This window comes from Giraffa tippelskirchi, chromosome 4 (assembly GCF_054371585.1).
Source record: "Giraffa tippelskirchi isolate mGirTip1 chromosome 4, T2T-mGirTip1v1.2.pri, whole genome shotgun sequence".
Classification (NCBI taxonomy): Eukaryota; Metazoa; Chordata; class Mammalia; order Artiodactyla; family Giraffidae; genus Giraffa; species Giraffa tippelskirchi.
The window spans coordinates 55,395,276-55,683,633 of record NC_137278.1 but is presented as its reverse complement, the minus strand read 5'-3'; the positions used below and the strand labels follow the sequence as shown (position 1 = coordinate 55,683,633).

The window sequence follows — 288,358 nt, the reverse complement described above, 5'->3', positions numbered from 1 at the left end:
GAGTAATATAAATAAAAGTTACAAAATTCAAACCCAAAAAACAAAAAGAGCAGAATGGGACTTCCCTGGTGGTCAGTGGTCATGACTCCACCGTCCACTGCAGGGGGGCATGAGGTTCATTCCTGATTAGGCAACTGCGATCCCACATGCGGCAGGGCAGGGCCAGAGAATACGGAAAAAAATGGACAGAAGACCTGAAAAGACGTTTTTCCAAAAAAGACATACAGATGGTCGACAGCCACATGAAAAGATGCTCAGCATCACTAATCATCAGGGAGATGCAAATCAAAACCACAGTGAAAGATCCCCTCCACCTGTCAGAATGACTATTATCAAAAAGATAAGAAAGAACAAGATAAGAAGTGTTGGTGAGGATGTGCAGGAAAGGGAACTCTTGTGCACTGTTGATGGAACAGTATACTGGTGCAGCCACTGTGGAAAATAGTGTGGAGGTTTCTTAAAAATTAAAAATAGAACTACTGTACAATCCAGCTATTCCATTTCAGGTATTTACCCAAAGAAAAAGACACTAATTTGAAAAGATATATCCACCCCTATGTTTATCACAGCAAGGAATATTTACAGTAGTCAAGACATGCAAACAACTAAGTGTCCATCAATAGACGAATGGATAAAGATGATGTGGTATACACGTATGACAGAATATTACTCAGTCATAAAAAAGAATGAAATCTCGCCATCTGTAACAACATGAATGAACCTAGAGGGTATTATGCTAAGTGAACTATACCAGGCAGACAAAGACAAATACTCTATGATCTCATTCATGGAATCTAAACAACAAAACAAATGAACCAACAGAACAAAACAGAAATGGACTCATAGAGAACTCACAACTGCGAACAACCTGGTAGTTGCCAGAGGGGCAGGAGTGGGAGGCCAGGTGAGATAGATAAAGGAGATTAGGAAATACAAACTTCCAGTTATAAAGTAATTGTCATGGGGATGTAATGTACAGCATAGAAATACAGTCAATAATATTGTAATAACTTTGTACGTTGACAGATGGTAGATTTATCATGGTGATTATTCTGTAATGTATGAAAATACTGACTCACTATGCTGTACACATGAAACTAATATAATACTGTCGGTCAGTTATAATTCAAATAAATAAATAAATACATTTTGAATTTTAAAAGTATTTTAAACTAATTCTAATTAGAAAGCAAAGCATATAGTTCGTGTAATGTCAACTTGGGAACCGTAACAAAATACCATAGATTTAGTGGTTTAAACAACAGAAATTTATCTTCTCACAGTTCTGGAGGCTGAGAAGTGTGCAAGCAGCTGGCCAGTTCAATTCCTGATGAGGACTCGCTTCCTGGTTTGCAGACAGCCATCTTCTTACTGTGTCTTCACAGAGTGGAGAGAGAATGTGAATTTTCCCAGGTCTTCTCTCATAAGGACTCTAGTCCTATCAGATCACGGCTCCACTCTTATGACCTCATTTAACCTTAGTAACAAAGCAGTATCTTTATTTCAGGTTTCCCTGGTAGCTCAGACAGTAAAGAATCTGCCTGTTGTGCGGGAGACCCAGGTTCGATCCCTGGGTTAGGAAGACCTCCTGGAGAAGGAAAGGGCTACCCACTCCAGTATTTTTGCCTGGAGAATCCCATGGACAGAGGAACCTTGTATCCTACAGTCCGTGGGGTTGCAGAGAGTCAGACACGACTGAGCACACATGCACATGCATTAATTACTGTTTGGCAGCATTTGGCCCACAATAGAACATCATCTATAGTCTTTGCTACCGGAAATGTAGTCTGCAGACCAGCAATCTCAGACATCACTTGGGGGCTTAATGAAAAAGCAGAGTCACCATCACAAACCTCCTGAATTGTAATCTTTTTTAAAATAAATCTTTGGGTGATTTGTGTACCCCTTACTTTGGGATTCTCTGATGGCTCAGATGGTAAAGAGTCTGCCTGCAATGCAGGAGACCGGGGTTCAATCCCTGGGTTAGGAAGATCCCCTGGAGAAAAAAATGGCAACCCATTCCAGTATTCTTACCTGGAAAATCCCATGCATGGAGGAGCCTGGCTGGCTACAGTCCATGGGGTCGTAAAGAGTCAGACACGACTGAGCAACTTCACTTTTGGGTGATTTGTGTACCCCTTACTTTGAAAAGCAGTGGTCTATAGGATACCTACTCTCTCAAATATGCTGAGACTTGCTTTATGACTGCATAATGCATTTTCACGATGGTGTGATCACTCACCTAGAGCCAGAGATCCTGGAATGTGAAGTCAAGTGGGCCTTAGGAAGCATCACTATGAACAAAGCTAGTGGAGGTGATGGAATTCCAGTTGAGCTATTTCAAATCCTGAAACATGATGCTGTGAAAGTGCTGCACTCAATATGCCAGCCAATATGGAAGACTCAGCAGTGGCCACAGGACTGGAAAAGATCAGTTTTCATTCCAATTCCAAAGAAAGGCAATGCCAAAGAATGCTCAAACTACCGCACAATTGCACTCATCTCACACGCTAGTAAAGTAATGCTCAAAATTCTCCAAGCCAGGCTTCAGCAATACCTGAACCGTGAACTTCCAGATGTTCAAGCTGGTTTTAGAAAAGGCAGAGGAACCAGAGATCAAATTGCCAATATCCGCTGGATCATCGAAAAAGCAAGAGAGTTCCAGAAAAACATCTATTTCTGCTTTATTGACTATGCCAAAGCCTTTGACTATGTGGATCACAATAAACTGTGGAAAATTCTTCAAGAGATGGGCATACCAGACCACCTGACCTGCCTCTTGAGAAACCTGTATGCAGGTCAGGAAGCAACAGTTAGAACTGGACATGGAACAACAGACTGGTTCCAAATAGGAAAAGGAGTACGTCAAGGCTGTATATTGTCACCCTGCTTATTTAACTTATATGCAGAGCACATCATGAGAAACGCTGGGCTGGAGGAAGCACAAGCTGGTATCAAGATTGCTGAGAGAAATATCAATAACCTCAGATATGCATATGACACCACCCTTATGGCAGAAAGTGAAGAACTAAAGAGCCTCTTGATGAAAGTGAAAGAGGAGAGTGAAAAAGTTGTCTTAAAGCTCAACATTCAGAAAACTAAGATCATGGCATCTGGTCCTATCACTTCATGGGAAATAGATGGGGAAACAGTGGCTGACTTTATTTTTCTGGGCTCCAAAATCACTGCAGATGGTGACTGCAGCCATGAAATTAAAAGACGCTTACTCCTTGGAAGGAAAGTTATGACCAACCTAGATAGCATATTAAAAAGCAGGGACATTACTTTGTCAACAAAGGTCTGTCTAGTCAAGGCTATGGTTTTTCCAGTGGTCGTGTATGGATGTGAGAGTTGGACTATAAAGAAAGCTGAGAGTTGAAGAATTGATGCTTTTGAACTGTGGTGTTGGAGAAGACTCTTGAGAGTCCCTTGGACTGCAAGGAGATCTAGTCAGTCCATCCTAAAGGAGATCAGTCTTGGGTGTTCATTGGAAGGACTGATGTTGAAGCTGAAACTCCAATACTTTGGCCACCTGATGCGAAGAGCTGACTCATTGGAAAAGACCCTGATGCTGGGAAGGATTGAGGGCAGGAGGAGAAGGGGACAACAGAGGATGAGATGGCTGGATGGCATCACTGACTTGATGGACATGGGTTTGGTGGACTCTGGGAGTTGGTGATGGACAGGGAGGCCTGGCGTGCTGTGATTCATGGGGTCGCAAAGAGTCGGACACGACTGAGCGACTGAACTGAACTGAATGCATTTTGATAAATGTTCTATTTATGCTGGAAAATAATGTATATCTTATGATAATTGGGTATAGATTTTCATATGTATCCTTTCATCCAAGTTTGTTAACTGTGTTGTTCAAAGCTTCTATATATTTTCTGATTTTGTTTTGTCTGCCTGAACTACCATTTACTGAAAAATATGTATTGAAACTTCCCAATTTAGTAATGATTTCTCAATTTCTCATTATAGTTCTATCAATTTTTACTGCATATATTCTGGTATTTTTAAGTGAATTGTTTTATACTCTTTTGCTGAATTAAACTTTTTATCATTACATACTGATGTACATATTCATAATAGTGATTTCTACTCACTGTTTTTTGAAGGAAAGTAGTGATCTTTCTAAAAAAATTTATTTTATTTATTTTTGGCTGCAGCACGTCTTAGTTGTGGTGTGTGGGCTTCTCTCTAGCTTTGATGCTCTGGCTCCTGAGTTCGTGTGCTCTGTAGTTGAAGCACACCAGCTTAGTTGCCTCTTGGCGTGTGGGATTTTAGTTTCCCGGCCAGGGATCGAACCTGAATTGCCTGCCTTGGAAGGTGGATTCTAAACCATTGGCCCACCAGAGAAGTCCCAGGAACTCTATTGTTAGTAATGTTCCTTTTCATAAATCACATTGTGATATTAGTGTAGCCACAATTGCTCTCTTTGGGTTAGTATTTGTCTGGTATATCTTTTTAATTCCTTTTACTTTCTCTTTAGGCTTGAGGTTTGAACCATAAAGCACCATCTCACTGATCCAGAAACGATTGTAATCTTCTGCCATTTTTGAAGTTTATTATTGTGCTTATAATTTCCAAGAATGCCTCTCATTTCTTGTGTTTTCAGTATCACATCCATTCAGTTCAAGACTAGTTGTTCTGTTTGTTCATCTTGATCCTTCTGTTTATGTTGTCGGCTATCGTCAAGTATCTGGTGATCCTTGCTTGTCTGTTCACATTTCTAAATGAAGAACTCTTGATAAGTATTTGTGGCTATGACAAATTCCTCTGCAATTGTTCAAGTCTGTTTCCCCAACAGACCTTACTCTTGAACAGGGAGGCTGAGCAACCAGTGCATGTAAGAGCCTATGCTTGGGGAGCAGCAGGCCAGCAAGCAAGGAGGAGCCCTTATGGTTGTCAGAGAAAGGAAGGTTACTCCACGGGAGAAGCACTGTGGTGTGTTTTATTCCTGGGAAGAGATGAGTATCTCTCAGCTTCTGTACAACCACTATGGACATATTATTACTGGGCATTACTTTGCTTCTTCTGGCACTAACACTGCCCACAGCAGACCTTTCAGCTAATTCAGTTGTTGTTCTAAGGATTTTACATGCAGATGTGCTCTGAGCAGAAGGGGCTGCACAGGTGATTAAACTTGTTCTTGCAGACATCACTGGACACTTAACTCTGGTCTCTGTACTTTGAGAATTGCTTTCCTTGGGGACCCCTTTAAAGGAGCATCCTTTACTATATCTGTTTCAGATGTGTTTTCTCTATGAACCTCATTAGATCTGTTTTCTGATGTTCACTAGCTCTTAAAATTTTTGTGCTGTTGATGGCACCACGTCTTATTTTCTCATAACTGGTATATATTTATTATTTTAAAATCAGGGGGACTTCCCTGGTGGTCCAGTGATTAAGAATCCACATTCTTAATCAATGCAGGGGACATGGGTTCAATCCCTGGTCACGGAAAAAAGATTCTACAAGCCATGGAGTAACCAAGCCAACATGCCGAAACTTCTGAGCCCACAGCCACAAAGAAAGATCTTGCATGCCGCAGTGAAGATCCCATGTGTCGCAACTAAAACCTGATGGAGCCAAAAATAAATGAATAATTTTTAAGAACTAAATTAAAAAATAAAATTAGGCATTCCATTTTTTCACCTAAACACATGCTCAGTCCATCATGTTGAACTAAATATTTTATCACTAAGTTTAGATTTGTAGATTCCAATTATTTACAGTAAATTGTCCATTCCATTTCTCTGCCTCAACAAAATATAACTCTTTATTTAAAGAACCATTTTGATAATTATATTAAATTATTTTAGTAATTCTATATTAAAATGATGTTTCCTTTAAAAAATAAAAAGATGTTTTCTTTAGAACAAAGTGCAAGAAAAATAAGTATCAAAGTTGTCTTAACTACAGTAATTATTAGAATAATAATATATATATACATTATATAATTGCAATAATACTAATTTGGGATTGGAATGAAAACTGACCTTTTCCAGTCCTGTGGCCATTGCTGAGTTTTCCAAATTTGCTGGCATATTGAGTGCAGCACTTTCACAGCATCATCTTTCAGGATTTGAAATAGCTCAACTGGAATTCCATCACCTTCACTAGCTTTGTTCGTAGTGATGCTTTCTAAGGCCCACTTGATTTCACATTCCAGGATTTCTGGCTCTAGGTGAGTGATCACCTCATCATGATTATCTGGGTCATGAAGATCTTTTTTGTACAGTTCTTCTGTGTATTCTTGCCACCTCTTCTTAATATCTTCTGCTTCTGTTAGGTCCATACCATTTCTTTACTTTATTGAACCCATCTTTGCATGAAATATTCCCTTGGTATCTCTGATTTTCTAGAGATCTTTCGTCTTTCCCATTCTGTTGTTTTCCTCTATTTCTTTGCGTTGATCACTGAGAGAGGCTTTCTTATCTCTCCTTGCTATTCTTTGGAACTCTGCATTCAAATGGGAATATCTTCCTTTTCTCCTTTGCTTTTCACTTCTCTTCTTTTCACAGCTATTTGTAAGGCCTCCTCAGACAGCCATTTTGCTTTTTAGCATTTCTTTTCCATGGGGATGGTCTTGATCCCTGTCTCCTGTACAATGTCACGAACCTCTGTCCATAGTTCATCAGGCACTCTGTCTATCAGATCTAGTCCCTTAAATCTATTTCTCACTTCCACTGTATAATCATAAGGGATTTGATTTAGGTCACACCTGAATCGTCTAGTGGGTTTCCCTACTTTCTTCAATTTAAGTCTGAATTTGGCAATAAGGAGTTCATGATCTGAGCCACAGTCAGCTCCCGGTCTTGTTTTTGCTGACTGTATAGAGCTTCTCCATCTTTAGCTGCAAAGAATATAATCAATCTGATTTCAGTGTTGACTATCTGGAGATGTCCATGTGTAGAGTCTTCTCTTGTGTTGTTGGAAGAGGGCATTTGCTATGACCAGTGCGTTCTCTCGGCAAAACTCTATTAGCCCTTGCCCTGCTTCATTCTGTACTCCAAGGTCAAATTTGCCTGTTACTCCAGGTGTTTCTTGACTTCCTACTTTTGCATTCCAGTCCCCTAAAATGAAAAGGATGTGTTTTTTGGGTGTTAGTTCTAAAAGGTCTTGTAGGTCTTCATAGAACCGTTCAACTTCAGTTTCTTCAGTGTTACTGGTTGGGGCATGGGCTTGGATTACCGTGATATTGAATGGTTTGCCTTGGAAATGAACAGAGATCATTCTGTCGTTTTTGAGATTGCATTCAAGTGCTGCATTTCCTACTCTTTTGTTGACCATGATGGCTACTCCATTTCTTCTAAGGGATTCCTGCCCACAGTAGTAGATATAATGGTCATCTGAATTAAATTCACCCATTCCATTCCATTTTAGTTTGCTGATTCCTAGAATGTCGACGTTCACTCTTGCCATCTCCTGTTTGACCACTTCCAATTTGCCTTGATTCATGGACCTAACATTCCAGGTTCCTATGCAATATTGCTCTTTACAGCATTGGACCTTGCTTCTATCACCAGTAACAGCCACAACTGGGTATTGTTTTTGCTTTGGCTCCATCCCTTCATTCTTTCTGGAGTTATTTCTCCACTGATCTCCAGTAGCATATTGGGCACCTACCGACCTGCAGAGTTCCTCTTTCAGTATCCTATCATTTTACCTTTTCATACTGTTCATGGGGTTCTCAAGGCAAGAATACTGAAGTGGTTTGCCATTCCCTTCTCCAGTGGACCACATTCTGTCAGACCTCTCCACCATGACCCGTCTGTCTTGGGTGGCCCCACATGGCATGGCTTAGTTTCATTGAGTTAGACAAGGCTGTGGTCCGTGTGATCAGATTGGCTAGTTTTCCGTGATTATGGTTTCAGTGTGTCTGCCCTCTGATGCCCTCTCGCAACACCTACCGTCTTACTTGGGTTTCTCTTACCTTGGACGTGTGGTATCTCCTCAGGGCTGCTCCAGCAAAGTGCAGCCGCCACTCCTTACCTTGGACTGGGGTATCTCCTCACAGTCGCCCCTCCTGACCTTGAACGTGGAGTAGCTCCTCTCGGCCCTCCTGCACCCGCCCAGTTGCCGCTCCTTGGATGTGGGGTTGCTCCTCTTGGCCACCGCCCCTGACCTCAGACGTAGGGTAGCTCCTTTTGGCCACGCTTCTGCACGGCCAGTCGCAGCCACCTCGCTTCTGTGGCCCATCGCAGCCACAGCACTTCTACCGCACAACTGCACTCATCTCACACACTAGTAAAGTAATGCTCAAAATTCTTCAAGCCAGGCTTCAGCAATACGTGAACCGTGAACTTCCAGATGTTCAAGCTGGTTTTAGAAAAGGCAGAGGAACCAGAGATAAAATTGCCAACATCTGCTGGATCATCGAAAAAGCAAGAGAGTTCCAGAAAAACATCTATTTCTGCTTTATTGACTATGCCAAAGCCTTTGACTGTGTGGATCACAATAAACTGTGGAAAATTCTTCAAGAGATGGGCATACCAGACCACCTGACCTGCCTCTTGAGAAACCTGTATGCAGGTCAGGAAGCAACAGTTAGAACTGGACATGGAACAACAGACTGGTTCCAAATAGGAAAAGGAGTACATCAGGGCTGTATATTGTCACCCTGCTTATTTAACTTATATGCAGAGCACATCATGAGAAACGCTGGGCTGGAGGAAGCACAAGCTGGAATCAAGATTGCTGGGAGAAATATCAATAACCTCAGATATGCAGATGACACCACCCTTATGGCAGAAAGTGAAGAGGAACTAAAAAGCCTTTGATGAAAGTGAGAGAGGAGAGTGAAAAAGTTGGCTTAAAGCTCAACGTTCAGAAAACTAAGATCATGGCATCCGGTCCCATCACTTCATGGGAAATGGATGGGGAAACAGTGGAAACAGTGTCAGACTTTATTTTGAGGGGCTCCAAAATCACTGCAGATGGTGACTGCAGCCATGAAATTAAAAGACGCTTACTCCTTGGAAGGAAAGTTATGACCAACCTAGATAGCATATTAAAAAGCAGAGCCATTACTTTGCCAACAAAGGTCCATCTGGTTCACGCTATGGTTTTTCCAGTGGTCATGTATGGATGTGAGAGTTAGACTGTGAAGAAAGCTGAGCGCCAAAGAATTGATGCTTTTGAACTGTGGTGTTGGAGAAGACTCTTGAGAGTCCCTTGGACTGCAAAGAGATCCAACCAGTCCATCCTAAAGGAGATCAGTCCTGGGTGTTCATTGGAAGGACTGATGTTGAAGCTGAAACTCTAATACTTTGGCCACCTGATGCGAAGTGTTGACTCATTGGAAAAGACCCTAATGCTGGGAAGGATTGGGGGCAGGAGGAGAAGGGGACGACAGAGGATGAGATGGTTGGATGGCATCACCGACTCTATGGACATGAGTTTGGGTAAACTCCAGGAGTTGGTGATGGACAGGGAGGCCTGGTGTGCTGCGATTCACGGGGTCTCAAAGAGTCGGACATGACTGAGCGAGTGAACTGAACTGAACTGAACTGAATGATACTAATTAGAATAATTATTTCTATTAACAGGCTTTATTTTGAATATTTCATTTCAATTTAATTAGTCATAAATCCTTCCACATCTTCCAGCATTTTCCTTTTTGAATTGTAAGTTTTCTTTCTCTTCTCATCAATCAGAATAAATATTTTAAATTCTTTTTCCACTTTCCCAAAGGTAGCATAAATGAGAGAAATCATCTCTTTCTCTACGTTTAACACTGTGAAACTTTATAAATTTTCCTAAATCACAATGTTCCCAGTAACTTAGCTTTATAGAAGATACCAGTTTGGCATTTCTCTTCCATTGCTAGGGGCTTCCCTTGTGGCTCAGCTGGTAAAGAATCCACCTGCAATACAGGAGAACTGGGTTCAATCCCTGAGTTGGGACGATCCCCTGGAGAAGGAAAAGTCTATCCACTCCAGTATTCTGGCCTGAAGAACTCCATGGACTATAGTCCATAGGGTCAAAAAGAGTCGGACACAACTGAGCAACTTTCCCGTCACTCACTTCACTTCACTTCCATTGCTAGAGGTAATGAAAGCTGAAATACACAAATTTTATATACTTTAACATATATGATTTTGCATATATCATATATAATGTTTGTACTTAGAGTATTTATAGTACATATTTATAATATATTATATGATATATTATATAGTATTATAATACAATATAATTATATAGTATTATAATACTATATAATATACAAAATTATAATTATATACAATTTATATACTTTATTTACACACACACACATATATAATTTGATTAACCTATACATTTTATAGGCAAACCAATCCTTTGAAAATTTTCTTAGAAAACTTCAACTCACCAGCTTGTTTCTGCATTCCATTAAAGATTATATTCTTTTAGCTAGAGCACAACTTTGGGGAGGGGGAAAGAAATCCTCCCATTTTAACAGAAAACTTGAGTTTTACAGAAAGAGACTTTATGTGGTTCCAAGACAGACAAGCAGAAACACACAAGTTTCTCAAGACACATCCATGCCTACCGTAAGTGCCCTTCAAAAGCAGAACCTTGATTCTGGGACCTTAGGCTGAATTTCCTGGGGAGCTGTTCATGTTTGTTCCCTCCTCCACATAGGGAACCACGTTGGCTGTTACCTCTGGTCCTGGCCACTTATTTATACTAGATTCTTCAGCGTCACTGCCAGAGATTTTAAAAAGGAGAGACAGACCTTGTCCTGCTCCTTCTCTTGGTCTGGGCTATGCACCTATGTGGAGAGAGAGACAGAAATCTCAGACAGTGGGGAGAGGGAGGGGCAGTGCGGACGCCTGTCACTAACCACCTTTTTCTTTCCTCTTACTGTAAAGTAGTAAAAACAAGCAGCATCCAGACCTCTTTGCCGGGGAATGGGGCTGCTGTTTACAGATAAACAGAGACCTGCTGCCTGTTAGGATCCCAGTAACAAAATTCGGTCAGAAGACCGAAAACACAATTGTGTTTACAGATCAGCAGCGACATGCCAATGTCATGTTGGTGGCGGAAGGCAGAGGTCATGTTTACTGCAAGCAGAGGTGCCCGAAGCTGCCACGGGGACTGCCGGCGGGGGATCCCGAGGAAGAGGCGGAGGAGGCGGGAGCAGCTGTGAACCCGCAGTCGCCGCAAACCTCAGACCACAAGGGGTCGGATGGCAGAAGCGAAGAATAGCGACTGCTGTGCTTCACAACGTAGCGTCCGAGCACCGCGAGGGCTGAAATGGGCCGTCTTGACCCCCTGAGCGGGCTCTGGTTTTCCACTTCTCAGAAACGTGACTTCTGGCTGGGGAAAAGCCTGTCCAGAAAATAAGCTACAGCAACTCCTGCTTAGTCGTGTCAGATTCTTTGCGACCCCATGGACTGTAGCCCACCAGGCTCCTCTGTCCACAGGATTTCCCAGGCAAGAATACAGGAGTGGGTTGCCATTTCCTCCTCAAGGGGATCGTCCCCACCCAGAGATTGAACTTGGGTCTCTTGCATTGGCAGGCGGATTCTTCACCGCTGTGCCACCTGGCAAGCCCTCATATTACACTTATCTTAGCCAAAAGGGCTACAGCAACAGGAGGTCGCAAATGGCACAGAATAGCATCTCCCCGGTGGACATATTACTGTCTGGGACCATGACCCCTCCCCTAAAAACAGGTACGAGTTGCCCTGTGGATCAGTCCCTTTAAAGGCAGAAGGTCGTCATGGTAACCGACATGTTTTCTGCAATCGGAGTGACCTGAGACCTTCCTGGTTCTGCCACATACTTTTGGTGTGACTTTGAGCAATTACTTAAGCTCTTGTCGCCAGAGTTTCACCGTCTATAAAATAAGAAAAAAATTGCTTGTCTCTTAGGATTAGTAAGAGGATTAACAGAAATAATAAACGGAGAGCTTGAATTCCTGGTGGTAAGCGTTCAATAAACAGTAGCTGTTGTTATTACAAGAAATTGTTGTTATTGGGGCGAAAGCCTCACTCCGAAGACAATTAGGTATAAATTGGTGATTCATAAAGAGTTATAACAGCTCAGGAAAAATAGTCCTGCTGACCTGTGCTTTGGCTTCTCAGCTGAAGGACAGCACAAAGCAGCAGCACTGAGGCAGAAAGTAGGGTGACCAGATCATCCCAGTTTGCCTTGGATTTTCCCAGTTTTTATAGGACAAGTCTTCTGTCCTGGGAAATGCCTGGCAGAGGTGGATGGTTGATCACCGTAGAGGCCACATGGCATTTGTTTAGGAATGATTATGTTAAAAAGTAAAGTACATTATGGAATGTTTACTCCTAGACTGACCCTCTGTGTCTTAAAGCTCAGACATTTGGTTGGAAGGAGCCTAATAAGGGATAATGGTGCTTGGCCTCATTCCTCGTTAATGGCTTTAATTGGAGCTGAGGTTATCTGGCAGGGCAACTTCCACCCAGCCTGCTGGGCAAATCCCCTCCCCACTGGGCCCAGTCATCAGACAGATTTGTGTGGGGAGGAGGGGACATGGCTTTCCCTTGTTCTTCTCTGGGGACAATCCATGCAGAATGTTCAAGGGACACTGCCCACCGTCCACCTTCTAGGGCAGACCCTAGGATGAAGCTGGGTCTCTCCCAACCCTGACCCACCAAAGTAATGAGCAAGCTGGTGCAGCCCACCCTGGAGACTGCATCTATGGCTCTTCCTAGACCTTGACCTCTGCCTCAGGGAGGAGTTAGACTCCAGACTTTGAGAGTTCGGCTCGCCTAATGCATCCAGGCCGAGTGCTGTAGCTTGTGATATCCAGCTTGCTGTCTGACGTTTGGGGGTAGCACACACAGCATGTCCTGATTTGTAAGAGCCTCGGATCAGCATCCTCAGGATCCTTACAGTCCTTCCAACTTCCTCCTCTGAGCTTCAGGCACGAGGAAAGAGTGCTGATTAATATCAATATTTAGGGGGCATTCAATATGATGTTTTAATACAAAGACATGGTTTAAAAATTGAAATACGTAATTTCAGTTTTGAGCTTCCCTGGTGGCTCACTTGGTAAAGAATCTGCCTGCCATATGGGAGACCCGGATTCAATCCCTGAGTTAGGAAAATCCGCTGGAGAAGGGAATGGCAACCTACTCCAGTATTCTTGCCTGGAGAATTCCATGGACAGAAGAGCCTGGTAGGCTACCGTCCATGGGTTGCAAAGAGTCAGACACTACTGAGTGACTAATCTTTCCTTTCTTTCTTTGTCATAGTCTGCATTCCATCTTGGAATACAAACATACATCCCACATCTTTTTTATCCTTTCATCTCCTGATGGACACTTTGGTTGCCTCCATATCTTGACATGCATTACAAGAAGACAAATGCTATCTTTGGGGATATACAATATATTTGTTTACTGTTGCTACTGTAACAGATTACCCTAAGCCTTACTGGCTTAAAACAGTACAAATTTGTTATTTAGTAGTTCTGGAGGTCAGAAGTGCACATGAATTGGTGGGGCTGCCTTCATTTCTGGAGGATCCAGGAGAAAATCTGTTTCTTGGACTTTTCCACCTTCTAGAGGTTGCTGTGTTCCTTAAGTCTGGCTTCCCTAGTGACTCAGACAGTAGTCTGGCTTACCTCTTGGCTTAGACGGTAAAGAATTTGCCTGCAATGCAGGAGACCTGGGTTCAATCCCTGGGTTGAGAAGAGCCCCTGCAGAAGGGAATGGCGACCCACTCCAGTATTCTTGCCTGGAGAATCCCATGGACAAAGGAGCCTGGTGAGCTACAGTCCGTGGGGTGGCAAAGAGTTGGACACAACCAAAAGACTAATACTTTCACTTTCACTAAGTCATGGCTCTCTTTACCTTGACCTCTGCTTCCACTGTCACATCTTCTCCTCTGCCTTTGATGTGGATGTTGTGTGAGCCGTTATTGCTCATCACAATGGGAAATGTGTCTGGGACAAAGGCTGAAGTGGCTGTCCCTTTCTTGGTAGAGAATGCAGTACTGCATCTCTGCCCTTGATGGTGACTGCCATGTGTGGGGGCAGGGCAGTAACCCAACATGACCAAGCTGACACTGCAGCTTGCTGGCAACAGGATGGATCAAGAACAGAAGGAACATCTTCATGGAGTGGACAGAGTGTTCCTCCTCCTTGGGCTGTCCAGGACTTGAGGGAGAAGACTGTGTCAATTTACATACTCACATTTACATATTTAAATTATATTAAATGCCATTTAATATGTACATATTTACAATTATATTGAATGTAATTGTCTTAGAAAAATTTTCTCAGAGGAAAATCTACAGGAATAAAAAAAATGAGTAAGAAATAATCCTTTTCTTGAAATATAGCCTTGTGAGGCAAGTAAACACATAACAGGAAATGACAACCAAGGGAACTGGTGTAATAAATCTAACAGGGTGAAGTGTTATTGCGCCTGTGTGATTCTATAAACAATGAATAATTTGTTGTGGTTTTTTTTTCACATTTATTAAGCACCTACTGTGTACCAAGCCTGTGCTGATTCTGGGGCTGCTTTTGTAAAGTAGGTGGGTATAGACCTCTTATCTTCTCTCAAAGAGAGTACAGTTCAGTTCAGTCACTGAATCGTGTCTGACTCTTTGAGACCTGGTGGACTGCAGCACACCAGGCTTCCCTGTCCATCACCAACTCCCAGAGTTTGCTCAAACTCATGTTCACCGAGTCAGTGATGCCGTCCAACCATCTCATACTCTGTCGCCCCCTTCTCCTCCTGCCTTCAATCTTTCCCAGCATCAGGGTCTTTTTCAATGAGTCAGTTCTTGGCATCAGGTGGCCAAAGTATTGGAGTTTCAGCTTCAGCATCAGTCCTTCCAATGAGTACTCAGGACTGGTTTCCTTTAGGATTGACTGGTTTTGCATTGGTTTGTTCTTTGCACAGAATGGCAGCCCATCAATGGAGAAGATGAGCAAAGGCTTTGCTTCTGAGATGATGACTAAGTGTACAAAGACGGTGCAAGAATCAGTCTGCTAGTTATCAAAGAAATGCAAATTAAAATAAGAGTAGAACACTATTTTACATCAATCAGATTGGTTAAGTATTAAAAGGCCTGACAACACTATGCGTGGCTGAGGACGTAAGAACATGGAAATTCACACAGGCTGATGTTGGGAATAGATATTGAAAATATTAACTACACAGCCCAGCAATTCCTCATCTAGGTGTGTGACCTAGGACAACAGTTCTCAAAGATTTCTCCCCGATACCCTTTCAGGGATCTATGAGATCAAAACTATTCTCATAATAACATTAAAATACTATTTTACTCTTTCACTCTCGTTCAATAGATTGAATCCACAAACAGGTAGGAAGAATCCAGCCTCTTTTTATTAAGCCACACATTAGAGATATGCACAATAGAAAACAATTTTATCTTCTATTTTTTTTTGTTTTTGAAAAGAAAATGTTTGTTTATCTTATATGTTATTTTTTAAAATTAAAGTAATTTTATTTTATAAAATTCCTAAATTAATATTTAGTATTGTAGTTCTAGTTGCTCAGTCATATCCAACTCTTTGTGACCCTATGGACTGTAGCCCACCAGGCTCCTCTGTCCATGGAATTCTCCAGGCAAAAATACTGGAGTGGGTAACCATTCTATTCTCCAGGGAGTCTTTCTAATCCAGGGATCAAACCCAGGTCTCCTACATTGCAGGCAGATTGTTTACTATCTGAGCCACCAAGAAAACATTTTCAATTTAGTTTCTAATATGGTAAAGAGTGGAAGGTATAATACACATAAACAAAAATTCTTTGGATTCTCAATGATTTTTAAGAGCAAAAAGAGCCCCCAAACCAAAAGACTTGAGAATTACTGTCCTAGAGAACTTTTCACACGGGTGTGAAAGAAGACATAGAAAAGGATGTTTATTTTAGCACTGTGGGTGTTTTTTTTTTTTTTGATGACACTGTGCAGCTTGTGGGAACTCAGTTCCTCGACCAGGGATTGAACTCAGGTCCCTTGCAGTGCAAGCACTGAGTCTTAACCACTGGACTGCCAGGGAATTCCCAGGACTATTTTTGATAATAAGAAATAGGAAACAACCTGAATGACTGTGTGGGACATGCATAACTACTTTATGGTATATTTATAAAACAGCACACCATCAACAGTTAAACTGAATAAATCAGATGAATGTGAATCAACACTAAAAACTTCAAAATCAATGTCGAATGAATAAAAATGAAGTATAAAGGAATATATTTAGCATTATTCCATTTACATATGATACAAAGAGATACAAGTCCATTCTATTTATTGTTTTGGATACATACAGGTATAATTAAATTATAAAATATAAATGGATAACATAATAATCCTGACAATGCCAAGTGCTGGTGAGGCTATGGAGCAACTGGAATTCTTTTTTCTTTTAATATTATATTTATTTATTTATTTTTGGCTGCTCTGGGTCTTTTTTGCTGCAAGTGGGCTTTCTTTAGTTGCAGAGAACGGGAGCTATTCTTTGTTGCAGTACGGGGGCTTCTCTTGTGGAGCACTGGTCTAGGCATGCAGGCTTCAGCAGCTGCTGAAGGCTATAGGGTTGTGACTTAGTTGCCCTGCAGCAAATGACATCTTCTAATACCAAGGATCAAACTCGTTTCCCCTACATTGGTAGGTGAATTCTTAACCACCTGACAATCAGGGAAGTCTGAAACTGGAGCTCTTACACACTGCTGAAAGGATGGTCAAATGGTCCAACTTCTCTGAAAAACTGTTCAGCATTCTTCTATAAATGTAAACATACACCTATCATATGGTCTAGCCACTTCACTCCTCAGTATTTATCCAAGAGGCATGAATGTACTGATGTTCACACAAAGACCTGTACACAAATGTTTATAGCGTCATTTTTCATAATGGCTGCAAATTAGAAACAACCCCAAACTCCTTTAGTAGGTGAATCAATAAGCAAACTGTAATATTAATTTATCTACACAATGGAATATTACATAGCAATAAAAGGGGACAAATTATTAACATACTCAACAACTTAGATAAATCTCAAAAGCATAATGCTAAGTGAAGCAAATTGGTCTCAAAATGTCATGTACTACTTGATTTTAGTTATGTGATATTTTTGGAAAGACAATATTATAGTCATGAAAAACAGATTCATGGTTGTCAGGGGGTGAGGTGTCAGGACAGTGTAGCAATGCAAAGAGATAACAGGAGATATTTTTGGAAATGATGAAACTATTCTATATTCTGATGAATCTGTATGTGTGCTAAAATTAATAGAACTGTAAACAAAAAGAAGTGAATTTTAATACTATCTTTTACATTAAAATTTTATTTTTAAATAAGACTTTAGTTTTAGAATAGTTTTTAAATTTACAGAAAAATTATAACCGTAGTGCAGAGTTTGCATATAACCCACACCCAGTTTTTCCCATTGTTAACATCTTACATTAGTGTGGTAACTTGGTCACAATTAATGAACCAATTATTTATATATTATCAACTAAAGTTACTGCTTTATTCAGATTTCCTTACTTTTTTTTTTTATACCTATGTCCTTTACTATCCCAGGATCCTATCCAGGATACAATATTGTATCTTATTATTATGTCTCCTTAGCCCCTCTCTTCCACCTGTAACAGTTTCTCATTTTCCTTATTTTTGATGACCTTGATAAGTGGCTCAGAAGGTAAAGAATCTGTGTGCAATGCAGGAGACCTGGGTTTGATCCCTAGGTTGGGAAGATTCCTTGGAAAAAGGAACGACTACCACTTTAGTATTCTTGCCTGGAGAATTCCATGGACAGAGAAGCCTGGTGGGCTATAGTCCATGGGATCACAAATAGTCGGTCGCAACTGAGTGACTAACACTTTCACTTTTCACTTTCACTGACAAGATCGAAAGGTCAGCTATTTTGTAGAATGTCCCTCCGTTGGAGTTTTTAGTGTCTTTCTCATAATTAGGCTGGGATTTGGGGCTTGGGGGAAGAAGGCGGCAGAGGAAATGCCTTTCTCAGCGCATCATATTGAGGGTAGACTTCCCTGTAGCTCAAACAGTAAATGATCTGCCTGCCATGAAGGAGGCCATGGTTCAATTCCTGGGTTGGGAAGTTCCTCTGGAGAAGGGAATGGCAATCCACTCCAGTATTCTTGCATGGAGAATTCCTGGCAAGAAGGACTGTCGACATCCTTCATCACTGTTGATGTTGACTTGGATCACCTGGCTGAGGTCATATTTGTCAGGCTTCCCCACTGTGAAGTTACCCCTTTTTCTCCCCTTTGGTACTCGGGAGGAAGGAAGCACATGTAGTGCATACATAAAAAGTGTTCCTTCATGCTCTACTGTCTTTTCTTTCTTTTGGCTGCACTATGTCGCCACACAGGCTTTCTTTGGATGTGGCTCAAGGCATGTTGGATCTTAGCTCCCCAACCAGGGGTCAAACCGGAATCCTCTGCCTTGGAAGGTGGATTCTTAACCACTGGACCACCAGGGAAGTCCCTGTTCTCTGCTGTCTTGAGGGATGAACATCTAGTTTGGAGTTCTTCTGTGCAGGACATTTATCTATCCTCCCTTTCCATTTATTTACTTAGTCATTTATTTATATTAGGATTGATGGAGATTAATACTGTGGTTATAAGTCAATAACATAATTTTTTTTCTTATTGTTCCAGCTTGTGCCACTGGGAACTCTTTCAGTTGATGCCCGTGTCCCTTTAACATACCCCCATTGCTGCACATGATGGTGTTTGGCACTTCTTTCCTTTCTGGCACTATAGACGCTCCACACTCATCTCCTGTATTTCCTGCTCCTGCCCTAGATTTAGCCAGTTCTCTAAGGTAATCCCTTCTATTGGGTAATGGTTTTATTTTTTATTTATTTTTTTGGAAGTCTCTGTTTTATTTAAATTTTTTTTTTTTAATTTATTTACTTTTTGGCTGTGTTGGGTCTTCGTTGCTGTGTGCAGGCTTTTCTCTAGTTGCAGCAAACCACTCTTCCTTGTGATGTGCAAACTTCTCTTTATGGCTTCTTTCGTTGTGGCCCTAGAGCATGGGTTCCAGTAGTTGTGGCGCACAGGCTCAGTTGCTCTGCAGCATGGGGGAATCTTCCCAGACAAGGGATTGAACCCATGCTCCCTGCATTGACAGACAGATTTCTATCCAGTGTGCTCCCAAGGAAGTCCTACTGGATAATGGTTTTAGAAAGCAAGATCTGGGCACTGGATGTGCTTACTATTCTACTGGTATGTTTTTACTTCTGGGCTCTCTCAGCTGACAGAATGAGGAAATGGATGTATTTATACTAATCCATGTAGGTATGTGTGTGTGCTCAGTCACTTCAGTCGTGTCCGAATCTTGGAGACCCTAAGGACTGTAGTCCATCAGGCTGCTCTGTCCATGGGATTCTCCAGGCAAGAATGCTGGAGTGGGATGCCATGCCTTCCTCCAGAGGATTTTTCCCAGCCCAGGGATCAAACCCACATCTCTTGTGTCTCCTGTATTTAAGGCAGATCCATTACCACTGAGCCACCAGGGAAGCTCTATATAGGTACACGTATCTACGAATATTTCTATTTGTGTCCATCTCTATTACACTAAACATGAGTTTATACTAATGTCTCCAACTCTAGTTCAGAACTGCAAGGATCATTCTGGCCTTCCTCCCTCACTTGTCTGTAAGCCCCTACCAGTGAGAAACCCAGCTCCCAATACGTACTATCCATCTACTTAATTGTTTAATTTCCCATGTGTATACTCTATAATGGTTTTAGACTTGTCCATATCCCATTGAGAAATAATTTTACCAACTAGAATACAGTGCTTATGTAAGTTTCCCTTTGCCTTTAGTCTTGTAGTCTCCCTTCATTTTCAAAGTCACTTTGTTGTTCAGTCACTCAGTTATATCTGACTCCTTGTGACCCCACGGACTGCAGCATGCCAGGGTTTCCTGTCCTTCACTATCTCCTGGAGTTTGCTCAGACTCATGTCCAATGAGTCAATGATGCCATCCAACCATCTCATCCTCTGTCGCCCCTTTCTTCTGCCCTCAAAGTCACTTAGGTCAGCATTTTTTCCCTTGCTCCAGTCAATGAGGCTATTTAATATGTTTTATATATTGAAACACTTCATACATTCATTCTTCTGCCATAGTCTGCATTCCATCTTGGAATATAAACATACATCCCACATCATTTTTAATCTATTCATCTCTTGATGGACACTAAGGTTGCTTCCATATCTTGGTGATCAAAAATAGTGCTGCTATGAACACTGGAGTGTATGTAACTTTTCAAATTAGTGCTTTTGCTTTTTTCAGATATATGCCCAGGAGTGGAATTTCTGGGTCATTTGGTTGTTCTAGTTTTAGTTTTTTGAGAAAACTCCATACTGCTTTTGTAGATATGTATTTTCAGTTCATTCGTATATATACCTAGGAGTGAAATTACTGGTCATAACTATGTTCAACTTTTTGAACAATTGCCAAAATGTTTTCCAAAGCAGTTGCACCATTTTGAATTCCCATCAGGAAGTAATGAGAGTAGCTGTTTCTCTGCATCTTAACTAGAAATTGATATTTTCAGATTTATTGATTTTAGACATTCTAATTGGTGTGTAATGGTATCTCATTATTGACTTAATTTGGATGTCCTCAATGGCAAATGATATTCAATATATTTTTCTTTCTTTCTTTTTATTTTTGCTTGCTCTGGGTCTTCATTTACAGTGCAGCGGCTTCTCATTGTGGTGGCTTCTCTTGTTATGGAGCACAGGCTCCAGGCACATGAGCTTCAGCAGTTGTTAGCACGCAGGCTTAGTTGCTCCAAGGCACGTGGAATCTTCCCGGACCAGGGATTGAACCTGTGTCCCCTGCATTGTCAGGCAGATTCTCATCAACTGTACCACCAGGGAAGTCCTCAATATCTTTTTGTATGTTTATTTTCCATCTGTATATCTTCTTTAAAGAAGTATTTGTTCATATCTCTTGCTTGTTTTAAATTGGAGTGTTATTTTCTTATTGTTAAGTTTTAAGGGTTTTGTATATTTTTTATACGAGTCTTTTATCAGGTAGTTGATTACAAACTACTGTAAGATAATTTTAAAAATAAGAATAAAGAGAACATTAAGAGTAAGGAGAGAAAACGAAGCAGGGGCATGATTTCGGGAGCTGGTAATCCTGACTTCTGCTTCTGGCTTTTCTTGTTAGCAGTGTATCTTCCTGGGGACTCGGTTTCTCCATCTGAAAAATAAAGATTAAAAAATATCTATCTTTGAGAGTGACTGTAGGGACTAACGTGGTGAACTGTAAAAATTACTGGTGTTTGTGAAACATTCAATAAATGCTAATTTAAATCAGTTTACCTTACCCACCATTACCAGGTCAGCAAGAGGGGGAACCAGAAAGCTAGACATTTCTGCTTTCAGAACCTGTGCTTTTCCCACACTCTCCCCACTAGAGGGCAGCATTAGAGGTCGAGCAGCCCTGGGGGCCAATTTTACCTCTGCTGCCTGCTAGTTGTGTGACACTGGAAAGGTGACTTGATCTCTCTGAGCTTCAGTTTCCTCATCTGTAGAGTGAGGGTTAGATGAGCCAGTGTACTTTAAAAAGAATCTAGCGCTGTCTTTGGGACATAGTAGATGGTATATATTTCACTTACATGTATTTTTAAAACATGCAACATAGCATATTGGGAAGACAATGAACAAAAAGTCAGGAGTCCTGGACTCTTGTACCTCATCTTGCTGTGTGACCTTGGGCAAGTCTTGACCTCTCAGGACCTCAGTATGCATCTACATTAAAGCATTAGAATCATGGAGGTGGGGGAAAGGATATTTTAAAATATCAATAAAAATTATGAAATATACATGGCTGCTGCTTAGTCAGTCGTGTCCGACTCTGTAAACCCATGGTCTGTAGCCTGCCAGGCTTCCCTGTCTATAGGATTGTCCAAGCAAGAATATTATACTGAGTAACCATTCCCTTCTCCAGGGGATCTTTCTGACCCAGGGGTTGAACCCAGGTCTCTTGCATTGGAGACAAATTCTTTACCATCTGAGCCACCAGGGAAGCCCACATATATGGAGTAAACACTAAAATCAAGGTAGCAGATGCTACTAGAGAAGAAAGGAAATGAGATTGAAGAAAGACTCATATAAGAGTTTCAATTGTACTTCTAATGCTTTATTTCTTAAAGACAATTTGAAGTAAATGTGGTGAAATACTTAGCTTTGGTAATATGCATGGTAGAACATGGTGGATATTATTCAATATTTATTCTTTTAAAAGAGAGAGAAGAGTTTGGTGAAAAGGAGATTGAGGATGGTGGTATTTGTTAAGGATGTTCTAGGCATAAGGAAGTGATCAGCAACATAAAGGAGATAAATGGTATAGTGTTTCCTGAGATATTGTGGATACACTGAGTTCAAGAAGGGAGCGGCTGAGATAAGCAAGCAGTCTAGACAGAGTCAGGTCAAGGAGGGTCTTGATTGCCAACTTGGGTAGTATGACTTGATCTTGTTTGCAGTGGGCATGGGGGATGGTGGTCACCAAAGAGTTGTGTGGTATGTGATTGCACATTTTAAAATCATTCATTTATTTGTTCTAATTCATACTTCTTTGACCAATTCACTTTTAAATGTCATGCCAGTTATTGTCCTGGGCACTACAGATGTAGTGTTGAAAAAGATAAGCACAGTCCTTTTTTTTGATGGAGTAAGTCTTGAGAAAGCAGGCACTGAATCTACCGATTAATCCATCATTATACATTAGTCCAGTAGAGAATAGCTGCTAGAGGCGAGCACACCAGTTAGGGCTTTGTACAAGAGTCTGGACTGGGGGACTATTTAGAGAGCCTGGTCCTGGGCAGTGGTAGGCAAGAGGAAGAAGAAAGGATGGGATTAAGGATGATTAGGAGGTAATAATTGTTGGTTGGATGAGTCGAGGAGAAGAGAGATCAAAGCATCACTGATGTCTTTAGCCAGAGTGCCGGGGGAGCCAGCGGTGCCACCCTCTGTAGAGAATAACATTATCTTCTGTGTCCTTTCTCTCTCTTGCATCTATGGCCCTCAAAATTGTTTAGCATTTAGTAGTCCTTCTGTTTCTGCAGGACACAATGAAATATTAAGATTTGTACCTTGAGAGTGAAATGTATAATATTGTGATAAATCAAGCACCATTTTTTATTAACTTCTAGCATAAGCAAATTATAACAGACACTTTGAATTAAAGTAAAAATTCCAGGTGAAAAAGTTAAAATTAAAAATTTACTTATTAATTTTTTTCCCCCCTGAAGACTAGAAAATGACCATCTTCATAGTGCTTGAGCATCAGAAAACCTTGGTCCACTTTGACATGCCTGGATTCTGTGGGAGCATAGTTGGAAGACCCCTACTTTTTATGGTGAATCAGAGCCCTTCCTGGTGGTGTTTCCAGCAAGTTGCATAAATATTCTAATTCTCTCTTTAATAGCAGAGATGATGGGAGGGGCAAGGAGTAGTACTGCCAATAGGGGTTTTTGGTGCTAATGCTGGCAGAGCGACCATCAGTCTAATCCTGAAGCTTCTCATGATGTCAGTATTGGGGGAGCTTTCAGTGTCAAGAGTTGAGTGGCAGTCAAGAGTTAGTGATGTGGAGATGGACGCTCAAATGGGCCTTCAAAATGAAGTTAAGAATGACAAACAGCCTAATTTTTTAAATGGCCAAAAGATTTGAACATGTTTCTCTAAAGAAGATAATCAAATATACTCACATGAAAAGATGCTCAAGTTATTAGTCATTGTGTGCATGTGGGCTAAGTTGCTTCAGTCACATCTGACTCTTTGTGATCCCATGGACTGTAGTCCACCAGGCTCCTCTGTCCATGGGATCCTCCAGGCAAGGATACAGGAGTGGGTTGCCATGCCCTCCTCCAGGGGATCTTCCCGGGTATCGAACCTTAGTCTCCTGTGGCTCCTGCATTGTAGGCAGATTCTTTACCACTCAGCCCGGCTTATTAGTCATTAGGGAAATGTAAATTACAATAAGATAACACTTCTTACCTGCTAGGATGACTATAATCAACCAGCTAAATAATAGTAATTGTTGACAAGGATGGGGAGAAATAGAATTCTCATACATTGTAGGTAGGACTGTGAAATGGTACAATCACTCTGGAAAACATTTAGCAGTTTCTCAAAATGTCAAGCCTTAAAACCCAGCAATTTCACTCCTAGAAAATTGAAAATATATGTCCATAGAAATATTGTACACAAATGTTCATAGCAGGATTATATTTTTAAAAAGTAGAAGCATCCTTCATGAATGGATAAACAATGTGATACATACACACAGAGGAATATTATATGGTTATAAAAAGGAATGAAATGTTGATACATAATGCAACATAGAAGATGTTGCATATGAAATATCATGCTAAATTTACAAGAGGGAAGTTTATAGCGATACAAGCTTACCTCAGAAAACAAGAAAAATAAAGATCAGAGCAGAAATAAATGAAATAAGGACTAAAAAAAACCAGAAAAGATCAATGAAACTAAGAGCTGGTTGTTTGAAAAGACAAGCAAAACTGATAAATCTTTAGCCAAACTCATTATGAGAAGAGAGAGAGGGCCCAAGACAATAAATCAGAGATGAAAAAGGAGAAGTTATAAACAACACCACAGAAATACAAAGGATCATAAGAGATTACTACAAACAGTAAATGCCAATAAAAACAGACAGTCTTGAAAAAGGGGACAAATTCCTAGAAATGTACAATCTCCCCAGACTGAACTAGGATGAAATAGAAAATATGAACAGACCGATGGCCAGTAATGAAACTGAATCAATGATTTTAAAATTCCCAACAAACAAAAGTTCAGGACCAGATGGCTTCACAGTAAATTCTACCAAACATTTAAAGCAGAGTTAACATATACCCTTCTCAAACTATTTCAAAAAACTGCAGAAGAAGAAATGCTTTCAAACTCCCCCTGAGGCCAGAGTTACCGTGATACAAAAAAACCAAAGATATCACAAGAAAACAAAATTACAGGCCAATTCTGATGAACAACAGTGGACAAACCCTCAACAAAATATTCACAAACCAACTCCGACAATACATTAAAAGGATCATATACCATGATCAAATGGGACTTATCCAAGACATGCAAGGATGGTTCAAGATTTGAAAGTCAATCAATGTGATACACCACATTAACAAACTGAAAATAAAAAACATATGGTCAGCTCAAAAGATGCATAAAAACTTTTGATAAAATTCAACATCCAGTTGTGATTTAAAAAAAACTCCTCAGAAAGTGGATATAGAGGGAACATACTTTAACATAATAACAGCCACATATAATAAGCTCCACAGCTAACATCATACTCAGCATTTCCTCTAAAATCAGAAACAAAGCAAGGATGCTCACTCTCATCACTTTTATTCAACATAGTATTAAAAGTCCTAACCACAGCAATCCTATAGGAAAAAGAAATAAATGGAAGCATTCTGGTCACTGTTTAAGATCAGACTTGGGGTAAGACAGCTTGAGGGTGTGGAGGGGAGGAAGAGTTTGAATCACTGAAACCAGTCAGAAGGCCATCATAGAAACCCAGGTAACATATGGTAGGAGGGAGGGGTGCACCATTGTGGAGAGAGTGGTGGTGGTTAGGAGCTCTTAGACCTTGGATATTTTTGATTGCTTATTTCATTTTGAAATTTTTTTCTTGCGCATATATTGATTTATTGTCACTTTTATAAAATTTAGATAATATATGCATCTTGCTTTTTTATCACTTATCAATAAATTGCAGAAACTCCACTAAATCTCCTAGTAAAAAACTGATTATTTTAATGGCAGTGTGATACCCCTTAATGAAAGTACTGAAACATATTCAACTATTAATGGTTGAATGTAAATTAACTATGAATGTTTAATGTCATATATATAGGTATTCGCTTCATTTCCACTATTTTTGCCTCTGAAAAATACTAGATTATATACATATTATTATTACAACTGTTTTTACTTATATGGGATAGATTTCAAAAGAATTGTACCGCTGGGCTCAATGGTACATGCAATTACAATATTATATTATGAGAAATTTCAGACATACACAAAATAGAGATAATAATATAACATAATGAACCTCCATGTACCCACCATGCCGCCTCAGCAATTATCAGAACATGAACAATCTTGTTTCATTTAAATACCCTCCCCCTTCTCCTTCTTTCCACCCCCAATACACACTGGATTATTTTGAAGCCGTCTGGATATATTTTTAAGGTAGAGACAAGATTTCCTAACATACAGGATGAGGCATGTAAGAGAAAAAGAGGAGTCAAAGATTGTTCCAAGATTGTTGGACTGGGCAGCTGAAAGGCTAGTGTGGGCATCAGTTAAGATGGAGAAGACTAGGGGTGAGGGAGGTTTGGGGAGGAAACATTTGGTTTTGGACAGGTTGAGTCTGTGACTGATTAGGCAGTTAAGTGCAGATGTCTAGGGGTCAGTAAAATAAATGGACCTGGAGTTTGAGAGAAAGTAAGTGCCTGGAGACATAAATTTGGGGACCACTGATATGTCCCATCCACAGGCTTGGATGATATATCAGGAAATGAGTGTAGGTAGAATAAAGAAGACCAAGCTTCATGGCCTCTGTGGACAATAGGATGTGTGTGTGCTCAGTCGGGTCGACTCATTGTGACCCTATGGAATGTAGTCTATTAGGCTCCTTTGTCCATGGAATTTTTCAGGCAAGAATACTGGAGTTGTTGTCATGTCCTTTTCCAGGGATCTTCCCAACCCAGGGAATGAACCTGACTCTCTTACGTATCCTGCATTGGTAGGCAGATTCTTTTACCACTGTGCCACTCAAAGAAGTCCAAACCCCAGAGCCTGTGAATATGTTACTTTACATGCAAAAGGGATTTTGCAGATGTGATTAATGTTAAGAACCTTTACATGGAGAGATTGTCCTAAGTGAATGAAAGTGAAAGTGTTAGTCGTTCTGACTCTTTGCAACCCCATGGTTTGTAGCCTGCCAGGCTCCTCTGTCCATGAAATTCTCCAGGCAAGAATACTGGAATGGGTGGCCATTCCCTTCTCCAGGGGATCTTCCTGACCCAGGGATTGAACCCAGGTCTCCTGCATTGTAGGCAGATTCTTTACCATCTGAGCCACCAAGGAAGCGTCAGATTGTCCTAAATTATCCAGATGAGTCCAATCTAATCACATTGTATGGTCAGGCCACTCAAGATGGCTGTTCTCTTGCTTTCCATACATCCCCTGCTTGACCAGTGGCTGTTTCACCTACACGCTACTCACATGACTGAACTTATTACATACTTGCCCTGGCCCAGTTAGTGATTGTTTGAACTTTTAGATCAGAATATCTCCACCATGATAGCTTATCAAAGGGGTGGTAAGGGGCATCCCCCTCTGCTGGTTTTCTGAGTAACTGATGAGCCAACATGATGTCAGTTCACCCTATAGCTGGCAGAGGAAATGCAACCTACTCCAGGATTCTTGCCTGAGAAATCCCAAAGGACAGAGGAGCCTGGCAGGCTACAGTCCATGGGATCACAAAGAGTCAGACATGACTGAGTGTCTGAGCAGCAGCTCCTACATGAAGGGGTGGAGGAAGCAGCTGAGAGCTCTGACTGAGAAGCAGCCAGGTGGATAAGAGGAAACCATCTTTGTGATGGTGTCCCAGAAACCAAGGAGGTAGCAGGAGCCTGGGCCATGTGATACTGATCAATCTAATAGAAGAAGACAGAGATGCTGCCATTGGACTTAGGAATGTGGTGGGTAATTCTCTGAAGAGTTTTCTGCAAAGGGGAACAAAGACATGGGATGAAATTTAAGAGATGTTTGTTGTCACTTTTTTTTTCAATGGAGCAGTGGGACTTCCCTGGTGGTCCAGTGGTTTCCCAATGCAGGAAACACGGGTTTAATTCCTGGTGGGGCACCTAAGCCCATGTGACTAGAGAAGTCACATGAGAAGTCACCATGCCACAACTACAGAGCCTGTGCACTCTAGAACCCGTGCACAGCAGCTACTGAGCCTGAATGCTCTTGAGCCCATGCTCCACAAGAGAAGCCCGAGCACCACAATGAAGAACCAGCACAGCCAAGAAATAAAAATAAATAAAATGGGGGAAGAAGCAGTATGTTTGTAAGCTGGTAGGAGTGAGAGAGAAAGTGAGAAATGAAGAGAGAGGGGAGACTAGATGGAGCTGAATCAGCTTTTCTGGAAAGAGAAGTTCAACAGGCGGAACAGCAGAGCCTTGGGTGTTATTGGAGGCAGCTGTGTGGCAATTTTGCCAGGAGTCTGTGACCTTCTGTTTGTATCATCTCCTCAGTGAGGTAGAAGGTGGGGCTGGGGCTGAGGAGGTCTGAGGAGAAAGAAGACGTAGAATAATTCCCTAGGAGAATGGCAAACTGCATGAAGAGGTGGTATTGTTAGTCGCTAAGTCATGTCTGCCGCTTTTGTGACCCTGTGGATGGTAGCCTGCCAGGCTCCTCTGTCCACGTGGCTTCCTAGGCAAGAATCCTGGAGTGGGTTGCCCGTTTCCTTCTTCAGGGGATCTTCCCGACCCAGGGATTGAACCCACATTTCCTGCATTGGCAGGTGGATTCTTTACCACTGAGACACCTGGGAAGCCATGGATGAGAGAAGCACAGTATAACTGCCAGGCAGCATTCAAGACCCACTTAAGGTTCACTTACTTCCAAAGGGAAATAAATAAAATGGAAAGTATCACTAAAAATAGATCTGCAAAGGGCAGGTTTCCCCTGATGCTAGATCTCTAATTCCCCATTCACATTCCTCTGACAGAGGCTGTGAGCATTGGGTCTTGAATTCTCTCTTAGCAACTTTTTGGCCTCTCCTCATGGGGCCTCTGGGCTCCGCATTGTTAGCCGCCTCCCTGGAGCTAGTCTGCTGAATATCCTGTTCAAGGCCAGATGAAACAATTTTTCTGTTTCCAGCTGTACCACACCCTTTGGCGACCTCCCACTGAGTTCTGGTTTCTGGTCTAGACAAGACCCTTCTTTTTTTTTTTTGCTCATTTGCATAGTAGAGATTATTGACATCAGCCAGATCCCAGTGAGTGCACAAACCCGTCTCAGCCCAGGTTCTCAGCCTCAGCACCAGTCCAGGCTTCACTCCCAGGTGGCATCTTCCTTTTCTTTGGAAAATATCTAGTAAAGTCTCATACCTGAGTAACAAGGATACACCCCCTGTAGAAATGATACAGTGATCACTATGGGTGGTTCTTTCCTACATCTTGAGCATTCTGGGGGGGGCGGGGTGGGAGGCAGGAAGTAAGCATAACCAAGGAGGGGAAGGGGGAGTGCTTATTAAAAAGGTAAAGTCAGGGACTTCCCTGGTGGTCCATTGGTGAAGACTGTGCTTCCAATGCAGGAAATGTAAAAAAAAATAGAGGTTAGGTCAAAAGCAATCTGCTCTAATCCAATTTGGTCACATTTTGGCTATGTAGGACTGAAGTGTGTGTGTGCACCTGCTCAGTCATGTCCGACTCTTTGCCACGCCATGGACTATAGCCCACCAGGCTCCTCTGTCCATGGAATTTTCCAGGCTATAATACTGGAGTCGGTTGTCATTTCCTTCTCCAGAGGATCTTCCCAACCCAGGCATAGCATTCGAATCTCTTGCATCTCCTACATTGGCAGGCAAATTCTTTATCACCACACGGGAATCCCTAGGACTGGGGAGGTAAGATTATTAAGAAGATAAAGACCTAGAAAGTTCACTGTAAAATTGGGGAAGATATTTTTAGATGCATAGGTGAAGTCTTCATTTTCCATGGAAGCTTCCAGAATTGCCTGCATTGGGCTCTGCTCCATGTCGAGTCAACTATTTGCTGTTTCATCTGGAGGAATGCTCCTTTGCTACCTTCATAATCCCATTCACCCATTCCCTCTGCCAAAGAGCCCTCTGGCCCTAATCGCCAACTTTAAAACTTTTTTCTCAGACTTCAACTTCCACTTCAAATTTTACCTCCTTTATCATCTTTGGTTTTTTCAGCTAGAAGTTTTCTTAAGCTTCTTCGTAAGTCCTTAAAGCAATGTGCTTTTTATTTTATTTATTATCACCCTGATGAAAGTGAAGTGAAAGTGTTAGTGACTCAGTCGTGTCTGACTCTCTGTGACTCCTTGGACTGTAGCCCGGCAGGCTCCTCTGTCCATGGGATTCTCCAGGCAAGAATACTGGAGTGGGTTGCCATTCCCTTCTCTAGGGGATCTTCCTGACCTAGGGATTGAACCCGGGTCTCCTGCACTGCAGGCAGACTCTTTACTGTCTGAGCCATCAGGCACAAAGTAAATGCTATCAACCTGCTAAGCAGCCTTTTTTCAGACTGCCCTTCCCACCCCCAGTAACCTTGCTCTTGCAAAGGAACCATAAGACTGCAGAGTCAGGGTGTCCAAAAGAAGGCTAAGACTCCAGGATTTTAAAACCATGGTAATAAGAAGGATGCAGTACAAGTCACATGGTTGAAGAATTGGCATACTGGATTCTGTCCATAGGGTTCCAGTTTCTTTGACTCCTTCTTTGACCAGAAGGCCACTCACTGACAGACACCAGGGACCTGGCTCAGATGTTAGATGGAAGGCACAGGAGAACTAGGAGGAACTCACAAAATACAGAAGGGTTCAGTTTTAGAAAATCATTACAAGAATCTTAAATTTCAAATCATATAAGCAAGAGATGGGTCACAGGACTTCCTTGGTGATCCAGTGGTTGAGACTCCACCTGCCAATGCAGGGGCACAGGTTCAATCTCTGGACCAGGAAGATTCCACATGGCACAGGGCAAATAAGCCCATGCACCACAACTACAGTTGTGTCCACAACTACAGAGTCTGCAGTCTAGAGCCCAAGAGCCACCATTACTGAGCCCATGTGCCACAACTATTGACGCCCTTGTGCCCTAGAGCACATGCTCTGCAACAAGAGAAGTCACTGCAATGAGAAGCCTGCACACTGCAAACAAAGTAGCCCCCACTCACTGCAACTAGAGAAAGACTGTGCACGGCAAGGAAGACCCAGTGCAGCCATAAATAAATAAATCTTTAAAAAAAGAGATGGATTACAAAGTATTATTCACACTACAAAAGTACCTTAAAGCAGGGGTCCCCAGTTCCCAGGCCATGGACAGGTACAGTTCCTGTTAGGAACTGGGTCACATAGCAGGAGGTAAGCGGTGGGCCAACTCCATCTGTATTTACAGCTATTCCCCATCACTCACATTACTGCCTGAGCTCTGCCTCCTGTCAGATCAGTGGTGGCATAATAAATGTAATGCACTTAAATCATCTTGAAACCACCCCCCACTCCCACCTATGGTCCATGGAAAAAGTGTCTTCCATGAAACCTGTCCTTGGTGCCCAAAAGGTTGGGGGCCACTGCCTTAGAGTATGCCTTTGGATAATAGTACAGTGAAGGGCAATGAAAATAGAATTTGACTTACAAAAAATATACACAAATTCTGAGAAACATTCATTATACTAAATGTAGTACACTAGACAGTTCAGTCACTCAGTCGTGAACAACTCTTTGTGACCCCATGGACTGCAGCACACCAGGCTTCCCTGTCCATCACCAACTCCTGGAGTTTACTCAAACTCTTGTCCATTGAGTTGGTGATGCCATCCAACCATCTCATCCTCTGTCATCCCCTTCTCCTCCCACCTTCAATCCTTCCCAGCTTCAGGGTCTTTTCTAATGAGTCAGTTCTTCCCATCAAGTGGCCAAAGTATTGGAGCTTCAGCTTCAGCATCAGTCCTTCCAATGAATATTCAGAGTTGATTTCTTTTAGGATTGACTGGTTTATCTCCTTGCAGTCCAAGGGACTCTCAAGAGTCTTCTCCGACACCACCATTCAAAAGCACAAATTCTTTGGCTCTACGCTTTCCTATGGTCCAATTCTCACATCTATACATGACTACTGGAAAAACAATAGCTTTGACTAGATGGGCCTTTCTCAGCAAAGTAATGTCTCTGCTTTTTAATATGCTGTCTAGTTTTGTCACAGCTTGTCCATCAAGGAGTAAGCATCTTTTTATTTCGTGGTGACAGTCACCTTCTGCAGTGATTTTGGAGCCCAAAAGAATAAAATCTGTCATTGTTTCCATTGTTTTCCCATCTATTTGCCATGAAGTGATGAGACCAGATGCCATGATCTTAGTTTTTTGAATGTTGAGTTTTAAGTCAGCTTTTTCACTCTCCTCTTTCACTCTCTTCAAGAGGCTCTTTAGTTCTTCTTTGCTTTCTGCCATAAGGGTGGTGTCATCTGCATATCTGAGGTTATTGATACTTCTCCTGGCAATCTTGATGCCAGCTTGTGCTTCATCCAGCACGGCATTTCACATGATATACTCTGCATGTAAATTAAATAAGCAGGGTGACAAAATACAGCCTTGACGTACTCCTTTCCCCATTTGGAAGCAGTCTATCCAGTTAGTCTATCCAGTTCTAACTGTTGCTTCTTGACCTGCATACAGGCTTCTCAGGAGGCAGGTAAGGTGGTCTGGTATTCTCATTTCTTGAAGATTTTTGCACAGTTTGTTGTGATCCACATATCAAAGTCTTTAGCGTAGTCAATGAAACAGAAGTAGATATTTTTCAGAAATTCTCTTGCTTTATCTATGATCCAGTGAATGTAGGTCATCATAGAACCATTCAACTTCAGCTTCTTTGGTATTAGTGGTTGGAGCATAGACTTGGATTATTGTGATATTCAATGATTTGCCTTGGAAACGAACAGAGATCATTCTGTCATTTTTGCAAGTACTACCTTTCAGACTCCTTTGTTTACTATGGCTACTCCATTTCTTCTAAGGGATTCTTGCCCATAGTTCAGTTCAGTTGCTCGGTCATGTCCGACTATTTGTGACCCCATGGACTGCAGCATTCCAGGCCTCTCTGTCCATCACCAAATCCCAGAGCTTACTCAAACTCATGTCCATTGAGTCAGTGATGCCATCCAACCACCTCATCCTCTGTCATCCCCTTCTCTTCCTGCCTTCAATCTTTCCCAGCATCAAGGTCTTTTCCAATGAGTCAGTTCTTGGCATCAGGTGGCCAAAGTATTGGAGTTTCAGCTTCAGCATCAGTCCTTCCAAAGAATATTCAGGACTGATCTCCTTTAGGATGGACTGGTTGGATCTCCTTGCAGTCCAAGGGACTCTCAAGAGTCTTATCCAACACCATAGTTCAAAAGCATCAATTCTTCGGCACTCAGCTCTCTTTATAGTCCAACTCTCACATCCATACATGACTACTGGAAAAACCATAGCTCTGACTAGACAGACCTTGTTGGCAAAATAATGTCTCTGCTTTTTAATATGCTGTCTACGTTAGTCATAACTTTTCTTCCAAGGAGCAAGCGTCTTTTAATTTCATGGCAGCAGTTACCATCTGCAGTGATTTTGGAGCCCCCCAAAATAAAGTCTGTCACTGTTTCAACTCATATGCTTTGCAGCACAGCCAAACAGATAAATAAATAAATTTCATCATGTTCCTTTATCATATATTTTAAAACACATCATTTTTTAAAAATTGAAGTATAGTTAATTTACAATTTTATGTTAGTTTCAGGTGTATAGCATAGTGATTCAGTATTTCTGCAGATTATATTCTCTTATAGGTTATTATAGGATAATGGGCACAATTCCTTGTGCTATACAGTAGGTCCTTATTGCTTATATATTTTATACATAGCAGTTAATCCTGTATCCTTAATTTATCCCTCCCCTCTTCCCTCTCTTCTTTGGTAATCACCGGGTTATTTTCTATGTCCTGTGTCTATGAGTCTGTTTCTGTTTTGCATATACATTCATTTGTATTATTTTTTAGATCCCACATATAAGTGATATTATATAGTATTTGTCTTTCTGTCTGACTTATCTAACTAAGCATAATATTCTCCATCCATGTTGCTGCAGATGGCATTATTTCACTCTTCTTTATGGCCAATAATATAATATTCATATATATATGTATGTATATATATATATGTATATGTATATATTTATATATATATACCATTTCTTCTTAATCCATTTATCTACTGATGGGCACTTAGGTTGCTTCCATGTCTTGGCTATTGTAAATAGTGCTATGAACTTTGAGGTTCATGTGTCTTTTTGAATTAGTATTTTCATTTTTTCTGGATATATACCCATGAGTGGAATTGCTGGATCATATGGTAACTCTACTTTTAGCTATTTATGGAACCTCCATAATCTTCTCTAAATTGGCTGCACCAATTTACATTCCCACCAATGGTGTACAAGTGTTCCCTTTCTTCCCATATTCTCCAGCATCAGTTATTTGTAGACTTTTTTATGACAGCCATTCTGACAGGTGTGAGGTGACATCTCATTATGGTTTTGATTTGCATTTCTCTAATAACTAAAGATGTTGAGCATCTTTTCACATCTTTATGTCTTCTTTGGAAAAAAATGTCTATTCAAATCTTCTGTGTAGTTTTTAAACATACCATTCTTAATGTCTACAATGTAAATCATTTGTTCTTTACTAAGTTTCAAACCAATCAAAACTATAGTAATTTCTGAAGAAAATTTTGTTTTTACTTTGAAAAGGGCACTTCTTTGGTTGTTTTTTTTTTTTGAGTTAGTTTTGTATTTTATCAGTGTGGGCAGTAACTCTCCTTTCAGGTGGAGAGTAGTACACTGGATTATTTTCAACATCAGCTTATTCTCTGCTTTGTAAGCAGTGACATCCTTCCTTCCTGATTCTGATCATCACCTCCAGCCCTTGTGAAGGACAGTGGTTCTACAGGACCTTAGTGTCACTACAGATAGGAAAAACTTGAGGACTGAAGCCAGAGAGGTTCTGTCTAGGGTTCCAACAGAAATGTAGTTCTCTTCTCCAGAGTCCAAAGAGGAGGCTGCCAGCAGCCCTGTCATTGCAACAGGAGGATGAAAGGGCTGTCAGTCAGAAGGACATAACCTCTGGTGAGGGTTTTGAGAAAGGAAGGATCTTCAGACTAAAAAGGATGGATGGCAAGGAGTGCCTTGAAGGGTTTGCTTAGTGCTTTATACCTGAGCCAAGTTACCTGAACAAGGAGAGACTATTCTTTTTTTTTTTTAATTAAAAAAAAAAAAGTTTTGGCAGCACCGCAGGACATGAGGGGATCTTAGTCCTCCTGCCAGTGATCTAACCCATGCCACCTGCAGTGGGAGCTTGGAGCCCTAACCACTGGACTGCCAGAGAAGTCCCCATGGAGAGACCACTCTTAAGAGAACCCTCAGTGATCTCAGTCGACCTGCCAAGGATGCACAAGGCTTCCGGTGCCCTCTGGGACCCAGCCTAGCTCCTTTGCTCCTCTCCCTTCTCCCAGCACTCCTGCTCTATTTCTATGCACAGCCTACCCTAACACTCCCACCTTCTTACATCAAGCCTAAGGGCCATTTACATTTTGCTGGGGTCCAAATTCCCCAATATGGTAATGCTCCAACTAGCTCCACCTTGACTAGTACTTAGTACTTAAGTGGGCCATCTTGGATCCCTTATTCCGTTGGCTTCATTGACTTCACGTGTAAAATTAGGAATTGGATGATCTAACCTGTAAAGTTTCTTTTAACTTTCAAAGTGTTTCTACAAATCACTGCAGCGAAATGTGCTGTGCTTAGTTGCTCAGTCGTGTCTGACTCTTTGCAACTATACAGTCCATGGAATTCTCCAGGCAAGAATACTGGAGTGGGTAGCCTTTCCCTTCTCCAGGGGATCTTTCCAACCCAGGGATTGAACCCAGGTCTCCCACACTGCAGGCGAATTCTTAACTAGCTGAGCCACAAGAGAAGCCCAAGGAGTGGGTTGCCATTTCCTTCTCCAGGGGGTCTTCTCAACCCAGGTCTCCCACATTGCAGGCAGATTCTTTACGGTCTGAGCCACAAGGGAAGCAGCAAAATAGGGACCATCAAAAACAAACAAGCATATAAAGGAAAATTATAGGCTCCTAGGAAACCTCAGTGTATCCTCATAAAGTTTCATTTGAGTTATGGTGAAATGACAATGGGACCAATCCTTCCTCCAATTCCTTTTCTTGACAGAGGAAAAGCTCCTGTGATACAAGAAACTGTCATCTATATGTCAAAAAGTAGAGCTCACAGACCAACTGGTGAGTTTCAGGTTACTTTCAGATGTAAGGAATCTGAGGGGCAATTTAAGTCTCAGATAGCAATTTGTTCAAGATATTTTAATGATTAATAAGCATACCAGGACAGACTTTTGGAAATGAGAGTGGGCCTGAGATTTGGGGGACATTTGGCTATTAAACAGGCTCTAAATAGGCTCTTACTCTGAGGAAGAGGAAGAGGAGAAGAGGTAGAGGAAGAAGAGAAATAGGAAGAAGGCAGAGAAGGAGAAGAAGGGAAATTTTATTGCCTTATTCAAAGTAGATGAAGCTCATCCAGCCTCCCCCTCCCTAGAAACACTGGCCTCTTCCTGGCCTCTTGATCTTACCTGCCCACCAAGACTAAATCACTTTTTAGAGAAGCGGACAGTAAAGGGATTCAAGTGCAGACTCCAAAGTCAGCCAGCTTGCGTCTGAGTCTCCTCCTGCAGGGCTATGGGCAAATACTTAACTATTTCTAAGCCTTTGTTTCCTCATCTGTATAATGGGTTCCTATATTATAGGCCCTAGGTTTAAATGACAGAAAGCAAGTCATGCCCCTAGCAGAGCATATAGTGCTCAACAGAAACCAGCCATTGTTATACTGAATCTCCCTGGATTAGTTAAATTCTATGGCAAGAGACCCCGCCTCTCCCCCTAGACCTCAGTCTGCCACCCACCCCTCTGCCCACAGCACCTCCTCCCCTTTTTTTAAAAAATAGGATTCACCATTCTGATCCCCTACAAGGAAATGTGCGGAGCTGCAGACAGAGCAGAAGAGCAGCTTATGGAACCTAAAGAAACTCGTGGCAATCAGCGGCCCTGGTGCTCTCCACCTGGAAATCCTCCCTTTTCATCCTTGGTTGGTGGGCAGGGCCAAAGTGAACACACCAGATCTAGTTTGGGGGCCTCCCTTGGGAGTAAGGGGAGCACGGAGAACCTTCCAAGCCCAGCTCCACCACTGACGAGCTGGGTACACGGTGGAGCTCAAGATGCATTTCTTTCTCCGTTTCTGGGCAATGCCCCAGAAACCACATGAGAAGACTCCAAGTCCCCAGTAACAACATTCATCTTTCTGCCTGCTTCTCCTCTCTGGCTTCTGGAGAGAAGTTCTCGCCTGCCTGCTTTGCTCCTCCTCAGAGTTTATCAGGCGCTTCCCCGGGACCCAGATGGCCCAGCCACTCCTGAACCACGTGGGGAGGGAGTTTCACCAAAGCCTGCTTGGGGCCCCTTCCAGGTGCAAAGCCGGTAATGGGGCCAGCCTGGGGGCAGGCGGCGGCTGCGGGTCGGCAAGCAGGGCCTAGAGCTGCCTGATCTACAGAAACTTGGGGGTGGGGAGGCGACATCAAAGGCGCGGGGGGCCCAGAGCGCTGGGGTCGTGGCGCAGGGCGGGGCGGAGGGGCCAACGCCGCGCCGACCTGCACGTTTCTGTTTCTTTCAGGGTAAGAGAAAACCCCTTTTGAGGATGATGATCGCCTTCCTCTTCGTGAAGAGCCGCGGTCCTTACACACTCCGAGCTGGGAGGAGGCTGCCGGGCGTCCGGGGAGGGGGCGGTAGCAGGGGTCGGCCGCCCGCACGTTGTTGCTCGGCACCCACTCCCAATGGCTCAAAATTCTCCAAACAGCAGAAAGGGCTTGAAAAGAGATAAATAATGACAACTGAGTGACAGCCGTGACTTCAGGAGGCAGATCTTCGCGGAGATGCCGGCACCGATTCTTCTCTGTGGTGGCCGAGGCGTAGCAGCTTCCTGGAGGTAGCGCGCGGCTCCGGGGAGAGTGGAGGTTCTCAGCCCCCAGACTAGGGCCCCGAGGCTGGACAGACGGTTGGACATTCGCCCTTGGCAAGGTCGGAGGCCCTCGAGGCCTCAGCAGGCGGGGTGCGGCTGGTCCCCCTGGGCAGACCCTTGACCTCTTCGCGGGTGCCTCGCTCCTCCTGAGAGGGGGCTGGAGAGTGGAGGGGATGAGCATTGAAAGAGGCAACTTGAGGGTGCTGAGGCAGATTGTGGGGGAGGAGGCTCGAGACGCTTCTGCAGAGGACCTCCTGGAAAGTAGGCCATTGTGAAAAGCATCCCCTGGGAACTTGTTAAATAGGTAAATCATCTGAATCAGGTTGACCCTGGCAATCAATTGACTCAGCAATGGGCAGGCCCTCCTCCAGGTGATTCTGATGCTGGCTCAAGTTCAAGAACCCCTGGTGCAAAGGAAGGGCACTGACCTCTGGGCTGGGAAACTGGACCCCTCAGTTCTCCCATCAGTAAAGGAAGGGTGGGGCCAGATCAGGGGACCCTGGTGGATGGAGTCAGGCAGGTTACACAGGGTGAGAGGAGCCAGGTAGGTAATGTCACACCCCAAAGGGCCTGTGCCCCGTGCCAGCCAGATGTCACCTGGCCTGAACTGGGGACAGATTGTTGCTATATTATCTGGTTTTGCAAGAGAAGCTGGAAACCCAGATTTTTAAAATGTGAAATCTCCTGTTTTTTAAGTGTTGGGAACTAGTTAGACATTTCAAAAACATTGTTTGGGTCTTCACTACAGGGCAAGCACAACACATCTACCACCTGGATTTGCCCTGTGGGTCCCAGTTTATTCTTTAAACTCCAAGGTCTCATCTTACCTTGAAATAGTCTGTGAGATTGACAGAAATGTGGCCAATGCCCTGGGACAGAAGAGTAGGGCTTTCTGAACTTCTAAGAAAATATTATTAGGAGAGACAACTTTTTGAACACCTGGTAGTCACACAAAAATATCATTGTTCCTTTAACTCCCTCCTTGCTCTTCTCTATCATCCTCTTAATCAGGGCACCTCATTGTTCTCATTATAATTTAGACCTAAAAAATGCTGACCCACAGAAACGGTAAGTAACTTGCTCAAAGCTATTTGCCAGAGTCAGACAACATCCTCATCAAGACCCGCTCTAAGAATCACCTAGCATTTACCAAGTGTTTTGCCTCCATGCCAGATATTGTTTTAAGTACTTTACAGATATTAACTCTTTTACTCCTACAACAACCCTGTGAAATGAGGATCGCTTTCATCTCCCTTTGTACAGATGAGGAAACTGAAGCCCAGAGAGGTTAAATGACTTGCCCAAGGTCACCCAGTTTGTAGCTTGGTAGGTGGCAAAGCTGGGATTTGAACATAGGTGGCCCGACTGACTCCAGAGCCCACCACGCTTTACTGCCTTCCCTGCTCTCAATGATAGGCTCCTCCTGTCCCACCAGGATGAGGTCCCTAGGAATGTAGCAACTCAGATGGGCATAAAAGAGGGTAGAGTTGAGCCTCTTTGCAGGGCAGGAATAGAGACACAGACGTAGAGAATGAATGTGTGGAAACAGTGAGTGAAGGAGAGGATGGGACAAATTGGGAGAGTAGCCTTGACATATATACACTGCTGCTGCTGCTGCTGCTAAGTCTCTTGAGTCGTATCCGACTCTGTGCGACCCCATAAACGGCAGCTCAACAGGCTCTGCCGTCCCTAGGATTCTCCAGGCAAGAATACTGGAGAGGGTTGCCATTTCCTTCTCCAGTGCATGAAAGGGAAAAGTGAAAGTGAAGTCACTCAGTCGTGTCCGACTCTTAGCGACCCCATGGACTGTAGCCTACGAGGCTCCTCCGTCCATGGGATTTTCCAGGCAAGAGTACTGGAGTGGGGTGCTATTGCCTTCTCTGATATATACACTACCATGTGTAAAATAGCTAGCTAGCAGGAAACTGTGGTATAACACAGGGAGCTCAGTTCAGTGCTCTGTGATGACCTAGAGGGGTGGAATGGGGGGTGGAGTGAAAGAGGGGCTCAAGAGAAATGGGATATATGTATACATATAGCTGATTCACTTCATTGTACAGCAGAAACTGACATAACATTATAAAGCAATTATACTCCAAGAAAAAAACCTAATCCAATATGAAAAGAAAAAAAGGGTCTGTGCTGATGGAGCCCAGCAAGCCCAGCGCATGCAGAGCTCTGACCCAGCAGGTCAGCCTTTCTGTAACATCCCCCCTAATGTAGCCAGTCAGGCTTAAGGTGTCAGGGAATTTGACAGTTTTAACAAAGGAGGTGTCATCTGGAGAAGATGAAAGAGCAGAGCTATTTATTTGAGGATTAGAGCCTTAAGAAGTGTCTGTAACTCTGCAGGCTGCATTTCTGCATCTCATCCTTCTTGTTCCTGACAGTGTTCTCAGGGCTTTGGCGCTAAGAATGCCCCATAATCTAGTTTAATGTCCCACGGCGTTGTAGGCAGAGGAGCTGTTTCCCTACCCCTCAGCACTTGCTCTGAAGTGGTCCAGATGGAAAGAGCACTGAAAAAGGAGTCAGGAGGTCTGGGTCCTAAGCCTTCGCCTTATAAATAGTTGATTGTGAGACCCGCGGAAATGACTTTTACCTTCCTGGGCTCTGGCTGCGCCTTTCCTGGTGTAGCTTTCACCATGTGTAGCTAAAGTGGAAATTCCTTTTCTCACCGGTGCTCTCTACATGTCCTGTGCTCAGCAGCCATGTGTAGCAGGTGACTGTCATAATGGATGGTGCACATGTCAGACATCTCTCTTATTGTAGCAATATCTGTAAGGAGGTGCTGCTGGTGCTTGAATTAGCTAATCCTAAAGCCCTTTGGCGGAGAAGGCAATGGCACCCCACTCCAGTACTCTTGCCTGGAAAATCCCATGGACGGAGAAGCCTGGTAGGCTGCAGTCCATGGGGTCGCTAAGAGTTGGACATGACTGAGCGACTTCACTTTCACTTTTCCCTTTCATGCACTGGAGAAGGAAATGGCAACCCACTCCAGTGTTCTTGCCTGGAGAATCCTAGGGACGGCGGAGCCTGGTGAGCTGCCGTCTATGGGGTCGCACAGAGTCGGACATGACTGAAGCGACTTAGCAGCAGCAGCAAAGCCCTTTGAGGGGCTTCCCAGGTGGCTCAGTGGTAAAGAATCCACCTGCCAATGCAGGAGACAAAGGTTTGATCCCTGGCTCAGGAAGATCCCTGGAGGAGGAAACAGCAACCTACTCTGGTATTCTTACCTGGGAAATCCCATGGACGCAGGAATCTGGTGGGCTACAGTACATGGGGTCACCAAGAGTCGGACATGACATGACTGGGCAACTAAGCACACACACTCAAAACTCTTTGAACACTTAAATCCTATGTTTTGTTTATGATACATAAGCAGTCACTATTCATAGCTGTGAGATGTTCTCTAGGGTTGATTGATCTTTGCCAGTGAGGTGGGTACAGTGAGCTTTTAGCTGGTAATTTCACCTTGTGACCAAGAGCGGCTATTAGAGAGACATCCAGTCAGAATTAACAATGCAGCTTTAGACCATGAATGTTGCTGCTCTTTGATTCCTATTGGCCCGTAAAAGAAGAGAACATTGGATCTAATTATTTGAGCGTAAAGTTAAGAATGATACGAACAGCACTGTTTGACAACAGTCAAGATATGAAAACAACCTAAAGGTCCATCAGTAGATAAATGGATAAAGATATATGTATATACGTATATATACATGCAATGGAATACTATTCAAGTATAAGAATGAAATAATGCCATTTGTGCAACATGGATGGACCTAGAGATTATCATACTAAGTAAAGTAAGTCAGAAAGAGAAAGACAAATACCATATGATATCACTTATATGTGGAATTGAAAATATAACACACATGAACTTATCTGCAAAACAGAAACAGACTCACAGACTTAGAGAGCAGACTGATGGTTGCTAAGAGATTACAGGATGGAAGAAGGATGGAGTGGGAGTTTGGGATTAGCAGATGCAAACTGTTATGGAGAGAATGGGTAAATCGCAGGGTCCTACTATATAGTATAGGGAACTATTTTCAATATCCTGTAATAAACCATAATGGAAAAGAATATTCATGCGTGCATGCTTAAGTGCTTCAGTTGTGTCCAACTCTTTGCGACCCTATGTCAGGCCAGGCTCCTCTGTCCATGGGATTCTCCAGGCAAGAATGTTGAAGTGGGTTGCCATGCCCTCCAGGGCATCTTCCCAACCCAGTGATTGAACCTACATCTCATTATGTCTCCTGCATTACCAGGCGGGTTTTTACCACTAGTGCCACCTGAGAAGCCAAAAAAAGAATGTATATGTGTGCATATATGTTTATAACTGAATCACTTTGCTATACAGCAGATATTGACACAATATTGTAAATCAACTATACTTTAACAAAATAAATATTTTTTGAAAAAGTAAGAATGATATTATTGCAACTGGTGTTGGGATAAAAACATTGAAGGGGTTTCATCAAATAAGAGTAACAGCTAATATTTATCTAGCACTTAGCCTATGTCAAGCATTGTTCTAAGCCCTGAACATGTTTTAACCCTCATAGTAATGCCATGAGGTAGGTACCACTATTACCCCATTATATAGAGGAGCAAGTTGAGGTACAAGAAAGGTTCAGCAGTGCCCATTTTCATGTGGCTAATATTTGCTGGGGCTGGAATTAGGGCTGCCAGATAAAATCCATTCAATTTTTACTGGGTGCCCTTAATTTTTATTAGCTAAATTGACAACCCTAAGTGAGACACAAGTCTAAGCATTCTGTCTCCAGAGTCTGTACTCTGTCTCTATTTGCTGCCTCTTAGAGGACGCTCTTTGGAAGAAAAGCTATGACAAACCTAGATAGCATATTAAAAAGCAGAGGCAGAAACATCACTTTGCCAACAAAGGTCCCTGTGGTCAAAGTTATGTTTTTTTCAGTGGTCATATATGGATATGAGAGTTGGACCATAAAGAAGGCTGAGTGCCAAAGAATTGATGCTTTCAGACTGTGGTGCTGGAGAAGACTTTTGAGTGTCCCTTGGACAGCAAGGAGATCAAACCAGTCAATCCTACAGGAAATCAAACCTGAATATTCACTGGAAGGACTGATGCTGAAGCTCCAATACTTTGGCCACCTGATGTGAAGGGCCGACTCATTGGAAAAGATCCTGATGCTGGGAAAGATTGAGGGCAGGAGGAGAAGGGCGTGACAGAGGATGGGATAGTTTGATGGCATCATCGACTTAATGGACATGAGTTTGAGCAAACTCCAGGAGATAGTGAAGGACAGGGAAACCCAGCGTGCTGCAATCCATGGGATCTCAAAGAGTCGGACATGTCTTAGCGGCTGAACAACAACAAAAGAGGAAGGTAATTTTAGATGCTATGTTCCAAGACATGAGGAAGCACCTCCTTGGAACTCTGCAGCTCTCCTCAATGCCACCCCAAGTCCTCAACTCAAACGCATGGACATCAACCAGAGCATGAAGAATCTGGGAGTACACACTGTATACAAACTCACCAATTACAGATGCCCTGTAACGGGATCCAGCTTTTCTGTCCTAAAGCATAAACCCAACTTCACATCTAGACAAGTAGGCTCCCGCATTCCCAGAATTCCAGGAAGCTACCCACCCCGTTCCCATGGATGCCCTCTCAACACTTTTGCTTTAACACGTGACAAAAATATTCAGGCCATGACTTGAGAATCCTGAGGCATATATTCTAGAAGTTTCATCAGCCAATTCCAGATCTGCTAGAATTGAATCTTCAGAGGTGGGCTAGGGGCATCTGCATTTTTAATAAGCTCACCTGGTAGTTCTCTGGGATGCCCAAGTTTGATGACCGCAGTTTAGAGATGCTATTGATGCTATTGTCCATTCTCAGGAAATTTTCCCTACATCACGCGCCCCATCTTCCAGTACCTGCCCTCTACCTTGTTACCTTGAATCCTTTCTTGCCTTTTTCCATCCTTGCCTATTTCCTCCACTCATTTCTCTTTTTGAAAATATTTCTATTTATTTATTAGGCTTCACCAGGTCTGAGTTGTGGTACGTGGAGTTTTCTAAAATAGTTGTGGTATGTGAACTCTTAGTTGAGAAATGTGGGATCTAGTTCCCCAACCATGGATGGAACCCAGGCCTCCTGCATTGTGAGTGCAGAGCCTTAGCCACTGGACCACCAGGAAAGTCCCCATTCAACTCATTTCTTGTTTATTCTCCCTACCCCAGAGCTGAATCCTCCCATGCTTTCTCTCCTAGCATCATTCTGATTTCTATATAATCAAATTTCCGGCCCATCACTATATCAATATTCTCATGACCCACTTATGCACCACCTCCGCTGACTGTCCTGGGCTTCCCAGGTAGCTCAGACTGTAAAGAATTTGCCTGCAATACAGAAGACCTGGATTTGATCCCTGGGTTGGGAAGATCTTGGAGAAGAGAATGGCTACGCACTCCAGTATTCTTGCCTGGAGAATCCCATGGACAGAGGAGCCTGGTGGGCTACAGTCCGTGGGGTCATGAAGACTCAGACACGACTAAGGGACTGACACTTTCACTTTCACTTTTCCACTGTCATAGAATCTCTCTAGGTTAGATTTGTGGCTGAGACCTTGGGGGTGGGGGTGGGGAACAAAACTCAGTTTACAGATGGAGAAGAAAAAAAAAAAGCTTCAACAGATGAAGTAACCCTCCCAAAAGGCAGAGAGAGCTTGAAGGGAATCTCTCTGGAGAATCTGGTCTCCTGAGATCCAGGCATGTGCACATGACCTGTCATATTTACAGGGACAAAGGCTACAGCTCCAAGCTAGATCTGGTCTCAAACAAAAGATATTTGGTACATTTTCACCCCTGCTCCTGGGATGATTTCGATCATTGGAAATTTATGGGTATTTGGTGAGCCCAAATCAACTCGCCACAGTCTAAGAATTCTTGGAGTCTCTAAAATGTGAGATAAGTGGGCCTGTCAGCCATTTAATTAACTATGTGTACTTTGCAGAAACTATGACTCACCTGTACTGATCTGCACTGACAGGAGAGTCTGACAGGTGGGTGGTGGACTGGGTGGCCTTTAAGGCAGTCAGCTCAGAAACCAGACAAGCACCCTTCTTTTTCTTTGAACACCTGAACTCAAGTTGCCATCTATTAGTAATTCAGTCTAATTTGGCAAGAAATTTTTGAGTATCTGCTGTATCCCCAGCACTTTTAGGTGTCATACTCTCTGAGAAAAGGCATATGTGCCATCTTGTTAGACAAGACAGGAAGAGAGGTGATACAGGATGTATGCTCCCTGCTGGTGTCAAAATCAGTGAGTTGTTGTTGTTGTTTAGTCACTAGGTCATGTCTGACTCTTTGCGACCCTACAGACCATAGCCTGCTAGGCACCTCTGTCCATGGGATTTCTCAGGCAAGAATCCTGGAGTGGGTTGCAATTTTCTCCTTCCAGGGGATCTTCCCAACCCAGGGATGGAACCCCCATCTCCTGCATTGGCAGGTGGATTTTTTTTTACCACTGAGCCACCAGGGAAGTCCATCAAAATTGGTGAAAGCAACTCTAAAGACTAAAGGCCCGTAGGAATCCTTCAGTGCATCTGTGAAGTGAGCATTGAGGACCTACTTTGTGTTGCACGCAGGCCTGAGAGCTGAAGAAGTGGATGGAGGTGAATAGGGTGTGGTCCCTGCCTTCAGGGAGCTGGAGGCTATTACTGGAGGTGAGAGGCACCACGGGGCCTTTGGGTACAGGGAAGTTTTACTGCAGCTGATAGTCTTAAATTAGAAGAAAACCTCTGGGCTCGAGGGTAGAGAGGGGTCTCTGTGGCTCACATCATTCCAGGAGTGACACAGAATGAAAAGAGGGCTCATTTTTTCCATACATACCTTATCATGGTGATTTAGTCTCTAAGTCATGTCCGACTCTGTAGCCCACCAGGCTCCTCTGATGGGATTTCCCAGGCAAGAATACTGGAGTGGGTTGTCATTTTCTTCTCCAATATATTACCATACATGTTAATGTATGATACATGTGAATCATACTTGGGCAAGCTACTTAACCGTTCTCCGCTTCCATTGGTTGACTGGTGAAATATACATACTAGTTACATCTACTTTGCTGGATGGTTGCGATGTTTTTTGTTGTTTTTTTATTTTTTTGTTTTTTAGTGGGAATTTTTTTTTAAGAAAGTCTTTATTGCATTTGTTAAAATGATGCTTGGTTTTTGTTTTGGCTTTTCGGGCCGTTAGGCATGTGGGACCCTACCTCCCTGACCAGGGATTGAACCTCCACCCCCTGCATTGGAAAGTGAAGTCTTAACTACTGGACCACCAAGGAAGTTCCATGTCATGAGGTTTAATTAAATTAGATATAGCAACTTAAACTGCCTTAGTAAAGTGCCTGACTCTGGACATGAAACAAAGAGGGTCAGATAACCACCCAATCATTCCTGCCATTTAAAACAAAAAGCAGCTCTATCACTTATTTGGTTTGAAATTCCATAGAGCACGCAGTGGGGGTTGCTTGTGTCAACAAATTACCAAAATGATCAGGTGGTATGGCACTGTGGCAAAGCATGGCAAAAGAAGGATCAAGGAAAGAAGAACAAGAGCAGAGCAAGGGTAGACGGAGGGAGAGGGGAGAGAGAATGTATCAGACATCACTAGAGTCAGGTGGGAGAACATTCTATGTGTGCTTTTGACAAGCTATTCGAAGCCCACACAAAGGAAAGCAACGCCATAAATAGATAATTATTCAGATAGTAGCTATTTAATCAGTCCCAAATGGTACTCAATTACTAGAGAGTTAGAAATCCTTAATTATTGGTGTGGCATTTTAAAAGAAGAGCCTAGGAAATATGCAAATACTCCTGCTGGGTGCCCAGGTGGGACCCAGGCATGCCAGGTGGCTGCCATTCATTCCCCTGGGAGAGGCGCGGGGGCTGATGTCATCAGAAAGCAGCTGGGACAATTATAGGTTTGTGGGGGAACAACTGGAGACCCCGGAGAAGCTAGAGGAAGCTAAGCTGTGCCTGAAGCTATATTGTGGCTCAGCTGGTGAAGAATCCACCTGCAATGTGGGAGACCTGAGTTTGATCCCTAGGTTGGGAAGATCCCCTGGAAGAAGGGAAAGCCTGTCCACTCCAGTATTCTGACCTGGAGAATTCCATGGACCGTATAGTCCATGGTGTCACAAAGAGTCAGACATGACTGAGGGATTTTCACTTCACCTGTAGCTTTTTTACTTTAAAAAAAAGAAGAAAAATATAGCCGTGATACATGCTGAATGAATGAATGAGGTTGAGAAGTTTTTTGTTTGATTTTTAAAATTTCTTTCTTTATTTATTTTGGTCCACACTGGGCCTTGGTTGCTACGCTTGGGCTTTCTCTAGTTCAGAAAGTGGGGAACCAGCAAGGAAACTAGTGTAGGATCAGGGAGCTGTGGCATTTTCCCAGCGCAGCCCAACAGAGGAGGTGCCCTGTGACTGCCTGTGGTGCCCATCCTTGGGCAGTCTTCATTGTGGTGCTCTGGTTTCTCCTGGCGGTGACCGGAGCACAGGCTCTAGGGCACACAAGCAGGCTTCATTAGTTGTGGCGTGTGGACTCAGTAGCTGCGCTCATAGGCACTAGAGTGCAGGCTCAGTAACAGTGGTACATGGGTTAGTTGCTCAGCAGCATGTGGGATTTTAGTTCCCAGACCAGGGATCAAACCTGTGTCCCCTGCATTGGCAAGTGGATCCCCAACCACTGGACCACCAGGGAAGCCCATGAGAAGTTTTTACTAATTTAACCCATATTCTGTCTCTCATTCTAGCCCCACTTCATGAAACAGAGAAAATTGGTTTTCTTTCTAGAAGAGAGAATACTGACTATAATAAAGCAACTCTGCATTATTTTAAGTACTTTACATGATGACTGTAAGCCCCAATAACTAGCCTCGGAGGGAGGTACTATTAATATGCCCATTTTATAGATGAGGAGGCTGAGGCATAAAGTTCATGTAACTTACTCAGGATCACACAGCTGAGGGATGAAACTGAGAACCACACTAGGTAGTCAGGATTAGAGTTTACATTTCTGACCACCAGGCACATATTTTCTCTGTCAAGAACCCAGGGAACAGTCTTGGACATAGGTGCAGTGAAACATGGAAGGAGCCAGCAAGGAAACCAGTGTAGGCTCAGGGAGCATGTGGCATTTTCCCAGCGCAGCCCACACAGAGATGCCCCCAAGACCTCCTATGGTGCCCATCCTTGGGGGGCTGACTGTGGTGTGGGCATCGTGTCCCCCATCCCCACCTGCCCTGGAGCTTCTCCCTGGGGTGACTTCTCAACTCCTTTCAGGGAGCGGTACCCCACATATAACTCCTCTAGAGAGTCCTAAAATGGCAATGTGGTTTTTTTTTTTTATTTTTGAGATAGAGTTGATTTGAAACATTATATTAGTTTCAGGTATGAAACATAGTGATTCAAAGTTTTTATACGTTAGACTCCATTGTGCATGCACGCTAAGTTGCTTCAGTCATGTCCAAATCTTTGCAACCCTGTGGACTGTAGCCCGCCAGCCTCCTCTGTCCATGGGATTTTCTAGGCAATAATACTGGAATGGGTTGCCATGCCCTCCTCCAGGGTATCTTCCCAACCCAGGGATCAAACCCATGTCTCTTAGTATCCTGCACTGGCAGGTGGGTTCTTTACCACTAGCGCCATCTGGGAAGCCCTACTCCATATACAGTTATTATAAAATATTGGCTATCTTCCCTGTGCTGTACAATGTATGTAATGTGTGTCCATTTGGGGTGATGCCTACAGTGTGAGCAGGATTCCTCACCCTCACTCCCCCAAAATAATTTCAGGAAGACTTCAATCCAGGGCCAAGAGTTCCTAAGGGTAGTTCAAAAGTATCAGAGATTTCTTGTGATCACATCAGAGTCACACCAGTGAGTTACCTCTTAAATGACCAAAAGGAACCTTAACTAAAAATGAGCAGTTCATCACATAAGATGAAGAATTTACTGGCAGAAGGCACTTTTCCACTGACTGGTTGTGCAACCACAGTGGGAAATAATAGATGCTGAGGAGGTCATGTGGGGGATTCCTTGGGGCTTTCTTCCCACCTTGCACACTTTCCCACCCCAAGTTAAACCTGGACTCTCTTATCTGACTTTCCAGATATGTGTATGTACAGATGTGTGCGTGTGTGTGTGTGTGCGCAGATGTTCTCTGTGTATATATATTTGCCTATGACAAGCAGTGTGGAGGAACGTGGCTTGTACTATGACCAGAGTGAACTGAGCCATTCTAGTTCTCCCTCCATGAGTTGTGTGACTTTGGATTGGTCAACTTCCCTCTCTGGGCCTCGCTGTGGTTAACTCAGAAGGCATAGGAATCGGACATGTTTTCACCCAGAATTTAGGATCTCCAGGGGCTTCCCAGGTGGCACTCGTGGTCAAGAACCCGCCTCCCAGTGTAGGAGACCCATGAGATGCGGATTCAGTCCCTGGGTTGGGAAGATCCCCTGAAGAAGGAAATGGCAACCCACCCCAGTATTCTTGCCTGGATAATCCCATGGACAGAGGAACCTGGTGGGCTATCGTCCATGGGGTCGCAAAGAGACAGACATGACCGAGCGACTAAATAACAACAGAAGGTGACACAGGACTTCCCCTTTAGCAGCCCCTGATAAGCAGCATCTCCCAGACCCCAAGTCCAAGTCCTGCCTATCTTCTCCTGTTGCCACCCCGAGGCAGCCACCCATGAGAACTACCTCTGCCTCCCTGTTGATATTTCAACACTTTCTCCCCCTTTATCCCCCTCCTTGCTTCGGGGAGGGGGGGTGCCAAAGCCACAAGCAAAGTAGGCATGTCCAAACCTTGGTTCTCACAGCACAGCCAAGCAGGCTGCTTTCAGAGGTGAGCCCCATCCTGACCCAGACTTGCAGCCCAGCTCACTCATCTGCAGATGGCTTTGTTCTTCCAGGCCCAGCACGAGACTCAGTTTCAACACAGCCACGCAGATCCAATCTTCCCAGCCCGCCCCGACCGCAGGCACTGCCTCCAGCACCTTGCTCATGCTCTCAGAGACTTGGCTCATTGTCTCCTGGGATGGAGGTGCTTGACACCCTTGAAATTTCTCTGATCCCGGACAGGAGCACGGGTGAAGGGGGGCGGGGATTGTGTAAGGCTCCTCTGGAGGGCCAGTGAGAGCATCTATTTATTATTTTTCTGCTGATTTATTGGGCTGTCTTAGCCCTACCTTTGGTGAGAAAACTTGGAGGATGTTGATACCACTGTTCCTGAAACCAGAAAGATGGTGGTGGTGGCAGCAGCCACATGGCACATAGGAGGCCTTGGAATCTCAATGGATGGCTTCACATCGTGTGTGACAGTGTGAACCCCAAGCACTCAGGTCCTCTTATGGTCCCCAGGGAGGACAGCACTATTTGGGGGATGTTGGAAAGATTGTTCCAGGTTGTTCCTTTCTGTAGCTTCTCCAAGTCCGAAGACTGTATCAAGGCATTCCTCTCTTCAATGGGGGAACAGGCATAAGTCAGCCCACTTATAAGCCACTGTTTAGAGTTTACATTTTGCCAACAACTGACCTATACCAACTGACCTATACTCACTGAATTCAGTGAGATATGAGCTTTGCTGTTGCTGCTGTTGTGTCTGACTCTGTGCGACCCCATAGACAGCAGCCCGCCAGGCTCCTCCATCCCTGGGATTCTCCAGGCAATAACACTGGAGTGGGTTGCCGTTTCCTTCTCCAATGCCTCAAAGTGAAAAGTGAAAGTGAAGTCGCTCAGTCGTGTCTGACTCTTCGTGACCCCATGGACTGCAGCCCACCAGTCTCTTCCATCCATGGGATTTTCCAGGCAAGAGTACTGGAGTGGGTTGCCATTGCCTTCTCCAATATGAGCTTTAGTTGAAACCAAAATAAGTTCAGGAGTAGCTCAGAGCACTGTGGACATCTAACACCTTCCTCCTCTCTGAGGATTTATCTTCAGTTCTTCCCAGACCTCTAAGCTGTTACCTAAACATCCTTCGAGGGGCTTCCCTGGTGGCTCAGTGGTAAAGAATCTACCTGCTAATGCAGGAGATGTGGATTCAATTCCTGGGTCAGAAAGATCCCCTAGAGAAGGAAATAGCAACCCACTCCAGTATTCTTGCCTGGGAAATCCCATGGGCAGAGAAGCCTGGCAGTATGAAAGAGTCAGACATAACTTAGTGACTAAACAAGAACAAACATCCTTCAAGTCCTAGTCCAGGTTCCAAGTCCTGGATTAAACCTTCCCTGACCATCCTCTTGATCACACTTTTTCTAAGCATCAGAGCCACCCACGTAATTTGGCCATCAATATTGTCTATTGTTCACTAATTCCTTCTTATCTGTGAGTGTTATCTCCCTAAAGAATCTGGAAAACTGGAAGGCCTATCTTTTATTTCTTTTGGAGCCTAACTTCCATATTCTCTGGCACAGTGCTGATCCTGGAATTGGGGTTTAATAAATGCTTGCTTGATTGAGAAAGATAATACTTTGTCAATAGATCAAAGAAGCCAGAGATAAGGAACAACTGTTCCAATCCCTTGGAAGAGACAGTCGTGTTTACCAATGGTTGTCCAAGCTCCCCTTCATTCCCTTACTAGACCCTGGGGTCATGTGACTAACTCTAGCCAATGGACTGTGAGTAGCAGTGCCTCTGTCACTTCCTGTTTGAGGGAGGAAGTCCCCTATTTTGAGTTGTTACACTCTTCTCTACCCTCTGCCACTCATGCTGTTGCTATGTCAGTATTTCAAGATGGTGGTATTTCCATCAACTTGGGTCCAAGTGACCCTGTGGAGCCAATCACCCAGTGTGAAAAATCATAAAATTTGTATAAAAGAAATAAACTTTGTATAAAACCTCCAAAATATGGGAGTTTGTTCCTGCAAAAGAGCCTCACCTAACTAATATGATTCCTACTCTACTTAAATATGTTTTAGAAATAAGGATGTTCTTCCCATTGAATCTGGAAACACAGAGGACAAAGAGAAATAATTTTAATCTAAAATAGGCCAAAAAAGGGGCATCTTGCCTGTTGTTTCTTAAAATGTGGCCCAAGGAGATATATGTTAAAATGCATATATGCATTAAGATGCTGGTTAAATTGCAGATTCTTGGACCCTTTTCTAGACCAGATTCTGGCCTAGAATTTGGATATTTTAAAAAACATTTTTATCAAAGTATAGTTGCTTTTCAATGTTTCCTCTGTACAGCAAAGTGAATCAGTTATATGGATACATGTATTGCTGTTGTTTAGTTGCTAAGGCACGTCCAACTCTTTTGCAACCCCATGAACTGTAGCCTACCAGGCCTCTTTGTCCATGGGATTTTCCAGGCAAGAATACTGGAGTGGGTTGCCATTTCCTTCTCCAGGGGATCTTCCAGGCCCCAGGATATAACTCAGTTCTCCTGTGTTGGCAGGGAGATTCTTTATCGCTGAGCCACCGAGAAATCCTACATATGCATATATACCCTCTTTTTTAGATTTCTTTCCCATTTAGATCCACTAATATTCAACATAGTTTTGGAAGTCCTAACCACAGCAATCAGAGAAGAAAAAGAAATAAAAGCAATCCAAATTGGAAAAGAAGTAAAACTGTCACTGTTTGCAGATGATACGATACTATACATAAAAAATCCTAAAGAGGCCACTAGGAAACTCAGTGCAGTTCAGTTCAGTCGCTCAGTCATGCCCAACTCTTTGCGACCCCATGAATTGCAGCATGCCAGGCCCCTCTGTCCATCACCAACTCCCGGAGTTTACCCAAACCCATGTCCATCAAGTCGGTGATGCCATCCAACCATCTCATCCTCTGTCGTCCCCTTCTCCTCCCGCCCCCAATCCTACCCAGCATTAGGGTCTTTTCCAATGAGTCAGTCCTTCGCATGAGGTGGCCAAAGTATTGGAGTTTCAGCTTCAACATCAGACCTTCCAATGAACACCCAGGATTGATCTCTTTTAGGATGGATTGACTGGATCTCCTTGCAGTCCAAGGGACTCTCAAGAGTCTTCTCCAACACCACAGTTCAAAAGCATCAATTCTTCAGCACTCAGCTTTCTTCACCATCCAACTCTCACATCCATACATGACCACTGGAAAAACCATAGCCTTGACTAGACGGGCTTTTGTTGGCAAAGTAATGTCTCTGCTTTTAAATATGCTATCTAGGTTGGCCATAACCTTCCTGCCAAGGAGTAAGCGTCTTTTAATTTCATGGCTGCAATCACCATCAGCAGTGATTCTGGAGCCTCAAAAAATAAAGTCTGACACTATTTCCACTGTTTCCCCATCTATTTCCTATGAAGTGATGGGACCAGATGCCATGATCTTAGTTTTCTGAACGTTGAGCTTTAAGCCAACTTTTTCACTCTTCTCTTTCACCTTCATCAAGAGGCTCTTTAGTTCTTCTTCACTTTCTGTCATAAGGGTGGTGTCATCTGCATATCTGAGGTTATTGATATTTCTCCTGGCAATCTTGATTCCAGCTTGTGTTTCTTCCAGCCTAGCCTTTCTCATGATGTACTCTGCATATAAGTTAAATAAGCAGGGTGACAATATACAGCCTTGACATACTCCTTTTCCTATTTGGAACCAGTCTGTTGTTCCATGTCCAGTTCTAACTGTTGCTTCCTGACCTGCATACAGGTTTCTCAAGAGACAGGTTAGATGGTCTGGTATCCCCATCTCTTTCAGAATTTTCCACAGTTTATTGTGATCCACACAGTCAAAGGCTTTGGCATAGTCAATAAAGCAGAAATAGATGTTTTTCTGGAACTCTCTTGCTTTTTCGACGATCCAGCGGATATTGGCAATTTGATCTCTGGTTCCTCTGCCTTTTCTAAAACCAGCTTGAACATCTGGAAGTTCATGGTTCAGGTATTGCTGAAGCCTGGCTTGGAGAATTTTGAGCATTACTTTACTAGCATGTGAGATGAGTACAACTGTGCGGTGGTTTGAGCATTCTTTGGCATTGCCTTTCTTTGGGATTGGAACGAAAACTGACCTTTTCCAGTCTTGTGGCAACTGCTGAGTTTTCCAAATTTGCTGGCATATAGAGTGCAGCACTTTCACAGCATCACCTTTGAGGATTTGAAATAGCTCAACTAGGAAGCTACTAGAGCTCAAAAATAAATTTGGTAAAATTTCAGGAAACAAAATTAATACTCAGAAATCTCTTGCATTCCTATACACTAACAACAAAGATCAGAAAGAGAAATTAAGGAAACAATTTCATTTCCCATTACAACAAAAAGAATAAAATACCTAGCAATAAACCTACCTAAGGAGACAAAAGGTCTGTACTCAGAAAACTATAGGATACTGATGAAAGAAATCAAAGATGACAAAAAACAAATGGAGAGATATGCCATGTTCTTGGATTGGAAGAGTCAATATTGTGAAAATGACTATACTACCTAAAGCAATCTACAGATTAAATGCAATCCCTATCAAATTACCAATGACAGTTTTCACAGAATTAGAACAAAATATTTTATCATTTGTATGGTAATACAAAAGACCCTGAACAGCCAAAGCAATATTGAAAAAGAAAAATGGAACTGGAAGAATCAGGCTCCCAGGCTTCAGACTATAATACAAAGCTACAGTAATCAAGAAAGAAATATAGATCAAGGGAACAAGATAGACAACTCAGAGATAAACCCACATATCTATGGTCATCTAATCTATGACAAAGGAGTCAAGATTATACAATGGAGAAAAGACAGTCTCTTCAATGAGAGATGCTGGAAAACTGGGCAGCTACATGTAAAAGAATGAGGTTAGAATACTTCCTAACATCATACACAAAAATAAACTCAAAATGGGTTAAAGACATAAATGTAAGACCGGACACTAAAAAACTCTTAGAGGAAAATATAGGCAGAACACTCTGACATAAATCACGGCAAGATATTTTTTGACCCACCTCCCAGAATAATGAAAATAAAAAAATAATAAATGGGATCTAATTAAACTTAAAAGCTTTTGCATGGCAAAAGTAACCATAAACAGAATGAAAAGACAAACTTCAGAATGAGAAAAAATTTTTGCAAATGAAGCAGCAGACAAAGGATTAATTTCCACAATATACAAACCACTCGTGCAGCTCAATTAAAAAAAACAATGAAAAACTGGGCAGAAGACCTAAATAAATATTCTCCAAAGGACATACAGATGGGCATTTGTATTTTAATAAGCTCCTAGGTAATTTTTTATGCACAATTAAAAGCATGTCAGAAGCTTTTTAAAAATGCTGATTCTCTGCCTCACTTCTACAGAGCTTTTTTTAAAAATTGAAGTATAGTTGATTTACAGTGTTTCAGGTATACAGCAAAGTGATTCAGTTTTATATAGATATATTGTGCATGTGTGTTAGTTGCTCAGATGTGTCCAGCTCTTTGCGACCCCATGGACTGTAGCTTACCAGGTTCCTCTGTTCATGGAATTCTCTGGACAAGAATACTGCGGCAGATTGCCATCCCTTCTCCAGGGTATCTTCCTGACCCAGGGATTGAACCCAGGTCTCCTACACTGCTGGCAGATTCCTTAACCTCTGAGACACTAGGGAAGCCCTTATGGACATACATATGTATATAAATATGAATATATACATATATTCTTTTCAGATTCTTTTCCATTATAAGCTATTACAAGATATTGAATATAGTTCCCTGTGCTATACCGTAGGTCCTATTGTTTATGTATTTTATATCTGGAGAAAGGCCTACGTATCACTTTGTTGTTGTTATTTGAAGTTCTCTCTTATGATTCTTCAAATGTGAACTGTTGACCCGAATTAATTGTCTAAAAGTGTTTTCAGTTCATATTTCAGAGTGTTAAATAAGAAGGAATAGCTTCATGATTGAGATGTGAGCTCAGATGAAGGTAACTGGTATGGTGTCCTGATTTAAACACTGATGACCTTACAAGTTCTCATTTATCTGTGACTCCTCCCCATTCAGATGTCACCACCTATACAATATAAGGCAGCTCTGTGGGACCCCATGGGCATGGGTGGCCTTATCCAGTTGAAGTGACATTCTCTGGCACCAGAAACTTTGTCTTCACAAAAAGAGTGCTTCTTTTAAAGTGTTCAGCTTTCATAAAAGGCTATTTCTGTCGCCCAGTTTTGTTTCAACTCTTCCTCATCTATAAAGTGGGCTTAACAGCAGTCCCTAGTCTTATAAGTTTGTTGCGAGAATTTAGACAAAACAAAAGCAAGTTACACACACACACACATCCGCTCATGATTCATTGTACAGAAAAGTTTTTTATTTCACACAGGTGAATCAATTCTTACGAGAAAAGTCACTATCTTAGACTTCCCAGGAGGCTCAGTGGTGAAAGAATCCACTTGTGAATGCAGGAGATGCAGGAGACACGTGTTCAATCTCTGTGTCGGGAAGATCCCCTGGTGGAGGAAATGGCAACTCACTCCAGTATTCTTGTCTGGAAAATCCCATGGATAGAGGAACCTGGTGAGCTGCATTCAAGCTCGAAAAGAGTCAGACACGACCGAGCACATGAGCATCAGTAGTCCTCAAGGATTCCTAGAAAGTTAAAGTGTCAGTTGACAGGAGGTGAGCAAATGTTTTTTGTTTTAAGTTTCATTCCAGTAACTTTGGACTGGCAACTTTGCTCTCTGTCATCACCAACATTTTAGGATCAATCTTTCTTTTTTTTTCTTCTTCTTCTTTTTGACTGCACAGCTTGTGGGTATCTTAGCTCTCCAACCAGAGATTGAACCAGAACTATGGCAATTGAAGTGCTGAGTGCTAACCGCTGGACCACCATGGAGCTCCTTAGGCTCAATCTTTTGATCCTGATCACTAGGAGCTGATATCGGTTCATTGAGAATAAGCCTCTTTCTAATAAGACTGCTTATTGAATTGTTAGGTTAGTAGATGCAGTGTATCTCAATATTTAGCAAGGCATTTGGCAAGCTGTTTTGGCGTTTCTTTTGTTTTTTCATTTTTATGAGACTATTGTGAATAAAACAAAAACATGAGCTTTTAATTCAATTCTCCAAGCGTATCTAAAAAATAATTGTTGATGGCTCTGTGATCTTTCTACAGTGTTGTATACTCTCAAGCCTATGTTAACTTAGAATCCCTCAGAACCACCAAGGCAGCATCCTACTCAGTGTAAAAATACCATAAATAGCCATTAAATAAATGCTTCCAAGGGATAGAATTCTTTTTTTTTTTTTTTGCGATATATTTTATTTATTTATTTTACCTATGGCTGTGCTGGGTCTTTGTTGCTGCTTTTGGGCTTTCTCTAGTTGCAGCAACCCGGAGCTACTCTTCATTTGGGTGCGAGGACTCCTCATTGTGATGGCTTCTCTTGTTATTGAACACAGGCTCTAGGCACGAGGGCTTCAGTAGTCACAGCACGTGGGCTGCATAGCTGTGATTCGTGGGCTCTAGAGCACCGGCTCAGTAGTTATGGCACACAGGTTCAGTTGCTCCAAGGCATGTGGGATCTTCCAGAACCAGGTATCGAACTCGTGTGCCCCGCTTTGGCAGGCAGACTCCTAACCCCTGGACTACCAGGGAAGTCCACCAAGAGATAGAATTCTGGTTAACTTCCCCTCACTGTTCTCTTCTTGGCTCCCTTATTGACTTTTAGCTTAGACAATAGTGATGGGTGATGAGGTCAAGGTCACAAATGTTCTCCATGTGAAATTAATAGGTAGAAAGATGACCTTTTTTGCTCAATGAACAGGGACACAAATGTAGTTGGGGAGATCTGGTCTAGCAACATTCTCATAAAATCAGTGTTTGCTTGACCACAAAATCAATTCTATCCAGTGATGTTATTGGCAATTGAAACATTTAAAAGTCTTAGCATGTTTAAAGTCATCAGATCATCTTTAGGTAATGGTTTCATTGCAGTCAGCACCAGTAAGCCTTTGTTGGATCTTACTATAATAGATTGAACTGTGACCTCTTAAAAGTCATATCTAGCAGAGCCTGTGGTGGTGGTGGTGGTTTAGTAGCTAAGTCATGTCCAACTCTTTGTGACTCCATGGACTGTAACCCTCCAGGCTCCTCTGTCCCATGGGATTTCCCAGCCAGAACTTCTGGAGTGGGTTGACATCTCCTAGTGATTTTTTCTTTTAGTTATTTTATTTTCAGTTTTTACATTTCCATTTGGTTCTTCATTTTATCTTCTATTTCTTTGTTGAGGCATTTTTCATTTGCTTCAAGTATGCTTATAACTGCCTGTTAACATAACATGTGTGTGCTCAGACGTGTTCAACTATTTGCAATTCCATGGACTATAGCCTGCCAGGCTCCTCTGTCTGTGGAATTCTCCAAGCAAGAATGCTGAAGTAGGTTGCCATTTCCTTCTTCAGGGGCTCTTCCTGACCCAGGGATCAAATGTACATTTCCTGTGTCTCCTGCATTGGCAGGTGGACTCTACCACGGAGCCACCTAGGAAGCTCCAGAACCTGTGTGTGTGACTTTATTGGGGAAAAAGTTCTCTTCATATATTATTAAGTTAAAGGGATTTAAAAGTGAGACCATCCTGGATTGAGGGTGAGTCTTAAATCCAACACCAAGTGTCCTTATAAGAAGGGAAGGCAAAGTGAGGACAGAAGCAGAGATTGGAGTGATGCCACCACCAGCCAAGGGAATCGGGACAGCCAAGAATCACCAGAACCCCGAGGAGACAACGAATGATTTGTCCATGGAGTTTTTGGAGGGAATACAGCTCTGCCGCCATCTTGATTTCAGACTTCTGGTCCCCAGAGCTGTGAGAGAATAAAATTCTGTTGTTTGCAGCCCCCAAATTGAAGTGATTTTCTGTAGCAACTCCAGAAAACTAATCCAGTCACCGTGGTATTTAATCAGAGGTGTGGTGACTGGAATAAGGACTGGTCTGGCAAATAGGATGGAGGTCTTTAACAGAGTGCCAGAAAGGAGAGGGAACGGAAAGGACATTGATGGAGCCCTGCTCTGAGCCAAGCGCCAGTGGGTTCCATCTATCCCCTCATCAGTCTCACAGTGTAACTCCCAGTTACTGCTTCCTTCCTTCTTCTCCTCAGAAAATCTCTCCTGAGCATGAACTGGGTGCCCAGCCCTCCTCTGAGGCACTTGGGATAAACCAGAGGGACATAGGTAACAGCTCTGCCTTCATGGAGTCCATGTTCCAGTGGGGAGGAGGGAGGAGTTCATTGAAAGCAGAAAACTAGAATATGAAACAAAAACCAGAGTGTTTGTTGTTGTTGTTGCAAAAATAATTTTCAGATTTTTGAAAATTTTTATTTTATTCATTTATTTTTGACTGTGCTGGGTCTTTGTTTCTGCATGGGCTTTCATTAGTTATGGCAAGCGGGTGGCTACTGTCTAGTTGCAATGCATGGGCTTCTCATTAGAGTGGCTTCTCTTGTTGCAGAGCACGGGTTCTAGAGTGTTTGGGCTTCAGTAGTTGTGGCACATGGGCTCAGTAGTTGCAGCTCCTGGGCTCTAGAGCACAGGCCCAAGAGTTATGGTGCACAGGCTTAGTTGCTCTGCAGCAAATGGGATCATCCTGGACTAGGGATCAAACCCATGTCTTTTGCATTGGCAGGTGGATTCTTTACCACTGAGCCACCAAGGAAGCCCCTAGATATTTGTTTTTAATGCCCAGCTTGGATGAAGACATCATTCACCACAAACAGTCATAGAAAAGGCTTTGACTTAAGGAAGTGTTAACATCAAGGGTGAGTTAAGAGACCCTTACTCCATCCTGGAGGAAAACAGAAGTCATAATTTTCTTCAGCATTGGTTAATAGCAAAAAGAATTTGGAGAAAACTTCCAAATTTTACCTAGACTTACTTTTCTTACTAATCTCTTTGGGTCTGTTGCCTAGTCCTCACAATCAATGTTTTAGTTTATACTAGCAAAGGCACATTTAAAGGAAAAGTATGAGTTTTTTCCTGGGGCAAGGAAGGGTCCTTCCTTGGAAGGAAGGGGCAAGAAACCTGGGTGGTTGAATCATGAAGCATGACTATCCTACTGGTGGTAATTTACTCTAATTGAGACAAAGTACCTAGAAGGAATTGAAATGTCTCGATTGCTACTTTGTAAGCCCAGAACTTTAATAGATGGTGAGAAGCAGAGAAATCATTTTCAGTTTTACAAAGGGAATTAACAGGAAGACAATAGACTTCTCTTGAGACAGAATCCTTTGTGTGTTCATTTTGCTAGCATTCAGCTCTTCCTTAAAGGAAAAGATAGCACCAATTACAAACCTACCGCTATTTATACTGAAGCCAGTACCTTCTAGTGATACATTTATTTATCAGGAACAGGGATGTTTTGGTTGCATGGCTGCAGGTGTAGACAACGCTGCAGTCCTTGGTGACGAAGAGTTCATTTGTTATTGCCAATTTTGCTTTTTATCCAGTGAATTCTTTTATAAAGCAATGCCTCGAGAGATTTGTTATTTGAAGTCGTGCGGTGTATGAGAAGGTACAGAAAGCAAGCCCCATCTTTCTTCCTGTGAGAATCTGTTTAGGAGCAATGTAAATAGACAGATTCGATTCAGGAGCAATGGAGGCTTCTTCTTGTGATGGCTGGCCAAGAGGAACAATCCAGAAGCCACTGTGCAAAACCTCCTGTGTCTTAATGGCCTGAGATCTTGCACGGAAACCACATCCAGGGCTGTGGATTTACCCAAACAAATAGTCTGAGGTCTTCCAAAGCTGTAGCCTAACTGCTGTTTACACTGTAAATAAGAAAGACATAAACATCTCTCTGATGAGCTACTGTCACATCTGGGCTGCCTCATGGGAACAGAGGCGTGTTCGGGAGGCTTGGCTGGCAGTAGCTGCATTCCCCCAAGATCGGCCCTCCTGGTAAAACTTTGGAGATGCAGTCGATAAGAGATCTGGACAGGAGCCTTCTTGGCACTCTCCAGAAGGCTGTTCTCGAAAACAACACAGGGCTGAATTCCCTCATCAACTCTTTCCGTCAAACTAGCCATCTGGGAGTGTGTTGTTGTTTAGTTACTAAGTCCTGTCCGACTCTTTGTGATCCCATGGACTGTAGCCTTCCAGGCTCCTCTGTCCATGGGATTCTCCAGGCAAGAATACTAGAGTGGGTTGCCATTTCCTTCTCCATAGGAGTTTTCCAACCCAGGACTGAACACACATCTCCTGCATAGGCAGGCAGATTATTTACTGCTGAGCTACCTGGGAAGCCCCTGGGAGTGTGTAGCAGGAATGAACGCTCTTACTCTCCAGCTGGCCTGGCGCTGAAATCCTGGACACTCCCTTTCTCACTTTGGTTGTGCCATCAGTCTGCAAAAGCCAAGAGATTAGCCTTACAGCAAGGGGCTGTGTCAATATGCCAATACTTAACAGAAAGAACACTCTGCGGAAAGCTCTGTGTTCCTTGGTATGGAAGATGAAAATAGAGGCAGTCCCTGCCCTCAGAGAGCTGTCAATCTGGTTGAGAGGATAAATTGGTAAGAATTCAGCCAGGGGAGGAAGATGAAGGATGGTCCCCAGCCAGAGAGGGTGAGCCGAGCCCTAACCCTTGGGCGGTGACTTGCAGTCTGTGAACTATTTTTGTGGGACATGTTCTGTTCCTCCTTTGAATTCTCATGGCATTTGTTGCCATAACTGGTGTTCCCAGGCAGCTTATTGGTAAAGAATCCATCTGCCAATGAAGGAGATGTGGGTTCACTCCCTGGGTTGGGAAGATCCTCTGGAGAAGGAAATGGCAACCCACGCCAATATTCTTGTCTGGGAGATCTCATGGACAGAGGAGCCTGGAGGGCTATAGTCCATGGAGTCACAAAGAGTGGACACAACTGAGTGATTGAGCATGTAGGCATGTGGTTCCCAAACTGTGTGCCGAGGGACTCAGGGCACAGCAGCAAGTTCACAGGGTGCTGCTGATATTTTAGATTTTCTCAGAGAACCATCTGTCCAAATGCATGCAAAATGCTAGCTCAAGGTAGTGCAGTGTCTATGTTAGATTGTGCTGCATTCCTTTGGATGATCTATTTTTATAGTTGCTGTGATTTTTCTTTTACAGTGTTCCACATGACAATCAGTTCGGAACAGGAAATAAGGGTGGCAGTATTGTGTTCAACCAACCTGATTCCAAGGTCTGAAAGGTTGTGCAGAGGACTGTAATTATTTAGTAATGAAATACAAATATTATTTTTTCTTTCTGTCTTTTGAGTGTTAATTTTGCAAGTGGCTACTAAGTTATTAAGCCATAATTACTTATTAAGTTGTTTGGACCTAATTGCTTAATTACTTAATAAATGGAATTGTTGGTATTTCTTCTGGCTTAAGGGCACCTTGAAAAAATGGCTGAGACAATGAGGGTTCTGTGAACAGAGAAAGTTATGGAAGCTCAGGTGTAGAACAGCATTTACTGTGTGAATTCTTTCTTTTTTTTTGTTTTGGCCACATCACGCGGCATGCAAAACTTCCCCGACCAGGGATCAAACCTGAGCCCCCTGCAGTGGAAGCCAGTCTTAACCACTGGGCCACCAGGGAAGTCCACTATGAATTCTTGTTTTATCTCATCATGTAACATCTTGGGAAACAAGATGGATAGGATGGGTTTTGTTTGCTTGTTTAAGCAGTTTCTCCTGGGACTGGGCTTGAGAAGAATAAGAGAATATTTTCTCCAGAAGATCCAAAGGAGCTTCGAGAAAGGAGAAAAACTGACCAGGAAGTGGATGGGAGAGAACTGGATGAGTTTAGACAGGAAGAGAACCCAAACAAGAGAAAGGCCAGGAAGAATTCATAAATAAAATTAAGTTTAATTAACTCAGAGGTTAGAGGATGGTATCACTTTTATGCAAAGGCATGTCCCCACTTCTCTGCTAGGCTCTTAAACAGTGTATGTTTTTCCTTATTTCATAATGAGGGGTACATTTTAAGTAAACTTGTTTTATTACTATTAATAGATGTTTTAAAGTCAGTGCTAATGAGAGAATGAAAAGTGACTTCCATTTGTTTATTTGTTTGTTGTGTTTTGTTTTGTTTTTGTGCTTCATATCTAGAGTTTTCCATGCCTAGAACATTCTTCTTTGCTATTTAAACAAAGCACCCTTTTCCCCACTGTTGACAGCTGGATGTAAAGATGAACTTGAGGGGTGTCTTGCCTGGATGAGTTTGCCAGCTCTCAGTAAACAGGGATGCCATGTGCTATGTTCCTCTCACTCATGCAGAGTCTCGAATGCTAAATCAATCTAGATTCTTCATGGAATGGACTCATGAAGGCCATGAACAGAGGAAAACTTGGGAAGTTGTAACGATGGTTTAGAATTTAGATCATCTTTTGTTGAAGTCAAGTAACCCTCCAGCAGAACCAGTGGGTGGTAACTCAGTCTCTCAGAGCTCAGTGTCTCCATAGCATTGTTGTGAGGTTGACTTGAAGCTGTGTGACAGGATGGTGCACAAAATAAACATTCAATAAAGTTCCACCCAAAATCAGCAAGACAATCGGATATGTGTTTCCATTGCCCCTGACTTGTGTCTTTTTCTCCTCCAGACTTCTTGGTGGTTGACTGGCCAAGTGAGCTTTGTATGTGCTTCCTTGCCCTGCTCTCCGGTAACTCTATTCCTTTGATTTCTACTTGTCAACCTGCCCCCTGACCTTTATGCCCTGGGTCTTGCATTTGTGTGTTTGGTACCTTCTGTGTGGGACCCTCCCCCAGCAAGGGTGGCAGCTGCCTTGGTGAGGATTTGCGGAGGGTCAAGAAGGCTATGATTGTGACCACATCTCCAGAGAACATTCAAACATGGGAATCTCCCTCAAAGCCAGATTGTCTCCTGAACTTGGAAATTCACAATCAAGTAGTGATTATATTATTGTTTAGTTGCTAAATTGTATCCAACTCTTTTGCTACCCCATGAACTGTCGCCTGCCAGGTTCCTCTCTCCATGCGATTTCCCAGGCAAGAATATTGGAGTGGGTTGCATTTCCTCCTCCAGGGGATCTACCCAGCCCAGGGATAGAACCCACATCTCCTGTGTCTCCTGCATTGTAGGTGGAATCTTTACCACTGAGCCACCAGTGGTTATGTAGGGGCTTCCCAGGTGGCTCAGTGGTAAAGAAACCCCCTGCCAATGCAGGAGATGTTCGATCCCATGGACAGAGGAGCCTGGCAGGGTACAGTGCATGGGGTCTTAAAAGAGTTGGACATGACTTAGTGACTAAACAACAACAACAAGTGGTCATATAACTGATTCTAGAGCCAGACTGCCCATGCTCAAAAAAATAGATTCTGGTTCCACTATTAGTGGCAATTCACTTAACGTTTCTGTGTTTCTGTTTCCTCTTCTATAAATGAGAATAAAAACAACATCCACTTCATAGTGTTGCTGTGAGGATGAAATGTATAATACATGAACGTGCTAAGACGTGTGCCAGGCACAGAGGAGGTGCTCAGGCACTGGTGGCTGTCTCCATCAGGGGTCTGGTTTTAAGCCTGCACCACCATCTGCTGGCTGTGTGACCATAACTGGGTCCTTTCACCTCTCCTGGTCCCAGATTTCTTATCTGCAAAACGTTGGTGACACCCTGTGTAATTGCTTTGCTGAGTTGTTGGGATAGGAGCCTGGAAAAGTTCTGCACACAAGTAAGATTTCAGTGTGTTCTTAGTGCCCCTTTCTTTTTCCATTATACTCAACAGAGAGCGTGGGGAAGTTTTCTCTTCCTGAGAGAGGATGCTGAATCCTGGACAGGGTTCTCAAGTCCAGCCTAGACACCCACCGGCCACCATGTTGGACTCAATCCAAGTAGCTATCTCAGGGCTTCAGTGGTGGCTCAGCAATAAAGAATCAGATGCAGAAGATGCAGGAGACACAGGTTTGATCCATGGGTTGAGAAGATCCCCTGGAGGAGGGAATGGCAACCCACTCCAGTATTATTACCAAGAGATATGGACTTAGGAGCCTGGACATAGGAGCCCATGGACATAGGAGCCTGGTGGGCTGTAGTCCCTGGGGTCGCAAAGAGTCGGACACTTGAAGTGACTGAGCATACACTCAGCCATCTCACCAGGGCACCAAGGGAGACACATTACTTGCATCTTCCTTGGCTGAATGAGTCCAGAGCCTGGTTTTCTGTCTCTCCCTTTCTCAATTAGAGAACAGTCGAGCACTGTCAGTTCTTTTTTTCAGGTCTCGACAAGCCCTGTGCTGCCCTGTAGGGAGGAGGAGAAGAGAAGAGACAGGAGGAAACTCTCCCTGTAAAACTTGGCTTTGGCTGAATAGGTTCCAGTTGCCTTGAAATCCAATCTTCTTTTGAACTTGAATTTGCCATCAGTCACATTCTTGGAAGGCAGTAAGCTCCAGCCCAGTCCTGACAGTCACGGGGGATAATCCTTTCCAAGAACTTGGGGTGTTAGAAGCGGGCTGACTGCTAATGCTTCCTTTCACCTGCTCAGGGAGACTGAAGTGTCAGGGGTTTCAGCCCTGAGAGACCCTAGAGACATCCTGTTATCTGAGTTTAGAAGAGAAAGTGATCTCTGTCTACCTGCTATCTCTAGAACTGAGGGACACTTTGATATCTCTTTTATACACTGTTATCAAACTCTCAAATGCCTGGCTTCTTCACCTCAACCAACAAAACCTGACTTGAGATTGTCTGATTAATTAATTAAACAAATGAATTAATTAATTCTAGTTAATTCAACAAATGTGTATAAAGTACCTACCATGGGTTCTAGGCATTGGAAGAACAGTGGACAAAATATCTGCTCTCCATGAAGTGCACCCCCAACACTTAGCCAAACAACCAACCAAAGTCAAGACGGATATCTATCAGAGATAAATGCCTGGATCACAAGCCAAAAAATATAGGTTTTAGAGGGAGAGCTCTACCACGTAAAAGACATTTGACACTGGGTATACCACTTAGGTTCCCTGAAACACAATCTCTCATCTATAATGGGCATTGTGTGGCCTGCTCATCCCCTGTCCATGCGATGATAAAATGAAGGGAAATAAGTGAAATTATTTTATGCTGCAACATTGCATGCCAGTTGGTGGCATACAGATCTGCTGTACCAACTCAAACTTTTTGGTCAGTTATAGAGGGAACATTTATTGAGCATCTACTATATATCACACATTTGGAATACCAAGATGAATAAGATATGGCCTCTGCCTTCTGGTAGAGGAGACACACACAGAACAGTTGATTATACAACTGTGTGATGAAAGCAGTGACGAAGCTATCCGAGAGAACCCATGGTTACCCATGGTAACCATGGATAGCCCCATCCTCGGGAGAGGAAGATGATGGAACATGAGTTGAGTCTTAAAAGACACATTAAAAGTAGCCAGATGAAGAGAGTGGCATGAAAGGGGGACATTCCTGCTCACAAAAGTATTGTGAACAGAAGAATGGAAACCATGACAGTTCAGTTTCATGGTTCTCAGGCATTGAGTAACGGCAGGAAGCGATGAAAGAATAGTTGTTAACAGGAAGCAGTTTCTGGAAGGCCTTGTCTACCATGATGTGTTGGAGTTTTTTTATCTAGACAACAGGGTAACATTGCAAGGCTTTGAGCAAGAACATCAGAGCATCAGCTCTAGGTTTTAGTTAATGGCAATTGTGTGACGGATTGGCTGAAGGGACGCTTGCAGAAGTAGTGAGATAAGACTATTGCTGTAACTGCGTAGCACAAGGAACTATACTCAATATTTTTATAATACACTATAAGGGAAGAGAATTTAAAGTATGGATAGTGTGTATAACTGAATCGCTGTGCTGTTACACCTGAAACTAACATGATATTGTAAATCAACAATTCTTCCATAAAAAAGAAAGAAAGAATATCACATATACCTACAGCCAGGTGGTGGCCTGAACTCACGTGAGAGAGAGAGGTTACAGTGGATTTGTGAAATATTTAGGAGGTGAAATTACAGGACTTGGTAATAGCTTGAATGGAGTGAGTGGGATCCAGAGATGAAATAATGCCCAGGTTCCTAGGCTGATTTCCTGGGTAGAGGGTGCAACAGGAATCAGAAAGGAGAGAAGGTGGGGCTACCCAGGTGGGTGCCTAATTCTCCATGCTCCCAATGCAGGGGGCCTGGGTTTGATCCCTGGTCAGGGAACAAACTCCCACATGCCATGACTAGGAGTGCACATGCCACAACTTAAGGCTTCTAAACACTGCAATGAAGATTGAAGATCTTCAGAGCTGCAGCTAGAACCTGGCATAGCCAAACAAATAAATACATATTTTTAAAAGATAATAAAAGAAGAGAAGGTGTTAAGGGAGAGAAGACAAGTTCTATTGGATTGGATTTCTGGGTGGAGCGAGCAGTCCAGCAGCTTGTTGCATACAGGCAGCCCTAACATGTTCTGTACATGTTAATGTCAGTTGCCACATATAGTTAATACCTAGTCCTTCCCTGCACCTCTCAGCTGCCACAGGGTATTAACTATGAGTAATTGTACAAGGCAATCACTCTACTTCTCTGCCAGCTCTTGGGTCCACAAATCACTACAGAATAACAAATGTACATCATGCTCCAGGACCAATCACATCATAAGATTAAAAAGTAGGTCAAAGTTCAAGCAATACAGACCTCAAGTGCAAAGCCCCCAGTCATGCCAACACGCCCCTCTGACCCTCTGTTCCCATCCTTACCCCCTCCCCTGGAAGAGTTTCCTGGAAAAAAAAAATGGGACTTCAAGTCAAGTCCTGAAACGTATGGCTGGGCTGTGACATCTTCCACTATCTTCAGAGTGAAAGCTAGAAATTTGCCAGGCTCACTTGGCAGAGATTTTCCTGTTTTGTGCAAATAATATGATTCTTGTCACACATGACCTGGAAACCACACCTGGCACCTCTGAAACACAAAGGAAAACAGAAAAGACAGAGGCATATGTCATAGTTCCTCTTCTCTGTATCCAAAAGAGAGTTTGATGACTCTTTTTGGACTGAGGAAAGAAGAGAGGAGAAAGAAAGTGGGGCTGTAATGCTGTAGGAACAATACTAGCCTGGCAGCCTCAGTTTCTTCATCTGAAAAATGGGGCTATTGAGCCACCTCATGGGCTTTATTACAAAGCCCAAATGAGATCCTGTGTGTGAGAGAACTTTTTCAACTGTGAAAGATTGTTCAAAGCTGGGAAGCAATAAGTATATCTGGATAAAAGAGAGAAGAGGTGGAGAATACAGGATCTTGACAGACAAACAACACAGTACAGGGAACTATGTTCAACTATCTTGTAATAACCTATAGTGGAAAAGAATCTGAAAGAGAATATATATATATATATATATATATATATATACACACACACACACATGGCTGAGGGGCTTCCCAGCTGCCATTGCAGGAGATGTAAGAGACACAGGTTGGAATCCAGGATCAGGAAGATCCCCTGGAGAAGGAAATAGCAACTCACTCCAGTATTCTTGCCTGGGGAATCCCATGGTCAGCGGAGCCTGGCAGGCTACGGTTCATGGGGTTGCAAAGAGTCAGACACGACTGAAGTGACTTAGCGTGAACACACACGTATGACTAAATCACTCTGCTATACACCTGAAACACTGTAAATCAGCTATATTTCAATTTTAAAAAATTAAAATTAAAAAAAATATACAGGGCCCTGGTTTCCTACACAACTCAGAATCAGTTACAACAGCCTCAGAAACTTGTTGGATTTCTCCTACATGCTGGGCTCTGTACTATGATTACTGTGTGTGTATGTGTGCTCAGTCACTCAGGCATGTGACCCCATGGACTATAGCCCACAGGCTCCTCTGTCCGTGGGACGCTCCAGGCAAGAATACTGGAGTGGGTTGCCATCCCCCCTCGCCAGGGGATCTTCCTGACCCAGGGACTGAACCTGCATCTCTTGCATCTCCTGCATTGGCAGACAGATTATTAGCTGCCATCTGTTTCCTGCTTGAGGCAGGCCAGCAAAAGCACTACAGGGCTGTCTTATTCACTGCTCTGAGAGTAATGTTAGCAGCAGCTGGTGCCTTTGCTGGAATGGATTTATCAGAAACCAGAGGACAGAGTATTTTACATTTGGCAGGGAAGAGGCAGAGGTTTGCAGGATGGGCTGCTTCCCAGGAGGCCAAGTGAGAGCACCCATGGCATGGCAAGAAGGGAAAAGCCTTGGGATCCATCAAATGTGGGTCAAAGCTCAGAGTCCCCACCGACCATCTCTGTGACTTTGGACAGATAAGTCATCTGACCTCAACCTTACTTTTCTGTAACACTGGGATATTAACAGCACTCTTCTCACAGTGATGCTGTGAAGCTTACATTCAATAATATATGGACCACCTTTCCAGGCCATGAAGGAGGCATCATCTGGTAGTGTCAGAAAAGCCTGCCTCCAGGGGTCTCCTGATCAGCCCAAGCCCAGTCCCCAGGGTCCTGCATGCCTCTGCTAGGGGATAATCTGAGCTGTCCTCAATGCAGAATTATGTGCTGGGAACCATAAAAGATAGCCCAGGGCCAGACAGACACCCCTGGGCTTGGACCACAGTCTTTATTTCTTTTCTTCCATCTCTCCTGCCCCCTCATCTTCTCTTCCTCTTCTTTTGCTTCTTCCTTCCCCTGTTCCTCCCCTCTTCCTTCCTTCTTTCAAAAAATATTTACTGAGCACCTACTACAAGTGAGACATCATTTTAATTCTTATTTACCCTCTCCCCCTTTTTTTTGGCCACACCATGCGGCTTGAGGGATCTTAGTTCCCCAACCAGGGATTGAACCTAAGCCCTGTGAATGAAGGTGCTGAGTCCTAACCACTGGACCACCTAGGGAATTCCCCAGGCATTATTTTTAGAGCTGAGGATGTAACAGTGAATAAAACAATGTCTCTATCCTCTGGGGTCTTAAATTCTAGCTGGGGGAGAGAGAGAAAGAAGCAGAGTAGATACTAATTAAGACTGTGGGGAAACAACTAAAGAAGGGAGATGGGCAGAGACTCAAAAGGTGGGAGAGGGGGCATTTTAAGGAGGTTTGTGGGGCATGAACTCGTTGAAAAGGTGAGCCAGGTGGCTCAGACGGTAAAGAATCTGCCTGCCATGTCGGAGACACAGGAGACATGGATTCGATCCCTGGGTCAGAAAGATCCCCTGGAGAAGGGAATGGCAACTCACTCCAGTATTCTTGCCTGGAGAATCCCCATGGACAGAGGAGCCTGTCAGGCTACAGTCCATGGGGTCACAAAGAGTCAGGCATGACTGAGTGACTAACATTTAACATTTAAGCAGAAGCTTGTTGTGAGATTGATTTTCTTGTTGCCAGCAGCGACCTGGTAGTGGCAACATCAAAACCCACTCATCCATTCTGTGTGTAGATACAGTTTGGGGTGCAAAGTACACACCCCCATATATGTAAATGCATATGCGTATGAAGGTGTTGGGTAGATGGGGTCCCCAACAACCCCACTGTGGGTGCAGCCTGGACCCCATGACTGTCCATCCAGCTGACTGAAAACACCACCCCTCCCTGTCTCCTTCCCCACCAGCTTGGGCACGTCCCTCCCCCTCTGCTTGTAGCTGCAGACCCACCACCATGGGGACAACCTCGTCTCTCTTCTCTTAGGTTGTCACTGCAGGGCTGAGGGCTGTGGGGGCCTCTGGTGACTGGATGGAAGAGAGAGGCTGGAACATAAACTTTAGGGTCATTCTCCTACCTTCTCTCATGGCCACATCACTGCCAAGGGGCCACCATGGATGACATCCACCACCCCTTCTTGCTTCCCACCTTTGGAGAGACCCATCCTTGTTTTCACTCCCAGGCTCCCTTCCCAGCTCCCGGGCTAAAGATCTTGGGAGATGCAAGTATCTGTTTTTTCTCTCCAGCGAATCTTTCAGCCATCTTTCCATCATCACTACCAAGATACACATCTGCCTTTCCTCACAGAGGCAGAGAGGGGAAAGAGAGAGGAGAGGAAGGAGGGAAGGAAGGAAGAAGGAAGAGAAGGAGAATGAGGAAATGGAGAGAGAGAGAGGGAAGAAGGAAAGAAAGCAGGAGGGATGGGGAGAGAAGGAGGAGAGAGGAAATGGAAGAAATGAGCCTTCGCAGCCCACAGGGTTACCATCTCTATAACCGGCCACCACCAGCCTCAGGAACTCTCAAAGGGCTGGGGTTTTGCTTGGGGCCATGATGCATAGAGCCTCTTCTAAGGCCCCCTGCCATCTGTTCTGTAGTAAAACAGGAAGAGAGAAAACCTATCAGAGGCAACAGGTGGCAGAGAAAAAGGAGGGGACCGGACAGGTCAGGGAACTTGTTGGGGGTGGAGATTGAGGGAGCAAAGCAAGATGGCCAGGGCCTTGGGACGACGGGTGGGGAGAAGGCAGAGGGTAGTCCCAGAAGGTCTCTTCTGTCAGAATCCTCTCCAGCTCTAGCCTTGCAGGGGGCCCTGCCAGGGGCCACAGGACCCCTCAGCAAATGCTTGGTGGGTGAGCAGGACAGCCAGCTCGGTGGGCTCAGTTCTCAGCCAGAGGGAGGCCCGCCAGCCCCGTACACCCACCAAAGGTGTTGAGTCTCCCACGGGGAGAGGGAAGAATTGCCAAACTCATTTCTTCTCTGAAGTCAAAGAAAACCTAGTATAAACACGGTGGGCTCTTTGAATTATCCACATGAAATGTTTAATGGGTTTAGCCTGGAGCAGAGGAGATTTAATAAGGAGATGTTCCCATGGTGATTTTATTAAAAATTTTAATAATCAACTACCATTTATCGTATGGTATCCTATCAGCCACAAGGCTCCAGGCACCTTGCCATGTGCTCTTCTCCCTGAAACCCCTGGAAGGACGCCCCACCCAGACTCTCTCTCTCTCTCTCACACACACACACACACACACACTAATACCACCAGTGTTCCAGGAAATTTCTCTGAGACTCAGAAACATTAAGGAACTTTCTTAAAGTCATAGAACTAGTAACAGAGTCAGAATTGGAAACCCAGATGGGCTAACTCCAAACCAGGGGCCTCCATCACAAAACTAATCCTGCTTCTACTTACACTTGAAGGATGAATCAGACAAGCAGATTCAGTCCATTCAGTGCTGTTTTATAATAAGGCAGAATGGGCATCCTGAGCCATCTACAGCTTAATTACTTTTTCCTAAAAATCTAAGCAATTCTGCAAGAGTTAGAGCTTCTTCAAAGGTTGAGATATTCCATTCAGAAGTAAGCACCTCATGCCCTACAAGTACTTTAAAAATCAAGAAGATCTTTTGAAATACATTATGTGTTTTATTTCTAAATGATAATTTATTACCATCACATGACAACAAAGGTACAAATCGAATGATAAAGAAGAATGTATCCTCAATCTCACCTCCCAATTCATTCACTCCTGCCTTCATAGGGAAATTACTAGAAACACATAGAATTTTCCAAAAACAAAATGAAAGTAAGTATTTGAAAGCTTCTAAATAGAACTTCTCAAAAGCAAAAAGTTATGGGATGTGTATGTTTCAAACATTTTCAGAAAAAAGAAGAAACAGACTCTGAATCATTACAAGATTAGGAGTTTCCTAAAGAGTTTCCCACATGGTTGCTTCAACTCTTCCCACTCCTCTTTTTTTTTATTTAATTAGTTTATTTATCTATTTTTAAACTTTACAATATTGTATTTGTTTTGTCATACATTGACATGAATCCACCATGGGTGTATGTGATTTCCCCTTCCAGAACCCCCCTCCTACCTCCCTCCCCATAACATGCAGAGGAAGGTAAACTTCCCACTCCTCTTAACCCCAGTCATTTACCTCCATCCCTTTTCTGCCTCCAATGCAAGTTCTGCTTTCATTTGCCCCAAACATTAGACAAGGACCTCTCTCCTGGATACTCTAATCACCTGCTACCCTTTCTCTGCTTCTGTTCTATCGCCCTCCTCTCCAATTACCTCTAATCTTTCAAAAACATGAATCTGACTGTTTCTAGAGTAAAGACCTCAATTCTCAATATGGTTTCTGAAGGATATTCTTGGTTACTTAGCAACCCTCTACCTCACTCCTATGAGAAATGTTATCAGCTAGGCTGTGTTGAGGGTTTCCCCTATGGCTCAGCAGGTAAAGAATCTGTCTGAAATGCAGGAGACACGAGTTCAATTCCTGGGTCAGGAAGATCCCCTGGAGGAAGGCATGACAACCTATTTCAGTATTCTTGCCTGGAGAATCCCATGGACAAAGGAGCTTGGCAGGCTACAGTCCAAAGTGTCCCAAAGAGTCAGACATGACTGAGCAACTAGGCACGCACACAGGGTATGTTAAGATGTAAGCAATAGAGCACCTGACTCATAGTAGCCCAAGCAATAAAGACCTTTAATCAATTCATATGTGTTCTTTGTTTAATGTAGTTGTTCTACAATGTTGTCAAACACCCATGATCTTTCTGCTCTGTCATCTTCATCATGTTGGCTGTTGGCCTTCCCACCTGTCACCTCATGAGCACAAGAAGGCTGCTATAGCACCAGATGTTACAACCACATGTAAAAGTAGGAAGCCTGGAGAAGTTGGTAAGTGGGGCATTGCTTCAAATGATAGTCTTCTTTTTTAAAAAAAAATTATTTATATTATTTATTTTTGGCTGTGCTAGGTCTTCATTGTTTTGTATGACTTTCTCTACTTGTGGCGAGCAGGGGCTACTCTTTGTTGCCGTGTGCAGGCTTGTCTTGTTACGGAGCACAGGCTCTAGAGCATTCGGGCTTCAGTAGCGGTCCACAGGCCTAGTTGCCCCTCAGCATGTGAAATCTTCCAAGACCAGGGATCGAACTCATGTCCCCTGCATTGGCAGGCAAATTCTCATCCACTGCACCACCAGGGAAGTCTGATCATCTCCTTTTATAAGCAAATAAATATCCCCCAAAAGCCTCCCAGCAGACTTTCTCTTACATGTCACACATCGGTACTGTGTCACGGGGCCCTTTGTAAGTACAGTAGAACCTGGTAATGTGAAAATATGGCAAAGGAAAATGGCATTACCATGACTGATTTAAATCAGTCATGATTCATCAAGTGAACCACTGGGACATGGAGGGAAGTTTGGAGGAGACTTCTAGGACAGTGATTATTTTCTAGGACAGCATCTGCAAGTGATCTTGTTCTCTTCCTTAGGATGCAGTCTTGCATGGACGTAAAGCTCTTCAATCATATAGCCATCTTGTTTCCACCCTGATAAGCAGTGATGCAAAGAAGAGGGGCAGAACTAAAAGCATAGATGGAGCCTGTGGTGGGCAGGCCTCTGAGCTGCACCCCTTCCATGGTCCCTGCCTCCTGAATTCATGCCATTGGGTAATCTCCTCCCCTTGAGTATGGGCAGAACCTAGAGACTCTCTTCTAATGCACAGAATAGGGCCGAAGTGGTGGTGTATCATTTCTGATGTTAGATGATAAAAAGACTGCAACTTCCACCTCAGGTTTTCTCTCTGTGTGTCTTAGCTCACTTCCAATGGGTGAAGCAAGCTTTCATGCTGCACACAAACCTCTTGGGCTCCAAAGTCACTGCAGATGGTGACTGCAGCCACGATATTAAAAGACCCTTGTTCCTTGGAAGAAAAGCTATGGCAAAACTAGATAACATATTAAAAAGCAGAAATACCACTTTGCTGACAAAGGTCCATATAGTCAAAGCTATGGTTTTTCCCGTAGTCATGTACAGATGTGAGAGCTGGACCATGAAGAAGGCTGAGTGCTGAAGAATTGGTGCTTTAGAACTGTGGTGTTGGAGAAGACTCTTGAGTGTCCCTTGGACAGCAAGGAGATCAAACTAGTCAATCCTAAAGGAAATCAGTCCTGAATATTCATTGGAAGGACTGATGCTGAAGCTCCAATACTTTGGCCACCTGATGTGAAGTGTTGACTAATTGGAAAAGACCTTGATATTGAGAAAGACTGAGGACAGGAGGAGAAGGGGATGACAGAGGATGAGATAGTTGGATGGCATTACCAACACAATGGACATGAGTTTGAGCAAACTTCAGGAGATGGTGAAGGACAGGGAAGCCTGGTGTGCTGCAGTCCATGGGGTTGCAAAGAGTCAGAATGAGCAACTGAACAATAACAACAAACCTATGGAGAGGCCCAGATGGTGTAGAACCAAGTTTCTCAGTCTAACTGCCTTGGAGAACTGAACAACCACTGCCAAAGCCACTCAACTGATCTTGGAAGCAGATCTTTCAGTCCTAGTCATGTCTTGGGATGACTGGAGCCCTGGTTGGTACCCTGGCTGCAGCCCCATGAGAGGTCAGGGGCATCCAACCAAGCCACTCTTAGCTTCTTAACCTAGATAATCTGTGAGATAATAAATGTTGTTTTCAGCTGCCTAATTTCAGGGACAATTTGGTACCCAGCAATTGTTAACTAACACAGCCATTAGATGAAGTCAGTTCTCAAGTCTATTTGTGCATATGACTTCCAGTTACATACACAATACATTTTCTCATTTATTAAGCCAATTTAAGATGTTTCTGTTATGTGCAGCCAATCAAAATTGATCTAATTGATCAAAGCTGTCTAATTGATCAAAAGAAGACCACATATTATCTTTCTGTAGCCTGTCTTTCTGGCAACAACTGAAAACTCTTTCTCATTTTTCTAAAATACTCCAGCCACCAGCCACCAGCCACCAGCCACTATGGACTTCTTTTAATTCCCTGAATCCATCATGCTCCTTCCCATCTTCTGGGTTTTTACTCACTTTATTCCTGCTAGCCCAAACATTCTCCACTTTATCTTGTTAACTCTTTTTAGTTTTTCAGATGTTAGCTTGTAATTCATTTCCTGGTAAAGTCCCTTAATCCCCTCCAAATAATATCATGCCTCTTATTTATCTATTTTGGTTTTGGCTCACTGGGTCTCACTTGCTGCGTGAGGGCTTTCTCTAGCTGGGGTGAGCAGGGGCTACTCTCTAGTTGAGGTCACAAGCTTCTCACTGCGGTGGCTCCTCTTATTGTATGGAGCACAGATTCGGTAGCTGTAGCATGTGGGCTCAGTAGCTGTGGCTCTCGGGCTCTGGAGCACAGACTCAGTAATTGTGGCACATGGGCCTAGTTGCCCCATAGCATATGGAGTCTTCCCAGAGCAGGGATCAAGCTCATGTCCCCTGCATTAACAGGCAGATTCTTAACCACTGGACCACCAGGACAGTCCAATATTATGTCTTCTTGCTATGCACCTTCACAGCACCGTGTACCTTTTTCCAGGCATTTATCACAGTGGTCATTATGTTTTATGTCATCCTTTGGGTATCTCTTGTCTTCTTTCTCCCTGAGGACAGGGCTCATAGGTACTGTAGCTACTCATAGCTAAATAGTTACATAGGGTAACACTGGACCAAGGTGTTCGATATAGTGATGGAACAGGGCAAGTTCTCAATGAATAATTAATAAGCGAATATATAAGAGCTTCGGAAATATACAATGGTTGCCCTAGAGAAGGACCAGGACTAAGTAGAATAGATTTTGGAGTCATTGGTACAAAATAAGTATTTTCACTCTTGGAAGAAGGGAGTCTCCCAGGAAAACTATGTGAGAGTGAAGATGAAACTTGAGGATTTCTATCGTGTGGAGGTTGGGGAGGAAAGAAGCCCCAGTAGAGTAGGTCCGCAGGTGGTGAGGGAGAAAGTCTAAAGTGCAAAAGTCATTTAACCTTCAGAAGGAACTCAAGTCCTTGAGAAGCAACAAGAGGTGGGACTCTCAGAGTGCCAATCAAGCTAAGGAGGCATGGTGAAAACCAAGCTGGGTTGTTGTTGTTGTTCAGTCACTAACTCATGTCCAGCTCTTTGTGACCCCATGGACTGCAGCACACCAAGCTTCCCTGTCCTTCACTATCTCCCAGAGTTTGCTCAAACTCGTGTCCACTGAGTCAATGATGCCATCCAACCATCATCATGCAGAAAAGCAGCTCAGGGTGTTGGGCCCTGAGAAGGACATACGAGTGACTCTTCTCCTGGAGTTAGTGGACTAGAATGGGTCATCCCCCCCTCACACCTGTCCCTGTACCCCTGCCCAGTGACAGGAATAAGACAGACAGTAGAACTGTAGCACATGGATGGGCTTCCCAGGTGGCGTAGTGGTAAAGAATCTGCCTACCTATATAGGAGATTCAAGAGACACGGGTTTGATCCCAGGTTCAGAAAGATTCCCTGGAGGAGGAAATGGCAACCCAGTCCAGTATTCTTGCCTGGAAAATTCCACGGACAGAGGAGCCTGATGGGCCACAGTCCCATGGAGTTGCAAAGAGTCAGACAGGACTGAGCACACAAAGGCACATACACACACACACAGAGCTGTAGTTTTTTGAAAGCAGTGACAACCACAGCACGTTGTAAATGAAAAGAGATTCTCTTCCAGCACAGATTCAAGTTGTAGCATCCATCAGTATCCCCGAGGGAAGGCTATGCCAACCCCAGAAGGATCATAGAATGATGATGTAATCCGACATCTCTGCAGATTATTCGGCCCTTCCTCTTCCTTCTCTCTTTCTCTTTTCTTAAGATTTGAGACAGGAGCTCAAATTATTTTGACAATTATTTTACCTTGACTTTTTTGTTCACCCCTTGGCTCATGTATGAGCCAATCTGTAGATTGGGAAAGACTAGAGATCTCTTCAAGAAAATTAGAGATACCAAAGGAATATTTCACACAAAGATAGGCTCGATAAAGGACAGAAATGGTATGGACCTAACAGAAGCAGAAGATATTAAGAAGAGGTGGCAAGAATACACAGAAGAACTGTACAAAAAAGATCTTCACGACCCAGATAATCACGATGATGTGATCACTCACCTGGAGCCAGACATCCTGGAATGTGAAGTCAAGTGGGCCTTAGAAAACATCACTATGAACAAAGCTACTGGAGGTGATGGAATTCCAGTTGAGCTATTTCAAATCCTCAAAGGTGATGCTGTGAAAGTGCTGCACTCAATATGCCAGCAAATTTGGAAAACTCAGCAGTGGCCACAGGACTGGAAAAGGTCAGTTTTCATTCCAATCCCAAAGAAGGGCAATGCCAAAGAATGCTCAAACTACTGCACAATTGCACTCATCTCACATGCTAGTAAAGTAATGCTCAAAATTCTCCAAGCCAGGCTTCAGCAACACGTGAACCGTGAACTTCCAGATGTTCAAGCTGGCTTTAGAAAAGGCAGAGGAACCAGAGATCAAATTGCCAACATCCGCTGGATCATCGGAAAAGCAAGAGAGTTCCAGAAAAACATCTATTTCTGCTTTATTGACTATGCCAAAGCCTTTGACTGTGTGGATCACAATAAACTGTGGGAAATTCTGAAAGAGATGGGAATACCAGACCATCTGACCTGTCTATTGAGAAACCTGTATGCAGGTCAGGAAGCAACAGTTAGAACTGGACATGGAACAACAGACTGGTTCCAAATAGGAAAAGGAGTATGTCAAGGCTGTATATTGTCACTCTGCTTATTTAACTTATATGCAGAGTACATCACGAGAAACGCTGGGCTGGAGGAAGCACAAGCTGGAATCAAGATTGCTGGGAGAAATATCAATAACCTCAGATATGCAGATGACACCACCCTTATGGCAGAAAGTGAAGAAGAACTAAAGAGCCTCTTGATGAAAGTGAGAGAGGAGAGTGAAAAAGTTGGCTTAAAGCTCAACATTCAGAAAACTAAGATCATGGCATCTGGTCCCATCACTTCATGGGAAATAGATGGGGAAACAGTGGAAACAGTGTCAGACTTTATTTTTTGGGGCTCCAAAATCACCGCTGATGGTGATTGCAGCCATGAAATTAAAAGACGCTTACTCCTTGGAAGGAAGATTATGACCAACCTAGACAGCATATTTAAAAGCAGAGACATTACTTTGCCAACAAAGGTCCGTCTAGTCAAGGCTATGGTTTTTCCAGTGGTCATGTATGGTTGTGAGAGTTGGACGGTGAAGAAAGCTGAGTGCCGAAGAATTGATGCTTTTGAACTGTGGTGTTGGAGAAGACTCTTGAGAGTCCCTTGGACTGCAAGGAGATCCAACCAGTCCATCCTAAAGGAGATCAGTCCTGGGTGTTGATTGGAAGGACTGATGTTGAAGCTGAAACTCCAATACTTTGGCCACCTCATGCAAAGAGTTGACTCATTGGAAAAGAAACCTAATGCTGGGTGGGATTGGGGGCAGGAGGAGAAGGGGACGACAGAGGATGAGATGGTTGGATGGCATCACCGACTCGATGGACATGGGTTTGGGTAAACTCCGGGAGTTGGTGTTGGACCGGGAGGCCTGGCGTGCTGTGGTTCATGGGGTCAAAAAGAGTTGGACATGACTGAGGGACTGAACTGAACTGAATCTAAAGTGTGAGTTGAAACTACCAAAAGAAGCAAGTCCCTAAGTTCCCCTTCCCTCCTGTCTTCTCCTTTTCTCTACACTCCTCCTTTCACCCCTACAAAGTTCAGATTTTATCCTGTAACATTCATACTGGTCCTCTTAGCTTCTACCTTGGTAGTGGTTTAGTCGCTAAATTGTGTCTAACTCTTGCTACTCCATGGACTGTAGCCTGCCAGGTTCCCCTATCTATGGGATTTTCCAGGCAAAAATACTGGAGTGGACTCCCATTTCCTTCTGTTCTCAAACAAATACTTACATTTGCATTTGCATTCTAGAAATTGGTCCTTAACCACATGTTCACATTCCTGTAACTAAAGGATTAAGAAACATTCAGAGCTTTCTCTAGTGTAAGATTCTTAAGAAAAAAAGATAGCAGAGGCAGTAGGACTTATGGGAAAGTAAATGACTTCCTAAAGTCAGCTCTGCTGGGACTTACCTAGTGGTCCAGTGGTTAAGACTCTGCACTTCCAATAATGCAAACGGCTTGGGTTCAATCCCAGACAAAGGAACTAAGGTCCCACATGTCATGTGGCCAAAAAGTATAAATAAAGTAAAATAAAATTGGGCCTTAAAATTAAAAATAAAATAAAATGTTTCTTAAACAATGCAGCTCCATAAAGTATGTGCCCTCCCACATTTTTCTCTACCACTGTATTATGAAGTAAAAATCATTTCTTGTTAATTGTAATGCTTAGATTTGATTTTTAATTTTTCTTACCTACGCAGAATGTTAAGTGATTTTCTCTAAAACCTAAAAATGTTCAGCCATCCCTACTTTTGGATGAAACAAATGGTCAGTACTGCCACTCACAATCAGGGAAAAGCCTTTGTAGGTGTACTTATTGTGGGCTGATGTCCTTGTCCTTATATTTGCATAACATAAAGGTCACTGGCATCAGGGAAGAACACAGTGTCTGAAGTGAGACAGTCTTGGGTCCAAACCTAGTTCTGCCACTAATTGTAGGACTTACCATCTCCTTCTTCTTCTTTTTAAAAAATATTTATTTATTTTTATTTATCTGGCTGCATCGGGTCTTAGTTGTGATGTGCAGGATTTTAATTCCCTGACCAGGGATGGAACCCACGTCCCCTGCATTGAGTGTGCAGAGTCTTAGCCAGTGAAGCAACAGAGAAGTCCAGGACTTACCTTCTTGAAGCTTCAGTCCCATCCCCTGGAAGCTGGAAATAATAAAAGTCAATTGTTCTGATGTTTAAATGAGCTAACAAATATGAAGTCCTAGTTCACGTTAGTGTTCTTCGTCCCTTCCATCTCTGGAGGCTCTCCTAACACCCTGCTGGTCTACCAAGCCCCCTTGTTTAATAATCAGCAACGACTTTCTATTTTTTGCCTGAAGGCAGAGCAAGCAATAAAAAAGCATTCAAAGTCAATCTCTTGCGTTGAAGAGTTTTTTTTTTTTAGCTGTCTCAGAATATTCAACTTGGATTCAATTACTTGCAGCAATAATTAATAGCACATTAGTCCATGAAGCCGGCTTTCTAGAAGTAATAAAGCCAAGCAGAACATGAGCTCACGGCTGCTCTTGGCTCTTAAGTCTCTGCTGAGGAGAAGAGGAGTCTGCCAAGGAATGTTGGGGGGAATTATCAGGGGTGAGGGTTTGCCAAAGCAGAATTAGCCAGGCTCTGATGCTTGCAGTGGGCGCCGGGCAGATGGGGAGACGGCTGAGAGTGAGGCAGGAATCAGGGAGTGGGTGGGGGCTACATGGGAGGCTTGGAAGAACCGAAGCAAATATGGGCTGGGGTCATGATGGAGAGAGGAGGGGTGCTGAGCCCAGAACTGTGTACTTGAGTTACAGAGGGGCCTTGCTGTACAGCCCTGATTCAGTTTCTGAACCACCATCAGGTGATTCTGCCCTCTCACTGTACAGATGACAAAGGTGTGGCACAGCCGTGTCCAGACCTGTCCATGTTCTGTGAAGGAAGAGCCTCCTGCTCTTCCTAGGGGTCATTCACTGCTTCCCTGGTGGCTCAGACGTAGTCCTCCTGCAATGCAAGAGACTCTGGTTTGATCCCTGGATTGAGATGATTCCCTGGAGAAGGGAAAGTCTACCCACTCCAGTATTCTTGCCTGGGGAATAGCATGGACAGAGCAGCCACGTGGGCTACAGTCCGTGGGTTCGCATAGAGTTGGACAAGACCAAGCAACCATTCGTACCTCATAGGGGTCATTCAGAGAGGGTAAGTCCAGTGTCTCGGCCCAGCCAAAGTTGAAACAGATGTTCAGAAACTGCTCAGTTCATCTTGTATATGTTCCAGGCAACATTACCTGCTTGTCCTTCACCCTTGGGCAGAGAGGGCCCCCCCAACACACCCACACTCACTCGCTATTGCTTTCTTTTGGGTTGTGAGAGCTGAAGTCAACTGTTAGAGCTTTTTAAAAACAATTTGTTGCTATTGCAACAAATATTTACAGCATTTATTATAATGAAATAGTAATACTAATAACGAGTGTGCTAGTCATTCAGTCATGTCCAACTCTTCTTGACCCCATGGACAGTAGCCTGCCAGGCTCCTCTGTCCATGGGATTCTCCTCCAGGCAAGAATACTGGAGTGGATTGCCATTACCTTCTCCAGGGACTAATAATGAACCAGACACCAATTTGTGGAATGATCCTTCCACAAAAAGAGTAAGAATTAAATGCCTGTGATTAGCCTGGGGGGATGGGGGGTCCTTAAAAACTCACCTCCTGATTGCCCGTTGGAGAGTCTCCCAGTAAGAAGGATCCTTGCTCTGTTAACTGTGTATTTAGAGCCATGGCCACCCAGCCAAAGCTTTGCCTACCCATCTCCCACCCCTCCCCTGGCTAAACTCCAACCCCCCACCCTACTTTCCTCCCCTCACCATGTATACCCCTCTGCACCAGGAGGAAACCTGGCAATGGGAGAAGGAGGTTGCTTGGTTTTTCAGGGGAGAGAGGTGCCAATTACAGCCTTTATTAGGCTCACACAGCCGTCTCCCTGCCTCTCGACTGCTGCAGACCACACACACACTCAGTTTTCTTGCTCTGGGACCAGAGGCCTGTGTGGTCCTGCCGACTCACTTATAATAAATCTGTGAGCTTAATAAAAGGCATCACTTCTATCTTTTGATCTCTCTTGAGTTACTCATTAGCTCTGGGTAACACACTTCTTGACTGACAAGCCCTTCTCAGGGAAAATCCAAGCTTGGTGGTTCTTCAAACAAAAAGTGGCGTGGAGAGGTGGTATGTGTGTATGTGTGTGTGTGCACGCACATGTATTCTTATGTTGGGGGTGATATACTGTGTGATTTGTAGGAAGGGACAAGGGGAGGGAATAACTTAGGTATCCTAGGAGACATCTGGGACAAGGTCTCCATAAGAGATGAACATCACCCAGGGCAGGTGCTGCCGGCAGAAGGTTCTAGAACCCTCAGCTGTTGAGCTCTATAGGCCCCACCTGTTCCAGTCTTCCCTCCTGCCTTCCTTCAATCCTTCTGAGGATTCCGTTTCTCCATGGACCCTCTCTATTGACTCCCTGTCAGCACCAAGTCTTCAATTTAATCTGAGTTTGTTTTCAATGCACTAAGGCCACTTTCTTGTCTGTAAATTCATTAAACAGATCAATACTCCTCTTTCTTTCCCATCTCCTGGCACATCCCAAAATCTGTCATACCAGCCACCATGTGTAGGCGTTGGCTACACTTCCTCTGGGCCAGGTTCTGGGCTGAGCTCTGAATGTGGATTATCCCCATGTGCCTTCACCACTGTCTGAGGTAGAGACAGCTCAGACCTGCAATAACAGTTGAGGAAAGTCAGGCCCAAAGGATGTAAGTGAGTTGCCTGAAGTCACACAGCTCATAGGTGTGGATCTTACTCTGTAGCCATCTAAACCCACAGGCCCTGCCCCAACCTCCCCTCCCCTTCATGCTGGGCCTCCCTGGGCTGCTCAGCTGGGCCTGCATTCTACACCTCCTCCAGCACCCAAGTCGGAAGTTGAGGTAAAGTCCCCAGGGTTCCAGTCTTCCTGGGACTCACGTCATGCTCACTCCCTCTGTGGGACTTCACCTCGGGCCATGGCTGCTCTGGGAAACCGCAGCCACTCAGGGGACCGAGGGGTAGACGCCAGACTCAATATCGACTCACTCCCTGTGTGTTGGCGTTCTCAGCTGAGAAAACAAAATTACCAGGCCCGCCATGTTTGGTCCTATTTACCTCACAGACACAGTCTTCTCTCCAGCCACCCCCACATGAAACCACAAGCTCAGGGACCACAGGGCCTCAGAAGACAGAGAGGTGAACTGGCCTGGTGGAGGAGGGTGCAGAGGCCTCAGCCAAGGCAGGGTCAGGCCCCAGCCCTGCCCCTCATCACCTATTTGACCTTGATCGTGTCTCTCAGCTTCTCTGCTCGGTCTCCTCACAAGTAAAAGGGAAATAATAATAATGATTACTTCTTTTTTAAAATCTTTTTTATAGTTAATTTATTGATTAATTTCTAGCTTTGATGAGTCTTCATTGCTGAACATGGACTGTCTCTAGTTGTGGCAAGTGGGGGCTGCTCTTTGTTGGGATACTTGGGCTTCTCACTGTGGTGGCTTTTCTTGTTTCAGAGCACAGGCTCTAGGCACACAGGCTTCAGTAGCTTCAGCATAAGGGCCTAGTTGCCACATGGCACGTGGAATCTTCCTGGACCAGGGATCAAACCTGTGTCCCCTGCAATGGCAGGTAGATTCTTAACCACTGAACCACCAGGAAAGTCCTCTTTTTTTCTTTTTAGTAATTTTTAAAATTATTATATTTTTTACATGGGTAAGTTTAGGAAAGGAAGTAATTGTAATGATTCAAGCGCATAAATGATTCAAATTAAAAAAATTCCTTTGTAATTACATCTAATCAATAGTAGAAATGTATGTAGACATCAACTCAGCTAACAAAATAAGTAAAGTAACTCTATACACTGTAAATCTCAGCAATGAGAAATATGAATGATCAGTTAAGTTGCTTTGCCATTGTGTTTTTTTTTTAAAGAAACACGATTCACATTTGCATCAATCACATACACATTCATTTCAAGTGTTAAATTAGACCACTGATGCCAGCAATTTAAACCTATGATCTTAAAAGAAAATTAGTTTAATAAAGAAATTTAAGAAGAAAATGTTAAGACCCTGATCAGAAGTATTCCACACCAGTTGTACCACTCTGGTATACACAAAGGTTCAAGTAAGGTTGAGAAAAAAGACTTGATTCTTTTTCCCAAGGAAGGCATGATCCAAGAAATAGGTCAACTACACATTCTATGGAAACCAGCCAGAAATCTATACATTGCCAATAAGGCACTCCTTGCCTTAGTAACTAACCACATTTTAAAAACCTATATGCATGCATGCTAAGTCACTTCAGTTGCGTCCAACTCTTTGCAACCCTATGGACTGCAGCCCACCAGGCTCCTCAGTCCATGGGATTCTCCAGGCAAGAATACTGGAGTGGGTTGTTATACCCTCCTCCAAAGGATCTTCCCCACCCAAGGATGGAACCCAAATCTCTTATGTCTCCTGCACTGGCAGGCGGGTTCTTTACCACTAGCACCACCTGGGAAGCCCCCTCAAAAAAAACCTAGGTCATGTTATGAAAACAGAACATATAGAGTAATATTTGTGACTACAAGTGTGATTTGATTTTTGCCTTCTATAAATAATATTCTTTGAAATGCTTGAAGTTCTTTTCTGGTGTGACAAGCTACAGGTGTACATGGGATAGTCTACTGATTAACCTTCTAAAGTATTTCTTGGAAGCAATTGGATGGAGTTGGATTATAGGAGAATCTAGTGTCCAGCTGGCTAGACAGACTTCACTATGGGATTCCACAAAATGGAATGCCTTCACCAAGCTGAGGATCTCTTCCACACTTGGGCCCACTGGGAGATCATTGACACTCAAAGGCTTGATGACTCCATTGGGGTCAATTATGAAGAGACCTCTTAGTTCAGGACCTTCTAACAAATAGCACACCCTAGTCTCGGGAAGTTTGTTTAGTCATATCTGACAAGAACATGATGTTCATGTGGCCCAAACCACCATTTCTTCCTCAGTGTGTTTATCTGGGCCAGGTGGCTGAAGTGGGAATCTACCTGACACTGTAATGATTCTACATTATGAAATTCATTGGCTTTGTCACCAAAAGCAGTAATTTCTATAGGACACACAAAGGTGAAATCCAAAGGATAGAAGAGCACCAAATATTTCCCCTTAAAGTCATCAAGGCTTGGACTTTCCTGGTGGTCCAGTGGTTAGGAATCTGCCTGCAAATGCAGGGGACATGGGTTCAATTCCTGCTCTGGGAAGATTCCACCTGCTGCTGGTCAACTAAGCTCATGCACCGCAATGAACTGTAGGCCCTGCTGCTACAACTAGAGAAAGCTCACGAGCAGCAATGAAGACCCAGCCCAGTCAAAAATTGATTAATTAATTTATTAAAAAATTTAAAGTCATCAAGGCTTAGTTCTTTGAAGGCTCCATTGATAACAGCTGTACCCTTACAGTAGGATGCATGCTGGGTGACAGTAGGAGCATGGTATAAGGTCTTCAGAAGCAGAAATGCCCCAAGGAATGGCATCCACATGTCTGACAATTGAAACCCAGAGCTACCTTCCCACACGGCCACCATCTTCAGCGTCAATAATGCCTATTTTATATTAAATGAGATAATCCATGGCAAAAGGGAAAATCTTTTTTTCAAGGTGAGCTATTATTAGTGTCATGGGTTGAATTGAGTCCCCTCAAAGTTATGCTGGAGTCCTAACTCCCAGTACCCATGAATGTGACATTATTTGGAAATAGGGTCTTTGTAGATGTAATCAATCTAAGATGAGGGCATTTGGAAGGACCCTAATTCAATATGGCAGGTGTCCTTATGAGAAGGAGAAATTTGGACATAGATGTACACATGGTGGAGAACCCCGTGTGAGGACACAAACCTAGAGGGAAGGTGGCCATACGAAGACAGAGACAGTAATCGGAGTGATGCTGGCACAAGCCAGTGAAACCCTGGAGCTACCAGAAGCTGGAAGAGGCAAGAAGGACCTTTGTTTTGAGGATGAAGAAGGAGCATGGCCCTGTTAACACCTTGATTTCAAACTTCTAGCCTTTAGAACTATGAGAAGATAACTTTCTCATATTTTAAGCTGTCCATTTTGTGACTTTTTTACAGCAGCCCTAAATGAAGCCCAGGCAGCTCAGTGGTAAAGAATCCACTTACTAATGCAGGAGACATAGGTTTGATTCCTGGATCAGGAAGATCTTTCAGAGAAGAAAATGGCAACCCACTCCAGTATTCTTGCCTGGAAAATCCCATGGATAGAGGAGCCTGGCAGGCTACAATCCACAGGGTCACAAAAAAGTCAGACATGACTTAGCAACTAAACAGCAACAAAACTAATACAATTAGCATTAAAAGGATTGCTAGTCTAGGAGACACAAGACTTCTTTCCTAGTTTTGACTTTGCTTCTAAATAGTTTTGTAAACTTGGGCAAATTATAGAGGCATCGATTGTTAGAACTGAAAAGACCTTAGGACCAGGGGAAGAAACCGAGGCCCACAAAAGGGAGGGACAGGCACATAACCCCAGAGAACCTCAGTGACTTCATCTGTCAACAAGAGATAATTATCTCCACCCCACTTGCTCTGCCCAGCTGTGGTTGACATGTCAATAAGATCACCTGGGTAGACCAGTTGCCACCACAATCTCAGCAACACACACACACACACACACACACACACACACACACACACACACACGCACCCTTGTCAGTTTCCCAGGATCCTGATTGATTTGGAGGAAGGAGCCAAGCCAGTGATGAGCTATTTGAAGCAGATGGAATCGATAAGGGTGTCTGGGTACCCATGTGACCATGAACCCACTGGTTAGGTAAGGAGGGAGGAGCTGGGTAAATGTGAGTCTGTGTGTCCTTTGAGAGGCAGTGCAGACAGCATCTATTGACGTCAGTGAAGGAGGGTTTGGTCTCTTTGGGAAGAAAGTGATGAATCAGGACACCTGGATTCTGCACCAGTCTTTGCTGCCTGACTCACTATGCATTCTTGGGCAAGTCTCTTACCCTTTCTGGGCCTTTCCATATCGGTCTATAGAATATGAAGCTGGGACCTGCTCCCAGATCTCTGTGACTCCAGAATCTCTGATCTTAATCATCATCTTACACTGCCAAAAGAGATGAAAGCAACTGATCAGTCCAGGGAGTACAGAGTGTCAGTAGGGCATTATATACATATGCGTACATCTATGTTCTAAAGTCACAGAGCTGCCAGCATCAGAAGGTGATCTGGCTCAACCTGCCAGGTGATAGCCCTCCTAAGTGAATGTTAGAATAGCTTCTGGATACTCCAGTGATGTTTTCCTTATTCCTCTTGAGCATACTCATTCTGCCGGCATGAAAAACAGTCTTCCTTATATGAGGAAGTGATGAATATAAAGATTATGCTCAGTCGCTCAGTCATGTCCAACTCTTTGTGACCCCATGGACTGTAGCCCACCAGGCTCCTCTGTCCATGGAATTTCCCAGGCAAGAATACTGGAGTGGGTTGTCATTTTCTCCTCCAAGGGATCTTCCTGACCCAGGGGTCAAACCCATTCCTCTTATGTCTCCTGTATTGGTAGGTGGATTCTTTATCACTACTGCTACCTAGGAAGCCCAAATATAAAGATTAAGAGTTTACAAAACCAATTCGAAGTCAAGCTGGGTTCCGCCATGTTTTTTACCCTGTATGACTTTGGGAAAATCACTTTGCCTTTGCTAAGACTGATGTGGAGACTTTGCAGAATCACCGTGAGGGTGAAGCAAGGGAAGATTGTGACAGCTCTTGTCAACCCTGGAACATGGCAAGTGCTCAAGAAATGTAGGCTTTCCCTCCCTTGTGTTCATCTAGAGTCAAACAGATTTACCTACTCTTTGTACTTCTGAAAGTTCTTCAACTGTCTGAAAACGACTCTTAAGTGGTTCCCCAACCCTTAGCATTTTCACCTTTCTCTCCATCATCATCTTCATCATTGCCATCAACACCATTACCTTTTATTATCACCATCACCAACAGTTTCCTCACCATTATCTTTAGTCATCAAAGGTTTTTTTTTTTTTTTTTTTATTGTACCATTCAGCTTGTAGGATCTTAGCTCCCAAAAGTGAAAGTGAAAGTCACTCAGTCAGGCCCAACTCTTTTCGATTCCATCTACTATACAGTCCATGGAACTCTCCAGTCCAGAATACTGGAGTGGGTAGCTTTTCCCTTCTCCAGGGGATCTTCCCAACAGGAATTGAACTCAGATCTCTTGCATTGCAGGCAGATTCTTTACCAGCTGAGCCACAGGGAAGCCCAAGAATACTGGAGTGGGTAGCCTATTCCTTCTCCAGCGGATCTTCCCAACCCAGGAATTAAACCAGGGTCTCCTGCATTGCAGATGGATTCTTTACCAACTGAGCTATGAGGGAAGTCTAGCTCCCAAACAATGATTGAACCTGAGCCCTCAGCAGTGAAAGCTGGGAGTTCTAACCAGTGGACCACCAGGGAATACCCCATCATTGTCATCTTTTATCATTATCATCCTCATCATCGCATCACACACATGAGTTAATACTAGAATTAATCATGTATTCTTACAGGTGTGGCCAGTGGATCCTTCAACAATCGGTGAACTAAATATTTTTCTCATTTTATAAATGATGAAACTGCATCTCAGAGAACTCAGCTGACTTTCTCAGACTGGCACAGATAGAGGCATCAAAGACAGAAACTTAACCTAGGTTTCATGATGCCAAATCTTAGGACAGTTCCTTTGATGGCACTACTGTTTTGGGTTTTTTGGGGGGGGTTTGTTTTTTTATTTTTTTAATGTGGCTTCATCCAGCCTTAGTTGCGGCTCATGGCTCTTCAATGTGGTGCAGGCTTCTCTAGTTGTAGCACACAGACTCTCTAGTTTTGGCACCTGGGATCCAGAAAACAGACTTAGATGCCCAGCAGCCTATGGGATTTTAATTCCCCAGGCCAGGGACCGAACTCACATCCACTGCATTGGAAGGTGGATTCTTAACCACTGGACCACCAGGGAAGTCTTGGCATTACTGTTTTTAGCAAACGTATCATCCAGACAGCTCAGGTTATACAAGGAATGAGGTGGGAACCTCCGTGTGTTTTCCAATGAGGTTTGATATTGTCCATTATGTTCTTGTGCAACTGACTTCTCAAACTTAAAGGGGAAATTTTGTGCTTGAGTGTGTGACTGTGTATGTGTGTGTGTGTGAGAGAGAGAGAGAGAGGATGTAGGTATCCCTGGAAACCTCTGGAGCTCTGCTCCTGCCAAGCAGACTTGGGATTCAGCCCACACCTGTGAGATTTGGATGTCTTTTGTCCCCTGAGAGTCTCACTCCGCCTGGCTAATCCAGGCAGAGCTTCCTGCAGCCTCCTTTCAGGACGCAGTTCAGACCAGAATATTAATGGAGATTACAGCAGGGAGAAGAAGCGATCTGAGCAAGGGAGGGGGCTGCTGGGCAGGGAAGCTTGCCATCCTGATGGGATCTTCCCATACATGATCTCGAACCACTTGTTTGGAAGCAGTATGTGATGCAGGGGGGCCCTTCCCTGGGGTGTCTAGAGCTAGTCTATATCCTCTCCCCAGGTTGTTCCTAGGACAAATTGTCTCATACCTTTTTTAGGTAATTGACGTGCACACATCTTTTTTATCCCCCATGCATATCAAACTCTGCTCACGACAAATAGAGTGACCCTACAGCCCAGTTTGACTGAGACAGTCAGGTTTACATCTAGTGTCCTGACACTTCATCCATTTTACTATCTGTCACCATCAAAAGTGAAAGTGAAAGTGAAAGTCGCTCAGTCATGTCTGACTCTTTGCGTCCCATGGACTGTACAGTCCATGAAATTCTCTAGGCCAGAATACTGGAGCGGGTAGCCATTACCTTCTCCAGAGGATCTCCCCAACCCAAGGATCGAACCCAGATATCCCGCATTGCAGGCAGATTCTTTACCAGCTGAGCCATCAGAGAAGCCCTGGTCACCATCAAAAGTGTCCCTATTTGGATTTTCTTCCAAGAATAAGCATCAAAGAAGACAGGGAACAAGGGCCACCATGTGTGGGGGTTGCCATGTAGATCACTGCAAAGAGCATTAGACTTGGAAGCAAAGGAGGGTCAGACCACTTTCTACCTAAGTAGGACTCAGATGTGTCATCTGTAAAATGGGCATAATCATACCCACTTCCCAGGGTTTTTGACGGTGAATGGACTTAGTGGGCTCTGTTCTCTGCAGTCATCACCTTGAATGATCTGTTTTACCTTCATTTTTCAGTTACAATTGAGCCTATTTTTCTTTAGAATTTTTGAACGTCTGGTCACATGAAATCAGTGGGCCAGCCAGGGTCAGGGCTTTGTCACTTATAGGATATACTCCAAGCTGTAAATGATCCTGGAAAATATATCCAACCCACGTTTCAGTGCTGTATCAGCTGGGACAGCCACACCCTAGGAACTGCTAATTTGCTGGATGGATTTGGAAAATCTGGAAAATGAGAAAAATCATTTACTTTTTGGAAGTTTAGAATATGAGAGGCAATAAGCAGAAAGTGGTATTAGGAGGTGTATTAATTACACTAAAGGACCAAATGTCTGTCAGGGAGGAAGATACTGGAGTCAGACCTTTGAAGTCATTCCCCTGGAGAGCCTGGCTTAGAAGATTTTCTCCAGCCTGTTTCCTGAGCCCACTGCTCCCCAAGCCCTACATTACTGAGTTCCAAAGGGGCCCCCAGGTGCCCCTCTATTGCTCCCTTCCACTGCTGGTGGTTGACAGGGACACCCATCAGTAACAATCTGGCCTGCCAGCTATGCTGCATCTTTTCTGATCACACAGCAACTGAGCACCTAAGGCCATGACTACAGACACACCTCTGAGACCACCACAATAAAACAGATATTGTAATCAAGCAAGTCCCACGGATTTTTTGGTTTCCCAGTGCATCTCAAAGTTATGTTGGGTTTCTGCTTCCCTGGTGGCTCAGATGTAAAGAATCTGCCTGTAATGCAGGAGATGCAGGTTGGATCCCTGTGTTGGGACGATACTCTGGAGAAGGGAATAGCTCCAGTATTCTTGCCTAGAGAATTCCATGGACAGAGGAGCCTGGTGGGCCACAGTCCATGCGGTCGCAAAGAGGACACTGCTGAGTGACTAATACACTTTCCCTGATCTTCAGTGGTAAAGAAACTACATGGCTTCAATCCCTGATCCAGGAAGACCCCACATGCCTCGGAACAGCTAAGCCCATGCGCCACAACTACTGAGCCTGCACTCTAGAGCTCAGGAACCACAACTACTGAGCCCACTTGCCAGAACTAGTGCAGCCTACGTGCCCTGGAGCTCATGCTCTGCAACAAGAGAAGCCACCACAATGAGAAGCCCTAGCACTGCAACTAGAGAGTGGCCTCCACTCGCTGAAACTAGAGAAAAGCCCGCGCAGCAGTGAAGACTCAGCACAGCCAAAAATGAAGTTAATTTTTTAAAGTTCTACTAGCAGACTGTTGTCTATGATGAGTACAAAAGCATTATGTCTAAAAACTAAGGTACATACCTTAATTGAAAAAACCTTTATTGCTAAAATATGTTAACCATCATCTGAGCCTTCAGCAAATCATAATTTTTTTGCTGGTGGAGGGTCTTGTCCTGATGTTGGTGGCTGCTGACTGATCAGGATGGTGGCTGCTGAAGGCTGGGGTGGCTGTGACATCTTAAAATAAGACAACAGTGAATTTACCACATCAATTGACTCTTATTTTCATGAATGATTTCTCTGTCACATGCATTTCTTTCCGATAGTGTTTTACCCACAGGAGAACTTCTCTCAAAGTTGAAGTCAGTCCTCTCAAACCCTGCCGCTTTTTCATCAATAAGTTCATGTAATATTACAAACCCTTTGTTATCATTTCAACAGTCTTCACAGCATCTTCATTAGGAGTAGATTCTATTCAAGAAACCACTTTCTTTTGTCATTTCCTAGAAGGAGTTCCTCATCTGTTCAAGTGTTATTATGAGATTGCAGCAATTTAGTCACATCTTCAGTTTCCACTTCTAATTCTCTTACTATTTCCATCACAGCTGCAGTTACTTCCTCTACTGAAGTCTTGAATCCCTCAAAGTCATCCGTAAACTTCTTCCAAACTCCTATTCGTGTTGATATTTTGACCTCTTCCCACGAATCACAAATGTTCTTAATAGAGTCAAGAATGGTTCATCCTTTCCAGTAGGCTTTTTTTTTTTGCTCTTAAACATATTAATATATATTCAACTCATGCATAATAATATAAAGATGAAAATATTCATGATAAGAGAAATGCAAATGAGAAAAGCACCAAGATGTATTTTCCTCTATCAAAATGTCAAAAATAAACAACTTCAAATGGAGAATAAATTTTATAATATCTACCAAAATAACCAGTACATAGGCTGCTTAACCCATCAACTCTGGTTTTAAGAACTTATTCCACATGAATGCTGCTGCTGCTGCTAAGTCTCTTCAGTCGTGTCCGACTCTGTGCGACCCCATAGATGGCAGCCCACCAGGCTCTGCCGTCCCTGGGATTCTCTAGGCAAGAATACTGGAGTGGGTTGCCATTACCTTCTCCAGGTCCAGTAGGTTTTCCAATGATTCTGCCCAGATCCATCACTATCTCTGGCATCCACAGCATTATGAAATGTACTTCCTAACTAATAAGACTCAGAAGTAGAAATAACTCCTTGCAGAATGGATGTTGTATTAGCAGGTAGGAAAACAAAATTTATCTGATTATGCATTTCCATAAGAGCTCTTGGGTGATCAGGTGCATTGTCAATGAGCTGGAATATTTTGAAAGGAATCTCTCTTTTTTTTTTTTTCTGAGCAGTAGATCTCAACAGTGGGCTTAAAATATTCAATAAGCCATGTTGCAAACAGATGTACTGTTATTAGGTTTTGTTCTATTTATAAAGCACAAGCAGAGCAGATTTAGCATAATTATTAAGGGCCCTAGGATTTTGGGAAATCAATAAATGAGCGTTAGCCTCAAGTCACCACCTGCATTATTCCCTGATAAGAGAGTCAGCCCCTTTGAAGCATTGAAGCCAGGCATTGACTCTCTAGCTCACTGACTGCTCTCTAGCTACGAAAATCCTAGATGGCATCTTCTTCCAACAGAAGACGTTTCATCTACGCAGAATATCTGTTGTTTAGCATAGCCAGCTTTGTTAATAATCTGAGCTAGATCTTATGGACAACTTGCTGCAGCTTCTACATCAGCACTGGTTGCTTCACTTTGTACTTTTACATTACAGAGATGTCATCTCTCCTTAAACCTCATGGACCAACCTCTGCTAGTTTCACACTTTTCTTCTGCAGCTTCCTCACCACTCCCAGCCTTCACAGAACTGAAGAGCAATAGACCCTTGCTCTGGATTAGGCCTTGATTTAAGGGAATTTTAGAGCTGGTTTGACCTTCTATCCAGACCACTAAAACTTCTTCCACATCAGCAATGAGGCTGTTTTACTATCTTATAACTTGTGTGCTCACTGGAGCAATGCTTTTCATTTCCTTCAATAACTTTTCCTTTGGCCCATGAGGCCTCGCTTTTGGACGATCATGGCTTTCAACACACCTTCGTCACTAAGCTTAGTCATTGCTAGCTTTTGCTTTGAAGTGAGAGATGTATGATTCTTCCTTTCACTTGAAAATTTAAAGGCCTTTAAAAGGTTATGAACTGGCCTAATTTCAATACTGTTGTGTCTCAGGGAACAAAAAGGCCCAGAGAGAGGGAGAGAAAGGGACAATGATCAGCCAATGGAGCAGTCAGAACACACACACACACACAACATCCATCCATTAAGTTCACTCCTTATATGGGCATGGTTCATGGCTTCAAAACAATTACAAAAGTCACATCAAAGATCAGTATCACAGATCACCCTCACAAGTGTAATAACAATGAAAAAGTTTGAAAGTGAAAGTGTTAGTTGCCCGGTCTTGTCCAATTCTTTGCAACCCCATGGACTGCGCCACCCCCAGGCTCCTCTGTCCATGAAAGTCTCCAGGCAAAAATATTGGAGTGGGTAGCCATTCCTTTCCCAGGAGATCTTCTAAACCCAGGGATTGAATCCAGATCTCTCACATTGCAGGCAGATTCTTTACTATCTGAGCCACCAGGGAAACCCTAAAAACGTGTTAGAAATACTGTGAGAATTACCAAAACATGATATAGATCTAAAGTGACAAAATGCTGTTATAAAAATGGTGCCAATAGACTTGCTCAACACAGGGTCACCGCAAACCTTCCTTTAAAAAAAAAAAAAAGATATCTACAAAGTGCAATAAAACAAGGTACCCCTGTACTCAGAGCCACAGGTGTTTCCAAATGCAGAAAGTATTGCCAGGCCTTGTTCAGGGTGTTTTCTCTTCTGAACAAGTCCTGGTTTTCCCCACCATGTGAATGCAGTCACCTTTCTTAAAAAAAAAATATATTTTTTAATTTGTTTGGCTGTGCTGGGTCTTACTTGGTGGCACATGGGATCTATAGTCACTGCTTGTGAATTCGTAGTTGCAGCATGTGAGATTTAGTTCCCTGACTAGGGATTGAACTCAGGACCCCTGCATTGGGAACTCAGAATCTTAGCCACTGGACCACCAGGGAAGTCACTGCAGCCACCTTTCAACACCAAAAATAAAGATTATTGATCCTCAAACCTTTTCTTGACTCCAACTCTCCAGGCCATGTGAATCATTCCTCCCCTACCACTTCACTGTGAGTTTAGTTTTCTTTGCAAACATGGCCATACTTTAGGGGTGTTAGGTAGTTAGAATAGAAAAAGGAGTCCAAATTGGAAGCAGCTAAAATCCAAAGAAAGAGCTAAAGCAGAAGAAAAGGGAACAAAGGAAAAATCCGTGGACCTGAGTGGGAACCTCAGGTGAAACAAACATGCACCCTTCCTGACTGATGATGGGTGCTAGCCTTAATTTGCATAGGGCAAGCGGGGGTGGTGGGAGGAGACAAAAAGTATAAAAAGAAGGAGACAAGATGAGTTGAGGCCTCTCCTCCAGGGTCAGCCTGTTCTCATGCCTTGGGGGTGTACTATCCTCTATTTACCAAATAAAACTCTGAGCTGTAACTGAGCTGCAACATTGATCTGTCATTTCAAATATTTGCTGCAGTGAGACTGAACTGAGGAAACTGCACACTCTTCCAACAGAGGAAACTGTCTCTGTGTGTGTCCCCTCCATCCTGTGAGCTCTGGGAGGGGAGGTGCTGTCCTCACCCAGCTTTGCATTTCCAGTGACTCACACAGTGGGAGCCAAGTTAACCCCTTTAAGACTCTTCTCAGGACACAAGGTGCTTTGGCTCTTCTATTAGTTAGGATTCTGCAGAGAAACAGAACAAATATATTCATTATGTATAGAAATGTAGAGCTTCCCTTGTGGCTCATCGATAAAGAGCTTGCCTGCAATGCAGGAGATGTGGGTTCAATCTCGGAGTAATGAAGACACCCTGGAGAAGGAAATGGAAACCCACCCCAGTATTCTTGCCTGGGAAATCCCATGGACAGAGGAACCTGGCAGGTTACAGTCTATAGGCTTGCAAGAAAAGTTGGACATGACCTAGCAACCAAACAACAACCGAATATAAAGACAAGGGTGACACATGACCCAGAGAAGTTGACACATGAAATGAACCATCACAACTCCCCTGCAAAGCTGGATATTGTTTAAAAATAATCAGTAAGCATTCCCTCCCACTGCTAGCCTCTTAAGTACACTGCAGACTCAAACCCAAGAGCTGTGTTTCCCAGACTCCTTTGCCAGCAAGGATATTATTATGGTTCAGGTTCTGCCAATGGATCAAACTGCAAGAGATTTGGAAACAAGGCAGAGACATCCTCCCTCCAACACCAGGGACAGAAGAATAAACTTCTGCAGATGTGAGTTTTACAGTGGCTGCTAGATTCCCATCCTCTTATGTCAGCTGTGCTGGCAGCACTGTAAGAAGATAGGGGCGAGGGCCCCTGTGAAAGAGAACCAGACGTGGCTTTCTTGACAGAAGAAAAGCCATTTTTGGCCTAAAGCATTTAGTGATCTAATCCTGGCCTCTCACTGTTTGCATTGTTTCCCCATCTATTTGCCATGAAGTGATGGGACCGGATGCCATGATCTTAGTTTTCTGAATGTTGAGTTTTAAGCCAACTTTTTCACTCTCCTCTTTCACTTTCATCAAGAGGCTCTTTAGTTCTTCTTTGCTCTCTGTCATAAGGGTGGTATCATCTGCATATCTGAGGTTATTGATATTTCTCCCTGCAATCTTGATTCCAGTTTGTGCTTCATCCAGCCCAGCATTTCACATGATGTACTCTGCATATAAGTTAAATAAGCAGGGTGACAATATACAGCCTTGATGTACTCCTTTCCCAATTTGGAACCAGTCTGTTGTTCCATGTCCTGTTCTAACTGTTGCTTCTTTGCAATGGCAACAATGGAAACAGTGAGAGACTTTATTTTGGGGGGCTCCAAAATCACTGCAGATGGTGACTGCAGCCATAAAATTAAAAGACACTTGCTCCTTGGAAGAAAAGCTATGACCAACCTAGACAGTATATTATAAAGCAGAGACATTGCTTTGCCAAAAAAGGTCTGTCTAGTCAAAGCTATGGTTTTTCCAGTAGTCATGTATGGATGTGAGAGTTGGACTATAAAGAAAGCTGAGCACTGAAGAATTGATGCTTTTGAACTGTGGTGTTGGAGAAGACTCTTGAGAGTCCCCTGGACTGCAAGGAGATCCAACCAGTCCATCCTAAAGGAAATCACTCCTGAATATTATTTAGAAGGACTGATGCTGAAGCCTGAAACTCCAATACTTTGGCCACGTGATGTGAAGAACTGACTCATTTGAAAAGACCCTGATGCTGGGAAATATTAAAGGCGGGAGGAGAAGGGGACGACAGAGGATGAGATGGTTGAATGGCATCACCGACTCGATGGACATGAGTTTGAGTAAACTCTGGGAGTTGGTGATGGACAGGGAAGTCTGGTGTGCTGCAGTCATTGGGTCGCAAAGAGTCGGACATGATTGAGCAACTGAACTGAATTGAACTGAATCCTGGCCTTAATGCTTGTCCCTGAACAAGTCTCAGTGATTAACAATTTTAAGGGAACAAAAGAATGCAGGAGCAAATGAAAAGCAGTCAAGAAACAATAGTTGAGTGATAAAACAGAGTCCTAGTTCCTCCTGAAGGAACATACATCACAGTCTGATACTTATCTTTGAGTTCTGCAGGCAACTCCACCCAAATGGAGGATGGAATGATGATGTTGACCTTTTCTGATCCTCGGGACTTCAGTCAACTACAGCTTGAACTCTGGCAACCTTTGTCCCAATTCTATGCTGAAATCTCCTCTGCTCAAGCCCCTTCATGAATATGCACATATCCTTAGTTTAAAACTTCTCCAATTTAGATGTTCTGGGAGACACTGCTTTGGGAAAGATTCCACAGCAAGTAAGTTCTTCTTACTTGCTGTGAGTAATAAATCCTTTCTTCTCCCCATCTTTGGCTTGGTTGTGTCTTGGCCTGACACCTACGAAGAGGTGAACACAGTTTTCAGGTGATAGTGGTAAAGAACCCACCTGCCAAAGCAAGAGACGGAGGAAATGCAAGTTTAATCCCTGGGTCAGGAAGATCCCCTGGAGAAGGACATGGCAACCCACTCCAATATTCTTGCCTGAAGAATTCCATGGACAGAGGAGCCTGATGGTCTACTCTCCATGGGGTCACATAGAGTGGGACATGACTGAGCAACCAACACTAACAGCGTTGTATAGAAAATCGATCTAGAAAATTGATTCATTAACTTAGCTTAATGAAATTTGCTCCTGAAAATGCTCTTGAGGTGTATTAATGTTGGTATGATTCTACTTTTAAAATTTTGTACATATAGATTCAGAGTCCAAATAACTTCAGGTCAATACATTGATATTTCATCTGGGGTTCAGTGCAAAAAGGAAAGTAAAAACACTTTAGAGATTTCAAGAAAAAATGGTTTATTGCAGAGAATGGGGTACTTGAAATGAGGAGTAAAGCCTGGGGCCAGCATCTACATTTTGGTCGGGCTGCCTCTGAAGGTCACAATCCAGAGGTCAGAAAGCCACAGGGACCTACTGCTGTCACCTGAAAACTGGGCTCACCTCTTTGTAGGTGTCAGGCCAAGACACAACCAAGCCAAAGATCAGGAGAAGAAAGGATTTATTACTCACAGCAAGTAAGGAGAACTTACTTGCTGTGGGATCTTACCCAAAGCAGTGTCTCCCAGAACATCTAAATTGGGGAAGTTTTAAGCTAAGGGTACGTGCATATTCATGAAGGGGTTTGAGCAGAGGATAATTTAGCATAGAATTGGGGCAAAGGTTGCCAGAGTTCAAGCTGTAGTTGACTGAAGTCAGGAGAATCAGAAAAGATCAACATCAACATTCCATTCTCCACCTGGGTGGAGTTACCCTGGAGAATTCAGAGGTAAGTATCAGATTGTGATGTATGTCCCTTGAGAAGGAACTAGGACTCTTTTATCACTGCACTATTGTTTCTTCAAGGCTTTTCCTTTGTTCCTGCATTGTCTCTCTTCCCCTAAGATCCCTAATTACTGAGACCTGTTCAAGGGCAAACACTGTGGCCAGGCTTAGGTCACAAAATGCCTTAGGCCAAAAATGGCTTCTCCTGTGTCAAGGAGAAGGAGGTAACAGAGGCTGAGATGGTTTGGATGGCATCACTGACTCAATCGACATGAGTTTCAGCAAATTCGGGGAAATAGTGAAGGACGGAGAAGCCTAGCATGCTGCAGTCCATGGGGTCACAAAGAGTCAACACGACTTAGAGACTGAACAACAACAAATGTCAAGAAAGTCATGCTTTTGACTTCCCTGGTGGTTCAGTGGTTAAGAGTCTGCCTGCCAGTGCAGGGGACATGGATTCAGTCCCTGATCCAGGAAGATCCCACATACCATAGGGCAACTAAGCCCATGCGCCACAACTACTGAGTCCTTGCACCCTAGAGCCCGTGCTCTGCAGGAAGAGAAGCCTCCGCAATAAGAAGCCTGTGCACCACAACTAGAGAAAACCTCCACGCTGCACGCAGTGACAAAGACCCAGCACAGTCAAAAATAAGTAAATAAATAAATAAAAATTAAAATAAAGGAAGTGCACCTGGTTCTCTTTCTCCAGGGACCCCCTACCCTATCTGCTTACAACACAGTTATATGGTTTTCCTTCTTATTTCCATTTTTGTTTTATCGAAAAAAATTAATCAGGATCATGTTTTTTCTGTTTATACTATAAAATTTAACAATGAAAGATGACTTGCTTATCAATTAGGAATTTATTTTTGTCAAATTGAATCATACTGAGCATATCTTCTAATATTATCATCTTTGTTTTGTGATTTTACTTTTACCAAATCTAATTTTCCTAGTGAGACTTTAAATTTTCCAATTTTGCCAGGAAAGTTTAATTCTCCTGTCAGTTTTTAATCCATAACAAATTTCACCATATATGGCTTTATCTGTTGACAGTTTAAACACATATTGAACATTCTTACATAGAATAATTTTTCTTGGATCAAATTTTTGCAGTTCTGATGTTTACCCACAAGATGTGTGTGACATTATGATATAATAAGCAACATAAGCAATAAGACTAAAATATATTTAGTCTTCGTACCCTTGTAATTTCCTAAGTTATTAGGGCGATTAAGAGCGTCTTTTGTTTTAATACTTGGGTTTTATCCTCAGTTCCTAAAATAGCTTCAGAGAGCTAAAGATAAATAGATGTCTTTTATTTGTGATAACAACCGCCCTTCAACCACACCTGAGTTTATGTTAATAAGATAATTTTTAGAAAACCCCTAGATAACCGCAGATGGGGGCTGGTTGCCAGAGGAGCCAATCGAGTGATTACAGGGTTGCAAGTTCAGCCTCTCCTCCTATCTCTGAGAGAGGAAAGAGGCCAGTTGTTGAATAAATCATCAGTGGCCAGTGATTTAAGCAACCATGCCTACATAATAAAGCCTTTATAGAGACGTCCCTGGTGGCCTAATGGTTAAGAGTCTACCTACCAGCGCTGGGGACATGGGTTTGATTCCTGGTCCAGGAAGATTCCACATGCCACGGGACAAGCAAGCCTGTGTGCCACAGCTAGTGAGCCTGCTCCCTAGAGCCTGTGCCCTACAGTAAGGAAAGACACAAGCCTCAGCACTGCAACTAGAGAGTAGCCCCCGCTTGTTGCAACTAGAGAAAGCCTACATGCAACAATGAACAACTAGCACAGCCAAAAATAAATGAATAATTTTTTTTTAATTCTCTATAAAAACTCCAAAGGATAGAGTTTGGCAAACTTCTGGGTTGGCGAACAAGAAACATCGATGTGACACAAGAGTGGTGAACCTCGACTCCATGGGGACAGATGCCCCTGGGCTCAGAATCCTTCTGGACCTTGTCTTGCAAGTTATGGGAGACATGGGGACCCACCACTTGTGACTAGTGTTTGAAGTTGGAAGGAGGCAGGCTTGTGGGACGGAGCCCTTAACCTGGGGAGTCTGCACTAATTCCAGTTAGCATCAAAATTAAATTGAACTGTGGAACACCAAGCTGTAGGTGTTGCAGATCCCTGTTCTGTAGGGGTTACAGAATTGCTTAGTGGAAAATCCACTTATTGGGTGCCCAGAAATGAAGCATTCTGTAAAAAGTGTTGCAGTAGAAGAAAACAGAAGTTTTTTGTTTTGTTTTGTTTTGTTTTCAGTGTCACGGTTCAGTTTTTAAAGTTCACTGTTTTGGGGCTTGCCAGGTGGCGCTAGTGGTAAAGAATCCACCTGCCGAAGCAGGAAACTAGGTTTCGATCCCTGAGTCAGGAATATCCCCTGGAGGAGGAAATGGCAACCCACTCCAGTATTCTTGCTCGGAGAATCCTTTGGACAGAGGAGCCTAGTGGGCTACTGTCTATGGAGTTGCAAAGAGTCGGACACAGCTGGGCACACATGTGTTCTATTTTAGTCGATGTCAGATTTATTTCTTGGTTATAACTTCTACAGGTAAATTCTACCAGTAATCAATTCATTATAAGTGAATTAAGTGTACACAGATCAATTTTTTGCATGGTTTCTTAATTGAAGCAAAGTATATCAGAACAAAAAAGCAGAGGCTGCATGGGCATAGTCAGCTCATAGTATTCCTAGCTTCAAAAAAATTCCTGCTTGTCTGATTTCCTTAACTATATAACATACTTGTCCTGAGGATTAAGTTAAACAATAGGTCAAATGCTTAACACTCTATCTGGAGCATTAAGCGCTCAATAATAATTAATCACTGTTATACTAATTCTAAGTGTTTGTGAGTTAAAAATAAACTTGGAATCCTGTGAGATGGATGCTATTATAATCATCCCCATTTTACCATGAGGGAGCATAATGGATAGGTGGTTGGGTCACGTGATTCTAGAACATGAGACCAGGTCTCCTGACACTGGTTACCAAATCCTTTCTCCCGCCCCACACAGCTCTGCAGGGGAAAGAATGGTTCTGTCCCAAGAGGAGGTAGACAGCTCTGTGTTGTACCAAGTGGACATGATGATGGTATACATGTCAGATCATTGCAGGAATTCAAATCGAACACTGCCAAGGACTTCCTTGGTGGCTCAGATGGTAAAGTATCTGCCTGCAATTCAGGAGTCTCAGGTTCAATCCCTGGGTGGGGAAGATCCCCTGGAGAAGGAAATGGCAATCCACTTCAGTGTTCTTGCCTGGAGAATCCCATGGAAAGAGGAGCCTGGCAAGGTACAGTCCATGGGGTCCCAAAGAGTTGGACACGACTGAACGACTAACTTTGGATAACGCAGGATAATCTCTCTATTTTAGGGCTTCCCTGGGGCTCGGATGGAGAAGAATCTGTGTGCAACGTGGGAGACCTGGGTTCGGTCCCTGAGTTGGGAAGATCCTCTGGAGGAGGGCATGGCAACCCATTTCAGCATTCTTGCCTTGAGAATCCCGAGAGGAAGAGAAGCCTAGTGGGCTACAGTACATGGGGTTGCAAACAGTCGGACATGACTGAGTGACTAAGCACAGCACAATCTCCCTATTTTAAGGTCAGTTGATTAGCAACCTTAATTCCATCTGCAACCTTAATTCTGCTTTGTCATCTACCCTAACATATTCACATGTTCTGGGGGATTAGCACCTAGACATCTTTGGGACCCAATGTTCTGCCCACCACAAGCCTGTAGAAGTCTCCTTGGGGAAAAGTAAGGCGTAAGAGGGACCATCATTATGGAAAATTGGTCAGTTCCTACATTTCATTCTAGCTGTTGGGCAAATTCCTGGGAGATGGTGTGATGTGGCTTTGGTGTCAAGCAGATCTGAATGAGAAGTGTGGGTTTAACATTTACTGATTAGTTACTCAGACACTGAGTTATCTTCTCATCTTCAGGGTGACAACAGTAATACTTGAGGCATATATTTTTAGCAAGAGTTCAATAAGACAACACCCGTGATACTGCCTAACACATTCCAAGTGTTCAATATCCTTCTACTGTCACCCACTTTACGATATGTAGGATCTCTTATCACCTCTTGACACTTATTTACTTAGCAAATATCTATGGAGCATGAACTATGTGTCGAGTATTGTATTAGGTGCTGAAGGGTAACCAGCACCTGGATCTGCCTTATCTGACCTTCAAAAACACAGCGGGGACAGCGCTGGATGATGGATCATGCAAGGAGCAGCGGCAGAGAAACCAGAGGGTGGAGATGCTTCCTCCAAGATCCATGTGTGTCACCCTTTACTAGGCAAGGCCCAAGAGACCCCTGAATTACAGGGCAAGGCTGCCAGGAATGGGAGAGAGTAGGTGTTAAGAAAATGAGGTTTGAATTCAGACCTAGATTTTAAAAAAAAAAAAAATACTTTTCATTATGAAAATTCCAAATATTAACAAAAGGAGAGAATGTAAAACCGTGTTGTTTGATTCCACAGAAACTAACCACATGTGGCTATGGAGCACTTGAAACATGACTGGTCGGAAATGAGATGTTCTAAAAGTGTAAAATACCCACCAATTTCGAAGAATTTGTTTTTAAAAAACATAAAATATCTCATTAATAATTTTTTATATTAACCACATTTGGTATGGTGGAGCAAATAAACTGTATTACTATAACAAATAACATATTTCATTCCTTTTTATTTTTAAAATAATTTTATTTATTTACTTATTTTTGGCTGTGCTGGGTCTTTGTTGTGCAGACTTTTCTCTAGTTTTGGGGAGCAGGTGCTGCTCTTCATTGCAGTACACAGGATTCTAATGTGGTGGCTTCTCTGCTACAGAACACAGGCTCTAGTGCATGTGAGCTTCAGTAGTTTCAGCACAGGGACTCAGTAGTTGCGATTCCCTGGCTCTAGAGCACAGGCTTAATAGTTGTGGTATATGGGCTTAGTTGCTCCAAGGCCTATGGGATTGTCCTTGATCAGGGATCTTACCTGTGTCTCCTGTATTGGCAGGTGAATTCCTTATCACTGAGCCACCAGAGAAGCCCCATTCCTTTCTTTTTTTCCCCTAAATATTTATTTGGCTGTACGAGGTCTTAGTTGCAGCATGCGGATGCTTAGTTGTGGCATGTGGGATCTCCTTCCCTGACCAGGGATTGAACCTGGGTGCCTGCATTGGGAGCACAGAGTCTTAGCCACTGAACCACAATGGAAGAACTACCTCCATTCCTTTTTAAACGTAGCTGCTGCTGCTGCTGCTAAGTCGCTTCAGTCATGTCCGACTCTGGGCGAGCCCATAGATGGCAGCCCACCAGGCTCCCCTGTCTCTGGGATTCTCCAGGCAAGAACACTGGAGTGGGTTGCCATTTCCTTCTCCAATGCATGAAAGTGAAAAGTGAAAGTGAAGTCGCTCAATTGTGTCTGACTCTTCGCGACCGCTCGGACTGCAGCCTACCAGGCTCCTCCAATATTTTAAATTATGTGTATGGCTCACCTTAAATTTCTATTGAGTCAAGCTGATGTAGAATAAATCCCAATTTTGAATGAATCATTCAACTTCAACAATTACCAATTTCTGAACACTACTGTTTCATCTACATCCCTACCAACCTCCACCCCACTGAATTATTTTGCAATAAGTTCCAAATATTATTCATAAGTCTATATTTCAGTATGTACCTCTAAAATGACTATTTTTTAAAATAGTCTCATTATTACACTTAATAAAAACTAACCTATATCAATTATATCTCACTAAAGCTGGAAAAAACTGACAGTAATTCTTTAAAGTTGTGATATAGACATTTCTGATTTCAGTAAAGATGGAATAGACTAGTTTCTTCCTCTTTCCAGTGTAGCTAAAAACCCTGGACTTAATTATATAAATTGGGCTTCCCTGGTGACTCAGTGGTAAAGAATCTGCCTGCCAATGCAGGAGATGCAGGAGATGTAGGTTTAACAGCTGGGTAGAGGAAGATCCCCTGGAGGAAGAAATGGCAGCCCACTTCAGTATTCTTGCCTGGAAAATTCCATGGACAGAGGAGCCTGGCAGGCTACAGTCCACGGAGTCACAAAGAGTCGGACATGACTGAGCACACATGTGTTTTTTTGTGTTAACAAGCAGTTGGAAGCATACTTGAAGCAAATGAAAAACGCTTCAGCAAAGAAATAGAAGATGTATATAATGAAGAACCAAATGGAAATTTAAAAACAAAATAAAATAACTAAAAGAAAAAAAAAATCACTAGATGGACTCAATAGCACAATGCTGTGACAAAGGAAAAAAAAATCAGTAAACTTCAAGATAAAATAAATTTTCCAATATGAACAACACAGAGAAAATAGACTGAAAAAGAACAGAATTTCAGAAATCCCTAAGACAATAACAAAAGATTTAGCATTTGATGTCACTGGAGTACCACAAGACAAGAAAGAGTAAGGGGCTGAAAAACATTCTACAAAATAATGTCTGAAGTTGTCCCAAATTTGGCAAAAGACATAAACAGATTCAAGAAACTGATTAAACCCCAAACAGTACAAACCCAAAGAAGTCTATGTCAAGACTCATAGTTAAACTTTTGAAAACTAAAAGCAAAGAAAAATATTGAGAGTATCTAGTGAGAAATGGCACCTCCAACAACAGATTTCTCATCTACGATGATGAAAGAAAACTCAGAATTCTATGTCCACAGAAATATCATTCAATAATAAAAGGGATATGAAGACATTCTCAGATGAAGAAAAACTAAGAGAATTTGTCACCAGCAGACATGCCTTAGGAGATAGCTGAACTATGTTCTCTACAGAGACAGGACTCTTAGAACACCAAGAAAGATGAAAGAATATGGGTAAAGTAAAATGGAGTAAATACAGAAGATTTTCTTCCCCCCTTGAGTTTTCTGAATTATTTCATGGTTGAAACAAAATTATGACATTGTGTGATCTGTTTCTCAAAGTATGTATAGTAAATATCTAAAACAATTATAAATGCAAGAAGGTAAAGGGACCTAAATGGACATAAGATTTCTACATTTCACACAAACAAAGCAATAAAATGCTTACACTAGTAGAATTCAATATTACATATATATGTATATATGTGTGTGTGTCATATGAAGAGAAACTACTAAAAAAAAAACTATACTTAAAGATACATCCAAAAACATTGGTGATATATGAAAATGAAATTCAAAAAATATATACACATAATCCATAGAGGGGCAGGAAAAAGGACACAGAAGAATGGAAAACAGAAGGAATAAGCAAAAAACAAAAAATGATTCATAAGCTCTAATATATCAATAATTACAACAAATGCAAGTGGTCTGAATACACCAGTTAAAAAAGAGATTGACCCAGGGGATTAAAAAAATATATGACCCAACTATACGCTGTTTACAAGAAACTCACTTCAAATATAATGATATAGGTAGGTCGAGTATAGAACAATACCCTGGGAATTCTTTGGCAGTCCAATGGTTAGGACTCCGTGCTTTCACTGCCAACGGTGCAGGTTTGATCCCTGGTCGGGGAACTAAGATCCTACAGCCACTTGCTACGGTCAAAAACAAAAGAAAAACAAAAATGGGATACCTCCAAAATACCATGCAAACATCAATCAAAAGCAGGACCGTGCTGAAATCTTGACTTCAGACTTCTAGTCTCTAGAATTACAAGGGAATGTAGTTCTCTTGAGCAGCCCAGTTCGTGGTACTTGGTTATAGCAACCACTGGAAACTGATACACTCCTCCTTCAGAGCTAAGCATACAACTCCCCCTAGGGAGCCTTCCCCTGCACCACCTTGCCAACCAAACCCCAAATGTGCTTGCCTCCTCTCATCACTCACTTATCCATCTCCTCCACTAGTCAAGGGGGTCACTTCCACGGGGGAAACAGCAGAGGCTTTGTGAGGGCAGGGAACATGCCTCCCTTTCTTCTGCCATTCCCAAACTAGTTTTTGATCACCTGTTTCTGGCCAAGTATTGTTTTAAGCCCAAAGGATACATCATTGAACAAGACAAACAATACTCCTACTTTCAGGGAGCTTCGGTTCCAGTGGCTCAAGGGAGACAAAAGCTTCTAAGCATGTTAATCAAATAAAAAATGTCATTTCAGATAATGATAAGTTTATGAAGGAAAGTGATGGGCGAGAGAAAGATGACTCTGGAGAAGGGAGAGGTGGGGACTTAGGGAGAAGGCTTGCGGTGCCCTTACAAAGGCAGCAAGAGAGACCTGAATGGAGCCAGCCATGCTGTGTAAAGCCCATCTTCCTCATTAAGGTCTGCATTCCTTGGGGCTTGGGATGGTGTCTGTAGAGCTTGTCGTTTTGTTCCTAGCATCTGTGATGTATTTGAACTGGCATTGACTCCCACCTGAAGCAGGTGCCCAACAAAATCATGTCTTGTTGAAGGAATGTCTGAACGGGGGATGTTATGAGAAAAATGTTAGAAACCACAGAAAGGTCCTGGTATACCTTGGGTGTTCCATAAATACCCCTGCCCCCGCCCTTTGCTCTCACTGTTAGCAGCACACATGAACTTGGAGCCCATTGGCCCCATACAACTTGACCATCACATCACCAATGATGCCCCTTTGCAAGAAACTGCCAACCAACATGACTCCATTCTGCAAACCCCACGTGCAGGTCAGAGCAGACTTACTGGCTCCTCACAACACAAGCATTCCATGCTGGCAATAAGCAGTCATACTGATACAAGAGTTATAAATTCACAAAACCCTCTCACATCCACCATATCCCTTCAGTTTTTCCAAATCCCTTTAATGCAGATGGCACCATCTCTGCCATTTTTATGGACAAATATCCACTTTCAGAGAAGCAAAGGGATTCCCCAAAGTTCACCCACGGAAAGTTGGGGGAGACTCTGGCTTCAAATCTCTCACTCCTCTGACTACACTACAAGGCCAGGCTGGGAAGAAAATCTAGTTCATGACTCACCAGCTGCGGGAGGTGTCAGGAAAAGGAGACCCCTGGTTGTGCAAAATCAGACTATGCAATCCAGGGACTTCCCTGGTGGTTCAGTGGTTAAGAATCTGACTTCCAAGGCAAGAGAAGAAGGTTCGGTCCCTGGTAAATAAGATCCCACGTGCTGCGCAGCAACTAAGCCTGCACATGAAACAAAGACCTAGCACAGCCAAAGAAAATGAGAGAGAGAAAGAGACTATGGGGTCCTGAACCACATATTGTCAGCAAATGTTATTATCGTTATTGATGGCAAAAGTTCCAGAAGCAGTGAAGTCCTTTGTTGTCTAGAAAGATACTGCCGAGTTAGGGGTCAGAAGCCCTGCAAGCAAGACACCGCTCCCCGCTCCCCCGCGTAGCCACACCCCCACTGCCCCTCAGCTGGCTAGGTAACCTCAGGTACATCAGTGAACCTGTTGCTTGATTGGGCTTCCCAGGTGGCACTAGAGGTAAAGAACCCGCCTGCCAATGCAGGAGATGTAAGAGACAAGAGCACTCTTTTGTTTATAAAACAAAGGAACAAATTTAAAAACAAAACAAAAGGAAAAACAAACAACAACAAAAAACAAAAATAAACAAAATAAAAGAACTGAGTTTCCTTCCTTTCCTCCATCACAGGGTGACCATGAGGGTAAACTAAGGAAGGGAAATGGTTCTCAGGTATGAGGGGAGGCCTATGAGCCCCTGGAGTTTTGCCCAATATTTGAGTAAAGATTTCCATACAGAGAGAGGGAGAGACAGACAGACAGGAGAGCAATCTCCCTTCCAGATAGCCCAGAGATGAAAGGCAGATGATGGGCTGGTTCTCAAACCCTGTAGCTGTCGCAAAAATCAGTGACCCACTACACTGCAGTTCCTCCGGGATCCTCAGGCAGGGGACCACGGGACAGGGGATGGGAGTGGCTCCTCTCATTGTCATCTCTGCTGATCCACAGCCAGCATTTGGCTTCCCGCCTCCATGTCTCTGGGCCTTGCTGGTGAAGAGGTGTCAGTCCCCAAGGGGAGATGTCCCACAGGAGACATGGCACAGGCCACTGAAGAGGAAGCCAGGGTGGCCACCCGGCCACGTTGCCTCCTCCCTCCAGTGAATCAACAGGAAAAGAGGTCACTGTACTTTCTGGAGTGATTGATCCTGACTCTCAAGAGATAATCAGGCTGCAGCCACATAATGGAGGTCAGGGGGAATATGTCTGGAATTCAGGAGTTTCCCTAGGGTCCTCTTAGAACTCCTGTAGGCTGTGATAAAATTCAGCAGAAAACAACAATAGCCCAGTGCAGGCAGATTTTCTATCTGCCCAGGCTCTTCAGGAAAAAAAAGGTTCAGGTCACCCTCCCAGGGTTTTCCCAGGTGGTTCAGTGGTAAAGAATCCACCTGCCAATGCAGGAGACATTAAAGACCCAGGTTCATTCCCTGGGTCAGGAAGATCCCCTAGAGTAGGAAATGGCAACCCATTCCAGTATTCTCGGCTGGAGAATCCCGTGCACAGAGGAGCCTGGCAGGCTACAGTCCATAGGGTCGCACAGAGTCAAACACAACTGAGCAACTGAACAACACAGCAACAATATCCTCCTAAGCAAGGAACCTCGACCACCCAATGTATTTGCCCAGAGTGGATGGAGTATGGAATGGACAGTGGAAGAAGAGAATTATGAATACCAGCTATTACAAAATCAGTTTCAGAACAAGCACTTTAATATTTTCACACCTTACCTGCCTCCTGAGAAACCTGAATGCAGGTCAAGAAGCAACAGTTAGAACCAGACATGGAACAATGGACTGGTTCAAAACTGGAGAGGTTCTTGCACAGGTCTGTGGGGTGGCTCCTGAAGGAGTGAAACTCCAAGCCAAGTTAAAGAACATACAGTGGCTAAGGATGTGGGCACACTGGGACATGCCCATGAGTCTCTCTCTGGAGCTTGGGAAGGAAGGAGCCAGCCTGCTATTAGGGACCCTCTGGCAGCCCCCCAGGAGAGAGGGAACATAGGCAGAGGTCAGGTGAGCGGATTGAAACAGACATGTACCCAGCCCATTGAACAGATGCTGGTGGCCCCATCTGCAAGCTGCTAGGCTCCATGCAAGATCAAACCCCAGCCCCAGCACCTGTGCGCCAGGCAGCTGGTCCTGCTGAGACAGGTAGGGACCCAAGAGCCAGGTGCTTCCTCCCATGTGACAGAGCCCAGAGCCTACAGCTGTCAGGGATTAGGGTGCACTGCTGTGGGGCGCTAAGGGGTTAAACTCCAGGCAGTTTCCTTCTTCTGCACCCAGCTGTCTCTCTGCCTTTTTTGTTTGCTGCCTTCCTGCTCTCCCTGGCTGGGTGGTCCATTGGAGGCTCTGGGATTGCTACGGTCTCTTTATCAGGCTGGTGATACCTTTAGGATTCATTTCTAATGAACACAGTCAGCCTCCAGGGTTTTGAGCATCGTGACCCAGGAGACCAGAGGCCTGATGGAGAAGCAGAAACAAAAAAGAAACTCCTATGTGCCAGACTCAGTATAACTGTTATTAGCTGCGTTCCTGCTGTGTCAAGTGGGTTGATAGTTACAGTCTCAGTAACTCTATGAAGCTGGTCTTAGCATCCGCATTTTCTAGGGACTTCTCAGAGGCTCAGAGGAGTCCCAAAGTTCACACAGGGACTAAAAAGCCAACAGGAAAATCAAAACCCAGTTAGTGTGACTTGAAAGTCTTTTCTCATCTCAATCCCAGAGGTTGCTGTTGGTTAAATCTCCCTCTTTTAGCCCAGATGGGGCTGGGTTGGGGGGCGGAGGGGAGAAGCATGATGTATCACAGTCATTCTCAAAGTGTGGTCCAAAATTGGCAGCCTCAGCATCACCTGGGACCTGGCTAGAAATGCCGAGTCTCAGGCCCCACACCCCCCGCCCGACCTCCTGAATCAGACACCTGGGATGGGACTTAAAAATGAACATTTAATTTCCAAATAAATGGGGCTTTTAAAGTACCTTTGATATTAATTTCTTATTCTGATATTAATTTCTCATTTAAATGCTTTTTTCTCTGCAATTACCTTCTATATTTTTTCGGTCTTTTTAACTTTATAGAGGCAATCAATGGCTTAGTCAAAGATCTCTCTTGGTAAATGTCACATTGCACTTGAAAATATGTGGGCTATTTTTCAAGTATCTTTTGATATTGATTTCTAACATAATTCCACACTGATAGGAGAACAAACTCTGTATGATTTCAGCATCTTTAGACCATGAAATTTTTGCACCTTGTTTTGCATCCTTGGATATGTTCCAGTGTCTCCTGGTTCATAGTCTATGGGAACTTGAGTAGAATCTAATCCCGCTGTTGTGTGAAAATTGTATAAATCTTAATTATGTTGAATTGGTTCATAGGGCTTTTCAGGTCTGCTATATCCTACTTTTCTGTCTACTAATTCTAGTAATTTTTGAGAACTTAATATTGAAACTCCAACTAAAAGAGCTTAATTTATCTACTTAAAAAATAATTGTAATCTATAGTGGAACTATATGTAACTTTGTTCTGTATTTTCCAAGTCTCCTGTAAACATGTTTTCATACTTTCATAACTTAAAAAAATAAAAAAGAAAGAAGGAAAAAAAGAAACCCTGGGGTGGGGCCCAGGCATCACTGTGTTGATGAGTCCTGCAGGTGGTTCTGATGTGCGCTGGAGTTGGAGAACGGGGGTCTAACCAAGGCTTGTGCCCCTTTAGGCCTGGGCTGGGGTGCCCTGGCTGAGTGGGGGCTCCCAGGTTGGGAGGGCGGAGTGTAGGCCCAGTGGCAGGACACTAATCAGGATGAGTGATCCAAACCACCTCTCCTGACCTCAGCTATTTTAGCCTCAGACCAACCACAAGGATGCATATCATCTCCCTCTTGCTTTTTTTCTTTCTTTTTAACTTTTTATTTTGTATTGGAGTATAGCCAATTAACAATGTTGTGATAGTTTCAGGGGACCAGTGAAGGGACTCAGCCATACATGCACATGTATCCATTCTCCCCCAAACTCCCTTCCCATCCAGGCTGCCACGTAACATTGAGCAGAGGTCCATGTGCTGTAGAGTAAGACCTTGTTGACTATCCATTTTAAATATGAGTTGTACACGTCCATCCCAAACTCCCTAACTATCCCTTCTCCCTATCCTTCCCCCCAGTTGCCCTCTTGTTTTTGATGACATTTTGGGATAAGCACTGGCTGCAAATCCCAACTCCACCACTTCCTGGCTGTGTGACCTTGGCCAAGCCACATCCCTGATCTGAGCCTTACACTCCTTCTCTGTAAAATGAGATGATTGTGTCTCTACCTCTGAGAGTTGAGTGCCAGGAGCTCAGCAGCATGCCTGGCATGTTGTTGGCAGATGTTACCACTGTAGGTGCTCAGGGTTCTGATAACTAGCCCAGGTCTCCTCTCCAACTGCTTGAGGTCTGACCCCCTAAGAAGGCCAAAAGGAGCAGAGTCCCGCAGCTCCACCTCTGCTCCCAGCAATGAGAGCATCACTCCCTCAGGAATCCTGGAGAGGACTTGGGTCTGGGAGGCCCCGCTCATGCCTGCTCCAGCGGCAAGATGCTGGATTCATTACTCACCTGCTCTGGGCCTCCATTTCCCATAAAGAGAAGATATGCTCACAGTTTGGTTTTTTTTTTAACTTTTTATTTTGTATTGGTTATTGCTGATTAACAACATTGTAATAGTTTGAGGTGAACAGCAAAGGGACTCAGCCACACATAGACAGGTATCCATTCTCCTCCAAGCTCCCCTCCCATTCAGGCTGCCACATAACATTGAGCAGAGTCCCCAGTGCTGTACAGTGGGTCCTTGCTGGTCATCCATTTTAAATATTCTGCTCAGAGTCTATCTGGTTGATTTCAGGACTCCCTGGGCTCTGTGTGGAGAGGGGCTGCCAGGGCCATCTGGGCACTGATGGAGACTGATCGATCATTCCACAGAAAGTACAGTGTAGAAGACAGACCACACCAAATGCCCTCATAGACTGCAACATTTCAGAAACATTGAAGTGTGAATTTCCAAAGTGAGGCAGTACAGCAGTGCTGACCAGGCTGTTGGCAGAGCCCTTGGCCACATTCTGAGCAAGACTGATAGTTTCTCAGAGAAGAAGTTCCATCACAGACTCCTGGTGGCAATTTTCCCACTGGAAACCTCTCCTGTGATCCCTACAGGGGTCCATCTGCCTCTCTTTGAATATAGTAACTCCCCTATATACAAACTTTAAGTTGTGAACTTTCAAAGATGCGAACATGCATTCCATCAGCATCAGGCATAAGTGAAATTGCAGCTTGCCCTCCATCTCTTGTTGCTGATGACCCTTCAGCTCTACCATCTGCCACCTCCTCTCCCTCCTCCAGTCAGTAACTCTTCTTGCCTCTTCACTCGATGCCAGCCCCTGTGTGCCAGCTGTTGTACTAGACTACTGTACTTTTCAAAGTACTGTACGTAAGACTAAAAACATTTTCTTGCGCTTGTATTATTTGTGTAAAAAGTATTATAAACCTATTACAGTACAGTACTATACAGGTGATTGTGTTGGTTGTGTTGGTTGTTAGGCTAACTTTGCTGGACTTACAAATGCGCTCTCAAACAGAACACATTCACATGTAGGGGACTTATCGTACTTCCAGTGATGGGAGCTCCCCTCTCAGGATAAACTCTTGTCTTTGGTCTCTCATGGCCTCCAAGGCCCCAGGATAAGTCTAGGCCAGGAGCCCTCTGGGTATTTGGAGACAAATTCCAGAGTCTCCACCAGCAAAGTCTCGTGTTTGTCTTGAGTCCTCAGCCCTGGCACCTATAACCATCTTATTCTCAGAATATTCTGGCATAGTCTAAAAAATAAAGTTAATTAAAATCACATAGGGAATTTCACAACCCCTCCCAGGCTTACACATCTAAGGGGCAATAGTAATAACATCCCCACCCATTGCTATGTGTTTAGTGCTTTTCCTTCAAAGCAACTCCTCACTATTTACAAACTTATAAGGGTCAAGAAGTGACAGTAAAGGTGGCAAATGGATTTTACTTGCACACTGAAGCATGATTCCCTGGATTTTGGGGTGCCTCTGATTTGGGGGTTGCCTTGGAAGTTATGTACTTAGCAAGTCTATTTTGGTTCATCGAGGACTCCAAGAGTCTGTCCCAGACAACTTTGTCCCTAACGGGTGGATCGTATAGAGATAATGGATGGATGGATTCTTTGATTCATTCACTCAATATCTGAGAATACGAAGATGAACAGGGTCTATACTGTCAAGAAGCTGACGGTCTGTGGAGGGGAAAAATGCCAATAATAACATGTGTGCATGCTCATACTTGCCCAATTCTTTGCAACACCACAGACTATAGCCCGCCGGGTTCCTCTGTCCATGGGATTTTCTAGGCAAGAATACTGGAGTGGTTGCTCCAGGGGATCTTCCCGACTCAGTGATTGAACCCAAGTCTCCTGCTGCTCCTGCACTGGCAGGTGGACTCTTTACTACTGAGCACCTGGGAAGCCCATACATATATACACATTCTTTAAAAATTTCTTTTCCTTTATGGTTTATCACAGGATATTGGATATAGTTAGTTCCCTGTGCTATGCAGTAGGACCTTGTTGTTTATCCATTCTATAAATACTAGTTTGCATCTGCTAATCCCAAACTCCAAATCCATCACTCCCCACCCCTACTCCCCTTTGGCAACCACAAGTCTGTTTTCTGTGTCTGTCTACACAGCTTCTAAAACAGAGTAGGTGATTCATGTATATTCATAGGAGTCATGTGTATCCTGTTTGGCTGAGTCACATAGTGTTGAGTTGGAGTGAAATACATTTTTTTTAAAGGTATATATAATTTTCTATTTTAATTTCAGAAATATACATGTGTGTGTGTATTTTAGATGTGCAAAATAGTTATCAACAGAGGTGATCTTTTATGTGTGTGTGGGAAGTAGGGAAAGTCAAGGGTTATGGGTAAAAGGAAGGTTTACTCTCTGTACTTTCCTGATTTTTTTTTCACAATGCAGAAAGTTCATAGAAGTCTTTCACTTTTACATTATAGATTTTTATCTTGTAATAAAGAAATATTTTGCTTGAAAAAATATATATACACAAAAGCATTACCAGAAAATGGTATTGATTTCAAAGCCCAAACATTTCAGAACTCCAGTTAAGTGTATGCTAACTTGGTCTTCACTGAAGTACGTATCTCATCCTCAGAGACTGTACATTACAGTTTACAGGGACACCTCTCTCAGATCCACAAGCAGTCTCACTACATGGCAGGTGGGGGCTCATGAGGCCTGACGGTTAATTGTGTCAATGGCGAACTCTAATAGGTGTTTGAATTTTAAGAAAAGAACAGAAAAGACAGTTATTGAAGACATACATTACTAGTTATAATGAGTTATAATTACTAGTTACCCTCATTATAACTAGTAATAACAAAAGCTATTATTCCTGCTGTTGTGTGATTTGAAACTCCCTGAGGCTACCTGGTCTGGTGAGGAAGCAAGCCCATTCTGTCTGCTTCTGTCCCTCCAGCATTTAAGGGTGCCTGGAGCTCAGAAGAGCCTCAATGAACTCTTTTGGAAATATCAGTTGAAGAAATGAATGAAAGTTCTGTTTAGATTCTAAGTCACACTCACCATAAACACAGTTTGCCCTGGTGACGCTGGCTCAGGAGTTTTAAAGCAAAAGGACGCAGCGAGCCAAAAATGACCATTTATGACTTCCTCTAGATGTCCTGGCGATTGGTCCTGATTCCACTTCCATGGTGATGTTTACTAAGCCAAGGGTTAACGAAGGCTTAGAACTTTTCCGTTAAAAATATCTACTTCGTCTTTCATTTTATTGTCCTGAATTTCATAATCAAATCATTCTCTGCATCCTGATATTTGGATGATGTCCTTTAACTTCTAAGTAGAGGCTGGAGCTCCCTATGTCTTGCCCTCAATTTCTCTGGGCTCTGCTTTCCTTCTTTCTTTTTTTACAATTTTTACTGGAGGAGAGTTGCTTTATAGTGTTGTGTTAGTTTCTACTGTACAGCAAAATGAATCAGCTAAACATATACATATATCCCCTGTTTCATGGATTGTCTTCCCATTTAGGTCATCATGGTCTCTATTCTCTTGCCTTAGATGATTCTGAGGTATTGACTGTCTGGTTGAAGGTGGGGTGGGGAGGGGTTTCCTCCTGATTAAGGGATGACCACTGGGAACAGATGTGAGCAGCCATGGTGTAGACAGCATGATTCCTACTCCAGCCTAAGACCTTAAGTAACAGGCCACATGGGGTCCTCAAGTCTCAGCCCAGCTCACCATTCCAAGGCAAGCAGCCAGTGTGCCTCTGGGCCACAGAACCCCAGGATCCTGAACACACCTAAGGGTTTCACATTGTTCCATTTAGTAACAGGCTTTTTGGTGATTCATTTAAATGGGGGCATCTTTGGGATCTCTGGCTGTCCTAGGGTCTTTGGTGAAGCATCTTCATCCACCTGGTCCTCCAACAACTCCAAGGCTGCCATAGCCTGGCTTCACTCCTCTGCTTTGCTCCTGAGGAGCTTTGTAGAAATCTTGTCTGTGTGGAGGAAATCCCACAGGACCATCCATATTTGAGGAAGTCTGAATTCCAGTTTTGTAATCACTGATGGTTGCAAAATGATAGAACCACAGACTTAGCAATTAAAACAACACACATTTGAGGGACATCCTTGGTGGTTCATTGGCTAAGACTCTGAGCTCCCAATGCAGGGGGGCTTGGTTCCTCACTGGTCGAGGAACTAGATCCCACATGCTTCAAATAAGAGTTCTCATGCTGCAGCTGAAGATCTCACTTGCCACAACCAAAAAGATCTCACATGCTCACATACTACAACTGAAAAACAAAACAAACAAACAAAAAAAACTCGCACACCATAACAAAGACCCCGTATGCCTCAACTAAGAACTGATGCAGCCAAATTAAAAAAAGGAAAAAACTCACACATTTCTTACCTCACAATTTCTGTGCATCAGGAGATGGGACATGGCTTAGCTGGGCTCTCTACTGTGGGGTCTCTCATGAGGCTGCAAATGAAGTAAGCATCTGCCAGGGCTGGGTCTCTGAGGCTCCAGGTGGAAAAGATCCTCTTCCAAGTTCATGTGGTTGTTGGCAGGATTTAGTTCCTCACATGTTGCCAGACTGAGGGCTTCAGTTTCCTCTTGGCAGTGATCCAGATAGCCCCAGTTGCTTGTCTCATGGGTCTCTTCATAGCGCAGCTTATAACACAGCAGCTGGCTTTGCCAAAGGAGAAAAGGCAGAGAGTCTGCTAGAAAGATGGAAGTCACAGTGCTGTGTCACTCATGGGAGTGACTGCCTTCAATGTATTTGTTGGTTAGAAGTAAGGTTCACCTTCCTTCAAAGGGAGGGATCCACAGAGGCATGAATACCAGGTAGCGGCCAACAAGGTGGGGGGTGGCTAGGGAAGGGAGTCTGTTCACCACAGGGGTGACCAAAACTGTATAAACCCTAGAGTGTACACATTTCTATCACAACAGCTTATCTCTGCCATCAAATGCAAAATCAGCCAGGCATGCAAGCATGCTTAGGCCCTCAGTCATGTCCAACTCTTTGAGACCCCGTGGACTGCAACCTTCCAGGCTCCTCTGTCCATGGAGATTCTCCAGGCAAGAATACTGGAGTGGGTTGCCATGCCTTCCTCCAGGAGCTCTTCCCAACCCAGTCATAGACAGTATGTCAACAAATGAACACGTTCAAATAGAACTTTATGAACACTGAAATTTGAGCTTCTGGTAACTTTTACATGTCATAAAATACTAGTCATCTTTTGATTCCCCGCCTCCCCACTCCCAAATTATTTAAAAATGAGCATACGAAGTTTTATTAATCTGCGTTGCTCCAGCATCAGATGCTTTTGGATAACCTCTCTGCATGCAGTCAGTTTCTATTGTTGGATTTTAGAGATTGTTTGGTTTAAATCTCTTCCCCTCCACTTTTTTCTTTTTTGGGGCCACCTCACAGCTTGTGGGATCTTAGTTCTCTAACCAGGAATTGAACCAGGACCCTAGGAATAAGAGTGCGGAGTCTTAACCACTGGACCACCAGGGAAGTCATTTCCCCAGACTATTTTAAAGGAGGTAAATAGTCCCTGAATTTGTTGAATCTCAAATTCCCTCCTCAATTTTACTCCGGGAAGTCAGGCTTGCTGCTGCTGCTGCTAAGTTGCTTCAGTCATGTCCGACTCTGTGCGACCCCATAGACGGCAGCCCACCAGGCTCCGCCATCCCTGGGATTCTCCAGGCAAGAATACTGGAGTGGGTTGCCATTTCCTTCTCCAGTGCATGAAAGGGAAAAGCGAAAGTGAAGTAGCTCAGTCGTGTCCGACTCTTAGCGACCCCATGGACTGAAGCCTTCCAGGCTCCTCCATCCATGGGATTTTCCAGGCAAAAGAGTACTGGAGTGGGGTGCCATTGCCTTCTCCGGAAGTCAGGCTTAGAGAAAAGCTTTTTTTGTCCTGAACTGACTTGTCCTGGGACTGGAAAGTATCCTTTGACCAGAATATAGAGGTCACCGATGAGGACCCTAGGTTCAGAGGAACAAAGTGACTGCTCCCCACTTCTGAGGCTGTAATAGGACACTACGTGTTCTACCTCCCAGTCCAAGGAACTCTCAAGAGTCTTCTACAGCACTACAATTGGAAAGCATTGATTCTTTGATGCTCAGCCTTCTTTAGGTCCAACTCTCACATCTGTACATGACTACTGGAAAAACCATAGCTTTGACTATACAGACTTTTGTTGGCAAAGTGATATCTCCACTGTCTAAACTCTAGAGTGCTCTTTTAAAATGTTAATGGCATCATGCCTCCCCTTGCCTGAAAGCCTTAGATTAAAACCCCAATTCTTCCCTGCAGCCCACAGGCCCTGCCTGCTTCTCCCACCTTTCGTCCCCCAAACTCCATGTTTGCTGCAGCCTCTCTGGCTTCCTCTTTGTTCCTCTAGCAACCAGGCCCGTGCCCACCTCAGGGTGTACCTGCTGTTCCTGCTGCCTGCTGTCTTACAGGCTCTTTACTGGGGCTTTTGAATTATTGATTCCTACCATTCAGGTCTTGACTTAAATGTTGCCTCCTCTAAGGGGCCTCTGCCAGCCTCCTTTCTAAAGGAGTCACATGCACTCTGGCTGCCAGTCTGTTTATTCCTTTTGCATCCTTTATCACCCCTGCAATCATCCTCTATATTTACAGGTTGATCGTCTTTCTCTAATTTACTGCTGCATCACCAATACTTACCGTAGAAGCTGGCACATGGGGCAACTCCTCTGACATTTATTGAATGAACCAATAAATGGGCTTCCTAGGTGGCTCAGTGGTAAAGAATCCGCCTGCCAATGCAGGAGACGTGGGTTTGATCCCTGGGTTGGGAAGATCCCCTGGAGAAGGAAATGGCAATCCACTCCAGTATTCATGCCTGGAAAATCCCACAGACAGAGGAGCCTGGTGGGCTACAGCCCATGGGGTCTCAAGGAGTCAGACATGACTTAGTGACTGAGCACACCCACAGGAACCAATAAATGCTTCCTCTCTTATCAGCAATAACTGCAACCCAAATGTCCTTCAGAGAGTGAATGCTTGAACAAACAGTGGTATACCCACATCATGGATACTATTCAGCAGAGAAAAGTACACACTGTTGATACATGTAACAGCTTGCGTGGGAGCTTAGAGGAACTAAATTGGGTGAATAAAGTGAATAAAGGCAATTTCAAAAGGTTACATACCATATGATTCCAGTTATATAACACTTGAAATATCAAAATTATAGTGATGGAGAACAGATGAGCGATTGCTTGGAGATGAGAATTGGGTGGAGGAGAGTGTGAGTCTGTTAAGGGGCAGCATGAGGGAGCCCTGGTGTGTTAGAACAGTTCTGGATCTTTTTTTTTTTTTTACATTTATTTATTTGGCTGCTCTGTGTCTTAGTTGTGGCATGAGGGCTCTAGCTCCCTGACCAGGGATCGAACCCTGGGCCCCTGCATTGGGAGCTCAGAGTCTTAGCCACTGGACCACCAGGGAAGTCCCACAGTCTGGATCTTGATTGTGGAGGTGGTTACACAAAGTTACATGTGGGATACAATCGTACAGAACTATTACACATATACACAGATGAGTATTTGTAAAACTGGTGAAATAAGTTCCGTGCATTATACCAATGTCAATTTACTGGTTTTGATATGGTAGTATAGGCAAGCAAGACGTTCACCCTGGGGGAAGCTGGGGGAAGGGTGTCTAGATCTGCCTATTCATTTTTTCCCCAACATCCTATGAATCCACAATTGTTTCAAAATAAGATATGTTCCCCACAATTTAGAAAAAAAGACACGGACTTCCCTGGTGGTCCAGTGGTTAAGAATCCACCTGCCAATGCAGTCGACATGGGCCCATCCCTGATCCAGGAAGATCCCACATGCCATGGAGCAACTAAGCCCCTGAGCCACAACTCCTGCACCATAAGACAAGCCACCGCTGTGAGAAGCCCAAGCACTGTAAATAGAGAGTAGTTCCCTCTCACCGCAACTAGAGAAAGCCTGAGTGCAACAGCAAAGACCCAGAACAGCCAAAAATAAATAATAAAATTAAAAGACAAGCTAATATGCTTTTAGGGCTTCCCTGGTAGCTCGGCTGGTCAAAAATCTGCCTGTAATGCAGAAGAACCCAGTTAAAGGTCCCCTGGAAAAGGGATAGGCTCTTCACTCAAGTATTCGTGGACTTCCCTGGTGGCTCAGATGGTAAAGAATTTGCCTGTAATGAGGGAGACCTGGGTTCAATCTCTGGGTCGGGGAAGATCCCCTGGAGGAGGTCATGGAGACTCACTCCAGTATTGTTGCCTGGAGAATCCCCATGGACAAAGGAGCCTGAGGTGCTACAGTTCATGGGATCACAAGGAGTCGGACACAACTGAGTGACGAAGCACAGCATGGTACATGTGTGTGTGCACTATGAATATACTTTTAAACCTATTTCTATAGGCAATGTTGCCATTGAAGTATAAAGTATGTGGTATTCAACTAAAAGCTTTTTTCAAAAATAATCCACCATTGTCTTTTGCCTTTAATATAAATGAGCAATCTTTTCTTTGGGGACTAGTATTTCTCCCTGATTAATACTTGACATGGACGGTGCTTTACGGACCACACAGACTTCCACGGGCATCATTTCCCTGGAGACTATCAGTCCTTTGATCGGAATCTCTGTTTTATGGATGAGAAAACCAAGGCTCAGACCTTAAATTCATGCACCTTCACTAAGAGGTGGAGCATGAGTGATTCAGGACCCAGTTCTCCTGATTCCAAATTTCCCCTCTTCCCCCTTTCCACCAATGACATACATTTGAATAACTGTTTGGAAATCCTTTGTTGTTGTTCAGTTGTTAAGTCGTGCCTGACTCTTTGCAACCCCACGGACTGAAGCACGCCAGGCTTCCTTGTCCTTCTATCTCCCAGAGTTTGCTCAAATTCATGTCCATTGAGCCGGTGATACTATCTAACCATCTCATCCTCTGCCACTCCCCTCTCCTCCTGTCTTCAATCTTTGCCAGCCTCGGGGTCTTTTCCAGTGAGTCAGTTCTTTGCATCAGGTGGCCGAAGTATTGGTGCTTCAGCTTCAGCATCAGTCCTTCCAATGAATATTCAGGGTTGATTTCCTTTAGGATTGACTGGTTTGATCTCCTTGCAGTCCAAGGGACTCTCAAGAGTCTTCTCCAGCACCACAGTTCTAAGGCACCAGTTCTTGAGTTCTCAGCCTTCTTTAAGATCCAGCTCTCACATCTGTACATGATATCCTAAATTAATCTACATTTCTGCTGATATTCAGACTCTGAGACCTGTATCCATTCTCTCTCTCCTATAGAGGGCTGTGGCCTCCCAGCTTCCACCAGCTCCAAGAAGCTAATTAGTACTGCTTTTGAAAAACTCAATATGGACTAAGAGAGAAAAGAAAAAATGTGTTGGTTGTTGCTCATCTACGGATGTTTCCCTTGCAAAACCACATCAAAGCAGGGAAGCCCACCGTGGACTTGGCCAGAAACCAAAGCTCCCTGGCCAATCTGAGAAGCGGCAAGTTCAGTCAGGCAGAAAACCATTTTATCTTCTGGGCCCAGATTCCTCACTGAAAACCGATGGAGGTGGAACATCCCCCCAGCAGCAAAGCCCTCTCTAAGCCCCGAGTTGGCTTAGGGAGCCCTCCAGTTAGGCTTGCCCCACACAGGCCTGATTGCGTTGGAAGATGAGGCTACAAACAAACCTCACAGAGTATCACTAGGTGCCTGCTGGACATGGAGCACATGGTGAATGTAACCTTGGGAACAGCCCCATCACACTTTGAGTACTAAAAAATGAAAATGTGTTCCATCTTCCTGAGAGGCATTACCAAACCTGTGTTCATTTGGGGAGGAAGAGAGAAATCAGAGGGGTCATCCTATTAGCCACTGAGGGTGTGTTCTGCAGGGCATTGCAGGAAACTCACAGTAAAGATGCCCCCTCCCCATAAAGCTCTCTGGGGGATTCCAGCATTCAGAACACGTTGAACCATCTAAGATCTCCCAAGGAGGAACCTAGATTTGATTTTTGTTTTGGGGTTCACTTTTTAAAATTAATCTTTATTGGAATATAGGTGTTTTATAATATTACATTAGTTTCTCCCGTGCAGTAAAATGAATCAGCCGTACATATACATATATCCCCACCCTTTTGGATTTCCTTCCCATTTAGGTCACCACAGAGGATTAAGCAGAGTTCCTTGGCTATACAGTTGGTTCTCATTAGTAAATCTGATTTGAAGGAAGTACGAGATTCACAAGGTACACGTATGGGGGTGGGTGGGGGCCAGGGGCTGCAGTCGTGGGGAGGGCATTTCAGCAAGGGGCATCAAGGACACTCAGCCCTGGGTGCTCCATCTGTCCAAGTGTGATTGTGTTCCTATCTGTCTCCTTGGCTACACCCTGAGCTTCTTAGTGGCTGGACCCATGGCTTTCATCTTTATAGTCCAAGTGTCTAGTCTGGTAGGCTACAGGGGTCTCAAAGAGTTGGACGTGACTGAGCAGACTAATACTTTCACTTTTCTAGCACTTTACCTGGCACAAAATAAGTACCCATATGCTTTGAGTGAATGAGTGGGTTAGTAGCTGAGTAATGGAATTCTTTTTTTTTTTTTTAAGAAAGCACAATTTTTAACTAATTAATTTATTTATTTTTGGCTGTGAAGGGTCTTAATTGTTGTGTGCAGTCTCAATAGTTGCATCGGGCAGGCTTAGTTGCCTCATAGCATGTGGGATTTTAATTCCCTGACCAGGGATCAAACCCATGTCCCCTGCATTGGAAGGCAGATTCTTAACCACTGGACCACCAGAGAAGTCTCTGAGTAACGGAGATTAATCAAGGATTTCCAAGCTGTCGAGATGACACAGTTTTACCTGTGTTTTAGGACCATCACCTTGACAGCCCTGTGTAAGCCCTGGCTATAGGGTAAGAGTTTGGGGATTTTAGCTGGGCATTCTAAATCTGAGAAGATATGGCAAGTCACATCAATCTTTCTTCACTACCACCACCTCAATTTTTTTTTAATCCCCTGTTGGCCATGCTCCTTATCATGCAGAGTCCTGGTTCCCCGACCAGAGATCAAATCCACACCCCTACAGTGGAAGCACAGTTTTAACCACTGGACTGCCAGGGAAGTCCCCTCACCTCCCAGTCTGACCTCTGGTCATGTAAATGAAGAACCCAATTAAGACATACAGGAACTGAAAGGTCTTGAGCTCTTAGAAGATCTGAAGTTTCAACTAAACGTGACAGTCACCTTCCCATTCGCTGTGCCTTACAGGGACCTTGAACTTGATAAATATACGTTGATTCATTAAACAAAAAGACCTGGGGAATATCATACCTATGGAGGTATGGGGATTTTCAGTTCATCGCATCTGTTCTCTCTTTCTATGTTGGAAGGGTTCTCATCCGTATAAATTTTGATGAGAAAAGCCCACCTCACAACAAGGAAGCAGAAACTCATGAAATTGCTTGCCCAGCTTTCCTTATAAGCCAGAGAAATGGCATGGGACCCAAGCAAGCCATCTAGAAGCCCCCACCTTCCTTGGCTTTAATGAGGTGCCAATGACACCATCTCATACTCAGCGATGAACTTCCAACAGGGCACATACCCCCAGGCGGACAGGACATCACCAAAGATATCAGCAATGATCCAGAGGGCCGACAACAGATTCAATCCTGCTGCCAAAAGGCCATCGTAAGGGACAGCCCCACCTCTACCCCTAAGAAAGGCCTCCGTAAGTGAGGAGCGGAACAGACCCATCACAGCCATTCAACCCAGGAGCACGGCCTTCAAATGACAAGTGAAGACTCCTTGATTCCACATTTCAGACTCTAGACAATGCCTCACTGTCAAAAGCTGAAGGACACTTGAACGTTTTTTCTTATACCAATGGTTTCTGAATGTTCTGAAGAGATAAAACTTTGAGCTTATTTCATATTAGACAGGAGGTTAAAAGCATAATATAGAGGCCAGAAACATAGACCCTAGAATCAAACAAACTAGCATTTGGTTCTAAAATCCTGCAGTCCAATAAATAACAAATAAATGTTTAAAAAGAAAAGAAAAAATAAAATAAAATCCTCCAGTCCAGCAGTGAAAGAAATTATACAAATGAATTTACTTGCAAAACAGAAATAGACTCACAGGCAGAAAACAAGTTTATGGTTACCGGGGGGAAGGGATAGTTGTGGAGTTTGGGATCAACACATACACATTGCTATATTTAAGATGGATAATCAACAAGGACCTACTGTATAACACAGGGAACTCTGCTCAATATTATGTGGCAGCTTGAATGGGAGGGGGGTTTAGGAGAAAATGGATACATGTCTGTGTATGGCTGAGTCCCCTTTGCTGTTCACCTGAAACTGTCACAACATTGTTAATTGGCTATGGTGAAGGAGTTAGTCACTCAGTCATGTTCCACTCTTTGCGACTCCATGGACTGTAGCCCACCAGGCTCTTCTGTCCATGGAATTCTCCAGGCAAGAACACTGGAGTGTGTAGCCATTCCCTTCTCCAGAGAATCTTCCCGACCCAGGGATAAAACCCAGGTCTCCTGAATTGCGGGCAGATTCTTTACCCTCTGAGCCACCAGGGAAGCCCCTAGTAGGCTACACTTCAACATAAAATAAAAAGTCTGAAAAAATTAAAATAGTAAATAAAGCAGAAATAAAATAAAATCCTCCAGCTGTGTGACTTTGTTGAGTTCAGCTAATTGTGGCTATTATTGTTACTGTCATCATCATTACTATTACTGTCTGGGGAGACTATTTGAGGAGTCAGGATTGGGGAGACAGAGGGAGACAAATTGGCTCCAAGAAGTCCGCCTGAGCACCTGGCTAGGCAGAGGCAGATAGGTACAAAAAGGATTAAATTTGCTCAGTGTAGCCCTGGGGGCAGAGGACCAACCAATGGTGGAAGCTTCAAGATAACATGTTTGGCCTCAACACGAGACTTTCTAATAATAATCTGAAGATGTGCCAGGGTCATTTAGTGGATAGTAAATCTCCAGGATGGGAAGTGTTAAAGCCAAAGTTGGAGGAATACTTGGTGAGCTGTTGGAGAGAGGATTTAAATGGATATTAGATTTGATCAAAAGTTTTAGCAGTGAAACTTCCCTTTTAAATGAAATGTACTGTGAAACCCCAGTCAATGCTGTAATTACCCGAAAGGCATACTAAGCATAGGCTCAGAGCAGCAGTAAAGTAGGAAAAGGGAGAGAGAAAAGTTCCACTGAAATAAACACAGTGAAAATGTTTCCATCAGCAAAACTAGAAACAGGCTACTTTAATGTCAGTGACTAAAAACAAGTTCTATGTAGGCCTGGAAGCATAGTAGTTTCTCAGTATTTGGGGCCTTTAAAGTCTTAATCTGGTCCTGAGCTGATTATAACAAACAGATCAAAGCCGAACTGCTTTAGAGACAGCAGGAGTAAGAGCCAGGAGCCTCCTCCCGACAGGCCTCCCACTGAGGCCCCTACAGGGACTATGAGGACCCCTAGAGAGTCCTGGAGCACAGCCTGAAAAATCCCAGAGCATCCTTCTAGTCCTGGGATTAGGGGCAGTTCTTCCCATCTGCACACACTGGCTCAAGTCAAGCCCCTCTTAGAGTTTCATCTACTATATTGTTACCAAAAGAGTTGGGGAGACGGTGGGGGTGGGGTCCGGCTGGTCATCACTCAAAAGCCAGTAAACAGGTCAGGTTGGTAGAAAGGAAAGTTTGCTTTTTTCCCAATGCCTGCAACTGGGGTGGGGGTGGTGGATGTCTGTCCAAAGACCAACCCCAACCCCTACCTGTCCCAACAAGCCTGCAGTCAGAGCTTTTTATAGACAGTGTGTGTGTGCGTATGTGTTGGGGGAGAGCAGTTACATGTAGAAACAGAATTGGTCATCAATGGTCTGACTAGCATCATCTTGGTTGTTTTAGGTACAGTTAATCTTCAATTCCAGGGTCCATTTGTTCCCATTTCTTTGCAGTCAGTTCTCGGAATTGTGGCAGCTCATGTCCTGTGTACAGTCTGGTCATCATGTAGTTAATTTCTCCACTTGGTGTTTTAGTGTCTATAAGACAGGTCACAGGATGTGGCTCAGAATAGTATCTATAGCCCTTGAGAAAGAGCTAAAGGTCCTTGACTATGCTTAATGACTACATTATTATTATTTAGCCTCCTTTGATGGTTTTCCTTTGTTTCCACATTTCTTACTTCTCTGTTAAACTTATTCTTTGACTAAAGTTTTCCACAAACAAAAAGCAGGCAGAGGTCACGGTGGGAGAGCAAGGACCATAAGGTCTTGCTCCTTTTCAATATTATTTCATTTCAATTTTCTTGGTCATTTTAACTTTTGAACCGCCCTCCCTCCGCATATCTATTATCTTAGTTTACTCACCCAGTGTTTCTTGATGAGGGCTAGAGGATGTCTCTTTTACCTTTATTTTATAGGTAAGGAAACACATCTTGAAAACACAACTAATCTTTAAGGGGAGAATTTCTAACATACAAAAAGTAAGGGACCTCCTTGGCAATCCAGTGGTTAAGACACTGTGTTTCCACTGCAGGGACATTGTGTTGGATCCTTAGTCAGGGAACTAAGATGCTATATGCCGCAAGGCATGACCAAAGACAACAAACAAAAAAGGAAAACCCAAAAAGTGAACAGAAGGGTATAATGAACCCCCAAGTATCCATTGTCCAACTCCAATAAACTTCAAGCTATATAGTTCAACCTTATCTATACCTCATCCATGTCCTTGTTCTGGTTTGATCTGAAACAAACTCCAAACAAACTCCAGTCATCACAACATTTCATCCATAAATATTTCTGTATATTTCATTAAAAGGTTAGGATTCTTTTCTCACTCTTTAAAATATAACCACCATACCATTATCATATTTTAAATGTTAAATATAATTCTTTAGTATCAAAAAATATCTATTACATTTTCGCATTTCCAATTATTTGATAAATGTCAGAATTATTTCCATTTAAAAAAAGCATAATCCAACTAATGACCTGACTTTACAACTTGTTAAGGTTTTAAATAATCTTTTAATCTGTGCTGTCTCAGGCACTTAGTCCCTCAGTCGTGTCCAACTCTGGGCTGTGGTCCCCAAGGCTCCTGTGTCCATAGGATTTCCCAGGGAAGAATATTGAAGTGAGTTGCCATTTCCTCCTCCAGATGATCTTCTCAACCCAAGGATCAAACCTGAGTCTCCTGCATTGGCAGGTGGATTCTTTACCACTGAGCCATCGAGGAAGCCCCCATGCTATTTCCAATCTTGCAGTTTATTTGTTGAAGAAATTCAGGCATTTTTCCTATGTGTTCCCCAGAGTTTGGATTTTGTTGATTGCATCCTTCTGGTGTGATTTAAAGTGTTTTTCTCTCCTCCCTTTTCTGTATTCCCTGTAAACTAGTATTTGGATCCAGAGGCTGGATTGGATGTAGATCACAAAGCTATTTATGGAGAGCAGGGAACTGCTTGGTGTGCTGGAGTCCATGCTGCTGGGTCCATGCATGATCTCCTCTCTGCCACCAGGGTTACCCTGCTCGTGGGCCAGTGTGCAAACACTGGGGAGGATGAGAACAGAAGTGGGCTGACAGCTATTGGCTGAAGTCCTAATCACTCAGTTGTCTCCTTCTCCTGCAGAGAATGTTCTCTGATGAGCATTAATGGGTCAATACAAAGATTCTCACACTTAGCGACCATCCCCAAGGGTCTATCCACAGGGCTCCTCTCCAAACTTACTTCTCCTTCAGCTTCCAATTTTGCTTTTCCAGGCCCTTGACAAACCATCCAAGCCATTGACCACAGCCTGAGAGTCTATTAGGGCTTCCCAGGCGGTGCTAGTGGTAAAGAATCCGCCTGCCAATGCAAGAGACACAAGAGACGTGTGTTTGATCCCTGGGTCAAGAAGATCTCCCGGAGAAGGAAATGGCTTCAGTGGTTTTTGCCTGGAAAATTTCACGGGCAGAAGAGCTTGGCAGAATACAGTCTGTGGGGCCACAAAGAGTCGGACACGACTGAGGAAACAGCACAAACACCAGGAGTCTATGTTGACACTTTCTTCAGGCAACTTCTCTGTCTCACAGAGGATGATCAAGTGTCCATTGGTAGGTCTTCTTACCATTACCATTCAAGGCTACCCCTGAGAGAGGCTGTAATGTACCTGCAGTCCACTTTGGGCTGGTAGCTATCACTCAGTTGACCCATCTATGATCCACACCAGGCTCTTTCTCTGCTTTGTCTGTCAGCTGGTCATAAGGAGCACTTCCTCCTTACATAAGATCACAGATGTGAACTAAGGAGGTGCTTTAGAGCAGGAGCAGGAAATGGCGTGGATGTCCAGGCCATCCACCTGTCTCCTCAGCCCACTAAAGCCCAATCCCCAATGTAGCACTTTGATTATATGATAGATTTCTGCTGCCTCCTTCCCAGGCCTATAACTTGTTGGCTCTTTCAGTATCCAGCTCCTGACCACATGGCCACTTGACTTCCCACGGTCAGAGGCTATATTTCTACAAGAACCCAGGTATACGTCAGGAGTTGTTTTTGCAATAAAGGCACATAGTTCTCTGCTGCAAAAGCCTCTACCTGTTTCCTGAGCCCTCGTGTTGTGTTGTTGCTCTTACTGGGATGTACAGAAGATCAACCTGGCGTTTTTCTCTACCACACACAAGTCTGATGCTGCGTGATCTCCCAGGTTGTACAAACCAGGGAGCAAGGCTGCCTGTGCTATAATCTGGAGCTGCTGGAGAACTGCTTTTACTCTGGGCCCCAGTCAAAACTAGGGCTTCCAGCATGGCACTGTTGGTAAAGAACTCGCCCGCTGATGTAGGAGACATAAGAGACACGGGTTCCATCCCTGGGCCAGGAAGATCCCCTGGAGGAGGGCATGACAACCTATTCCAATATTCCTGCCTGGAGAATCCCACAGAGAAGACTGGCGGGCTACAGTTCAGAGGGTCGCAAAGGGTCAGATTTAGCATGCATGCACCGCACCACTCAAAACTATCAGCTTTCTGTATCTCCTGATAAATGGATCTTAGCAGGATTCCTAAGTATAGAACATGTAGCTTCCAAAACCCAAAGATGTCTGCCAAGCGTAACTTCTAAAGCCCAAAGTCTGCCAAGCGTTACATTCCTTTCTCAGTAGTAGGAGTTGGAGATGGAACAAGTTATCCTTTGCTTAGGAGAGTTAGCCTCACTATGGCTCAAATCACTGGACCCTTAATAACTGTATCAATAGAGCAGTTCCCTGAATCTTTTTTTGTTTTTTTTCTCTAATATATCTACTTAAAAAAATACTGGATGCATTTATATAGGTACCATTGATAATAGCATGTGATAATATGTTTTTCAAAAATGATGACTTTATTGAAGGATGACAGGAAACTGTACCTAACTGTACACATACAACATCTAACACAGCCTCCACTGGTGTTTGGTATTCAACAACCAACTTTTTTAAAGTGGTTTTTAAAAATTAATTCATTTTTTATTGATTTATTTTTGACTGTGCTGTGTCTTCATTGCTGTGTGCAGGCTTTCTCTAGCTATGGAGAGCAGGGGATACTCTCTAGTTTTGGAGCGAGGGTTTCTCATTGCAGCAGCTTCTCTTGTGGAGCATGGACTCTAGGGCGCATGGGCTTCAGTACTTGCGGCACCCGGTCTTTGTTGCTTCACTGCATGTGAAATCTTCCCAGACCAGGGATTGAACCCATGTCCCCTGCACTGACAGGTGAATTCTTAACCACTGGACCACAAAGGAACTCCAGGCTGTGGGGCTGGCAGCTTTGGCTGCCTCGGGAAGGTCTTGTTTTGTTAGCGTTCTGGATTTTGCCTTCATGTCTCCTAAAACCACCTGTCCTATTCTGCCAAACTGCCAGATTGCCCCTGGCGCTGCTCCTCTCTGTTTTGTTTTTTTAGTTCATTAATTCATGTATTTTATTAACCTGTATACAATTACTTGTCTTCTGGTTTATTGAAACAATAGGTCAGACAACATTTGCCACAATAATGTCTGTCAAAGTGACTGGTCATAAAAACTTGAGCACATATTCATCTGAAGGACCCTCCCAGTGAAGGTGACTGATTCTGCCATTCTCCTCCACCTTATAGTATTTCAGGACAGCCAGCTTAACCTTTTTTCTCTTATGTTTGTTCTTCTTGGGAGTGGCATGAGACTTCTTCTTTCTCTTAGCTCCACCACGAAGTCTCAACACAAGATGAAGAGTGGACTCCTTTTGAATATTGTAGTTAGACAAAGGACATCCATCTTTCAGTTGCTTGCCAGTAACGATCAGTCTTTGCTGGTCGGGAGGAACTCCTTCCTTATCCTGGATCCTGGCCTTTACATTTTCTATTGTATCCAAGGGCTTGACCTTAAGAGAGTTGCTCTTACCTGTCAGGGTCTTCACGAAAATCTGCATCATGGTGGCAGTTCCACCGCAGATGGTGTACCCTAAAGTGGCTTTCCTCCTCTCCATGTGAGCTTCAGGACAACCCAGCTAGTGTCTCCTTCCTGCATTTGTCTTCACAGAGGCCATTGATAAGGTTTCTCCAGGGGGTAACTGTCTTGTACTGTTTGGAAATTTTTGGGTTTTGTTTTTTTTTAATTTTATTGGAGTATAGTTGCTTTAGGGCTTCACAGGTAGCTCAGCTGGTAAAGAATCGGCCTGCAATGCAGGAGACCCTGGTTGGATTCCTGGGTCAAGAAGTCCTCCTGGAGAAGGGATAGGCTACCCCCTCCAGTATGCTTGCCTGGAGAATCCCCATGGACAGAGGAGCCTGGAGGGCTACAGTCCATGGGGTCACAAAGAATCGGACATGACCAAGAGACTAAGCACAGCACAGCACACAGTTGCTTCACAATCTTGTGTTAGTTTCTGCTTACAGCAAAGCAAATCAGCTCTAGGTATACATTATCCCCTCTGTGGGGGATTTCGTTCCCATTTAGGCCACAACAAAGCACTGAGTAGGGATCCCTGTGCTCTCCAGTAGGTGCTCATTAGTTATCTGCTTTATACATAGTATCCTTAGTACCTATACTTCATTCTCAATCTCCCAACTCATCCCATCCCCCTTTTCCTCCTTGGTGCCCATACATTTGCTCTCTGCCTTGTACTGCTTTTAGACTTTGGCCTTGGTGAGCTCCAGCAATCCAGTCTGTCACCCTGGCTGTCTGTCTGTCACTATTTCTCTCATACACACACCCTGCAGGACTGAAGGGCATACAGTCTACACCCCAGCTGTTGGGAGCTCTACTACAGACAACCCTGAACCCTAAACTTAAGCAGAAATCATCTCAATGGAAGGGCATCACCTCACCAATTTCCCTCTTCCTGGGGCTAGCCTATAAGCAATGACTAGTTGATAACAGAGGATAAACACCACCCTCGCCTGCATCTTTCCCTTCCCTTCCTCTGAGAAGGCCACCCTAGAATAACCCTTCTGTTGCCCACCCAGCTGCACCCCTCCCCTAACCAGGATCCCCAGCTTGGAGCCCCTTCCTTTAGGCTGCTCCTCTAGCACCTCTGTTGGAACGGGTCTTGAGCCCAAGTCTCCCTACCTGACTTTGGTATGTCAAGGCTCCTGTTTTGTTTGGGTTTTCACTGGGAAGAAAAAAAAAGGGAGACTTCCAGAAGAGAAGAGAGAAAGAACAAGAAGAGAGGGGTGAGGATAATAGACATGCCTCGTGAACCCCAATCCAGTTGGCCAAAGGATTTTTTCCACATTGTTGTTGTTCAGCTGCCAAGTCGTGTCCGACTCTGTGATCCCATGAACTGCAGCATGCCAGACTTCCCTGGTCTTTTCACACTATCTTAGAGAAGAGGAAAATGTACTCTTGCTACCTTCAGACAGTGAAACTACAGGTGATCTTTGCTTTTTTTTTTTTTCCCTATATTTTCCAAATTTTTAAAATTTATTTATTTATTTTTGGTTGTGTGGGTCTTCCTTGCTGCACATGGGTGTTCTCTAGTTGCAGCTCACAGGCTTCTCATTGCAATGGCTTCTCTTGTTGCGGAGCATGGACTCTAGGGTGCCTGGGCTTCAGTGGTGGCAGCATGGGGGCTCAATAGTTGCGGTGTACGGGCTTAGTTGCTCTGCAGCATGAGGAATCTTCCCAGACCAGGGATCGAACCTATGTCCCTGGCATTGGCAAGTGGATTCTTAACCACTGGACCACCAGGGAAGTCCAGATTTTTTTTTTTGCAATGAACAAATAATTATTTAAAAAAATAAACATACAATGAAGCTCTTTAGAAGAAGGAGGGGGCCTGGAGGCCTTCATTCCTCTCCTCCTCTGTTCTCTACCTTCCTCTCTCAAGAGGATGTAGTCCAGGGTGGCTATGGGCAGAGGAAGTCAGGCCACAAATCTCCGAGGCAGCTCAAAGCCAGGATTTCTGGCCCAGCAGATTTTCTCATTCTTTGCTTCCAGACCCAAATCCCACGCTTACTCACTTCACAGCACCTACTTTTAACCTGCCAAATGCCACTAAATCTGCAAATTAAACCTCTGATTACAGAATTCTTTTTGATGTAAAAAAAATGTGGGGATTTTTAAAATGTAATTATTCATACACTAAGATTTTAATTGTTCTGCTTTTCTCCCTCTCTCACCTTTTTTTTTCAAGGCAGGGTGATTCCCGCTTGCGGACCTGCCCAGGCAGCTCCATGGGCCGAAGAAGGAATTCTGGGGAGGCTGTGAGGGGTCTGAGCAGCAGCTGGTGGCCCAGGGCCACGCCCCACTCCCCTCTCCCCCTGCACCTCCCCACAGCCTCCCACCACAGCAACAGTGCAATGCCAAAGGCCAGGTCTCAGTGTGATCCCTGTGTGGGGAGCCTTGGACCCAGGCTCAGCATCTATGGCACTGGGACTCGGGAAGGTTTTGGAGTGGGAAACCTGGGGCCAGCCTGGTACGGTTCAGAGAGATGGGGAAGTGGTCTGGGCTGCCTACCCACTTTTTTCCGGTCTGCTCCTCTCCTCCCTCTTGAGCTGCAACCAGACTGGTTTTTAAAACTTGTGATTTTAACCACTCCCCACCAGCAGTTAAGAATCTGCCTTCCAACGCAGGGGACTCAGGTTTGATCCCTGGTTGGGGAACGAGGATCCCACACGCCAGTAGGGCAACTGAGATCACGCACCACAGTTAGAGAGAAGCCCCGGCTTGTGGCATTAAAGACCCAGTGCAGCCAAAACAAAAATAATAATAAAATAAAATTTGTGTTAAAATACACATAACATAAAATTCGCCCTTTTAATAATTTTCAAGTCTCCACAGCCTTGCGTAACTATCATTACCATCCACCTCCACAACATTTTCATCATCCCAAACTGAATGTTCTCTACTCATTAAACATTAATTCCCCATCCCCCCCCCCGAGCCCCTGCAACCACCTGTCTCTTTCTGTCTCTATGAATTTGCTATTCTAAGTACCTCATCTAAGTGGAATCATATGGTGTTTGTCCTTCTGTGTCTGGCTCTTTCACACAGAGTGATAGCTTCAAGAATTTATTCATGTTGTAGCAAACATCAAAATTTCTTTTCTTTTTAAGCCTGGATGATGTATGGATATACCATTTGTTTACCAGTTCATCTCTTTTATGGGGTCTTTTTTTAAAAAATTATTATGATTATTATTGTCTTTTGGCAATGCTGCATGGTGTATGGTATCTTAGCTCCCCAATCAGGGATCAAACTTATGCCCCTTACATTGGCAGCTCTGTGTCTTAACCACTGGACCACCAGGGAAGTCCCTACTTATTCATCTCTTGATGGACACTTGAGTTGTTTCCATGTCTTGGCCACTGTGAATAATGTTACTATGAATATGAGTGTACAAATATTTATTCAAGTCTCTGCTTTCAGTTCTTTGGTCTTGCTGTTGTTGTTTAGTCGCTAAGTTGTGTCTAACTCTTTTGCGACCCCGTCAACTGTAGCCCACCAGATTCCTCTATCCGTGGGATTTCCCAGGCAAAAGTATTGGAATGGGTCGCCATTTCCTCCTCTAGGGGATTTTCCCCACCCAGGGATCGAACCCACATCTCCTATGTCTCCTACATTGCAGGCAGATTCTTTATTGCTCAGCCACCAGGAAAAACCTATTCTATGGGTTATGTACCGGTAAGTAGAATTCCTGGATCATATGCTCCAGACTGATCGTTTAAGCATACAAATTAAATCATTTCATCCCAAGCCTCTCTTGGGGACTACTAGGGTCTGCATGATGGGGTTCCTGCTGGGCTTAGAAGCTCATTCCATCCCATTGTCCCCTTACAGACCTGGCCACAGCAATACTTATCTCCTTGGCAATTCTCAACCACCCAAGCATTCCCCAACCCTAAGCCCTTCCTCTAGCTGTGACTTCTCACTGAAATGTTCTCCTGCTAGGATATCCAGTCCTCACAGCTGGGGTGGCTCAGAGACCGTCTGCTGACCACCCCACCAAACCCAGCTCTGCTCCTCTGATCTCCGTCACATCTTCACCCTCTCTGTTCACTTTCCTCTGCAGCTTTATCATACACTGGACTTACCTTGCTTATTTATTTATTCCTCTATTGCCGGTCCCCTGCCCTCCCCCAAATGAAAGTTCCAGAGGAGCAGGTACTTCATCTGTTATATCTGCAAGTCTAAACCCATGCTTAAGCCCATACCTAGCTTACAACCAGCACTCCTTAAAAATGTATCTGATGGGAATTTCCCTGGTTGCTAAGTGGCTAAGACTCTTTGCTCCCTATGCAGGGGTCCAGGGTTCAATCCCTGGTCAGGGAACTAGATCCCATATTCCGAAACTAAGATCCCGCATGCTGCAACTAAGACCCAGTTCAGCCAAATAAATAAATATTTTTTAAAAAAGGTATTGGAAGAATGAATGAATGAATGAGTGCAAGCCCATGACTTTCCAAGTGGGTGGACTTAGCCCACAGACGAAACATGTTTATCTTACAAGAACATAGAGTTTACTTGAAGATAGGGGGATGCTATATTTATATGTATTTTAACAGGTATTTTGGGACTTCCCTGGTAGTCCACTGGCTAAGACTCTGAGCTTCCAAGACGGGAAGCCTGGGTTTGATCCCTTGTCAGGGAGATAAGGCCCACATGCCACAGCTAAAGATATCATATGTTGTGATGAAGAATGAAGAGCCCACGTGCCACAGCTAAGACCTTTTGTTGTTCAGTCACTCAGTCGCTTCCAACTCTTTGCCACCCCAGGGACTGCAGCACACCAGGATTCTGTGTCCTTCACCATCTCCCAGAGCTTGCTCAAACTTAGGCCCATTGAGTCGGTGATGCCATCCAACCATCTCATCCTCTGTCACCCCCTTCTCCTCCTGCCTTCAATCTTTCCAGCATCAAGGTCTTTTCCAATGAGTCAGTTCTTTGCATCAGGTGGCCAAAGTACTAGAGCTTCAGCTTCAGCATCAGTCCTTCCAATGAATATACAGGGTCAATTTCCTTTAGGACTGACTGGTTTGATCTTCAGTCCAAGACCTGTCCAAGACCTGGTGCAGCCAAATAAATAAATAAATGTACATATATATATATATATAAAGGTGTCTAACTCTTTGTGACCCCATGGACTGTAGTGTGCCAGGCTCCTCTGTCCACGGGGTTCTCCAGGAAAGAATACTGGAGTGGGTTGTCATGTCCTCCTCCAGGGGATTGTCCCAATCCAGGCATTAAACCCATGTCTCCTGCATTGCAGGCAGATTCTTTACCCACCGAGTCACCTGGGAAGCCCCTTTAAAAGGTATATTAAGGTATATATTAGGACCATAACTAAGGACAACAAACTGAGTGGCTTAAACAAGAGAAACTGTGTTTCACGGCTCTGAACACTGGGAGTTTGAGATAAGGTGTCCATAAGGTTGGCTCCTTCTGAGGATCACGATGGCAGGGTCTGTCTTATTGGCTTGAAGATGATCATGTTTACCCTGTGTCTTCACGTCATCTTCCTTCTGTAGTGACTGTGTCCTAATCTCCTCTTCTTATAAAGACACCAGGCATGGTGGATTAGAGCCCACCCTAATGACCTCATTCTAACTTAATTACCTCTTTAAACACCCTGTCTTCAGATACAGTTACACTCTCAGGTCCTGAGCTTTAGGACTTCAATATACAAATATCCATCCGGTGGGGGAAGAGGGGGTGGGCCCAATTCAGTCCGTAACAGTTGATAAAAATTCCCTTAACCCAAATCCCAAATATATAGGCTTCCCAGGTGGCACTAGTGGTAAAGAATCTGCCTGCAATGCAGAAGACTCAGGTTCAATCCCTGGGTTGGGAAGATCCTTTGAAGAGGGGAATGGCTACCCACTCCAGTATTCATGCCCAGAGAATTCCATGGACAGAGGAGCCTGGCGAGCTACAGTCTATGGGGTCTCAAAGAGTCAGACATGACTGAGTGACTTTCACCTTCAAACCCCAAATATATTTGACTCACTCCCTCTAGAAGAGTTTTTTTTTTTTTTTGGCTGTTCTGGCTCCTTGTTACTTCTTGTAGGCTTTCTTTTGTGGCGAACGGGGGCTTCTGTCTAGTTTCGGTGTGCAGGCTTCGCTAGTTGTACATGGGCTCAGTAGTTGCAGGGTGCTGCCTTAGTTGCCCCCATGGCATGTGGGGTCCTAGTTTCCCGGCCAGGGATTGAACCCGTGTCCCCTGCTTTGGAAGCTCAGAGTCTTAACCACTGGACTGCCTGGGAAGTCCTCCTCTAGAAGCCTTTACTAATTGTCAGCACCGCACTAGTGATTTCCCCTGTTCGCAGAACCACCACAGAAAACTACCCAGGCTTTCAACACTTTGTGTGTGTGTGTGTGTACAGACAACTACTGGAGAGTGAGATCGACCTTCTTCTGGATGCCTCCTCTTGCTTTGCATGGTACTGAGAACATAGTAGGGACTTTATAAATGTTGTACATTCACTTGGCCGCTGATACCAAGCCAGACACTGAGAACAACTTTTTATTCTGAGGAATTCCATCCTCTCCCTATGAAGGACCAATGAACGTAAAAGATGCAGCCCAATGGAGGGACATGGAGATGGGGAAGGAACAGAGTACAGGAATTGGGGACAGGGAGAGAGGACCAAACCCACCATGCATAGCGCCGAGAGGGGATGAGATACATCTGAGACTGCCAGCTGGACAACGGCAGAAACAGGAGCAGGAAGGGGGACTCCTGACTCCCAGACCACTCCCACGTCCACTACAAGGACCACTTCTGTCCCCAGGATCGGCTTGGATGCCTGGAACGATCTGGTCCAACTCCTTGAGTCAATTACACACAGATCAACACACCCAAACACAGCACGTTTTCGTTTATCTAAAAAAAGGGAGGCTGCATTCTGTCACATTGAGAGGAACCACTTAAATTGTAGAAAGAGGAACTTCCTTGGTGGTCCAGTGGTTAAGAATTCACCTTTCAATGCAGGGGACACGTGTTCAATCCCTGGTTGAGGAACTAAGATCCCACATGCCGCAGGGCAACTAAGCCCAAGTGCCACAATTGGAGAAAGCCCACAGGCCATGATGAAGACCCAGCATAGTCAAAAGATAAAATAAATTAAAAAAATTTAAAACGTCATTGAAACATTGTGTGTGTGTGTGTGTGTGTGTGTGTGTGTGTGCGGGCTCAATTGTGTCTGACTCTTTGCGATCCCACAGACTGTAGCCCCCTAGGCTCCTCTGTCCATGGAATATTCCAGGCAAGAATACTGGAGTGGGTTGCCATTTCCTACACGGGGATTTTCCCAACCCAGGGATCAAACCTGAATCTCTTGCATTTCCAGGATCGAACCCAGGTATCCCGCATTGCAGGTGCATTCTTTACCATCTGAGCCACTAGGGAAACCCAAGAATACTGGAGTGGGTAGCCTATCCCTTGTCCAGGGGATCTTCCTGACCCAGGAATCAAACTGGGATTTCCTGCATTGCAGGCGGATTCTTTACCAGCTGAGCTACCACGGAAGCCCCTACCAATTTTCAAAGAATTATGTAGACTAGAGCGGAAGATTCCTGATACTAAATGGCAATGGGCAGACTGACCCTTTCTTTTGTGTCTTCTCTCTCTCTTTCTCTTTCTTTTTTTTTTTTTTTTGGTGGCATCTTAGTTCCTGGACCAGGGATTGCACCTGGGTCATGTCAGTGAAAGTGCTGAGTCTTAACAACTGATCCACGAGCAAATAAACAGACTGACCCTTTCATTGATGATGCTGATGGCCTGGTCCTGGCAGGACCTCAGGTCACCATCCTGAGCATCTTCCCCACAACCTGTCCTCTCTGAGGTCTGTGAGATTGGATCCACTCCATGGTAGGTCCCCTGGAAGTTGAGTTCTACCATAAATTTCCAATTTCAACATGCTACTTACTCCACTTCTCTGGTTCCTCAAGATGAAAGCACAACAAGACCCCACCCCTAGTTTGCTTATTTACCATCTTTGCACCATTTTATTAAACATTTGCACTCTCCCATACCCCAGAACACTTCCAAAGTATGCTTTCTAGAACATAAATCACACCATTTCAGTCCCTTCTTCCAATCATTTAATCACATAACACCCCACCACACACACACATCACCACCTCTAGGGATAAACCACAAGCTTCTTAGAAGAACATGGAAGTCTTTCCTGACACCTTTCTTTTCACAAACACCTTCTCTTTAGGATGCCTTTAGCCATTAAGTACATAAAACTCAACTAAAGTGGATTTAAATATAATCAGCCTTGTTATCTCCTCTAACTAGAAATCCAGAGGTGGGAAGCTGAGCTGTTCAGCCCAGAGGTTCACAGCGCCTCTGAGGGCCAAGGACCCTGTCTCCTTTCCGTTCTGCCACACTCATGAGGGCAAAGCAGCTGCAGTGGCTCCAAGTGTCCCCACCTCCCATTCCAACATTAAGAAGCAGAGCCAGACCTGGATGAGCTTTCCCTTGCATCTCATGGGCCAAAGTCAGGTGACTAGCCCTTTGTGAAACTGGCATGGGGAATGGAGGACCATGACTGCTTTATATCAGCTTGCATTTCCCCAAGTCCCAGGGCTCATCTTAATCTCATGTTTCCTTTGAAGCATTTCCTATCCCACCTCTGGCAGGGCCACTTGATGTCTTCTCATCTAGTCATTCAACAAACATCCACTGAGCATCTAGGCAGTGCCAGGTATGGGGGATGCAGTAGTGAACAAAAACAGATACTGTATTACCCTCATTTTGTCTCTATTTCTATTACAGTTGTTGTTCAGTCGCTAAGTTGTCTCTGATTCTTTGGGAACTCATAGACTGCAGCACGCCAGGCTTCCCTGTCCTTCCATTGTCTCCCGGAGTTTGCTCAAACTCATGTCTACTGAGTAGGTGATGCCATCCAACCATCTCATCCTCTGTCATCCCCTTCTCCTCCCACCTTCAATCTTTCCTAGCATCAGAGTCTTTTACAGTACTAGACAATATGTCTAGTACAGTGGACACATTATATTTTGTGAAGTGACAGATATTAGGCACCTCTCTGAGCCTAAGATTCCTCATGTATAAAAGGGGAATGATAACCTCCAACTCACTGTTGTAAGATTAAGCAATAATGTACTGTATAGAACCTGGAATGTGCCTGATTTATAACTGATGCTCAAGAAATCATAACTTTACAGGTTTTCTGCAAATACAGAGTAATTCTCTTGTGTGTGAATTTCTAGAACAGCCTATTTTTAAATGCACAACATAAAATACATGGGATAAAAAAAGAAATGAATTATCCTGAGAGAGAGTTACCAAAATACTTTTAAGTACATGTAATATGCTGCACTCAATATGCCAGCAAATTTGGAAAACAGCTTTGGCCACAGGACTGGAAAAGGTCAGTTTTCATTCCAATCCCAAAGAAAGGCAATGCCAAAGAATGTTCAAACTGCCACACAATTACACTCATCTCACACACTAGCAAAGTATGCTCAAAATTCTCCAAGCCAGGCTTCAACAGTACATGAACCTTGAACTTCCAGATATTCAAACTGGATTTACAAAAGGCAGAGTTACCAGAGATCAAATTGCCAACATCTGTTGGATCATCCAAAAAGCAAGAGAGTTCCAGAAAAACATCTACTTCTGCTTTATTGACTATGCCAAAGCCTTTGATTGTGTGGATCACAACAGACTGTGGAAAATTCTTAAAGAGATGGAAATACCAGACCACCTTACCTGCCTCCTGAGAAATCTGTATGAAGGAACAGTTAGAACTGGATATGGAACAACAGACTGGTTCCAAATCAGGAAAGGAGTACATCAAGGCTGTATTTTGTCACCCTGCTTATTTAACTTCTATGCAGAGTACATCATGAGCAATGCCGGGCTGGATGAAGCACAAGCTGGAATCAAGTTTGCTGGGAGAAATATCAATAACTTCATATACACAGATGACACCACCCTTACAGCAGAAAGCGAAGAAAAACTAAAGAGTCTCTTGATGAAAGTGAAAGAGGAGAGTGAAAAAGTTGGCTTAAAACTCAACATTCAGAAAGCTAAGATCAATGGAAACAGTGACAGGCTTTATTTTCTTGGGCTCCAAAATCACTGCAGATGGTGAGGGCAACCATGAAATTAAAAGACGTTTGCTCTTTGGAAGAAAATTTATGACCAACCTAGACAGCATATTGAAAAGCAGAGGCATTACTTTGCTGACAAAGGTCTGTCTAGTCAAAGCTTTGGTTTTTCCAGTGGTCATGTATGGATGTGAGAGTCGAACCGTAAATAAAGGTGAGCACTGAAGAACTGATGTTTTTTGAACTGTGGTGTTGGAGAAGACTCTTGAGAGTCCTTTGGACTGCAAGGAGATCCAACCAGGCCATCCTAAAGGAAATAAATCTTGAATATTCATTGGAAAGACTGATGCTGAGGCTGCAACTCCAATACTTTGGCCACCTGATGTGAAGAATTGACTCCTTGGAAAAGACCCTAATGCTGGGAAAGATTGAAGGCAGGAGGAGAAGGGGATGACAGAGGATGAGATGGTTGGATGGCATCACCGACTCGATGGACATGAGTTTGAGTAAGCTCCAGGAGTTGGTAATGGACAGGGAAGTCTGTGTGCTGCAGTCCATGGGGCCACAAAAAGTCAGACACAACTGAGTGACTGAACTGAACTGAATATAGAAATATATGCTTGTATTAATAATTAAATAACGTAGTGTCAGATCTAATATTATTTTAAAGTAGTGATGAGTGTTAATGATACTTCAAGACACCTTCAACTGCTTCTACAATGCCATGTGAAAATGTCTGCGATTTTTCTGTTCCAGGTGCTATTAGAGTTAATTGGTTTGTTGTCAACATTTATATTTTAAGGAAGTGCTAAATTTCAGGTACAGGCTGGAGAAAATAAAGATGCAGTTTTTTCCCATTTGGTTTTCAGAATTCTATCCATGGACACTTTGAGAGCTGTTATTATTCAGTTGCTAAGTTGTGTTCAATTCTTTGTGACCCATGGACTGTAGCCCACCAAACTCCTCTGTCCATGAGATTTTCCAGGCAAGAATATTAGATTGGCTTGCCATTTCCTTCTCCAGGAGATCTCCCCAACCCAGGGTTCAAACCCATGTCTCCTGCATTGGCAGACAAATTCTTTATCACTGAGCCACCAGGAAAGCCCCCTTTAGGAGTTAGTAGACCTCAGATTAAAAACCTGCCCCGGGAGCTGGAGCAATGATAGTCTACTTTCCCCAAGCCCTAACCATAGTATCCAATAAGGCCTCAGTTCCTGGAAGACTTAATGAGTACATATGTTGTTCTTTCTATAAACTTCAATGTGTGTGTGTGTGAGAGAGAGAAAATAAAAACATATAGACAGGTGCAGACTGGGCCTTCTCTGCAGACCCCAGAGTCTAGAAGGGCTCTAGACAAGTTCTTTCTGTCTGTGGCAGTGGCTGTGTATGTCTTATTTCTTTCCTGTTCCAAGCTTTGAAAGATGGCTGCTTGAAATGTGCAGTAAATTACCTGAACTGCAATGGTTAATTCCTAAGTGAATCCTCCAGACTCCTTTCCTTGGGTCAAACCCATAACAGGAAGTATTGCTTTGCAAAGTGAGAGAGACCCAGAGTTATCAAGCTTTTATTTAATTATCTATGTGACCTTAGCTAGTCAATTCTCCTCTCTGAGCCTGTTCATTCATCTGTAAAAAGCAAGGGTTGGGGGAGAAGATGTTTGTCAAAACTCTAGACCTGCATTCTTTTAAAATTTTATTTATTTTTTAATTAAAGTATTGTTTATCTACCAATATTATATTAGTTTCATGTATACAGTATAGTGGGGGCTCCCCAAGTGGCTCAGTGGTAAAGAATCTGCCTGCCCATGTAGGAGACATAGGACACACCAGAGACACGGGTTTGATTCCTGGGTGGGAAGATCCTCCAGAGAAGGAAATGGCAACCCAATCCAGTAGTCTTGCCTGGAAAATCCCAAGGACAGAGGAGACTGGCAGGCTACAGTCCATAGGGTCACAGAATGTCAGACGTGACTAAACATGCATGCACACAGTATAGTAATTCAGTATTTTCACAGACTATATGTCATTAAAAGTTATTACAAGATAACGACTATAACTCCCTGTGCTATACAGTTTATCCTTATTGTGTATCTGTTTTATACATAGTAGTTTGTATCTCTTAATCCATACCCCTAATTTTTCCCTCTGCCTTCCCACTCCCCTGTGGTAACCACTCGCTTGTTCTCTGTGTCTGTGATTCTGTTTCTGTTTTGCATATACATTCATTTGTATCAGTTTGTAGATCCCACATGTAAGTAATATCAAAGAGTAAATATTCTTACTGTTTAAGAATTCTTGATCAGTAGTATATTCGTGTATGTGATTTCATCTGATAATTTTTTAAAGACATTTTTGCACCATCTGTCCGGCCACCTTAAAAGTAAGTCAACACATAATTTTACTGTCTGCATTTGTACCTGTATTTACAATTGCAAGCAACAATATCACCTCAATTATCACAAACCAGTAAGGAGAGGCAGACAGATATAAAGATTATATGACATCACAAAGGACTGTGCTTGGGATGTGTCCCCATGTGTAATATACGAAAAGTGATGGAGGAGGAAGTTATTCCACCGCAAAAGGAAGGTAAATACATTAATCGAGCGACAACAATCATGTCTAAGGAGTGCAGTGCCCTCGTCACAGGACAGCAGAGATTTGAGTGTAGTACATGAGAGATCACATACATCGATGGGAGTACTTTGAATTTTACTGATTTTGTTTGTAGATTTGTTCTTGTTTAATTGGAATGTTTATTTCTGTTTCTCGTATGCGCGTTATCAGTGTAACAGGTTCATAGGTAGTTTTACCTTTGTATATGTTTTAGTAGCATGATTACAAAACAAAAACTATGTAAGACAATATGGGAAATGTATGTGATACACACACACACAAACACATTATATACACATTTAACTTTTAAAAGAGGGAGCTCCCAATATTAAATTTGAGAAGCAATGAGCTAAAAAAAAAAAAAAAAAACTCTGGGGCCCATCACCCCTCTGACCTTCAGGGGCTCTAATTTTAGAGAACAAAGTCAGACCTGCATGCCTGTAGGGTGTGAGGGTGGGACTGGGGCTGGGTGGGGAGATGTCAGTCATCTTTGGAAGGAGAACTACTTTGGGTGTGTTCTGCTGCCCTCTGCTGGCCATGTGAATAATCGGCTGGGCTCATTCCAGACTTGGAGAATTTGAAGGGCTCTTTGGTCCAGAGATGGCGAAGGACAGGGAAACCTGGCGTGCTGCAGACCATGAGGTCGCAAAGAGTTGGACGCGACTTAGCAACTGAACAACAAATTGGTCCAGAGGTTGAGGGGGACAGGGGAAGGGGGCGAGAATGCAGCTCGAAAGGACTTGCATTTTCAGGATTGTTGCCCAGAGCTGGGTCTTGACTGTTGTGAACGCTCAAGAGCTAAATTGCGTGGGTTTTACAAATTAGAGCCGTCCCTGCCTCGGGATGAGGTCTGGCTCAGGGATGGTGGAAGACTGTGATCCCGGGGACTGAGGAGACCAAGGCGGAGGCTGGAGAGCTGGCGCTCAGTAGGTCCCCCTAGCGGTCAAATCAAGGAAACTCCAGGGGCTTCACCCTGACCGGACCGCCCAGAGCCCAGCCTCAGTTCTCGGCTCTGTACGCTCTGCAGGACCTTGGCCTTGGTGACGTAGGTTCTGCGCATTCATTCAGTGGGAAGGAGGTCCCCTCCCCAAGGAGCAGGTACATAGATTCTTTCGTTACAACAGGAGGTCCCTCACCTTCTTGTAATAGATCTCTGTGATGGCTACGGCTTCCCAAGTGGTGCAGTGGTAAAGATCTGCCTGCCAATGCAGGAGACGCAAGAGATGCAGGTTCAATCCCTGGATTGGAGGAGCCCCTAGAGTAGGAAATGGCAACCCGCTGCAGTATTCTTGCCTGGGAAATTCCATGGACAGAGAAGCCTGGTGGGCTACAGTCCATGGGGTTGCAAAGAGTCGGACGCGACTGAACAAGCAGGTACTTTGATGGCTAAACCATTGAGGAGAAGGAGATAGTCCTGAGTCTAGAAGCATCAGACCCTTGGAGACCCAGCTCAGCCTTCTTCACCCCACCTCACCCTCTCCAGATTAGTCATCTTTCCTCCTCTGGGCCCTGCAGCGCCCCCTACCTGTTCTGTTCTATACACTGAGTATGAAGCTCTATTCAAGGAAGGCTAAGAGCCAGGTCCTGGCTTATGGGGTACTTGACAGCAGCCCTTAAGGAATGTTTTAGTAATTGAGGAGCAGGCCCCACACCAGTCGCCATGACACAGGTCAGGGCAGGTGGGGCAGGAGGAGGCCGCAGGAAGATGTCTGGTCTCCTGCACTGGAGAACCAGTAACCAGACCTCACAGTCTTGGGACAACCCCTGGGGGCTCCCACAAACTTTACCCTTCTCCATAAGTTGACCCCTGCCCCATCTTTTCCTACTTTTTCTCTCTCTGCAGCACTTGCTAGGAAGCCAGCATGCTGGCCCTCAGCGTTTGCCCAGCAGGCACCTGGGAGGTGCCCAGGTTGTGGAATGTTATTAACTGATGGGTGGGGCCTAACAGGGAATTCTGGGAAGATGCTTTCTTGGGCAAAGGCCGAGAGCAGGACAGAGAAGGGGGCCCTCTCCTCTTTCCAGGAAGCCAGTGGTCCAGCCCTTCTTGTGCTGCTCACCATTTGTTTATTTGGGGACACAGAAAACTCAGCAAAATCTCCCTGACTTCATCCATCTAAGTCTGAGTCTTTCCAGTGGGAGTCACTAGGCTGGGCCTCCCGGCCAGCAGCTGACAATCCCACCGAATGATTCTCACCTCCTTCTGGTCCCACGACCACAGCCACTCCACTCAGCAGACACCAGCTCCAGTCATCCCCAGGAGGAACCCAGCTTCAAGCTGGAGCCTGAGCCAGAGGAGAGCTCCTTGCAAAGGCACTGGCTCTGTGCACCACCACCAGCACCACCCCCTCCAGACGGCCCTTCTCCTAGTGATGTGCTTTCTTCTCTTCTCCTCCACCCTCAGACATGGCCCTCGCCCCATCTAGCCCGCAGGCTCTGAAGAGAACATGGGAGCCATCAGGCCCAGAGCTCCTCTCCTGATCTAGCTCTGAGGTTAAGCTCATAGACCCTGCACTCAGCCTCACATCCTTCTTCCAGGACTCACTGACTGGGTGGCCTTAGGCAAATTTCTTAACCTCTCTGAGCTTCTTTTCCTTATCTCTAGAGTGGAGCCCATAGTGGTACTTTCTCATTCAGTCCTTGTCAGGACTGAAGAGGCCAGTGTCTGGAACATGCTTTACAACAGGCTGAGCCCATCATGAAATTAAAAGACGCTTCCTCTTGGAAGGAAAGTTATGACAAACCTAGACAGCATATTAAAAAGCAGAGACATCACTTTGCCAACAAAGGTCCGTATAGTCAAAGCTATGGTTTTTCCGGTGGTGAGAGTTGGATGTGACAGTTGGATCATGAAGGCTGAGCATCAAAGAATTGATGCTTTCAAACTGTGGTGTAGAGGAAGACTCTTGAGGGTCCTTTGGACTGCAAGGAGATCAAACCAGTCAATCCTAAAGGAAATCAACCCTGAATATTCATTGGAAGGACAGATGCTAAAGCAGAAGGTCCAATACTTTGGCCACTTGATGCAAAGAGCTGACTCATAGGAAAAGACCCTGTTGTTGGGAAAGATTGAAGGCAAAAGGAGAAGGGCATGGCAGAGGATGAGATGATTAGATAGCATCATTGACTCAATGGACATGAATTTGAGCAAACTCCAGTAGATAGTGGAGGACAGAGGAGCCTGGAGGGCTACAGTTCATGGGGTCTCAAAGAGTTGGACATGACTTAGCGACTGAAAAACAACAACAGCCCATTATGAGTGCTGGAGAGGGAATCATCTCAATTATCTTCATCAGTGCAAATTAACAAGACTTGTTAATGGCCCAGCAGAGCCCCTAATGACATTCAGTCTCCTATTGACCCTTGCAGAGACTGTGCCGGGCACACTGATCAAGCCAGAACAACTCTAACACTGCACCCAGAGCTGTGCCAACTCCACAGGGCCACGAGGGAAATTTATTCTCCAGGAAGAGGCAAGAGAAGGCAAATTCGGGAAGCAACTAGTAAAAAACACAAGACAGCTTAGAAGTACTACATTTTTCAGTGCAGACTAAATTATGTTAATAAGAAGCATTTGTATGGCATTTTAACACTTACCTAGCTATTGGAAATGCATGATCTTACATAATTCTCAAAATAAACCAGCAAGGTAAGCATTATAATTAGTAGATGAGGAAACTGAGGTTCAGGGAGATGAAACGGCCTGTGTGTGGTCACACTGCCAGTTAGTGGATAACTCAGAAGGACACCTTCATCCTGCTTCTAACTTCTTTTGTACCGGGATCCTTGCTTTTGCCATTGAGGGGGATGCATTGTATGTAAGTATGATTACGTATATGTAGGTATGTGTCTGTATGCGTGTCTGTGTGCCTTTGTATGTGTTCACAAGGGTAGATGTTTCTTCAGACCTCATCTCACTCCTATCCTTTCCTCCAATCAGCCCCAGAGTATGGCCGGAATATCCTGAAGTTCGTGTTTCATGCTATTTGTGCAGTGTCCAGTGGCTTTATTCTGGGTCCCCTTTCATAGATATATGGTGGCCTCTCAGTGCTGGACAGGTCTCCAAACCGTCCAGAAGGTGAGGGATTTTGTGACCCCATGAAGTGATTGAGCATGCATGCACGCCTTATCTAGGGCTTCCCAGGGTGGCTCAGAGGTAAAGAATCCACCTGCCCTTGCAGGAGACGCAGGTTTAATCCCTGGCTCAAGTAGATCCCCTGGAGGAGGGCATGGCAACCCACTCCAGTGTTCTTACTTGGAGAATCTCATGGACAGAGGGGCCTAGCAGGCTACAGCCCACAGGGTCGCACCGAGTCAGACACGACTGAAGCAACTTGGCATGCACACGTGACTCTCAACACTTCCCTGAGGGCCTCAGAAATATGGCAGCAGAGAATAAAGAACCGCTGTCTCTGGCCACACCCAGCAGGTCCTGGATGCTGGGGTGGGGGTGGGGTGGGGGCTGCTGCAGGCAGAGACCTGGGAAACAGGTTTGCAGAAGCCTGTAACAGGCCTCCTGGAGCAGCACAGCTGTGCTGCTCCCATGGAAGGGAGGGTGGAGGAGGACCCAGCAGAAGGGCCACGGTCTGGGGCAGGATGGAGAATGGCAGACCGGAGCAGAATATGACCAGCTCCTTATGACCTGGGCAGATGAAAAATGCAAGCTGAACTTGAAGTCACATGGGGCTCGAGTCCCACCCCTCTGCTTCCTCTTGGTGCCATCCTGACAAGTTACTTCAGCTCTAAAACCTAGTTGATAGTAATGTGCATTTCACAACTTGCCATCAGGATTAAATTAGTTGATTTGATGAAATATCACCTGGTGTACAGTAGGTCCTCTCAGGGCTGCATTATGACTTTGGTGGGCCCTGGGCACTTTCGCTTTCAGTGGGCAAAAATATTAAAAAATTTTTGTACTACTGTGTTGGTATAAACATGAATACAATCCAAGCCAGATTATATTCATTTGTGTCGTGAGCTGTGCTTAGTCGCTCAGTCGTGTCCAGCTCTTTGTGACCCCCGTGGACTGTAGCCCGCCAGGTTCCTCTGTCTATGGGGATCCTCCAGGCAAGAATACTGGAGTGAGTTGCCATGCCCCCCTCAGCTTTTAAAAGAAATTAAAATATCTTCATGGACCTCTTAAATATCTCATGACCCCGAAGTATCAGGCCTGTCATGCCTGATGGATAAATGGGTTCAGGGGGCTCCATCACGTTTGCTCTTAAAGTGTCTCAGAAGCTGTCAAGTGCTGTGGCCGCAAGGGTCATGGTCATTCTTTCAGGAGCCTCCCCCACCCTCCTGTGTGTCCAGCATTCCTGCTCTCTCTGCACTGAGTGTCATGCTTCAGTGTCAAGCTTTTCAGTAAGAGGGTGCCCTCTGGCCTCTCCCTCCCTTCAAGCCCCTGGACACCATGGAGATGCAGGCCTGGAAGTTCTGATGTGGGGTGGCAGGCAGAGATCAGCCTGGATGACCAGAAGCTCCAGTGGACCTCAGGGTGAAGGAAGGCAGCTTTTTAACTTTTAATTTATATAATTTACATTTATATTTAACTTTTTACTTTTATAGCTGACTAGCAATGTTGTGATAGTTTCAGGTGGACAGCAAAAGGACTCAGCCGTGCATATACACGTATTCGTTCTCCCCCGAACTCCCCTCCCATGCAGGCTGCCATATAACAATGAGCAGTGTTTCCTGTGCTATACTGTAGGACCGTGTTGGTTATCCACTTTAAATACAGCAGCGTGTACATGTCCATCCCAAACCCCCTTAACTAAGCGGAGAAGACAGCTTTGGTAGCTAGATGTCCACTGGGTCCTTTCATAGCAGCCCTCATAGTTGCAACAGTGCCCTCTAGTGGTCAAAATCTCTCCACACTGCGCTGCCTCACCTGCCATCCAAAGCGGCTCCCAGGGTCCAGGGTCTGAGGGTTGTGTTGATATTGGAGTCTTTGCGTTTGTCTAAACCCCTCCCTCAATCCCCTCAAATCTCCCTCAATGAGATTTGAACCCAATAATATAAGTAAATCCACAACTATCTGTGATGCGTTCATGTACACACAGAGCCAAGATTAAGCTCTAGATCACTGCTGTCTCTAGAAATACACTAGGAGCCACAAGGGCAAGCCCCATATAAAACTTTAAATGTCCTTAGAAAAAGAAAACGAAAGAGATGGAATTAATTTGATATTATATTTTATTTAACCTATACATAAAAACACCATCCTTTCAACAGATCATTGATATAAAATTACTAATGAGATATTTTAGATTTTTTTCATTAGATGTCTTTGAAATCCAACATGTAATTTACACTTGTGGTACATCTCAATCAGAACACTGAATCTTCTTGAAAAAGAACAGACGCACATATATGTATAACTGAATCACTTTGCTGTACAGCTGAAACTAACACAACATTAATCAACTATACTCCAAAACAAAGTATTTTACATACTTCATAAATTTTATAGGTGAAAAAGCAGATCCACATTATCTGCATTTTTCCAGTCATACTTAAAAGTTTTCCAATAACTGAATCAAGTAAGAAATTTTTACATTTAAATGTAAATTAATTAGAAAATTTTAAATTCAGTTCAGACTATTCACATTGCAAGGACTCAACAAATGTTTGGTGTTTCCTGAATTGGGCAGTGTAGGCTAGATCATAAAAACAGTAGCAGGAAGAACACATGCCCTTGTGGAAACAAAGCATATCTCCCTGTGGAAGACAATTATTTATAAATTTAAAGTCCTTGGCCAGGGTTTCCTGAAATTAGAGGGCAGAAACTTACATGGGGGCATTTGTAAGAACTGAAGACACCTCACCCATGTCCACAGATTTGCTGTGCTCTAGGGTGGGGGCTGAGAGTTTGCATTTTGGGGAAACCCAAGGACCACACTTTGAGAGTCATCACACAGTATCTGGCAGATGTGCAATCACAGGGGAGCTATGTCCCTGTTCCTGCTGGTTCCAGAATGCACCAGGCACGGTGCTCAATCAGGACTACCAAAGACAGGCCCACAGGCAATCCACTGGAGAGGGGGGAGAAGAGATAAATGTAAGTGCTGTTATTACTTCTTCATGTCTATTTTAGCACACAGTTTGTGTAGTTTATATATCTCTCTCTTTTTTTTGCCACACTATATGGCATGTGGAACTTCCCCGACCAGGGATCGAACCTGTGCCTCTGCATTAGAAGCATGGAGTCTTAACCACTGGACCACCAGGGAAATTATACATAGTTTAGTACACATATATTGGGCTTCCCTAGTGGCTCAGATAGTAAGAATCTGCCTGCCAATGCAGGAGACGCAGGTTCGATCCCTGGGCTGGGAAGATCCCTTGGAGAAGGAAATGGCAACCCAGTCCAGTATTCTTGCCTAGAGAATCCCATGGACAGAGGAGCCTGACAGGCTACAGTCCATGGGGTTGCAAAGAGTGGGACACAACTTATCTACTAAACAACAACAACAAAGCCTCTGACAAGGCAGGCCAAGGCCTCTGATCTGGTGTGGGGACCAGATAAACTAAGACTCAAGCCAGACCTGTGCTAACGGAGTCAGTGGTCCCCACCTGCACAGGTTTTAGGGGCTGGAGTCCAAAATCTTGGAGCTGAGGTTGACCCTGAGCCCCAGACTTTCCTTTTTTAAATTTTTATTTATTTATGTATTTACTTATTTTTCATTAATTTACTCGGGCTTTCTCTAGTTGCTACAAGCAGGGGCTACCCTTCCTTGTAGTACACAGGCTTCTCATTGTGGTGGTTTCTCTTGTGGAGCACAGGCTATAGGCATGCAGGCTCAGTAGTTGTGGTGCAGGGGCTTTGTTGCTCCCTGGCATGTGGGATCTTCCTGGCCCAGGGATCAAACTTGTGTCCCCTGCATTGGCAGGCATATTCTTATCCACTGAAACTTTCACAGGCAGCAGCAATGCCCCTACACTGTCCAGGGGCGGGAGTGCACCCCCAGCAACATCTACAAGGGCCCTCCCCAGCTCCCAGGGGATCAGGCGCAACACCAGGCGGTGAGCACACAGAGCGTCCTGGGAACAGAGCACAGCCCGCTGGCTCCTGACCCTCCACCCCCAGAGCAGCCCCCTGAAAACCTCCTGCACAGACGCTTAATGGGGAGAAGGTGCACCAGGCAGCTCACAAGGGACACCTCCCAGGGTCCGAGGCCTAAAGGAAGCCATCTCCAGCGGGGCTATGCCGGGAGATTCAGGAAGCGCCCCTGCCACTGCTGGCTCAGGTCCTCAATCGTGTCCCGGAGCATCCGTGTCCAGTCGTCGCCCTTCCGCATTGGGGTGCAGCGTGCCTCCTTGTGCTCCAGGGCGAGGATCTCCGCCGGGGTGTCCAGGGTCAGCCGGGCAGCCCGCACAGCCTCTGGGAACTTGGCTGCAGAGGCAGGAGCCAGACAACAGCGGGGAGGGCTGGGGGGAGAGGGGGAGGTGAAAACAGGGGGTGGAAGACAATAGATAGTGGGGCAGGTACCGGAAGAAGGGGAGGAGGGAGAAGAAGGAATAGGGGAAGGTTAGAGGTAGGGTGGAGAGAGAGAGGGAAAAAAACATGTTTGGTCCCTTGAATTCATCTCTGCAATGCCTCTGCTAGCCAACTGCTCCTCCTTTTTGGAGTTCCACCTCTCTCTTCTGGGACCACAGTCTCAGGACACACCTTCACTCAGCACCCACTATGCTCATAAAACCCATTTGTGGGACTTCCCTGGTGGACCAGTGGTTGAGACTCTGTGCTTCTACTGCAGAGGGCCTGGGTTCGATCCCTAGTCAGGGAACTAAGATCTCACGTGCCATGTGGGGCACCCCCCCTCCCCAAAAAAAGCAAGTTGGTCACATTCCTGTCCCCCCTGCGTGGGGAAGAGGATGGGCCCAGAGAGGTCCCAAGGGGTCCCCTCTCCCCAAAACTCAGGTGCCCACCACTAGTACCTGGGCTGCTGCCTGTCCACCTGCTGGTAATGGCAGCTCACGGCCACGGCCGAGCAAGGGCACAACAAGTACTGGTTCTCCTGCCAGCAGCGGCCCATCGTCCGGGTGATGGCCTCGTCCGACACTGATTGAGACGTTACTGCCTCCGAAAGCTGAGGGGAAGTGGGGAAAAGGTGACAAAAAACCCGCCACTGATTACAACCATCTGGATACACATCAGAAACTCAAATGAAATGTTCAGGTTGAATGGCTCAGATTCAGCTCAGAGAAAAAGCTAGTTTCCCATGTTTCCCAGTTTTAAACAGATTCACTCAAGTTAGAGGAAGGACACGTTTGAGTTTCAGGTCAATACATTTAGTTAGAATTTGGCTCTGAATCAGCAAAATAGAACATAACGCTTGTTCAACAACCAAAGGAAACACAGGCTAAGGGCACTCAAGCATTCCTAGTGCTTTGCTGTTAGTGCGCCCCCTCCCTGTAGGTGTGGGAATAGCTTCCCATCAGTTTCCACCCAGATGTCCAGCTTTCCTTTAGGAAAATTGCCCACTACCCTCAGAAAAAGGAAGACTCCCTTTTCAGTGCTCCCTCGGTGTAGACGGTTTATTTGATCATTCTCTGAAAATGCACTGCATGTGCCAAAAACCATGAATATAATCAACTTCAATCAATAAAGACCATGTTGCTGCTGTTTAGTTGCTAAGTTATGTCTGACTCTTTGTGACCCCATGGACTGTAGCCCACCAGCTTCTTCTGTCCATGGGATTTCCCAGGTAAGAATATTGGAGTGGGTTGCCATTCCTTTCTCCAGGGGATCTACCCAACCCAGGGTAGATCTATCAAACCCATGTCTCCTGCATTGGCAGGTGGATTCTTTACCACTGCGCCACCTGGGGAGCCCAATAGAAATCACAGGTTATTATAAATTGTTCAGACATCCTCCTGACCCATTATGGTTCACAGCAGACAATGAGTGTTTTATTTATATTTGTATCTCTAGCACCAAGCACAGTTCCTGGCTCATGGTCGATAAGTAACATGAATGAATGAATGAACAAATGAATGAATGTTGTTTCAGCAGATGGAGTAACTTCTACATGTACAGCCAGGGAGAGAATGAAGAACTAGGGCATATGGTGTCTGTCTTCACATAGCATCTCATTTACATGAGAAGGAATATCAAAAAAAACCATTAAATAAGCTAAACTTTAGTTGTATTATGGTGTTTATAGTCATGTTCCCACCAAATTTATATGTTAAAGCCCTAATCCCAATATGATGGTATTTGTATGTAAGGCTTTTGGGAAGTAATTAGGTCATGAGGGTGGAGCCTTCATGAATGGAATTAGTATCTTTATTAGTGTCTCATATTCCCCCATATGAAGATACAAGAAGGAGGCCTACTACCACCCAGAAGGGGGCCCTCACCAGAATCCAGCCATGCTAGCACCCTGACCTCGGTCCTCCAGTCCCTGGAACTGTGAGAAATACATTTGTATTGTTTATAAGTCACCAGTCTGTGGTACTTTGCTATAGCAGTCCAAACTGATTAAAACAGGTTGCATCGAAGAATCATAGGGAGACTTCCCTGGTGGTCCAGTGGTTAAGACTCCTGGATTTCAATGCAGCGTTGGGGCAGGGTCGATCTCTGGTGGAGAACCACAGGCCATGGCCAAAAAAAAGAGAGGAAAAGAAGCACAGATTCCAGATGACAAATTCCACACCAGTCTGTATGAGTGACTGAGTCCACAGAACTGTCTCTAGTTCTGGGAACAACTCGTTAAGATGGACATTAACCACTCAAAATTACACCATGTAAGGGACAGCTAAAGGAACCAGGAAGGCTTAGCAGGTAAACGAAGATTCTCTTCAAGTAAGGGAATCAGCTCACCAGTACACAAGCTAGAAGGAACAGATTCTGGCTTGACATAAAAAACTTTGTAATGACTACAGCTGATGTGAGGTAGTGAGGTCCTTGTTGTTGGAGGTATACACGGTCTGGATGACCAGTTGGTAGGAATGTGGTAGAGAAAATTAAAGTCAAATTCAATATATGAAATCCTTTTTTGATATTAAATAAGTTTCCATCACCAGGTTACATTAAAATAAAAGCAATCCCTCCCTAGAGGGCTTCCTAGTAGTTAAGACGGTAAAGCATCCGCCTGCAATGCAGGAGACCTGGGTTCAATCCCTGGTCGGGAAGATCCCCTGGAGACAGAAATGGCAACCCACTCCAGTATTCTTGCCTGGAGAATCCCATGGACAGAGGAGCCTGGAGGGCTACAGTCCATGGGGTCGCAAAGAGTCGGACACAACTGAGCAACTGAACCCTAGACTCCTATCCATCTAGGAGACAAACTTTCTCCTTATCCTTTATTTTTTTAATTTAATTTTTTGGCAGTGCTGTGACTTGCAGGATCTTAGTTCCCTGACAAGGGATCAAACTCAGGTCCCTTGCAGTGGAAGCACAGAGCCCCAACCTCTGGACTGCCAAGAAACTCCCTCTTCTTGTTTATTTTTTTAAAAAAAGTTCATTGAACAATAGTCTCTGCACATACTGGATGGGGAAAGTGGCTTCCAGTTGTTATAATTGGAAATCAACAACAATAATGAATAAAATAATGATAGCTAATATATTAAGCCCTATATTGCCAGGCAGTATGCAAAGTGCTTGATGGACTTAAATCATCAACAGTGCCATGAGGCAGGCATTCTCATGATTCCCATTTTACAGATGAGGAGATTGAGGCACAGAGTTTAAGAAACTAATCCAAGGTCTCATAACTGGCTTGGAGTTATATGCATCTAACTCTAAACCAATAACCTCTACCACCTCTCCCCATTCAAAAAATAAATCCTCATAAACTGACTGCAGAAGTGTGAGGCTTATAGCAGGTACTCAAAAAAATACCGAAGCATCTCCTTCCCTTGAAAAGATTTTCAAAGCCAGGTCTGGTCTTGTGGCTGTACCCTCTCCTTTCTCCATGGTATCTGAGTGGTAACTGACCTTGCTGTGCAGCTCCTTGGGTAGACCCACACTTTTTGTCCTTTCAAACTGCTCCATGAGGGCTCTTATCACCTGGCTGTCAGAGCCAGATAGCAGCCAGAAGATCCTCTCCATGTTGTAGGGAACCTGAGCAGAGAGACAGGGTCCCAGGGGTCATGCTGACCTCAGCCCTTGTCCACCTCCACCCAACCAACACCTGGGGCAGACCTGCACACGCATCCCACCTGAATGTCCATGGCTGATGCCAAGGTTGGTTTGACTGCTTCAGAGAGAGAGAAGTCTCCCCATTGGACGGTCCTGTGGATGATGTCATTGCTGTTCACTGCCACGACCAGGTGAATGGGCAGCCCCATCTTCTGAGCGATGCATCCAGCTTATGAGAGGAGAACAATGATTTCTTAGACATGACACCAAAATCACAGACAACAAAAGAAAAAATAGATAAATTGAACATCATCAAAATTAAGAAGCTTTTGTGCTTTTTGAAGCTTTGTGCTTCAAAGGACACTATCAATTTATCACTATAAAAAGACTACCCACAGAATAGGAAAAACCATTTGAAAGTCATATATCTGATAAGAGACTTGAACCAAGAATATATAAGGAACTCTTACAACTCAACAATAAAAATACAAATAATCTGATTAAAAAATAGGCAAAGGACTTGTGCAGACATTTCTCAAAAAAAGATATACAAATAGCTAATGGACACATGAAAAGATACTCAACATCATTGCTGCTGTTGTTTAGTCACTAAGTGGTATCCAACTCTTTTGCAACATCTGTAACCTACCAGGCTGCTCTGTCCATGGGATTTTTCAGGTGAGAATACTGGAGTGGGGTGCCATTTCCTCCTCCAGGTATCTTTCTGACCCAGAGACTGGCAGGTGGATTCTTTACCAATGAGCCACCAGGGAAGCCCACTCAACATCATTAGTCATCAGGAAAACACAAACCAAAATCACAATGATATACCACTTCATACCCACTAGGATGGTTAGAATCAAAAAGACAGATGTTAACAAGTCTTGGTCAGGATGTGGAGAAATTGGAACCCCCATATACTGTTAGTGGGAATGTAAAATAGTGCAGCCACTTTGGAAACCTGTCCAGCAGTTCCTCAAAAAGTTAAGCACAGAGTTCCAGTATGACCCAGAAATCTACTCCTAGTTTGCATATACTCAAGATAACTGAGAACAGATCCACACAAAAACATATACACAAATGTCCATAGCAACATTATTCATAACTAAAAAACCAAAGCAATCCAAATGTCCAATAACTCTTAAATGTATAAACAAAATGTGACACATCTATACAATAAAATAGTATTCAGCCATAAAAAGAATAAAGTACTAACACATGCTACAATATGGATGAACCCTGAAAATGTTATCCTAAGTGAAAGGAAGCTAGACATAAAAGGCCACATATTAAATGATTCCATGTACATAAAATGTCCAGAATAGGAAAATCTACAGAGATGAAATAGATTAGTGACTGCCTAAAGCTGAGAGAGATGAGGGAATGACGGCTTAATGGGAACAGGGCTTCCTCTTAGGGTGATGAAAATGCTCTAAAACATTATGGCGATGGTTGCACAAATCTGTGTGCACTAAAAATTATTAAGCTGAATACTTTAAACGGGGGAATTGTGTGGTATGTGAATCACACAGCAATAAAGCTGCTACCAAAAAAAAAAAGGAGGAAAGAGTAGGAGAGAGTTACTGTGCCCTGATGCTATTCTCCATGCCAAACCCTGCCCCCACCAGGTCCTGACACACACCATTTGCACAAGAGAAAATGGAGGTTCTGAGAAGTTGAAATGACCCACCCAAAGCCTGCTTTGGGCTTCCCTGGTGGCTCAGATGGTAAAGAACCTGCCTGTAATTCGAGAGACCCAGGTTCGACCCCTGGGTCGGGAAGATCCCCTGGAGAAGGGAATGGCAACCCATTCCAGTATTCTTGCCTGGAAAATCCCACGGACAGAAGAGTCTGGCAGGCTACAGCCTATGGGGTCAAAAAGAGTTGGACATGACTGAGCTACTAATACTTTCACTTTCAGAGTCTGCTAAGTGGCAGAGTAAGGATGTGAACTTAGAGGTCTGTCTAAGTCTGGAGCACATGCTGAGTCCCCAGACTAAGCACCAGTGCTTTCAGGCTGAGTCTCCTGGAAAGCGGCTGAGGGAGGAAAGAGCAGCAGCTACTGTCCACCCTAACAGCAGCTCCTGTTTGCATGAAACAAATAAGGAATGCCTCACCCCTAGAGATGGAAAGCCCAGAAAGGTAACGTAGTTTAGGAAGGTTCCTATTTCCATGAATAGTTCCTCTCTATGAGTAAGTAAGGAAAAGGCAATGGCACCCCACGCCAGTACTCTTGCCTGAAAAATCCCATGGACAGAGGAGCCTCGTAGGCTGCAGTCCATGGGGTCGCTACGAGTCGGACACGACTGAGCGACTTCACTTTCACTTTTCCTTTTCATGCACTGGAGAAGGAAATGGCAACCCACTCCAGTATTCTTGTCTGGAGAATCCCAAGGACGGGGGAGCCTGGTGGGCTGCCGTCTATGGGGTCGCACAGAGTCGGACACGACTGAAGCAACTTAGCAGCAGCAGCAGCAGCATGAGTAAGTAAAAGGAGTTAGGGATACCCACACCACCCAATGTCACTCAATTTTGCAAAGCACTTTCACAGTCTTATTTCATGAGATCCTCGGTAAATGCCATGATATCCTTGCATGACAGGGGAACAATGGAGGCTTAGGAGGTCCAGGGGCTTAAAGTCAAGCGGCTAGTTCCTGATGGAGCAGGGCTAGATCGGAGATCCCTCTGCAAACATTGCTTTTGTGCCAGGCACTGTGGCAGATACAGGGCACAGGCAGGTGATACCATTCCCTGGGGGGTGATGCAAATGGGCAGTGTGGTGGGCTTCACTCCATGGACAGGGAAGAAGGCTGAGCCGTCCTTGTCTAACAGCCAGCTCATTTTTTCCATCCCTGTGTTAGCTGAAGTCAGAAAGACTCCTGAGCACTAAGATGCTTTCATGGTCTCACCTAAGCCAACCTGGGCACCCATCAGAAGCGATGCCACTAACAGAACTATCAGAAAAAAGTCACGTCCATCAAGAGGCAGCCGCATAAGCTCAAGAGGGCGAAGACTCTGAAGCCAGCTTGCCTGGGCTGCCATCCTGGCCCTGGGACTGACAAGTGCATAACCAAGGACAGGCTTTCCAAGGACTTCCTGTGGCACAGCCTCCTCATTGTAAAATGAAAGTAACAGTATTGTGCCCCTCATAGGCTCATGTGAGGATTAAATGAATTGATATGAGGGAAGCATTCAGAGCACTGCCTGACACATAGTCAGTGCTTGATCAATGTTCCTATAAATTATTACAGGAAATGATTTTCATGTCACGCAGCTTTATAGCACTCGACCTTCACAAAGTTCACATACACACAGAATCTAATTTGCACCTCACGCTCGTCCTGAGAGATATGATAAGCGGTCCAACCTCCCTTTGATAGCTGAGGAGTGCCGGGAGCCAGCTCACGAGATCCCACCCGTGACAGAGTCATGAGGTAGAGGGCTGATTGAGCACGGCTTCTCAGCCCTCAGGGATTCTCGGAAGGCTGCCCCAGCACTCACCTTAAAGATGATATCTGTCTTTCTGATGTTTGCTACAATAAACCTCTTCTTATTTTCTGTGACTTAGAAAAAAGGCTTTTCCTGATTCTCTTCTAAAATAGATCAATCTGAAATCTCAATCGACAAGGCCCCTGAACGGTAGCACCCTAAATAAAATTATCTGGGATATAAAATATGCTAATCTAAATTCCTCTTGCTAGCATATTGGTTTGTTTAATAAATGTACCTGTGCCTTTGGAGCTAATGTGCTTGACTGCCCCTTAACAACAGAACAGCATTGAGAGCCTCCACACAGAAAGCCCCAATGGGCACAGAGCCCTTTGTAGGAAAGAAAAGCTTGTTAGAAAATATAAGAAATGTTGCTTTATAAAACTGTAACTTAGTCTATACTTACTCATTATGCCTTTTCTACTCTTAATGTATTTAGCCTATATAATGAAAACATAACAATTAGAGATTTGTATAAATAAAAGTTTAGCTTTAATACAAATAATAAGACAATCGTTAATTCAGCTGGTGATTTTGCTAAGAACTGACCCTTGTGCTATATTGTTTCAGCTTGCTGTACTATGACTTTACGGAACCACGTTCTTTTCTGTTAAGCTCATGGCATAGAGTAAATTACTGAAAACAGGTTTTACCTTGAAACTTTCTATTAATGAATTCTTTCCTGCTGTGCCTGATACAAAAGTGTCCTGGCTGATCAACCCTTATCAATAAAAGTCACAAGATGTTAGCAGGCCTCTGGGCCAGAAGATGATGTAAACAATTTTAAACCTTTTATAACTTAGAAACACAAACAGTGTTCTGGTTCCGATATGGATCAAAAACTGCTGATCCATCGAGCTGATCTGGCATGACTCTATACTTTACATTTGTTTCTATGTACCACTAAAAATATAAAAGCTGTCTTAAAAACAATAAAGTCAGAAGACACTTGGAAACACCACGACTCGCTGTGTCTTCTCATACGTATCGCCGACGCCGTCCATCCTGAGGGAACCCTGACCTGCTGGAGCTGGACTCCGGCAGAGGAGCTGAACCTAAGGGACAGCCGTTCATCTAGTAAAGGACAGAACTGGAGCCAGAAGCCCAAGTCCAGGACTCTTTCCACATCACACGGTCTCCGAGAACACGCTGTGCCAGGCGAGCCCTTATCCTCAGAGCAGGGAGCTGGCCAGGGCTGGGAGGAAAGTCCACCTTCCTGGCAGAGGGCTCTGCCATCCAGGAACAGCAGCTGAACCTTCACCTTATCTCCCCACACTCTGCTGAACGACACATCAGATCAGGCGGCCGAGCACACTGGGGTTAACCCGTTACTCTCCCCCTGTGGCGAGAGGCGGGATGTTCTCCTAGGAAGTCAGGGGGACATTTTCTGGAAGGTTCTTTTGTGTAGTTCCCCATCACCTAGGACCCAACCTGGGCTTCCATGGTGGCTCAGTGATAAAGAATCCACCTCCCACTGCAGGAGACCGAGGTTCGATCCCTGGATCGAGAAGATTCCCTGGAGAAGGAAATGGCAACCCACTCCAGTCTTCTTGCCTGGGAAATCCCATGGACAGAGGAGCCTGGTGGGCTACAGTCCTTGGGGTTGCAAAGAGTTGAACATGACTAAGCGACTAAACAGCAACAAAGGACCCAACCTAGGTTGTAGCCAAAGGGTTGCTGGGAGGACAAGGACCATGGGCATTTTTCGGGAAAGCCCATTTCCGTCCAGGAGTCTCCTCACCTGCAAGGTTACCGGCAGCCCCCGTTGGCACAACCACCTCCACGGTGGGCAGGGGGTGCGTGTCTAAGGATGGCACACACTGGAAATAAGCAAAGAAGTGGTGGGCGATTTGCACGAGGACCCGGGACCAGTTGATTGAATTCAGACTCATCAGGTTGTGCTTCTTGACGAAGGCCATGTCAGCAAACACCGTCTTGATGGGCTCATCCAGCTCATCGCTGTTACCCTCCACTGTCAGGGGAGAGAGGAGAAGGAGCTGTCAGGAGCACAGAGAACCCCCAGATGGCCAGCATGTGCCCACAAGGCCTTTCAGACTGAGCCCATCCCACTGGGACCTTCACTCAAGCCATGGCTCATATCCTTGTGGTCACATTTCCAATGTTTCTACCATTATCTAAAATTAGATAGTAAATGTCAACCTTCTGGGACATTGGGGGAAGAATTTCTCTTCGTAGTCCATGCTTTCTTCCCCAGGCTCTGGGAAAAAGGACAGGATAGTTTATCAGATTGTAAGATGGCGAGAGCCTGAGCTTTACTCCATGGTTCTCCATCAGGGGCTGAGGGGAAAGAGTTGCTCTTTCTGTGGGGTCTGCCCTTGTTCCCTCATTTAGATCAAAGGGTGGAGGTTCTGCCCTCGGCTCCTACGTGGCAGGGAAGCTGGTACGGGCAGGATTTCTCCTTAAGCTGGGTGTGTGCACACTTAATTTATGGATGAATTATTGGGTAATTGTTGGGCAAATTGGCGCCTAGTCCAAGTTGCACCCCTCAACCCAGCCCGACCAGCAATCAAGCCAACATTAATCTCTTATCTAAAACCTGGGTCTATTTCTCCATTGAATCCAAACTTGGAGGCCAGAGGGGGATAAGATTATTGGGGGTAATGCCAGAGGAGGCGTGGAGGTTACCATTCATTTCACCTTTCATCACGGAGTAGCACTGAGACTGCAGGACTAACTCTAGATCCATGTTACAAGGGGGATATTTGCTGGGGTTCAAGAAAAAGATTCACTGCTTTTAAGAGACAGCACAGGAAGAGAGACTTGGTTACCTTCAGTAACCATCATGAACCACAAAAAGCTTGAGAATTGGGGAAGATGGAACCAAGAATACTTGGCTCCCAGAAAGCAGTGAAACAACCAGTCGGAAGCCCGTTCCATTTCTAGACTTACAGGTACATAAGCTGGAAAATATTCCTGTTCAAGTCAGTCTAAGTTAGGTTTTCTGTTACTTCCAGGCAAAAACATCCCAAATAATATATAACTAGCATTGGCTGATTATCCTGTGCTTAAGAAGAATCGAGTATATAATGTACAATGGATATTAATGACTTCAGAACACATCAGTGTCTAAGACACAACAATCCAGGTCACCCATCTCTGCTCCCTGAGCTCCCTAGTCCAGGGGAAAACACACACCCACTGCTAGCTCCCGAACTAACACATATCCTCCTGGAAAACAAATCAGAAGATTCCAGAAAGGAAAGGAAGAACTTGAACGGTACTGTTTTGAAATAAAAACTAATTTATGCACATTTATGACATACTGTATTCATCACCATCCACATGTCTGCCACATTTTTCTAATGTGCACCGTTCTCCAACTCGTGATCAGGAATGATGCTTCTATACATGCCTTTAGATAAAAGCCTTCCAACATCTGTATACAAGGAGAGAAGGATGCAGGTCCAGAACAGAGTCACAAAAAGCTATTCTCTGATCTGATTCTAGGCAAAGACAGTCGCAGATCCATAAATATCAATTCTGGTGCTCAGGGTTTAACAGAAACCCTTAGGAACCTGAATCTTGTGCATTCAAACCTTGCCATGACTGCAGGAAAATGCAGCCAGATGCTCTGCTCAGTCACGTCCAACTCTTTTTCGACCCCATGGACTGCAGCCTGCCAGACTCCTCTATCTATGGAATTTTCCAGGCAAGAATGCTGGGCTGGGGTGCCATTTCCTACTCCAGTGGATCTTCCTGACCCAGGGATCAAACCCGCATCTCTTGTATCTCCTGCACTGGCAGGTGGATTCTTTACCACTAGCGCCACCTGGGAAGCCCAGTATGTGGCCAGATACGGGCAATGAATTACCAAGGTTAATTCTGCCAACACTTGTCTTAGCTAAACAATAAACTTTTCACTGGAATGTATATGCGTTTGCTAAAGAAAAGAGTAGAAGAGGCTTTTTGTTTGCTCTTGAACAAATAGACAAAGAATACTCGTGCTACTCCCCTGGGTAACGATTGTTTTCACTGTGTTTTTGGTCCTTGACAAAATTGGTATTATATAAAACATCATCTATGGGATTATAACAGGAGGCCAGGTCAGCCATAGAAGGAGGGTTTTCTGTTACCACATTTGTTGTCCTGCCAGGTGAGTGACCAAACCAAGTCAGGCTACCTAGACAGCTTGCCCCTGGCCACAGTGCACAAAACTTCACCAAGATCTCTATTGCTCGTTTTCCTACCCCTTCCTTGGGGCTCCCTGGGGTGCAGTGGGGTGTGACAGGTAGAAATAAAAAATAAAAAAGTATACAAGTGTGTGTTAGTTGCTCAGTCAGATCCAGCTCTTTGCAACCCCATGGACTGTAGCTGGCCAGGCTCCTCTGTACACGGAATTTTCCAGGCAAGAATACTGGAATGGGTTGCCATTCCCTTCTTCAGGGGATCTTCCCGACCAAGGGATTGAACCTGGGTCTTCCACATGGCAGGTAGATTCTTAACTGTCTGAACCACTAGGGAAGCCCACAATAAAAAGTATGGCTCCACTCAAACTCACCCTGCCTTCCTACACTCTTGGGCTTCATAATGATTAAATGCACTCAGAATAGATGGCCAGATATTAAGGTTTTTTTGCCTTTCTGCAAGCATAAAATGCTATGATTCATAATGCGGTTCAGGAAGTAGGAGTCATGAGCCACAGGTACCACTGAGTAGCTTCCTATTTTAAATACTTACACCTGCTAACCAAATGCATTAGTTGATTCAACACTGCAAGGGAGGGTGTGAGCTGCCAATATGTAACAGCACATTCTCTCAGAGGGCAATGTGTTTTTGCCCTCTGAACTTCAGTGCCCTGGAAAAAAATCCAAGTCATCTGGCTCAGGCTATGGCTCTGGGTGGCTGCCTTGCAGACATGGCACAAACAGGTTGAATGTGCATGGAGGTGGCATTCTTTGGGGTATGGGTTTAAACCTGCACTTCCTTGGATGTACTATTTATTAGTAATGGTTTATGCACCAGTCACCTCCAATAGTTTCTGAGACTGTATAGCCACGAGCCTACTTAGGGCTAAGTCAGGGCATATACCAACCTCAAAATACGACTGATGAAGGAAGGGAAGGAGAGAGAAAGGAGAGGAAGAAGGATGCTCAGCTAGACAACTGATTAGTTTGGTTCCAGTCCATCTCTCAACATAGAGCCACTCAAGGCAGGGTCATGCTGTCCCCACAGCCTCAGTCCCAACACTCACCTCCGAACACGTGGACGTTCTCTCTTAGCACTGTAGTCATCTGGAGCTCCTGAATCTTTGTACAGTGACCCTTGGGCAGCAGAACAATGATGTCCACATTTTTTGCCCCCTGAACACTCTCAATGGCAGCACTTCCTGTGTCCCCAGAAGTTCCTGGATGGGAAGAAGGAGGAACCCTTCTCTTTAGACAAAGGGAGATGGAAAGAAATTGGCCCCTAAAGCACAGTTGCCAAGTGAGGGGATACCCTGGAGGGTAGGAGCCCAGTACTTAACCTGGGGTCCTTGAACCTCCAAAAGACCCATGGATAGAAATCAAGGCACCTGTGAAGTTGGCACCATATCATCTATGTATTTTATTTATTTTAATTATTACTCTGAGAAGATTCTATAGCCTCCATCAGTCTGTCAAAAGGGTCCACGGCACAAGAGAATGTTAAGAACCCTGCTCTACAAATTAGGAGGTTGGGATTAACATATATATACATATATTTGAAATGGGACTTCCCTGACGGCTCAGCAGGTAAAGAATCCACCTGCAATGCAAAAAACACAAGAGTTTGATTGTTGGGTCAGGAAAATCCCATGGAGAAGGGAATGGCAACCCACTCCAGTATTCTTGACTGGGAAATCCCATGGACAGATGAGCCGGGTGGGCTACCGTCCACAGGGTCGCAAAGAGTCAGGCACAACTGAGCACTTCACATGTATAAAATAGATAACCAACAAGGACCTAGTGTATATCACAAGGAACTATACTCAATATTTTGCAATACTGAGAAATCCCATGGACAGAGGAGCCTGGTGGGCTAGAGTCCATGGGGTCGCAGAAAAGTCAGACACAACTTAGCGACTAAACAACAATAGATACATATAACTGAATCACTGTGTTGTATACCTGAAACTCACATGGTATTATAAATCAATTTTTAAAAAAAAGCTGCTCTAGAAGAATCAGTACACACTCCCCAAGAGACACCAGTGGAGGGCATCCCATGGGTGGACACCGGCCAGTTGGGGTGCTGTGGGGCTCCAGGGCACATGCCCAAGATACACACCTACAACCACGGTGATGTGCCTCTTCCTCTTCTCCAGAAAGTACTGCAGGAACTGTGCTGTGCAGCACAGGGACAGGTCCTTAAAGGCATAGGTGACCCCGTGCCACAGCTCCAGCACGTTCAGCCCGTTCCTCAACCTGGACAGATGCACCACCTCTCTGTGGCGGAATCTGCTGAAGGCACGATCAATCAGATCTGCAAGGGGAAGGAAGGGAAATTGTACAGTGAAAATGGCATTCTCTCTCGTCCTCCTCCAGGGCTTCCCAGGTGGTGCTAGTGGTAAAGAATCTGCCTGCAAATGCAGGAGACGCAAGAGATGTGGGTTTGATCTCTGGATTGGGAAGATCCCCTGGAGGAGGAAATGGCAACCCACTCCAGTATTCCTGCCTGAAAAATCACATGGACAGAGGAGCCTGGTGGGCTACAGTCCATGGGGTCACAAAGAGTCGGACACGACTGAGCACACACACACACTCGTCCTCCAAGTTCATTCTTAGTCTCTTTACACTTTTAAATGTGAATTTTCTATCTTGTTACCAGATAAAAAGACCTGAAATTTTTATCATAAAGGATACTGTGTATGAATGTAATTGTATAATCCTAGGGGCAAAAGTTTGGAAAGACATGAACCAAACTGTTCATGGATTCCTCACAGTGATTCTCCCATACAGCAGAATTGATGCTGTAAGACTTCGATTTTTCACTTTATAGATTTCTTCACCATTTGGATTTCTTGTGTGCATGTATTCCTGTAGAGATTCAATTAAACAATCATGCAACAAACAAATCAAGTATCTCATCTCTTCTAATTTTCCTTCCTAAAGATAGAGAGTTGTTTCTTTGTTTTTGCATTACTTAATCTCACACCTGTGATGCCAGAAACTTGGGATCCTACCTAAAGCTAAGCCCATCTAGAGTAGCATTTCTCAAACGTTAATTGGCAAAGCGGTCACCTGGGATCTTAAAATGCAGGTTTTGGATCAATAAGTCGGAGGAAGTAATGAGAATTTTAACACAACCCAGGCAATGCTATCAGGGCTGGTCACTGAACTACATTTAAAATTTTTTTATTTATTTATTTTTATTACACCCAGAGTAGCTGTGGATGGGCTACTCTCTAGCTGGGGTGAGCGAGCTAGTCTCTAGTTGCACGAGCTAGCTTCTTATTGCAGTGGCTTCTCTTATTGCAGAGCACGAGCTCTAGGTGAGCTGGTTTCAGTAGTTGTGGCGCACGTGCTTAGTTGCCCTGCAGCATGTGGAATCTTCCCAGACCAGGGATCGAACCTGTGTCCCCTGAACTATCAGGCAGATTCTTTACCACTGGATCACCAGGGAAGTCCCAAACTACATTTTGAGTTATTTTCAGTCTCAAACTCTCACCATTAGGTTATGGATTATATTATACAGTTGGTCTATGGACCAGCAGCACTAATATCATCTGGACGCTTGATGCATGCATGCTCAGTTGCTCAGTCGTATCTGACTCTTTGCAACCCTATGGGCTGTAACCCACCAGGCTCCTCTGTCCATGGAATTTTCCATGCAAGAATGCTGGAGTGGGTTGCCATTTTCTCCTCCAGGGGATCTTCCCCACCCAGGAATCAAGAACCCACATCTCTTGAGTCTCCTGCATTGGCAGGCAGATTCTTCACCCCTGCACCACCAGGGAAGCCTGGACGCTTGATAGGAATGCAGAATTCTCAGGCCCACCCCAGATCTACTGAATCAGAATCTGCATTTTAACAAGATTCCCAGGGACAATCTGTAGGCACAAAACAGTCTGAAATGAGCTGGTCCAGAACACTCTCAAAGTTCCTTCTGGAATTACCATTTGAGGAAATAAAATAGCAACCTGTGGGTCTGGGTGCTTTATATACTGTGCTGTGTTATGTGTTATATATGTGCTGTGTTATGCTGTGCTTAGTCGCTCAGTCAAGTTGGACTCTTTGTGACCCCCTGGACTGTAGCCAGCCAGGCTCCTCTGTCCATGGGGATTCTCCAGGCAAGAATAATGGAGTGGGTTGCCATTCCCTCCTCCAGGGGATCTCCCCAACCTGGGATTGAACCCAGGTTTCTCGAATTGCAGGCAGATTCTTTACCATCTAGCCTCCAGAGAAGCCCAGGAATGCTGAAGTATATGCAAGAAGGAAATACTAAAACATTCATCATTCCTCTATTCATCATCTCATTCAAAGTCAATGGTGAAATCCCTAGTCTTGAAAAGGTTTTTTTAAAAACAAATTCTCTGCCGATTACTTTGGCATTCCCCACACTGAGGGTGGGAGTTGGAATGGATGAAGCTCTTTGAGGATATTTCCAGTTCTGGGATTTCAGAGTCTGGGAAAAACTCCAAAGTTTGGGAACTATGACTGGGAACTTGTTAGTCATTCAGTCACATCCGACTCTTTGTGACCCCTTGGACTGTAGCCCGCCAGGCTCCTCTGTCCTTGAAATTCTCAGGCAAGAATACTGGAGTGGGTAGCCAGTCCCTTCTAGAGGGGATCTTCCCAACCCAGGGATCAAACCTGGGTCTCCTACAGCGCAGGCAGATTCTTTACCATCTGAGCCACCTGGGAAGCCAAACTTTGAGAAATATGACTGGGGATCTCCTAGGGGTTAAATGATGGATTTACAACTCTGGGGGCTGGGCTGGCAGAATAGTGAGGTGGGAGAGTAGAAAGGCAGAGGGGTGCTCACCATTTAGGTCATCTCTAGGAATGAGCTCAGGTCCAATGAAGAGGCTGCACAGCTCCTTCACCAACCTGGGGTAGGAGAGCATGCTCCACTCATGCAGGGTCTCTCTGCCCAGCTGTGGAAGCTCCTCAGGCATGTAGAGGCCCCCGTCTGGAGCATAGCCAGAGAAGAGCGCCCCCTCGAAGTCGATCCGTGGGGCCATCCCCCGAGTGCTGACATACCACATGATCCCAGGGGCCTGCAGAGGGACCAGCGCCAGAGGCACTTAATCTCCAAGCTCAGTACCCCATGGGGCAAGGCCCAAGTACACCCAGCTCCCTCAGCTAACCCCTAGGCCATCACTCATCAGGCAGGCATGTGTGCTAAGTCACTTCAGTCGTGTCCAACTCTTTTGTGACCCTATAGACTATAGCCTGCCAGACTCCTCTATTCATGGGATTCTTCAGGCAAGTATATTGGAGTGGGTTGCCATGCCATCCTCCAAGGGATCTTCCCAACCCAAGGATCAAACTTCGAGTCTCTTATGTCTCCTACATTAGCAGGCGGTTCTTTACCCCTGGCACTACCTGGAAAACTGAGTCAAATGGCTTGACTTTAACCATTGTTTAAGCGGTTAAACGTGTTTAACTTTAACCATGGTTTTTCAAGAAGTCATGTAGAGATGTGAGAGTTGAACCATAAAGAAGGCTGAGTGCCAAAGAACTGATGCTTTCGAACTGTAAAGCTGGAGAAGACTCTTGAGAGTCCCTTGGACAGCAAGGAGATCAAACCAGTCCATCCTAAAGGAAATCAACCCTGAATATTCACTGGGAGGACTGATGCTGAAGCTGAAGCTCCAATACTTCAGCAACCTGATGAGAAGAGCCAACTCATTGGAAAAGACCCTGATGCTGGGAAAGATTGAGGGCAGGAGGAGAAGGGGGTAGCAGATGATGAGATGGTTGGATGGCATCACAGATGATTCAATGGACATGAGTTTGAGCAAACTCTAGGAGATAAAGAAGGACAGTGGAGCCTGACCTTCTGCAGTCCATGGGGGTTGCAAAGAGTCTGAACAGCAACAACAAACCAGATAGAGAAGCCCAGAAGCTGAAGCAGCTGCCACAGGACGTGGTGAACTGGTGAAGTTAACCAAGAAAATCAAGCACCTGGATTGGACTGCTGAACGGGGACTCCAAGCATAAGAAGGGGACTGGACTAATGACCTCTGGCGCATGATTTTATCATTTGCCCCTGTGACTCCGCTGGGCCCTATTCCAGGGTGGAGACGGGTCAGAAAATATCCGACCAATAATCTGGATGAAGAGCAAAGGAAACAAGAGACGGTCGCAAGGCAGGGAAACATCTCAAGAGCTCCTCCTACAGGCCAAGAGATTTTCTGAGCAAGGATGGGGGCAAGGCGGAGACTTAAGCCCCGGCGGCCGAACCCCCGGCGGCGATCACTGCGCCCCTGGGATGGTGGCCAAGGCAGGGCCATGGCAGGCCCCGCCAGCCTCTCCAAAGTCACTGGCACCAGTCCTCCGGCTGGCCTGGCCTTGGGCCAGGGCATTTTTGATCAGGTCTGCGGGATAAAGTTCCACTCCCAGCCTAGGAAAACCCAACAGGCTTCTTAGTGTCGGGGCTCTCCGAGAATTGCGGAAATCCTGCAAAATTTTCGAAGCGTCGGGAACCCTCAACCCTCCCAAGGTTTCCTCCAAGTCGCAGCGCCCGAACTAGAGGCTGAAAAAAAGGGGGCAGGGAGGCCGACCCAGCTACGCCGAACACAGGGTTGAGCGACACCGCGAGAAGTTTCGGAGCTCAGAAGTCTCGCTACCGATGAGCTCGGAGAGGGCGCCGCAGTTGCCGGGAGGCGATGCGGGCAAGGGATCCGGGGCCAGCGCGCCCGCCGGAGGCTCGGCCACTGGGACGCCGGCTCGCGTGGGGCGGAACCGCAACCCCCACCCCGGAATCGGCCGGCTGGGCTGGGTGGTGCGAGGGCTGCAGGAGCCGGGGCGGCGTGGTTACCCGGTCCCAGGCTCCGGAAGCGGCGGGCTAGGCCCCGGAGGCGGATCGAGCGCAGCGGGAGTGCCAGGCTCCGGTTTCGCGGGCGGGACTCGGCGGGCAGCATCCAGGCTTCCGGTCGGAGGATGAGCAGGGCCTCATGGGTAGGAGGCCGAGGGCGGCGTAAGTGGAGGAGGGAACGGGAGGGAATGAACATGAGACGGAACCTTGTATTCCACATTTGGCCTTTTTTAAAACCACTCTGCTAAACGTTTTATTCAGCTTCTTAATCGTCACTGCAGCCCTGGAAGTAACAAATCGCCGCATGTTTCAGGTTAGAAAACTGAGCGCCAGGTGGAAAGAAGAAAGGCCCTTAGCTTCGCTGGGCTTCACGCTTCCCACCTGCAAAAATCGCAAGGTTGACGAACTCTCTGTTTCTCAAACTAGGGCTAGTGCGTCAGGAATTCAGAATCCACGGGGATTCATGACATTGTTTTGTAGAAAAACACTTTTTATTAAGCATAGGTCTATTCTAGGGGTTTAACCATAGCTCAAGGGACTAGATCTGATAGAGTGCCTGAAGAACTATGGACGGAGGTTCGTGACATTGTACAGGAGACAGGGAGCAAGATCATCCCCAAGAAAAAGAAATGCAAAAAAGCAACATGGCTGTCTGAGGAGGCCTTACAAATAGCTGTGAAAAGAAGAGAAGCCAAAAGCAAAGGAGAAAAGGAAAGATATACCCATTTGAATGCAGAGTTCCAAAGAATAGCAAGGAGAGATAAGAAAGCCCTCCTCAGCTATCAATGCAAAGAAATAGAGGGAAACAACAGAATGGGAAAGACTAGAGATCTCTTCAAGAAAATTAGAGATACCAAGGGACCACTTCATGCAAAGATAGGCTCAATAAAGGACAGAAATGGTATGGACCTAACAGAAACAGAAGATATTAAGGAGAGGTGGCAAGAATACACAGAACTGTACGAAAAAGATCTTCATGACCCAGATAATCACAATGGTGTAATCACTCACGTAGAGCCAGACATCCTGGAATGTGAAGTCGAGTGGGCCTTAGGACACATCACTACGAACAAAGCTAGTGGAAGTGATGGAATTCCAGTTGAGCTCTTTCAAATCCTAAAAGATGATGCTGTGAAAGTGCTACACTCAATATGCCAGCAAATCTGGAAAACTCAGCAGTGGCCACAGGACTGGAAAACGTCAGTTTTCATTCCAACGCCTAAGAAAGGCAATGCCAAAGAATGCTCAAACTACCGCACAATTGCACTCATCTCACATGCTAGTAAAGTAATTCTCAAAATTCTCCAAGCCAGGCTTCAACAGTACGTGAACCGTGAACTTCCAGATGTTCAAGCTGGTTTCAGAAAAGGCAGAGGAACCAGAGATCAAATTACCAACATCCGTTGGATCATTGAAAAACCAAGAGAGTTCCAGAAAAACATCTATTTCTGCTTTATTGACTATGCCAAAGCCTTTGACTATGTGGATCACAATAAACTGCAGAAAATTCTGAAAGAGATAGGAATACCATACCACCTGACCTGTCTTGAAAAACCTGTATGCAGGTCAGGAAGCAACAGATAGAACTGGACATAGAACAACAGACTGGTTCCAAATAGGAAAAGGATTTCATCAAGGCTGTCTATTGTCACCCTGCTTATTTAACTTAGATGCAGAGTACATCATGAGAAACGCTGGGCTGGAGGAAGCACAAGCTGGAATCAAGATTGCCGGGAGAAATATCAATAACCTCAGATATGCAGATGACACCACCCTTATGGCAGAAAGTGAAGAGGAACTAAAGGGCCTCTTGATGAAAGTGAAAGAGGAGAGTGAAAAAGTTGGCTTAAAGCTCAACATTCAGAAAACTAAGATCATGGCATCCGGTCCCATCACTTCATGGCAAATAGATGGAGAAACAGTGGAAATAGTGTCAGACTTTATTTTGAGGGGCTCTAAAATCACTGCAGATGGTGACTGCAGCCATGAAATTAAAAAAGACGCTTACTCCTTGGAAGAAAAGTTATGACCAACCTAGACAGCATATTAAAAAGCAGAGACATTACTTTGCCAACAAAGGTCTGTCTAGTCAAGGCTATGGTTTCTCCAGTAGTCATGTATGAATGTGAGAATTGGACTATAAAGAAAGCTGAGCACCAAAGAATTGATGCTTTTGAACTGTGGTGTTGGAGAAGACTCTTGAGAGTCCCTTGGACTGCAAGGAGATCCAACCAGTCCATCCTAAAGGAAATCAATCCTGAATATTCATTGGAAGAATTGATGTTGAAGCTGAAACTCCAATACTTTGGCCTCCTGATGCAAAGAACTGACTTATTTGAAAAGAACCTGATTCTGGGAAAGATTGAAGCCGGGAGGAGAAGGAGACGACAGAGGATGAGATGGTTGGATGGCATTACCAACTCAATGGACATGAGTTTGAATACACTCTGGGAGTTGGTGATGGACAGGGAGGCCTGGCATGCTCTCATGGCACAATGGAAATGAGCAAAAAGGCAGTAACGTATGTCAAAAGTGGTAAATCATCTCACTTTTTCCTTATATTTTTGTTTTTAGTGCATGCAGAAGAGTGTGTCCTAGGAACCATCAACTTAGTGAGCTCACTGGGCAGGATGTGGGTCTCATGCCACCATTGTTTTATTGTTTTAGGGTATGTCTTATGCTTCTATTACATGGTTTTGTTGCTAAGCAACCCTGCTTTGTTTTGTGGTTAAGCAAATCTACTTTCTTTTTTTTAAATTGAAGTATAATTGCTTTACAATGTTGTGTTAGTTTCTGCTGTATGACAATGTGAACAAGCTCTAAGTATACATATATCTCCTCCTTCTTGTGCCTCCCTCCCAAATCTGCTTGCTTGAGTGATCATAAACTTACAGGGGTTCCCATACTTTTTTCTTCACTTAAATCTGTTAGTGAGATGAACTATTTAATCACCTACTTTGTACCTTTTGGAGAAGGAAATGGCAACCCACTCCAGTACTGTTCCACGGACAGAGGAGTCGTGGCTACAGTTCATGAGATCACAAAGAGTCGGACATGACTGAATGACTAACTTTCACTTTTTCACTTTGTACCTTTACTCTGTCCCTATTCTACCCTGCTTTACTCTTTTCCATAAACTTATCGCCCCCAGACCATCTAGAGGGTCACTGGTTTCTCCTTACCATACTGAAAGATCCCAGGAAAGCATAGGATAGTTTTGTTCCATCCTCTGATTTATATCCCCAGTGCTCAGAACAGTGTCTGTCATATAGTAAATGCTTGATAAAGTATTTGCTTAAAGAGGAAGGAAGACATTGCTGCAGTGATAGAGATGTTTGACACTGTCTCTACCCTGATACCTTCCCTTCCTCCTGGTGCTTCTTAGTCCCAAACTTCTTACCAGCACATGACCAGGAATAAAACAATCAGTTAACTCCTTTTAATGAGTAATGCTGTTCTGAGTGAGGGTTTCCCTGGTGACTCAGCAGTGAGGAATCTGCCTGACAATGTAGGAGATGCAGGTTCAATCCCTGGGTCGGGAAGATTCCCTTGAAAAGGAAATGGCAACCCATTCCAGTATTCTTGCCTGGGAAATCCCATGGACAGAGGAACCTGATGGACTACAAAGTTGCAAAGAGTCAGAAATGGCTTATCGACTAAACAATAACTCTGAGTGTGGTTATGTGTGGCTTTCAACAAATTTGGAGAGAGGCAAAATAGAGTAAGGTCAATATATAATTTATTACTTCAGGTGAGGTAAGAAACAATAGGTGACCGTCAAGTCAATACAGGTATTGTACACACCATGTGGATGACACAGGTCAAGATCACAGAGAACAAGCCCGAGACAACATGGGACACAAGTCAGGCAGGACTATCGTAGATCAAGCTAGGCGGGGAGCAGATGTCAACTGTCTCAGACAGGGGTCAGCAAACTATGACCCACAGGCCAAATCTGGCCCACTGCCTGCTTTCATGGATACAGTTTTACAGGAACCCAGCTGTGCCCATTCATCTGAATACCTTCTATGGCTGCTTTTGCACAGAGTGGAGAAGCTGCACCATAGACTCTGTGGCCCATGTCCATTGGGAAAAAAATGTACAAAAGTTGAGAATTACGTTTTGTTTGGCAGACTTACTGAGAACTTAAGCCTGGGAGGCAGCCTCTCAGATAGCTCTGAGACACTGCTCCAAAGAGGTAAGGGAAGAGCTAGAATATATAGGAGTTTTTGCAACAGAAACCAGGTAGTCAGAACATTAAGAGATAACTGTCAAAAAGGAAATCAGACATGTCAAGTTACTGAATTTAGCACTTACTTATGTATGGGAAGATGTAAGAGTCTGGGTTCATTGAAATCATTCCTTTGATATGCACCTTAGCTGTCTAGGGCCAGTATCCCACTTTTCTCCAATGAATCCCCTTGGGGTGTATAGTCTGATGGAGGCTGCAGTGGCTGAAGGTTTGATGGCTCCAATATCCTTTGTTTCCCAGTAAGGCAGGTGACATTTTTCGTCCACACCTGCACAGCCTCATATGTTTATTCTCTGGCCCTTTACAGAAGATGTTTGCCCACCCTGTTCTAGCAGCTTCTTCCTAAGAGAATTGACAGGGAGAGAGTGAAGATGGGAAGTATTTGTCTGAAAACTTTGAGGGAGATTCAGGACTTGTTGACCATCTATCTCACAACGGGATGCCACAAGCAGCATCAAGAAAACATCTGCCAAGGGAAAGAAGGCAGGCACCGAGATCAGGAAACTATGTGAGTCACAGAGGGGCACAGGGGCAAGGGGAACAGCTTAAAACACAGTTTTCTTTTTATTTGATTGATTGGTTGGTTGATCTTTTGGCTGCACCACGCAGCATGTGGGATCTCAGGGGGTCTTAGTTCCCAGACCAGGGTTCGAGCCCACTCCCCCCGAGTTGGCGCTGGACCACCTGGGAAGTCCGTAGGCTACATTTTAAAAATCTACGATGCTCAGCGGAGCTTCCTGAAAGGAAGGAGCAGGAGCACCGGAGGTGTATCCCAAGAGGTAGGAGGGGAGGGGAGAACAGCGTGTTTGCTTTGATGGCAGGCTCCAGTTTACCGGGTCGCAAAGAATCGGACACGACTGAGCACACGTGAAGAAATGGAGCAAGTTACCCAGCGTTGGGGAAGAAGATCCCTGAGGCCAGACCTTGGAGACATCACAGTGTCTTCAGGAATCAGATATGATGCTATAAGTCACTCTGACATCTGTCAGTCATTGCATATGGCTGCCCCAGGGGGAGGTGTGACCTTGAATGAAGTCAATACAATCAGTGTATACAATTGTCCCATCAGCTGATAGAATCTCCAGAGAAGGCTATGGGTTGAATGTCTTCTCGCAGAGGTTCCTAGCTTCCTGGGTTGAAGGTCTTCTCCCAGGGGTTCCCAGCAGCTGAGGAAAACGCTCTTCCTTCCTGAAGCAGGGTGTGAGCAGAGATTGCAGCATCCTCTTCATTTAGAAAGTGATTTCAGAGTAGAACACTCATTCTCTGGAGCTGACATTGTTAAAGTGATAAACATTTACTCTGCCATTCATGCATTTTATTGCATAAATTATGTATAATATATATGATGTATAATTAATGTACAATACATATATGATGCTTAATTAAATATGTTGTATATATATATATATATATATATATATATATATATATATATATAGTGTCCATGGGTTCTCCAGGGAAGAATACTGGAGTAGGCAACCATTTCCTTCTCCAGGGTATTTCCCAACCCAGGGATCAAACCTAGGTCTCCTGAACCGCAGGCAGATTCTTTACCATCTGAGCCACCAGGGAAGCCCAATAATTAAATATATATATATATATATATATATATGTATATATATATATATATATATACATATAGTGCACCTAAAAAAGTACCAGGCACTGGGCCAGGCTCTGCACTCCATGATCCCATAGTCTGCAGAGCAGAGGAACGCAGACAGAAATACATTCACAGTCCAACTGACAAGTGCTCCAAGGGAAGCAAGCACAGGTCTGGCTCACCACATAGATTTGGGGCTCAGGAGATGTAGCCAGAGTTGCATGGAAGAGGTGGCCCCTGGTCCAGCCTGGGCGACTCGAGTTTGCAACTTTAGGTGGAGCAGAAGAGAGCGTCTTTTACGCAGTCACACCATGCAGAAATTTAAGTGATAGGAGCGTTTGACTCCCTTCTCTCCTGCATGGTACCACCACCCTGAATTCCAACTCTTGGTTCCTGATTCCAGCATAAACCAGAGTGTTTACATTCATTGCCACTAGAGGGCAGTATTCAGTCAAGCGTGCTTGCTACAGTGGCTTTATTACTGTCAACCCTAGTTTCAATTTGGAGAAGGAAATGGCAACCCACTCCAGTATTCTTGCCTGGAGAATCCTGTGGACAGAGGAGCCTGATGGGCTGCTGTCCATAGGGTCGCACAGAGTCGGACACTACTGAAGCGACTTAGCAGCAGCAGCAGTTTCAATTGAACTAGTTTCAATTTTGGTTTATGGGGGGAAGGGGGACAAGAGGATAAATCTTGTGGCAATAGGGTTTTCCATTTCTTTTACGTTAATTCATAAATTGTATATGACATTTATATCCACCACCCAAAATTACTGAAAAATTAGGCAAATACTAGAGTATGACTCTGCATGGTGATTGGAAATTACTGCCTAATGTTTTCCTAGAAAATTGGTATAACTTCTCTGGTGGTCTAGTGGTTAAGAATCTGCCTTCTAATGCTAGAGGTGTAGGTTTGATCACTGGTCAGGGAACTAAGATCCCACATGCTGCCTGCTGTGGCCAAGAAAAGAAAATTGGCAAAACTAGAGTTTTGCTATGAGAATTTTCTTTTTTTAATGTTTATCTATTTATTTGTCTTCAGGGGTCTTAGTTGCAGCATGTGAGATCTTCGGTCTTCATTGCAGCATGCAGGATCTTCAGTGGCAGCGTGTGATATCTTTGTGAGTTTCCTCATGCAGGATTTTAGTTGCCATATGTGAACACTTTCATTGCAACATGTGGAATCAAGTTCCTGATCAGGGATCAAACGCGGACCTTCTGCACTGGGAGCTTAGAATCTTAGCCACTGGACCACCACCACTGAGAGTTATCTTTTCTTACTACCCCCCTCCCCACCTCCTGGCCAGGGACCTGGTAGACACACTGGTAATGTTATACTTACTTTTTTTCACGGTCTCCAGTTGGCACCATTTTCTGTCACTTGTGCTTGTTCTGCCCACACTCCACAAGGTGAGGAGAGGTTGGACTTTCCATGGCAGGTGCTATGGGGCATGGCCGGGGCATCCTCTGACAGCAAGATGGCAGAGGTGTGCCCAACTGGGCACCTGAAAACCACCAAATAAGCCTCGTGATCCTAATCTTCCATGATAATGAGTCGTTGATAGTATCTAAAGCCAGAAATAGAATGAGAGGAGGAAAAGAAGAAGAAAAAGGAATGATCATAAAACGTGTTATTTAGAAATGTATAGAAAAGTATCAGAAAAAAAATAGCTAAAACTTGAAAGTGGTTGTAATGATCTCATTACTTCTACCTTTTATTGGGTGTGTTTTTTTAAAAAAAGATTTATTTATTTTATTTTTTGGCTATGGTAGGTCTTCGTTGCTGTGCATGGGCTTTCTCTAGTTGGTGTGAGTGGGGGCTGCTCTTGGTTTCAGTGTGAAGGCCTCGCTTTGTGATGGCTTCTCTTGCGGAGCACAGGCTCTAGGCACTCACTCTAGGCTTCAGTAGTTCCGGGCTACGGGTTAGTAGTTGCGGCCCTCAGGCGCTCGAGCACTGGCTCAGTAGTTGTGGCCCACAGGCTTAACTGCTCCACAGCAAGTGGGATCTTCCCCGATCGGTGTTCCCTGTATCGCAAGGCAGATTCTTAACCACTGGACCATCAAGGTAGCCCTAGGTGTGTTTTGATGTGCGTTTTAAAATTCTAGGAAAGGTCCTAGATTCTCAACTGCTTTGTGTCCCAAAACACAAGGGGAGATTCCTAAACACCTAGACTCCACCTTCAGAGATCCAACTGGTGGGTCTGCAGTGGGTTCAGACATCTGGATGTTGAACATGGTACAAGACCTCGGTGGACCACTTTGAGGGCTTCTATTCTAGGTTTCAAGCTGGGGGAGAGAGTGGGATGGAGCTGCCCCCCAAGCTCTATTCCAGCTCCACTGCTTCCTGGCTGTGGGACTTTGAGCCACTCACTTCACTTCTCTGTTTCCTAAAGTTAACAAGGGATCACTTCTTGCATGTTTTGAGAGGCAAAAGTTGAGAGTCAAAAGAGCATCTTTTTAGAAAAATGCAATATGATCTTTGTACACAATTTCAGAATGTTCCTAGACCCTTCTGGGTCCCATAGATTCTTGGTTACAATATCTTGGAATGAATGTTTTCAAAGAATGTGTCCTTTGCAGTTCTGATGTTCAAGGTTGATCTGGATTGTGGATGCTGTGGGCAGGCTGGTTGGGGGAGAGGGCTGGATTCAACCTGGAGATCAGCTGTAGAATCTCTGTCTATGGGGCTCTCCTGGTATATGCTAAATGGGCACTTCATTCTGCTTTTTATGGGATCAAAGAGCTGGCCACTAACTCGCAGATACAAACAGGATAGAAATCTCCCCCAGCCAAGACCTTAGTAGCTAAGCTTCCTGTGAGTCCTGAGGGACCAATGATGCTTCCTGCTTTTCCTACTAAGCTATGATCTCTTCTTCAAAGACGACCACCTGCATCTTTCTATGCCCAGCACCTACAGAGAAATACTTGGCATACTTTTGCGTTAAGAAGATTCACTGAACTCAAATGAAACAGACTGAAGCAAGTGAAGTTTATTGGCTAAAACCTACATCAACCATCATAGGTAAAAACATGAAAACTTTAAATTAGAAATAAGGCAAGGTGACCCACTATTACCATTATTGTTATCACAGCTCTGGAGGTCCTGGCCAAGATTATAAGGCAAGAAAAAGAAATAATAGGTATAAGAATTGGATGGGAAGAGATTAGATTGTCATTATTTGAAGATTAAATGATTATCAGTAATTAAAAAGAGAGGGGACTTCCCTGATGGTCCAGTGGTTAAGAATCTACCTTGCAATGCAGGGGGCAAGGGTCTGATCCCTGTTGGGAAACTAAGATCCCACATGCTGCAGGGGACCTAAACCTGTGCACCCCAACTACTGAGCCTGTACACCCCACGAAAAGATCCTGCATGTTGCAACTAAGACAAGATGCAAACAAGCAAATAAACATTTTTTTAATTTTGTTTAAATAGAAAATAAGAAAACAAACCCAAGACCAAAAAAAACTTTTTTGAAGAGAGAGAGAGGACTTCTGTTTCTGGCCACAATTAACTTTTCTGCCTAAAACAACCAAAAAAAAAATAACTAACAAAATATGTGAAACAACAGTTTTCAGAAGTCTGGACAGCATACAGTGAAGGAAATTAATCTTGCAGAAACTGAAAGTAAATGATATAAGTCTTATGATTGCCCCAACTTACTGCCTTGAGTTCTTAGACTGTGGCACAACAGAGGAAACCCAGGCAGACCTTGGTGAACCCCCTGAGTTGAGGAGACAAAACTGAACGTCCAGGAAGACTAAGTCAGTGAAAGCTTGCAAGATGGAGGACTAGAGAGGAAAGAGCATCACAGGCAGAGAATCCCAGAGATCTTCAAGTGTTACCAGAAGACTGATCAGCAAGGGAACTACTCCAAAGCCAAGGAAAGAACCAAGCCAGAGGATTAGAGGTAATAGTGCCTGCTCCTACCACATGAATTATGGGAACTGAATACTTACTTTTGAAAGAGGCAATCTCAGTACTGGGGAATAATTATTCCTAGTCAGAGCACTGTTCCAGCCTGCCTATCAAATCTTAAAGATCCAACAGAATCAAATTGTTTTGAAACCACATCCCAGAATGAAAGTCAAGAGTATTAATGGGATATACAAAAATTATAAGACACTAATGAAAGAAATCAAAGATGACACAAACAGATGGAGAGAGATTCCATGTTCCTGGGTAGGAAGACTCAATATTGTGAAAATGACTATACTACCAAATGCAATCTACAGATTCAGTGCCATTCCTATCAAATTACCAATGGCATTTTTCACAGAACTAGAACAAAAAATTTCACAATTCATATGGAAACACAAAAGACCCCGAATTGCCAAAGCAGTCTTGAGAAAGAAGACTGGAGCTGGAGGAATCAACCTTCCTGACTTCAGATTATAATACAAAGCTACAGTTATCAAGACAGTATGGTACTGGCACAAAAATAGAAATATAGACCAATGGAACAAGGTAGAAAGCCCAGAAATAAACCCATGTACCTATGATTACCTTATTTTTGACAAAGGGGGCAAGAATATACAATGGGGCAAAGACAGCCTCTTCAATAAATAGTGCTGGGAAAACTGGACAACTACATGTAAAAGAATGAAATTAGAACACTTCCTAACACCACGCACAAAGATAAACTCAAAATGGATTAAAGACCTAAATGTAAAACCAGAAACTACAAAACTCTTAGAGGAAAATATAGGCAGAACACTCAATGACATAAATCAAAACAAGATCCTCTATGACCCACCTCCTAGAGTAATGGAAATAAAAACAAAAGTAAACAAGTGAGACTTGATTAAATTTAAAAGCTTTTGCACAGCAAAGGAAACTATAAGCAAGATGAAAAGACAACGCTTGAGAATGGGAGAAAATGATAGCAAATGAAAAAACGGACAAAGAATTAATTTCCAAAATATACAAGCAGCTCATACAACTCAATGCCAGAAAAACAAACAACGCAATCAAAAAGTGGGAAAACGATCTCAACAGGCATTTCTCCAAAGAAGACATACAGATGGCTAACAAACACATGAAAAGAGGCTCAACACTGCTTATTATTAGAGAAATGCAAATCAAATCTACAATGAGATATCACTTTACATCATGAAAAAGTCTACAAACAATAAATGCTGGAGAGGGTGTGGAGAAAAGAGAATGCTCTTGCACTGTTTGTGGGAATGTAAATTGGTACAGCCACTATGGAAGACGGTATGGAGATTCCTTAAAAAATTAGGAATAAAACCACCATAAGACCCAGCAATCCCACTCCTGGGCATATACCCTGAGGAAACGAAAGTTGAAAATGACACATGTATCCCATTGTTCATTGCAGCACTATTTACAATAGCCAGAACATGGAAGCAACCTTGATGTCCATCAACAGATAAATGGATAAAGAAGTTGTTGTAGTACATACACACAATGGAATATTACTCAGCCATGAAAAGGAGTGCTTTTGAGTCAGTTCTGATGAGGTGGATGAACCTAGAACCTATTATACAGAGTGAAGTGAGTCAGAAAGAGAAAGATAAATATCGTATTCTAATGCGTATATATGAAATCTAGAAAAATGGTACTGAAGAATTTATTTACAGGGCAACAGTGGAGAAACAGACAGAGAATAGACTTATGGACATGGGGAGAGAGGAGGAGAGAGTGAGATGTATGGAAAGAGTAACATGGAAATTTGCATTACTATATGTAAAATAGATAGCCAATGGGAATTTGCTGTATGTCTCAGGAAACTCAAACAAGGGCTCTGTGTCAATCTAGAGAGGTGGGATAGGGTGGGAGATGGCGGGGGTTGGGGGGAGGTTCAAAAGAGAGGGGATTAAAAAAAAGGAAGGTGATGTATGTATATCTATGGCTGATTCATGTTGAGGTTTAACAGAAAACAACAAAATTCTGTACAGCAATTATCCTTCAATTAAAAAATACAATAGAAAATATGATACATCTATAATATTAACCTTGCTGGGAAAATCCCACAAACAGAGGAGCCTCATGGGCTACAGTCCATGAGGTCACAAAGAGTTGGACATGACTAAGGGACTTAGCACAGAGCATAATATTAGCAAAACCTCTAAAACGAGAAATTAACTTTGTAAAACACATGACACTTCTGTGGGGAAATATGTGTATATATATATATATATATATATGTATGTATGTATGTATGTATGTATATGCCATGTAGCTTGAAGGATCCTTGGCAGTGAAAGTGCAGAGTCCTAACAGCTGGACCACCAGCAAATTCCTGATGTGGGGAAATTTTTGAATCCTATTAAAGAAGGCTGAGTGCTGAAGAATTTATGCTTTCAAAGTGCGGTGCTGGAGAAGACTCTTGAGAGTTCCTTGGACTGCAAGGAGATCAAACCTGTCAATCCTAAAGGAAATCAACTCTGAATATTCATTAGAAGGAATGATGCTGAAGCTGAAGCTCCAATACTTTGGCAACCTGATGTGAAGAGCCAACTCATTGGAAAAGACCCTGATGCTGGGAAAGATTGAGGGCAAAAGAAGGGGGTGACACAGGATGAGATGATTGAGTGGCATCACTGACTCAATGGACATCAGTTTGAGCAAACTCCAGGAAATAGTGAAGGACAGGGAAGCCTGGCATGCTGCAGTTCATGGGGTTGCAAAGAGTTAGATATGACTTAGTGACTGAACAACAACAAAGAATATGAGAGGATATGCAGATATGTGTTTGATGAGATGACAGTGTTATAAAGATAACGCTTCTCTTTAGATTGATATAGATATAGACACGGATACAAAAAGTACTTGATTTATCAGACATGCACAGAACTGCAAGTAGGAGAAAGCACAATACCATCTGAACAAGGTTGAGGTTTTGTTAGAAAAGAAGTAGGTGGGGATATACGTTAGGAAACCACCACAGTGTCTGCTGATCAGAAGTCGAGTGAAGTTTGAATATCAGCTTCAACACCAGAACTCTGGAACTTTGGGCAAATCCCTTAACACCTCTGACCCGTTACCATCCTTACCAAAGCCAAGTCTGGACCATTTGCTCTGTATAGCACATTTAGCTCCATGTTTCATCATTGAAGGAACAGGCTTCGGGAAGGTGGAATGAGTTGCCCACCCCCCAGCCTCCCTGCTCCTGCACCTTCAACTTCTGCATAGCAGCTCAGGGAGCAAAGAGGCACCTCTAGCCCCCCAGGCTCCTCAGCCTTTGTTCTTGGGGAAGATATCCACATGGTTGGTCTCTATTAAAGCCCCAAGCAGTGCCAGGAGACAATTTGCCATGCTGGGAAGATCAGTAAGTTCCTCAAGGACAGGGACTGCAACTTGTTAACATCTTGGGTATTAACAAGGGATGAGCAACATCCCAGCATGAGGTAAATGCCTCATAAACACTAGTTGCATGAGGCAATAAATACATTGCTTCTTATTCTGCAAGTGACAAAATTATTGTTGGGGAAACTGGGATTGTGTAACCAGGATTCTGTGATCTGACTGAAACAGAGCAGGAGCCTATGGTCCTTGCCCCCACCCTCTACCACGTCCTCTGCCTACCTTTTGCCTGTGGAAAACTTTAGCCAAAGAATAAGTTTAATCAGAGAAGTGAGAAATTTGGAAACAAAGGAAAACGGTCAAAGGAGACTAAATAATAATAATGCAGTCATTAAGCATAGTCAAGGAACTTCAGTTCTTTCTCAAGGGCTATAGATAATATTCTGAGCCACATCCTGTGGCCTGTCTTATAGACACTAAAACACCAGGTGGAGAAGTTAACTACATGATGACCAGACTGTACCCAGGACATGAGCTGCCACAATTCCAAGAACTGGCCACAAAGAAATGAGAACAAATGGATCCTGGAACTGAAGATTAACTCTGCCTAAAACAACCAAGATGTGGCTAGTCAGACCACTGATGACTAATTTAAAGATGACTGTTAGAGATGACTGTGCTGTTTTTTGCATGTATCCCCTCCCCCACACACACACACATACTCTGTCTATAAAAGTTCTCACAGCCTGCTTGTCAGCGGTGGGGGGAGTAAGCCTTTGGACAGATATCCATCACCTTCCCCCACCCCAGTTGCCAGCATCTGAAATAAAGCCAACTTTCCTTTCCACCAACCTGGCTTGCTTATTGGCTTTGGAGCGGCAAGCAGCCAGATCCACAGCCTCTTTTGGTAACATGACTACAAATTCTGCACCCTTTCTGATTGATGGCAATGCCTATTTTGTAACCAATCAGGACCCTTTGCAGCTTTCCCAGGACAGATCCCACCCCAGTATACTCTACTTTAGCTCCTCTCTGAAGTATCCAGATAATAGTATCTGATGCACATTTCTTGAATAGTTTTGCAGAGACTAAAAGCCCCAACAAATGAAAGAAATTAACCACTTAATGAGCATGAGCCCTTTCCCCCCGGACCTACTGGCCCCTAAGGATTGATAATGTTAAACCCTGTGACACCAGCCTATTACCGCCCCCCCCATCAATCAATCAGAGAACTGTGCACCAACTGACCTCTGTGACTCTCCTCCCTCACCTTGCCTTTAAAAATGCTTTGCTGCATTTAAAAATAATTTTTATTTATGTATATATTTATTTTTGGCCGTGCTGGTCTTCGTCACTGCTTGGGCTTTTTTCTAGTTGAGGTGAGCGGGGGCTACTCTCTAGCTGTGGTGCCTGGGCTTTCATTGCAGTGGCTTCTCTTATCATGCAGCACAGGCTGTAGGGTGCATGGGCTTCAGTGGTTGTGGCTTGCAGACTCTAGAGCACGGGCTCAATACTTGGGGCTCACGGGCTTAGTTGTTCCACAGCATGTGGGATCTTCCTGGACCAGGGATCGAACCGTTATCTTCTGCATTGGCAGCAGATTCTCTACCACTGAGCCACCAGGGAAGCCCACTTTGCTGCATTTTTAACCAACAAGGACTTTCTGTATAGCACAAGGAACTTTGTTCAATATTATGCAACAACCTAAGTGGGAAAAGAATTTGAAAAAGAATAGATAATGTATATGTATAACTGAATCATTTTGTTGTACACCTGAAACTAACACAATATTGTTGATCAACTACACTCCAATACAAAATAAAAAGTTAAAAAAGGAACTTCCTTGGCAGTCTGCACTTCTAGTGCAAGGGACATCGTTCAATCCCTGGTCAGGGAACTAAGATCCCACATGCTGCACAGAGTGGCCAAAAAATAAAAATAAGCAAATTATTTTTTTTAAGTTAAAAAAAAATGCTTTGCTGAAACCTATTGGGGAGTTCAGGCCTTTTGAGCATTAACTGTCCCAGACTCATTGTATGCACCTTACAATAAACCACAACCCAGTGTCAGTAGATTGGCTTTACTGCCCTCAGGCAAGTGGACCTAAGTTTTGGTTGCGTAACAATTTCATATGCCCATTGAAGAGATTGAGAATGGAGGCCAGGACCCTTCCTCCCCAAGAGTCACTGAAGATGATTGACAGCAATAAACCGTACGTGACAGTTGGAGTCTGTGAATGGTTCAAAGCAAGGCAGTCTTATTATGCCCACTTGAGTGCCAGAGGGGTCTCTGGATGCCAGGATGTATGACCACTGATAGACTCAAATAGACAATATAGTGGGCAACTTGAAGGTCTAGCAGGGGGCTTTCCAAAAGGGATGGAGAAATGGGAAAGAGAGCCCCCTGGAGAGATCCCCAAGATACTCAGGGGGACCTCCAGCCACCACATCCTATCTCATCCACAGAACCTTCCCCAGAGAGCTTCACTAATGAAGTAATAGAAATCCAAACCTTGCTTTGCATTTAGCATGAAGGTGTGAAGGGAGGCACCCCTGGCATAGTGCAGACAGTTTGAGGATCACTCTCAGAAGGCCTGTCTTCTCGGCTGTTTCCTTGCTGTGTGGCCTCAGACAAGACGCTTTCCCTATCTGAGTCTCAGTTTTCTCTCTGGAGAAATGGGAGTGATAGTGTAAACAATGTCTGCCCAACAGGTTGTTGGGAATGAGTAGGTCTTTGTAAGCTGTGCTGTGCAGAGTAACATTTGGCGTTTTATTCTAGCCTTTGGAAATTTGGAGTTTCTTTGAACTGGACTCCCCAACTATAATGAAAAGCATCAACCAAAACCAGAGTCAAGAGTCTGTCTGATGGACCTGCTTGGAAAAGGAGTCAAGTGAATGGACTGAGACACTGACAAGTCCCACATTGACCCATACATCTTTATGAGGAAAAAAAAGGTTTGAATCCACTTTTCACGGCTAATCCTGCCCTTTCTCTGGACACCAGGGTTTTCTTGGAAGCTTTGCACTGACCTTCAAGAACAGTTCCCATCAGAGCTATTTTCAGCAAAGACAGCCAAAGGAGGACAGACTCCAATGCCCTGAGTTACGAGAAGTGGTTCTGTCAAATATTAATAATTAGCTGAAATTTAACCAAATTATCAAAAGTTTGGTCAAAGGAGAGATTTGGGTCAGAGCTGGACTTGTGATATAAAATGCACTCCATAACCTGAGCACACATACCTATCAGCAGATGGGGGACTGGTCTTACTCCTGCTTTCAGTGGACAATGTACATTTTGTGAGCTCTGTCTACATCAGGGAACGGTAGTCTTCCCTATTTCCTTTTTTTTCTAAAGATTTTTAAAAATTAACTTATTTTATTTTTGCCTGCCTTGGGTCTTCATTGCTGCCTGTGGGCTTTCTCTAGTTTCGACAAGCAGGGGCTACTCTCTAGTTACAGAGTGCGGGCTTAGTCTCTAGGGCACTTGGGCTTCAGTAATAGTGGTGCACAGTCTTAGTTGCCCCAAGGCACATGTGGGATCTTCCTGGATCAGGGATTAAACCTGTGTTCCCTCCATTGGTGGGCGGATTCTTAACCACTGAACCGCCAGGGAAGCCCCCAACTATTTCCAAAGATTAGTGAGCTTTACAGTTTCTGTGAAATGCTTATAAGGATATTACTAAACAGACTCCAAGCTTCTCTCTCATCTTCACTCAAGGCACAGTGTATTCTTTCATCTTGTGTAATTAAGGATTCATCAGGATGCAAATGCTAGAAAGAGCTGCCACTGGCAGGCAAAATTTTTAGCATTTGTTTTGTTCTTATCTATTCACTCAGCCATTCAACAGGCATGTCCTGAGTGGTTTCTACTCTCAGCAACTTTGTTAAGCTCCAGAGATGCACATAAACATACACTCCTGGTCCTCAAGAAACTTACAAATAATAAACAAAAGAAAACAGAAATAGAAATGTCATTACAAACCCCGAAGTTTCATATCTGGTTTTATCATTGTACCTCTGATTCAACATTATGATTATTATTTCCTGAAAGTTGAAATCCTCCCAATCATAGTTCAATAGACTGAAAGTAAGAATTTTGCTTTCTGCGGAAACTTTATTGCTTAATCTAAAGTCCACAATACTCAAAAGAACATTTTTTCTCTTTCTTTCAGTTTGTTCTTTTAATTGAGGATAATTGCTTTACAATATTGTGTTGGTTTCTGCTATTTTTCAACATGAATCCCACATAGGTATACATATGTCCCCTCCCTCTTGAACCTCCCTCTTACCTCCCACTCCATCCCACCACTCTAGGTTGTTACTGAGCACTGGTTTGAGCTCCCTGAGTCATACAGCAAATTCCCACTGGCTCTCTATTTTACATATGGCACAATACTCAAAATTTTAATAATCCAACCAGAGTTTGAAGCACGAGGGGAGAGATGATTATTGAAGGAGTCCCAAGATTCCCTTTAGCTTCAAACTGAATGGAGCCTTGGATATTCCCGTGCCTCTTGGTGGGTCTACAGAATAGCTCAGGGTTACTTTTTGGAACTTACAGCTCTTTGAGATCTTTCTTGGCAGCCTCAAAACCACTACAGACCATTTGGTGAGATATCATTTATTGTGACGCCATCCCAATTTCTGTACATTTGTGGGAAGCATACTGATGAAGGCATGACGGTGGTTCCTCTTAAGTGGAGTCAGTCCTAGGTCCAGTATCAATAAGGAGATCAGAACAGTTCTCACATTAATGAACCTATCTGCCCTGGTTTCTGTACATGATTCCCATGCATTTGGTAAATATCAATCCCTGTGCTTCTTGATGCACCTGGGAAATCTGATGGAGTCTGACTTCTCATCTCGCACTGATGTCATTGATACGGATGGTCCAGACTCTTCCCTTGGCAGGGACGGATCCATGGTTTTGAATCCTGGCTCCTCTATTTCTCACCTGGGAGAGCTTGAGTAAGTTTCTTTATTCCTCACAGTGCTCATCTCTAAAGTAGGTTTTAACATATTGAATAAATGGGATAATTCATATAAATGAGCCAGTAGCAGTGAATGTTCAGTATTAGCCTTGCGTAGTGGATAGCTGTAATAATCAAGGGCATGCTAGAGGAACAGGGTGGTCCTGCAGCAGTGCGATTTTGAGTCTAGGACCATGGTCTAGATCTGGGAGTGACTGGTCCCCAGTTGTTCTCATCACCACAGGAAGGAGCCAGGAAGTCCTTATTTAGCAGAAGGAGAGACTGCACTGAGTATTTCTCACATGGCAATGACTGCCTTATTTTAATCAATTAATTGATTATTTATCAAACAATAAATACATTGTGGGGAAAAAATCAAATAAAAGCAAATAAACAGTACCTTTCCACTACTCTTTCCCTTCCCATTGTTCTCTTCACAGGTCACACCTGTGAACTGTCTGGAATAAACACTTCCTTCCAGACTTTCTCCACACACATGTGGGTGTATGTACATCTATGATCATGGTTATTGGGTTTTAAAATTTTAAATGAAACCATATTATGCATTTTTTTCTATAACTACCTTTTATTGGGGCTTCCCCAGTGGCTCAGTGGTAAAGAATCTGTCTGCAATGCGTAACACTCTGGTTCAATCTCTGGGTCAGGAAGATTCTCTCAGTCAGGAAGATCCCCTGCAGGAGGACATGGCAACCCACTCGGGTATTCTTGCCCGGACAATCCCATGGACAGAGGAGCCTAGCAGGCTACGGTCCATGGGATCGCAAAAGAGTTGGATACAACTTGGTGACTAAACAACAACCTTTCATTACCTTAGTAATACATCTTTGGAAATATTTTCAAAACAGAACACATTCATTCTTGTTCATGGACTGTAATCTATGTAAATAATCCTCTACTGGTGGATATTTTCGTTATCCTCTCCCCAACTCCTTTTGGAGGAAATTGTATTAAATAACACTACAAAGAGAATATCAATGTGGAGGATGTTCATTCATGAACCAAATAAGTTCAAGCTTTAGGGTTAAGGATATTCCAGGTCACAGACCCTTGGAATGAGTGGGGACTACATTTTAAAGCTTAATCAGGATTTGCTGAGCCCATGATACATATATGAAACCAGAGAATCCTATCAGGTAGGGGAGCCTGGCACAGGGGTCAAGTGACAAGGCAGCCTGAAGGAATTCTGCTAAACAGCTTTCATCTGCTTTGACTGTTTCTGTTGAGCCGTTGACATAGATGCTGGGTTTTGCCCTTGGGATTTTAAAGGCATCATGGACATGTGACTATGTACAAACAACCTACTAGGAACTGAAGATGAGTGGGGAGCAGAGAAGGGAGGGCACCCAAGTACACAAATAGCTTCATCACATTATTACAGCCACTGCTATTTTCATCAAACATTTACTGATCCTGATTCTGTGCCAGAGACTGTGAAAGCCCAGTAGCAGAGACAAGGATGAATGCTTGTACCCTACTACCAAGCACCTTGCATCAGAGGGAGGAGAAGACATAAAACCAGGAGAGGTTGTAAAATAGAGTTATATAAACAGTGAGAGAGGCACGGCAACTAGAGTCTAGAGTGAGGAGGAAATGCTTCCAGCTAGGAGGAGCAGAAAGGGAAAAGGGGAGGAAGATTGCCTTCAGATGATTTTCTTTGGTCGAGGCAGTCCTAATGCAGGTTGGAAGAGAATTTCCAGACAGAACATTTCAGAAGGGAGTGAGTTTATTAAGAACAAAGAGCAGTGATAATGTTAAGAACTGCAAGTGCAGTGTGCCAAACTTCTGACAGACCAGGGTGAGTCAATAGTTCTCATGGTTTAGTAGCCAATTGTTATACCCTCAAGACAGAAAATTCCTGCTGGAAGGTTGGCATTAGGAGATTGGTTAGGGCTTCCCTGGTGGCTCAGATGGTAAAGAATCTGCCTGCAATGTGGGAGACCTGCGTTCAATCCCTGGGTTGGGAAAATCCCCTGGAGAAGGGAATGGCCACCCTCTCCAGTATTCTTGCCTGGATAATCCCATGGACAGAGGAGCCTGGTGAGCTACAGTTAATGGGATTGCAAAGAGTTGGACATGACTGAGTGACTAAGACTAAGACACTATAGGGTGATTACTGGAGTGGGCATTTTTGCCTAATTTGGAGTCAGGAAGCCTGCTGGTGATGATCACGGGGGCTTTTTGGAAATGTTTACAAAGGGGTTCAGTCAACTTCAGAGATGACCTTGGTTCTGGGCTCCACTTCTGTGGCCTTGGTACAAGGCCTCACACCTGTGGCCTTGAAGCAGGACTCAGCATCTCCCTACATCTCCCGCCTGAGCAGATGGATGGTGTTAACATCACCATGGTAACCCAGGCTGGAGCTTTCAGGAGCATCTTCAATTCCTCCCATATCTTCCCACCCACCTACAAAAGTGAAAAAGCAAAAGTGTTAGTCTCTCAGTCATGTCCAACTCTTTCTGACCCCATGGACTGTAGCCCACCAGGCTCCTCTGTCCATGGGATTTTCCAGGCAAGAATACTGAAGTGGGTAGCCATTTCCTTCTGCATGGGATCTTCCTGACCCAGGAATGGAACCCAGGTCTCCTGCATTGCAAGCAGCTTCTTTACCATCTGAGATGGATCCCCAAATGCTCTGAGTTACAATCACACAATAGCTCTCCAATTCACACCCACTCACCTCTTCCCACATTTAGATCTTCATCCTCTCCTGCCAGAATTTTCACAAGAGTTTCCTAATCTACTTATCCTCCTCAAGTCCTCTCTCCATCCAACCCATCTTTCATGCTATCTAAGGGTAATCTATCAAAATCACAAATCTGATTATCATTCCTCTGCTTAAGGACTTTGAATGACTTTCCATCACCTAGCACAGCAATATCCTAATTTTTTTTCACTAGCATATCAATTTCCCATCTTTTTGTCACATCTCCCTATGTTCTTGTGCCGGTTCTTTATTTGTGTCTCTCAGCCCCTTCCCCTCGATTCACCACGCTGCTCTGTGTTTTGGGGACTGGAATCTACAAATTATATTTTCTGAACTCCTTTGCCAGCTGCTTTTCTGTAAGGATGTAGGGTATGCCAATCATCTAACCAGATGGCAATTGGAAGTCAGAAGGAAGAGGCAATCTTCCTTATTTGAAGTTCTCATGGCTGCTATTGTGGCAGTAGGAGTACAGGGCTCTAGATTCCAGCCACCAGGTCAAGGTGGATCAGAACTGAAGGTGCCAACAACCTCCAACACTGTAGAGGCAAGTTTAGATCTCTGGGTTCCAGCCCAGGTGCATCACCAGCTTCGAATCCCCTTCTTCCTTTTGCTCTTACAGCTCCTCCAACACCTTGGTAATCAATATCCTGTATTCAATTCCTGCATTTGAAATACCTAGGGTAATATCTGTTTTCCATACTGGACTCCTGTACTATTAGTTATATACTATTTTCCTCTAAGTGACCTCTTTTAAAAAAGAAGCAGATTGACCTTATCCAAAGCAATAATATCCATGAGTTTGTACATTGGTGTATGTTTGTCTAACACATGTTAGACTAAGTGCAGAACTGTTAATATTTAAGTTGTTCATCTATCTCCCATCCTTTTGAAAAAAATTTATTTATTTAGTCAGTTATTTATGTTTTTGGCTGTTCTGGGTCTTCGTTGTTGCATGGGCTTTTCTCTAGTTGCGGGGAGTGGGGGCTGCTCTTTAGTGGCTGTGCTCAGTCTTCTCATTGCGGTCACTTCTCTTGTTGTGGAGCACAGGCTCTAGGGTGCTCAGGCTTCAGTAGTTGCAGCTTCCAGGCTCTAGAACACAGGTTCAGTAGTTCTGGTACACGGGTTTAGTTGCTCTGTGCAGCATGCAGGATCTTCCCCAAGCAGGGATCAAACCCATGACTCCTGCATTGGCAGGCAGATTATTTACCACTGAGCCACTGGGGAAGCCCTGTCTCCCATCTTAAATCATATCTTGTGCTGATACACACCCCATTCTGGGAAACTATAGTCTAGAGACTACAGTGCAGCCTCCATATCACATTCTGGTTGTGGCCTCCCTCCCCAGCTCCTGTCTCTGGTTCTCCTACAGACTCTTCCATCCTCTTCTCTGTCCTTTCTCCCCAAACCATATGCCTTTCTTCAGCAACAGCATATTTTGTCACATCTTTTCATGCTTTGTTCTCTATTCATGAAACTATCTTGATTCCTTCCCTGACCAGAAAATTCATTCTTACTCTTAATTTAATCATCCCTACATTTTGACCCACTCCGGTATTCTTGCCTGGAGAATTCCAGTGACCGAGCAACCTGATGGGCTGCCGTCTATGGGGTCGCACAGAGTCAGACACGACTGAAGCGACTTAGCAGCAGCAGCAGCAGCTACATTTTGAAGTATCATTTAAACTTCATGCTAGTCAAAGGGCAGCTTTGACCTCTTTCACACTCCCCTGCTCAGTGAATTCCTTTGTAGATTCAAAATATAATCTGTGCTGGAACTTCATAAAGTAGGTGAGCGTGTCATTTGTTGAGTGAATAGTCAAGAAGTAGAAGAGTTATCTGATGCCTGTGGCTTCTGTGGGATCTGAGGCTGGGTAGAGGCCACCTTGGAGGAGGGAACAGAGTGGTGCACACAATCACCATGGAACACAAGATGAGTGCTTACAGAGTGGCCCAAATGAAATATTCCAGAAAGAATACAGGAAGAGCAGCAGATCCTAACTTTGAAGAATTAGAACTCAATAAAATATGCTTTGCAGGGCACCTCTTCTGAACGAGCGCTCAGCAGTCACCTCAGGACCTTTCATTTCTTCAAAATCTTGCTTCATGCACATGGACTGTCTGGTTATTTGGTCTAGAGCGATAGGACATTTCTAAACCAACAGTAACCCAGCCATCAGTGACTCAAGAGGTCAATAGCACCTAGCCGGTTGTCTTACCAACATTTTCTAGACTCATGTTCCATGGAAAGTGCAATGCTAATCTCTGGTTTAGAAGAATTTGGGGGGGATTAACCAAGATACTCCTTTTAAAATTGCAGTATGGGAGGGTGATTTGAGGGAGGATGGATACATGTATATGTAAGGCTGAGTCCCTTCACTGTTCATCTCAAAGTATCACAACATTGTCAGTTGGCTATACCCTAATATAAAATAAAAAGTTCAAAGAATTATAATATGGAAATAATAAAAGTCAAAAACAAGCTTTAGGGGTCCAACACATGGGGTTCATGCTCCTATTTGGCAGCTTCCTATTTGGGTAGCCATTACTAACCGCTTCTCACCTTAGGTCTCCCATCTGAAAAATAAGAATAATAATACTTACCCTAGAATATTGTTTTGAAGGTACAGTAATAATTTTCATTTTTTTTTAAATTAGGATATAGTTGCTTTACAATGTTGTGTTAGTTTCTACTGTATTGCAAAGTGAATCAGCCATATTTATAAACATATCCCCTCTATTTTGGATTTCCTTCCCATTTAGGTCACCACAGAGCACTGTGCTGAGTTCCCTGTGCTATACAGTAGGTTCTCGTTAGTTGTCTATGTCAGTCCCAATCTCCATTTTATCCCACCCCTCCCCTTCTCTCCTTGGTGTCCACACATTTGTTCTCTATATCTGTCTCTGTTTCAGCTTTGCAAATAGGTCATCTGTACCATTTTTCTAGATTCCACATGTATGTGTTAATATACAATATTTGTTTTTCTCTTCCTGACTTCCTTCACTCTATATGGCAGATTCTAGGTCCATTCACAGAGAAAGCACGTACTTAGTCAATTAGTGGAAGCTGCATTTTATCACTGTTAATGTCATAGAATTCATGGAACTGAATAGAAATCACAAAAGAAGTTGTCGATCTAGAGGAGCTGAGCCCCCCAAGAGGGCTACATGGAGAGGGACTGTAGAATCTGAGCCTTGAGCAATGTTAGCAGAGTGACCATTCTGACTCTAAATGGCTAATGACTCACCGCCCAAAGACACAGAGAATGCAGGGCTGAAGGGTGGGGGTGTTAAGTTGGTCAAGGGTTGCCTGGGGAGAGCTTTCTCTTTGAAGTGCCAGGCTGATTGACTTTGAAGCCAACTGGAAGCTTCCAACCCTCAGAGGGCAAGGGACACAAGGACACAGGGACACAGGGCAAGCAAACACTATTAGCTTTTACAGCCAACACAGGAGCTTTACAAACCAGCCTTGCAGATAAGTTTTGAGTTCTTCCTTGATTACATCAGTCCTCAAGTTAGTGCTACTGTCTCCTGTGTACTTCACAAGATTTTCTGCTTTACTATGTCACAGTATACTCACTGTGGGCCCAAAGTGAATCACAGGAAGGACTCACTTTTTATCATAAGTCCGAAAGGTTATTGTAGAAAAGGAAATTTTATTGAATACATTTTTCAGTATAGTCTGTGTAAGTGTGATTTCTCTTACAGGGCAAACTACCACCCACAATTTTTGTTTGGCATATTTGTCCTGGTGCCCCCCTAGTGACTTCTTCAAGCAGGCAAGACCTCTAAAAGGCCAAGGATGTTGAGTGGTTCCCATTCTAGGTACTGGACAGTTGTTATAGGAGGGCATTCTTTTTTTAATATTTATTTATGTTACATGTCATTTATTGGACTGCATCAGGTCTTCATTGAGGCATGTAGGATCTTTCATTGCAGCGCACAGACTCTCTAGTTGTGGCTCACAGGCTCAGCAGTGGCAGTTCGCGGGCTCTCTATCTGTGTCGCGCCAGCACTAGAGCATGTGGGTTTCAGTAATTGCAGCACACGGGGTTTCTCTACTTGTGGTGCATGGGCTTAGTTGTTCCTCAGCATATGGGATCTTAGTTTCCCAACCAGGGATAGAATCCGTGTCCCCTGACTTGCAACATGGATTCTTAACCACTGGACCACCAGGGAAGTCCTAGGATGAGATTCTTTAAGGAGTTTACAATGATCGAAGAGACAGAATAGAATATGATCAGCAAGGCTTAAGAAGATGTTTTAAACATTTTTGTCGAAGGATGTACATCCTGAAATCCCACCCAAAGGATCTGAAATAGCACGTGACAGAAACAAAAGACTTGCAGGAGTGATGACATGGCCAACGAAGCTGACACGAAGTCTTCCCTCAGGATGAACCTGCCGCTTGAACCATAACAGTGTTTCCGATGTACAGCTGAGGTTACAAGAAAAGAAAGAAAAATCCCTTGATGCCAGGAGCTCCATAGGAACTGAAAGTTGGAGCAGTAAGCAGGGAGCTGAGCCTGGAGCACCTAGAGACATTACCCACTGGCCCAGGGAGATGGGAAGGAAGCTTGTCCTCAAGTTTTGCCTGTGTGTGTATGCTCAGTCACATCCAACTCTTTGAAACCCCGTGGACTATAGCCCACCAGGCTCCTCTGTCTATGGGATTTCCCAGGGAAGAATACTGGAGTGGGTTGTCATGTCCTCCTCCAGGGGATCTTCCAGACCCAGGGATCGAACTTTCATCATCTCCTGCATTGGCAGCGGGGATTCTTTAACACTGAACCACCTGGGAAGCCCTGTCCTCAAGTCAGATAAACATAAAAGTTGGTCTTGAGCTGAGATATCTCTGGACACCCAGCAGAAGCAGATGCAAAGTGCTATGACCCCCACTCTGATAGGAGCTTCACATTCCTGAAGGTGACACAGGTTGACACAGTGTTTTCAGGAGACAGAGGCTGTCAGGATCATTCAACAGATAAGTAAGTGGAGCCCCAGAGAAGCTCAGTGCTTTTTTTCAGTGCTCAGTGCTCAGTGCTTTGCTAACACATCTGTTAGCAAGGAGAGCTAGACCCAAACTCAAGTCCTTCCCCTCCTCCAGCCCTGCCTCTAAAGAAGTATGGCTCACGTGGCATCTCCAAAAACACCCAGGAAATTGGGCAAACTGGCACTTCAGGCATCCTGGGGTCAGATCGAAGTGCAGAGGAGCCTGGCCTCAAATGAATGGCAGTCATATTCTGGCTACCAAGAGGCTGTCCCTGCTCCCATGCCTCCATGCTGCTCACCTGAGTAGGGAAAGTAAGGAGAAAGAATGTCTGGTGGGGCTCGGAGGGGGCTGCAGTCTCTGAGTGGACAAAAATCAGAAGCTGAGCCCATGAAATAGGAGCTTTTTTTTTTTTTGCTTCTTGGAAGCCACTTGAACTTTGTCATCGCAATTGGACTTATCTCCTCTTGTGTTTACTTAGCTCGTGGGCGAGAAATGTCATTACCCTTTTTGATTTTATGGAAAACCATTTACAAGTGTTAAATTTTGCAATGGCCACTAATCTCTGTGGCTTCAAGATACACACACACACACACACACACAGTCTAGCCAAGAGCAGGCTATCAAGGGCTGCCTGAGCATCTCCCTGTCTTGGATCTGGGGGAGGGAAGAAGTCCTCACTTCATATCTGTAGTCTTGGTCCACATGCCTCTATCAGGCTGTAGGGTCCCCAGCAGCTAGGCCAGCCCCTTGCCCAGTCTCTGAGCTGGTCAGGCTCAGTGCTGCCTGGGTGGGGAGGCAGGGCAGGTGGAAGGTTTGCAGGGAGTTGGTTCTTAGGCACGGCTCTCCCTCAGACACCAGAAAAGGTAGCCAATCCAGGCTTCCTGAGAGGTCTCTGGAATTGATACTGCCCTGCCCTATGAAGAAATGTGTATGATGCTCTGTCCCCCTCTCCACCTTGGAGCCCAGTGAGCAGCGCTGTTAGTGTGGCATTTGACATTCATGGTCAAGGGGAGAGAGTCCAGATGTGGAATTTATGTCAGGTATTCCTTTACCCGAGGAGGGGTGTTAGGCAAGCATGACTGCATACCAGGGTGTGGTGTGTCCAGGGCACTACCAGTGGTCCTCCCAGATAGAGCAGGGAGGGTTTTGAGGTGGGAGGAGGTCTCAGGTATAAATGAATTTAGCCCAAGGCTCAACCGCCGCACAGTCATTAGAGAGACCCATGCCAACTGTCAGCCTGTGGGCATTAGCCTACATGAGCTTCCCTGATGGCTCAGTGGTAAAGAATCAGCCTGCCAGTGCAGGAGATTTGGGTTTGATTCCTGAGTTAGGAAGATCCCGGGGAGAAGGCAATAGCAACCCACTCCAGTACTCTTGCCTGGAGAATCCCATGAAGAGAGGAGTTTGGTGGGCTACAGTTCCCGGGATTGCAGGGAGTCAGGTATGACTGAGCAACTAAACAACAATAGCCTATGTAACCCAGATGCCAGCAGAGATTGGATGGTCCTCTGGGATTTGAACAAAATTAGCTTGAATTTCTCCTAAACCCAACCTAAGATCTTGGGAGATCCCTGAGGGAATGCATCCCTTGGCCACTGGTCTTCCTGGTACCGTTTTCAGTACCAGGTACTGTTCTCAGTATTTCTTGCTTTCAGTACCAGGTACTGTTCTCAGTACTTCTTGTTTTCACTGTGCTGTCTTGGCTCCATCATATCAACCCAGAAGGGAAGCTCATCCCCTCATCATTTTCCTCTTGCACATCTATTGATGCAAGAATTATACTTTACTGAAACATGGAGGTAGCTGGGGAGAGAATTAAAGAAAGATGGATGGGGATTCACTTGGCAGCAAACAAGCGGCTTCAGATTCAACATCAGTCCTCCTAGAAACCTCCCTGTGCCTGGGGGTGCCTTAGTGACCTGTCGCCCCATACCCTCTTGCTGGCCCCTCTCCTTTCTGCATGCTGCCCTGCTCTCTCCTCTCTCCAAACATCTGGGAGGGAGAAAGAAGATGCAACCAGTGTCTCTCTCTTTCCGTCTACTGATCAGCACAGCCCTGCTTCATCATCTCAGCCTCACTGAACACCTCCCCAGCTCCCTCGCTCTCTCTCCCAAGCATCTTATCTGACCATTTTCTCTCTCTTACACACACACACACACACACACACACACACACACACACACACACACACAGTTTCCTCTCTCAGATGAATTCTGATTCCAGTTCTTAAGATAATGGATTTTACTTCTTTGTGTGTGTGTGTGTGTGTGTGTGTGTGTTCAGTTGCTTCAGTTGTGTCCAACTTTGAGACCCCATGGACTGTAGGGCCTCAGGCTCCTCTGTCCATAGGATTCGCCAGGCAAGAATACTGGACTGGGTTGCCATGCCCTTCTCCATTTACTTCCTTACATCAGTTCATTTCAGTCACTCAGTTGTGTCCAACTCTTTGTGGCCCCATGAATCGCAGCACGCCAGGCCTCCCTGTCCATCACCAACTCCTGGAGTCCACCCAAACTCATGTCCATCGAGTCGGTGATGCCATTCAGCTATCTCATCCTCTGTCGTCCCCTTCTCCTCCTGCCCCCAATCCTTCCCAGCATCAGGGTCTTTTCCAATGAGTCAACTCTTCACATCAGGTGGCCAAAGTATTGGAGTTTCATCTTCAACATCAGTCCTTCCAATGAACACCCAGGTCTGATCTCCTTTAGGATGGACTGGTTGGATCTCCTTGCAGCCCAAGGGATTCTCAAGAGTCTTCTCCAACACCACAGTTCAAAAGCATCAATTCTGCGGCACTCAGCTTTCTTCACAGATCCCAGTCCCCCCAAAAAATCATTGTCCCACCTGGTGGAGACCTTCAGTACAGTGAGACTTATTTAAAGGGACCTGAGGTTTCTCCAGTGGCTCAGATGGTAAAGAATCTGCCTGTAGTGCAGGAGACCTGAGTTCAATCCCTGGGTCAGGTTGGAAGGATTCCCTGGAGGAGGTCATGGCAACCCACTCCAGTATTTTTGCCTGGAGGATTTCATGAACAGAGGAGCCTGGTGGGCTACAGCCCATAGGGTGGCAAAGGGTTGGACACAACTAAGTGACTCACACAATTAAGGTTCAGAACAAGACAAGAGGAGGCTGTGCCATCATCCTCTCTGAGCCATTTTCCCCACTTCCATCCCAGTGCCAGAGCATTCGTGGTGACTAAAAATGGCTGTGAGTTCTCAGCATACAAGTCTGCTGCTTAACGTTCTCCAGGGACCGTCCTGACATGTGGCCTGGAAAGCACGTTGTGTCCCGGAAAGTGCGTTGTGTCCCAGGCACTGTCAGAGGGAGGGCAGAGCAGAGCCCGCCTCTGCACTTGGAGGAAAAGGTTTACTGGTGCCAGATCCTCGGGCACATCAGCCACTACCCTCTGCCCACACTGCTCAGTAGGTAGTGATCTCCCTGTGGCAGGATGTATGCTAGTGCGCCTGCCAGGAAAGCCAGAGCCGGGCTTTGGCATGAGCACGTGGACTTCTAAGGTGCTCTGCTGGATCAACAAGCCTGAACTCTGGAAGTTTGGGAAAGTATCGTGAGAGGGCTGGAGATAAGGGAACGCACCTCTACCGTGGGCTGATACACCCTGTTAGTCTTGCTCTGGGGCACTGGTGTCCCCTGTCATGAGTCCTCAGCTACTCACAGGTCCCCTACCTCATGCACAGTCAGAACCTGAGGGCTTCTAGGCTTGCAGAGCAGATGGCCCAGCAACCCAGCAAGTTCTGGGGTGCAGAATTCTGGTGGGGAGGGCTGCCAGTTTGGCAAAGGAGAAAGTGAGCACCTTGGTGACTGTGCTACAGGTAGGACCAGATAGGATCCCCCAGCAGGGGAGAGAACTATCCAGCAAACAGAGAGATCTCTGCCTGGAATCTCCCACCATCCACTCAGACTTGAGCTGGAATGGCAGACCAGGATGGCAGAGAAGGGAGAGACACCAACAGGGGTGGGAAGACAGTTACTGGCTCTTGGACCTGGGGTCCACAGTACCAGCCCTATTCACATCCGCCCATGCTAAACTTTCAGCCAGGTGCAAATCTGTTAGATACACACACACACACACACACACACACACACACACACACATCCCAATCTCCTGGCTGCCCAGCCCCAACAATTCAATGGTTTGATAGGGCGGACCAACTTAACTATTCTATCTCTCGTTTTTGTTTAACGAGAAACAACGTGGCCTCATTGTCTGCTGACCGTTTCTATTTGCTGACTCATCATTCACTGGACGTTGACTACGTGCCTGCTGTGTGTTGGGAACACCAAAGAAAAGGTACAGTGGAAAAGAAGACTTAGAGAAAAAAAATCCCAGTAGGAATGAGAATATAGATATTTGCAAAGTGCTCTCTGAGCTCAGAGGATTCACAGAGAAGATGACCAAGCGGAGAAGAAAAGAGAGGCAGAGGGAGCCCCGTGAAAGCCAGCAGGGAGGCACGGATACCCTGATCGGTTCAGTTGATCCAGGAGGTCCTACCCTCTTCTTTCTCCTAACTTGTCTCTGGTTAATTAAATGCATCTCAATTTCCACATGTCTGATTTAAAGGTATCCTTTCACACTTCCAAAAGGAGACTGTGCACTTGTGGGCATCAAGGAGGGAGTCCCAGAATACAAAGCAGCTCTGAGGGCTGATGACAGGTTTGTAAAAACTAAGTTTGTGTGAAGATAAAGGTGGGTAGACTTTATGGACATAGTGGGGGAAGGAGAGTGGGGATGAACTGAGAGAGTAGCATTGACATATACATACACTACCGTGTGCAAAATAGATAGCAAATGGGAAGCTGCTGTATCGTACAGGGAGCTCAGCTCAGTTCTCTGACCTATAGGGGTGGGCTTAAGAAAGAGGGGATATATGTGTACTTACAGCTGATTCACGATGTTCTCCAGCAACATAATGGACGGTATATAAACTAACATAATATTATAAAGCAATATCCTCTAATAAATTAATTTTAAAAATTATTTTTTTAAAGATGGGAAGAGATCGTAAGGTTATGTAACTAAAGTGAGATTTTGAGACTGAAGGTATTCTTCCCGGAATGTCTAGATTTAGACTCCAACACACACACACACATACCTACATGTATATGTGTATACATACATGTGAACATGCACACACACGCAGGTTTGTGTGTACAGGTATGTATGGGCTTCTCTGGTGGCTCAGTGGTAAAGAATCTGCCTGCCAATGCAGGAGACCGGGGTTCAATCCCTGGGTTGGGAAGATCCCTTGGAGAAGGAAATGGCAACCCACTTCAGTATTCTTACCTGGGAAATCCCATGGACAGAAGAAGCTGGTGGGCTACAGTCCATGGGGTCGCAAAGAGTCGGAAACGACTGAACGACTAAACAATAACAACAATAGGAATGTATACACACACACACACACACACACACACACACACACATTTCACAGGAAAGTAGTGCCGTAAAAGCTGCAGGGCTGTAGGGCTTTGCACCTGATTGACACTCACCAATGTTTGCTGAATTGGAGCAATCTGCTGCCAGGCCCATCCTGTTTTTTTATCGTTGACCATTGCTCTCAAGAGTTAATGTTTGACCCTGGCCATAAAGAGACGACAGCTGATGACTTGTGACCGACTTTTGGAGGAGAAGGAGCCCCCTATAAATTAGCCCGACCAGCCCACACCGGCAGCCCTGCCAGAAGAGCTGTTGTATCAGCTGTGACGAGAGCTTCGCCGCCACCATGAACTTCTCCGGAAAGTACCAAGTCCAGACCCAGGAGAACTATGAGGCCTTCATGAAGGCAGTCGGTGAGTGCTGGGCCAAGGCTGGGGATCATGGCCAGGAAGGCTTGGCCCTGCAGGTGGTGGCCAGTCAGGGTCCTGAAGTCAGACAGAAGGAGCAGTTCAAGCTTCATACAGATTTGGAATCATGTTCTGCAGGTTCCTTGTGCAGTTTTGGGCTAGTCCCCCCTGGACAAGACTATGCCTTAGGCAAGTGGAAAGGGCACTGAACTAAGATCTGATCTAGATTGAAGCCACCTCCATGGCCACCTCACTGAGTGACTGTGTTCATTCACTCACTCATTCATTCCTTTCTTCATCCTTCTAACAAACTTTGATTCAAGGCCAACCACACGCTGAGCAGAGTGCTGTGCTGAGCAGATACCACAGAGACAGATAACAATGAGCAGCATTTCCAAGGTCACAATTTAGAGAGAGAAAAAAGAGAAGAAATGAATGCAACACAGCCTCTCCTAACGTGTCTTGAGTGTTGACTCAGCACCAGGCCTCATGCTAAAGCCCCAGACAGGCAACTTCCTGTTGTTAGTTTCCTCTCACTCAGTCGTGTCCAACTCTTTGAGACCCCATGGACTCCAGGTTCCTCTGTCCATGGCATTCTCCAGGCAAGAATACTGGAGTGGGTTGCCATTCCCTTCTCCAGGGGATCTTCTGGACTCAGGGATCGAACCTAGGTCTCCCGCATTGCAGGCATATTCTTTACTGCATGAGCTACCAGGTTGAGTCCTCACCAAAAACTCTTATTTTTCCCATTTTACAGGCAAGGCAATGAAGGCCTTGAAAGAGCAACTTATGGCAACCGGGGTCACACAGATCATAATCCCAAACTGAGTTGAGATATAAAGCCAGCACTAGTTCCCAGGGACCCCACTTTAAATCCCTGTCACCCACCCACCCCACTGAGTCACTTACAGGAGGATGTGGTGGCCGTGGGAGGGTGTCAGGGGAAGGTTTGGTAGGAGCGAAGGTGAGCCTTGGGCCTTGGGAGATGAGAAGGTGTCCTCTGGGGGCTGGAGGAGGAGACTGTGCTTCAAGGGGAAGAAGCAAATGGGGTGGGGAGACAAGGAAGAGTGCTGAGCAGGAGAGGGTGGGGAAGATAGCAAAGGCAGAGATAGGAAGCCTTTTGGGGAGGCTGAGATTTGGGATCTTCTCCTGTAGGACACAACACAACACCTCTTATCCTTGCATCCCTCACCTGGCAACAGGAGCCTCCCCATCACTGTCAGTGCACCTGGTTTTCCTGAGCCTCAGTTCATGTGACAGCACAGACACACTCTGATATTCATCACACTGTGTCCCTGGAGAAGGGACTCCTGATCCATCTTCCTTAAAAGTCTTGATGGCAGAGGTGGAGGTAGGGATGGGGGGCATAGGCTTGCCAGGCATGACCCTGCTGTGTGCTTCCTGTCCCCGAATAATTTTTTAACTTATTTATTTTTTATTGGAGGATAATTGCTTTACAATGTAGTGTTGGCTTCTGTCATATGTCAGCATGAATCAGCCATAAGTGTATGTATATCCCTTCCCTCTTGAATCTCCCTCCCATCCTGGCATAATTTTTAAGAGCTTCCCTTTCACTCTCAGGAGGGACCTGGCTTGGGAGACAAGCTGATGGTCACCCTGAGTGTGGAGGAAAAAATACTTACACTCAAAGAGCAAAGTCTCCGAGATTCAAACAGCGAGGACGGAGGAGGGAGAGCAAGTAAGAAGCAGGTGCTCAGCCAAGGAAAGCTTCCCCAGGGCAGAGAAGTGATTTTTTTTCTTTTTTTAACAAACCAAACTGGCAAGATAGTGGGCACCTGAGGTCAGGCCAAGTCAGGCCACTGATCTTCACTTTCAGAGGTCGAAGCTCAGGTTGCTCACAGGACTCCAGGAAGTGCCAAGGCCTCAGGGATCTCTCCTCCCCCTTCTCGCCACGGGGTTTCTCTTGTGTCCACCAACTTGCAGGTCCCACCTCTACTGTTTAGTGGTTCAGCCGTGTCCGACTCTTTCCACCCCCATGGACTGTAGGCCACCAGGCTCCTCTGTCCATGGGACTCTCCAGGCAAGAATACTGGGGTGGGTAACCATTTCCTTCTCCAGGCGATCTTCCCAACCCAGGGATCTAACCTGGGTCTCCTGCATTGCAGGCAGATTCTTTACTGACTGAGCCACCAGGGATGCCCCATTCCCACCTCTCCTCACCTTTAAACCTTCAATGCTTCCCTCCAGGGATGCCCGATGACATCATCCAGAAGGGGAAGGATATCAAGGGGGTGTCGGAAATCGTGCAGAATGGGAAGCACTTCAAGTTCATCATCACCGCTGGCTCCAAAGTGATCCAGAATGAGTTCACCTTGGGGGAGGAGTGTGAGATGCAGTTCATGAGTGGGGAGAAGATCAAGGTAGGAGGCGCCCCCTCCAGCCACCCTGTGCTTCCAGAACTTTTCCTAGAGCCTGGCCCCAGGCTTCCTCCCTCAAGGTTCCGAGCTCACAATTCCTACTGCTGAGACCCTATCTCTGAACCCACAGCTGGGGTGGAAAGGAAGAGAGATAGCAGAAACCAAGACAATACTGTCTCCACATGGTTCGGTGGATAAAGAATCCACCTGCAATGCAGGGGACATAGGAGACACAAGTTCGATCCCTGGGTCAGGAAGATCCCCTAGAGTAAGAAATGGCAACCCACTCCAGTATTCATGTCTGGGAAATCCCATGGACAGAGGAGCCTGGCGGGCTACAGTCCATGGTGTCGTAAAGAGTCAGACACTACTGAGCAACTAGACACACAAGCAAAAAACACAATACTGTAAAGCAATTATCCTTCAATTAAAAATAAATAAATAAACCAGCTCTTAAGAAAGAAGCTCTTAGGGAAGGTGTCAGTTTCCTGGGACCTCCTGGAGGACATCTGGCCTGAGAATCTGTTATTGTTGTTCAGTTGCTCAGTCACGTCCGACTCTTTGTGACCCCATGGACTTCAGCACACCCGGCTTCCCTGTCCTTCACTATCTCCCTGAGTTTGCTCAAACTCATGTTCTTTGAAGTAGGTGATGCCATCCAACCATCTCATCTTTTGTCGCTCCCTTCTCCTCTTGCCTTCAGTCTTTCCCAGGATCAGGGTCTTTTCCAAAGAGTTGGCTCTTCACGTCAGGTGGCCAATGTATTGGAGCTTCAGCTTCAGCATCAGTCCTTCCAATGAATATTCAGGACTGATTTCCTTTAGGATTGACTGGTTTGATCTCCTTGCACTCCAAAGGACTCTCAAGAGTCTTCTCCAGCACCACAGTTCAAAAGCATCCATTCTTTGGCACTCAGCCTTCTTTATGGTCCAACTTTAATATCCATACATGACTACTGGAAAAACCATAGTTTTGACTAGAGGACAATCTGAGCTCTCCCATATGGAGGGTATGGGAGAACCAGGCCCAGAGGAGGAGTCTAAGACTCAGATTCTCCCAGGCCCAGAAACAGGCAAGTGGGAGTCAGCGCAAAACCTTAACAGAGCCCTGAGTCCATCCCTGAGCCTAAGGAAATGGCTTTGCTGAGCCTAGAGCTGTTGGTCATGGGGAGGGACTTCCTGAAGGAGGTGCTGGCTATACCAGAGAACCAAGGCCCCAGGCAGGCCTTCAGATCAAGCCTTGCAGGTTGGTCAGTGACCCCTAGTCTTCGCTACCTCATCTGTGAAACGGGCACAGTCACTTCCCAGAGCAAAGATAGTGGGTAAGCTGGCATCACCTCTACTGGGCTGTGGATAAGGTAGGCAATTCAAGCTAGGGGTAGGATGTGTGAGTGGTGGGCAGGCAGTGGCAGGGAGATCCAGGCAAAGGGGTGCCCCTCACAAAGGGTCTCTATTCCTCCCACCCAAACACCGCACGCCAATAACAGCATCACCAATACCACTGAGCAGAGATCCTCACTCCTCTCCCTGAGCATCCCCTGACCCCAGACAACTTTGTGCATCTGTCTCAGCACAACCATTGGTCTTTTTTTTTTTTTAACCTTTTCTAGTGGCTCTTGACTTATGCTTCCCCAGATAAAACATTACAGGTCAGGAAACCTATGATCAATTTTAGAAGGGAAACTCTCTTATATGCTTACAGTAAGGGGCAACCTGCCATGGCCCTTTCCAACTGTCCATTTTGGAGGCAAATTTTAACCTTGGCCAGTATCTTCTGCTCTCTGCTGGGTTTCTGTTACCTCTCCCTGAATGTGTGAAAAGGAGACTACAAGAGGAAAGATGAAGGTGCTGGAAGTAATAACATAATGTAACACAAAACCAAGACTGGTGTTCTCCCAAATGGCCAGTGTTTTGAATCTTACTACTTCTTCCCTCCATTAACTTGGAGAATTGTTACTTGATTTTATTTTAGTGTTTGATTTGAGACCACTTAGCCATCCTATGCTGACTCCTGGATCACAGCCCATAAATGAAAAGTCTGACAAAAGAAGCCCTGCCATTTTCTTCAGTTCTTACATGACCTCACTTCGGTTCAGAGCCAGGGAAGGGGGTTTGGTTGCTGTAAGCAGAGTCCCATGCCGGGGAGCCAACCTTAGAGGGAGTTAACTCTTGGACCCCTCCTCACAGGCTGTTTCTTCTGTCCCCTACAGGCAGTGGTTCAGCTGGAAGGTGATAATAAACTGGTGACAACTTTCAACGGCATCAAGTCTGTGACTGAATTCAATGGTGACACTGTCACCAGTGTAAGTCTGCACTCTCAGCTTGGGGGTCCTAGTACTTGGGGCTGGGTGGAGAGATGGGTAGTCGGGGGTCAGGGGAGACATGAAGAGCATTGACTATTTCCTGTGGTCAGTCTCTGCTACTACTTCCTGAGTATCCTTTGTTCCCCAGGCAGTTTCCACACATTTTCTCAAATCTTCCCACCAATGATGAAATTTCCTAAATGTGGAAACTGAGGCAGCATACAGCCAGGAAATGGCAGGGCTAGGGTTCCTCTGAACTGGATCTATCTCACAAGACTGATATCCATGGTGATACACTGCACAACCCTAGGAAGAGCCACTCTCATTACAGACGGAGGGGCTTTGTACATTTCTTACTATCTTGCAATGAATGCCAATAAGGCACCTGTGGAGAAGGAAATGGCAACCCACTCCAGTATTCTTGTCTGGAGAATCCCGTGGACAGAGGAGCCTGGCAGGCTACAGTCCATGGGGTCATAAAGAGTCAGACACAGGTTAGAGAATGAGCAGGAGCAAGAAGTGTTCAGTGAAATGTTGAGAAATTGGATTGGATTGAACTGGTTTGAATGGTCTTGCTCTAAGTCATTGATGTAGAAAGGAATTCTGTAAAAGGCAGGACAGCTCTGCATGTGAGGAAGTGACAAAGACTTGGCATGGGATTTTAGAAAAGATTGCCGATCCTTCCTCCTATAGAGAACAGAGGCGCCTCTGAGTTGCTGCATATATTAGCATACTGGGGGCTTAACTATCCTTTATAATTCTACATCAGATGAACATTTCATGATTTCTTTTCTGGCTTTCAGACCATGACGAAGGGCGACATTGTCTTCAAGAGAGTCAGCAAGAGAATTTAGACAAAGTCTGCATTTCATATTCTTTTAGTGTGTTCAAATAATGTAATAAAGTGAACTTTGTTTTAAGAAAAAAAAATGTCTTCTTTTTGCTTAAAGGAGGAAGGGGAAGGGGAGGTAAAGGAGAGAGACAAAGAGAGAAATGGACCTAGTGTTAACCTCTCTCTCTCTTTTTTTTAATATTTATTTTTGTTTATTTGGCTTCACCAGCTTAGTTACGGCATGCAACATGTGGGATCTGGTTCCCTGACCACGAATCAAACCCAGGCCCCCTGCATTGGGAGTTTTAGCCACTGGACCACCAGGGGAGTCCCCAAAATGTCCTTTCTTCTTGATGGCTTTTCCTTGATGGGGTTCTTGGACACTGATCACCTCTAGTTTTGTAAATCTTGATCATCTACATGTTATATCCTGCGGGGTTAGGTCTGATTCTCACCCTGAAAGCAGACCCCAGGCTGTCCACAGCCCTGGAATGACATGTCCCGCTGGACAGCCACATAGCAAGGAGCTGGAGCATGAGGCTGTGTGGTGGACTGGGTCACTCCCGTGGGGACAGAGAGAGCAGGATCGCTGGACAGGCAAAGGGAAGCCATGCCCACAAGTGTGGCCTTAGCAGCCCCACCCAACCCCACCCACCTGGGGACAGGAACGAAAGGAGCAGGCCCTGAACCACCCAATGGACAATTCTCCCTCTAGGGGGCGCCAGAAGTGGACAGAGGAACCTCAAGTAGAAAGTCTTTCTGGGCTGCGGGCAGAAGCAGATTAAGGGAGAAGAGGGGTGTTTCCCCAAACAGTACCTTGTACCAGGCTCTGGTAACTGTTATGAGTTGAGTTCCATCTCCCCAAAACTCACATGTCAGAGTCCTAACCCTCAGCCTCTGATTGTGACCTCGTTCAGGCATAGCCATTGCAGATGTAACTAGGTAAGTTAAAATGAGGTCATGCTGGAGTAGGGCGGGCCCCTAATCCAATATGGTTGGTATCCTTATAAAAACAACAAATGTATGGGGACTTCCAGCTTCCCACATGACTCAATGGTAAAGAATCTGCCTGCCAATGCAGGAGACATGAGTTTGATCCCTGTGTTGGGAAGATTCCCCTGGAGGAGGAAAAGGCAATGCGTTCCAGTATTCTTGCCTAGAGAATCCCATGGACAGAGGATTGTGGCAGGCTACCGTCCATGGACTTATAAGGATTTGGACACGATTGACTACAAGCAGAAGCAAGATGAGGGCTTCCCTGGTGGTCTAGTGGTTAAGACTCCATGCTCCCAATGCAAGAGGCCTGGATTCAATCCCTCGTCAGGCAACTAGATCTCATACGGTACAAGTAAAGATCTTGCGTGCATGCCACAACAAAGACTTCTCATGCTAAGACCTAGCACGGTTAAATTTACAAAAAAAAAAAAGCAGAAATTTATGGAAATGGAAACACGCAGACAGGGAGTTTGCCATGTGGAGACTGGAGTTATGCAGCCACAAGCTGAGAAGCTAACAGAAACCAGGAGAGAGACCAGGACAAGATCCTTTCCTACCTCCTGCAAAGGGAGCATAGCCTTGTTCACCTTGATGTTTGAGTTCTGGCCTCCAGAACTCTGAGATAACAAACGTCAGTTGTTTGAGCCAGCCAGAGAGCTGCCAAGCTCTGGAATTTCTATCTTACATCCCTCAGCTCTCAGAACTGCATCCAGCCCACAGAAATCTCTCAACAAATGTACCTTGATGAGACTTAGAGAATAGACTTACGGTTGCCAGGAGGAAGAGTTGGGAGGGGGGGTGGATATTTAGGGAGTTTGGGAGGGACATGTACCCACTGCTGTATTTAAAATGGATGACCTACAAGGATCTACTGTACAGCACAGGGAACTCTGCTTAATGTTATGTGGCAGCATGGATGGGAGGGAAGTTCAGCGGAGAATGGATACATGTGTATGTATGGCTGAGTCCCTCTGCTGTTCACCTAAAACTATCACATTGTTAACCAGTCATACCCCAATACAAAATATAAAGTTTTTTTTTTTTTAAATAATACATTTCCAGAGATTCACTTCTAAAAAAAATGTACCTTGATGAACAAATGACTCTGTCACCTTTCCCACCTTCTCTCCTCCATTTTTTGGAGCCGAAGCCCCATTACTTTTTACTTGCATAGTATCACAGGCTACAATAGCAACTCCCTGCCTCTCTCTCTCACCTGTGAACCTTCTCCCCACGAACTGTCATCTTCCCTAAAAAACAGCACGGGTCATAATGCACCCCAATTCACTGACTTATACATGAGATTCAAACTCCATAAATGGCATTCAAGTCTCTATAACAGAGATCAGTAAATTTCTTTTGTAAAAAGCCAGAAAGTAAATATTTTCAGTTTTGTGGGCCACCCAGTCTCTGCCACGGCCCCCCAATTCTGCTGTGGTTAACACTGAAGCAGCCACAGATGATGCCCAAACAGGTGGGCGTGGCTGTGTTTTACTGAAACTTTATTTTTGAACACTGAAATTTGAATTCCATATCATTTTCATGTGTTCTTCTTTTCATTTAAAAACTTTAAAAACTTTTTTAAAAATTAATTTTTTATTTATTTTTAAATGTTGGTTGTGCTGAATCTTTGTTGCAGTGTACAGGCTTTCTCCAGCTGCGGTATATGGGCTTAGTTGCCCTGAGGCATGTGGGATCTTAGATCCCAGACAAGGGATCGAACCCATGTTCCCAGCATTAGAAGGTGGACTCTTAACCACAGGGCACCAGGGAAGTCTCTGATTGTTTTTTCCCAACCTATTTAAACATGGAGAAATATCCTTAACTCGCATACCACGTAGAAAAAGGTGGTAGTCAGATCTGAGTCATGGACCCTATGATTAAAGTGAAGACCTTGAAATGGGAAGATTATCCTGGATTATCCCACTGGGGCCAATGAAATCACAAGAGTTCTAAGTGAAAGAGGCAGGCAGGAGGGTCAGAGACGAAGTGATGTGCTGCTGACTGGGGACCACATACCAAGGAATGTGGGCATTCTAGAAGAAGCATTTAGAAGCTGAAAAAGACAAGACACAGATTCTTCCCCAAGGATCTCCTTATTGACTTCTTTCTGCATCCTTAAGAGAAGTAAACCTGAGCCATCCAGGTTAAAGGTTATATTTGGCCTTTAATACACGTCTGTCAGTTCATTTGTGGGGCAGTGGACAAGAGGCTTAGTCTGAAGGGTAGTAATCAGAGGTCTTAAATTTGTTTGGTGCGGCACTAGATGGCAAAGGTTTCAGAATGCAGAGTTCACCCTTGAATCTTTAATGATGTTTCTAACTATTCATTCTGCTGTATCTATGTAGCAAACTCCACTTTTATCGATTGATAACACTACAAATTAATGTATTCTTCTAAAGTTCAACCAATCACCATGACATAAATATTCCCACCAAGGCCAATGGTAGGTCATCAGTGTGATGCTATGCAAAGGTTGGAAGAGGTGTGTGTGGCTGACTGCCTTGAGCTGGTCTAGCACACCACTGCTTGTCTCTGTCCTTCACCTCCACTTTCTTAGTAGGGGAAGGGACACCCCAACAGAAGCATGGGTGGAATGCTCATGGACCACTTAGGATGGGACAGGCACTGTTCTAAGAGACCTATATTTTTTAAAACGTATCTCTTATAGCAACACTCCATGGTAAGTAGAAATAATGAAACTGAAGGATGGATGAAATAACCAGTCCAAGATCATCTAGCTAATATCAGGACCGCTGATATGAACTTAATTTGTGTCAGTGTACATGATCTTAAAAACTACACGGAAGAATTCTCTAAAACTGCACTAATACAGTAGACACCAGCCACATTGGCTACTTTCATTGAAATAAAATAGTTAAAAGTTCAGTTCTTCACTCATACTAGATGCATTTCAAGTTCTCAGGTGTCCCATGTTGCTAGTGGCTACTGTATTGGACACAGATAAAACACATTTCCATCATGACAGAGAGTTCTATTAACACTGCTCTACATAGACTGTCAGAAAGAAAGAAGCCACACACATTTGCTTGGAAACATGGAAATTTAATAACCTCTGTGGACTGCTATAATAAAAACTCAAGATACACAGTTCTATGTCTCTTGTGCTCTGATCTAAGCAAGTTCATTCACTTAATCATTCATTCAATACACATTAACTGAGCACCTACTATGTCCCGGGACCTGTGCTAGGTTCTGGGGATAGAAAGATGAATAAAGGGACAAAGTTCCTGCCCTCCAGAGGCTTACAATCTGATGGAGGAGGCAGACAAGTAAAAAGACGATATAAGGTCGTGAGGAGAATGCTATGGTGGGAGCTGCTGCTGCTGCGTCGCTTCAGTCGTGTCCGACTCTGTGCGACCCCATAGACGGAAGCCCACCAGGCTCCGCTGTCCCTGGGATTCTCCAGGCAAGAACACTGGAGTGGGTTGCCATTTCCTTCTCCAATGCATGAAAGTGAAAAGTGAAAGTGAAGTCGCTCAGTCGTGTCTGACTCTTCGCGACCCCATGGACTGCAGCCTACCAGGCTCTTCTGTCCATGGGATTTTCCAGGCAAGAGTACTGGAGTGGGGTGCCACTGCCTTCTCCCTATGGTGGGAGACTCAAGGGTAATATGACAGACTCAGACAGGCAGCCAGCTGAATCTAAAGATTTCAGGGAGGGCTTTACAGAAGGGGTGATTTCCAAAGTGGGTGCTGAAAGATGAATAGGAGTTGATAGGTTTTATATATTTTAGACACAATGTTTCAAAACTCAGAGAGGCACAGGAGGACATGGGTCACCCAAGGACCCATGAGTAAGTGGCCCTGACTAAAATCTCAGATGAAGTAGATACTCAGGAAGTAACTAGACCAGTAGTCAGGTGTTCTCCTTGGGGGCAATGGGTGTTGAGGAGGAACAGGCGCAGGAGTGGGGAGAAAGGAAAGAGAAAGAGTTCCCTTTTGTACATGCTGAGTTTGATGGGCAGAACGTTCGACAGGATATATGGGGCTGATGTTCAAGAACAAGGTTAGAGGGTACAGATTTAAGGACATCAGCCTCAAAAGTGTGAAAGTGTTAGTCATTCAGTAGTGTCTGACTCTTTGCAAGTCCGTGGGCTTCAGCCCGCCAGGCTCCTCTGTCCATAAGATTCTCCAGGCAAGAATACTGGAGTGGGTTGCCATTCTCCTTTCTCTAGGGGATCTTCCCAACCCAGGGATTGAACCGGGGTCTCCCGCATTGCAGGCAGAGTCTTTACCATCTGGGTCATCAGGGAAGCCCTGAGGCAGTGAGGAAACAATGGGCTTGGCTGAGCTCCCGGGGGAAGGTGTGCAGAGGGAGATAAGGACCAACTGAGAGTGACCAGAATGAACAAAACCAGCTCTAGGAAATACCAGCCTGTCAAGGGCAGGAGAGAAACCTCAACAGAGAATCATGAGAAGGATGTGGTGCCCAGAAATCAAGGGCTGTGATGCCAACTGAAGCAGAGAAGCCAAATAATATGAAGGCTGAGATGTCCCGCTGTGAGTCGACCTTGGAAAGAGCCATGCTCATTCTGCAGTGGGTTCAGGAAGAAATGGAAAGTGAAGAAAGCTAAATTCCAGTATACAGTAGGTGCAGACAAATACTGTCTGATTCCACTTATACAAGGTACCCAGAACAGTCAAATTCATAGAGCCAGAAAGTACATTGGTAGATGCGGGGCGGGGCAGGGAGGGGAGTTAGTGTTTAATGGGGACAGAGCTTCAGTTTAGGAAAGTGAAAAATTTGGGAGATGGACAATGCTGAGGCTAGCACAACAATGGGAATGTACTTAGTGCCACTGAAATGTACAGTTTAATATGGTAAAAATAGTATGTTTCATATTATGTAACTTTTACCACAGTAAAAAAAAAAAAGCATTTTTTTTTAAAAAGAGGAACTTCCCTGGTGGTACAGTGGCTAAGACTCTGTGCTCCCAATGCAGGGGGCCTGGGTTCAATCCCTGGTCAGGGAAATATATCCCACGTGCTCAAGTAAGAGTTTATGTGCCACAACCAAAAAAAAAAGCCCAATGCAGCCAAAATCAGTAAATATTTTTTTTAAAAAAAGAGTCGTTAATAAACACGGGAGACAAAGCCTTTTAAAAAATAGTTAACCTTGAAGGTTATGAGTCCCCCGCATGTCAATTAACTGCTTTAAATAAGCCAGAAATGTGAAGAATTCAAGATGAGAGAGAATATAGGGGAAGCAAGGTTCAAAGACCCAGGAGGGGACAGGGGTCCAAGGCACAGGTGGAGAGTTTGGCTTTGGAGGAGAAGGGGGTGTGAGGAAGGGGGGGACGGGAAGGACAAGCACAGATACAACATGTGTGAACCCACGTGGGAAGAGGAAACTGAGGAAATCCCATCTCCTGGCTCCTCCATGAAGCAGGCGATGAAGGGCCTGCAAGCAGAGAACTCAAGAACAGAAGTGAAGACCTGAAATAACCACTGGGCAAAAGGGGAGCCAGTGACGGGCACAGGGAGCACATCTGGGCTGCACCCCAAGGCCAGCTGAGGTTGGAGAGGAGTCTGTGGAGGAACCTGTGATGAAAGGTGCCATTTTCCTGGCTGTGCACAGACCTCCAGGTACAACAGAGAGAAACTAAGACAGCTGAATTAATCTAGGTCAGAACTCCGCTGGATGGGGGAATGGGCCAAAAGGAAGACAGACACCTAATTTGAGGCAGAGGGGATGGAAAACAGACCAGGAATACGGGGGAATGACCAGCAGTGTGGCAGATGAGAGTGACAAAGAAGGAAAGAGATTTGGAGGAAGGTTTTATAAGAGGGTAAGTCACTTCAGTCTTGTCCAACTCTTTCTGGCCCCACGGACTGTAGCCCACCAGGTTCCTCCGTCCATGGAATTTCCCAGGCAAGAATACCAGAGTGGGTTTCCATTTCCTATTCCAGAGGATCTTCCCAACCCAGGGATCAAACCAGGGTCTCCTGCATTGGCAGGCCAGTTTTTACCACTAGTGCCACCTAGGAAGACTGGGGACAGAAGAGGGACCATTTGAACTGTCACAGTTGGCTCCCTGGGAGAGGGCTGGTTCCGTCCTTTGCCATCTAGTATGTGGGCTTGGAAGAACTGTCACTCTCCCAGTGAAAGTTCTAAAGAAGCAGGTGTCCTCAATAAAGAGCCAAGTGCCAGGTACAAGTATTCTGCAAAGAGTTGGTATCTTTGCAGAACTTTTTGGACAAAGATTTTGGCACATTGGCAGAGCTGTTAGGTTCCAAGGGAGGCAGTGGATCATTCTGAGGATGAAGGGGTGTACGGATGGAGGAAGTGACTCTTTAAGCACAGGTGACAAATATAGGTCCTGGGGGGATCATGTGACTTCAAGATGTTAGTCAGAGCTCTGGAGTCAAGGGTGGCTCCAAAGGATATAGAAGACTTGGTGACACTCCCAAAAAGAGGGTTTTGGTCCAGGATCCCCCAAAACACTGGTGAGAAGTTTGGGCTCCCAGAAGATACAAGAGCACAATTAGGACGACTGTTCCAGGCCAATGGGACAGCTGGATTGGTTGATTCCCGAGACCCTCACTCTTGAGTGAAAAATCAAGAGCAGCTTCCCAGGAGATGAGGGCAAGTTGATCATACCCCAAAGAGGTCTCAGCCTAAGTGTGAAGTGTCCAGATTAGACATTCCTTCTGGTAAGAAAAGCAGAGAACCCAGGGTATGGACAATGAAAGAAATTAACCCAAGGAAGTCATAATTATTCATAACTAAAAATAGAGATTTCCTGGGGGTCAGTGATGAAGTCTAAGCTGATATAGACCACCCAGGCACATGTAACCAAATCAAATACCCAAAGGCCAATTCCGCTGGACCCATGATTATCAGGTAGGTGGGTTTCCAAATTTCTCCCTCAGCTTCACCCTAAAGAGACTTCTTCAATGCTAGGAAGCCAATGGCCAGAGAAATCTCAGCTAATGTCCAACTACTCCCACATCATGGGAATCACAAGTCTTGACACAGAGGGTGGGGAAGGGAGCCACTCCCTCTCTGTGTTCTAAAAGTAGTTTCAGAATAATGCTGGGAACCCAGATGAGCAAACCTCCATCTCCTTCTGCATAGTCCCCTTATTAAAGAGGTTCTAGTTCTCTGAGTAGGACCCACACGGCCCAAACACAGTCCCTTCTTCATAACTCCACAGTCACCTGTGGAAACTGGAAAACACCCATTCCAGTCAGCAAATCCTGAATATCCCTGAGACACCTGCACAGATAGGTGAGCACAAAACTGAGACTCCAGGTATCTGCCACCCTCAGTTCAGAGGTCATCTCCTCCATGACCAACCTCCGCCCCACCCCCACCCCCACCCCCCACCGACTACACACACACACACACCCTAGACACATATCCCTCTCCCCATAGAGCTTACCATTGCATTTATTATCACACTGTGTTTTAATTGTTTATGTTTCGTCTCCCCAGTTACCTTTGGAGCTTCTTTATACCTAAGGTCTAGCACCCAATAAACACTTGTAGGATGAGTTAGACCGGGCTGGGCTGGGATAGAGTTAAACCGAATTGAACTGAGTTGAAGTTAAAGAAAATGACACCGGGGACCACAGAGCAGTACGTTCCCATGGCAACAAAGTTGCGTATTACCCTGATTTCCTCATCAAGGGTCTCCCCAGAAACCCACCACCTCCAGGATGTCTCCCGAGTCCCCCAGCCACGGCGCCCCTCCCCCACCATGCAGGTCCTCATTGCTTCTTGTGGAACAGAGCCGGCGCCGGCTCGTTGGTGGGCTCGGCCATGACCTGCATGGGTTGGTTGTTCAGGGCGGCCTCGCGCATCTTGTGGTACATGAATTCGTTCTGGCGGAACATGCGCAGTTCCATCTCCGTCTGCATCCGCATGGCCTGTGGGACGTGGATACATCGAAAACAGTGATGACAAAGCCCCAGGACGTGTCGGTCTCTGACTTACGTGGCCCTACTGGAAAGGACACACATACAGCCTACACACACATGCACACATGTATACTCACACTCATCCACTGGGGGTCGAATGTCTTGGTAGTGGGCTCCATTTGTTAGGAAGAGGCAGTCACACGAACCACTGAGAGAGTAGCTTGAGGGACTGTTCTCAGCAGAGATTATTCTTAGCAAGTGCCAGGTGGGGACCTGGATTTGAACCTTGGCTCCTGCACTTAAGTCCCATCTAACATTGTGGGACTTAATCCCTTCAGCCCTCAGTTTGCTCATACATGAAATGGGTGAGATTACCCTTGTACTTTACAATGTTCCAGGAAGACTACAGCCTGTGACACATAGCAAAACCGTCACCCTGGTAATGTTAATTCAAGAAATATTTATCAAGGGCCAGGCTTCACTGCAGGGCTAAGGTCAGAGCAGTGAATACGGTGACAATGACTTATTTGACAAGCTTAATATACTGACATAATGTTAGTCTTCTCATTCATTTTATGATGCCAGAGTCTGTCCTCTTTTCCTGTACTGCTGCCTGAGGACAGTCCTTTGGACTATGTTACTTTCAAATAAATCCGTCTTCAAAGCACAAAGGAAACCAGCAGCTATGAAGAGCATGCCATTCACACACCAACTCATCAAACCCTTGTGCCAACCCTGTCTTTTTCCTCCATTTCACTGATGAGGAGACTGAGGCCCATACATTTAGTATTAGCAGCCACACAGCTGGAAAGTGGTAAAGCAGGAATTGGATCCCAGCAATCTGATTCTAGAGCCTGTGCTCTCTGACTCTACTCCACGTAGCAGGTTTTCTAATGTACGTGTTACACACAAATGCACACCATTAGGTTTTCTCAGTCCAGGCTTGGAGCATCCTAGAGTTCAAGTCTGAGCTTTGCCATCCACTCGCTTTGTGACTAAGGACAGGTTACTCTCCTTCCCTGGGCCTCAGTTTTTTCAGATGTAAAATGAGAAAGGGACTAAGCATGTCTGAATTCCCTCCTGGTCTAGCAGGCAACTAGGGCCTTTGCAAAAGCAGAATCTAGTACTCAGCTTTCATCATCAGAGAGCCCAGCCCAGCCCCAAGATGCCACTTGCCTCTAAGTCCTTGGTGATGGGATGAGAGGGTCCATGTGTAACCAGGAGGATGGCATAAGCTTTGCAGATCATGCTATGCCCCACCTCAATGTTGCCAGCATGCCAGTTTGTCAGCCCTGCCCGCATGATGGCCATGCCCAGCTGGGCATTGTTGGGATGGTACAGCTTCCTGTGGGGACATAGCAAGTAATCATAACACATATTCCCAACCTGCCTTGCATCTGCACAGCATTTGACAGCTTATAAAGGGACCATGGGACTTTCCTGGTGGTCCAGTGGTTAACAATCCTCCTTCCAATGCAGGGGACACAGGTTCAATCCCTCGTTGGGGAATTAAGATCCCACTTGCAACTAGAGAGCCTGTGTGCCACAACTAGAGAGAAGCCTCAGCACACTGCAATGAAGACTCAGGGCAGTCAAAATAAAATAAATAAATACATAAAAGTGACCTCACTGATTAAGTCCATTTGCTTTCCCATCAGCCCTGGGAGGTATCCGCCATCAAAGATAGATTGAGGCACACAGAGCCGCAGTCAGATGCCAAACACCCCACGTGGTGAGGCTGTGAGATGGAGACTCTGACCTGGGCCACTGAGCCAAGTCCTCACAGGGAAGCGGGGTCAGGATTGTACTTGGAACTTGAATACTGGGAGCTAGCAGCCTTCAGGAGCACCCAACCTCTCCTTGGGAAAAAGCTAAGAAATTTAGGGGGAAAAAATAATTTGAATGTTATTTGTGGGACAAAGTGGTATTCTTACCTCCCTGATACCCTCTGGTACCCTCCTTTTGTACCCTCCATGGATCGAAGAGGGTACCCTCCATGGTACCCTCCATGCAAAAAAATACAACTTTCTTACGCAGAAGTATTCATTTGGCCAGAAATACAAATTCACACACCAATGTGAACACATACGGCAAGAGAAGACGTTAGCAGAGGAAAGACAAGGAAGTTGCCTTTTACAGTTTATAAGCAAGGATGGCCCACACCTCTTTATTTTCTTTCTTTTTTTCCTTCTCTCTCTCTCTCTGTTTTTTGTTTGTTTGTTGTTTTTTATCACACTGTGGGGCTTGCAGGACCTTAGTTCCCAAACCAGGGATTGAACCCTCACTCCCTGCAGTAGAAGCACAGAGTCTTAACCACTGGACTATCAGGGAAGTCCCTCTCTTTTTTCTTTTGATAAACTCTAAAGCTGAAAGATTGCCTCTGTTGATTGGTTGATTGGTTGGGGGTGGGGGAAACCTTTCTAGGCACTTAAAATCAAGCCAGATTTAGCCTTAAGGAAACCAAAAGCAGAAGATGCCACCCAAACAATAGACAACCTGGAGGTGGGAAAGACAAAGGTTGACTCACAGATTTCATCTCAAGTATCAGATCTGATTATTTGGACATTATTGCTGGGCACATCATGATAAAGAGGTTCAGTCATGAAGAGGATGGTGATCAATTACTAATGGCTGCTGTGGGTGCCAGAGGGAGGGATATAGTGATATGCCTGCCATCTTCTTACCATCCCTGAAACAGACACATTTCTGGAGACTACCTGAGACCCAAGATCGTCACCTACATGTAGCCATCCACCATCCTCCTGGCGTAGTGTGAGGCCTCCTCAAAGGCCTGCAGGTAGGAGAGGACCTCGGAAACAATGCTCAGCAGCCGCAGCGTGTAGATGTTGGTGTCGGCAAACACTGGCTCCTGCTTCTGCAGGCACTCCCGGCATAACTTCACAACCTAGGAGACACAAGCCCTGTCTGTACTCACTGCACCAGAGCACAAGCTTAATTCACATACGGGAGCATCATGATGCCACTGGACACTCGTGCTTAGAAGACTGAGGAAACTGCTAACAGAGATGGGAAAGCACCAGCTTATGATTTGAAGAGAAAAATGGTTCCCATTTGGCTAAGATGTAGGGATGAAAAGGGTAACAGTGGGACACAGTGCTGACATGGCAGGATGAGGAGTTACCATAGAAGTTAGTATGGAGTCCGTTAACAGATGAATGGTACATATATGCAAGGGAATGCTACTTAGCCATAAAAAGGAAATGAATTTGAGTCAGTTGTAGTGAGATGGATGACCCTAGAGCCTGTTATACAGAATGATGTAAGTCAGAAAGACAGAAACAAATATTGCATATTAATGCATATATACGGAATCTAGAATATTCATTAGAAGGACCGATGCTGAAGCTGAAGCTCCAATACTTTGATCACCTGATGCGAAGAGCTGACTCATTGGAAAAGACCCTGACCCTGGGAAAGATTGAGGATGGGAGGAGAAGGGGATGACAGAGGATGAGATGGTTGGATGGCATCATCGACTCAATGGACATGAGTCTGAACAAACTCCGGGAGGACAGGGAAGTGAAGGACAGGGAAGCCTGGGGTGCTGCAGTCCATGAGGTTGCAAAGAGTCAGATGTGACTGAACAACAACAAATGGAATCTAGAAAAATAGTACTGATGAACCTATTCGCAGAGAAGAGATGGAGATGCAGACATCTTTCTCTGTGTCCATACCTCTGCCATGTGAGGATGCAGTGAGATGATATGCATGGAAGGTGGCCAGACAAACATGAACTAAGTTCCTATCTGCTGTATGTATGTGTACCAGCCAGGAGTTTCCTTAGCAATTGACAGAAACCTAAATAAAACTGGTTAAGAATAATGGAACCACACAATGGTATATTAAAAGGAACTCAGCCATTAAGAGGAACAAAACTGGGTCATTTGCAGATGTGGATGGACCTAGAGCTGTCATACAGAGTGAAATGAAGTAAGTCAAAAAGAGAAAAATAAATATCGTATATTAATGCATATATGTGGAACATGGAAAATGGTATTGATGAACCTATTTGCAGGGAAGGAATGGAGATGCAGATATAAAGAATGGACACATCAAGGGAAAGAGAGGGAAGGACGAACTGAGAAGGTAGCATTGACATATATACACCATCATGTGTAAAACAGATAACTAGCGGGAAGCTGCTATATAACACAGGGAGTCCAGCCTGGCACTCCATGACAACCTAGAAGAGTGGAATGTGTCAGGGAAGGAGGCTCAAGGGGGAAGAGATACATATATAATTATGACTGATTGACATTGATGTGTGTCAGAGACCTCCACAACATTGTAATTATCCTCCAGTTAAAAAAGAAATCAGTAGGGAGTTATGAAAGCTATATTCATATATTACTTCCTCTCACAACAGCATGATGAGACAGGTGCTGCTAATATCCTCATTTTCCCAGATGAGGAAACAGAAGCACAAAGAGGGTAAGTGCTTTGCTCAAGTTACACAGAGAGTGAGCGATGGAGTGCAGATTCAAACCAAGCAATGGAGCTTTATCTTAACCATCATGTCCATGATTCTCCGTTGTAGCTGTGCTTTGGAATCATCTGGAGAACTTTTTTTTTATACTTTGAACAAGTAATTACACTTTGAACAAGTAAAATTTCTACTTCTTAACTATGCTTCAATAAAGCTGGAAAAACATAAAGAGTATACCACTTGCTGGAAGATATGGCCCCTTCTCATGAAGTATTGCTTATAAAGCAGTGCTTCACCTGAGCCTTTGACAGCCTTATACAACTTTTTATTAGGCTAGGAGGATATGTGTAGTATGGTAGGTGATGTAACCAGTAGAATCCAAGCTATGGTTCCATTTCCACACCTCTATGGCTATAAAATGCATCATTTGGACTAGTGATACCAATGTGCACTCAGGTACCATTGGGACAAAATCTCTGTAAGTCCCTGGAGAGCTTTTTAAAATCCCAGTGTCTGAGTCCTACCCCAGACCAAAGAAACTAAATATCTAGGGGAGGGACCCTGGCATCTGTAGCTCGTATCTGCCCCCGGGTGGCCCTTATGCACAGTGACATTGGACAGTCATGACCTGCTAGAGGTGTACAGGATGGATTGGCAGAGAGAGGGTCCAGGAGACTGACTAGAAGGAGGCCACATTGGTCCTGGTGAGGGAGAAGATGGGCTCAATCCCAAGGGACTTGGAGTCAGACTTTCCTGATTAATTCACATGTAGACATAGCCTCAGTGATGCCCTACAAAGTCAACTGGTTTCTAGATTTTAGTGGTTCATAGCTCTCCTCTATTTCCCTTGCCAATCTCATGGGAGAAACGTCACACAATTCTTTGCATTTCCAATGAGTGGAAATTAGTTTTCTCTGAGATTCTCCCAGAGGCCCCTGGGGCAACTGGGTGGGGGTGTGACAGAGTGTGAGCTAACAAACAATCCACCCTGAAAACAATCATGAACTCATAGGCAGTGTCCAGCCCTACATCTGGCCCTGCCCAACTAGAGCACAGAAGAGGACAAATGGAGAAGAAGAGAGGACAGAGGAATGGAATCAGGAGCTGAAGCTCCTACCTCAAACCTCTAAATTTTCTATATTGTACAGCAACACTTTGTTCATGGGACTCTCCCTGAGACTTGACAGACTTCTGGGAGGCAAGCAGCATGTCCTGCGTTGGTCACCTCAATAAGGACACAAAAATAGGCAATGAATGAGTGAGGAAGAAAGAATGAAGACAACGGAAAAGCTGACAGAAATGAACAGAAATGAATCTCCCACACTGCCACACCCTAGGGGCATCCAAACCCAGCCACACAAGTTGTTTAAAGAGCTTTGAGGGAAAAAAAAATACTCTGATGATCCCTGTGTTCTGTTGCAGACTGGGTGAATCACATCTCAGGGGGTGAGAGACAGGAATCGGTATTTCCAACAAACTGCCTGAGTGAATTCAGTGCAAGTAAGTGCTCTGCAGATCAGTGCTGGTGGTGGGTCTCAACTTTAGGCGCACATTGAAATCACATGGGAGCTTTAAAAATCTTGATGTCTGGGTCCCACTCTAAGAGATTCTGGAAGGACTGTCCTGAGCATCAGTATTTTTCAATGATTCTAGTGTACAGCCTGGCTCTAGTGTAGAGCCAGGGTTGAATGCACAGTCAGAAGAGCCTGGAAACTGTAGGCAGGACACATGTTCAGTTACCAGAAAGCAAGCCATCCACTGCCATTTCCATTCCTCCGTCCCTGATGCCAACCTAAAATATTACAGACCATCCCTCAAACCCCAGGGACATTTGTCAGGCTGCCTGTGCTTCCCTCAAACCCAGTTTCAGTGAGTTGAACCATCGGTGAGAACACACCCCTAAAAGAGGCTCCATGGCTTAAGGGCGAGAAGAGTCATGATCTCAACCATGGGACATCTTCCAGAAAAAAAACCTGCTTGGTAGCCTCCCTGTCTTGACTGCCCCCCACCATTTCCCTCCTTTACTAGAGAACCTTTCTGCCCTCTTCCCCACCCCTATCCCCTATAAAAATGAATTTTTACCTCATGGTACAAACCCTCGGAGCGAGCCTCGTCGATTTTTTCCAGTGTATCCTTGGAGAATTGTATCATCTCCTTCACCACCTCCTGAGAGGGCTGGGAAAGGAAGGGACACTGAGTTGGAGGCCCCTTCGTGAGGCAACCCACCACATCTCTGAACAGCCAACATTTTTTTTTTATTGGAGTATAATTGCTTTACAATGTTGTGTTAGTTTCTGCTGTTCAACGAAGTGGATCAGCTATAACTGTGCACATATCCCCCTCCCTCTGGGGCCCCATCCCAGGGAACCGAAGTGAACTCCCTGTGCTATAGAGGAGGCTTCCACTAGTTCTCTTTTTATACATGGCAGAGTATATGTCAATCCCAATCTACCAATTTGTCCCACCCTCCCATTCCCCCCGACCATGCCTACATTTTAGTTCTCTATGTCAGCGTCTCATTCCTGCCCTGCAAATAGGTTCAGTTGCTCTTGTTGACATCTACTGTAGTACGAGATTAATGCCTTCCTCCTTGTGAATGCTTAGTTTCTGTAAATGCCGCTCAAGAACCCTATAGCTTTTCCAGCTCCCTCATTATGCTTCTGATGCACATTGCATTTTCCATTGACCAAGTCCCAGAGCCTTGCTGCTGGGTCATGTTCCCCAGCCCCAGCTCATGCCTGGGTTTATAGACCCCAGTGAAGAGTCTGACATTAATCCCTGTTGTGTTTTCTCTGGCATTTTGGATTCTTATTGTATTCTATCACTCAAAATGTTTGCCATTCTTCCTCTTGACTTCAAATCAACCACATATTCTATAGGTATGCCCTTGAATTTTTGTTTTCACCCAAATACTGGCCAGCACAGGGCTGAGGACAGAGGCTGAGGGTTTGACCAAAAAAATCATACTCCGGTTTGCCACTGAAGCTCATTAAACAGGGCCCTGTGGCTATGGGCTGTCAACCCTTTCACATGTCTCTGCATCCAGCTCATAGTTCCTAGGATGATCAAAATGATATCATGGACCTTCCTTGGTGATCCAGTGGTTAAGAATCCACTTCACAAAGCAGGGACACAGGTTCGATCCCTGGTCAGGGAACTAAGATCCCACATTCCCCCTGAGCAACCAAGTCTGCATGACACAACTATTGAAACGCGAGTACCACAACTACAGAGTCGGTGCACTGCAACAAAAGGCCCAGCATGCCTCAATGAAGACCTGACACAACAAAATAAATAAATGCATGATTTAAAAAAAAGCCTATCATGAGAGAACTTGTTAGCTGTGAAATATAGACCAATCAGGCTTCCTATGTTTGCCTAAGCAGTCTAGTGATCTTGTAAAACAAAAAATGAGGTTTTGATATTTGAGGTACCATAATTAAGAAGCCAGTTCCCATGAAAGCATAATTTCGAAGAAAAAGTGCCAGATTTCTCAAAGACCAAAGAAAGAGTTTGCCTGCAATGCTTACCAATATCAGAAGCTCTTCTCTGGGAAAAAAAAGTTTTTTGCTTAGGAAAATCTGATATAACTTTTTCCAAAATAAAAATACCTTTATTATTTATTCTGACTGTAAAATTAATATATGCAAACTGTAAAAAAATAAAACATATGAAAAAAATATGGAGAAAAAAGCAGAAATCCCCAGAAATCAACCAAAGATGGACACGGTATGTTGAGGAGTATTTTCTAATACGTATACACAGGAATAATATTTTAAATATTTAACAACTAGTATAGGAAGAGCACTGACAGATCAAAGGCACAGACACATCAATAGTATGTCTACATGACCATATCAGCTTACACTGGCTGAACTTCGGTCGTGCACGTTCACACATGCATGAGTGTGTGTATGTCAATAGCACCATATTTTTCTAACTGGTATACTAACAGATTTCTCTCTACTGCCTGTTTTTTTTTTTCACTCATTATAGTCAAAGCTATGGTTTTTCCAGTAGTCATGTATGGATGTGAGAGTTGGACCATAAAGAAGGCTGAATGTGGAAGAATTGATGCTTTCGAACTGTGGTGCTGGAGAAGGCTCTTGAGAGTCCCTTGGAGTGCAGGGAGATCAAACCAGTCAATCCTAAAGGAAATCAGTCCTGAATATTCATTGGAAGGATTGATGCTGAAACTGAAGCTTCAGTACTTTGGCCATCTGATGCAGAGAGCCGACTCATTGGAAAAGACCCTGGTGCTGGGAAATATTGAAGTAAACAGAGAAAGGGGTGGCAGAGGATGAGAAGGTTAGATAGCATTATTGACTCCATGGACAGGAATCTGAGCAAACTCAGGAAGAGAGTGAAGGACAGGGGAGCCTGGAATGCTGCAGTCCATGGGTTCGCACAGAGTTGGACACGACTTAGTGACTGAACAGTAGATATTTCCCCATATAAATATGAAAACAAGACTACCAAGCATTTTAAAGAATTTTACAGACATCATACTGCCCACATGACGATCTCATTCATTCTGTGTTCTAAGCATAACAGTCTGGAGGGAAAGGAGCATGAGACCAATTTTCTAAGGAAAACGGTCTATCCTAGGCAATAAAAGCCCCGTAACTGCTTTCTAAAAAAAAAAAAAAAATCAACTTATATTGCCTTTTTAATAACTAGAATTTTCTACTGTATGAAGCTAGACTAATTTATTTAGTCAGGTCTCCAAGTATCCAATTTTTTTTTACGATAAGGAATTGGGGTCAACAACTCTGTTTAGATTTTCTGCTTAAATTGTTTTGTGGAGTCACCTTCCCTAAACTATCAAAAACTAACAAGAGAATGGGCATCTGTTCCCTTAAAAATAACCGTCCTCCATAAATGGAGATCAGGGTCTTCCCTCAGGCTCCCAGCTGTCTTGAGACAGCTCTGCTGTGATCACCTTGCAGAAGGAGATCTGCCGACCAAGAAAAGCTTGCTTCAACTTCAGGATCACTTAAAGTGGGATTATGTTTCTTTTTCTCTCCTCCTCGCCACTTACTTTGACTTCTGCAGAATTCTTCATTATTCCTACAATTCTACCTTCATTCCATATCCTTCTGTACCTGAAAAGTGAAAATGTCAGTCACTTAGTCATGACCGACTCTTCGTGACTCCATAGACTGTAGTTTGCCAGGCTCCTCTGTCCATGGAATTATCCAGGCAAGAATATCAGAGTGGGTTGCCATTCCTTTCTCCAAGGGATCTTTCCAACCCAGGGATGGAACTCAGGCCCCCTGCACTGCAGGAAGGTTGTTTATTGTCTGAGCTGCCAGGAAGCCTGGGCTTCCCCACAATTCTGTGTTTGTTTCTGTACTTGCCTCACAGCCTGACCCCAACAATTGATGCACGCATCAGTGCTCTGCCTTCTATTAGGTCTCACTCCTGGGTTAACCTTCACTTTGACCTTTGATTTGGCTGAGATTTCTGGCTGCCTTCCTGCTTGACGACCCAAAGGTTGACTTCCTGCCTGAGTGCTACTCAGCCCTCTGTTAGTTAACTGGTCATGTCTTGGTCCCAGACCACATCATTTCAGTGTGTGTCTGCTTCCCTAAGCCCATTTGAATCAACCACATAAGTGAGAGGAGGCCATGTCTTGCCTGGTGTGCAGAGTCCTGTGAGTAGGGTCCAGAGGTATATTGTATCATCCATCCATGAAACCTACATCTTCAGTTTTACCTGTCATTTGTTGCCCAAGTGGTGGCTCATAAAATCCCATCTAGTTGATGACTACTAGTCTCCAAGCTACTGTAACTTCCATCATATTCAAAATTCTTAGTGAATCTTCTCGAGTAATCAATAACTTGCAGGATAAACTCAGAGAATACCAAGCTGTTAGATGTTAAGAAAAATGGTACTGATGAACCTATCTGCAGGGCAGGAATAGAGACGCAGACATAGAGAACAGACCTTGGACATAGCGGGGGCAGGACAGGGTGGCACGAATTGAGAGATTAGCAATGAAATATATATATCACCATATGGAAAATAGATAGCTAATGGGAAGTTGCTGTATAGTGCAGGGAGGTCAACACGGTGCTCTGTGACAACCTAGAGGGCTGGGATGGGGAGATGGGGGGAGATTCAAGAGGGAGGAACATCTGCATACTTATGGCTGATTCACATTGTTGTATGGCAGAAGCCAACATGATGTCGTAAAGCAATTATAAAGCATTTAAAAAAAAAATCTTCTTCAATTTGATGCTGTAAGAAAAAGTGCTACTTTAAGCTCTTGAAAGGAGTTAAATTTTTTCAAGGAGGCAACTGCCAAGGTTCTCAAAACAACCGGGCTGAAAGGTTGTTAACTGTCCCATGCAACATGTGATAAAGCTACTCTGAGAAGGGAAATGGGCTGTTCCACTTGGCTCTCTTTTCAGAGTAAAGGCAGGAAAACCTGATCTGCAGATAGGATTTAAGGAACCCCACAGAAAGAGGTTCCACTCTCCAGGAGCACCAAAATTAATAGAAAACAAGGAGGCAGAGAGAGGAGCCAGAGGAGAAAGGGGAGGAGCTAGTGGTGAAGCGGGAGGAACCAGAGGAGGAACCAAAAGAAGAGGAGGGGAGGGAAAGAGGGACACTGGCTCCCCAAACTTGAAAAATTGAAACATTCCTATTGTGAAAACTATAGGTGAAGGCTGGAGAAAGAGGGAAAAAATAAAAAATTAAAAAAGCAGCAACCTAAACAAGGAGGGTCCAAAGCTACAAGTGAGGGAAATTGGTGTTTTTTTCTCATTTTAAAAATATTTGGTTTTTATTTTTATCCAGCTCTATATGTATATATTATATTATATATATAACGTATATATATATGAGTCAGAAACAATTTGATGCCAACTGAAGGTTTGAAGTTGAGTCACAAATGCTGGTGTACAGAGAGGAGCTTATCAGGCTGTGATAAAGCATTATTTAAATAAATAAAAACAATTGTGATGACATCATAGAAAAGCCTGAAGGAACTGTTATTAAGTTAGTCCAATGCCCCACTTCACAGATGAGGAAACAAACCCACAAGGAAGAACCTTGCCCAAGCTTAGACATTCAAGGTCATAGGCAGAATGAGAACACAGGCCTCCTAATTTTTTCTCCAATGTCCTTTCCACTACAATATTGGGGGGGGGGGGCAGTGAAAATGTTAGTCACTCAGTCGTGTCTGACTCTTTGTGACCCCATGGACTGCAGCCTGCCAGGCTCCTCTGTCCATGGAATTCTCCAGGCAAGAATACTGGAGTGGGTAGCCATTCCCTTCTCCAGTCTGCTATATTATAATAGCCTTTTATCATGTCTTCAAATGCATTTGCTTTTAAAAAATCATACTCAAAAATTTTTTTCTGCTCACTTATTTTGGTTGAGTCATTGTTATTCCTTTATTTTAATAGAGAAACCAAATTCATGTCTGACTCTTTGCGACCCCATGGACTGTAGCCCACCAGGCTCCTCTGTCCATGGAATTCTCTAGGCAAGAATACTGGAGTGGGTAGCCATTACCTTCTCCAGGGATCTTTCCAACCCAGGGATCGAACCCAGGTCTCCTGCATTGCAGGTGGATTCTTTACTGTCTGAGCCACCATGAAAACCCAAGTTATTGTTATTTCTTTATTTTAATAGAGAAACTATTTTGATATAAAAATAATAAAAAGCTTTTGCTTTGAATCCAGGTCAGTTCAAGCAGAAATCATGGATGTTTTGTATCAAGAGAGATGTCAGCTCTTCAATTCAGATTGGAAGATGTGGACATATGGTCACCATCTGATAGCAGCTTATCTAAAGTGAAGGGGCAGGAACCAACAGCCACACCTCACCTACTTAACTATTGTTATTGCCAGGTCAAAAAATTCAAAAAATTCCAAAGCCTGTATGGGAGGGGAGTTTGGAGGAGAATGCATACATGCATATGTATAGCTGGGTTGTTCTGTTGTGCACCTGAAATTACCACAACATTGTTAATTGGCTATACTCCCATAAAAAATAAAACGATTAAATGGAAAAAAGAGGAAATATATCTGATTTCAGAATCTTAAAATGTAACTATAGATTTTTCGGTGTGTATAAGGATATTCTCCTAAAAATGTATAAAATATACAAAAATATTAAAATCTATGTGTACAGTGTATTATATAAGCATAGATGGATCCTTTCAGGATAAGTAAATGGGAAATAAATTAATTAGTACTAATGAACTCAAAGGGGTTTCCCAGGTGGCACTAGCGATAAAGAATCAGCCTGCCAATACAGAGGACATAAAGAGACACAAGTTTGATCCCTGGGTCAAGGAGACTCCCTGAAGGAGGGCATGGCAACCTACTCCAGTATTCTTGCCTGGGAAATCCCATGGACAGAGGAGCCTGACAAGATACAGTTCACAGGGTCGCAAAGAGTCAGACACAACTGAAGCAACTTAGCATGTATGCAATGAACTCAAAATAAATTAGATACGAAACAGGTATTCCATGTCATAATAAGTAATACTTGTTTCGTATCAAATTTATTTTGAGTTCATTTGTACTAATTAATTTACAATTAAACTAATACTTTAACCTGGTTTCTATAAAAAGAAATTTCAAAAGATTCAAAGAAATAACTACAGTTATTTCATTTAATTTCAGAAGGGAGAAAAGAAGGCCTGGCCTCTTAAAAATTAGGTAGTGGTAGAAGCAAGTTATGAAAAAAATACTCAGGTCCAGGCAGTAGGCAGGAAGGTTGGCTGGCTTGCAGATAAGACACGTGTTAACCTGCAGGTTCTGGAAGGTCAGGGTAAGGGTGGACACAGTAGCTTATTCCTTTCTGTACCTCCTGTGGTACTGAGCTCAGTGCCCCATACATACAAGTCAATACACATTTCCTGGAATATAGAAACTTTGATTCTGTGAAAATGGGGTTGTTCCTATAAAGAACATATTCCTGGGACTTCCCTGGTGGTGCAGTAGATAAGAGATTGTCTGCCAATGTAGGGAACATGGGTTCAATCCCTGATCTGGGAAGATTCCACATGCCATTGAGCAACTAAGCCTGTGTGCCACAACTACTGAGTCTGCGTGCTGCAAATACTGACACCCGAGTGCCCTAGAGCCAGTGCACCGCAACGAAGAGTAGCCCCCACTCACTGCAACTCAACGAGAGAAAGCCTGCATGCAGCAATGACAACCCAGCATAATCAAAAATAAATAAATAAATAATTTTTTAAAAAGAACACATTCCTGAGTGTTTTGTATCCTACCCTGTATCAAGACTGACTTCTGCTTGCACACACATGTGGGTACGCGTATCTGTGTGAGTGCATGTGTCCCTTCTAATTTTAATAATTAAATAAATTTAATTTTAATTTGCATACTGTTTTACATTCCTCTCCCAAATTCAATTCATATGTTTCAGTTCTAACCCCTAGTACCTCAAAATGTGACCTTATTTAGAAACAGGGTCAGTGCAGATGTAATTAATTAAGATGGGGTCATACTTAATTAAGGGTGGCCCCTTCAACCAATGGCACTGGTGTTCTCATAAACAGAAGGCCAAGTAAAGAGAAAAATACACGCATGAGGGGAAGACCATGGAAAGAGGCCCAGGGCTGTCTACTATCTACGGAAAGAGGCCTAGGGCAGATCCTTCCTTCATAGCCTTCAATAGGAACCAGTCCAGCCAACACCTTGATTTCAAATTTTAGCCTCCAGAACCGGGAAACTATACATTTCTATTGTAAGTCACCCAGTTTGGGGTCCTGGGTGTTATGGCAGCCCTAGGAAACAAATTCATATGTCAATGTTTGGCCCCTTAACTCTTTTCCCTTAAGAAACAGAGCTCAGACTTCCCTGGTGACACAGTGGGTAAGAATCCACCTGCCAATGCAGGGGACATGGGTTTGATCCCTGGTCCGAGAAGATTCCATATGCCACACAGCAGCTAAAGCCCATGTGCCGCAACTACTAAGCCTGCACTCTAGAGTGCACAAGCCACAACCACTGAGCCTGTGTGCCACAACGACAAAAGCATCTACAGCATGTGCTGTGAAACGAGAGAAGCCACCACAATGAGAAGCCTGAGCACTGCAACGAAGGGTTGCCCCTGCTCACCAGAACTAGAGAATGCCTGTGCGCTGCAAGGAAGACCCAGCACAACCAAATATAGATAAATAAATGATTTTAAAAAAAGAAATAGAGCTCAGCTAATCACAATAGCTAAGATGCGGAAACAACCTAAATGTCCATCAACAGATGAATGAATAAAGAAGATGTGGTACATATATACAATGAAATATTACTCAGAGATTAAAAAAGAATGAAATAATGCCATTTGCAGCTCCGTGGATGGACCTAGAGATTATCATACCAAGTGAAGTAAGCCAGAAAGAGAAAGACAAATACCATATGGTACCTCTTACATGTGGAATCTAAAATATGAGATGAATAAACTTGTCTACAAAATAGAAACAGACTCACAGACATAGAGAACAGAGTTATGGTTGCCAAGCGGGAGGGGAGGGAAGGATTGGGAGTTTGAGGCTGGCAGATGCAAACTATTATCTATAGAATGAATAAACAACAAAATCCTCCTATATAGCACAGGAAACTATATTCAGTATCCTATGATAAATCATAATGGGGAAAAAACATGAAAAAGAATTATGTGTGTGTGTGTATAGGCTTCCCAGATGGCACTAGTGGTAAAGAACCTGCCTGCCAATCCAGGAGACATAAGAAACACGGGTTCTATCCCTGGATTGGGAAGATTCCCTAGAGGAGGGCATGGCAACCCACTCCAGTATTCTTGCCTGGAAAATCCTACGGACAGAGAAGTTTGGCAGGCAGCAATCCAGAGGGTCACACAGAGTTGGACATGACTGAAGCGACTTAGCATGCACACACACATGTATAACTGAATCATTTTGCTGTATACCAGAGACTAACACAACACTGTAAATCAATTATACTTCAATTAAAAAATAATAAATGAATAAAAGAAATAGAGCTCCTTTCATATTTGTACATAAAGATATACCTCATCAGTTTTCGGAGAAGGCAATGTCACCCCACTCCAGTACTGTTTCCTGGAAAATCCCATGGACGGAGGAGCCTGGTAGGCTACAGTCCATGGGGTCGCTAAGAGTCAGATGACTGAGCGACTTCACTTTCACTTTTCCCTTTCATGCACTGGAGAAGGAAATGGCAACCCACTCCAGTATTCTTGCCTGGAGAATCCTAGGGACGGCAGATCCTGGTAGGCTGCTGTCTATAGTGTCGCACAGAGTCGGACACGACTGAAGCGACTTAGCAGCAGCAGCAGCAGCAGTTTTAATGACTTTGAGGTATTGCCTTAACTTAAATATTTCCCTATTGGTGGTTATTTAGATATTATTCAATATTTTGTTGTTTCCAACAATGCCACAGAGTCCTATCTCTTTATATATATACCCATGCATGTATGCAAGTATATCTGCAGGGTAATTCTTAGAACAGCTTGGCCAAAGGGTAAAAAATATTATCTATTAAAAATAAAAATAAGCTGGTGGCAAAAAAAAAAAAAAATGTCTGGAATAGCCTGGGGATAAGAGAGAGAAATGAGTGGGGGACAGTAGCACTGATGTCATAAGTAATTGAGTGGGGTCCCACCATCTGAACCTAGAAGTCAATTTTGTTTGTAGCCTTTGCTCTAACCAGAGACAAGTTTCCGCCAACACACAGGATGCAGTGTATGTGTGCATGCTCCGTCACTTCAGTCATGTCCGACTCTTTGCGACCCTATGGACTACACAGTCTGCCAGGCTCCTCTGTCCAGGGGGTTCTCCAGGCAAGAATACCAGAGTCGGTTGTCATGCTCTCCTCCAAGGAATCTTCCCAACCCAGGGGTCAAATCCAAGTCCCTTATGTCTCCTGCTTTGGCAGGTGGTTCTTTACACTAGTGCAACCTGGGAAGCCCAATAGGATACAGAAGTTAAGTTAATTCACAAGTATATTTGTGTCTTCAAATGCACTGATGGATTGTGTGTTATACAGAAGTACTGAGTTAGTCTCTCCAAGGAGTCTGGCGCCCGGTTAAAAACCTATATGTGCTTTTTCAGATCTGACTATAAGCTGTACCTGGCAGGCCACACAGGTAGGAGGGAAAACTGCCCTCCCCACAAGAGACTTGGTGCAAGGCCAGTGCACCACAGTCTCTGAAAGGAGGTGCAGCCAAGGGCTCAGGCCCATCCTGGCAGGTCACACTCTTCGAATACGGGCATTCCTGACCCCGGTGCCTTCATTCTTAAGTCTCTCTCTCTCTCTTTTTAATTGAAGTATAGTTGATTACCTGAGGTCTTTAGGTCTTCTTCAGGAGCCTCTACTGAGGCCTGCTTATGGTGAAAGTGGAGTTGGGGGAGATTTTCTTTTTTTTAGTATTTTCTTGGCTGCACCACACAGCATGTAGGATATTAGCTCCCGGACTAGGGATGGAACCCATACCCCATGCATTGGAAGCATGGAGTCTTAACCACTGGACCACCAGGGAAGTCCCTGGGGGATTTTAAGACATGTTTCCTCATTCTGACTCTGTATCCAGGACTTCTACTCCTAACTCTTCCCCCACCTCCCACGCCCTCACTCACATGCCTCAGGGTCCATAAAACTGCGTAGCCTTCAGTTCTGGGTCCCTCAGCAGTGAGCCGACTCTCACATCTGTGCTGATCTACCTGACCCTTCACCTGTATGCCTTCCCATGGGGGAAAATAGACTGGGGGAATCAGCACCCACTCCAGTCTCAGCCTCATGCTTTACCATTACAGGAAGGCTTGCTGCTTTAATTGGCTACTCTCACACCTAGAAGCCTAGCTCTCCCAATTCAGCAAGGCCCTGAACTCCTCGTTGATAAGACTTTCAATGCTCAGTGGTCTCACCATTGATAAGGAAAGAGCTACTCAGGAGGTAAATGTTTTAACCAATCTAAATATCGCCTGGTCTGCACATCACCCATTTCCATAAGACTAGGAACATGTTTGTGATAATCTGACAACAAATCTCTTTGCCCATCTGGTCTCTCTATGAGAAACTCTCTGCATCACTTAATGTGCAAGGGGGCAAGAAGAGGAACTTATGTTTACTAAGTGTCTACTCTCTGTGCCATTTCCTTTACATAGATCATCCTGTTTAATCCTCATAACAGCCCCTCACAGTGGATGTCATGTTCCTATTTTACAATTGAGAAAACAGACTTACTTCCCCAAACTCAAAAACCTAGCAAGCAGTGGCACCAAGACAATAGCTAGGACCCATCTGTGGTGCTCTGTCCACCAATCAGCAAGGCAAGGGCACCTTGGTTAGCGGGGGAATCCACCCTTGTCTGGCTCTTGAGGAAGATGCCCCAAAGCACCCCAGCAGTGGGGCTGCGTGTACCTTTGGGTTGTCTTTCACCCCCAGGAAGAGGTCATCCTTCAGCCCCTTCTGGCAGTGCTCACACGTGCAGTCAAAGTAGTACTGTCTCTTCAGCTGCTTCTTGCGTTCTTCACTGACATTAAGGAAGTCGATATAGGACACCGTCAGCTCCTCTCCTTGTGAGATTTTGCCCAGGGCTCGGAGCTCAATTCTGGACCAAGGTAAAGAAGAAAGGTCGATCAAATCCAGGGTGGGATATATGCTCTTCAAGGTTTCAAGGAGTTGAACCTCAAAGACAACTGCCACTAACATTCTGAGAAAACATTCCTCCAAAAGGGGGAATTGTGACATAAAGGACAGTTTTCTGAATAGGTCTGCTCTACTTGTCGTAACAATCAAATCTGCTCCATTCAGTCTGTTGCTCTGGAATTAGCTCAAATAGACTCCCAGTAGAGAGCTGGGCTTGGTCATAAAAGCATATGAAGCTTCCATGTCTGCAATTATCCCTGTGCATTTAGCCACTGATTATAACAAAGGAAGGGAGAAATAATAAGGTACACACTTCAAACAAGAGAAGACTTAATAGTCATGACTGGTTAGTCAGGGACTGCTTCTCTCAGAAACACACATATTCAGTTACCCACAATCTTAGCCCATTTTGTGTCTAATTATAAGCCCTGGCTTATCTAAACTTTTGGTCCAATGGTTCAGGCCAACATTAAATGGGGAGAGTTATGCTTGGAGATCTCTGAAGGCAACTAAAGGCTGGCTCTTTAGTAGCCCACTGCATTTTTCACTTTTTTGTTTACTGGGGGACATGGATTTGGGGTTGAAGGTGGGTTAGAGAGAGCAGATGACATTTCAACCACCTTCCAGCCTAGACCTGAGCCTCCAGTTACCTACAGCACTACACACCTCACCATGGAACAGAGACAGAATGTGCTGAAGACAAAAGGCCACTGCACCACTGACACCCAGCTAAGCCAGACCAGTGGAGACCAGCCCGTGGGCCTCTCAGCCAAGCAGCTTCTTCCCACAAGGCCAGAAGCGATAGAAAGAGGAGTGGGCCCAGCAAACTGTGCTTCCGTATCTAAGCTGTGCTCCTGTATCTCCCCAAGATCCCGGCACCTTCCTTCCCAGAGGGAACCCATCACCTAGAGAGTGAGTAGCAGGATGCCGAGGGCTAGGAAAGCATTTGCAGAGAGGTCCACAGTCATTCCCTTCCAGAGAGGCTGAGTCAGATGCCGTGTGAAAGGCAGGAGATGGTCTCAGTCAGAGGCGACACCTTCCACATGTTCTGAGGTGACTGCCCAGCAAGGAACAGCTGAATGGCAGTGACACGTGTGTCTAGGTATCTGAGGTGACTACTTCTCTCAAAGTGGGTACACTGCCATGCCCAATAAGTGTATATACATATATACACACACACACAACTTATATGGAGATCGGCAAAATTGTCATCTTGAGTCCCTTGTTTCCTTTCTTCTCCACCCTAATTCTTTTACTGTTACTGAAGGAGTGAAAAGCAAAAGGAGAGAAGGGCAAGATGACCTACTCGCAGCTCTGCTTAAATCCTAATATGTCCCAGCTACAGAGCATTTCACAGATGAGGATGCTGATACCCAGAGAGGTGAAGTAACTTCCCTGAAGGTCCCACAGCACTTTGGCAATGGGGCCAAGATTTTGAACTCAAGAGCTTTATCATATCATACTGGCCACTAATTCATAGTTGGCCCAGAAGCCGTAAAGAGAACACATGAATGAATATTTACCAAAAACATCACAATTACGGATACCATTTTTAGAACTAGTCTGAGTGAGAAATTGGAGGTTATGAACAAACACACAGTCTTTTAGTAGGTCAGTAATATCAACAATCCTCATTCATGGTAAACAGGGTTTAGAGGAATCATGTGTGTTTTTCTAAGATGATGTGGACTGGAAGGGACTGTCATACTTTGGGGTTGGAGGAGAGAAAGAAATGAGGAGTAAAAGAGAAGGATAAAGGAAGCAAAAGAAAGCACAGCACAGCAGGTAGTGGTGGGTGAGGAGGAACAAGATGATTAACATAAATGCATTAAACATAACAGCATTCAGCAAAGATGAGATTTGGGGGAGCAGACAGGCATTACAGACAGACAGCAACCAGGAGGTCTCAGGAAAGGGCAGTCCCAGCAAATCAGGCAAGTGAGGGAGATGGGTCAGAGGAACAGGGAGGTTTTCAAAGACTGACCCACCTCATCTGGGTGTGAAACATGGATTTCACTGCCTCATGACTGAAAAACAAAACAGACACCCAAATGGAAATCATTACCATTGGCTCATCCCATACAGCTAGCAACAGTGCACAGCATTCCAGGTTATGCCATCAAAGCTTTGGCCAGCACGACCACCTTTTTCCCAACCCCTTCTAGCTGAGCTCCCTTGCCAAGATGTAGCCGGGTATAATGGAAAGTACATTTGATATGGAATGAGAAGTTCTGGGTTCAAAAGGACTCAGCCCTGGACAAGTCACTTTCCTTCCCTGGGCCTTGGTATTTTCATCTGTACGCTGGCAACGAGACTGTCAAAAGACAATGAATTCAAAAATAGAGGGCTACCATATTTTTCAATGGCAGGGCAAAAAAAAGCATGTGAACCATTCATGAAAGATGCTCCTGGTTGCCCAGTCAAGTTTGAACACCAAATCATGGGCAAATTGGGCTTGGAGTAGCCCTTCAGAGCCTTAGGGTCTTCTGAGTTGTATACCAATAAGGCTTCAGCTTCAAGTCACCAGCTGCATTGCCACCAAGAAGCAGAATCAAACAATTCTTGGATGGTTTACTCTGGCTAATTTCTCTTTAAATTGAAAATTGAGGGCATGAGGAGAAGCGGGCAACAGAGAATGAGACGGTTGGATGGCATCATCGACTCAATGGACATGAGTTTGAGCAAACTCTGGGAGATAGCAAAGGACAGGGAAACCTGGCGTGCTGCAGTCCATGGTGTCACAAAGAGCTGGACACGACTAAGCAACTGAACAACATCAATTTCTCTTTTAATGAAATAAATGTTCTTGCAGGCATTCTTTTCCATAAATAAGTAAGGTAGAGTGCTAAAAACCCATATGGGAAGCTACATATTATTATCCCTCTAAACAAGCATCTTAGGCATAAGGGTGGCCTCTTTTGATGTCTGTCTTGGGAAGAGTTTGAATGTGTCTGGAGACCAGGCACACAGGTAGTATGTAAACATTGCTGTGGTTAGATTTGGACTCCTAACACCACAACCAGTATTCTTTCCACTATGGCAGGCACCTAGACTGTTACTGCAAAGTCACCTTCTCTCACACAACAGCCAAGAACTCGGGTACCACGTGCCTGTTCAAAATTAGTGGATGCATCGAAGCCAGAGCGGACACTGGTGATGATCAGAAGAAAAGGCCCCCCACGTTTCTGTGGGAGTGACAAGAAGGGCATTGGGTCACCACCACTTATGGGAGCGTTGTCCAGAAAGACCAGCCCTACTTGTGAATTTGATCCTCTCTGCCTACTAGGGTAACTCCAGACACCAGTCCTTCTGGGGAGGATTCCATGAGGTCCAGGTCAGGGACCCCAAGAGGTTTAGGAAGGGAAACAGAAATATACTGGGAAAAGATTGTCATCTGGGTCCAAAATAAACTTTCCTGTCTTGAGTGACTTTCTCAAGTGCTCAAAAGCCTAATGTCATGCATGCCCTTGCTTCCAGAATTAGGAAGGAAAAGGGAGATCAGAGTCCAGGCTCCACTGGAGCATAAGCTTCTTTCTTGGCTGAGAACCAGAAATCATAATCTTTGGGGGGAAACCTGCTCATTGCTGATGGCTTATGGTCAACTTACATCGTCATCAGAGCTCATCTCTAAGAGTAAAAGAAATAGTTCTTAGGCCTTACATCCAGTAGCTCAGACAGCAAAGAAACTGCCTACAATGCAGGAGACCCGGGTTCCATCCCTGGGTCAGGAAGACCCCCTGGAGAAGGGAATGGCTACCCACCCCAATATTCTTGCCTGAAGAATCCCATGGATAGAGGAGCCTGGTGAGCTACAGCCCATGAGGTCGCAAACAGTCAGACACCAACTGAGTGACTAACACTTTTCTTCATATCCCCAAAGCTCCCCCAGTCTGAACCATGGACAACCTGGGTTCATCATGTTTTCTGACTCTTCTCCATTTGCACCCCACCCCAAATTCTGTTCTCTGCCCTTCGGTCCCCTGATCTGTGCCTTCCAGGGGGTGAGGCTGACCTCTGAAGTTTTCATCGCCAGATTCCTTGGTCCTCTGGCTTCTGGTTTAGCCAATGGGAGGAGATCAGAAGGTGGGAGGAGAGAGAAATTGGGGTATTTAGTCTCTTGGCTCCCTCTCTGCCTGACCACAGTTCCAGCTGTGGCTGGTTTCTCTACAGGCACAGCTGAGCTGTTGGGCTGAGGGACAAAGGGCCCCCTCCCATGGCTACAGCTCTCATCAGCCACAGGAACAGCACTTCTTCCATCACCCCTCCAGGTCTAGAGGAGGTCATGATTTCATGTTGCTGCCCAGACCCTGGACACCTCACCATTCTTTTGTCAGTTTCTTCAGCTCTACTCACACTTCTATCAATTGCTCTTTTATTAAATTCTCTTAGGGTAACCCTTGAGTGTGCCTTCTGATTTCTGCTGGGAACTTGACTAACACATGCTCCTGACAAGTGCCTTCTTGGCTGATGATGCTCTGAAATGATCCCTAGGTAGAAAATCTCAGGCTTCAAGTTTGAAATTACATAGTAGTTAGAGGTTTATTTAAGATACCTCAGCAACCTCAAGAAATATACAAAGACTCAGAAATCACTTTGCTACCTTCCTCATTACATTTTTCCTCTCTACACTTATTCTGGAATAAAATTTCAATTTTCTATTCAGATGAAATCCATGCTAGTTCAGGTCCAACAGTTTACTTTTGGTTTAAGACAAGTGTAGAGATGATACCCTACTGTTTCCCCATCCCCAGCACACCAACCCAAGTTAAAGACATACTCACTTGCCATTGTTAAATATGACAGTGCAGTTGGGCCAACAGTCATGGTTCACCAGGGCCAGGTTGGGGAAGACGCCCACGCCCACAGCTTGCAAGCCTCGCTGGTCACTGAGTGTGAAACCATTACAATTAATCTGCCCAGAAGAAAAGATGAGAGTCAGCTAACAGACCAGACATAGACTTGGTGCAGAACACTAACCAGCTGTTGAAAGTTTTTTAAAAATAGAAAACCTGGTCTCATTCTGGAAATGCTTAGAGAGTTTGGAAACAAAACAATTAGTCTCCTGATCTCTATGTGATTCCACATGATCCTCAAGATTAGTACCATGCGAGAGTCTCAGTTTGCACCATTACCTTGAAAGTCTGGGTAGCTGTATTCTAAAAAAGTCCAAGATGGGAATTCTCTCGTGGCCCAGTGATTAAGACTCATTGCTTTCACTGCCATGGGCTGGGGTTCAGTCCCTGGTTGGGGATATAGGATCTCACAAGCTACACAGCAGTGCCAGAAAAAGCCACAAACTTCCTCTTATGTTGCAGAGATTGCATACAATAATAAAATAACATCTGGGACACTGGGATGGTTAATTTTATGTCAATTTGGCTGGGCTCTGGTGACCAGATATTTGGTTAAACATGATTCTGTATGTTTCTAAAAGGTGTTCTTTGGATGAGGTTAACATTTAAATTGGGAGGCTTAGAGTAAAGCAGGTTAGCCTGCACAATGGAGGTGGGCCTCATATAATCAGTCAAAGACCTTCATAGAGCCAGACTGATTCCCCAAGTAAGAAGGAATTCTTTCAGCAGACTGCCTTTGTACTTGAAACACAATTCTTCTTTTTGGGTCTTCAGCCTGCTAGCCTACCAGCAGCCCCTACAATCACAAGAGACAGTTCATTACATCTCTTTCTCACTCACTCTCTTTCTATACCCAGACACACACACACACATCCTTGTGGTTCTGTTTCTCTGGAAAACTCTATTACAGAAGCACTGGCACGTGGGGAGGACTCAGAGGTGCTGAACATGATCATACTATTTTATTACAAGAACTCCCTCCTCAGCCCACTCACCAGCATCCCAGAAGGCACTCAGCCTGCCAGATGGGAGACCAGCCCCCATAGCCCACAGCCTGAGTCTGCTGACCCACTGGGCTCCCATCCCCTCCTCCCTCATGGCTTCAGGAGGCCTGGATTTGTGGCTCAAGACAGAGCCCTCCAGAAAGCCCCTACTCTCCTCTCTCTGGGTCCCTATGATCAGCCCATTAGATCTGGAAAAAGAAAGAATCTTATTTCAAAAGTGCCTGGTTGGCAAGAAGAAATAGTGATTGGATCTTCATTTTCTTTTCTTTCAAGATTTTGGTGTGGGTTGGGGGGGGCAGTGTGTGTGGACCATGTTTAGTCCTTATTGAATTTATTACAATATTGCTTCTGTTGTTCTGGTTTTTTGGGCATGAGGCATGTGGGGGTCTTAGCTCCCTGACCATGGATGGAACCCATGCCCCCTGCATTGAAAGACAAAGTCTCAAGCACTGGACCACCAGGGAAGTCCCCCTGGGTTTTCATTTTCAATGTGGAGTAGAGAAAGTATAGGAAGTGCAGATGAACAAAAAAGTAAGTCACCATCCAAATATGTGGTGGGAGATAAAGAGTAGTTTTTGTGTAGGATATTGATTTCAGACCCCACAGGAATGGCCTCATAGTAAAGCAAGACTAGAAAGAGAACTGAGTGAGAGCTCCTCATCTAAGGCCTCCTTTGCCCTCCAGAGCTTTTCTTGACCTCCCCAGTCCACACTTTCTCTTTTGATGCAGATCATTTTTAAAGTGTTTATTGAATTTGCTACAACATTGCCTCTGTTTTGTTTTTGGTTTTTTTTTTTTGGTCATATGTGATCTTAGCTCCACAACCAGGGATTGAACCTGCAACCCCTGCTTCGGAAGGGGAAGTATTGACCACGGGACCACGAGGGAAGTCCCTCGCCTTCCTCTCTGACCTGGTAGCTCTGGGGTCGCTGCCCACCTCCACCCCACCCCACCCCACCCGACCCCCACGTTGGGCAAACTCTTACGCACCACGCCAAAGATATGGGAGATGTACTGCATGCTGAACTGCTGGCTCTGCGGCGGCCAGTACTGCAGGAACGTATCCACGTCCAGCCGCAGCTCCTTCTGCTCCTCCTCTCCAAAGTGCTCCACGTGGTTCTGCAGGTCGTCCACGGAGACCAGGCAGCCCTCGGTGAGCCCGCTACCCTCTCTCTCCACCCGCCACATGATGCGTGCCGCCAGCCTGTGCGGAAGGGTGAAGTGAGTGAGGCCTTGTTGTGATCATTCTTTCCACAACCGCTTGCGGAGTGCCTCCTGCTGCCTGGCGCGGTGTCGGGATCAAGGCAACAGTTCTGAACTAGATGAATGGAATTTCTTGTGTCGTGAAGTGTCTTAGAGTGGTGGTTGGTGGTTTAGTCACTAAGTCCTGTCCGACTCTTGCGATCTCGTGGAATGTAGCCCACCAGACTCCTCTGTCCATGGGATTTCCCAGGAAAGAATACTGGAGTGGATTGCCATTTCCTTCTCCAGGGGATCTTGCCCACCCAGGGATCAAACTCACGTCTCCTGCTTTGCAGGTGGATTCTTTACTGACTGAACTACTAGGGAAGCCCTCTTAGAGTCGGGGAGACCTAAGTTGAAAAGATAATCTAAACTAGTGCTAAGTGCAATGCCCAAAATCAAACAGGGTGACCTGAGTGGGAGGGCGAGGGGAAGCCAAGGTACTCAGGGGAGGCTGGAGGAGGCACATGGGGCTGCCAGTGGAGTGAACAGGAGCCAACCCTGTGCAGATGGGGAAAGAGCAGCGAGTACAATGGCCCTAAAGAGAGTGAGAGAGCTCGGCATGATTAGAAACAGCAAAGTGGGGACTTCCCTAGTGGTCAAGTGGTTAAGACTCTGAACTTCCACAACAGGGGACATGGGTTCAGTCCCTGGTTGGGGAGCTAAGATCCCACATGCTGCAGGGTCTAGTGAAAAGAAGCGGGGGGGGGGGGGGGAGGAAACAGCAAGGTGCTGGAGCTAGGGAGCAAGGAGAGGAAAGCGAATAAAGGTGAAGATGGAAGCGGAAGCCATATTGTGTGGGTCTGGAAACCATGAGCGAGGTCTGGGGACACAGTGAGGTCCAGTCACCTGTGTCTCTCTTGACCCTGCAGCTAACTGCAATGAGCACTAGAGAAGTCTGATGACTCCACTTCTTACTGTGTGACTCTGGGCAAGTTGCCTGCCCTCTCTGAACCTCTCCAATGGCAAGTAAAGTGAGGGTAATACACATTCCCTGCCATGCTAACCTCCAGAGTGCTGGTTCTCATACTGCCCTCCCTTTACAGAAGGCAGGAAGAGACCAGAGAAAGAGGCCCACCACTCCAGATTGGTGGTGGCATTCTGAACCTGCAGGGCACTCACTTAGAAAGCTTGTCTTGGGTGACCACGGATAAATAGATCTTTCACAATATAGCAAATCAACACAATGTAAAATACATTTTAAATATCAATATCTTACGACTTCATCAATTACACCTCAATAAGAGGAAAATTTATAAATAAATAAAATTGTACATGAAATTACAAAAAGAAGGAGTAGGGGAAAAGAAGAAGTAAGATTTCAACAGATGGAACTAAGGGGGATGGGGGATGGGGAAGCTGACTAAGCAATTTCATTTTGCAGTTTCCCATAAGTTACCAGGATATGATGATTCCAGTCTGGGCTTTAACTTCACAAGCTCCATGCACAGTTCACTTGTTCCAGCATCACCATCCCCAACTCCTCCACTCTCCATTGCCGGCTTCATAAGCACCTACCTGCAATCTAGCATCAGGTCCTACCCTGGTGGAGCCTCCTGGACTTGGTAGCTCTGGAATTAAGGTATTGGAACAGAGATTTTTACAAATGCAAATGCTTTTCAGGTGTAATGAGTCCAGAGGGCTAGTGTACAACCATGAGGACTAGTGGAGCTGTGATAATTTTAAAAGTTCTATTTTTTTTAAGAGGTTAGTTGCTATTGAGCTCTCATTTGGCCAAATCTTCACATTTTTTTAAGAGAAGCCAGAAATCTTAATTTTTTTAATGTGCAACTTCCTAATTTTTTGACATGGCAGGTCAGTTTTTAATTAATTTTTCTTAGAGTATACTTGATTTACAGCATTGTGTTAGTTTCAGGTGTACAGCACAGTGAGTGAGTTATACGTATACATATATCCACTCTTTTTTATATTCTGTTCCCATGTAGGTTGTTATAGAGTATTGAATAGAGTTTCCTGTGACATACAGTCAGTTCTTATTAGTTATCTGTTTTGTATTTAGTGTGTGTATATATCAATCCCATTCTCCCAGTTTATTCCTGCCCACCTTTCCCCTTTGCTAACCATAAGTTTGTTTTCTACATCTGTGACTCAATTTCTATTCGGTAAATATGTTCGTTTGGACCTTTTTTTTTTTAGATTCCCCATATAAGCCATATTATATGATATTCAGATCAATTTTTTAAAATTAAACATTGGGAAGCCACACAGAACAAGTCTGCAGCCAGCTCCACCCAGTAGAGATTCCCTCATAAATGGGTTTCCCAGACCAAGAGGAGCGGGGCTTCCCTGATGGCTCAGATGGTAAAGAATCCGCTCGCAATGCAGAAGACCTGGGTTCAATCCCTGGGTTGGGAAGAGCCCCTGGAGGAGGGCATGGCAACCCACACCAGTATTCTTACCTGGAGAATCCCTGTGGACAGAGAAGCCTGGCAGGCTATAGTCCACAGAGTCACAAAGAGTTGGACACAATTGAGTGATTAAGCACAGCCCAGACCAAGGGCGGGCACAGAAGGAGCAATCATAGTCTCTTTGGGGCTCTCTCCTGATTTGCTCTTAGCCCAGCTTGCTTGGACTGAGGAGTGGTGCCCCCGCTGCCACCCCACTCCTCACCTGACATTTGGAGATCCAAAGCCCCACCCCAGGGCCCAGCTCTGACCTGATGTTCTCGTTGGGCACCTTGCCATATCTCTTGATGGCTGAACATTCGTTCTTGTGGTTCAGCCAAGCATCCTTCTGGCAGGTGCGGTCACAGTAGTGGGCAAATTTGCACTGCCCGCATCGGTGGAGCTTCTCCTGCCTCTTGAAGCAGGTGTGGCACACAACATTCACAAGGCTGGAAATAGAGGGAGAAGACTGTGACCGTGGGGCACCACACCAGCTGTTGGGAGACTGGCGTTTGGGTATGGGCTCAGTGGGCTGTCCATGTCTTTCTCGGCTTCAGATCCCACCTTTCAAAATGAGGAGCTTGGGTTTCCAAAGGTCCCTTCCAGCTGTAACCATTCTTTTTTATAATGTTATTTATTTATTTTTAGCTCTTCTGGGTCTTCATTGCTGTGAGGACTTTCTCTAGTTGCAGCAAGCAGGGGCTACTCTTTAGTTGCAGTCCCAGGGCTTCTCATTGTGGTGGCTTCTCTTATTGCAGAGCACAGGCTCTAGGGCTCCAGTGGCTGTGGGTCTCGGACTCTAGAGCACAGACTCAATAGTTGTGGTGCTCGGGATTTGTTGCTCCACAGCATGAAGGATCTTCCCGGAACAGGGATTGAACCCATGTCTCCTGCATTGGCAGGTGGATTTTTTTACCACTGAGCCACCAAGGAAGCCCTGTAACTATTCTTTTGGCAGATATTTTTCAGTGAAACTAATGAAGGGGACACTGTTGAACTCTGCATATAAACCCTTCAGTTTAATTCAGTAAGTATAGATTTACGACCCATATGCGTTAGGCACTGGGAATATCACAAATTGCTAGAGGAACAATTGAACTTGGGGTCACCAGGCAGCATGAGCAGCACTATAAGAGGAGGGACACAGGGTGTTCCTGGATCACAACGTAGGAGGTCCCCTTTAGGAACCGGGGAAGTCTTCTAAGCCAAGGGAGTAGGTGGAAATTCCTCATAGTCCTCTTGCTGAAAGTCACAGGTCATTAGCACCGTGGCGTGGGAGAGAGCATTCTGTGTTACGTGTCCTTCTCATTGTTGAAATAAACTGTCCTTTTCCCCAAAGAATAAAAAAGTCATAATTATCTACAGTATAACAGGACATGACCTGTTTTATCCGAAATGACATCTACACATTCATGTCATAGTTCTGTGTGTTTGGCAAGGGTAAGAATGACAGAGTTACTGATGTCACCAGTGTTATTGATCTGTTCTCTTGGCTCAGAGAGAAAGTGGAAGTGATGGGTGGCCAACTCCACAAACCGCTCTGCCCCATCTGCTGTGAGGTGCAATGCCAGTAATTAATCATAAAGTGCTCAAGAGTTTGAAAGGTGAGTGCTTACTTACAGGTTAGGTTATTCCCATAGTAATGTCTTCCTCACTTGCTTGTATTCCCTGAAGTTTTCCCAACGAGAGAGGAAGAGTCGAATTACTTACAATTGCACAGACTTGCAGCCCATTAATTACTATGCCACTACTACTACTTAGACCAGGAGAAGGCTAGGAACAGAGCCCCAAGATACTACAGTATAGACCTCACCCCATACTGGGTGATGGAGAGACCTTTACAACAATGTATATAATCCCTTATCAGGCCTTGACTCAATTCAACCACCAGTTCAACAATATCTTGCCTTCATTTTGTCTCATCAGAGTCTTTACAATCGCTTTGTTATAATAAATGTTTAATTACAATTCATGAGAAGAAAACGTAATCAATCTGCAATGATCTTTCTCCTAGTGAACTTGTGGTGGGTCCCAAATGTTAACCACCAAATCATTGTCTACAGGCTCCCAATCTGTTTTAGATTCCATTCTACAATTTTTAAAGTTTGGGGGAAAAAAGCTACAAGGATATACTGTACAACACAAGGAATATAGCCAATATTTTATCATAGCCATAAATGGAGTATAACCTTTAAAATTTGTGAATCACTACATTGTACACCTGTGACATGTAATACCATACATCAACTATACTTTAATTAAATAAATAAAGTTCTAAGACCACTTTCTGACTTATTTATTTTATTGAAGTATAGTTGATTTACAATGTTTCAGGTATACAGTAATGTGATTCAGTTATACATATATATATATATCCTTTTTCAGATTCTTTTCCATTATAGGTTATTACAACATATTGAATATAGTTCCCTGTGCTGTATAGTAGGTCCTTGTTGTTTATCTATTTTATATATAGTAGTGTGTATCTGTTAATCCCACATTCCCAGTTTATCCCTCTCCCACTTAAAACCACGTCTTAGATTCCAGGAGAAAAACTGCTTCTGCCAGCCAGCTTAGCTGATGACCTTCACCAAGCCACATTTCTCCTCCTTAGTCTCATTTTTTCAGTCTCCACAAGAGTCCCATTTACACAGTGCTTTGCAATTTTCAGAGATATTTTGAAGCAATTCTCTTTAGTTAAACCTTCATAGCAACCCTTTAGTGTATAGGCCATCACTGTCTTCCCAGGGATATTATTCTCATAGGGGTCCATGGTGCCTGACACTGTTCCCAGCACAGAAGGCAGAGAAAGCTCCCAAACCTACCTGCTTTGTGTACAGCCCTGAGTGTACCCTGCCCCAGCCAGCAGGTCCCTGCTTGCTCTTTCCTCTGCAGCCCTGGGTTGTATCATCTGTCAGAGTCAAGAGGGATGGAAAGGCAGCTGCTGCTCAACTCCTTGTATGGAAATAACCAGTTCCTGGACAGATAAATGCAAATAGAAGGCGCCTACAAGGTGGACGAGCCCTCTAAAACACAGCTAAAGAGGACTGGACCAACTGTTCTGGCTTCCTGGGCTACCTAAAAACTTGTGGCCTGAGAGGAGGTCTCCCCTCAAAAATTGCAGGGGAGGGCATCTGTCTTAAAGAACATCACATTCGGGAGGGGGGTTCAGGATGGGGGGACACATGTATACCTATGGCCAATTCATGTTGATGTATGGCAAAAACCATCACAATATTGTAAAATAATTATCCTCTTATTAAAATAATTAATTTTAAAAAACAACATCGCATTCCTCAAGTACCCGGAGAACTTTACAATATTTTAAATTCCTTCTTCCTTCCTTGTTCCTTCCCATCTTTCTTCTTTCACAAGTTTTTATTGGGCATCATTTGCAACAATGTGGATGGACCTGGAGGGCATTATGCTTAGTGAAATAAGTCAGAAAGAGAAGGATAAGTAATGTTTGTTATCACGTATATGTGGAATCTAAAAAATAAAATCAATAGATGAGTATAACAAAAACAGAAACAGACTCACAGATTTAGAGAACAAACTAGTGGTTACTAGTGGGGAGAGGAAAGGTGGAAGGGTCGTGATAGGGGTACGAGATTAAGAGACACAAACTACTGGGATTTCCCTCGCAGTCAAGTGCTTAAGACTCTGTGCTTCCAATGCTGGAGGATGCAGTTTTAATCCCTGGTTGGAGAACTAAGATCCCACATGCTCTAATGCAGCCAAAAGATAAAAAATAAATAAAAATTTTTAAAAGAAGGTATTGTTTTTTAAAAAAAAGTCTCATCGCGGTTGATAATGATTCCATGATCCTACCACCTCCTTCTGTAAAGACACATTTTTTAAAAAAAGAAATACAAACTACTATGTATAAAATAAATAAGCTGTAAGGAAATAAGGTATAAGGATACAACACAGGGAAATCTAGCAAGTGTTTTGTAATAACTTTAGATGGAGTATAATCTATAAAAATATTGAATCAGTGTGTCATACACTTGAAACTAATATGATATTGCAAATTAAACATACTTCAATTTTTGAATTTTTTGTTTTTATTGATATTTTTTACTATATTTGCATTTTTAAAAGTAAATTAAATGTTCTAAGTTTATTAAAAAGCATTTTTTGAGCATCCATTATGTGCCTTGCCTTGAGCTAGCTGACAGAGATAAAGAAGATACAGACTTTGCCTTCAAGCAGTCCCCAGTTTGGGCTGGGGCATAAATACATATAACGAACGTGAGGCAGGCCCCCCAGGAATCCTGCTGCAGGATTCAAGGTCAAGGAAGGAGGAATCTGGGAAGGCCATCACCAAGGAGGCTGGGAGGCATGGTTCTGACCATCTGAAGATGAGCTGAGTTATACAGAGAAGGTTAAGTGCTTCTGCCACGGAGAGGCACTGGCGTGAGTCAAGAGCTTCCATGGGGGAAGCAGTCAGGCAGGTGTGTCTAGGAGACAGGAGGAACTGTTTGACAAGATCACAGTATCGGGAAATAATGTTGGAAAAATGACTGGACTGTGGGGGACCTAGAATGCATCTTTCAGTAGTAAGACCTTATTCCGCAGGTGGGGGAGCTGGGGTGGAGGAGAGAGAAGGGGTCCAGTGGAGGCTTCTGCAGAGAGGAGAAATATGGCCAGAGTTGAGACACTCAGTTTCTTTTTGCTACAGCATCTACCTAATGTCATTTTTAAAAAATTTTATTTATTTGTTTTTGGCTTTGCTCGGTCTTTGTTGCTGCTCGGGCTTTTCCCTAATTGTGATGGGGGGATACTCTGTAGTTGCAGTGTGTAGCCTTCTCATTGCAGTGCCTTCTCTTGTTGCAGTGCGTGGGCTCTAGGCGAGTGGGCTTCGGTAGTGCTGTACATAGGCTCTAGAGCTCAGTAGTTGTGGCATTTGGGCTTTGTTGCTCCACAGCATGTGGGATCTTCCTGGATCAGGGATCAAACCCTGTATCTCCTGCATTGGCAGGTGGATTCTTCACCACTGAACCACCAGGGAAGCCCCCTAATCTTGTTTTTAAATGGCCCATGTCAATCCTTAAGGGATTCACATTTGCACAATTATTTACCTTAGCAGAAGTTAGGTGGTGCTACATCCTTAGACCAGACCTAAAGATTTTTTAACATTTCTTTGATTAAAATAGCAACTTTCAAGATTTTCTCTGCCACAGCTCCCAGGACAAGGCTCACACACCTCACTCAAACCTGGATGCACCTCCCACACTCTACCAAACCCCTCTTCCCAGACTCAGAACACATCTTCAGATGCAAATGAGTGAAGGTGACATTGTTTGGGGTACAACTTGGCACTTGACCTAATCTATGCTTAAAAGGCTATTATCCCCAAACTTCTGCATTTAAGGATTAGTTAATAAAGTTTAGCAACCCAGCTCACTATGGGTCATGTGACATATCAACACATCTGACCTCTGTAGATGAATTAAAGGGCCAAATTAAAGATATATGTCTAAATCTACTCTGTGGTTATCCTTAACATCAAATGCAAATGTTGAAGACTGTAACCCAAATGCTTTCACAGTTACTCACTCATTTTCTGAACTATCTGTTCAGGAATTTCTCTAATCCTTTTATTAAATTATTTCCATTTATAGCATCATTTATATCTCACCGCCTACCCACCAGCTGTTATAAGATTAAGGCCACACATGTATTTGTGCATATGCCATGGTTAATTCTGGTGTTCCCATGAGTCTACATAGAATTACATGGGCTGAAAGCCCAGCCCTCTCTGCTGGACCTGAAGAAGCTCATAGCTGGTTTAATTTTCAAAAATGCCTGGCTGACAGTAATTTGTTCTAAAATATCTTTCTTTTCAAACTCTCAGACTTAGAGAATGAACTTATGTTGTCAGAGGAAAGGATGAGGAGAAGGGATAGTTAGGGAGTTTGGGATGGACATGTACACACTGCTGTATTTAAAATGGATAACCCACAAGGACCTACTGTACAGCACAGGGAGCTCTGCTCAGTGTTATATGCAGCCTGGATGGGAGGGGGCTTGAGGGAGAGTGGATACATGTATGTGTATGGCTAAGTCCCTTCGCTGTTCACCTGAAACTATCACAACTTTGCTTGTTAAGAAAGTTAAGAAGTCTCCGGACTATACTCTAATACAAAATAAAAAGTTTTTTAAAAAAATCTTTCTTTTTCTCATATTTTCATCTTTGATTTTCCCTGCTCAGATAGATAGATAGGTTCTCTTGGGCACTTCCAACTTTTTAAACAGAATTATTTAGGAGTTGGTCAAGAACTTTAAAAAAAACCTCACTGTCCTTTTCACTTCTTAACATCATGTGTGACAAATTAGATTAATAGGGAATGCATATTATTGGTTGAAGTAAGCTGGAAAATAGCCACCCAAAATGTCAATGTCCTACTCCTGGAAACTATATGAATTACCTCACATGGCAAAAGGGACTTGCAGATGAAATTAAGATTAAGAACCCTGAGATGGGGAGGTAATCCTGAATCATCTGGGTGAGTCCAATGTAATCACTAGGGTCCTAACTAAGAAGGATGCAGGAGGTCAGAGGAGAAGATGCTACACAACTGCTTTAAAGTAAAGCCCAGAGATGCAGGCAGCGTATAGAAGCTAAAAAAAATCTTGGAAATGCAGTCCTGTTTTATTTCAGATAATAAATTTGTGTTGTTTACACCACTAAATTTGCAATATTTTATACCAAGAGTAGAAAACTAATTGGGGCTTTCCAGGTGGCTCAGTGGTAAAGAATCCACCTGCCAATGCAGGAGACATGAGTTTGTTCCCTGGGTCCGGAAGATCCCCTGGAGAAGGAAATGGCAACCCACTCCAGTATTCTTGCCTGGGAAATTCCATGGACAGAGGAAACTGGCAGGCTACAGTCCATGAAGTTGCAAGAGTCAGACACAACTTAGTGACTAAACAACAACAACAAAAGAAACTAATACATTGGTTTATTATTATAAACATTTTTTTCCTGTATCAAAGTGAAAAGTGTTAGTCACTCAGGGAAGCTCCTTTTCCTGTATAGTCACATGTATATTTCTGTTTCTTACCTACAAGTCTCTGGATCTAACCTTTCTCAGGCCCCAGAACCAGATCTTGATTCTTCTGCAATTAATAGATGCATATTCTTTCTTTTATTATGACTAAATGTTAATAATCAAATTGACAAGAACAAAAGAAAATTAGGTAGGCAATGGGTGGTTGGGGAGGATAGTGAAAAGCGATGACAGACAAGATCCTGGGAGACTCAAGCCCTGCCCTGCCCTGTGTGACCTGGGAAAGCCTCACTAAGCCTCAGTTTCCCCATCTGTAAGAGAGAAGACTTGAATGAATTCAATGGGTCTCAACCTTCTTCTGGGTTGAGGACCATTTTGAAAGTAACAACTTTCTCCCCAGAAATAAAAAGCATACATGCACATCCACATACATTTTGATCCTCCTGTTACAGGTGCTTTCCTAGCTAAGGATCCAAGGACCCAGGTCAGGAACCCATAGGCTAGAGATACTCTTAATGTAAGACATTCTTTAACTACTGAGCCCACATGCCCTCAAGCCTGTGCTCTACAAGAGAAGCCACTGAAATGAGAAGCCTGAGTACCACAACTGGAGAGTAGCCCCTGCTTGCCCCAACTAGAGAAAAGCCCGCAACAAAAACCCAACACAGCCAAAATAAATAAACAAATAAAATTATATTAAAAAATAATAATAATTCTAAAATAAGTTTTAAAGGTGAGTGTTAGTCACTCAGTTGTGTTTGACTCTTTGTGACGCAGTGGACTGTAGCCCGCCAGGCTCCTCTGTCCATGGAATTCTCCAGGCAAGAATACTAGAGTGGGTTGCCATTTCCTTCTACAGGGGACATCCCCCAGGGATCAAACTGGGGTCTCCTGCATTGCAGGCAGATTCTTTACCATCCAAGCCACCAGGGAAGCTCCTAAAAATGAATCTGTCTGCCATTGCAGGAAGACACAGGTTCAATCCCTGGTCTAGGAAGATTCCCACATGCCACGGGACAACTAAGCCTATGTAAAGTTAAGTACAGAGCAAAATGAGAAGAGAGAAACCTTGAACAACTTAAGCTCATCCACCATGCTTGGGGTCTCACCCACTTTCAAAGACCAAATCCGTGAAAGACGACTCCTTGGTAAATTGACCTTACCACCTACTTTGCCTTCATCCCTTTCCAGCATGAAACTCAGAATCCCCAAAAAGCATGACACACAGGCTCCCTTCTAAACGTCAGTTTTGATTGATTTGCAGTGGCTGCCTGGAGTACTCTGTTAGAAATAACAGTGAGGCCAAGTTGGAGTTCAGGAAGAAAGTGTTGCCTGATTGATTAGCCATGTCTACGAGAAGACTCTTGAGAGTCCCTTGGACTGCAAGGAGATCCAACCAGTCCATCCTAAAGGAGATCAGTCCTGGGTGTTCATTGGAAGGACTGATGTTGAAGCTGAAACTCCAATACTTTGGCTACCTCATGCGAAGAGTTGACTCATTGGAAAAGACCCTAATGCTGGGAAGGATTGGGGGCAGGAGGAGAAGGGGATGACAGAAGATGAGATGGTTGGATGGCATCACCGACTCGACAGACATGGGTTTGGGTAAACTCCGGGAGTTGGTGATGGACAGGGAGGCCTGGCATGCTAAGATTCATGCAGCCGCAAAGAGTCGGACACAACTGAGCGACTGAATTGAACTGAACCATGTATCCTGGTGCCCAAGTGCTGCGCATTTGCCAGGTCTCAATGGATTATCTCTGTTTTATTCTTGGCCTTTTATGTTTAAGCAGAGGACCTGTTTTTCCAACCAACCTAATTAAAAAGATTCTAACCAGACTAAGGGCTATATAATAAGGGCCTGGCGAGCTGCTCTGAATGCTAAGCCCAGTCTATTCTAGCAAAGACACAATTCAACTTGCAAGTCAACATGACACAGTGCAGCATTATATTTTAAAGCTAAATATCTCATGCATTATGAACCAGAAATTCCACTCCTAGGATACACATCCCATGTATCTGTTCACCAAGAGATACAAACAAAAACGTCCATAGCAACTACTTGCAGGAGGATGGAAACATAAATTGTGGTACATACACATACAGAGCTTACTCATTTTGTTAGTTACACAAAACCATATGGATAAATAATAGAAGAACATTTGAATGAAAGAAGCAAGAGCATAAAACCACCTATATACTGTATACCTCGGTTTAAAAGATGAAAAACAAGCTATAAAAACTAAATTATATATTGTTTAGGAATATGTACATATATGACAAAACTATCATTGAAAACACAGGGGAATAAGTAACACGAAATTCAGGATATTACTGTAGTTACCTTTGGGGCAAGTATGGGACAGGATAGGGAAAGAGAGGCAAGATGAATGTAATAGAATGCTCTAGTTAAGTAGGATGGTGGTTTCACAGGGGTTCATTTATTGTAATGCTTTATGTATGTTCGTGTGTATACTCGGTCACTCAGTCGTGTCTGACTCTTTACAATCCCATGGACTTTAGCTGGCCAGACTCCTCTGTTCATGGAATTTTCTAAGCAATAATACTGGAATGGGTTGCCATTTCCTACTCCAGGGGATCTTCCTGACGCAGGGATTGAACCCTCCTCTGTTGCATCTCCTGCATTGGCAGGCAGATTCTTTACCACTGTGCCACCTGGGAAACCCTGTAATGATTCACAGAATATATACATATACATACATATATATTTCATGTATTGTTTGCAAGAAGAGATTTTCATTTAATGCACTACTCAACTAAAGATAAAATCTTCATTTTTGTGTTTGGAAGGTAATGCAGACAGCCTGGTTTGCAGTAACACAGTGTTAGAAAATGCTTCTTTCATAGGGTGACTTTTGTGGGTCACCTGCTCTTACCTTCCCAGTCAGGTTTCTCCCTTACAGTGGCTGAATCTCACCAGGAGCCTAAAATTGGAGTGAGGATGGGATGAGAAAAGCTTTCCTCTGATGCTTCTCCAGCTGTCTCAGGTACACCCGAGCAGTTCCCCCATCTTTGCAGTGATGAGTTTGATTATATCTCTTATTTTTTAATTAAGAAGCAGTCATTTCAATTTCTATATTTCTTTCTTTTTTACTGAAATACAATTGACTTGAAGTGTTGTATTAGTTTCAGGTGTACTGGGTAAATCACTTTTAAAAATAATCTTTTCAATTTTTTTAATCATTTTAAAGATCATTTACTCTAATCATCCTAATCTTTATTACTATTATAACAATAAGATTTCATTAGCATTTTATCTGCAACATGCACTAAAGTTGTTTTTATATAGTTATTACCTCAAATGAATGATGAATTTTTTATAATAAGAAAAACATGTAAACAATCTGAATGTCCAGTTATAAAGGAATGGTCAGAAAGTATGCAGTCTTAAACTCTACAAAGAGAGTATAGTAACACAGAAGATACCTAAATCATTACATGAAAATCTTCCCAGGTCGGGAAGTGGTAAAAAAATCTGCCTGCCAGTGCAAGAGACACAAGAGGGGGAGGTTCAATCCCTGGGCCAGGAAGATCCCCTGGAGTAGAAATGGCAACTCACTGCAGTATTCTTGTCTGGAAGATTCTGCAGACAGTAGCCTCGTGGGCTATAGTCCATGGGGTCCCAAAGAGTCAGACATGACTGGGCATGCTTGAAGTTTAGATAAGATCCCAACTAATAGTACAAACATTAGTGTTTTAAAATGGGTTTCCCTGGTGGCTCAGTGGTAAAGAATCCGCCTGCCAATGCAGGAGACTCAGGTTCAATCCTTGGCTTGGGAAGATCCCTTGGAGAAGGGAATGGCAACACACTCCAGTATTCTTGCCTGGGAAATCCCATGGATAAAGGAGTCTGTGGGGTCACAAAGAGTCAGACACGACTTAGTGACTAAACAACAACAACGTTTTAAAATAAGCTGGAAGGAAATAGACAATCATGTCAACGTTAACTTCATGTGAAGATACATTTTTTTCTTCCTAAGTTTTACTCTTGTAATGGAAGGAAAATCCACTCAACTTCGGACACTCTTGAAAGGGAAACCGATTGGCAATATTGGTTTTTAGGGAGTTGAAGACATCCATGGATGTTCTATAAAAGGCAAGATGGTGACTCAGTAGTAGTACTAAGATCATTGTTCAGAGTTTCTGAACTTTTTCTAGCTTTTTCTGTCTTAATTCTGAATCCAGTTGATTCCTCAACTGCCCCCAACACACCCACACAAGTAAATAAAGTAAGACACACTCCCCCTGAAGAAGTATTACTGTCATCTCAGCCTCTCTAAATTCCTCAGCTGTAGCTAGCAATATACTCTATTCACAGCCTTTTCCCTGAAGGTCTTGATGAGGAGGAAGAAATGAGAATTTGAATGCTACTTAAATTATCTCTGAAAAGCTGTGCCTATTCTCAGGATGGTCATACAGTGAGTCAACCACCAAATCTAGGTTATCAGAGGCCATCTTAATTTAGACCACATCAGTGTCAGTCAGGTCACCCCAGTTTGGGGACTCAGAGAATACTGTCATAATGTTACCATAGTGGAGGGGGTTTTAAAATAAAGATTATTACTACTGGCTCAGGAAGATCCGCTGAAGGAGGGTATGGCAACCCACTCCAGTATTCTTGCCTGGAGAATCCCATGGACAGAGGAGCCTGATGAGCTACAGACCATGGGATCGCAAAGAGTCAGACACAACTAAAGCAACTGAGCGAAAGTGTGGTGGTCAAGTATGGACAGAACTGTAGGGGAAATGGGAATGTAAATTTAATAGATTCGCTTTGGAGGGCCTATTGAAATGGAAAACAGCGCACCCCAAAGCACAGTGATTTCTCTCCTAGCCAGTTAGCCTAGAGAATAATCACACATGTATGCAAGTGGACGTGGTCAAGGATTTCAATCACAGAAATATTTTTTTTTATGAAAAATTGGAAACCAACAAATGTCTCTCAACAAGGCAATAGATTTTCAAAAATTCATATATTCATATGGTAAAATACCTACAACAGTTAAAATTGGTGGTCCATATAGCATATGGATCAACATGGATAGATCTACATGTGGGCAAAAAAAAAGGAAAACAATCCCATAGATCTTTGAGGGTTTAAAAGAAGTGGCTATAGACTTAACAGTTCCCATGAGGATAAATATCAAAACATGCTGTTTAGTGAAAGGAGGAAGTTCAAGGATAACATCGAAAGTATAATATTATCGAGAGTTCCCTGGTGACCTAGTGGTTAGGATTCTATGCTTTCACCGCCAAGTCCCAGGTTCAATCCCAGGTCAGGGAACTGAGATTCCCCCAAACCACACAGTGTGGCCAGGAAAAACAAAAAAAGGTATTGTACCATTTCTGGTAAAAAGAAAAAAAAAACAAACTACAGCTATGCATTTTGATAAGTACATATATATATATATATCAGTTCACTTCAGTTGTTCAGTTGTGTCCGACTCTTTGCAACCCCATGAACCGCAGCACACCAGGCCTCCCTGTCCATCACCAACTCCCAGAGTTTATTCAAACTCATGTCCATTGAGTCTGTGATGCCATCCAATCATCTCATCCTCTGTCGTCCCCTTCTCTTCTTGCCCTCAATCTTTCCATATATATATAGGTAGGTAGCTGCTGCTGCTGCTAAGTCGCTTCAGTCGTGTCCAACTCTGTGCAACCCCATAGATGGCAGCCCACCAGGCTCCCCTGTCCCTGGGATTCTACAGGCAAGAACACTGGAGTGGGTTGCCATTTCCTTCTCCAATGCGTGAAGGTGAAGTCACTCAGTCGTGTCCAACTCTTCATGACCCCATGGACTGCAGCCTACCAGGCTCCTCCATCCATGGGATTTTCCAGGCAAGAGTACTGGAGTGGGTTGCCATTGCCTTCTCCGATAGGTAGGTGGAGAGATGTAATAGTACAAGAACATTCAGGAAGGAAACACATTAAAATCAAAACAAGGATTACCTCTGAGGAAAGACAAAGGGAGCTGGGACCTGGGATGGGAAAGGTGAAACAGGATTACAGTTCATTGGTGATATTCTAATTTTCAAAGGTAAAGGGATTCCGATGTTACTTGTGTGTTTGCAATTACTTTTTTTAAAGTCTCAGCAATTACTTCATCCTCTAATATATTTATTACACCTCAGAAGCAAAAAGTATGGAGCCTTCCATAGAAGAATGTCTCCTGGACACCACAGCCCCTTTTCACTCCCTTTCTTTCCACCATCTCCACACACAGCACTCCCACTCGGCCAAGTTCACTTATGTTCTGAGTGCTTGTGTTGTGCTTAGTCGCTCAGTAATGTCCAACTCTTTGCAACCCCATGGACTGTAGCCCGTGAGGCTCCTCTGTCCATGGGATTCTCCAGGGAAGAAAACTGGAGTGGGTAACCATTTCCTTCTCCAAGTGATCCTCCCCACCCAAGGCTTGAACCCAGGTTTCCTGTGTTGCAGGCAGATTCTTTACTGTCTGAGCCACCAGGGAAGCCCAGTGTTATGACAGCATACCCTAAAGCCTTCAATCACCTTTTCAACCCTCCTAGGCACCAGAGCAAATCCCACTGACTGTGACCCTTTGCATAAAAAGTAATGCCAGCAAACAGTTAGCTGTGCATGTACCCTTCATTATCAACAGCCACATGAATTGCATCCCTTTCCATGATTATTTTTTTTTATTTTATTAATTGGAGGATAATTGCTTCACAATGTTGTGTTAGCTTCTGCTGTACAACAACGTGAATCAGCTATATGTATACATATACCCTCTCCCTCTTAAGTCTCCCTCCCACCCCACCCATATCCCACCCTTCTAGGTCCTCATAGATCACCAGGCTGAGCTCCCTGTGTTATAAAGCAGCTTCCCACTAACTACCTATTTTACACACAGTAGTGTATATATGTCAGTGCTACTCTCCCTCAATTTTGAGAGCAAAGTATTTGAGAGTGTGGCACTGGCCAAGTCACCAGGAGGAAAGAAGGCAACAACCCACATTCCATACCTGTCAAAAACCACAGCGGAATAAGCCCGCTCGGCGAAGATGATGTCAGCAGCCCAGAACTCCTTCGTGGCCTTCAGACCTCTGCCTTTGCCCTCAGCAGTGAAGACCTCCACATTCTCCATTTCCCCTATTGTCATCTCAGAGTCTTCGGGCAGCTCGGCAGATATTTAACACTGAGCCAAGTCCCTTGTCCTCGCAGCTATTTCAGCACCTTCAGCATCCCAAAGAGCAAGTCTATAAATGGACAAGCACCTCCCCTTCTCTACCCACTCCAGCCCCTGGGCCCTCTCTCACTCCCCCTTCTGCTTCTTTTCCTGGAGACCGGGATGGGGCAGGCCAGAGGACAGTGACCCAGGAAGGAGCCCCTCCACCGCCCAGCCAAGCTGACAAAGTAGAAAAAGACCATGGGCTGGTGTGCTTCTCAAATTGGGCCTGAAAACTTTGGAAAAGTTCCTTTGCAAGGAGTAGTTAAGTCCTGTATTGCAGTCGTGCTCAGCTTTAGTTGGAATGGGCAGCACTTGGTCAGTAGGGTATTTTTAGCAACCAGATGCCTCTGTCAGTCCAAAGCAGAGACAGCTGAAGTGGTCCAAGAGGTGATGCTTGCTGCTCTGGGACCCTTCAGCTGTCAGGCTTGGACTTTCTCAAGTGAGATGGGCCCCTTGTTTCCTCCATGGGTAGACTATTGGCAGAAAGTAACAGATGCTAAATTGACCCTTTGCTGTATATATAACCTCTCTCCTCCCTAGTGGCTCAGACAGTAAAGAATCTACTTGCAATGCAGGAGAGTTGGTTTCAATTCCTAGCTCGGGAAGATCCCATGGAGTAGGGAATGGCAGCCCATTCCAGTATTCTTGCCTGGAGAATCCCATGGACAGAGGAGCCTAGCGGGTTACAGTCCATGGGGTCGAAAAGAGTCAGACATGACTGAACGACTAAGTACTCTCTAGGCTCTAAGGGGCCTCACTCTTCTCTAATATTCCATGGGTCTCCCACAGTGCCCCACCCAGGGCATGGAGGTCTGAGCATTCTCTGATGAATGTAGGTATGTTGGACCATAGGATGTGTTACGAAAGGAGGCCAGCTTTGAAGATGAAAGCCCTCATGTCTATACTATTCTGTCAAATCTCCCTTAAACATTATGTCTGCTACCAGAAAAGTACCAATACCTTCTTCCCCAGGAACGAGGACATTGGAAGGATTAGTCTACAGCTATTGGACTGGATGCCACTCATCTTGATCACTAGACAGCTCTCACTGAGGTTGAAAAGAAAGACACTTGCAGATCTGGAGCTATGACTTATCTTCCAGGTAATATTTTTAGTTTCTGGGATGCATCTGTTTACGGATTTCTGTGCTCTCTGTTTCTGTAAGTGTACTAGTTTACAAGCACTGGCTTCTGAGTTAGACGGGTCTGCATTTGAATTTTGAGCCTTCTAGGACCGTGGGCTTCCCAGGTGGCACTAGTGGTAAAGAACCTGCCTGCCAATGCAGGAGACATAAGAGACCCAGGTTCGATTCCTAGGTGGGGAAGATCCCCTGGAGAAGGGGATGGCAACCCACTCCAGTATTCTTGCCTAGAGAATCCCACGGACAGAAGAGCCTGGCAGGCTACAGTCCATAGGATTACAAAGAGTCGGACATGACTGAAGCAACTTAGTGGGACAATTTTGAGATAGTTACTGTAAAACAAGGGTGATAATTTCTATCTCACTGATAAATGAGATAATAGGTACAATGGACATGGCACAGCACTTGGCTGTGTTCATACAGAACTTACTAAATGATAGCAAATTTATTTTATTTATTCTGTCCATTTTCTTCCCCAAAACCACCAAGATACATTTGAAATTCTAATGTGTCTTCAACCAAATTGCATCTCCTGACGCTTCTTTGCCTCTTGGAAGCATCTGGAGAATTGTCTGCCGGACCTTGCATGCATGCTATGTCACTTCAGTCGTGTCCGACTCTTTGCGACCCCATGGATGGTGGCTTGCTAGGCTCCTCTGTCCATGGGATTCTCCAGGCAAGGATATGGAGTGGGTTGCCATGTCCTCCTCAGGGGGATCTTCCTGACCCAGGGATCGAACCCAATTCTCTTGTGTCTCTTGCATTGGCAGGTAGCTAGAACCACCTGGGAAGCCCTCTCCATGTATCCCAGTTTTTAGGTCATAACACATAGTGCCTGGAACTAGAGAATAATTCAGGGAATTCTGATCTATCCCAAAGGGCAAAACACATTAAGACATTTAAAATTGGGTGCCCCAAAAGTAAACATCACATGCTCTCGGGGGGAAAAAAAAAAGCGATTAAATAGGAGTTCTTCAGGTTAGTCTCAAATGAATGTCTGCACCCACATTGCCTGGTAACAGCCAGGGTCCACCCTTGGGAGCCACCAGCTCTGCCTTATAGAGATGACCTCATTCTTCTCTAGACACAGGTTCAGCCCAACCCAAGGTCAAGGAAAACATCTACCTGCCTAAAGTCAGAAAGAGAGAAGGAGCATCAAGCCTGGTGCTTTAGTTTCAATGGTGAGTCTCAACCTTCTCAGAACAACAAGATTACATTATTAAAACATGGTAGAGGGCGGTGCAGTGGATGAGAATGCAGGGAACATGAGTTCAGTCCCTGGTTCGGGAATATTCCATATGCCATGGAGCAACTAAACCCGTATGCCACAACTACTGAGCCCGAGAGCTGCAACTACTGAAGCAGGCATGCCTTTGGCCTGTGCTCTGCAACAAGAGAAACCACCGCAATGAGAAGCCAGCACGCCACAACTAAAGAAAGCCCACACAAACCAACAAAGACCCAGTGTAGCCTAAATAAATAAATAAATAATTTTTAAAACATGGTAGACAGAATAATTGTTCCCAAAGATACTCAGGTCCTACTCCACAGCCCTGTGAATATATTATCTTACATGGCAAAAGGGATTTTGCAAATGTGATTAAGTTAAACCTTTTGAGAGAGGGAGGTTATCCCTGGATTGTCCAGTTGGCCCAGTGAAATCGTAAGAATCCTTATAAGAGGGAGTTAGGGGGGTTAGGTCAGTGTCAGGTGGAGATGTAACAATGGAAGCAAGAAGGTCAGAGTCAGAGAGACATTTGAAGATGCTATATGGTTGGCTTTGAAGTAGGAGGAAGGAGCTATGAGCAAAGAAATGCAGGTACCCTCTAGAAACTGGAAAAGGCAGGGGTATAGCTGCTCCTCCAAGAGCCCCCAGGGGGAGCATAGCCCTGATGACACTTTGATTTAAACCCAGTGGACCCTCCAATTCTGGCTTCTGACAACTGAACTCTAATATAATAAATTTATGTTATTTTAAACCACTAAGTAATTTGTTAAAAAGCAGCAATAGTAAACTAACACATACAGTATTATACTTTGTTTTACATTAGAGTAAATATTATATAAAATCCTTTTTGATGTATGAAATTAAATTTATAGAGAATATAATGTGTTAGCTCTTGAACCTAAAAAACATAAATTACTAACTCCTCTGGGGTTTCCCTGGTGGCTTAGATGATAAAGAATCCACCTACAATGCAGGAGACCCAGGTTCGATCCCTGGGTCAGGAAAATCCCCTGGAGAAGGGTATGGCAACCCACTCCAGTATTGTTGCCTGGAGAATTCCATGGACAGAGAAGCCTGGCAGACTACAGTCCATGGGGTCACAAAAGAGTCAGAAATGACTGAGTAACTAACAGGCTCACTTCACAAAGTCTGAATATTTGTCCCCTCCGCCTCCAAATTCATACGTAGAAATCCTCACCCTCAAAGGTGATGGTCTTAATCTGTGGGGGCTTGGGTAGATCCTGAAATCATGAAGGTGAAACCCTCATGAATGAGATTCATGCCTTATATATAGAAGAGGCTCCAGAGATTGCCTTGGCCCTTCTTTTCTGCCATGTGAGGATACAAGGAGAATTCTGTGACTTGAAAAGGAGCCTTCATCCAAACATGCTGGCACCCTGATCTAGGACTTCAAGCTTCCAGAACTGTAAGAAATAAATTTCTGGTGTTTATAAACTACCCAGGCTTTGGTATTTTGTTATTGCAACTCAAAAGGACTAAGACTCTGATCTAACCTAGTAAGGGAAAATGAAAAATGACAGGTAAATTATAATAAAATAACATATATTCACTGTAAACTCCAGGAGATATTGAAGGACAGGGAACCCTGGCATGCTGCAGTCCATGGGATCTCAAAGAGTTGGACACAACTTGGCAACTGAACAACAACATAAAAAAGAAAAACTAGCTTATATAATGTTAATACTATTTAAAAAAGAAAAGAAAAGAATCCAGCTTTTTAAAAAAATTTACATAAACTGATCTATGATTACATAAGACAGTGTTCTAGACTCAGATAATTATAAATAAGATTTTACATAAGTGAAATGAATATCTGGATATTTGAAGTACAAGGCTGTTGCTTACTTCCCGGGACATCCAGTATCTCTGGCCAGGACCAGTGAGACAGGGGATGTTGATTCTAGTTATCAGGCTGGTGATGGAGAAGGGAGCACAGGGCCCTGCTGTATCACACACCAACACAAATCCTATGCAAAGGCTTTTTGCCCATCTACCCACCTCAGGTTCATTTTTTTCCTACTGGGATCCCAACCTTTCTTGCTGGCCCTAGCCCTACTCCTGCCAACAATACGCCAGTGCTTGCATGTGCGTGCTTAGTTGTGTCCGACTCCTTGCGACTCCATGGACTGTAGCCCACCAGGCTCCTCTGTCCATGGAGTTTAACAGGCAAGAATACTGGATCAAGTTGCCATTTCCTCCTCCAGAGGATTTTCCCAACCCAGGGATCAAACCCACGTCTCCTCCCTTGGCAAGTGGATTTTTTACCACTGCACCACCTGGGAAGCCCACATTATGCCAGTTGCACCCCACAATCATCATAACAACCAAAACATCCCCCCCCTACATTTCTAAGATGGCCCCTAACTAGTGGAACTGCCTCCATTGAAAACTGCTGGTCTTCATCATCAGAAAAAGCACATCTAGAGTTTTTAGTGGATTTCTTCTCTCTCTACTAGAGATGTTTAGCGAGAAAAGATTCAAGAAGGACATGAGAGCTTTCTTCAGCGTCATTTATCACAGCATGGAAGAAGCAGTAGATTCATTCCACGTTTCTTAAGAGAGCAACCGAGGGTCCAGAGTGGACATAACCATTTGGCAATGTGGTGTTGAGGTTGATTGTAAACTTGAGCTTCACAGACCCTCACAATCCTATCTCTCTTGAGCATTTTTCTGCTCCAAGAAGATGGAAACTTTCCCATTGCTAACGATTTTAATAGCCATCCAGTCTCTTTCTTTGATGTATCTATTAACAGATAAAGAAGGGTGGTAAGAAAGAAAAATGAGATTGTGCAAGTCAAAGGACCCCTGGTCCCCAGAGTACCGGCTGAGTTAGGAGATTGCAGACAAGGGGATGATGAGAATGACTACATTGCTTTTGTAACTGTAAGTGGGATCCAGCTGCTCATCACTCAAAAACCATTTAAGAGGCCAGGCTGGTGGAAAGAAAAGTTTGTGTTATTTTGGTTGCTGGCAACCAGGGGTCAGGAAGGCAGATGCTTGTCCAAAGGTCAACTACTCCCCAACCCTTGACAATTAGGGCACAAGAGCTTTTATAGACAGAGAGAGGGGCTGCATGCAGAAACAACAGAAACAGCAGTCAGCTCTGACGGTCATGTTGAAGTTGGTCACCAGTGATCTGATCGGTGTCATCTTGATTAAGTACAGTTAATCTTCAGTTCCAGGGTGGGTTTGTTCCCATTTCCTTGAGGCCAGTTCTCAGAATTGTGGCAGCTTATGTCATGGCTCGGAGAAGGCAATGGCACCCCACTCCAGTACTCTTGCCTGGTGAATCCCATGGATGGAGGAGCCTGGTAGGCTACAGTCCATGGGGTCGCTAAGAGTCGGACACAACTTCACTTTCACTTTTCCCTTTCATGCACTGGAGAAGGAAATGGCAACCCACTCCAGTATTCTTGCCTGGAGAATCCCAGGGACGGGGGAGCCTGGTGGGCTGCCGTCTATGGGGTCGCACAGAGTCGGACACGACTGAAGCGACTTAGCATGTCATGGCTACAGTCTGGTCATTTTATAGTTAAATTCTCCACCTGGTGGGGGTTTTGGTATCTATAAGAGAGCTCGCAGGATATGGCTCAGATTTTTATCTATAGCTCTTGAGAAGGAACTAAAGGTCCTTAGCTGTGCTTAATGACTACATTATTATTATTTGGTCTCCTTTGACTGGTTTCCTTTGTTTCTGCATTTTCTTACTCTTCTGAGTAGATTTATTCTTTCTTTAAAAAAATGTATTTCATTTATTTATTTATTTTTGGCTGAGTTGGATCTTCCTTGCTGCACTCAGGCTTTTTTCTCTAGTTGAGAAGAGCTGGGGCTACTCTCTAATGGCAGTGCACGGACTTATCTTTGCAGCGGCTTCTTGCTGCATGGACTCTAGGGCGAGAGGGCTTCAGTAGTTGTGGTACACAGGCTTATTTGCCCCATGGCATGTGGAATCTTTCCAGATCAGAAATTGTCCCTTGCGTTGGTGGGCAGATTCTTTTTTTTTTTTTTTTAATAAGTTTATTTATTTTAGTTGGGGGCTAATTACTTTACAATATTGTAATAGTTTTTGCCATACATTGACATGAATCAGCCATGGGTTTACATGTGTTCCCCTTCCTGGACCCCCTACCCACCTCCCTCCCCATCCCATCCCTCTGGGTCATCCCATTGCCCCGGCCCTGAGCCCTTGTCTCATGCATCGAACATGGAATGGTGTTCTGTTTCACATATGATAATATACATGTTTCAATGCTATTCTCCCAGAACGTCCCACCCTCACCTTCTCCCTCAGAGTCCATAAAATTGTTCTATGCATCTGTGTCTCTTATTCTGTCTCGCATATAGGGTTATTGTTACCATCTTTCAAATTCCATATATATGCATTAGTATGCTGTATTGTTCTTTTTCTTTCTGGCTTACTTCACTCTGTATAATGGGCTCCAGTTTCATCCATCTCAATAGAACCGATTCAAATGTATTTTTTTTAATGGCTGAGTAATATTCCATTGTGTATATGTATCACAGCTTCCTTATCCATTCGTCTGCTGATGGACATCTAGGTTGCTTCCATGTCCTGGCTATTGTAAACAGTGCTGCAATGAACATTGGGGTACACGCGTCTCTTTCAATTCTGGTTTCCTCGGTGTATATGCCCAGCAGTGGGATTGCTGGGTCATATGGCAGTTCTATTCCCAGTTTTTTAAGGAATCTCCATACTGTTCTCCATAGTGGCTGTACTAGTTTGCATTCGGTGGGCAGATTCTTAACCAACAGACCTCCAGGGAAGCCCTAGACATATTCTTTGGCTGAAGTTTTTCCACAGACAAAAGGTCAGCAGAGAACATGGGTGGGACGATGGAGGGGAAGAAGGTGGCAAGGACCGTAGGGTCCTGCTTCATTTCAGTTCCATTTACCTTGATTTTAGCTGAATTCCCCTCCCCACTCAGGCCATACACACATACCAAGGACATTACTATGGCTATTGAGCACCCTAAAGAAGTGTGGGCAACCATTGCTGGGTCTCCAGTCTTGCATCTCAATGGTAGAAGAAGCTAACATGAAGTGACCAAGACTGGGGCCTATTTTGCAAAGAATTATTAGCATAACATCACAAGCCTAAACATGGACTTCAAGTAACCCTTACTATAAGCTCCACTGGTTAACAATTTTTTTTTTAATTTATGTATTTTGGGGGGGACTTCCCTGGTGGCTCAGAAGGTAAAGAATCCACTTGCAATGTAGGAGACCCAGGTTCAATCCATGGGTTGGGAACATCTCCTGGAGAAGAGAATGGCTTTCCGCTCCAGTATTCTTGAGACTTTCTCTTTTTTTTCTTATCTATGTATATATTTATTTATTTGTGGTATAGATTCTCAGATTCTTATTTTATTCAATAAGTTGTAAGACATTGTTATTATTTTTTCTTTTTCATTTTTTATTTACCCCTGTATTTTACTTTATTTTTTTCAGCTTTATTGAGATATAATGACATATAACATTGCATAAGTTTAAGGTGTGCAATATGATAATTTGCCACTGGTTAACTTTCATCTCAGGTAGAATCTGTTCCCAGATTCCACATCGCAGCCCCAAAATCTTTTTTAGCCCCAAAATCTTTAACCATATTCTGTTTTCGTATTATTATCCTGAATTTTTGAGCAAATAATCTCAGAGGCCTTGAGAGAGTGATTGCATTCCCTTCAGTTGGATATGCTGCAATTCAAGGAATATGTAGAAATAAGTGTGAAGGTGGAGATGTCAGTGAAACCCAGAGTAACGATTTTGAACCACTGAGACAGTTTGTGTGCCTGTGTTAATATCATGGTAGCTGATCGACCACACTCAATCCTTCCTTTTGGTGAGATTCAGTCACACACCTGCAGGGACCACCACCTAGTGGCAAATCAAGAGAGCTGCAAGATTTCAAATCTTTGAAGGCTTTTTTTTTCCCAGGCAAGGCTTTATTGGGGCCCCTGCTGTAGCAGGGCAGAGCAAGAATAAACAGGTTCCCTTGCTTGCTTGCTCCCATAGAGAGAGGACAAGCTTGTTTTTTATTTGGGGTGAGGGTAGGGATGTGTCCAGAGGTTGGGCTGGAGGGGTGGCTTAGGTGATCTGCCCAGAAGTTGGGCTAGAGGGATGGTTTAGGTGTTGTGGGCAGAGGGTGTGCTCTGTACCCTGCTTTTGTTCCTGACACTCAGTTTTTGCTCCCGGCTCTTCAAAAGTGGCGGTTGGGTTTTTTGGTCTCTCTGTATCTTTTGTCCAGAGTTCACCCCAACTGCGCATGCAGGCAGTTAATTTTAGTCTCTATAGTTTCTTTGTATTTTGCTGTTCGGAGGAGAGGTGTGTCCAGGCGCAAGCATTTTAGCAAAGGTTCCCAGCTCTCCCAACCTGTCTCATTTCCCACTGTGAAACTCTGTGCTCAGTCGTTCAGTCATATCTGACTCTTTGCAACCCCATGGATTGTATCCCACCAAGCTCCTCTGTCCATGGGATTTTTCAGGCATTGGGCATTCAGGGTTGCATTTCCTACTCCAGGGGAGAAACTCTACACCCTTATTATTTTAGTAAAAGTATGGCACCTTATCACTGGATTCGACCTTCCTTTGTACCCAGAGCTAAGATTCATTTAGCCCAGGGATCTAAAAGGTTCCTTTAGGCCTGTGAACCAAGAACAGTTTGTACATTCTTTAATGATTGGCACTGGGGTAGAGTGGGGGAAATCAAAAGAAGAATATTTTGTGACAACTGAAAATTATGTGAAACTCAAATTTCAGTAACGATAAATCATATAAAAAAAAACAGCCATACTCATATGTTTACATATTTTCTATGGCTGCTTTCACACTATAGCCCCAGAGTTGAATATCTGCAACAAAGACCACATGGCCCACAAAGTCAAAAATATTTACTGTCTGGCCTTTTACAGAAAATGTTTGCCAATCCTGCTTTAGACTAATAGTAGCTGATGCCTAGCAGTGTTAAATAAGCCTGGGGTTGCTCACTGTTTTCAAGTGCATTCACTGGCTGATTCATTATCATTTCATAATCACAGGATCAAAGAGGTTTGTGGGCACACCTAGCCCTCACATTCCAGAATGAGAGGAGTAGGTTCCCTCCTGAATAGTCCATTATATCCTGTGTAATCAGGGTTCCCAGGTGGCACAGTGGTAAAAAATACCCTTTCCAATGCAGGAGACCCAGGAGACATAGGTTGGATCCCTGGGCTGGGAGGATCCCCTGGGGAAGGAAATGGCAACCCACTCCAGTGTTCTCGCCTGGGGAAGCCTATGGGCAGAGGAGCCTGGCGGGCTACAGTCCACGGGGTCACAATAGAGTTGGACATGACCTAGTGACTATACAACAACAACAACAATCCTGTAAAATTACATCATTGACAAAACTTCACACTCACTCTGGTCCCTGCATTCTTACTAAAGTAGCATTCCTGCTTCCACCTTTCTTCCTTCAGCTCCTAGAAATTCTCAGCTCAAATTGCTTTGCTCTCGAGAGTTCCTGAAGGCACTCATTCCACATGCATTTATCAGCACTTTTACCAGGCACTATACTCAGTGCCCCCATACAAAGATGATTAAAATGTAGGCCCTTATGATATATAAAATAACTAATAAGAACCCACTGTATTTCACAGGGAACTCTACTCAATGCTTTGTGGTGACCTAAATGGGAAGGAAATACAAAATAGAGTGGATATATGTATGCATGCTGAACCACTTCAGTCATGTCCGACTGTGATCCCACGGACTGTAGCCCACCAGGATCCTCTGACCATGAAATTCTCCAGACAAGAATATTGGTATGGGTTGAGGTGCCCTCCTGCAGGGGATCTTCCCCACCCAGGGATCAAACCCAAGTCTCATATCTAACCTGCATTAGCAGGTGGTTCTTTACCACTAGCGCCACTTGAGAAGCCCAAATATCTGTATACGTATAGCTGTTTCACTTTGCTGTACAGCGGAAACTAATGCAACATTGTAAAGCAACTCTACTCCAACAAAAACTTTTTTTGAAATATAGGCCTGGTATCTAAGACATTGATCATTTAGAGAGAATTATAGGAAATGGCAGCTTCCCTGGTTGCTCAGTGATGAAGAATCTGCCTGAAATTCAGGAGCCAAAGGAGACAAGGGTTCGATCCCTGGGCTGGGAAGATCCACTGGAACAGGGCATGGCAACCCACTCCAGTATTCTTACCTGGAGAATCCCATGGACAGAGGAACCTGGCGGGCTACAGTCCATGGGGTTGCAAAGAGTCAGACACTGAAATGACTTAGCACACACGCATGCATATAGAGATGTACAAGGCAAAGGGGAAAGGGTAGTAACGGCAGCCTAAGAAATCAGGGAAAGCTTCAGAGAAGCAGCAGACAAACATAAGTGTGGGGGTAGGGGGAACCATTTCAGGCCCAAGGACAGGGCAGTATGAGCAGAGATATACAGGTAAAGAAACAGCATGATGATTTGTAGACAATTACAATCAGTTGGTATTCTGGGAGCTAAAGAAGCACACATATTATACTTCACTGTATCCTCTGTCAGCAGACTATCTTGCCCTTTATGTCCCAGTGTTTCATTTACAGCAGAAATAAGTGTTTGAATGCTTGAAACTGTGCTTTATTTGCATTACTTCATATTGCTTTCACAACATCCTTTGAGGTGGGTATTACTGAGACTTCCTAGTTAAAAAGTAGATCCCTCTCCTAAGTATAACCCCCCAGAGAAATTTTCACATGTGTGCATGAGGAGACTGAACAAGAAAGTTAAAATTAGAAATGGGAAATAAGCTCAAAGTCTTAAGACAGGAGAATGGATAGCTCACATGTATTCATACAATGGATGTTATGGAGCTGTGAAAAGGAATCAGTTATAACCTCACAACTCAACAGATGTTAATATCAAAAAATAGTAAGTGAAAAAAGGAACCTGCAGAGGAATAAATAGTAGGCAAAATAACATTTATGTAAAGTTTTAAATCATGCAAAGTAATACTTCATGTTACTTAGGGATACATATCTATGTAGTAAAAATATAAAGAACCAGGCTACCTTGCCCCTTGCTGGCATCCAAAATAAAGAAAACTTTCCTTTCCACCAACCTGGCCTCTTTATTGACTTTTGAGCATGAGAATAAGAAATGCTGAATTCAGGATAGTGTTTACTTCTGAGGAGAAGAGGAATTCATTCGGAAGTAGGGAGAGGGTGTTTCAGGAAGAAGTGGCAGATGCAATAAACTGAGTTATGCATGGTGTTTACGGGTATCAGTAAAAGTTTAATGTTGCTGAATCATAAAGTGAAAGCAGGGTGGGGAGGTGAGAACAGCGGGAAGACAATGAGATCAGGGAGGTGCACAGAAGCCCAGTAGTACAGACTTCATGTTTGACTGAATGAAGAGCCAGTAATGACTTCCAGGTAGTACCCTTTGGCAGTACCGAGAGTAGACTGGAGGGTGAACTTGAAACATAGCAGTACCCTATGGTCCTTGCCATCCCCCACCCCACCATGTCCTCAGCCTACCTTTTGTCTGTGGAATAACTTTTGTCGTTGTTCAGTCACACAGTCCTATCCAACTCTTTTTGACTCCATGGACTGCAGCACACTAGGCTTCCCTGTCCTTCACTGTGTCCTGGAGTTTGCTCAAACTCATGTCCATTGAGTCAGTGATGCCACCCAACCATCTCGTCCTCTGTCATCCCCTTCTCCTCCTGGCTTCAGTCTTTCCCAGCAGGGTCTTTTCCAGTGAGTTGGCTCTTTGCATTGGGTGGCCAAAGTACTAGAGTTTCAGTTTCAGCATCAGTCCTTCCAAAGAATATTCAGAATTAATTTCCTTTAGAATTGACTGGTTTGATCTTCTTGCAATCCAAGGGACTCTCGAGAGTCTTCTTCAGCACCATAGTTCAAAAGTATCAATTCTTCTTTGAAAGAAGGCACTCAGCTTTCTTTATGAGCCAGCTCTCACATCCATACATGACTACTGTAAGAACCATAGCTGTAACTACATGGACCTTTGTGGGCAAAATAATGGAACAACTTTAGCCAAAGAATAAGTTTAATCAGAGAAGTGAGAAAATGCATAAACAAAGGAAAACAGTCAAAGGAGACCAAATGATAATAATGCAGTCATGAAGCAAAGTCAAGGGCCTTTAGTTCCTCCTCAAGAGGTATAAATAATATTCTGAGCTATATCCTGTGAGCTGTCTTATAGATACTTCTCCCCCCAGGTGAAGTTAACTACATAATGACCAGACTGTAGGCCATGACAAAAGCTGCCACAGTTCCGAGAACTGGCCTCAAGGAAATGGAAACAAACCCACCTTGAAGATTAACTGTACCTAAAACAATCAGGGGCTTCCCTGGTAGCTCAGCTGGTAAAGAATCTGCCTGGCAATGCAGTAAACCCTGGTTTAATTCCTGGATCAGAAAGATCCCCTGCAGAAGAAATATGTTACCCACTCCAATATTCATGGGCTTCCCTGGTGGCTCGGATGGTAAAGAATCCACCTGCAAAGCGGGAGACCTGGGTTCGACCCCTGGGTTGGGAAGATCCCCTGGAGGAGGGCATGGCAACCCACTCCAGTATTCTTGCGGAGAGAATACCCATGGACAGAGGAGCCTGGCTACAGTCCATGGGATCACAAAGAGTCAGAAATGACTGAGCAAACAAAGCACAGCGCACAAAACAATCAAGAGAACACTGGTCACACCACTGATGACCAATTTCAAGGTGACTGTCAGAGCTGACTGTGCTGTTTCTGCATGGAGCCGCTCCCTGTCTATGAAAGCTCTTGTCCACTGATTGTCAAGGGTAGGAGTTAGTCTTTGCACAGATTCCACCCTACCTCCCCCTTGCTGGCATCCAAAATAAAGAAAACTTTCCTTCCCACCAAACTGGCCTCTTTATTGACTTTTGAGCAGTGAGCAGCCCAGAACCCACTTTCGGTAACAAAATCAGGAATGATGATAAGTAAGGCAGATATTGCCGTGGCTCTAACAAAAGATAATGAGAACCTGAAATTAGGCAATGCTAAGTTTGACAGGAAAGGAGAACATATGGAAGAGAAACTTTTGCACAGTGCACCAGGGGATGTGCCCATTAACTGGGAGATGGGTGGAATATTGTACAGCAATGAAACAAGTAAATTACACATATATGCAACAGCTTGGGTGTACCTTAAAATAGCAAGTGAAACAAGTCCCAGAACACTGCTAGAGAAAGACATAAATCTTATGAAATTCAAAAATAATCAAAACTTTTTTCCCCAGTCACACATATATTCCTTTCAAATGAGTATATCTTTATCATATATATTATATTCATATGAAAGGAAATGACCACAAACAGGATATTAATTTCCTTGGGAGATAGGGAATTAGAGGATGAAATGAACCAGTGTGTATGTATATATGCATACACTGAGGGTGTCAGAGGAGAGAGAAAGAGGTCATTTACTGAGCAATGATGACAACATATCAAGACCAAGGATTTTCCACCCTGTATTAAAGGCTCTAACAAAGAAAACTGGTAAGAGAAGAAGGCATGGATTTTTCTGATTTTTCACAAATTTTATTTATTTGGCTATGTCTGATCTTAGCTGCAGCATTCAGGGTCTGTGTTGTGTCATGCAGGATCTTTCCTTGTTGCACATGGACTCTGCAGCAGGCAGGCTTAGCTGCTCCTCAGCATGTGGGATCTTAGATTGAACCCAAGTCCCCTGCTTTGCAAAGTGGATTCTTAACTACAGAACTAGGAAAGTCCTAGGTTTTTTTGTTTTCAATTAATTGAAAGATAATTACTTTATAATATCGTGATGGTTTTTGCCATACAGCAACATGAATCGGCCACAAGTATACGTGTCCCCCACATCCAAAATCCTCCTCCCACCTCCCTCCTCACCCTATCCCTCAGGGTTGTCCCAGAGCACCAGCTTTGGGTGCCCTGACTCATGTATTGAACTTGCGCTGGTACAAGTGCATATGGTAATGTACATGACTTAATGCTATTCTCTCAAAACCTCGCCTTCTCCCACTGAGTCCAAAAGTCTGTTCTTTACATCTGTGTCTCCTCTGCTGCCCTGCATGTAGGATCGTCGGGTACCGGCTTCCTAATTGGTTTCAGACTCACTCTCCCAAAGTGAGCTGCCCCAGGAGTTTCTCCTCTCTTCCAATGGTGGGTGCGTGCTAAGTCGCTTCAGTCCTGCCCGACTCTTTGTGACCCCATGGACTGTAGCCCACCAGGCTCCTCTGTCCATGGGGTTCTCCAAGCAAGAATACTAGAGTGGGTTGCCATTGCCTCCTCCAGGGGCTCTTCCCGACCCAGGGATCGGACCCGTGTCTCTTGTGGCTTCTGCATTGGTAGCCGAGTTCTTTATCCCTAGCGCCACCTGGGAAGGCCCATGGAGAGACCAAGGAACAGCAAAGAAAGTGCAAGTGAGTCACTCAGTCGTGTCCGACTCTCTGCGATCCCATGGACTGTAGCCCACCAGGCTCCCCTGTCCATGAGATTCTCCAGGCAGGAATACTGCAGTGGGTTGTCCTTTCCTTCTCCAGGGAATCTTCCCGACACAGGGATCGAACCCAGCAGGCAGAATCTTTACCGACTGAGCCACCAGGGAAGTCACCAAAGAACAGCAAAACACCAAGGAACGGCAAGGAACACCAAGGTACACGAAGGAACAGCAAAAGAAAGGCTAATGCAAGCCACGGTAGAAGAGAACTCGCGAAGTGGCGGACGGAGCGGATAGAGCAAGCGGGGGGCGGGGCTTTCGTGGAGCCTAGAGACTGCGCAAGCGCAGTAGCGCGCCTCGCCGCCTTGGTCCCCGGTTCCGTCCAGTCAGCCGGTGGTGGTGGCGGCGACTTCCCCTCAGGAAGTCCAGTCTCCGCCTCCTCCTCCTCCTCTTACCCCGCCTATTCGGCAGCGGCGGAGGCGGCGGTGCGGCAGCGGTAGTCCCTGCCTCTCCGCCACCTCCACCTCGGCCTATCCCCGGGCTGGCGGCGCTGGCGGGGAGGGGGACAGTAGTTGTAGACGCTGCCCCTGCCTCAGAGAAGGTGAGTTCCCGCCCCGGCGGCGGGGGCGGCCCGGGCCTTCAGCCCCTCCATCCTGCGACCCGGTAAAGGCCCGGCGCGCCCGGAGAGTGCGAAATGGCGGATCGGACAGGACCTGAGGCTCTCCGCTCCCCTCCCCACCCGTCACCCCCGGGAAACAGGCGCCGGGCTCCCACGTGGATCGCGGAGGGAGAAGGGACGTCTCCGCTGCCGGGGGAGCTGAGGTTGGAGCGGGAGAGAGGCGACCCGGCCGAGGCTGTGGATCTAGAGTGTCAGGGCGAGGGAAGGGGCGGATGTGATGGGGACAGAGACAGGGAGAGAAGAGGCCCCAGGCGCGGAAGGGCGTAGACCTGCGCTGGGTGAAATTCAACATCCCGGAAAGTAGCGACCTCACTCACACGGAGCGAGAAGTGGAGTCGGAGTTTGGGGAGAGTAGGAAGTAAACACGCGAGCCCAAAGTTCCTGGGGCCCTGGAGGAAGAGAAGAGAGGGTGAAGTTTTTGAGGGATCACTTCGCAGAGTTTACCCGGGTTTTTTGAGGCTAACACCTTTTAAAACAAGCCTCCAAGATGTACAAGCTCATCTTGATAGTGGTGTGAGTTTTAATAGGTACCTGCCAGTGTTAAAGCAGGACTTCAGTTAGGGCGGCGAAAACAACTTTTATTCAGTAACTACTGATAGTAGGAAAAAATACTGTGCTCCATTCCGACTTTCGCAGAAGTGACTGGGGGTCTTAAATTAAGGAATGGGGAAAGGTGGGGTTCAAGTAGAGTCGAGGAAGTGCAGAATTACAAAGGGTTGGGCAGTGTCAGCTTGCTGGCAATTACTGAAGTGAGAATACTGTTTTCCCACAGAAACAGAGAAAGAGGCTCTGAAATACATGATGATCACATTTCAAAGGAATGACTTTCAGATCCGTGAGACTCTTGACACTCCCGAGCTGTAGGAGACAGAAATACATTTCAAAGAGACTGAGGAAGGGTTCGCAATTGTAAACCCTTTAGTAAGAACTGTATAAAAGAGAGGCCAGGGACTTCATCAGGTGTTGGCTAGAACAAACAGTAAATATTTTTTGACAGCCATGAGCCTTTCAGACCTGAGCTCAACGATGGGGCTGGTTCATTCAAACTTGACCATGTTAAAATTTGGTCAAGGCTCTGCAAAAGTTTGAAAGCAGTATACCTGCCTAGAGTTTTTACAGTTTTCACCAATTCATTTTCCCTAAAACAAAGATCTACTTCTTGACCATTTTGATCTAAGAGATATTTGAGTTCTTACAAGTACTGTATACCTGCAAACAAACTACTGGTTCCAAACTATGAGTTTAGGCTTTAAGGCAGTTTTGAAAATGATTTTGAATGGTGGAGCTTGATCCCACTGCGGAAGATTCTAGTAGAACATTCAGCCATCTTCAATTTCATAGTTAATTTTTAGTATTTGCAGTGTTGCCTCATGTTGCTTTTTGTCTCCAGAGAGACAAAATCAGAACATTATTTTTGTTGGAAGCCGGACATTGTTGGATAATTTAATTTTCCTTTTTCCTGAGGGACAGCAGTAAATATAATAACTTCATTAAAATAATTTTTATTTTCATCTTCCACAGTATACTCTATTTTTGTGTACTCTTAGATAATCTTTTATACCTTTCACTTGGAGGAATGGTAAAGCAGTAAAATATTATAAATTTAAAACATTTTGTATTCTATATAAGTTCCATTCACTAAAAATGGAAATCAGAAACTGCAACCAAATGATGTTTCATTAAGTACCTTAGTGATAGCAACTTTTAGAAGACTAGGTTTTGTGTCTTCAATCAGCCTGAGTTAGTGTTACTCTTCTGAGATTAAAAAAATAAAATCTGAATTTTCTGCTTTCATACCAAACTTCCTACCTTTCACTAACAAGCCTGAGCTGTTTGCGATGTCAAGACTACTATTCACTTTAGCTTCCATAGCCACATCACAGAAATTTGGAAACAGCTTCTCACGGGGGAAAAAAAAACAGCTTTTTGCCAGAGTGGGTTTTTTTGTTTTTTGCAATGACTTTGAATATGTGCAGTTACTAAAGACTAAACAAAATCAGTTCAAAACCAAGTGTTGGCAGGGAATTACGCTTCTATACTGCTTCAAAGTGGTTATGAGGGCAAAGGAGTCTTGACTAAATAGATTCTAGTGCTAATTTCTCAACTAGCTGTATGACATTAAGTCCCAAACTTTCTGAACTTGTTTTGCCATCTGTGGGAAGGGGAGTTGGACTAGCCCAATTGAGTGACTTGCACAAACAGATGCTTTTGCCCCACCCCTACCTTAGAGGACAGTTATAAATGTTTGGAGACTTTTTTTCTTGGTTTTTGCCACTGGACAAGGAACGGCTTGGTGAGCAGAGGTACTACTGGTATCTGCTAGATGCCAGAGATGCCACACACAACATGAGACACACAGGGCACCAACATAGACACACTACAGCCTCCACAAAGGATTATACTACACGAAATGTCACTGTCAAGGTTGAGGAAGTCTGCACTAACCAAATTGAGGACCTCGCCAGCTTTAAAATTATGAACTGGTTTCACTTGGCTGTGTACTAGAACAGCAATTCATAAAACGTGAAACTTTGACTTACCATGGCCATCAAATGGCGTTCAAAGAGTAGTGAAATATTTTGAGTTACAGCTGAGATTTTGTTAGGATTTGGAAAATAGAATTTACTACCTAAAAATTACCTCTTGTCACTTTCAAGTAAATATCCTTATTAACTGTTCAGTTAACTGCTACTTAACAAATGGTAAATATTTGATATGCTATTTAAAACACTTGTAGTACTCAGTATATTTTTAGTTTAGATATTTATAAATGCCTAATGTAATTTCCAATTGTACATGAGCCAGAAGAGAAAAAAAAAATTTGTCTAGTACTTAGCCAGTATCTTTTTTTCTTAAGATTCCTCCAAAAGGTGTCAAAGAATTGTAATCCTTTCAATTATTAAATTCCACTCTCCTTTTCAAGATCCTGAAAGGCCTATTAAAACTCCTGATCCATTTTCACCTATAGCTGTAATACTTATGAAGGAGCTTCTCTTAAACTGGGCTTGATAATAAAGGTCAGTAAGGATTAAGAATTTGCAAGCAGGGAATATATAGAAGGTGTAAATTACAAATAGGAAGTTGAGAAATTAGACTCAATCACAAAAACTCAAATACCACATGACCATACTTACATGAAAAGAAATACACACCACATTTATGGTGAAAGTGTAGTAATATGTTCCAGGACACTTTGTAATTCATTAAAAGAAGTTTCTCAAATATTTTTGATAGTTAAAAACTTTTTTCAGAATAATATTCCTAAGAAATCAGTAGAAACAAAACCACAGCAAACAGTTCTTTCTTATCTGGTTTTTTAGAAGAAAAGAAAATTAGACTGATTTTGAGAATGAAGAACATTTCTAACTGCTTATTGAATCTTTAACCCATTTACATAGCAGTTGTCTGAAGTGTTCCTTTGTTTTTTCATAGAGATTCGAGACAAATGACAGAAAATCAAGCTAATAAGCCCTTGTATTTATTCAGAAACCATTTAGAGCTCCCATGAACCAGGTTCCTATGTTAGGACATGATTATTCTTTCTGACCTATTCACATTTACTGACCTTTTGGAAGCACTGGCACGTATTTGATGACATTCTGATTCAGAATGTCTGCCTTGGGCCCAAGTAAAACTAATTTCTTAGTTGATCTAGTCAAACAAGATCCTTGAGCTAGCTAGCCGTAGACTACTTAACAATGGTTGATATTCAAAGCATTTGTGTGTGCTCAGTCACTCAGTCATGTCCAACTCTTTGTGACCCCATGGACTGTAGCCCACCAGGCTCTTCTGTCCATGAAATTTTCCAGGCAAGAATACTGGAGTGGGTTGCCATTTCCTTCTCCAGGGGATCTTCCCAACCCACGAGTAGAGTCCAGGTCTCCTGCACTGCAGGTGGATTCTTTACCAAAGGCTTAGTTTAAATAAAGACAGGAAATTCCCTGACCTTCTAGTGGTTAGGAATCAGCGCTTTTCCTGCTGGGGCCTAGGTTAGGGAACTAAGATCCCGTAAGCTGTACAGTGCAACCAAAATAAATAGACATAAATTTTATATTACATGTGTAACCAGTAATCCCAATTAATGATTTAATTCCTTTATGTTTTGTCATTGGAAATGTGCCGTAGCAAATCCTGTTACTTTTGTGATTGTATTAGTGTAAGATAACTAAGACCTCCAGTTCTATGGCAAACTCATAGGTCACATACTAATCTCATTTCCTGAAAAGGCAAGGTTAATAAGTAACTCAGTTAAGAATATTCATGATGCTAGAAAGTATACACTGCATCTCTCAAAACTTCTTAAATGGAATTTGACCCTCTGGTAAAAAGGAATAAAGCAGCATACTTTGGTTAAGAGAATGAAATCAGTTACCTAGTCTCCTAAAACAGCGGTCCCCAACTGTTTTGGCATCAGGAACCAGTTCCATGGAAGACAATTTTTACACAGGCTGGGGGATGGAAACGATGATGATCAGGTATAAATACAGATGAAGCTTTGTTTGGTCACTGGCCACTTACCTTCCACTGTGCAGCCCCGTTCCTAAGAGGCCGCAACAGTTAACTGTCCATGGCCCAGGGGTTGAGAACCCCTTTCCTGATACATGCTGTGCTCTAGTCTTCCCTAAGGTTATAATGGTATTAAAAGGTTGCCAATCTCAAGAGCCAAGAGCAAGGCAGGGATTTCTATTCTCACCAGTTCTTTTTAGTATTGTCCTGGACGTCCTAACCAGTATAGTCAGGCAAGGAAAAAAGGTTTACAGATTGGAGAGGAAGAAATCACACTGTCTTTGTTTGCTGATACTAATGATCTGATCATCTATGGGCTCCCTGGTGGCTCAGTGGTACAGAATCTGCGTGCAATGCTGGAGAATCAAGTTCAGTCCCTGGGTCGGGAAGATCCCCTGGAGAAGGAAGAGGCAACCCACTCCAGTGTGAAATCTCATGGACAGAGGAGCCTGGCAGTTCACAGTCCACGGGGTCACAAAAGAATCGGACACAGCTTTAGCAACTAAACAACAAATGAACATCTATGTAGAAAACTCCAAGGAATTTTGGAAAAGCTACTAGAATAAGTGAGTTTAGCAAGGACACAAAGTACAAGGTTAATATACAAAACCAATACTATCTGTAAATGTTAGCAACAAGCAATTAGACGTTGAGATTTTTTTTAAATACTATTAACTATTGCATGAAAAAACAAAATACTTTTGGGTAACTTTAACAAAGTACAGTGAATGGTACCTAACATTGCTGAGAGAAGATGCAAATGGTGGGGAAAATGTCCTTTAATGCTTCTTAGTGAACTCAATTTAAAAGTGTAGTACCCTGTCATTAATTTGGTATATTTAAAGAAGAGTTTATTAAAGGGAAACTAATTACACGTAAAACTTGCCAAATTAACATTCTAATTTTGCTCAAATATTTTTTTCCTTCAGTGATTAAAGATATTTAATAAGTGTTTTAAAAAACTTACTTTTAATGTCACGTCACAACACAAATCAACAAATCAGGTAGTGTCCTGTGGGCGTGAAAATTTTTAGCAAATTTTTCACTCAAATTGAGTTGATTTACTCATCAAACCTATTAAACCTATTGTGGCATATTAAAAACATATACAATATGAAAGTTAAATTCAGGTTTTGCAATTTCTAAAAGGGTGATTTTATGCTTGCTTAGTGGTGTCCAACTCTGTGACCCGATGGACTGTAGCCTCCCAGGCTCGTCTGTCCATGGAATTCTCCAAGCAAAAATACTGAAATAGGTAGCCATTCCCTTCCTCAGGAGATCTTCCCGTCCCAGGGATCAAACCTGGTCTGCATTGCAGGCAGATTCTTTACCATCTGAGCTGCCAGGGAAGCCCCTGAAAGGGTGATTGCGGTGTAACAAATTTTCTGACAAGACTAGAATTAGGAAAAGTGGAGTGGTTCTTAGTATTTTATTAAATACTAAGTCTTTTTAACAGTTTTGAATTGCAAGTAATTCATACTCTTCATTTTTCATATTTAACTCTGTAGTTCACGTGCAGTGTTTTTATTACTTTAGCTTTTGCAATGGCTTTACCTACTAATACTGAAATAAGACCAAGCCTTGTACAGATATTGAATAACAAGGTGCATAGTTTCATTTCTCGAAATAAAAGATTACATTTCCTTTCTATTTGCACTATATCTTTCCTGGAAGTGAATGGCATTGTGGATGGTCATCTATAAGTAGACTTGTGGTGTACAAATAGAAACATCAAGTTTTCAGAATTTTGCTAGATTTTTTACAAAAATTAACCATAATCTGAGAAAAATACTTCTAATGAGTTTCAGAAGAAACAAACTATTTCTTGCTTGAGACATAATACCAACTTGTAAATAGATTGGGTGTTTCTGCTTGACATTCCATTATTCTTTTAGACATCAAAGTACATATAGCAAACATTAACACAAGACATAAGCTGAAATCTTACAAGAGTTGGTTTAAAATCAGCAATCAGAAAAGATAGTAATAATCAAGTTGAACTTTGACTTTTCATTTTTAAAAAAAGATCCTTCTGAAACATGAGTTAGCTTGAAATGCAAAGCATTAGGTACTCCTGTCAGGCACTCCTGACCTATATAGCCATAATCTTTTCTTTATTTGGCTTTCTGTAGTTATTGGAATGGGCTTTTAGATGGCTCAGTGGGTAGAGAATCTGTCTACAACGAAGGAGACGCAGGTTCCATCCTTAGGCTGGGAAGACCCCTGGAGGAGGGCACGGCAACCCACTCCAGTATTCTTGGCCGGAGAGTCCCATGGACAAAGGAGCCTAGCAGGGTACAGTCCATAGGGTCCCAAACGGTCAGACACGACAAGCAACTGAGCACACAGTTACTGGAATAATTGGTTGGAAAAACATTTCAGTTAAATGGATGAAATCCCGAATAACAATAAAAACAGCCCAGTTGTACAGCATTTACTATGTGCCATATACTCTTCTAAGTACTTTACATTTGTTAATTTCCTTAAGATCCACAATACCTGAGAAACTTGACCAAGCCTATATAATAAGTGCCAGAACTGACTCCAGAGTCACTATGTTTAGCTCCTAGAAGCAGTGAGAAAATTAACATTGTGTGGCAACCAGTAGTTCTACGTAGTTGGCTTAAGCTATGTTAGGTGGATGATCTTCCTGGAAACAAAGCCAACATTTAAAGATGCAGTTTAGGGACTTCCCTAAGTTCAGTCGGAGAAGGCAATGGCACCCCACTCCAGTACTCTTGCCTGGAAAATCCCATGGACGGAGGAGCCTGGTAGGCTACAGTCCATGGGGTCGCTAAGAATCGGACACGACTGAGTGACTTCACTTTCACTTTTCCCTTTCATGCACTGGAGAAGGAAATGGCAACCCACTCCAGTATTCTTGCCTGGAGAATCCTAGGGACGGCGGAGCCTGGTGAGCTGCCGTCTATGGGGTCGCACAGAGTCGGACACGACTGAAGCGACTTAGCAGCAGCAGCAGCAGCAGTAGCAGCTAAGTTCAGTGGTTAAGACTCTGTGCTTCTGCTGCAGGGGGCACACAGGTGGGTTCCATCCCTGGTCGGGGAACTAAGATCCCACTTGTTGCTTGACCAAATATCTCTGTGTGTATATATATGGTGGCTCAGACGGTAAACAATCTGCCTGCAATGCAGGAGACCTGGGTTCAATCACTGGGTTGGGAAGATCCCCTGGAGAAGGGAATGGCAACCCACTCCAGTATTCCTGCCTGGATAATTCCACGGAGAGAGGAGCCTGTTGAGCTGCAGTCCATGGGATCACAAAGAGTCAGACACGACCGAGTGACTAACACACAGTTATGTATCCAGTTTAACAAATTAAGGTAGAATTTTTTTCCAAAACATTCATTTTAGATCTTTAAGCTTCTCTCATACACTTTCGGAGAAGGCAATGGCACCCCACTCCAGTACTCTTGCCTGGAAAATCCCATGGATGGAGGGACCTGGTGGGCTGCAGTCCAGGGGCTCACTAAGAGTCAGACACGACTGAGCGACTTCACTTTCACTTTTCACTTTCATGCATTGGAGAAGGAAATGGCAACCCACTCCAGTGTTCTTGCCTGGAGAATCCCAGGGACGGGGGCTCCTGGTGGGCTGCCGTCTATGGGGTCGCACAGAGTTGGACACGACTGAAGTGACTTAGCAGCAGCAGCAGCAGCATACACTTTACTGAAGTTTACTTTACTTACAATAAACAGCACTCATTAAAAGTGTACAATGAGTTTTTGGCAGGTATTTGACATGAATCTACTTTCATAAACAAAATGCCAGGTATTTCCACCAGCTTGAACACTTTCCTCCTGCTCCTTTACAATTTATCCCTCCCTCCATCCTTGTACCTGGCAACCATTAATCTGCTTTTTATCGCTACAGATTAATTTGTATTTCTAGAACTTTTATAAGTAGAGTCATAGTAGGTACTCTTATGTCTTTTATTCAGCATGATTATTTTGTGATTCATCCATGTTGTGTGTATTGCTATTTTGTTCCTTTTCACAGCTGAATAATTCTGTTGTATGGATATACCACACTTTGCTTACCCGTTCCCCTGCTGATAGAGTTGTTTCTGTTTTTGGCTATAAGAAATAAAGCTGCTATGAATATTCATGTACAGGTCTTTGCATGGACATGTTTTCATGTCTCTTGGGCAAATACATATGAGAGAAATGACTGGGTCCTATTGTAGGTGTTTAACTTTTAAAGAAATTGTCAAAACTATGTACCATTTTAGATTATAACTAGTATTGTAGCAAATGCCAAGATTAAAAGAATCTGAATTTTAAAGATCGTGAGGCATAAGAATGATGGCCTAAACCTATAACAGGATAAAGTGTAAAGTCCTGCATTTAGAAAAGTAAATCAATTACATTAAGTCCCAGATGGGAGATATCAGCCAGTATGGGGAGGGAGATGCTACCGCTGGGATTTTAACAATTACCAAGTTCAGAAATCAGAAACATGCCTGCTCTAAGAAACAGAGTACTAAGGCTAGATGCCCCAGATCATTTCCCTCAAGTCCAGAGTCCTACTGTAATGTGCCCCAGGAACTTCTCCTTCAGAACAGTATTTTCTGAACTAAAAACATATATTATTGTTGTTATTCAGTCGCTAAGTCATATCCAATTCTTTGTGACCCCATGAACTGCAACACGCCAGGCTTCCCTGCCCTTCACTGTCTCCTGGAGTTTGCTCAAGCTCATATGCAATATCAGAGGCTTACTAAATGTTTTCATACTGAAATTGCCATTCCAATGAGCAAAAAGCTGGTACTTGAGCCTTGTAAGCAGTCTTAACTTGAGAAGTTAGGATTTGATATGGTATATGAAATGATACAGGGTTGAAGATTGAAAATATTATCGTAAATGTCTTACCTGCCTTTATTTTATTCATAGATACCACGTTGAGTGAGCAAAGACTGAACATTTTACAGATAACTTTTGTAGAAGGCTTATAAGAACTAGTGCCATAATTTGAATCATAATGGATTTCACATTATGAGGTAGGTTGAAAATAAAGGACATCTCAATTGTTAGCATTATTTATACTAAAGCTAATACTTTGACTTGAAAGCAAGTGAAAGTATGACTAAAAATAGTAAAATTCCTGAGTAAATAAACTAAAACTCACAAGTGCTGTTTTCAAGTTCAGAGGTATAAATTTTGGATCACTTTCTCTAAAATAAACAATATTACTTATTTTTCAGGGGTAAAATACACACTGGGCTTCCCTAGTGGCTCAGACAGTAAAGAATCCACCTGCAACGCGGGAGACCTGGGTTCGATCCCTGGATTGGGAAGATCCCTTGGAGGAGGGCATGGCAACCCACTCCAATATTCTTGCCTGGAGAATGCCCATGGACAGAGGAGCCTGGCAGGCTCCAGTCCATGGGGTCGCACAGAGTCAGACACAACTGAATGACTAACCACAGCACAAAACACACACTCAAAAAGTTGGCTTTACTTTCAGATTTACAGGAAGCAAAATAAAAAATTGAAGATGCATTTTGTGAGTTTTCAGATGATTGATCTATGTTGATATAATTCTAAACTTTGAATTATTTAATCATTATAACAAGATTGTGCTTGTAATACTGTAGAGCAGTTAACCTTCAATAACTTCAAACTTCAAAATAAAGCAAGTTTAATTTTTTTTAGAAAAAAGAAAAGATTTCTTGGTTTCAGATGAAGGGAAGTGGAATATTGGGCAAAAATAGATTTTTTTAATCTCTGCTGTCATGGTTTTTAGCTCTTCGGTTGTTGCACAGTCTCGCTATTTGGAGAAAATTCATACTAAAAACGGAAGCAACTAACGAGTGAATATGATCAGATTTCTCCACCAAGGTCTCAATCTGATAAGGGTAAGGTTCAGTTCGCCTCTTCATTGATCTGTGCACCATCTGTGATCTTTTGGGTTTGGCTTTTTTCACTCTGCATGTCTTCAGGTTTCATCCATATTATGCCATTTTGTAGTACGTCATTCCTTTATGTTGCTGAATAACATTCCATTGTGTGAATTGCCACATTGTGTTTATCCATTTATCAGCTAATGAACATTGATTGTTTCTACTTTTAGCTGTCAGTAATAATGCTGCTGTGAACATTTTTGTACAAGTTTTTGTGTCGACATAGATTTTCATTTCTCTTGGGTATATATTTAGGAGTGAAATTGCTAGGGTTATGTGGTGACTCTGTGTTTGACATTTTGAAGAACTGCCAAACTGTTTTCCAAAGTTGCTGTACCATTTTACATTCCCACCAAGAATGAATGAAGTTTCCGGTTTTTCCTCCTCTTTGCCAACACATTATTTATTATCTATCTTTTTGATTATAGCCATCCTGTGAGTATGAAGTAAAATCCTTTTATTATAAAACATTTTTAAACATAAAAATAGCGAAAACAGTATTATGACACCTTCTGTATTTATCATCCAGTTTTGACAATGATCAATATCTTTTTAATCTTATTAGTGACTTTTTAAAAGTAGCTTTATTGAGGTATGTACAGGAAACTGTACATATTCCAGGTATATAATTTGATAGGTTTGAAACATATGTATAGATGAAATGATCACCACAGTTAAGATAGTAAACATATCCGTGCCCCCAGAAATGCCCCTTACAACGCTGTGCTGAGTCGCTCGGTCATGTCCGACTCGGTGCAACCCCATGGACTGTAGCCAGCCAGGCTCCTCTGTCAATGGGAATTCTCCAGACAAGAATACTGGAGTGGGTTGCCACGCCCTCCTCCAGAGGATCTTCCCAACCTGGGGGTCAAACACAGGTCTCCCGCATTACAGGTGGATTCTTTACTGTCTGAGCCACTAGGGAAGCCCAAGAATACTGGCATGGGTTGCCATTCCCTTCTCCATTAGATCTTCCTGACCCAGGAATGGAACCAGAGTCTCCAGCATTAAGGCAGATCCTTTACCAGCTGAGCTCCCTCCTACTTTTTCCTGACTACTTTTTCCCAGGCAACCACTGTATTGCTATAGGTTAGTTTTCCTTTTTCAAGAGCTTTATGTACACGCAATCAAGTATTATGTACTCTTTTGTCAGGCTTCTTTGAGTCAGCTTGATTATTTTGAGATTCATCCATTTTGTCAAGTGTATCAATAGTCTGATCCTTTTTATCATTGATTCCATTATATGGATGTACCACTGTTTGATTTATGCATTTATCTGTTGATCAATATTTGGGTTTTTTTTTCCTTTCTGGAGCTATTACACATAAAACTGCTGTGAATATTCATGTATATTATTTTATATCCTGCCAGCAATATTTGAGAATTCCAGTTGTTCTACACCCTCACCAATCTTTTTTAATTTCAGTCATTCTAGTGAGTGCATGGTGGTGTCACTTTGTGATTTTAATTGACATCTACTTAATGATGAATGATATTGAGCATCTTTCATGTGCTTATTGTCCATTTGTATATATTCTTTTCTGAAGTGTCTGGTCAAATTTTTTTGCCCATGTTTAATTATTATGTTACATTTTGCTCTAGTCAGAATTTTTCTACTATTTAAGTTGAATAGAAGCTAAATTTTCTGGCTCACCAAATTAGGCTTCATTTAAACTTCCTTTTTAATCTCAAATTGCCAGTAAAACTAGCTGATCATTGGTGACTCTAGATTGCTGTCAGACTTGTTTCTGTTAAAGGAAGGAACTTCATGGGTTATACTGCCTCATAATTTTTGGAAATAAAGCATATCACCAAAAATATCTAAAGCATTATCTTCTCATACTAAGTACATTTTCTGCTATAGTTGTAATTCAGGATTTGAGGTGGGGGACAGAAAGAGAAATAGTAGTTGTACTGCCCCATCCCCCAAAAAACAAGCAAACAAAGATTAACATATCTGCTTGAAATTTCTTCTGAAACTTTTCTCTACATAAATCCCTACCCACTCTGAGCTTTCACCTCCATTTCCCTCTTAACCCTCCCACCAGCTCTTTAATAGAGAACAAACCAGAAGGCATTCTAGAATGTCTTTTTCACCAATCAGAAGTAATGGAATGGAATCCAGTTCCCAATGGAGAAGATACAGAACTCTGTTCCCTCATCTTTTCTCAAGCCCTATACCTAAGAGTAGTTTTGTCTCATAGCTAGATTTCTAATTTCCAGCATTCCCAAACCATTTTACAATTTTATTGTTAAGTCTTACAATACTGTTGTCTGGTGAGTATGTATGTTTATTTTATTTTGAGTGAACAGAAGATTTTAAAAATTACCTCTCTATGGTTTGTTACTTTTCTTAGACAACAGTGTTCAAGAATCTGAACTTTAGAAATTATTTGAACACTCAGATCAGGCCACTCACCATGGATATGTAAGTCCTATCCATACATGCCTACAAGCCTTACATTTTTAGCCCTACAAAAGAATTATACATGTCAGCTCCTTTCTGCCTCCTTCATCTCACTTCTGAGAAGGATAAAATTACTTGTGAGTGGCATAGGCAATATTTGACTTCCTTATGCTCCTTTTTGCCATATAATGTCATGATATTTAACTTTTATACAAAAGTAGGTTTTAATTTTGGGATAGGGGAAGGGGCTTCTTTATTTTGTCTTTTGAGACTCTTCAAGAGAAAAGGAAATATTCAGAATTAAATAATCTAGTAAGAAGAATTTTCTCCCATCTTTTCTACCTACAGAGAATCCCTTGTCAAGCTAATGAAGCATTCAAAGAAGACATATGACTCTTTTCAAGATGAACTTGAAGATTATATCAAAGTGCAGAAAGCCAGAGGCTTAGAGCCAAAGACTTGTTTCAGGAGGATGAGGGAGGATTATTTGGAAACCTATGGGTACAAAGAAGAGGTCGACTCTAGACCCAGGTGTAGAATGTTTGAGCAAAGCCTCCCATATGGAACCGTCCAAACCTACCCAAGATCATGCAGTATTTCACAAAGAGTGGAAAAGCAGTTACCTCAGTGGCTACCAGCTCATGACAGCAGGCTGAGACTAGACTCCCTGAGCTACTCTCAGTTCACCAGGGACTGTTTCTCAGGAAAACCTGTACCCCCGAACCTTAGTCAGCACGAGTCTAACTGTAGCTCATACAGTGTAGAATCTGGAGTTTACAAGCACCTCTCCTCAGAAAATAGTACCAGTGCCCATCAGGCTAGTTATAAACACATACATCAGAAGAGGAAAAGGCACACAGAGGAAGGCAGAGAAAAACCAGAGGAGGAGCGGCCCAAGCATAAGAGGAAAAAAGCTTGTGAGGAAATAGATTTAGACAAATACAAGAGCATACAAACAAGCAAAATGGAGGGAGAAACAGTCAGAGTCAGTACAGAAAAGCTCAAGAACCGGAAGGAGAAAAAAACCCGAGATGTAGCCTCTAAGAAAGAGGAACGTAAGCGCAAAAAAGAGAAAAAGGAACAAGGCCAAGAAAGGACAGAGGAGGAAATGCTTTGGGACCAGTCTATCCTTGGATTTTGAAGCTCTTGCATTGGTTCCCCCAGGGTTAAACTAATAGTTGAGAAGCTTGGTTTTACAGTGTTCATGTTCAAATCCCTCTTCTCACATGAGCAGGTACAAAGGCTAAGAGAACAGGAGACAGTACGCTTGCTATCCAACATGGAAGTGTTTTTCCTCATTTTCTAAAATCATTACTACATTTTTCTTATACATAATGTAATTTCCCTTAACGAGAGTGGCTCTGCTTTTTTTCATCTGGTTGCTGTGATGGTGGAAGTATTTTTCCCTTGGGAGGTCATTTATATTTAAGTAGGATTAATAGGCTTAACAGAATCTATTTCTTGATTGGGTTTTAGTTTGGGGTGGGTATTTTTATATTCATTAGTTTTCTCTGTGAAGCAATTTAGATAGATATTTTTCCTCTGTTAGATCTAACTCACAGTATATTTTCTAGATTGAAAAGTGGAAAATGACATACATTATAATCTTAAGTTACATACAGTTTTAAAAAAGAGTCTTGATACAAAATCAGTTTATATTCTGGAAATGTTTATAATATAATAAAGTTCTAATTTCTACATTTTTTTGTTTTGTTTTGTGTCAATGATCTGTTCCTATTCAATGAATATTTTTTTCTGGAAGAGCAATAGCCAAGTAAATTTAAACCCACTTTTTGGATAGAAATCTATGAATGACCACAGTTTTTCCAAATAGTTGAAATTGGGGAATTTATAAGAAATAAAGTGCCATTAGATTATTCTTTCCTGGCCAGTATTTTCCATTCTGATAATCCCCCTTTTTATGATAAACATATCAGTATTCAAGCACTGCTCTTTTGTTGTAGAGAGTAGTGACCTGGAAATCTGAATCCCAGAATTCTAGTCTCAGCTATGCCTTCAAGTTGTTACATGACTTTGGGGAAGTCTCTCAACTTTATTTTCCTCATTACTAAATATAACTAGAAGCACTGGCCTCTAAAATGCCTTGGATAACAAGAAGATGCCATGATATGAAA

The 288,358-nt window shown here is 44.0% G+C and overlaps 4 protein-coding genes, 3 long non-coding RNA genes and 2 pseudogenes across 21 annotated transcripts; 4 read left to right on the top strand and 5 right to left on the bottom strand.

The window, feature by feature from the left end:
* Positions 1 to 84,961: 84,961 nt before the first annotated feature.
* LOC145545606 (thioredoxin-dependent peroxide reductase, mitochondrial pseudogene) lies at positions 84,962 to 85,844 on the bottom strand (annotated as a pseudogene).
* A 44,576-nt stretch (positions 85,845 to 130,420) lies between these two features.
* On the bottom strand, positions 130,421 to 130,813 carry LOC145544611 (ubiquitin-ribosomal protein eS31 fusion protein pseudogene; annotated as a pseudogene).
* Positions 130,814 to 149,693: 18,880 nt separating this feature from the next.
* THNSL2 (threonine synthase like 2) lies at positions 149,694 to 170,175 on the bottom strand. Of its 3 annotated transcripts, none has more exons than XM_081592932.1 (9): positions 170,059 to 170,149; positions 168,058 to 168,292; positions 165,361 to 165,555; positions 164,306 to 164,458; positions 160,835 to 161,065; positions 155,685 to 155,833; positions 155,461 to 155,586; positions 152,457 to 152,608; positions 149,694 to 151,946 (listed from the first exon to the last, which is right to left on the bottom strand). In XM_081592932.1, the coding sequence occupies exons 2-9, from the start codon at positions 168,278 to 168,280 to the stop codon at positions 151,721 to 151,723; spliced, it is 1,455 nt and encodes a 484-aa protein (XP_081449058.1). In that variant the 5' UTR covers positions 168,281 to 168,292; positions 170,059 to 170,149; the 3' UTR covers positions 149,694 to 151,720. The 3 variants fall into 3 exon arrangements, with proteins under 3 accessions (XP_081449058.1, XP_081449059.1, XP_081449060.1); XM_081592933.1 differs by having other exon boundaries at positions 165,361 to 165,533; positions 168,123 to 168,292; XM_081592934.1 differs by lacking the exon at positions 168,058 to 168,292 and having other exon boundaries at positions 170,059 to 170,175.
* A 7-nt stretch (positions 170,176 to 170,182) lies between these two features.
* On the top strand, positions 170,183 to 186,557 carry LOC145546345 (uncharacterized). Its single transcript, XR_014082771.1, has 4 exons — positions 170,183 to 172,723; positions 174,615 to 174,815; positions 176,953 to 177,031; positions 185,959 to 186,557. It is a non-coding gene; the product is annotated as an uncharacterized LOC145546345 (long non-coding RNA).
* An 8,564-nt stretch (positions 186,558 to 195,121) lies between these two features.
* LOC145546344 (uncharacterized) lies at positions 195,122 to 208,063 on the bottom strand. Of its 2 annotated transcripts, XR_014082770.1 has the most exons (4): positions 205,319 to 205,436; positions 203,848 to 203,998; positions 196,006 to 196,162; positions 195,122 to 195,309 (listed from the first exon to the last, which is right to left on the bottom strand). It is a non-coding gene; the product is annotated as an uncharacterized LOC145546344 (long non-coding RNA). The 2 variants fall into 2 exon arrangements; XR_014082769.1 differs by lacking the exons at positions 196,006 to 196,162; positions 205,319 to 205,436 and adding an exon at positions 207,995 to 208,063.
* FABP1 (fatty acid binding protein 1) lies at positions 200,444 to 207,276 on the top strand. Of its 2 annotated transcripts, none has more exons than XM_081592936.1 (4): positions 200,444 to 200,536; positions 203,875 to 204,047; positions 206,254 to 206,346; positions 207,150 to 207,276. In XM_081592936.1, exons 1-4 carry the CDS (start codon positions 200,530 to 200,532, stop codon positions 207,198 to 207,200), a joined length of 324 nt encoding a protein of 107 aa, XP_081449062.1. In that variant the 5' UTR covers positions 200,444 to 200,529; the 3' UTR covers positions 207,201 to 207,276. The 2 variants fall into 2 exon arrangements, with proteins under 2 accessions (XP_081449062.1, XP_081449061.1); XM_081592935.1 differs by lacking the exon at positions 200,444 to 200,536 and adding an exon at positions 201,606 to 201,672.
* Positions 208,064 to 213,822: 5,759 nt separating the features above from the next.
* On the top strand, positions 213,823 to 228,534 carry LOC145546341 (uncharacterized). The gene is made up of 3 exons (XR_014082768.1): positions 213,823 to 213,986; positions 221,930 to 222,007; positions 228,202 to 228,534. It is a non-coding gene; the product is annotated as an uncharacterized LOC145546341 (long non-coding RNA).
* Positions 215,590 to 257,799, bottom strand: SMYD1 (SET and MYND domain containing 1). 8 transcript variants are annotated; one of them, XM_081592923.1, is made up of 10 exons: positions 257,660 to 257,799; positions 243,909 to 244,085; positions 240,980 to 241,193; positions 238,914 to 239,044; positions 236,121 to 236,159; positions 233,905 to 234,094; positions 222,590 to 222,682; positions 218,802 to 218,965; positions 217,233 to 217,405; positions 215,590 to 216,069 (listed from the first exon to the last, which is right to left on the bottom strand). In XM_081592923.1, exons 1-10 carry the CDS (start codon positions 257,794 to 257,796, stop codon positions 215,696 to 215,698), a joined length of 1,692 nt encoding a protein of 563 aa, XP_081449049.1. In that variant the 5' UTR covers positions 257,797 to 257,799; the 3' UTR covers positions 215,590 to 215,695. The 8 variants fall into 8 exon arrangements, with proteins under 8 accessions (XP_081449049.1, XP_081449053.1, XP_081449051.1 ...); XM_081592927.1 differs by having other exon boundaries at positions 217,237 to 217,405; XM_081592925.1 differs by lacking the exon at positions 222,590 to 222,682.
* Positions 257,800 to 273,181: 15,382 nt separating this feature from the next.
* KRCC1 (lysine rich coiled-coil 1) lies at positions 273,182 to 287,923 on the top strand. Of its 4 annotated transcripts, XM_081592921.1 has the most exons (5): positions 273,182 to 273,313; positions 278,231 to 278,463; positions 282,807 to 282,913; positions 283,660 to 283,771; positions 286,572 to 287,923. In XM_081592921.1, exon 5 carries the CDS (start codon positions 286,591 to 286,593, stop codon positions 287,362 to 287,364), a length of 774 nt encoding a protein of 257 aa, XP_081449047.1. In that variant the 5' UTR covers positions 273,182 to 273,313; positions 278,231 to 278,463; positions 282,807 to 282,913; positions 283,660 to 283,771; positions 286,572 to 286,590; the 3' UTR covers positions 287,365 to 287,923. The 4 variants fall into 4 exon arrangements, 2 of the variants coding, with proteins under 2 accessions (XP_081449047.1, XP_081449048.1); XR_014082766.1 differs by lacking the exon at positions 278,231 to 278,463; XR_014082767.1 differs by lacking the exons at positions 273,182 to 273,313; positions 278,231 to 278,463 and adding an exon at positions 280,746 to 280,938.
* The last annotated feature ends 435 nt before the right edge of the window (positions 287,924 to 288,358 follow it).

Bases quoted from the DNA above. Each gene is read 5' to 3' on its own strand.
- THNSL2 (XM_081592932.1), bottom strand. From the start codon at position 168,280: ATGTGGTATGTCAGCACTCGGGGGATGGCCCCACGGATCGACTTCGAG. The intron at 161,066-164,305 runs GTGAGTGTTGGG...CTCCCCTGACAG, and splicing joins GAACGTCCACGTGTTCGGAG to TGGAGGGTAACAGCGATGAG. The intron at 155,834-160,834 runs GTGAGGAGACTC...TCCTCTCATAAG, and splicing joins GGCTGCCGGTAACCTTGCAG to CTGGATGCATCGCTCAGAAG.
- KRCC1 (XM_081592921.1), top strand. From the start codon at position 286,591: ATGAAGCATTCAAAGAAGACATATGACTCTTTTCAAGATGAACTTGAA.
- SMYD1 (XM_081592923.1), bottom strand. From the start codon at position 257,796: ATGACAATAGGGGAAATGGAGAATGTGGAGGTCTTCACTGCTGAGGGC. The intron at 222,683-233,904 runs GTACACGCAGCC...TTCCTTTCCCAG, and splicing joins GGGTGAAAGACAACCCAAAG to CCCTCTCAGGAGGTGGTGAA. The intron at 218,966-222,589 runs GTAAAAATTCAT...TGTGTCTCCTAG, and splicing joins CCGAGGGTTTGTACCATGAG to GTTGTGAAGTTATGCCGGGA.
- FABP1 (XM_081592935.1), top strand. From the start codon at position 201,606: ATGAACTTCTCCGGAAAGTACCAAGTCCAGACCCAGGAGAACTATGAG. The intron at 201,673-203,874 runs GTGAGTGCTGGG...GCTTCCCTCCAG, and splicing joins GGCCTTCATGAAGGCAGTCG to GGATGCCCGATGACATCATC. The intron at 206,347-207,149 runs GTAAGTCTGCAC...TCTGGCTTTCAG, and splicing joins ATGGTGACACTGTCACCAGT to ACCATGACGAAGGGCGACAT.